The sequence below is a fragment of the Rhinolophus sinicus genome, linkage group LG07 (genome assembly GCF_036562045.2).
Source record: "Rhinolophus sinicus isolate RSC01 linkage group LG07, ASM3656204v1, whole genome shotgun sequence".
Lineage (NCBI taxonomy): Eukaryota > Metazoa > Chordata > Mammalia > Chiroptera > Rhinolophidae > Rhinolophus > Rhinolophus sinicus.
This window is the reverse complement of record NC_133757.1, coordinates 68,385,237-68,655,493: the sequence shown is the minus strand read 5'-3', so window position 1 is coordinate 68,655,493 and position 270,257 is coordinate 68,385,237. Positions and strand designations below refer to the sequence as shown.

At 57.4% G+C, this 270,257-nt stretch overlaps 17 protein-coding genes and 3 long non-coding RNA genes across 111 annotated transcripts; 13 read left to right on the top strand and 7 right to left on the bottom strand.

The window, feature by feature from the left end:
• Nucleotides 1-19,733: 19,733 nt before the first annotated feature.
• On the top strand, nt 19,734-23,512 carry LOC109453860 (uncharacterized). The gene is made up of 3 exons (XR_012497982.1): nt 19,734-21,449; nt 21,581-21,766; nt 22,880-23,512. It is a non-coding gene; the product is annotated as an uncharacterized LOC109453860 (long non-coding RNA).
• Nucleotides 23,513-29,288: 5,776 nt separating this feature from the next.
• On the top strand, nt 29,289-69,062 carry TCF3 (transcription factor 3). Of its 13 annotated transcripts, none has more exons than XM_074337458.1 (20): nt 29,290-29,864; nt 31,867-31,983; nt 35,817-35,889; nt 48,543-48,616; nt 48,860-48,938; nt 51,507-51,574; nt 52,727-52,856; nt 53,785-53,834; nt 55,093-55,195; nt 55,271-55,437; nt 55,544-55,673; nt 56,064-56,122; nt 56,230-56,308; nt 57,132-57,205; nt 57,596-57,757; nt 57,832-57,955; nt 61,478-61,613; nt 61,760-61,995; nt 64,434-64,579; nt 68,722-69,062. In XM_074337458.1, the coding sequence occupies exons 2-19, from the start codon at nt 31,912-31,914 to the stop codon at nt 64,574-64,576; spliced, it is 1,959 nt and encodes a 652-aa protein (XP_074193559.1). In that variant the 5' UTR covers nt 29,290-29,864; nt 31,867-31,911; the 3' UTR covers nt 64,577-64,579; nt 68,722-69,062. The 13 variants fall into 13 exon arrangements, with proteins under 13 accessions (XP_074193571.1, XP_074193566.1, XP_074193565.1 ...); XM_074337463.1 differs by lacking the exon at nt 68,722-69,062 and adding an exon at nt 64,826-65,274 and having other exon boundaries at nt 29,291-29,864; XM_074337462.1 differs by lacking the exons at nt 61,760-61,995; nt 68,722-69,062 and adding exons at nt 63,943-64,169; nt 64,826-65,274 and having other exon boundaries at nt 29,292-29,864; nt 57,599-57,757.
• Nucleotides 69,063-71,167: 2,105 nt separating this feature from the next.
• Nucleotides 71,168-73,183, top strand: UQCR11 (ubiquinol-cytochrome c reductase, complex III subunit XI). The gene is made up of 3 exons (XM_019744096.2): nt 71,168-71,353; nt 72,555-72,696; nt 73,035-73,183. Exons 1-2 carry the CDS (start codon nt 71,301-71,303, stop codon nt 72,670-72,672), a joined length of 171 nt encoding a protein of 56 aa, XP_019599655.2. The 5' UTR covers nt 71,168-71,300; the 3' UTR covers nt 72,673-72,696; nt 73,035-73,183.
• A 765-nt stretch (nt 73,184-73,948) lies between these two features.
• On the bottom strand, nt 73,949-74,983 carry LOC141572659 (uncharacterized). Its single transcript, XR_012497983.1, has 2 exons — nt 74,456-74,983; nt 73,949-74,332 (listed from the first exon to the last, which is right to left on the bottom strand). It is a non-coding gene; the product is annotated as an uncharacterized LOC141572659 (long non-coding RNA).
• A 168-nt stretch (nt 74,984-75,151) lies between these two features.
• Nucleotides 75,152-84,608, top strand: MBD3 (methyl-CpG binding domain protein 3). Of its 4 annotated transcripts, none has more exons than XM_074337473.1 (6): nt 75,152-75,302; nt 80,194-80,353; nt 80,828-80,965; nt 81,666-81,756; nt 82,119-82,296; nt 83,711-84,608. In XM_074337473.1, the coding sequence occupies exons 1-6, from the start codon at nt 75,289-75,291 to the stop codon at nt 83,907-83,909; spliced, it is 780 nt and encodes a 259-aa protein (XP_074193574.1). In that variant the 5' UTR covers nt 75,152-75,288; the 3' UTR covers nt 83,910-84,608. The 4 variants fall into 4 exon arrangements, with proteins under 4 accessions (XP_074193574.1, XP_074193573.1, XP_074193576.1 ...); XM_074337472.1 differs by having other exon boundaries at nt 75,264-75,398; XM_074337475.1 differs by having other exon boundaries at nt 75,264-75,398; nt 83,715-83,903.
• LOC141572658 (uncharacterized) lies at nt 84,469-88,288 on the bottom strand. Its single transcript, XR_012497981.1, has 2 exons — nt 88,213-88,288; nt 84,469-84,795 (listed from the first exon to the last, which is right to left on the bottom strand). It is a non-coding gene; the product is annotated as an uncharacterized LOC141572658 (long non-coding RNA).
• Nucleotides 88,289-88,665: 377 nt separating this feature from the next.
• MEX3D (mex-3 RNA binding family member D) lies at nt 88,666-97,199 on the top strand. Its single transcript, XM_019743938.2, is given in 3 exon segments — nt 88,666-88,741; nt 88,744-89,202; nt 94,963-97,199. Coding segments are annotated over 3 exon segments (1,899 nt in total). The 5' UTR covers nt 88,666-88,680; the 3' UTR covers nt 96,342-97,199.
• Nucleotides 97,200-110,700: 13,501 nt separating this feature from the next.
• PLK5 (polo like kinase 5 (inactive)) lies at nt 110,701-119,381 on the bottom strand. Its single transcript, XM_074337457.1, is given in 16 exon segments — nt 110,701-111,080; nt 111,809-111,842; nt 111,844-111,917; nt 111,998-112,127; nt 113,532-113,688; nt 114,776-114,853; nt 115,139-115,223; nt 115,406-115,479; nt 115,672-115,798; nt 115,957-116,155; nt 116,823-116,918; nt 117,020-117,107; nt 117,279-117,408; nt 117,772-117,888; nt 118,031-118,144; nt 118,727-119,381. Coding segments are annotated over 16 exon segments (1,797 nt in total). The 5' UTR covers nt 118,835-119,381; the 3' UTR covers nt 110,701-110,894.
• Nucleotides 119,382-126,071: 6,690 nt separating this feature from the next.
• On the top strand, nt 126,072-138,072 carry ADAMTSL5 (ADAMTS like 5). Of its 17 annotated transcripts, none has more exons than XM_074337450.1 (16): nt 126,072-126,667; nt 127,571-127,811; nt 128,227-128,299; nt 128,387-128,478; nt 128,764-128,824; nt 128,975-129,083; nt 130,265-130,392; nt 130,676-130,787; nt 131,127-131,213; nt 131,357-131,520; nt 131,745-131,943; nt 132,020-132,091; nt 135,175-135,316; nt 135,500-135,651; nt 136,758-136,856; nt 137,339-138,072. In XM_074337450.1, exons 2-16 carry the CDS (start codon nt 127,792-127,794, stop codon nt 137,776-137,778), a joined length of 1,950 nt encoding a protein of 649 aa, XP_074193551.1. In that variant the 5' UTR covers nt 126,072-126,667; nt 127,571-127,791; the 3' UTR covers nt 137,779-138,072. The 17 variants fall into 17 exon arrangements, 14 of the variants coding, with proteins under 14 accessions (XP_074193551.1, XP_074193552.1, XP_019599730.2 ...); XM_074337451.1 differs by having other exon boundaries at nt 127,469-127,811; XM_074337453.1 differs by having other exon boundaries at nt 126,380-126,667; nt 135,558-135,651; nt 137,339-137,518.
• Nucleotides 138,073-138,221: 149 nt separating this feature from the next.
• On the bottom strand, nt 138,222-143,368 carry REEP6 (receptor accessory protein 6). 3 transcript variants are annotated; one of them, XM_019744179.2, is made up of 6 exons: nt 143,122-143,364; nt 140,231-140,324; nt 140,008-140,146; nt 139,540-139,708; nt 139,242-139,328; nt 138,222-138,991 (listed from the first exon to the last, which is right to left on the bottom strand). In XM_019744179.2, the coding sequence occupies exons 1-6, from the start codon at nt 143,234-143,236 to the stop codon at nt 138,954-138,956; spliced, it is 642 nt and encodes a 213-aa protein (XP_019599738.1). In that variant the 5' UTR covers nt 143,237-143,364; the 3' UTR covers nt 138,222-138,953. The 3 variants fall into 3 exon arrangements, with proteins under 3 accessions (XP_019599738.1, XP_019599739.1, XP_019599740.1); XM_019744181.2 differs by having other exon boundaries at nt 138,924-138,991; nt 139,540-139,618; XM_019744180.2 differs by lacking the exon at nt 139,242-139,328 and having other exon boundaries at nt 143,122-143,368.
• Nucleotides 143,369-144,146: 778 nt separating this feature from the next.
• PCSK4 (proprotein convertase subtilisin/kexin type 4) lies at nt 144,147-150,915 on the top strand. Of its 6 annotated transcripts, none has more exons than XM_019743925.2 (15): nt 144,147-144,393; nt 144,679-144,783; nt 146,286-146,378; nt 146,452-146,580; nt 146,671-146,747; nt 146,842-146,930; nt 147,230-147,402; nt 147,491-147,703; nt 148,117-148,217; nt 148,295-148,398; nt 148,470-148,587; nt 148,952-149,173; nt 149,388-149,512; nt 149,784-149,857; nt 150,022-150,915. In XM_019743925.2, the coding sequence occupies exons 1-15, from the start codon at nt 144,199-144,201 to the stop codon at nt 150,106-150,108; spliced, it is 1,905 nt and encodes a 634-aa protein (XP_019599484.2). In that variant the 5' UTR covers nt 144,147-144,198; the 3' UTR covers nt 150,109-150,915. The 6 variants fall into 6 exon arrangements, with proteins under 6 accessions (XP_019599484.2, XP_074193548.1, XP_074193549.1 ...); XM_074337447.1 differs by having other exon boundaries at nt 150,102-150,914; XM_019743924.2 differs by having other exon boundaries at nt 144,151-144,393; nt 146,488-146,580; nt 149,784-149,906; nt 150,022-150,909.
• A 3,462-nt stretch (nt 150,916-154,377) lies between these two features.
• On the top strand, nt 154,378-158,400 carry LG07H19orf25 (linkage group 07 C19orf25 homolog). Of its 3 annotated transcripts, none has more exons than XM_019744190.2 (3): nt 154,378-154,847; nt 155,036-155,167; nt 156,933-158,400. In XM_019744190.2, exons 2-3 carry the CDS (start codon nt 155,038-155,040, stop codon nt 157,157-157,159), a joined length of 357 nt encoding a protein of 118 aa, XP_019599749.1. In that variant the 5' UTR covers nt 154,378-154,847; nt 155,036-155,037; the 3' UTR covers nt 157,160-158,400. The 3 variants fall into 3 exon arrangements, with proteins under 3 accessions (XP_019599749.1, XP_019599748.1, XP_019599750.1); XM_019744189.2 differs by having other exon boundaries at nt 154,385-154,407; XM_019744191.2 differs by having other exon boundaries at nt 154,414-154,717.
• Nucleotides 158,362-181,120, bottom strand: APC2 (APC regulator of WNT signaling pathway 2). 6 transcript variants are annotated; one of them, XM_074337444.1, is made up of 17 exons: nt 180,407-180,524; nt 179,004-179,105; nt 177,622-177,738; nt 174,259-174,417; nt 173,995-174,085; nt 173,689-173,869; nt 172,647-172,755; nt 172,423-172,539; nt 171,518-171,595; nt 171,221-171,319; nt 170,374-170,764; nt 169,686-169,781; nt 168,226-168,365; nt 167,707-167,784; nt 167,396-167,512; nt 166,812-167,026; nt 158,362-165,898 (listed from the first exon to the last, which is right to left on the bottom strand). In XM_074337444.1, exons 4-17 carry the CDS (start codon nt 174,397-174,399, stop codon nt 160,957-160,959), a joined length of 6,795 nt encoding a protein of 2,264 aa, XP_074193545.1. In that variant the 5' UTR covers nt 174,400-174,417; nt 177,622-177,738; nt 179,004-179,105; nt 180,407-180,524; the 3' UTR covers nt 158,362-160,956. The 6 variants fall into 6 exon arrangements, with proteins under 6 accessions (XP_074193545.1, XP_019599747.2, XP_019599742.2 ...); XM_019744188.2 differs by lacking the exon at nt 179,004-179,105 and having other exon boundaries at nt 180,407-180,527; XM_019744183.2 differs by lacking the exons at nt 177,622-177,738; nt 179,004-179,105 and having other exon boundaries at nt 180,407-181,120.
• A 3,271-nt stretch (nt 181,121-184,391) lies between these two features.
• Nucleotides 184,392-207,134, top strand: DAZAP1 (DAZ associated protein 1). 12 transcript variants are annotated; one of them, XM_074337435.1, is made up of 13 exons: nt 184,411-184,609; nt 191,734-191,774; nt 192,382-192,548; nt 192,825-192,890; nt 194,737-194,847; nt 195,960-196,008; nt 199,019-199,101; nt 201,515-201,668; nt 202,781-202,810; nt 202,905-203,045; nt 204,121-204,297; nt 205,203-205,292; nt 206,175-207,134. In XM_074337435.1, exons 1-12 carry the CDS (start codon nt 184,581-184,583, stop codon nt 205,280-205,282), a joined length of 1,128 nt encoding a protein of 375 aa, XP_074193536.1. In that variant the 5' UTR covers nt 184,411-184,580; the 3' UTR covers nt 205,283-205,292; nt 206,175-207,134. The 12 variants fall into 12 exon arrangements, with proteins under 12 accessions (XP_074193533.1, XP_074193536.1, XP_074193544.1 ...); XM_074337443.1 differs by lacking the exon at nt 205,203-205,292 and having other exon boundaries at nt 206,175-206,231; nt 206,273-206,569; XM_074337432.1 differs by lacking the exon at nt 205,203-205,292 and having other exon boundaries at nt 184,392-184,609.
• A 2,982-nt stretch (nt 207,135-210,116) lies between these two features.
• Nucleotides 210,117-211,902, top strand: RPS15 (ribosomal protein S15). The gene is made up of 4 exons (XM_019744291.2): nt 210,117-210,212; nt 210,598-210,683; nt 211,438-211,672; nt 211,757-211,902. The coding sequence occupies exons 1-4, from the start codon at nt 210,210-210,212 to the stop codon at nt 211,868-211,870; spliced, it is 438 nt and encodes a 145-aa protein (XP_019599850.1). The 5' UTR covers nt 210,117-210,209; the 3' UTR covers nt 211,871-211,902.
• An 8,396-nt stretch (nt 211,903-220,298) lies between these two features.
• Nucleotides 220,299-236,683, top strand: STK11 (serine/threonine kinase 11). 11 transcript variants are annotated; one of them, XR_012497973.1, is made up of 10 exons: nt 220,299-221,666; nt 228,399-228,482; nt 229,181-229,270; nt 229,959-230,091; nt 230,172-230,308; nt 231,095-231,222; nt 232,785-232,842; nt 232,914-233,972; nt 235,224-235,442; nt 235,981-236,683. XR_012497973.1 is itself a non-coding variant. In XM_019744098.2 (10 exons), the coding sequence occupies exons 1-10, from the start codon at nt 221,377-221,379 to the stop codon at nt 236,296-236,298; spliced, it is 1,488 nt and encodes a 495-aa protein (XP_019599657.1). In that variant the 5' UTR covers nt 220,301-221,376; the 3' UTR covers nt 236,299-236,683. The 11 variants fall into 11 exon arrangements, 7 of the variants coding, with proteins under 7 accessions (XP_019599657.1, XP_019599656.2, XP_019599659.1 ...); XR_012497977.1 differs by having other exon boundaries at nt 232,914-235,004; nt 236,142-236,683; XR_012497974.1 differs by having other exon boundaries at nt 232,914-235,004.
• Nucleotides 236,684-237,040: 357 nt separating this feature from the next.
• On the bottom strand, nt 237,041-248,251 carry CBARP (CACN subunit beta associated regulatory protein). 19 transcript variants are annotated; one of them, XM_074337414.1, is made up of 14 exons: nt 247,241-247,707; nt 246,609-246,690; nt 245,508-246,157; nt 243,715-243,828; nt 243,487-243,626; nt 243,206-243,270; nt 243,061-243,110; nt 242,715-242,859; nt 242,340-242,511; nt 241,968-242,105; nt 241,358-241,568; nt 240,796-240,988; nt 239,992-240,171; nt 237,041-238,995 (listed from the first exon to the last, which is right to left on the bottom strand). In XM_074337414.1, exons 4-14 carry the CDS (start codon nt 243,740-243,742, stop codon nt 237,942-237,944), a joined length of 2,376 nt encoding a protein of 791 aa, XP_074193515.1. In that variant the 5' UTR covers nt 243,743-243,828; nt 245,508-246,157; nt 246,609-246,690; nt 247,241-247,707; the 3' UTR covers nt 237,041-237,941. The 19 variants fall into 19 exon arrangements, with proteins under 19 accessions (XP_074193515.1, XP_074193505.1, XP_074193504.1 ...); XM_074337404.1 differs by lacking the exons at nt 245,508-246,157; nt 247,241-247,707 and adding an exon at nt 248,117-248,251; XM_074337403.1 differs by lacking the exon at nt 245,508-246,157 and having other exon boundaries at nt 247,241-247,709.
• On the top strand, nt 248,234-250,543 carry ATP5F1D (ATP synthase F1 subunit delta). 2 transcript variants are annotated; one of them, XM_019744106.2, is made up of 5 exons: nt 248,234-248,497; nt 249,160-249,313; nt 249,814-249,902; nt 250,033-250,158; nt 250,460-250,543. In XM_019744106.2, the coding sequence occupies exons 1-4, from the start codon at nt 248,234-248,236 to the stop codon at nt 250,153-250,155; spliced, it is 630 nt and encodes a 209-aa protein (XP_019599665.2). In that variant the 3' UTR covers nt 250,156-250,158; nt 250,460-250,543. The 2 variants fall into 2 exon arrangements, with proteins under 2 accessions (XP_019599665.2, XP_074193532.1); XM_074337431.1 differs by having other exon boundaries at nt 250,033-250,543.
• Nucleotides 250,544-253,003: 2,460 nt separating this feature from the next.
• On the top strand, nt 253,004-262,758 carry MIDN (midnolin). Of its 7 annotated transcripts, none has more exons than XM_074337423.1 (8): nt 253,004-253,559; nt 254,744-255,389; nt 256,726-256,788; nt 258,772-258,900; nt 258,985-259,299; nt 259,490-259,634; nt 259,762-260,016; nt 260,744-262,758. In XM_074337423.1, exons 1-8 carry the CDS (start codon nt 253,318-253,320, stop codon nt 261,019-261,021), a joined length of 2,073 nt encoding a protein of 690 aa, XP_074193524.1. In that variant the 5' UTR covers nt 253,004-253,317; the 3' UTR covers nt 261,022-262,758. The 7 variants fall into 7 exon arrangements, with proteins under 7 accessions (XP_074193524.1, XP_074193523.1, XP_074193526.1 ...); XM_074337422.1 differs by having other exon boundaries at nt 253,143-253,559; nt 259,487-259,634; XM_074337424.1 differs by lacking the exon at nt 253,004-253,559 and adding an exon at nt 254,248-254,656 and having other exon boundaries at nt 259,487-259,634.
• LOC141572848 (uncharacterized) lies at nt 260,357-269,385 on the bottom strand. The gene is made up of 8 exons (XM_074338701.1): nt 269,365-269,385; nt 269,098-269,181; nt 268,669-268,978; nt 268,397-268,450; nt 265,458-265,594; nt 263,919-264,279; nt 262,631-262,685; nt 260,357-261,573 (listed from the first exon to the last, which is right to left on the bottom strand). Exons 1-6 carry the CDS (start codon nt 269,383-269,385, stop codon nt 264,037-264,039), a joined length of 849 nt encoding a protein of 282 aa, XP_074194802.1. The 3' UTR covers nt 260,357-261,573; nt 262,631-262,685; nt 263,919-264,036.
• Nucleotides 269,386-270,257: the final 872 nt, after the last annotated feature.

Here is a 270,257-nt window from a genome sequence, read left to right as displayed (position 1 = left end):
GCTGGGTATGTGGTCTCCAGGGGGGACATTTTCTGGAGGAGAGCTCAGGTCTTAGTTTGGATTCTGAGAGGGAGAGACAAATAGGGAGGGACAGGGACAGAGGGAGAGACCGAGAAACAGAGACTAACAAGAAAGGAAAGATAAAGAGATACAAAGACAGAAAGACAAAGAGAGAAACACAGAGACATGGAGAGATGGAGACACAGAGTGAACCACACACAGGAGAACTGCAGAGCTAGGCGTAGTCCTGACCGCTGGCCAGCAGATGTGCCTGTGCATTCGCACATCTGGCCTGGGCCCAGCTCCCAGCATGTCTAGCCCGCTTCTCCCTGCAGCAGCGTTCACCTCCCAATCAGAGGAGAGAAATCCCCCATCCGGCTGCCTCGCCTTGCCAGCTATTGATTTGCCTTCGTGGGTACGGCTGGGAGCAGGCGGGGCTCTGGGCAGCGGCCTCAGTGCTGGCCGCAAACCTCCCTTCATGTATTTTATGATTTGCAGGGAGCACCCACAACCCTGGGGGGGGGGGGCAGCCCAGAGACTCCCAACATCAGAGCAGGCAGGCAGGAGGCCACTGGGGACCCACCTCATTTCTGTTTCTTAGGAAGAGAGGTGGGGGCAGTGAGACGCCAAGATCCAGGGTACCCCTTCCCCAGCCTGCTGGGCTGCCTTGGGCAGCCATCTCAGCCTCTCTGATCACCCAAAAGGTATTCATGGATCCCCTTCTTGCCCAGATTCCAGGGACTGGGAGGCCAGGACCCACTGCAGGTGGCCTCTTTGTTCTGGCAATGAAGGGTCTTCTCCTGGGCCTCCACCCTGGACCCTCCCTGCGTTCTCTAAATGGCTCAGCCATTCCAAGCTCAGGCCTTGGAGCTGGGCACCACTGGATATGACACCTAGGTCACTACGGGGACAGGACAAGCCCAGGTGTCCACACCTGTCCAGTGGGGCTGTGTGGGATGCAGTGACCGTAACACCAGAATTCGTGCAGCTCCTGTAGTACAAAGAGCACAGTCCACGCCAGCTCTTATCCCCTGTCTCCATTCAGGAGGAGCAGGGCTGGGTGGACCTGAGGGGGCTCCTAGGGGACTGGGTGAAAGACACTACCACTTCCTCTCCATCTGAGAGGCTCCATGGCTGGAAGTGGGACTCCAGCCACCAGTCTCAACCTGTCAACTGCTTTCAAAATACTGCATGTTTTCATCCTCAGAGAGTCACAGCGGAGGGTGGGGGAAGGGTAAGGAATAGACAGACCCCTTAACTGAAGAGGGAGCTGATGCTGGGCAAGAGCCCTCACTCCATGCCCTGCCTGGCTTGTCCCCAGCCCCCCAGATTGTCCCCTGAACCCCCAGGTTTCAGGCTGCACGGTGTGGAGTGCAATCAACCACCGGGCTCTTTGTCAATTTTCCCCTGCTTATCTAGCTCCTAGCACTTGGAGCTGCCAAATTCTGGGACTCAGTGAGTGGTTGAGCCCAACCTGGGTCTCCCTGACTATCTTCTGTGAATGGGTGACCGTCCCACCCACCCCTCCCACCAGCCGGGTCCAGCCGATCTTGCCACAGGCCCTGGTTTGTACCAAGGCCTCCAGTGCCACTGTGGACATCGCCCCGTCCCTGGTGGGAGGCAGGAGTCGCCTGAATCGAGTGGGAAGTTTAAGCCCTTGACACTGAGGGAGGGAAGGTGTTGACACATGCAGGGGACAGGCCTGATTGGCGGGAGGTGGCCTGGTGACCACAGAGCCTTTGTCCACCAATGCCTGTGTGTGTGTGTGTCTCACACCAAAAGGGTGCCCGGCATACTGGCACCAAAAAGATGGGCAGCATCAGGGCTTCCCTGGCCAGGGATGGGGTTCTCACCACCCAGCCAGCCCTGGGGCCACGGGACTCGGCTCCAAGCCGCCCATAAAGGCTTCTGAAACAGCCTGTCTTGGCCAACTGTCATCTCCATTAATGCGTAAAAATGATTAGGCACTGGTCCCGAGACCCCGGTCGTAAACCGGTAGGTCCCTGGGGCCCCCGCCCTGGCCAGCGAGTAGCCTCCACCGGAAGGCCCCCACAGCCCCCCACCCTGCCCGGCCCCTTCACTCGGAGCCTCTTCTGATCGATTTTATGAAAGCTGCTCTAGGGGTTCGCCAATGTTTCCGCTGGAGCTTTATGCCCGTTTAAAAATTCTTAATTAAGCAGGTTTTTTCTGTTTACACTTGAACTAATTACACTTTTAAACCAACAATAAAACCTTAGGCCCCGGCTATTAAAGGCCCCGTTAGAGGCCTGCGGCGCAGCCCGTCGGAGCAATTCAGGAACTGGGTCCTCCCGTAGCAGATAGGGGTGCCCGGCTTCGCTCAAGAGGGTCCCCGAGTCTTATCCGCCTTCCTGGAGGGTGGGGTGGGGGACAGCAGGCGACCGCCCCGGCAACTAGCGGAGCTATTGATCCCTGGGCCCTCCCCAAGGCCCATCCTTCCGGGCATCCTTGGACACCAGGTCTGTGCCAGGCGGGGCCCAGGAGTGGTGCTGGAGCACCCGGTCAGCAGAGGCCATTGGGATAAGTCCAGCGGCCCCGACCTGGGGCATTTACAGGGCACAGTGGAGGCTGGATGGGCATTTGGTACAGGCTCGAGTCCCTGTCCTGTGTGGATGAAGCCCCCGTGCCTCTGGTAGTCACATGAAGTTCTACCTGAACTGGACTCGAGACTCATGCCAGGCTTGTCCCCACGGTGTGGACACCTCAGCCTGGTAGCTTATGGTGACAGCATGTACTCTGACTACATCACAGGTAGTGGCTCACGCAGTTCGTAGTACAGAACATCCTCTGACAACTCAGGCCCTTCTTGACTCCGGAGCCCCCTGGACCAGCTGGGTTCCCATACCTGGTGTGTGGCTCCTAGGCAGTGTAGGACTCTTGGAATTTCCAGTTCGGGGGCCTTCGAGGTTGTACGTGTAAGTCGCCTGGTGAGCTCTGGCACGATGGGAACCATTCTGAAGATAGCCAGCAGGGCCTCTAGGCCCACAGAAGCCTTAGCCCCGGCCCACCTGGCCTCTGGGAAGGTTCCAGTCCTGCATGTCCACCCCTCTTCAGAGAGCCCCTCCCCACCTTCCCGGGTCCCTGAGTCAGCCAGCTTAACTGGCCTCAGGGTCTTCCTGCATCCCCATCAGTGATGGCCCGGCCATCCACCCATCTCCCTCCCCCAGCCCCACATTCAATCCTTCCAGCATCCTCCTTCTTGCCTTCTGAGTCTCCCTGGAAAAGGCTCCCTCTTCAGTGTGCCCATGGCCTCACCTCCTCTTGGGTCTCCCCTTCTGTTCTCACTCCTCTAGACCAGGCTATAAAGGGCCAGAGCATAAATAGTTTCAGGTGTGTGGGCCAGACAGTCTCTGTCGGGAGTACCATCTCTGCTCTTATAGTGAAAGCACCATAGACGATACATAAATGAATGGATGTGGCTGTGTGCCAATAAAACTTTATTTATAAAACCAGGCCAAGTGCCACATTTGGCTTTCAGCCCTTAGTTTGCTGACTCTTGGTCTAGACTACCCACTACACTGACTGCAGCAGACACTTTCTCCCTTGCAGATGTGGTACATACCTCCCCCGCTTTTCTTTTCCTGGGATCAAAGTTCCCACTCTCCTGATTTGGCCTTGCCTGTCTCCATCACTACCCCCTTTGACAGCCATTTCTCTCTCTCTCTCTCTCTCTCTCTCTCTCTCTCTCTCTCTCTTTCACTGGTCCTGTGTCCTCTGCCCTCCATCTTCATCACCAGGCAAACTCCTACTCATTTCTCAGGCCCCAATTCCAATGTCCCCTCCTCTGTGAATCCTCATCTCGTTCCCAAGGAAAACCTTTGATCTTAACTGCACCCCACCCTTCACCCCAGTCCTAACTGCCTGGGCCTAGAAATATGTGTGTGCAGCCCTGTCTCCTCCCACTCTGGGGAATCCTTCTGAACCATGTGTTAACCATGAGAGTGCGTACCTTAACCAAGCCAGCCAATCGTGTAGTATCTTCTCCTCCTGGCTGTGGTGATTGGTCCAGTAATAGGCACATGACCCACACTGGCCAAAGTCCTTCCCTGAGATTTTTCAGTCCCCCCTTACACTAAAACAATTTGAAAACGAGTTACCATCACCACCAGTACAAAGCCGGCATTTGATACATGTAACAAATAAATAACCACAACTCCCTCAACTTCCCAATCTCCCTGCCTCTTAATTTTTCTTTACAGCTCATGTCACCTTGCATGTGGGATATTCACTTATTCCTTGTCTATCCACCCACTGGAATGTCTGGGCTGTAAAAGTAGAGATTTTTGTCTGTTCACATTGTCTCCAGCACTCAGTATACATACAGGACCAGCTATGAAATTTGCAGGATTCACTGCAAAATAAGAATGCAGGGCCGCTAGTTCCAAAGCAAGAAAAAAGTTGTCATTCAAGGTTCTAACATATAAAGCTTTTTCCTTCCATGCACAGTGCCTCCGTCTCCACCTGCCTTTTTTTTTTTTTTTTTGCATTTCCGTGTCATTCTACATAACACAAATTAAAAATTTGAATGAGCTGCAGGAATGTGACTGTTCTGTTGCAATACCAATTTTAAAGCAAATAAATATTAAAGCACAGAACACCTATGGGCAGAATCACCGAAATTATACTGCTTATGTTTTGTAGTTGTACAAGTATGTGTCTTTGTTTTTTTTTTTTTTCACTTAAGGAAGGTACAGCTCACAGTGGCCCATGTGGGGATCGAACCGGCAACCTTGGTGTTATTAGCACCACGCTCTAGCCAACTGAGCTAACCGGCCACCCCCTACATGTATGTGTCTTGTTCTCACCAGAACCACCGAAGTACGGCCCCACACAAGCTAACTGTTTTCATTTCATTTCTGGACTTGCGAACATTCCACTAACACCAAGGAAGCTGGCAGGTACGAGCACAACCACCAGGACTAGAGACACATGTCTTGTGCATGTGTCCCGTTCTGCTCCATTGTCCATCGGACTCCACTTATGAAACAACTTAAGAGATCAAATGAGCAAGAATTTCAAAACGGTGACAGCAGAGCACTGAACCACACGTACAGCGTGGACACCTGCACAGGTGGCACATCCACAAAGCCAGTCCTGATATATAGCCACCTGGTACAGAGACCTGGTACACAGACGGTGCTTGATAAATGCAATTGAGTAAGTGAGCAACTGGAGATCATCTAATCCCAGGGCCTCACCTGTTCCCTCACCTTGCGTCCCGGCTCTAAGTTGGGTCAAGGGTGAGGGACGTTGAGTGAAGGGATGTCCTCTGTGGTGGGCTGAATAGTGGCCCTCATAAGACATTCCCCCTAATCCACAGGATCTGCGGACATGTCACCTCACGTGGCAGAGGGACTTTGCAGGTGGAGTAAGTCAAGGCCCCCGAGATGGGGATGACCCTGGATTACAGGGGGCCCAGTGTCATCACAGGGTCCTCATAAGAGGGAGGCAGGGGGCTCAGAGTCAGAGATGGAAGAGGCTGTGCTGCTGGCTGTGACGATGGAGGAGGGGCCATGAGCCAGGGACGTGGTGCCTCTAGAAGCTGGAACAGGCCGGGAACGGTTCTCCTGGGGCCTCCTGAAGGACCAGCCCTGCCCTCACCTGGATTTAGCCTGGAGAGACCCCTGTCAGACTCCTGACCTCAGAACTGTCAGTGAATACACATGTGTGGTTTAAGCCCTGATTTGTGGTGACTTGTTACAGCCACAATAGGAAAGTCAAATGTCCCTCCAACCTGCACCTCACCTAGAAGAGAGAACCCCTGTTTCATCCATCTACACCACTGACCTTGTGCAAATTGATCCTTTGAATAAAGGGTTCTGTCAGTACACACAAAGATTTGAAATCCTGGTCTGACCCCATCTGCCCATTTGTCAGATGGGGAAACTGAGGCAAAAGAGGGCGTGGGGCTTGGTGAAGCTCTGAGTGATGGTCTGACTGAGCTGAGACAAGAAACCAAGTCACTTGGTTTCACACCCATTTTCTCAGACCAGTATTTGTCCCCAGAAAATGAAGGTGAATTCAGGGCTATAATGAGGCAGCCACTGTAAAAAACAGTCTGGCAATTCCTCAAAAAGATAAACATGGAATAACCATATGAACAGACTCCCAGGTCTATGCCCAAAAAAACTGAAAATGGGTTTAAACAGGTATTTATTTGTACACCAATGTCCACAGCAGCATTATTCACAATGGCCACAAGGTGGACACAGCCTAAGTGTCCATCAGCAGGAGATGGACACACAGCGTGGCCCATCCACACAATGGGGTGTCACCCGGCCGTGAAAGGAAAGGAGGCGCTGACACCACAACGTGGATGGACCTCGAACACACAGGGCTCATGAGAGAAGCCGGACACACAAGGCCACACAGTGTGTGATTCCACTGATGTGAAATGTCCAGAACAGGCACATCCATAGATAGGAGGGAGGTTAGTGCTTGCCAGGCGCTGGAGGAATCAGGTGAGGGTGACTGCTGATGGGGACAGGGTTTATTTTGGGGTGATGGAATGTTCTGGCACTAGATAGAGCTGTTGGTTGCACAACTCTGTGAATGTACTAAAAACCACTGAATTGTTCACTTTAAAATGGTTAGCTTTATGTTACATCAATTTTACCTCAATTTTAAAAAAATTCAGTTACAGCTGCCCACACTGCTGGGTCACGTGGCGACTCCGTGTAACTTTCCAAGGTGACGCCAGGCATTCCCACGGCGGCTGCTCCAGCAATGCACCAGGTTCCAGTTTCTTCACTTCCTCGCCAACACTTGTTATTTCCCGTTGTTATGACTGTCCATGTTTAAAAGTCATTCTAATGGGTGTGAAACCTGATAATTATGGCAGAAATTGGAGGCTAAGAAGTTTGCAAAGTCCGACGGGTGACCTAGTAGCGATGTCCGAGGAGGGCTGGTGTGCCTGGGAGTTAGGGAGGTGCCTATGGAGGGGCCTGGAGGGCAAAAGGCAATGGGGTCGGAGCTTTCATGGAGTGGTGTCCCCCATGGGAGACCCCACGAGTGAGGCACAGGGGCACCTAGGGGCCAGGCTGTGAACCTAAGTCTAATTCTCCCGTCCACTCCCACTGCACCCCCAGGCATGGGCCCTTCTAGAAGGACAGCCCCGGATTTTTGGACAGGGGAGGAGTCTGCTCTGGGAGCAGCGGAGTGGTGTTCCTTCTTTTTTCATCAGCACCTCCATCCCCATACTGAGGCAGGGACACCCCTGCATCTCAGGCCCCCATTATTGCCCACTAGGTGTCCACAGAGCCACCTTGCTTCTGTGGCTACCAAGGTGACCTGTGGTAGGTAAGGACTCAGGTGAGTCAACATCAGGACAAAGATAATTATCTCCCCTCCTGGGGGGCCCTGGGTGAGACCCCAGCTGGAGCATGATGTGGTCATTCCCAGCCCAAGGTGGCCCTAGGGGCTGAGTCTTGGGCTGAGTCTGTTTCATGGGGGAGGAGACCAGAGATGTCCCACTTGGGAGGGGCTGCTGTGTCCAGCATTACCCTTGGGCCTAAGCAGCTGGGAGCAGTTAGGGAGAAGGTTCGGGTCCTACTATTGTCCCCTGCCCAGTGTGAGAGGGGACCACGCCCAGACAATAGGTGCGGCACAGGCAAAGCAGACCCTAACTTCGTGGTGAGTGGGTGTGAATCCTGGATTCACGGGTTGTTAGCCCAAAGCGGGGTCGGGAGGTTACCCAGTGAGGGATGAGATGATGAGGGACAGGGGGAGCTTGGGAGAGCCCTTAGCTCAGAACAAAGAGGGACATAGCAAAGGGGGTGGGATGCGCCCAGGCATTGGAGGGAAGGATGGGGGCCCTTGGGGACTGGCAAGAGGTGGGAGACATGGCCTGGGGTGGGGAGGCCATGCTAGAGAGGGGAAGACTCAGGGCAGCCTGGGGCGGGGCATCTGTGGCCCGTCTGAGCCCCCTGCCCAGAGCTGCCCACATTTCTTGCTCTGGCGTCTTCCTGAGTTGGTGGGGGGAGCATTTCTGAGAAAGGAAAGACGTCCCTCAGGGTCTCGGGGTTTCTGAGAACTGTCTCCACCTCTTCTTAGAACTGCCTCCCCCAGACCCATCTCCAGGCCCCAGCCTGACACACATCAAACCTCTACCTGCAGGCCCTGGGGAGGGGGTGAGCTCCCCAACCCGCAGGGGTTGCAAGGCAGCACAGAGAGTGGGCCGGGCAAGGAATAAAGACCCCTTGAAGTGGGTGAGGGTCTGTCCTCAGCTCCAGGAGGGACATGCCAGTCAGTTGTAGCCATTTCAAAGTTGCGGAACTGAGGTTCAGAGACAGGGAGATACACTGCAGGCCATTCACATGGATTTAGAGAGGCCTCCTGTCCCTGGAGATATAGCCAGGACACGGGGGTTGGGGGGAGTCTCCCCTTTGGGACATGAGGTTCTAAGGGGACAGCAGGCAGTAACTCACTTCACCCAAAAAAGTCTCCTTCCTGGCACCCAGTCCAGGGCTTGACACTTCAGAACTGTGCCTCGTGTCACAAACCACCCCCATTTCATAGATGGGGAAACTGAGGCCCAGAGAAACCCATGGCTTGGCAAAGGGTCTGTGGAGATGGGATGTGGATGCAGGAACCTGCAGAGGACCCTGCTTAGCCATGCCCTGAGCATCACTTTCCAAACAGAGACAACATTTTTCTCAAAACACCAGCCTCCTGCCTACCAGGCTCAGAGAGAAAGGTCAATTGGCCCAAGTAACAGGGGCATCTGGGAGGCCCCTCTCGATCGCCCTGGACAGGTATTATTATTATTGTTATTGTGTGCCTGACAGTCAGCCAGACCCACGTGGGGAAACGAGCCCCGAAAGGGAGACTCCTGTGCTCCCCCCTCAGCAGGGCTTACCTGGTTCCTTGCCCTTAGCCCTCAGGCTGAGAGTCTGTGTGCAGTCATGCCGCCCCAGCCTGGGTGTCCCCAAGTGTGGGTTCACCCAGCTGCCTGACGAGCCCCCACCAGAAACCCTTTTCTTGGCATGGTCTTTGTGGAGCCCACTGCACAGATAGATAAACTGAGGCCAGCTATTGGGGAAGGCACCCAGTCTGGGCTGTTTAATGCTGAGCTGGGACCAGTTTGCTTCTAAGCCTGGCTGAGCTCCCATGGCCACCAGACATGGCGGGCAGAGTGCAGGGCTGGGATCCAGGCTCAGTGACTGGGCCTGAAATATATTTTATGAATGAGAATTCCAGACACATCAAAGAGGCCTGGCAGGCTCAGGTTGTCAAGGGGGTGGGAAGTTTAGGGCGGGGACAGACCACCCACACCCAGCAGGGGCTCCCCCTGATTCTTCCAACCCCCTTTAAAATTCTCCCACCCTTTGCACCCTCCACAGTCCAGGATTGCCCCTTGTTCCTACCTGGACCTTGGTCTCCCACCTCCTCCTTCCTTCCCTCCTGTCTCCCATGTGGAGCCAGAAGGAACTTTTCCAAATGAAAATTGCATTATGGTCCCCCACCCGCATGCTGGAAATCCCCATGGACCCCTTGGTTCTCAGTAAAATCAAAACTTTCCACCTGTTTTTTTTTCCATTTGTTTTGTTTTGTTTTTAAATTAACTGCCTTCTTAATTCACTTATTTTTTTGAAACATGCCATTTATTTATTTGTTTGTTTGTTTGTTTGTTTATTTTTAAGGAGGGCACAGCTCACAGTGACCCATGCGGGGATTGAACTGGCAACCTTGGTGTTATTAGCACCACGCTCTAACCAACTGAGCTAATTGACCACTCCCAGGTGGTTTTCTCCTACTCCCCAGCCCCCACCAAACAAACCTCATTGCTATTCCTGCCTCAGGGCCTTTACACAAGCAAGTCCCTCTGTGTTCTCTCTCCTAGCCAGCTCTCCCTCCTTCTCCAAGGGCCCCTCCTTGGGGATCCCTCCCTAACCCCCAGGCAGACCCTCCATCATGCCTTCAGGCTCCTCCTCCAGCCCTGGGTCTTTCCCTTGGGACCCACTCTGCTCCCCAGGCCTTGAGGCAGTCATAGCCAGTTCTATCTGCCACTAGCCTCAGGGGAACCTTGAGACAGCGGTCTCATGGGTCTCAATTTTGTCTAAATACTCGTTGGGTGGTGGGGTATTTGCTACCTGCACTCTGGTCCTCAAAGAGGGGAGACACTACCTGCTACCCATCTTGGCCCAAGCCACACCCCTCAGGGAAAGCCAGGCCCCATATAGACTATGTCCCACTGTACATTGTGAATTCCAAGTGTTGACGATTCTCCTACAAGCCACGCCCACCCACGGCCACACCCTTACTAGGCTTTGTCTTCACCAGAGGTCTCAGCCCAGTACCTTTCCCCCTGAGTCCAGAATGGTTCCAGGTCTGGAGGGCTTTCTGGAGCCCTTCCTCCCTACTCCACTCGCCACCCTTTTGTGGTTGCATCAGTGTGCCCATGGCCACCACTCCCCCTCAGCCCTTCCCCCTCCAGGTCTCAGCCCAATGTCCCCACCTCCAGGGCACCCTCCCTGCACAGTTTTCTAATTAGCCATTCATTTGTCTTTACCATGGAAAGAGTCTACTCCCCATGTGGTCACCACTAAGTCCCCAGCTCCCAGTCCAAGGGTAGGTGCTCAGGAGATATTCACAGGACCATTGTGTAGACATGCAGGAATGTGGGGCTCCTGGAGACCCCTGCCTAGTCCCCTGGCCAGGCAAGGGTGTGCCAAGCTGGACAAGACCAGGGAGGTGGCCTGGAGCTACATTCACCCTTCTCCTCCTGGGATCCCCCCACCCTGTTCAAGTCCACACTTCTGAAGACTTGGGGTGCCCTCTTCCCTCAGCAGAGTTTAGGGTACAGGGCCTTCTGGGGGATTCTTGGCCCTTCCTGACCCCTTCCCCAATACAACAGGTATGCAATCCAATGCCAGGTGACCACACACAAAGTCCCAGCTCTTAAAGCCAGAGGTGCCTCAGGATGTGGTTAAACTAAGTTCTGGGGCTCGATACCTGGGTTCTCTTGACCTCTTCCATCCTCAGCTGACATATCCAGAGAAGGACGAAGGACCTCATAGATGCTTTGCAGACCCCTCACCAGGATTAAATGAAGTGATACTTAGCACCGGGCTGGTCCTTCTTCCTCTCCAGCCTCATGGCCAACCTCACCTCATCTGAGCATCCCCCCATTTCACAGATGTGGAAACTGAGGCTCAGAGTGGGGCTGCTGCCCGCCCACAGTCCTCCAGCTATCTGGGCCTGGTTGGAGAAGATAAAGCTGTGAGCTGTTATCAGTTGGAGCGACGTGACGGATGAGCCGGACAATTCCTTGCTATCGTCCAGCTGCCCATCGATCGGGCATCCCAGCCTCCATGGCCAGCCACGATTAATTTATGTGGGACTAGAGAACACTAATTAAGTCTGTTTAAGAGGAAGTTAACTTTAATGCCCTGGCTGCCTGCCTCCTACAGTCAGAGTGGCCAGAAGGTTCCATGGACTTAGGGGAGACCCCAGACGTGTGGGTGCTTCCCTTGGAGACCAGCCAGTGTTGGGTCAGGCCAGCCACGCACCACCCAGCCCCCAAGTCCCAGCTGCTGCGAGCTTCAATAGCATACAATTGTGCAGAAAGGCACAGGAGGCCCCTCTTTGCCACAGGAGAAGCTGGTCTAGCCTGGGAGGCCACATGCTGTGTGCAGACCGCATGTAGAGGGAGGACAGCTAGCAGACTGAGTGCCAGTTCCAGCCTCAGCGTGATGTCACCTCTGAGAGAGAGGACAAAGACTGGTACACGGTAGGTTCTCAGTTCGTGCTTGCCACGTCACAGATTCCCAGTGCAGATCTTGCTCCCACACACACCCAGAGTGGAGTTATAAATCTAGAGGGCAAATCAGGGCATGCCCCTGCCCTGCCTGAGACTCTGCATGGCTCCGCAGCACCCTCTCACAAGAGCACAGAGTCCTTAGAAGGCCCTGAGCCTCTCTTGCTCTCACCACAGCCAGACTGGATGTCTGAGATCGCCCTTCCACACCTGTGAGCTTCTACAGATACTGCTCCCTCTGCCAGGAATCCCCAGAGATGGAGAGGGACACACCCCAGAGTGGTCCCTGCCTCAGATGGGCAAAGGATGGGCATTTGTCCATCAGGTCATGGAGGGACATTAGCCCCTCACCTCCAGGGACCCCAGAAGCAGACACTCAGAGGAGGTACCTGGGCTCGCCTGGATGGGCAGTGCAGCTGTGCCAAAATGACAGGGGCCAAAGACCTTAGACCTGGCCCCAGAGTGTCTGCTGCGGGAAGGGGAAGGGGTTTGCTGAGTGTCACCTGCGCTCTAGGACAGGCAGGCTCCCTTTCCTCACCCAGGTGAGGCTGGTGGGGAAACAACAAGGTCACGGGTGATAGAGAGGTGATGGGAACCCTTGGATTGGGGGATCAGGGAGGTCAGTAGAGACACGAGCTTAGATTTTCTCTGCAGGGCACTGGGAGCCATGAGTAGCTTTTGAGCAGAGGCGGAATGGGATCTGATTTTTGTTCTTAAATGTCACCCTGGGCAAATCCACCAGGCAGGCAGGACACTGGGACAGGTGTACCAGGCAGAGGGCACAGCACAGGGAAAGAGAAAGCCAACCTTTTAGCCTCTCAGCTGCAGCCCTCCTGGTTGGTGTTTGCTCTCCAGGAGCAGGGCAGTAGGAAGGGGTCCAACAAGCAGTGCTGGGGTGTCCAGATGGACCAGTCTGAGTTCTCCCTCCCCTCCCCAATGGCTATGGGGCCTCCAGGAAAGTCACCTCGTGCTCTAGTCTCAGTCTCCCTGTCGGCCCAGCAGGGTGTTGGCTTAACCCTGCAGGGGACATTTCACCCCAACCCTGGAGACCCCCAGACCCAGGTCTCAGCCCACTTCCTGAGTCCTGGCCCCGCCCCCCACCTGCCTCCCAGCTCAGCCAACATCTTCATTACAGAGCGGAGTTGTTTAAATAAATGAATTAATATTGACGAACTATCAGTGCCCTAATAAATGATTAGTTAAGGCGCACATACATCATGCCGCGGGGACGCCGGAACCCTTAATTACTGCTTCCGAGGGGCCAGTAGGGCCATGGCCACTGCCCCACACCCCTTCTCAGCCCTGACCCCTTCCTGGCTGCCCGGCACCCCCCAGGTCTCAGGGGCTGGGCAGAATAACACCTGGCCTGTCTCTCCCCATCTCTCCAACTGTGCCCTAGCTTGGGCCCTGTGGTCTCAGCTCAGCCTCCCTGCCTGCCCCCCACCCACATCCTTCCTCTCCTAGCAACCCAAGGGCCTTGGGAAAACCTGACTCCTTCCTCGTCCTTCCCTTACTCTAAAGCCTCTTGTGGCTCCCCAGTGCACTCCTGAAAAAGGCCTGCTTCTCACATGGCTCACAAGGCTCTACGAGGCCCACCCACCAGGGGCAGAGCCGCCTCCCTCTGCGGCACATTCTACTTCCTGTCTCAGAGCCTTTGCAGCTGCTACTCCCTCTGCCAGGAAACTGCCTGCCTTCTCCCCTCTGGGCCCAGGTGTTCCTTCCTGCTCACCTCAGCCTGCAGCAGCTCTGAGGGGAAACCTGTGGGGGCAACTTGTGGGGAGAACCTGGGGTGAAACTGGGAGGGAAACTATGGGGAACCTTGGAGGGTATATGGGGGGGTGGTACCTGGGGGAACCTACTGGGTGGGGCTGGTCCAAGCCCAATCCCCTGGCCTTGGTCTCTACCATTCCCAGAAGCAGCAAGGGGAACACCCAGGCCCTTGGAGTCTTTGGCCCTCCTCTGGCATCCCTGCCCTGTCTGTGCCTCAGTTTCCCTAGCAAGATGGCAGGGCTCTCAGCACTAACTATGGGGATGTGGCAGAAGGAAGGGATAGGTGGTTTGTTCATTATTCTCTCCTCTCCCCACACTTGGTGCCCACCCACCACAGGCATCTGGCCCGAAGGGAGCCCCAGGCTTGGAGGACAAAGCCTGGGTGCAGGTCAGGGCTGGGTCAGAAGGAGGGGTCCTGCGTGTCCCCTCTCAGCTGCCTGATGAACCAGCCCTTTGTGGGTCTCCAGCCCCCACCCCAGGCTGATTTTCTACAGTGGGGTAACATTATCTAGAGAGGGCAGGGGCCCAGCCAAGGCCACACAGCCCGGTGGCTGCGGATCCTGCTCTGGGAGGGGCGGAGGGGGGTGTCCATGGAGCTTCTGCAGTCTTTGTGGCCCTGAGCAGGAGCCAGCCACTGTTGGAGCCTCCCCTCCACGAGGCTCTTCATGGCTGGGGGACAGGGGGCACCTGGAGAGACCACAGTTAATGGCTGCCGAGCGGGACTGGGGAGGGGTGAGAGGAACTGAAAAATGGAGAGAGACGTGCTTAAGGACACAGGGAGAGAGATGAGGGGGAGGGGAGAGACAGAGAGAGATGGAGAGACAAAGAGAGACAGACATGGAGACAGACACACAGAGAGACAGAGATGGAGAGAGACAGAGAGAAAGAGAGGGAGAGATAGAGATGAAGAAAAGGACAGAGAGATAGAGATGGAGAGAGAGGGGCAGAGAGAGACAGAGAGACAGGGGGAGGGACGAGAGCTATGAGGGGGCAGGCAGATGAGGTCCTGCGGGGACCCCCAAGCCTGGGGAGGTGCAGGGGAGACTCCCCTGTTCCCCAGCTCTCCTCTGGCCCTGTTCAAAGGCCCAGAGCCCTGGGCTGGACCCCAGGGAGTCCCTGCCATTATCATTGTTGAGCTCTTAATGTGCATCTATTAAGCTCCTGCTGTGTGGAGGGCCCTTTTGGCTGGCTGCTCTGGGATCCCCTGTGGGACACCAGGGCTTGTGCTAGGACCACCTGCCAGTACCACCTCCTGGCTCCTCCTGGAAGCTCTGGGAGATCTCCAGGCCTCTCCCTGGCTCTGTGCTTCAGTTTCCCTACATTTAGGGCCTCAGAAATACATGATCAAGCCCCTTTCCTCAGTGGCAACCCTAGGGTGAGATACAGACAGATCTGGGTTTAGAATCTCATCTTCCTGACTGAGTCCCCCACCTCCCTGAGCCTCAGTTTCCCCTTTTGTAGACATGTCCGTCATATTTCCTGCCTCACAGGGCTGTTGAGGGAATGAAGCGGGTAGCTGGGGCATACAGTTGGCACTCCATAAATGTTAGAACTGAATGATTGATGGAGATTTGCTGGACAATGAGGCTGGGAGGATTATCAAGAGCAGAAGTCCAATCTGAGTGGTTACAATTTAATTTACTACTACCGCCATTATTGCTAAGTACTATTGTTTAGTCAATCCACAAACATTTGCTATGAGACCACTTGGAACCAGGCCTCTGGGATGCATTTGGGGAGAATGTGAGTGGCCATCTGAATCAGCTCCTACTGTGTGTTCCCATGTGTGCGGGGTGTGGGGCTATGCACTCAGGTGCTCAGATGAATGTCTGCGCCTGTGTGGTGGCCATGTGTGTGCAGAATGGAAGGGGAGCTTATCCTGCACCGCACCCCCATCCGTGTGCAGGGAGCAGGCTTCGGTAAGTGGAGCTTTCTCCACGCTTCAGAAATTGGGGGCAGAGGGGGCGCCCTCAGACCCCACCCATCCCAGGGCACATCCTACCTCCTCCCTCTGCCCACCCCACTCACCATGTCCTCAGCCCACTCGAGGCTAGATCTGCCTTCTGCCCTGGGTCCCAAAGCCAAATACCTCCCAGAGGCCTTTGCTGATGTAGAAAGGGGTAGGGTCAGTGGAAGGGCTGGGGCCCCGATATCAGTTCCTTCCATTCCCTCTCCAAGTGGCCCCACCAGGGAGGATCCCCAGGAATGAGCCAGTGGTACCTGCATGTTCTGGCTCAGCTCCTCTGGCTTGCATAAGCTGGAGCCTCAGTTTCCCCACCTGTATAATGGGATCATAGACTCCCCCACCCCATATATTGCAGTCGCCTAAAGTCTTCGCAGGACAGCAGGGCCAATCATGAGCCACAGTTGTTATTTATAATAATGACAATAATAATATGATTATATTTTTCTATACAGTGACTATTGGATTAATGAGCCCCACACACGCCGGCACACATGAGTCGCTCTATAAATGCAGCTGGATAAATGGATCTTCCTGGTTATGTCACCTCTCTCTGCGGCTCCTCCGTTTCCAAACCCACACAATGGGAGCCCCGATGATGCACCCCCTCTTCCAAGGAACACTGGGCAGGCGGCACCAGGGGAGCCCCAGGAACCAGTTCCCCGTGCCCCAGGTCCCCGCACCCTTGGGGAGCCATTTACAAGAAGCCTTGCTTCCCCCCACCCCAGCGGCCCCCCGCGGCCCCCGCCAGGCGGCCGTTCCCAGCCAGAGTAATCTAATCGCGTTTCCAAGGCTGCAATCGATAACCCCCAGGCGGCGCCAAAACTAGGCTCTTAAAGGGCCAGCAGCCCAGCCCCAGCTGGCGGGGAGGGGTAGCCCCATAGTCAAGCGCGGACCCCAGCCCAATGCTCCCCCCATCAGCACAGCCATGGTATCTCCCGCCCTCAGGCTGTGTGGCCCTGGGCCAGCAGCCTGACCTCTCTGAGCTGCTGGTGCCATGGCTAAAAAAGGGGCCCCAGGAGGCCCACTGCAAACTCCTCCATATCTCCATCTGCCCTCATTGCCAGGATGGGGAAACTGAGGCTCAGAAAGGGGAGAGGGCAACCGAGGTATCTTCTGTACTCTGCTGTACCCACCCTTTCACCCTAGAGTCCCCACTCAGCCCCCAAGGTCCCTTTGAGTCCCCTCACGGTGGGCCCAGGCTACCTGTCCCAGGATCTATATAAATGCACTTAGCGATCAATGTCCTTGCAGGGCCCAGCTCATCGACCTGCGGGGAGGCGGGACTGGGGCTGTGGCCCTCACCCCTCATGGGGCCCTGAGGAGCTGTCCCCACTAGGCTGCCAACAAGAGAGAAAGCCTCCTCCTCCCAGGGTGTTTGGGGACCTTCCCCTGCCTCGTCCTACAAGGGAAAAACCTAAAGGCCCCTGACTGCTTCCCTGGGGAACTGGAATGGTGCACTGCTCAGAGCTGGACCAGTGGACTCTTCCAGAAGCAGGGATGGAGGAATAGTCAAGAGGCAGTAATGGTGACATCTTCTAGAAGCAGTAATGGTGGACTCTTCCAGAAGCAGTGATGCAGCCAGCTCAGGAGCTAGAATGTGGACTTGGTGTCCGGTGTACTGAGGACAGAGCCCTGGTTTCCAGTGACAATTACCCAGACCAGTGCTTGGGTGACCTTTGGTGGTCCAAGCCAAGTCTGCAGCCACATGGCCTTGTCATCAGCTGTACATTGGGATGAGGACTGAGCCTTCCTCCCTAAGGGCTGGGAACTGTGCTCACAACTGGTGAGTGCTCCAAAGAACTGGCTTGGACTGGACTTGAAATCTGAATGTGTCTTGGAGGAAACTGAGACCCAGGAGGGCCATACTGTCCATGTATGCCAAGGGTCGCTTGACCTCTGACCCTGCTCACCCTATGCCCCAGGGACCCACCCTCCCTCTCTGAGTCTTGCTGTCCTTGCTCTGGCTGAGGGACCTCTGTCCTAACCCCACAGCATTCCCCCAACCCTGGACACCCAAGCTTGACCCCACTTCCTTGTCACCTTCCGGGTCCAGGGGTCAGGGCTGCAGGGGTGAGAGGAGACTGATTGAGTAGCTGACCTCATGGCCACCGTTGCCAAGGAGATGGCCCATGAGGGGTGTGTGTGTGTGGGAAGTGGCCAGGGCCAGGGGGATGAACTGAGAGAAGGAGGAGAGAGAGAGAGGGGAGAGAGGGACAGAGGAAAGGACAGAGGGATGGAAGGAGGAGCCACAGCACATGAGCACAGTGATCACATCAGAGCCTCCTGGAGAACTTGTCAGCTATGTTAACAACCATGTGTGGGGCCCAGGAACCAGTTTTCACCCATCCCTGAGGAACCACCGATGACAGACTCCTGTCTGCAGACATGGCTTGGACCACAAGTCCTCCAGCTGGGAGCCCAGGAACCCTGCCTGCTCTCCATGGTGGCCACTCTATTCATGCCCAGAAGACCAGGGAAGGTGCCCTAGAAGAGGGACTGATAGTGCAGGGCCCTGTAGGATGAATAGGAGGTTGTGGGGGTGGGGGGGAGCGGGAAGGAACAGTAAGAAGGAGGGAGGGAGCCCTTCATACCCTCCTGGGAGTGGAGAGGAAGGGGTGGGTGGGTGGGATAAGGAAAGGTCCCTACTTTGCTGGCCAGCCGTAATGCTGGAACCTCTGAGGCTGACTCGCTGTGGCTGCATTGTCATAGCTAGGTATGGATACCTGTAATCACAGGGGCCACTGGGCTTGTCCTTCAGCTAGTTGAGATACTGAGCTGTGTACTGGGTGCCCACTGAGTGCCAGACATGGGGGGGTGCCTTCACAGAGCACAGGTCCTCATGGTAGGGGACAGCAGCCCAGACCCAGGTCAGGGTAACAAAGACATGGGTTGGGGGAGGGGATCAAACGCGGGCCGACACTAACCAGAGGGGACACTGAGTCTGCCCGTGTACATGTGTGAACATGCATGAACATGCCAGAGCATGTGGACACGTTTGCCAGGACATATGCATGTGCAAATATGCGGGGCCACACAAGAGAACGTGACCATGTGACTGCCTGAAGGAGGGCAGGTGACCAGATCAAAGCCCAAGGAAACGTGGACATGAGGGTGTGTCCAGCATGTGTGCACATGTGTGAACAAACATAACATGCCTCACACGTTCAAACACGCAAATGTGTTCGGACAAGCCAGGGCACATGTGCACGTGTGAACACACCTAAGCACGCCGCACCCAAGGAAACTGTCACAGCATGTGTGTGCATCCCCAGAAACATGCCAGAACACACGTGTAAATGTAAACACACATGAATATGCCAGAGTATACACGAGCGTATAGAGCGTTCACTAGTCTGCCACCACGCACGTAAGTTCAAGTGTGCGTGTCCACAAGACTGAGCACGTTGAGCACGTGTGAGCACAGGCGAACACAGCTGAGCTGCGTACATGCACGAACACATCACGGCTCGCATGAACTTGCGTTTGCACGTGTCCGAGCCCAGGTGCGCCACGCACACGCCTGAGCCGGCCAGAGCACGCGCGCGATCAGGAACTCACGCGGAGATCCGGCACACGCGTGCGCAGATTGCAGCCACGCGCAGGGGCGCCCCCGCATTTCTGGGCGCCGAGCGCCCTCTGGTGGACACCGGTCATGGTACGGGCTCCGCTGCACAATCGTCCCTGCCAATGCAATGGAGGGTCCCGGTCGCGGCGGCCCGGTCTCCAACCAGGTCAGGCCGAGGGTCAATGTGGGCGTCAAATGATCACATTAGTGTGAGAATGGGACAGAAAGGTCCCCAGGGGTCAGAATGGGGCAGCCGGGTGGGGGCCCCATGTCCTTCCTCACCATTCAAGCCCCTACATCCCGCCCGTTGGCGCCCAAGCGCCCAGGTCCACAGGAGTCTGGCCGGTTCGCTATCTCCGCACCTGGGGGCTTCTTGGGTGTCCCCCAGAGCAGGGTGGGCTCCATGGGGCGGGGACTCCTCGGGGCGCCACCAGGTGGCAGCATGCGCCCAGGTGCGTACCTCAGGCCATTGGGAGAGAAGGGCTCTGGAAGGAGCCTGTGTGACCCCCACCCACCCACCCAGCACCCGGCGGCGCCGTTCTGTGCCTGTCTCCCAGCTTCGTGATCGGTTCGTGGAGGTGACCGTACACGTGCATGGTGCAGAGTAGCACCGAGGGCCTCTGGTAAGAGATGACCTTGTAGGAAAAGGACGAACACACAGGCGGGGGAACAGCATGTGCAAAGGCCCAGAGGTGGGCCATTGGAGCAAGTCGGAGCTGAAAGGCATCCTGAGGCTGGGCTGAGCGACCCCGGGGCCAGATGTGGGGGCGAGAGGTTTGGAGGGGGAGCGCACTGCTGAGGCTGCAGAAGGGCCCTCGGGTTCTGCCCTGAACACAGGAGATTGATTTGTTAGCACCATTCAGGGTCTATGACAAATCCAAAGGTTTTAAGACAAATTCTGATCCCAAATTCTCAACTTCACCAGTGTGGGATACTCAGAATGGAGCCACCTGCAAAAAATTCCAGAATCCCAGACCTACTGGCTTATGCCAAAGTTCATGCCTCAATTTCAAAAGTAAAGACACCCTATTCCCTGGTAGGGGTCCCTGTGACCTAAGGGGCAGGGGTGACACAGAGGGGCAGGGATCCTGTACCCACAGACCTGGTGAGGAAGGCCCCATTCTCACCCCCAGAGTTTCTGTGCCTTTAAAATAATGCAGCAAAATTAGCAGTTCTGCCTACATTAATATGCAAAAATGCAAATCAGGGGTGATAAAGCTGCAGCCCGGGGAGGGTATTTCTGCAGTGATGGATTCTACAGTCAGCAGAGCTTTGGCAGATTGATGTGCTGATGGGGGCGGGGGTGTATCTGGGGAATGAGGATCCTGGGGGGAGCCCAGCTCCTCACCCCCCCCTCCCCGCCCTCCTTGCTGCTCACAAACTCCTTCTGTCCACATTCCCCAGGGCCTCGCTTCAGTGGCCTGAATGGGGGAGCAGAGGGCAGGGTCAGCCAAGCCAGCTTGCTGTGTGACCTGGGGGTGAGGACCAGGGACTTGGCTGAGGATCCTAGTGTGGCAGAGGAAGCCCAGTGTGGGGCGGTGGAGACAGACAGAGACAGAGGAGAGAGTCCTCAGGGCCTTTGCACTAGCCCTGTCCCAACCAGCGTGACTCCTGGCCTCCATACCCCCTCCTGGGGACCCTCTGGCTGCCCAGCTCTGGCCCCATGACAGCTTCAGACGCTTCCAGTGGCTCCTTCAGGATTGTTTCCTTCCCGGCTGGTTGCAATGACCCCCACCCCCACCCCTGCGAGGGTCCCACCAGGTGCCTATGCCAGAGAGGGGGCCCACAATACTCTATAGAAGGGAAACAGTCTCATAAGGTGGTGGGGACTTGCTTGGGACCCCCCAGCACATTAGAGGCATCTCCCAGGCTCCCCATATGGGGAGGGATAAAGACCATGGAACAGAGGCAGGGCTGGTCCTGATGGGCAGGTGGAGGTGAGTGGGATTCTAATGTCACAGAGTGGGCCCAGTCCCCAGCCCCAGAGGAGGCAAAGCTCTGGGATGGGGAGATAGACAGGAAGGGAGGGGGAGAGAGAGAGAGAAGAGACAGGAACAGACAGAGACAGAGACAGAGATAGAGACCGAGAGCCAGCCCCAGCGTTGCCCCTCCCAGCAGAGACTTCAAGCTGGCCCAGGGCCAGCCACCAGCTGCTGCCTCCCTCCCTCCCCACTGTACTCAGGGTGGGGGCTGGGCCCTGAGGAGCCTCAGCTGCTGCTGCCACACACACAGACACACAGACTTGTTTGGTGGCCCTGCCAGCTGCCAGGGACCCACACAACCCCCTTGGCTGGAAGAAATGCCTTTGCCTAGGTCGGGGCTTCCAGGCACCACTAAGCTGTAGGACAGGCCTCCGCCTCTGAGCTTCACCTGTATGCCAGGCCCAGGCTGGGTGCTGGGGATGCAGGGGTGGCCAGGCTGGGCGCAGGGGCTGTCCTCGTGGAACTGGAGGTGGGGGTGGGGGACTTGAACAACCAAATCAGATGGTTGTGCATGTTGACAGGTACAAGGAGGAAAGGTAATAAACCAGCCTGACAGGTTGGAGAATGAGGGAGAGAGGACCAGCTGTCAGAAGGACCAGCCGTGCAAAGGCCCTGAGGTTGGAATGAGACTTGATGTCAGAGGAGGAGCCACTATGGCTGGAGGGAGTGAGTGAGGCGGCTGGAGGGAGGCCAAGCTGGAGACCACGGTAGGTGCTTTGTGCCCCCTAGTTTTCTCCTGTCCTCACATTATTCCTTTCCCTCTTGGCCTGCCCAGACCCCATCCCTGGATGGGGGTGTCTAGCTAGCTCTGGGTGTCCCTGAGCCCCATCATTACCAACACAGCCAAGCCACAAGAGGGGAGGGAATTAGGAGCTGGTGGGTGAATTTCTTATTCTTCTCTGTGTCTGTTCTGCATCCTTGTAAGTGAAGCACAGAGAGGTCACAGGCTGGCCTGGGACATATTTTTCTACCCTGCTCTGGGGCCAACTAGGGGTGGGAGGAAACCAAGAATCAGTAAGGGGGCCAGACCCCTCACCCAGGCAGTGGGGTGATGGGAAGGCCAAGCCCAGGAAACCACAGCTGGGGGACCTATAGGGGTTGGAGGCAGGGCCTCAACACAAATGGAGAAACTGAGGCCAGCAATCTTCAGAGGAGAGGCTCTGTAACCCAGTTCCTCTCGGCAGCGCTTGGGGCTTTCCCTGCCCTCCAGGAGGGGCCGCCCCTCCTTGCTCCCCCAGCACCTGCCTGGAGATCAGGAGGCCTAGCCTTGACCCTGATGGATGTCGTCACTAATCCCCTTTAACTGACCAGTGGGGGTGTGACCCCACTGGACTCTGCAGTGCTCCTTATACCCTGCTCATTCTCAGGATTGCCCTGGGGGGCCTCCCCAGGCACCAGGGGTTTCCCCCAGAAGACCCTGCCTAGGGTAGCTGGAAACCTGCCTTGTCCAGGGAACGCCCAATGAGCATTGTCATGAAAACAGTTGCCCCCTGCCCAGTGGAAACCCACCCCTCCATCTCATGGCTCTGCAGGGTCACACAGCTTCAGCATAGAGTTGAAAAGCTAAACTTTTTTTTATTAAAAAAACCCCACCAACCCTCCTCCCCCACACACACATACAGGGCATACAGCCCACCCTCTGCTAATCCCACCTCTTAACTATAAATATAAAGTAAGAACTGAAAGTACCCCCCACCCAGAGTAACCACTGAAACCTTGGGCATTTCCTCCTGCACATTTTCAATACACGCTTTCTTCCTTTACAAAAACTCTACCCCAAATGGCGCCATGGGTCTCCAGCTTGTATTTTCCTTGCACAGCCTGCCTCAGATGTTGTCCTTACTCAGAACACGAGTGCAGACCCCTCTGCTGTAAGGTGAGGACAGTGTTCCGTGCATGGCCATGTCTGCTTCCACATCCCGTTTTGCTGGACACCGGTGGTTCTCAAGTGTTTGCTGTAAGCAGCACCCCGTTTGTGCCATCACTTTGATCAGATTTGTGATTGTTAGCACTGGAATTGGAGGCAGAGTTCAAAGCCATGCAGGGTTTCTGAATTGTAAGAAGCACGCCCCAGTGGTACCCACACCCACCTTCACCATTGCAGGATGTGACCAATCTTTTACTGTTTTGCCAACTATAAGGACAAAAGGTGGTTTCTTGTTTGTGTATTTGTTTGCATTTATTTCCTTGTGAGTGACTTTAAGCTTCATATTCTCTGTCTCTCCAGTGGCCATTTGTATTTCTTCTTGTGTGAAGTAATTGTTCATTTCTGTTTGGTTGTTTTTCTTACTGATTTGTAGGAACTCTTTGTATAGGAAGGATACAAATCCTTCTTCTGTTACGATGTTGCAAATATTTTCTCCCCACTAGTCACACCTCATCTGACCTTATCTGTGGGTCTATTATAATTCAGAAATGTTTTGTTTTTATGTAGTTAAATTTGAAGATTTTCCTCCTTTTTACAGCTCTGGGCTTTGTGTCTTTTTCAGCCCTGAGGAGGGCAAGCAGGTGGGGGTGGGGGGAGAGGGTGGGCAAGGCCAGCCTTTTCTGAGTCTCCTCCAATCCCAGGAGTTCAGGGAGCTCAGCCACTTCCAGGCATCTCCCTCCCTCAGAACCTTCACACGCACTCCCCACTGGCCATTTGAAAACTGTCAACTGTCTTCCACACAGGAACAAGTAAAGGCCAGGCCTGACTCCAGACTCCTAAGGACCCAGGTACATCACCCTCCCTCCCCAGGCCTCTTGACCTATTTGTGCAACTGATTTATTTTCTCTGCAAACACGCAGCTAGGTCACATTGAACCCCAGTCAGGAGGGGGAGCACATGGAGTTGGTTGAGCCTCTTTGGGCCTCAGTTTCCTCCTCTGCGAAATAGGGCCAACCACAGCCCCCCCCCCCCACACACACACACACACTTGCTGGGCTGGTGGGAAGATCACAGAGATTCATAAAAACTGTGTCATAAAAATGTGTCACAATGCCAGGCACAAAGCCAGCGCCCAGGTGACCCCATCAACCTGTCCCTTCTGTAAAACAGGTGTACACACACACCCAGGGACCCTGCCCTCAGGTAGTCCTGGGCACAGAACCCTGCCTGGGTTCACTGCTCAGTCGTGTGGCTTTGGTTAAGTGGCTACATCCCTTTGTGTCTCAGTTTTCCCATCTATAAAACGGGTGCTATAACGGTCACTACCTATTAGGGCTGGGGTGAGATTCAATGAGATGATACACTCAGGGAAAGCACAATACAGGCAGCTCTTGGGGTCTAGCCTCTGATTTTCAGAAGGGGAAACTGAGGCCCCAGAAGGAAAGCCCCTGCCTGGGCTCATATAGCAAAGACAGGGTAGAACTGGGATTTGAACCTGCATCTATTGGTGAGCCAGGCCAAGAGGCTGGGAACAGGACTCATACTCTGTTTCCTACGCTGGGTACCCACTTCTCAAGTCACTAGGAACCAAGAGGCTTCCTGGAGGAGGCAGTACTTAAGCTGAGGGCCGAAGGATGAGGAGGGGAGAGTGAGGTACAACTAGGGGAAGGGTGGCCCAGGAGGAGGCACAGGTAGGGCAGAGGCCTGGAAACTCACAGGTGTTTGAGGAGCGGCAAGGAGGCGACCTGGAGGGTTGGTGAGGCTGCAAGGTGGGGAGTAGGCAGAACTGGGGTAAGGGAGGAGGCCAGGGTGGGCTCAGTGCCACTAACTGCCAAGGGCTTCCCATGGCCCCTCAGCACACCCAGGGGATGGCTTTCAATGCCACCTCTCGGCCTTGCCCCAGCTGTACCCTCTTCCGGATCACCCTTGCTAGCCTGGGAACACCTCAGCATTTCAGGCTCAGCTCCCGTGCCCCTAGTGAGATCAACCACATTGTCCTGGCTTTTCCCCAGGGCTCTTGAGTAAGACCCACACTCCTTAGCCTGACAAGGTGCTGGTGACCTGGAATGCTCTTCCCCCATTTCTGGAAGGCACCAAGGAGCAGGTGAAGGAGCTTGGGAGGCCAGCTGAACCCATTGTGGTAGTCTGGCCAGCGTCAGGCAGGGACCTGACCCTCGGTTTCCCCATCTGAACAATGGGGTGATTCCTACTTCCTCCTGCTTGAAGCTTGGGGGATCTGGAGAAGCCTCAGGAGAAGGGGGTCACCTTCAGTGTGCTCTGAGTAGAGAGGGGCATGCCTCATGCTGCCATAAGCAGGGGTCAGAGAGGCTGCCCTGTGGGTGGGTACGTGGGCAGTGGGAATCCAGCCTGGCTCCCTGTTGCCTACCCCTCCCACCCTCCCAGGGAACTGAGCCAGACAGTGCCCATGGGGGGCAGGTGGGGAAGTGCCCCATGTTTGTACAGGCTGCCCCGGAATGTGGTGGGACAGGCCCTTGGGGCCCCTGAGTCAGGAGCTGTGGGCACCAGGCCAGGAGGAGGAAAGGCCGCCCTCAGCAGGTGGCACTTGCCCTGGTGGTGGATGGTGAGCATGCCGGTGGGGGCCAGGTGCAAAGAGCTCGGTGTGGTGGTGGGGTTCAGTCCAGGTGAAGGGGTCCAGCCTAGGTTTGGGGCTCAGTCCAGGGTTGGGGCCCATGCTGGGTTTGGGTTCAGTCCAGGTCAGGGCTCATTCATTCACTCACCTCCAACTGGCACACAGCCTCTCCTGGCCCGCCCTGTTCATTCCTTCACTGGCCCTCAGACGCCCCTGCTCAGTGAAGGGCACCACTATTAATGCACACAGATTCCCAGCCCCACACTCAATACTGACGGGTGGCTGTCTCCTCGTCCCCAACCCATGGGAGAGCCTTCGGTCCCCCCACAGACCTATCCCAAAGCTACAGCCCCACGGCCCACCCTTCTCTCCCTCAGTGACCATCCCACCTTCTCCCCCCTGAACCCTCCTCCACACACAGCCAGGGACATCAAGTCCCTCTCTCCACCGTGGCTCTCTCATACCCTCACCATTAACACCTGACCCCTCCCTGTGGAGTCTGAGGCTCCGCCCTCTGACCTGGGCTCCTCTTTCCTCCATTTCTTGGGGCTCCAGCATTGCGGCTTCCTTAAATACACCCTGCTCAGTCCCACCTCCCAGCCTTTCCCCTGCAATTCCTATCTAGGATGCTCCCTGCTCTGCCCATCAACTTCACTCCTCCTTCTGGTCACACTCAAGTGTCTTTGGCCAGGAGACCCACCCCAGGGAGGTCGAGGTCCTGTGGGACATGTTTAGGAAACCTCCTGGATCTTTATCTGACACTCCAACAATGGGAGGTGCGAGGCTAAGCCTCCGGTCACCTTCAGAGCCCCCTGCCCAGCTCTCATAGCCCAACTGCTCCCCAGGTCCAGTGCCAGGTGGAGGGGCAGGGGTCCCCTCCCCTCCTTGTTTTCATGGTCCGAGAGCCAGAGAAGTCAGTCCTGGGAGCCACCGGTGGACCTGCTGCTTCACTGGCCACCGAACACCCACCATGGCTGGCATTTCCTTCCTCATCTTGGGAGAGTAATACCTCCCCCATTCCATCTCCAGGGAGACCCTCCAACCCCAGGCACAACCAGCAGGCCTTGGAGGAACCTCACTCCCAGGGATAATCAATTAATTAATTAATGAGACCCGACCCAGGTCACTGGTGAGCATAGCCATGTTGGGGTCAGGCCCCTCCATGAGGGTCAAATGGACCAAGAAGCCCCCAGCTCCATACCCCTGCAGGAGCGCTTGCTGGGATGATGAAATGCTGTGTGTGTGTGTGTGTGTGTGTGTGTGTGTGAGTGGTGTGAGTGTGAGTGTGTCTGGCTTGAGTGATAAGCTCTCCTCCCTCCTGCTGCAGCTTCTGAAATGCAGGGAGGAGCTGGGTGGGGTGGGAGAGTGGTGGGGGGAGTCTGTTCACACCCCAGGAGAAGGTACCTTTTTTGGAGACAAATGAAAAGGGATGTTGGGAGGGTGGCCCTGAAGTCCCAGTTCCAATTACATTCTCTCTGTGGACAACTGAGGCCCACACACCTACTGTGTCTGTCTTCTGGAAGCTTCCACCACCATGCCAAGTTCTGTCCCCTGCCACCCCCCACCCCCATCCCAACCCCGACTCATTGGTGGGAATCTGTCCTTGGCATTAGTTTTTCCAACCAGAAATGGGGTTACGTCCCTCATTGTGGGGTCCCCAGCCTGGGGTTTGCACAGTAGGTGTGGCTCAGGTGGAAGGAAGAGGCAGCAGGTGAGGGAGGCAGGTCTCTGGCTCCTGCCTCCCCAACCTGGGGCATCAGAGAACAAAGGCCACAGTCAGGCAGGTGGAGGTGGGCAGGCTGTGGGCTGCCCTCAAGGGCCCCTGGCACCAGCCGCTGGCTGCCTGTCCCTGTGCCAGGGCCCTGTAGGGCACACCTGGGCCTCTGGGCTGGGCAGAGGTAGCAACTTAATGGGGGCCCTATGGGCTGCTCCACCTGGTGACTCAGCCCCACACCAGGCCTCCCCAGGAAGACAATGGTGGCTTGTGGATCCAGGAGGGCCTCCAGGCAGGTGTGAGCCCCAGGGTGAACTCAGGCCCAAGGAGGAGCTCTTTAAGCCTCAGATTCCTCATCTGGACAATGGGTTTAATCACTCAGGTGTGAGAACCTGACAGCCAAAAGTGTGGATGGAAAGTGCCACCTTTGGGACTAAAGGGGGAGCTCTTTAGATGGCCCAGCTTGCCTTGGAGGACAGGGAATGGACAGGTCCCAAGTACCACTGTACCCCAATGCCCAGCATAAAATCTGGCACACAGTCGGTGTTCAATAATTGCATGGTCCATGAATGGACCATTCTCCTCTTCACTGGGTGTGTCCAGGGCCACCCCAGGAACACTGGCCCAACCCAATGGTTTATACTCAGCATTGGGGGAGGAAGGCTGGCCCACCCTGACTAGGGCTGGGGACCCCAAGAAACCTGGCCCCAGCCTATTCCTCCAGAAACCTCCCAAGCTGGAGGGAAGCCAGAGTAGGCCACAGACCTGTGGGGTCAGGGCTGGGTCACTGGTAAGCACTGGGGTTTGAGAGGGCCCTCATGCTAGAGTCCCAGATCCATTAGTGGGGAAAGGCTGAGGGATGCAGGCAGGAGCTGTGGGTACCTCCTCTGTGTCCTTCAATTTTCCTGATAGGGAAACTGAGGCCTAGAGTGCAGCCAGAATTTGCCCAAGGTCACAGTGAGATGGGGAGAGAAGAGGGACTCAAACTCACAGCCCACGATCCATACCCCTTTCCCAGGCCTGGAGCATATGGAGATTCTGTGGACCAGAAGGGATCAGGGTGAGGATCACCCCAGTTCCAGTGTAGCAGGAGGGGCTTGTGACTTTATTGAGTCCCTGCATCTCCCTGGGGTCTTCTCCACTCCTTCCCTCAGAACCCCCCCTTTCTACCTTCCTTTCAGAAAGCCCAGCTCTCTGGAGCAGCCCTAAACTGTGGTGATTCAAGAGCTCTAGGTGGGGGTAGAAGAGCAATGCAGGCAGGGGACACAGCAAGGACAAAGACCCACATGTGGGAATGAGCCTGGCAGGTTCCAGAACTGGGAGGTGGCCCTTTTGGCCTGAGCTCCTGAGCCCCGCGGGCTAGGGGGATGGTGACACCCCTTCCCAAGCCTGGAAGTAGTGTAGCTTTCTCTCTGGGGACACAGGGAGCCACGAAAAGTGTGTTATTTAATTTATAATAATTATTCCCATTCTGTAGGGTCTGTGGTCTTTAAAAAGCTGAGGAGCCCTTTGATGTGGGGGGAACTCTGGACCTAAGTGGAGACAGATCACTGAGAATCAGAAGGCCTAATTTGGCTTTAGTCCTGCCCAAACTCAGGTCCAAATGCCATGTTACAGATGGAGAAAGTGAGACCCAGCGAGTCAGAGGCACAGTGCGGGTTACACGCGGGACTCTCTAACCCTGAAACAGAGCTGGCCTCGGTTTCCCCGACAGTGAAATGGGTCTGATTCGTTCGCTCTGGGCCTGGATGTTCGCTCGCAACACTGAACACCGGAGCCAGCCCTAGGAACGCAGACACGACCAAGCCCAAGATGCCGCGCGGGCGGCCACGCAAACCTGAGAATAAAACCCCAAAACCCAACCCCGCCGCTTCTCGCGGCCTCCTACTCGGAGAGTCCCGCCTCTTTCTTCGCTGGGCCGCACAGAGGGGCGTGAAGGGGGCGTGGCCTATCCACGAATGGCTTGAGGCCCCGCCAATCAGGCTTTCGCGCCCTCCGATTGGATATCGTCGCTCTGCCTTATCTTTCCATCTCACTGTCCTTTCCGTCTTGCGTCATACAAGGTTTGCACTCCCAATCCACGTGCGCCTCCGCGCAGGAAGATAGTCCTTGCTGGTTGCCGGCGCCGTTTGCTGACGGACTCGCAGGACTTCCTCTCTTTCAGGCTCCGGGCTCTTCCACGACGCCGCAGCCACCTCCTGCGGACGCACGGGAGAGCGAGCCGCGAGCCTGGAGCGGGCCGCGCGGACGGCTGCGGCGGAAGGATCCACGGTGGCATCGGAGGGGCGTGGGGCGGGACGGGGGCGTGCCCTGGAGTGGGCGTGGCCGACGCGCGGGCGGGGGGCGGAACATGTCTCCCGCCGCAGGAAGATGAGGCAGCGGCGGCGGCCGCGGGCGTAGCGGGCCGGACCGAGCCCACCGGACTCGGCGGCGGGCACTGCGGTCTCCGCGCACGCCGCCTCAGCCAGCGTCCCGGCAGCGCACGGGCCCCGCGGGGCGGGCACTCAGGGAGGGGCCCGGGCCACGCGCCGCGCCGCCCACGCGCGACCCTCGGGGCCGAGGACGCCCCTTTGTCGGGGGGGGGCCGTTCATGCGCCGCCCCCCGCGCGCTGCGGGCCGGGCCGCGCCGAGCAGGTAACCGCGTCGAGACCCGGCGGGCCGCGAGGCGTCGGGGGCCCAGTGTCTGTGTGCAAAGTTGCCCCGGGCCTCCCCACGCCGCGGAGGCCGGGAAGTTGGGACGGGGATGGCTCTCGGGAGTGCGCCCCTCGCCCCATGCGGGCCAGGCGCGGGGCGGCGGTGGCCGGAGTCATTGTTCTCCAACTTTGCGCGCCGGGGGGGGGGGGGCGGGCGACGTGGAGGGGTCGGCGCATGCGAGGCCCGCGCGCGCCCGGTCCTTGGTCGGGCCGGCCACTTAACGAAACTTTGCGGAGCCCTGGGCAGGGGTGCGGGGGGCGCCCGAGGGGCACCCAGCTTTGTGGGGGGGCGTCGCGGCCCCGGAGCGGGGTTATCGGGGCGTCCCCTCCCCCGGGAGGGGCCCAGCCGGGCGCTAGAGTTTGGAGGGGGAGCGCGGGAGGGAGGGAGAGTCCTTTTGTCTGCGCGGGGAAGGTGCGGCCGCGCGAACTGCGGCTCAGGTTGAGGGCTGGGGGAGCTGGGGGGGGGAACATCTGCTCCGCGTTAATGCGAGGAGAGGCGGCAGCGGCGGCTTGGGGTCGCGAACAGAGCGGCGGTGGCACCCCAGCTTCAAAGGGCTCCCGGGCCGCGGGAATTGGAAGTGGGGGGGGTTGGTTTCCCGGGCCTCGTCCCACCCCTCCCAAAGGAACACTCCCTGTGCCCCCATATTCTCAAAGTGGTTCCGAACACCTTTCGAGTTCCCCGTAGTACTTGTGACACGCCATAAGACTTTCAACTCCCCTATGAAAGCCTGTTTCAGCTCCCTGTTCTAGTCTGTTTTAAAATCGGTTTCAACTACCCCACAAAAAGTGCGGTTTCGTACTCAAAAAAGTCAGTTTCACACGGCCTCCAAAAAAGAAAAAAGTTAGCGGGGGAGGGGTGCCCAGGGGCAGCCGTTTCACACCCCGTCTCTAGTTGGCAAACAAAGCGGGGGTTTCTCCTCTGAAGTTGGGTCTCCCTCGGCACCTCCTCTCCCCGCAGTCTCCGTGGGGTCCCCGCAGCCGCCCCCGCCTGGGGACACGGGGAGGAAGCCAGAGGGGCTTTCCTGTCCGTATATGGGACGATGGAGACCTGACGTGCGCCCCTTTCGGGGGGTGGGAAGGGGTCTGGCAGGTGGATACCCCACCCGGTTCTAGAATGGAGCCCCCTGGGACTATGCGGGGGACCTTGGTCTGGGTTCCCCTCCCCCAGGGGCGGGAGGCAGGGGATGTTTTCAGAGTTGCTTAAAAATAATTACCGGATACATCGTGACAATAAACGTAGGCTTGTTTTTTTGTTTTCTGACTTGGGTTGTTTTTTTGTGGGGGGAGGAGATGAAGAATGGAGAGGAGCTTTGAGGGTAGGTTTCTGCGTGGGGCGGTCCCCCAATCAGTCGTGAAGCGGGCAAGGGACTTGGTCTTCTTGAGGATTTCTTTCGCTTTGAATTTGGGGGTGACTGAGACTTACGCGTGCTGTGACAGCTGCTGGGGGGGTCACCAAATTTCCTCGGGGCGGGGTCTGGGTCGCCCCGCCCCCTTCCCGGAGGCGGGGCTAGGGGAAGCCTGGGTGCTTGGAAATGGGAGATGTAGCGGGGAGAGGGGCGGGTTCTGGCCCAGCGAGCCGGGAAGGGACTGCTCCCGCTCTGCTTCCAGTTTAAAATTTGCAACTTGAGTCCCTGGTGGTCGCAGAGGGAATTAGGAAATCTGTATTTGCGCACATCCCCCCTTCGTTGTTCAGACTCCTCCAGGGCTCTGGGGAGGGGTCTCTCCAGGAGCCCGAATCCTGGAATCCTGGCTGCCCTGCCCCCACCCCCTGGGTCAGGAAGGAACTCAGTCTAGGGGGACCTAGATCCTCAGGGCAGTTAGAAGGGCTTTTTACACAGTTCCCCCATGCCCCATCTGTCTACCTTGGCCACGGTCAAACCTCTTCTCTCCCATCCCCTTTTCTCCCTGTGTCTCCCTGCCCCTCCCTGCATCCACCACTGCAGCCCACCACGCGAGGCCATCTGTAGGCCCACTGTTGCAGCTGGAGAATGAACCAGCCACAGAGGATGGCGCCTGTGGGCACAGACAAGGAGCTCAACGACCTCCTGGACTTCAGCATGGTAAGCCAGGCCCTGCCCACCTCGGCAACACTTCCTGTGGCTCCAGGCTCCTGGGGAGAAGCGTCTGCCAAAATACCCCCAACAGTTAGACCTCACACTTGTTTGGATGGAAGGGCCCCCAGGTGGGGCTGGGGGATTAAGTTACCCTTTGATGAGCAGGCTGACCACCCCATGGCATTGTACAGCATTGGGGCCCTTGTTGGCTTCCAAAGACACTTGTCACCCAGGTGTTTGCTCAGGTGAAGAATGGGACCAGTCCACCACTTTATAGATGGGGAAACCGAGGCCCAGAGACCAGGAGGGGCTGCCCAGAGCCTCCGATGCCTCCAAGGGGACTCTTGGTCCCGTGGCCCTTGCTTGGCTGTTGGCACACAGTGGCCCTGGCCTTCTAAGATCTGTAAAATAGGTGTGATCAGGGTTATTTTCTACATCATGGATGAAAAAATACACGAGGAGGGCCCAGCACCTGGCTGACTGATGTGGGGACCCTCAGTGAGTGGGGCAGAGGGCTCAGATGGTGACAGTGTGATTTCTCCGTTATTTAGCTACACAGTGGTTAACGCAGTCTGGTGATAGGAAGAGACCCCATAAGGAGTGTGGGCATCTGTGGTCAGTATTCAGCCACCACCACTGTTACTGCCATTGTTATTGTTGGGGAGAAGTGGGGGATCCTTACATTTCCCAGGCTGTTTGATCCACCCCGGAATGGCCTGTTTCCCGGTCAGGCAGATGGAGGTTCAGAGGGGGTGCTAGCGTGTAGAGGTCACACAGCCCAGACAGGCCCAGTGAGGTCAGAAATCAGACCAGAACTCTCTTGGGTGCTGGGAGCTAGAGTGCACCTTGGACCAGGGGCCTCATCCTGTCCACAGTGGGCCACTTGTCACGGGTGTCAGAGCAGGTAGTCAGGGTTTCCTTGCAAACGTAGGAACCCAGTGTGGACAATTTCCTAAGTCCCTTGCTCCCCCGTAGGTACCATTTTGGTTTGAAATAAGTTGGGGGAGGAAGCTTTCGGTCTGAATATGTAACTCTCTGGTCTGAATATAACTCTACCAGTACAAGGCCCAGGTCACTGAGGTCTGTTGCAAACAAGTCCCCAGACTGAAACAACGTCAGCTACTGTGTGGAAAAACACAGCCTGTGGAAAAACGCAGTGGGCCACAGCTCCGGAAAGACCATGCCTGTATTTTTAAGCCCCGTTTTATTTTCGCCTCTCTGGCTGAGTAACCAGGAGTGCAGCTCAGATTTTTTTTTTTGTTAAACTGACAAGTCACAGTCTACTGGGCTGGAACAGACCAGCTTGAGGGTGGGAGGGCACAGGTTTAGACTTGGCCCCTTCACCTCCACCATCCTAGAGCCCCTGAACCACTTATCAGCCTCCCCCTTCTGTCAAGGGTCTGAATGTCTCTACCCCAGTTCAGTCAGAAACCCTTTTCAGACGAAGAAACTAAGCCTGAAGGGTCGGATGCCTGGTGTCTCCCCTTGAAACCCAGAGCTGGATTTTTATCCTCTCTCCCTGTTATAGGAGGGAGGCCTCACTAAGTCACGGAGCAGAGGTAGCCCCCTGTTTAAGCTCACATCCCTCCTTTCCTTCCTCCATAGCAGCCCCTCACCTGCTCCAGAGAAAATTTGTTTCTTTGAAACACCTTGTTTTTAGACTGAAACAGAAGAACTTAAAAGGAAACTGCTTCCTTGGGCCAGGTTTCCAAAGTAGGAGAGGCAACAATATTAATACAAAGAAACAAATGGAACTCTTAAATGCCTGGCACTGAACTTCCTTGGTTAGAAAAGTACAGCAGGTGTTGAGGGCACTTGACTATTCCCTGAGTGGGCCTGACATGGCCCCTCAGCCTGATGAAGAACTGGGAGGACCAAGGGGTCAGCAGCGCTTGCCCGGTGACCCAGCTGGGCGCCCCTCTGAGCTAGGTGTGTGCACAGAGGCCCTCACGTGTGCAAGACACCCACGTGGTCAGAGCCCTGCGTCCCTTTCACAGAAGAGAATACTGAGGCTTTGGGGATACAGCAGCCTATCTGGGCTGGTGATGAGACGGCCTACGGGTGCCCACAGGCCACGGCCCAGTGCCCCTGTGGCAAGTGCCATGTCAGAGACCCTGGCACTTTAGGGTGTGAAATAAAGATAAGCCCCACGTGCTTGGCTGCTGACCTCCAGGCTTGGGGTCCAGTTGGTTCTGGTCCTGGCTCAGGCCAGCCCCTCCCCAATACAGTCCTCAGTTCCTCCAGGGGGAGAGGGGCCCATCTTAGAAAAATAGGGCTCTGGGGAGGTTGGCCCAGTTGTGAGCACAGTCATGCCCCCTCAGGCCATAGACCTGTGAGAACCCACTGCCACCCCTCCCATGAGCCTCTGCTCTAACTCCTGGAGCCAAGTGAACATGTGGCCTCAGTTTCCCCTCCTGTAGGATACTGTGTGGGCGATAGGACGCCACTTCCTGGGCCCCTCGCAAAGCTCATGGTGCCCACATGGGAATCACGCCCCTAGGTAAGAGCTGTGCTGTCACCTCTTGGCTTGCTGGGGAAGGTTTGGGGGACCGTCAACTATTTTCTAACAAGCTCTGCCTTTGATTCTGGCTACTTTTAATCACTCAGACCCCAAATGGAATCTGTAAAACCCAGACCCTTGAGGCAGGGCAGGGATGTGTTTTATTTTTTCTGTGGCATAGGGTTTATTGATGTTGGGTTTTCCTATTTGTACTACTAAGCTGTTTAATCTTTGGGACTTAATTCGTTGGTTTGGGTGGGGAGGGTGGCACCTGGGAGAGCCGCCCAATCAACCATGAGGGTGTATAGCCTTTCTCTGGTCTCCAACTTACTGCCTCTGTGAGCCTCAGTTTCCCCTAATGATGGGCAGGCATCAGTGGCGAGAGTACAGTGAAGGCCACCCAGGCAGCCACTGAGCACAGAGCCTGGCACATGGGGGACACTCGACCTGGTCACTCTCCCTGTCTCTGGTGGAGGCTAGCTGTCCTCCCCACATCTGTGCCACTTGGGCTCAGAGGCACACAGGAGGTGACTTGGGGCTTGTTGGAAAAGGTCTGCAGCTGGGTGGTGGGCAAGACTGGGGCGGCTGGGGGATGGATCATGGCTGGTCTACCTATTGGGTATAAACGATCTCACTTTTTGAAGCTGAAATGCAAAGAAAACTTTGTATCACCTCTGAGAGCAGAAAAATTGTATCAAGGTCTAAATATTAGGTTGGTACAAAAGTAATTGTGGTTTAAAAGGTTAAAAATGGGGGGAAAAACGCAATTATTTTTGCACCAACCTAATAACCGTGTTTTCCCGAAAATAAAACCTAGCCGGACAATCAGCTCTAATGTGTCTTTTGGAGCAAAAATTTATATAAGACCTGGTTTTATTTTACTATAAGACTGGGTTTTAGTGATATGATGTAATGTAATGTGATGCGATATAATAAATATAATATGTAATGTAATAATATATAATATAAATACAAAATACCGGGTTTTATATGAATTTTTGCTCTAAAAGGTGCATTAGAGCTGATTGTCCGGCTAGGTCTTATTTTCGGGGAAACACGCTACTTGCCTGTTTCCTAAAAATACAACCCTCTTGTAAATAGCTGCCTTTTAACATACTGGATACTGTTGCCAGTGTGGATGGCGCGCTGTCAGTGGGTTTGTCCCGTAGAAACTTTCTCCAGGCAGGGGCGGGCAGTGGGGGACCCCTGGCTGCCTTTTTCTGCCTGGGCCATCAGGGCCCATGGGGTGCCTGGGCTGCCTGATAGGACAGGACCCCTCGGCACAGCTGCGTTCCCAGGTGTGCCCTCCCACCCCACTCACCTCTTCTTCTCTTCGCAGATGTTCCCTCTGCCAGTAGCCAACGGGAAGGGCCGGCCCACCTCACTGGCCGGCACCCAGTTTGGAGGCTCAGGTAGGATCCCACTGCTTTGGGGCTGCACGTTTGCACGGAAAGATGAGCATGTATAGAGCGTGGCCTGGGGCAGAGCCCGGCGGGAAGCGGCACTGGGTGGGGCTGCACGCAGGCTCTGGGCGCTGGGGGTCAGCACCAAGGCCCAGCCGCTGGAGTGGAGAATGGGGGCCTGCGGTGCACACGAGAGCATGGGGTGGGGGCGGGCAGCCTGAGAGAAGCCCAAGAACCAGGTACTGTCATGGTCACGTGACCTGTGTTAGCATTGAGTGTAACAGGGAGCCTGTAGGTCAGCATAGTGTCCCCTGGCTGTCCTGCGCCTGGAGCCTGGGCCCCTGGCTTGGGGTTGGGGGCCCTTGTGAGGCCAGGACTTGAGCCTCCAAGGTCCTCTTGGCTCCATGGGGTCCTGAATCTCCAGTCTATCCCCAAGAAGAAAACTGAGGCCCAGAAGGGCGTGACATGGCAACGCAGCCCTTGACAAATCGTGCCCTTCCTGTAAGCCCTGTGAGAGACCCAGCTCCCCACTGTTTACATGCAAACGTGTGAGGCACTTATTGTACACAGGACCCAGCACTGGGCTAACTGACCATCCCGGTTTGCTCAGGACCCAGGGGCTTCCTGGTATCTGAGACATGAAGCGTTCAAACGGGGTATGTTCAGGCCAACCTGGACGAGCCAGTCACCCTACCGGGTACTGGTGCTGATGACGTGGCCGCAGGATGACAGATAGTATGGCCTAAAGGAACTGGGGAGAGCACTGCCACAAAGCCAGGCCGGTCAAGGATGGACTCCAAGGAGATGTTTGAGAAGAGACCTGGTGGAAGGAGCGTTCTAGGCAGGGGCACAGCATGTGCTAAGGCGCTGGGGCAGGTCGGTGCCTTGTGTGGCTGGAACAGAGTGAGCGAGTGAGTAAGGGGGAGAGGGAAGAGGTGAGGGCAGGGCCTTGTGGGCTGTGGAGAGGACTTGGGCTTTCACCCCCAGGGAGATGTCATGTTAGGGAGTCCACTCTGGCTGTGGGCAGAGGGGTTTGGGGGATCCCCTGGGGAAGCTGGCTCAGATTCCAGCACATCTGCATTCTGCATGGACTTTGGTCTTTCCGGGGTCTCAGAATTGGGACCGTATCCTTCCATGTCTCTGGGATCCAGGACAGAAGGTTCTTAGAGTCATCTGCAAATTCCATTGAGGAATCCATTGAGCTCTGGCTGGAGGCAGATAGGATTTTGAGGGGGTGGTTTGTGCTCATGCACCCCAGAAAGGGAGAAGCATTGTGTTGCCGCCCCCATTGTCCTGCACTGGCCTTCCTCTCTGCCTGAGGAAGTAGCCACAGGGCTGGCCGGAATCCTAACTGAGGTGTGGAAATCCCCACCCCCACCCCCCACCCCCGGAAACAGCCCCCAGGAGCTGGGGTACTGCCACTTCCCTGCCTTGGGCAGAGAGTCAGTCTCTGGGGTCTTCCCGGAGGAGATAGCACAGATGTGCCCTCATCTCCCCCTGCCCTTCCCCCGGCCTCTGCCCTGGGCTATCTTTCCTAGTCCAGTGTCCATTCAAAAGGTCAGCACCCTTAAGTAGCCAAAGCCATGGCCCAGGGGAAGGGTCCCTTCCAGGACACTCCATGCATGGCCTGACCTCCCATGCACTGAACACCTGGCACAGCCTGAGTCTGCCCCTGTGAATATTTGCAGATTGATTATCTGTGGTTTCGGCAGCCCCGCCCTCCCTTTGGCCTGCCCTGACCACTTTGGATGGGGAGGGTCTTGGCTGCTCCTCCCCACTTTCATCATAAGTGGGTCACCCCCCTTTCCCGATGGGCCATGTCAGCTTAAGGGGGACACCACCATTTGTCAAGAGTTTCTGGGTGCTAGTCAGTCCCCTAGCCATGTTCTCCCCCTCACCCGTCTTTGTATGTCCTGGTTTTCCTAGTGTTACTGTAAGTCAACTACTTCTCTTAAATTCATTCCAAAAGGGCACTTTCTATCAGAAAATCAGCAGCCTGGCCCGAAATGGGAGATGTCTCTGAAAATAATTGAAAGTAGCTGAGTGGAGTGTTGGGGTCTGTGGGCATGCTTGCCGAAGGGCTGCCTGGGCCATCTACTGTGTTTCCCCGAAAATAAGACCTAGCTGGACAATCAGTTCTTATGTGTCTTTTGGAGCAAAAATTAATGTAAGACCCGGTCTTACTTTACTATAATGTAAGATTCAGTCTTATGTAATGTAATATAGAAGACCGGGTCTTATATTAATTTTTGCTCCAAAAGACACATTAGACCTGATTGTCTGGCTAGGTCTCACTTTTGGTGAAACGGTATGTTTTTAAAAACTGGTGTCAGCGAGGCATTGAAGACCCATGAGTGCCAGGCAGAGGCTTTCTGGTTGTTCTCTGGATGGAAAGACATTTAAAACAAGAATTTTTCTAGTCCCTCCCCTTTGGGAAACCCCGAGGCAAAGATCTCTGCCAAACACTGCAGGGTTGAGGCCGCACAAGACAGCGGGGTGTGCTTGTGCCACCAAAGGAAGCATCTCTCCTATTTTTAATTCCCCGGCAGCTTTCTTGGTTTGTATGTATTAAATGTAACGCATGCTGGGGTAAAAATCGAACACTTAGGCGTCCACATGTCATCTTTGTAAGGACTCTGGCCTAGCACAGGTGTGTGCACTGTCCTCTAGAGAAGTCACTAGATGGAAAACTGCTGGCTTGGGAGGTGTGTACACCATGAAAATGCCCCCCAGGTGTCCCCACCTCTTAGCCAGCCCCAGGTCTTTTTTAATCTCTTTCTGTTTAACAGGTGAAAAAAAACGTGTTATTTCAATGGATTTATTTCATTAATAATGGGTGATTATATTTTTAAAAGCTGATAGGCCCATGAGTTTTTTGATGACTCCCCCCACCCCCCCTTTTTTTGGAGTTGATCAATTTTTTAGCATTGGCTAACTTACTTAGAAGTCATCATAGATACACAGTAAGTTGCAAAGAAATGTATAGGGAGGTCCTGTGCCCCATCTCTCAACCTCCCCCTGCGGGGATGTCCTGTGTGCCTATAACATAATATATAACTGGGAAGATGACCTTGGTACAGTGCACAGAGTTTATTTGGGTCTCCCAGTGTATGTGCAGGTGCACGCACGTGCTTGCGTGTAGTTCTGTGAAATTTTGTCCCACGTATAGCGCTATTAAGCCACAACCACAATCGAGATACAGAGCTGTTCCATCACCCCACGATATCCCCCCTGCTGCCCCTTCATAATCACCCCTACCAACCACCCTGCTCCCAGTGGCCACTGATTTACTGTTCTCCATGTCCACATTTTGTCATGTCGAGAATGTTATATACACGGGACCACATAGCATCTCACCTTCTAAGATTGGCTTTTTCCACTTAGCATAGTCTCCTAGAGATCCACCCAAGTTGTTGGCTGTTTCAATGGTTGCTTTCTTTTTTTGCTGCCTGAACTTTTTAACAACAGGAATCATAACACTTACCACAATGACTTATGTCACCACTTCTTAAGCACTTTACGACAGGCATCCAGCCTGGATCATTTATTGTAAGTCTTTTTCACAGGTCAGTGAGGTGGGTGCTGTTACCATCCCCATTTTACTTATGGAGAAGCTGAAACTCAGAGAGTTTAGTAACCATCCCAGCTAACTACCCAATACTGCTTCCCTGTAGTGTCCCATACCTATGACCCAGGTTGTGCTCATTGATTTGCAAGAGCTCTTTATATAGAAAGCATGCTCGTCTTTTGTGATCTCTGTTGGCAGCTTTTCTCCTAACTTTTCAACTGTTGTTAGTGATGGAGGTTTTTTCCATTTGTGTTGGTGGTTTACGGGTTTCGTTTTTATGTTGTCAAGACTTTTTCATTTATGGTGCCATTTCTGAAAAATCCTTAGGAATTGGATGACAGAGTCTGTTCTGCAGTGCAGATGTGACAATCATGAATGTGCCTGCTCCTCGTTACATCAGGTTGAGGAATATATGGGAAAGATGCCAGAGGGCAGAAAAGTATGCTTTCGCTGTCCTTGGCCAAGCAAAGACATGAAAAATAAGTGGGAGGGAGGAACCTTAATGGTGATCGAGGCTGAGCTAGCATAGCCATCTCCATCCAAGTACAAACATCCTGCTCACCTGTGGAGCTGCTCAGAACACACACCCCTGCACCCTGGCCCCAGAGCCACTGATGAAAAGGCTGGGATAGGGCCTGTAAGAGCTGGTTCCAGGTGGTTTTGAGGGAACTTCCAGTTAGAAGTACTTATTCTTGAAAGGCCTATAATTAAATAGGAACCACACTCCTTTTATAATAATAATTGACCACATACTCGGCACAATGAAAGCCTCTAAAATTTAAAAAAAAAGCAAAAAACAAAGTATAAACCCATGTTTAAGAACAATGTAGTAAATCTAGGAATAAAAGACCAAAAAAATATAAAGAAATAAAAAGTCAGACCGCTTGGAAATAACAAAATTCCTTTTTACCCACCTCTTGAGTTAAAGAAGAAATTAAAACAGCCAAGACATAGAATAACATCAGTGAAAATGTAAAACACATTGAAACTATGAGGTACAGCCAGAGCTGTACTTGGAGAAGAATCATAGCCTTTAATTTTCTTCTCATTAGAACAGATAGAATGAAAAGAAATGGATTAAGCATTTCAGTTAGGAAGTTCTAGAACAATAAATTCAAGGAAACCTCCCTTAATGGTTTGAAATGTCTTACTGCATTTTCTAAATTGCAATTATGCACAAAATTTTTTTTCTCATCTTTTTACCTTGCTATCTGTTAACTACCCAGTGTTAATTACTGGGGCATTACAGTGTTTTTGTAGTCCTGTCTCAGTTATTCTTTTTCAGGTTTTTTTCCCTGTATTTTTCAGAGATGCTAATTCTTTTCCATGATCTTTAGAATAATTAGGTCATGTCTCTTCTCCTCATTCCCCACCCCCACATCACCCCCACAAAAAAAACCTGTTGGGATTTTGATAGTATATTAAATTCATAGGTAAGTTTGGGAAGAACCTTTTTTTTTTTTTTTTTTTTAAGTAGTGAAAGAACAGTTTATTAGAAGAAAAAGTACACTCCAAATAGTTTGGAGCTGGCCCCAAGCAAAGGTAAGGCTCAAGAGGGGCCCCATTTGTCTTTAAAATACTGCATTTTCCCACTATAAGAACCTGGTATCCTTTCCATTTGTTTTCTTTTTGACTCTTAGTTTTTAAGATAAACTTTGAAAATTGAAGTATAAGGCACTTAGGTCATTTTGTAGTTTTTTAAAAAATTTGATCATGTACTTTTCTGTTGAGGGTTATTTCTAAGTATTTTTGTGCTGTGGTTCTAGATCATTTTCGTCATGTTTTTCACCTGGTTGCCTCCTGCCAACCCTTAATTGTTTGCATTTTCCTCTGGGTTCACTTTTCCAGGTCAACTATCCTCAGACACCTAGCCGCCCCCTTTCCACCACAGCTGCCATGTCCGTTTCCTCATCGACTTATGTTTGTAGAACCACACAGTCCCTGCTGTTTTTCTTGTCAGCAGGACCAAGCCTGACACTGGCTGTCAATTCAAGATAGATCTGTCTGTTTATGTTAAGGGTGTTTCCTTCCAGTCCTATATGACCATCCACAACAAATGTCTCAGAATGGCCCCTGGTTTTCCTCCTTCACCGTGTTGGGATTTTGTCCATTAATGGTTTTTGTCACCCCAAATGCTTCTTGAATTTCAGATATGGTCTGTGTCCTTTATTATTGTGTTTCCCCGAAAATAAGCCCCAGTTAAGATCGTCAGCCAGACAGACGCATTTAATACGTTATGACAATGTTCCAGAAGAAGGTGACATGACTGTATTTGAATAAATGTAGATTGTTGTACATGAAAAAATAAGACATCCCCTGAAAATACGCCCTAATGCATCGTTTGGAGCAAAAATTCATGTAAGACCCGGTCTTATTTTCAGGGAAGTACAGTATAAGACCCTATCTTATTTTGGGTGGAACACGATATATTAGCTAGACCTACTTTGCATTTTGCCTGTGTTCCTATGTAGTGTCGGGCTGTGGCTTCCTTAGGCACTGCTGTGTTTCTGAATCAGTTTCTCTGTAACAGTCACCAACAAGTGGGACCCTGTACCTTGGTGTGTGGAGACCCAGCCCCTCCCCGTGTGCACCTGATACTTCCTGGAGTTTCCTCATTTTCTCATACGATTGGCCTGTCAAGATTTCATCCACTCCTCTTGTCGGTTTTAGCATTTCTTTAGGAAAAAAATCCATCCACTTCAGGCACACTTAACAATGGCTAACATTGCATTCTTTCATAACGGATACAGTCACTTGTCCTTGTGTCAGGAAATGGCATCTGTGTCTCTGTCCTAAATCTACGTGGCTTTTCTTTTTGCTCTTTTGTTCTTGATTCAGCTGCTTCATGCCTTATCTGTTTTTGATCTTTGTTCATTGCTGAGTTGATATTTATCAGTCAACTGCTCTTCTTTTCTCTCTTCCATCTTAATTCTCTTTTTAAAGTTTTCATTTTTATTTTTTTTACCTTCTTTCTTGTATAGTGACCTGTGTCCAGGGTTACCCATTCCCCAATGAAGACCACTTCAGCCACACGCCATTGGTTTCAACAATGTGTATTTGCCTTACGGTTTTAGGGATACTTGATCATTAAAAACATTTTTTTTTCCTCATTGAATCATTATTTTGGAGATTCCTGATTTCCTGGTTGGAACTGGACAATTTATCTCTGGCCTGGCACATTTCTAGGTCGCCATTGCAGAATCGATGCAGCGTGGGCAGCTGCTCCTGTCCAGGCAATACAGAGCATTCTGCTCTCACTTGGTTGTTCTTCATGAACACTTGAGGGACATTTGGACATGGAGCTGTGAGGTCTGCATTCCCGCCTGGCCATGTTTGGATCTTCAGTCTGTTGAATATCAAGGACCAAGCACCCTGTTTGCCCCCTCATGTTTGTGGGTCTCTGAGTGTCCCTGGCTTCTGCTTATTGCATGCGGGGTTATTGGTACGTGAAACTGGTCGCTGGGGCTTTCTTTGTGGGTCGAGCACTTGCCTCTTGAATTCAGACTTTTATATAAATGTTACAACCCCTCCTTTGCATTTCATTCCTTGGTTTGTTTTTGTGATTTCGATTCTTTCTCGTCTTCCTGAGTTCCAGAATATCTCCTGTTGGTGCCGTTGTTTTCTAGTAATTAACTGTGAGGCTTACATTTCAGCCTCGCTCCATACACTGGTGTCCGGTTTTTCTGTCTTCACACTCCCTCCTGTACTTGTGTGTGTCTGGCCTGTGTTTCTGGAGTTGTCTTTGGAAGGTCTGTGCTGGTTGGCAGCTCACTGGAGGTTATTTTCATGGCTTTAAAGAACGTGTTTAAACCATTTCTGGCTCTTCCTACCCCACAAGCGAAGTCACGTCTCCCTCCTGCAGGCAAGCAGAGAAATGAGCCTCTGCATTTCTTCTCCTGCCCTGATATTTGGTATAAATTAAAGGGCCACTTTTAACAACATTGTCTTTGTTGGCAGTTGTATATATTTGTATTCTGCCGGAAACAGTTGGGGAAATGGAACAGAAACGGAAATAGTCGGGAAATGTGTGTCAATGTTGTATCCTGCCCCTTATTAGGAGGCCTTGAGCAAATGACTAAGCTTCATTGAGCCTCGGGGCCTCATCTGTCAAATGGGGATGTTCGCAGCCATTGCAAGGATTCAGTGGAGAAACCATGAAAAGTGCTGAGAGCATGGCACCTGCAGGTTCCAGTCCCATTCTTGGTGCAATGGTGTCTTCACTTCAGGGCTAAATGAGGCCACCCTCCCGACTCACATGTCCATGTTTGCTCCCTCCCAGTCTGGAGTGTTTCTTCAGAGGATGATTTCCAGCAAGGGGACAGGGTGCTCTTTTCACATGTGACGCTTGGGTGTAGAATCCCTGGGCCATCCCCTTTCCTACCTCCACCCGTGCCCAGTCTTATGCCGCTGTCCACATGTGATACTCAGTAAACGGGCATACGTTTATTTAAACTTTCTGTGCTTTTTCATTCGTTTTGGGGGTTGCTGGTGAGCTCTTGTGGTCTGCAGCTCAGAAATACTTGGTGAGCTATGTCTTCCACTCCAGTCTGGGATTTTTTTTCCTGTTCTCTGCAGAGGTGCTGGCTTTCTAATGTTGGGTCTCACTTATGTCGATCGTCTCAGAATCCCTTCCTTCTCTGCGTTTGGGGGCATTTCCAGAACTTGCCCTCCTCATTGATAATCTTTGATACACTTTTCAGCGTTCGCTGCCTCTGGTGCTGCTTTTAAAATTGGTGATAAAAATCTGAATTTGTTGCATGAACTTCTTTTCTTAGTTTTTCCCGCTTCTTCCCTTTTTCTCTCTGAAATCTCATCTTTTTTCCAAAGAATCTATATGTTCTGTAATTTCCTTCCGGGTGTATGGTGGTTGTTGTCTTAGACATACTTGTGTTTCCTGGGATAAATCCTGAATCCATTAGCTTGATCCATTTCTTCTGTTCTGTGCTTGTTTCCCTCTCGTGTCTGCTTCTTGCATGGAGGTCATAGGTTGGCCTTTGCGCTCATATTGGAGTGGGGGTACAGATTCTCCTGTCCCCACACTTGGATACCACATGGTTCCCTCTGGAGACTGGAGCAGAAGGGGGTCTTTCTGTTATCACTTTGGTCATCGATCTGAAATTTACAGGAAGAAGGGTGGGGCAACTTCTGCAGCTGAGGGACCCCGTTTCTCTGTGAATTACTTTGTATTTGTGGGGACCCTCTCAATCTGAGGGCCAGCTCTGCCTACCAGGAAAGCCCTGGGTTGGGTGTTGCCACCCTAGGGGTTCAGGAGAGGTTAAATTGGAACAGAGCCCCAGTTGGGACCCCCTGCTCTTAGAAAGGGTGGGGTATGGCCTCCTCTCACTTCCTCTGCAGCCTCAGATCTGCTTGTCAGGCAGCTTGCGGCCCTGTCTTCCCATCCCTCACTTTCAGGGGCACGTACGATGTTATAAACAGGGCTGATGATGAAATGGTTGAAATACAAATGATGAGTGCATCTGGGTTTCAGACACATCCTGGCACTTCCAGCAGCTTTCTCTCAAGTCTGAAATGATACGAAAATTAAAAACTTGCCCAAAGAGATCACAAGAAGAGACCCCAGCACTGGTGGGAGCCCTCAGCCCCACCTGAGGAAGGGCTGACCCCCAAATTCCAACCAGCGTTTATCTCATTCACCCCCGCCACCCTTGTGAGACTCCAGTCGCCATAGTGCCAGACCCAGGCAGGGCGGCTGAATGGTCACCATTCGGTTTCTTGGAGATTTTCATTTTAAGGGAAAAGCTGGAGGGAGAGCTGACAGGCTGGGAGTCGCATCAGCCACCTGATAAAACAAGGAGAAAACGTTTGCAGGAGCGCTGGCCGAATAGTTGCTTAAGGCTTTGTTGTTAATTTCTCAGATGTGATCATCGTCTGTGGTGGTTACTTTTGTTATTGTTGTCACTATTTTAGTCTTTATCTTTTGGGGCTGTGCTAGCCAGTATAAGCAGCTCCTACCCACACAGGGCAATCTAAATGTGCATCGATTAAAATCACGTAGAACGGGAAGTTCTTTTGCAGCCATATGGCTACCTTCTGGGACACACTGTGATGGTTGGAGGCAGGTTAAGTTACTTGTGGGTGCGATGAAGACATAGAAAACAATGGAGGCCATTTGGGGAGGCCATGTCTGTTCAGGTGACACGGGTTGCAGAGAAGGTCCCGGGCTAGGAGGGGATACGTGACTTCCCTGAAGGGGGATGACGAACCAGCAGGTGTGGGGACCACCAGGACAGCTGGGCAGAAGGAGGGGCAGAAAAGAGGTAAGGGAGAAGCCTAGTCTCTGCTCTGAGGGCAACTGTGAGCCATGGAAGGAGTTGGAGGGAGGAGAGTCAGGTTTTGCTTCTGAAAGCTCTGTAGGGCTGCTTGGGGTGGAGTATGGGCGAGGACCCTGCTGTAGGGATGCAGCCAGCCGGTCTGGGAGCAGAGGCCAGGTGGGGTGGGCTGTGAGGGAAGGAGAGGGGGTCGACGCTTGAGTGAGGGGGCGCTTAATTACAGAGATGGGCTGCAGGATGAAGACCCCAGGCTGGGCTAACGACCACCTGGTTGTACTGGCAGAGTTTTGGGGTGGGGAAGGTGGACAGGGCTGTGCCTGGGGCCCCGTGAAAGCCTGGGCTTTGCCTGTCCCACATGATAACCCTGCTCCTGGTACTAGATTCTGATAGTTGGGCTTCTTTACACAGAGGAACCGGCTTCTGGAATCTTCACCACACCAAGGTCAGCTGACCTTCTCCATGAAGGGCCAGGTGGCCTGTACTCTGCTGCTACAGCAAAAGCTGCCGTAGGCAGTACAGGACGAATGGGCGTGGCTGTGTGCCAATAGAACTTTATTTATAAAGGCAGGTGGGGCCAGACTTGGTCCGAGGGCCCTGGTTTGCTGACCCTGCTCCAGAGAAATCCAGCACAGGACATGGGCCACCCGGTCTCAGCATGTGTCCACTGAGCACTTTTCAGAGCCCACTCCCCCAGTTTATCAGGCAAGGGCCAGCCCTCAGTTATGGTGAGGTGACTCAGCTTGGGGTGCCAACTGTGCCGCCTGCTCTGCAGTGGTTCTTGTCATCCTCACAGCAACCTGGGGGAGTGGGCAGCACCCCTGGCGTTGCCCCCATTTCCTATGCCCTCTGCTCCTCCAAGTGTCCCTCTTTGCAAGGCAGGCAGGCTGGATCTGAGCAGTTTTTCCCAGGCGCCCCCACCAGCGTGTCACTTCTAGCATTTTAAAAAAAGAAATCATAAAAAAAATGACACTCTGACAGCAATGTCTTATTCTATTCATACATTTTAATTAGAACATGAACAAGGGATGTTATGTTATAAATATTCATGGCCAGGTTATTAAAATGCATAATTAATTGGTGGGGGCGTTAATTGTATTAATGGGAGTGGGACTGTTGCTATTTTTGTCATTCTAGAAGGGAGGATGGGGGCTGGCTGAGGGATTTTTTTCCCCGAAACGACAGAGCAGCACCCTGTTGCCTCTGCCAGGCACTCATGGAACCCATATGTGGGGAGTCCCTGAGCCCCACGAGCCCCCTTCACTACTGCCAGGCCTTCATGGGGTGCGGGCTGCTCCGTGGGGGAGAAGACAACAGACAAGTGCACATAGAGGGAAACTGACGCTCTGGGGGTGCTGGCGCTTTGCCCAAGGTCACCCCAACCTCACTGGCTGCTGTCCTCTTAGGAGCCCAAGTGGGAGTCCAGGACCTTGGGGTATAGAAATCCCAAATCTGGCAGCAAATGCCAGATGGATTCCTGGAAACCATGGGAGCCCCTTGCCAGGTCCCCCACCCGCCGAGGCAGCCCTCCAGCTTCCTGCTGTAATCACATTGGAAATTTTTGATTAGAAAACAAAATCTAAATGAGATGTATGAATATTCATCAGGCTTGGCGATTAATATGCATAATTATGCAAATTAGACACCAATTAAACACCAGTTTTCTGGGGTAATGATTAACACAAAGGCACCAAAATAGAAGGATGCAATTTGAAGGAAGTTTCTGGTGCACACGAGCAGGGGAGGGCGGGAGGCAGGGTTTAGGATTTGGGCTGGGGTGCGTGGGATGGCCAGAGTGTAGTGTTCAAGGGTGGGTGGGAGCAGGGTTGTGCTCGTACATGTGGCCCCCTCTGCTCCATATCCCCCTCCAGCCTGGCTTAGGGAGCCTTTGGACTCACAGTGGGATGTGGACACCTCCAGTTCTGCCAAGTAGGTCCTGTTAATAACCCCATTTACAGAGGAGGGAAATGGAGACACCAAGAAGGAAGGGCCTGAGACTGCTCCCCTTCTGCTTGTCTAGGTTGTGTGCTCTCTGACTCCTGATGGATGGGGTTGGAGCCCCTGCCTAGGAAGGATGTAGGCACTGGCTGCCTCCCCTGGGGGGGAAGATTGAGTCCTGGGTGGGTGCCTGGTGCCTGGGAGAGTGTCTGGGGAGATAAGGGCCCCACCCTGACTGACTCTTGAGACGAAGGTCCTCTCCCCAAGCTGGACTCCCAGCCCAGCAGGCAGGTGGCAGGAGCCCCAGTTTGCTCCTCACTGGGATTGGGTTCCACCCTGGAGGAGCCGCCAGCCTGTGCCTGGTGGGTAGTCAGTGGCAGCTGCCACTGTTATTTCAACAAAGGGACAGTCTCGCCTCTCATGTTGGCAGGGCTAGATAGGCAGGGGGAGACTCCAATTTTCCTGAGATCAGAGCGGCTTACGCATCCTATTTGCTGATGTCCTCATGAGTCTTTCTCACGGGGTCAGGAGTGATGGGGCACAGAGATCCCATCGCCATATGGTCAGGGCAGGGCCCGAGGATGGGGCCTGGGGCTGGGGGAAGGAGACTTGGTGTTCATGAGGGCTCTGCCTATGGCGGCCATGGTGGGTAGGGCTTTGATGGATAGGCAGGAGTTTGCCAGCAGTGATAGCTCGTGGAATTTTTTGAGCCACCGACCTGGAATTGTGCTAAGTGCCAGGGTGTCTGGGGCACTTGCTGAGGAAGGGCCCAGAAAGCCTGCTAAATGGAGGAAGGACCATCTGAAGTCGTAAGGCGCGGTGATATAGAGCTGGGTGGGGTGAGGTTACTCTCTCTCTTCTGCCCGCAGGTCTGGAGGAGCGGCCCAGCTCAGGCTCCTGGGGCAGTGGCGACCAGAATAGCTCCTCCTTCGACCCCAGCCGGGTGAGGAGCCCTGTGGGGCCTGAGACCCTGAGTTTCCCTTTTCCGGGGGAGGGGGACATACGAGGAAACTGAGGCTCGGGGGGGAAGTCGGACGCCAGCCTGGTCTGCAGGGACTTTGGACTCAGAGATGTGGGTTTGAGTCCTGCCTCGGGTACTTACGAGCATGCCTGCCTCCTAAGCCTGTTTCCCCAGCTTTAAAACTGGGTGCCCTGTCACCCCTCACCCCCACCCATCTCTCTGCAGACCTACGGTGAAGGCAGCCACTTCACTGAGTCCCACAGCAGCCTCTCTTCATCCACATTCCTGGGACCTGGACTTGGAGGTGAGTGTCCACAAGGCATGGCCCTTCTCCCCAAACCCGCATGGGGGTGCCCAGGGCGTGGTCAGCGCACTCAGAGTACCAGCGCTTCCAGGATGTTTGCCCAGAACAGAGGGTACAGGCAGACACAGCCTGGACCCCCCTCCACAGGTCATTAGTGGCTGGCCATGTCCTCACCAGGAAGTGGACGTGGCTGTCCTGGTGACTTGGAGGCAGTTTGAGCCCGCTGGCCCTTCCAGGGCTGGCCTGCCCTCCATGACCACGAGGATCAGGACTCAGCCAGCCTGAGCTCCAGTCTATCCCACTGGGCCACTGGCGAGGCTGGCCCCCCTTGAGCCTCGGTTTCCCCACCCGTGAGACAGGGATGCTCACAGAAACTTTCATGTAGTAGGTGGTGAGGCCTTCCCCAATGTTCCAGGCCCTGCACCCCCACCTTGTAGAGGGTCAGACAGGCTCAGCAGAAAGGGACATGTCAGGGATGTGGGACTGGTCAGGGTCCGCCCAGCGCTCTGTCCTCAGGGGCTGGACTGATGTCCTGTGTGCTGTCCTCTCACCAGGAGATGGAGGGACAAAGGCAACGAGCCCTGTCCCGCCCACACACAGTTTTGAGGGAGCCTCGAGGCGATTGGAAAGCTGGCGTCTCGGGGTCGGGAGGAGGACCCCCGACCCCTGAGACAGGACGCCCTTCCACGTGAAAGCTGGGCAGAATCGGATTATAGAAGTGCCATCGTTCATAGTTTATAGGCTAAGGTGGCTGCTGGGGGAGTAGATGTGTGAACTGTGGGACCCTTGGTATGACTAACCGGTGGGGAAACTGAGTCTGGAGACCTTTGTGCTGAACCCTGAGGGGACACGCCTGCAAGACCCTACAGGCTGGGCCCAGGACTGGGCACACAGTAGGGCTGGACAGGTGAGTATGGCCCGAGAGGAATAGCATGAGGGGGTGGAGGGGCAGTGTCCACGCACCCGCTGCATAGCAGGAGTCTGCCTCCATTTCCCAGGGCAGGAGGTGAGGCCTGGCCTCCATAGCCCAGGGTGGCCTCTGCACCTGCAGCTGTTCCGCTCTGCTGTTCCTTCCTCCCGCCTCTTCCTGGCATAGGCAGTTCCCACGCTGGGCCTGGTCAGCAGGGCCCAGAGCCAGCTGTGTCCCACACAGCCACATCTCCTGTGGCCAGGGAGTTCAGGCCAAGCCGGGTAGGGAGGTAGGTGCACCCTCAGCCTCACTGTGCCTGTTTCTCATCCATGGACCAGGCTGGACAGGGTTGGTGGTGGGTGGTGAGGGCACTGCTCCCTGGCAGGTGAAGCCAGTCTGTTCCCATGCGGTTTCCAGCCCGTTCTGGCTCCTTATACGCCCCTGGTGGTTTTATTCTCTGCTGTTTGTCCCCATGCCCTGATGTGAGGGTCCAGCACATGGATTAGGCACCTGATGTACCCACGGGGCTCCCCTCCCAGCACCTCAGCATCCTCTCCTTGCCCTCCTCACCCTGCCCCTTGGCAAACCCGTATTTGCTGCCAGCTGGGCCTAAACCATGGCAGCCCCATCTTGCACGGAAGGCCAAGAGTCTGGGAGGTGAAGCTGCTTCCCCAGGTGGAGCCCAGAGCCCTGGCTGGGCCAGCCAGCTTTCCTCCCACACCCTCCACCCCCCTGGGAGAAAGCATTCGCGTCACCATCTGTTAACTCAGTGGACAGAAGACAAGGCCCCTCTAGTCTTCAGGCCTTGCTTTGCTCATCCCTAAAAGGGCCCAGCATCACCTGCCCTGTGGGGTACCTCTCCCTGTCCCTGTCAACTAGCTCCAGGAGTCTAGTTGAAATTGTTGTGCTTTTAATATAAAGAAAATGAGATTTTTTTTCTCTTCTGAGTTGGTGAGTAATTCAAGTTACTGGATCAAGTGTTATGATTCCTTGCTCATGTTGAGGTTGGTGCCAGTCTAAGCCAGAAACAGACATAAATGGCTCAGTTACTGACTGATCCAGGGCACCTGCTTCAGTCAAGGCTGGGTCCAGGCGTCTGCAGTGGCAGGAGTCATCCACACTGGTGGCTGTTAGACAGGCTGTGTCCCCACAGCTCAGGCGTCACCTGCCCACAGAGGGGACGGGCCCCTTCTCACCAAGTCCACAGGGACACCACATTGTAGTTCATGAGCTAAACCCTGGTTGGGGCCTGGGCACCGAACCTCACAGACCCCAGGGACCACCACCCACTTCAGGCTATCCCCTGGGAGCCCAGCACCCTGGGGAGTCAGTAGTACCTCACTACCTTGAATGGAGGAAGGGAGACTCAGGAAGGGCAGGGGGTACTGAACTTGGTGCTGGCCCACCTCAGGGACGGGACATGGTGGGGGGGGCCCTGGTGGATTTGCAGAAGCCCCTGTGGGTCACTGGGAAGGTGTCTGGCCAGACCCCCGCTTGTCCGCCAGGCCAATGGGGAGATCAGTATCCCACTGCGGTCCTCTCCGTGTGGTACTCTTAGGGAACACCTGCTGTATGTAGGTATGTGCCAGCGCGGGGTCGCCTCCTTGGGACATGTCCTTCCTGGGGTCAGCTGAGTGACCCTCTTTTCTCCTGTGCAGGCAAGGGCAGTGAGCGGAGTGCTTACACCACCTTTGGCAGAGATGCAGGTGTTGGTGGCTTGACTCAGGTAAGGCCATGTCTTTGGGGTGCGGGCGGCCAGGACCCATTGGCACCCAGCAGTCTGCAGAACCCAGAGAGTGGGCTGGGTGGGACCCCCATTTCCAGACTCGAGGGGTATCGTAGTGGGGACTGGCCCGGGGTTGGAGGACTCAGTGGCGGCTGCAGTCATCTCTACCATTGCCCCTTTCCCACCCACCTTTTAAAATTTTAAACAAATTGGTCACAATTTCCTCCTGACCTGTGGAAGGGTTCCTGGCTGATCTGAGTGCTGGTCACTTTCAGCAGCAGCTAAACTAGGACCAGGCCAGGCTGGGGTGGCCAGGAGTGGACGGGGCGGGGCAGAGGCAGGGGAAGCCATGGCCCCCCAACATTGGGGCCAATTTGCACAGGTGGAGGGGCTCAGAGAGACATCTGCACACCCCTGAGTGCAGAGAAAGAAACTGAGGCCAGCCCCGCCCCACACGCCCCTCGCCCATGTGAAACTCACCCATGCCTGCTCCAGCTGTGAGGCCCACAGGGCAACTGACCAGCCACAGTGGTCCCATGTGGCCTCCTGTCCTGCTCACCCCTTGGGCATCCTCCCCCACCCCCGCCCGAGGGTTTTATTCCTGTCCCCACCACCATCTGTAGATTCTCAGGTGCAGCTAGACCTTGTGTCAGGTGGTGTCGCCTCTGCATATGAAGCCTGTTGAGCGCCAACTGGGTACCAGGCCCTGTGCCAAGGCAGAGCTCACCTGGCCTCCATCAGTCTCCACCATACCCCCTGAGCCGACATACCTGTTTTACTGATGGAAAGGGCCAGGTGTAGAGCTGCCACTCCCATGAGGCCTTGAACCCCCATCGCTTATGCTCCTTAAGGAAGAAAGCCCCTTTCAAACTAATTATGCAAAATTAAACCATCTGCTTTAACAAAACAAAGACACCCACAAACTGAAACAGTGAGATTTCACTGCCTCCCAGATGCACATGTTTGCACGTTCTGCATCCCTTTAGGCTTGCTGGCAACGGTTTTTCTCATGAGAGTAGCACTGCTGTGTATGGTTCATGGGTGACGTGTCAGGAGAGAAACGTCCTGAGCAGGGGTCACTGTCACCCCTTAGCTGGGCTGTGACTGGGCACCAGGCCAGCCCCTGGTGATGACCTCCCTTCCCATCCCCAGGCTGGGTTCCTGCCCGGTGATTTGGCCCTCAGCAGCCCTGGGCCACTGTCCCCCTCTGGCGTCAAGGGCGGGTCCCAGTATTACTCCTACCCTGGCCATGCTCGGCGGAGAGCCGCAGACAGCAGCCTGGGTGAGTAGGGCAGCCTGTGGGTCTCAAGGGTGGGGAGAGGGAGGGCCCCACTGTGTGCCTACCAGGTCCTGGCTGGACTGGGAGCTCAGGCATTGGGGAGATGGGTGGTGAGCCAGGAAAGAAGCAGTCAACTCTGGTCATTCATAGAGGTTCTGTCCTCTCAAATCCGCACTCAGTCCCTGCTTCTGGGGAAGCACACGGGTAGGTTCGTAGGTTCTTGCCTGCCTCTGGTCATCACCGATCAACACATAACCTCGTGTCAGGTGTGTTCCTGTCTGTATACCTTATTTCACATATATCGTTCATTCATTGACACGGAACTCACCAGTGGTGCTATAACTGGGGCCTGAATGTAGCTGGTCTGGCACATCAAATCACAATATTCGTACTCAGGACCACGAGCCAGCACTACGGCACCATGTGTGGGGGCTGTTTTAAACAGCAAAGCCACCCACAAAAAGCATGAAAATCAGGGCTCTTGATAGACTGACAAAAGGACCCTGGTCTGTAGCGGAGTTGGTACTTGTTCCTCTTCAGTGTACACGTGTGCAGACTCAGGGTTCCACTCTGTACTGCAAGTATGATTTGAGGGGACCAGTTCTCAGCAGATTTGCAAGTCAGGGACCTGTGCATAAGGGGATGGACTGTGGGAGTTGGGGTTGGGGCGGCAGGGGGTGCTTTGGAGCAGGGACCCAGCTCAAGTATCCGCTGATTGCCCACTTCCAGACTCCGCTGCAGATCCCCCCATGATTCTGGCACTTGGTCAGACCCTTGCACACGGACCTGAGCCCTTGTTTAAGTAGTTTTATTAAAAGGGAAGCTCAAGGGCCTCATCTCCAAGGTGTAGGGCAGGCATGTCCCTGGGCCCTGAAGGGCCCCCGGGTGTCCCTTGCTGTGTAGGGTGGCTCACTCCTCTTGCTCCTAACAGACACGCAGCCCAAGAAGGTCCGGAAGGTGCCGCCGGGTCTCCCGTCCTCGGTGAGTCATGAGATCAAGTGGGGACCCCACAGACCACATGTCCCTCGTGCTCTGCAAGCTCAGGGTTCATTCCCCTCCCCGCTGGAGGCCACACAGCACATCAGTGGGGGCACTGGGCTACATGTGCTGCTGCCGCTGGGAACACATGTGGGTCCACGTGGCTTCCTAAGCATGGGCAGGCCCCTTCTGGGTTCTGGGTCGCAGCCCCGCTAGACTGGCCAGTTAGCCGGAGTCTTGCTCGAGGCCTCACTCTGCCCGCTTCTGAGGGAGCTGAGGAGGTTCTGGGGTCTAGCCTTGATCGTCCCTCCTGCGTTAAGAGAAGGTTGTGTCCTGTGGCACCTTAGAAAGGGGTATGAGTAGGGGTCCTGGGAGTGGGAGCAGACAGGGGCACCCTGGGGCTAGTTTAGAGGGTCCCTACCCTCACCCGGTCCACCCAGGTTCGAGCCACCTTCTGTCCCTACCCCAGCAGATGGTGCTGGGCCATCTGCAATTTAATCATGGGGAAAACGCAATTTGCCTGTTGCCTCCACTTGGTTCCTGTGCAGCCTCCAGGAGTCCCTGGGCCCACGGCTCAGGCAGATTCCCCTGCAAGCTGACCCAGACCACTCCAGGACCCGACCAAAACTCCGGGTTAGCAACAGAGATTGACATTCCGTAGCCAGGAGGTGCAGTCAGGCTCAGGCTGTCTTAAAGACTTGACTCTTGATGTCATTGTCTTCCCATTTTCCTCACCTGACTGCCCCCCCCCCACCCCACTTCCGTGGAGCTGAGAGCTCCCTAGGCCCACCTCATCCCACCAGTCCCACCAGCACACTGTTCCAGTGCTGGGGCAGACATTACTAGTTGATCCCAGCACTTTTCTCCTGTGTTCTGCCTCAGTTCCAGGCAGTGCCAGCCGATCAGAGTTGGCACTGATCCTGGAAGCCCTTTGCTGTCTCTCTGCTCTGAGGCAGTCTGGGTGGAATGTCAGTCCAGGGCCCTGCCTCTGAAGCCCCTGGGTTTTATGTGATCAGGGCTGGGGCCAAGGGAGGTTCCAGCGCTAGGGGAACAAGGAAGAAGGAAGGGCTGGGGGCATTGCAACTGGGCTTTACTTTGATGGATCAACAGGAGTTTGCAGGGTTAAGGAGGGAAAAGGAATTCTGGGCAGGAGGGAAGTGGGTGGTGGGGTTAGCTGCTTATCCAGGTGGAGGACAGTACTGGGGATGGGGGATATGTTAGTCCTGTTCCTCCTCGACCACGCCTACCTACCCGCCCACAGGTGTACCCACCCAGCTCAAGTGATGATTACAGCAGGGACACCACTCCCTATCCATCTGCCAAGACCCCCATCAGCGCCTACCCGTCCACCTTCTACATGGCGGGTAGGTATATGGGGGCTTGCCTGGGATGGCTGGCAATCCCTCTGTCCTCTCACCTCACTGTGCCCCTCTCTGCAGATGGCAGCCTGCACCCCTCAGCAGAACTCTGGAGTCCCCCGGGGCAGGCGGGCTTTGGGCCCATGCTGGGTGGGGGCTCATCCCCCCTGCCCCTCCCGCCAGGCAGCGGTAGCACTGTGGGCAGCGGCAGTGGTGGCTTTGGTGGCCTTCACCAGCACGAGCGCATGGTAGGCCCCTCAGGGTGGTGTGGGGATGTGCATGTGGGTAGCCCTGGTGTGATCCCCTCTGACTCCATCTGACCCCCGTTTGCTCTCTGACCCTGTCCCACCACAGGGCTACCCACTGCACAGCTCAGAAGTGAATGGTGGGCTCCCAGCCGTGTCCACCTTCTCAGCCCCCACAGGCGCCTATGGCAGTGTTGCCAGCCACACGCCCCCTGTCAGCGGGGCTGACAACCTCATGGGTATGGCCCCCGACCCCACCCCAGATGCAGCCCTTGTTATTAGCACCCTCCCTCTCTGGGGCGCACCATCCACATCAGCTCAGACCCCTCAGCTTCATCACAGATGTGAAAATGGCTCTTTGAGGAGTGGGCTTCCCCACTTTACATCTGGGGAAAGTGAGGCTAAGAGGGAATGGCTTGCTCCTGGTCCCGTGGCCTCTGTGGAGGCAGGTGGTGAGATGTCAGGCAGAAACCAGACCAAAATCGGGCTGCCCAGTGCTGGGCTGGGACATCCGTGCCAGGCAGCTGGGCATAGAAGGGACCTCCCCATCAGTCCGGGCATCCAAGTCAAGCCCAGGTGCTGGGAGCACTGCATTCCCGAGGTTGGGTCTCACCTCTCTCCATCCACAGGCTCCCGAGGGACCACGGCTGGCAGCTCTGGGGACGCCCTCGGGAAGGCATTGGCCTCGGTGAGGCTCAGGGCCCGGGGGGTGGCAGGGACAGCTGGGCCAGTGACCAAGAGAGGCCAGCACCTGAGTGGCTGCCTGGTGGCCCTATATCCTCATTCCCATTGCAGATCTACTCACCGGATCATTCAAGCAATAACTTCTCATCCAGCCCCTCGACCCCCGTGGGTTCCCCCCAGGGCCTGGCAGGTCTGTGTGGGGTGCTGGGGGAGAGGGGGCTGTGTCTGGTGCCTCCAGCCTGGGGTGGGCCGGGAGGGGTCAGGCTGCATCATGGGTTAGGGAGCTGGACAGATCACCCGCCTTGGAGTTTGTTTTTCTGTGGGCATGCATGAAGGCTTCCTGGAGGAGGTGGTCTCTAAGCCAGGATTTTAGGTCACAGCATGGGCAAAAGCCAGAGGCAGAACCTAGCAGTTCGTACTGTGTGAGCATGAGGGGCAGGTGGGACCCAACAGAGCTAGAGCAGGGGCCTGAGACTCTTGCCCAGACTCCAGAACATGCGGGTGTTTGTGTTTGAACACCCCACAGATAAAAGGCACCAACTGTATGCCCTGTGCCAGCTCTCCCAAGGGGTCCAGGTCCTCTTGTCCCCTGCAAGAAGGCACCTGGGGATCAGCCAAGGGCGAGCAGGAATGAGAGCAGAGGTTTCTGGAAGGCCTCTGTGGTGCCCACAAGGCTAATAACCACTTCCCCTCTATGCTCCAGCCATCAGTGTGGCAGGACTGGGAGGGGCCAGCCTCTAGGGCACCTACTGTGTGCCTCTAAGCCAGCCACCTTCCCTGTGGTGGAGGGGCTGTGGATTCTGCAGATGGGGAAACAGGCTGGGAGATGTGAACCTACCCAGACCTGGCCAGGCTCACGGGTAGAACAGTTCTGCGGATGTGGGCGCCCTCGTGTGGCCAGCCCGGATATTACAGGCCGCTCTGCAGCTTCCCACCCTGGCCTTCCAAATTCCTCCCTCTCCAGGTCAGGCTGCACCAAGTCCCCCCATTCATGTGTCTCCTACCCTTTCCAGGGACGTCGCAGTGGCCCCGAGCAGGAGCCCCCGGTGCCTTATCGCCCAGCTATGATGGGGGTCTCCACAGCCTGGTGAGCTTCCTGTGTGGCTGGGGAGGATGCGCCCTGGTGCAAGCACCCTGGGGTGGGGGTGGGGGTGGGGGGGCAGGCACAGGGATGCCCGTTCCTGGGGCAGGGGAGGCAGCCATGGGACGACTTGGCATGACTGCTGTGGCCATGTTTCACGTGACTTTGAAACTGAGCTGCATAAGAGTCATTAGGTCTCGTGTGACCAGCAGAACTTGCAACAGGACAGATGCCCCATTGACAAGAATGAACTTTGTAGTTAATTTGCCAGGAGTAAGATCCAGCACTATTCCGTGGCTCTGTGGCCAGTGCAGGCACATGTTTTGAGCCAGGCCACATGGGACTGGGCAGGGTCCAGTGGTACAGGCCCCTCACCCTGTCCCCCCACGCCCGCAGCAGAACAAGATGGAAGACCACCTGGACGAGGCCATCCACGTGCTCCGCAGCCACGCTGTGGGCACTGCGGGTGATGTGCACGGGCTGCTGCCTGGCCACGGGACATTGGCCTCGGGCTTCACTGGCCCCATCATGCCACTGGGAGGGCGGCATGCCGGCCTGGTGAGTGCTGGGTGAGGGGCTGGGAGGGTGGTAGGAATCAGGACGGCCCTGACGAGCCCACTCCCCGTCCATAGGTTGGAGGCAGCCACTCGGAAGATGGCCTCTCAGGCAGTGGCAGCCTCCTGCACAACCACGTGGCCCTCCCTGGCCAGCCCAGTGCCCTCCCCGACCTCTCTCGGCCGCCCGACTCCTACAGTGGTAAGTCCCAGTGTCGTGCCTGGGCAAGGCGGCTGGCACCTCAGCGTCACCTGTGCCCTGCTTCCCTCTGTGGGGCCCGGTTACTGGGTGTCACTCCCCCTCTGGAAAACGGGGATGACAGAGGGCTTGTGACAGGGACTGAGAACAGCCAAGCTGCGCCAAGCATTTGCTCTCTGCTGGACTGGGGCTTGTGACTGTCCCACTTCCATTTCCAGGTGAGGAAATAGGCACAGGCACAGCAGGAACTGGGGAAGCGCTACCAGGCAGGTGCACAGGATCTCCCAGCAGGGGTGAGCTGGGCAGCTGCGGTCACTGGCAGAGGCACCTGGAGTCCCAGAGAGGCTGGCGAGGTCACTGGTCAGCTCCTTCTGGAAGGGAGACAGGATCCAGCTGTCTCTGGCTGCTCATTGGGGCAAGTGATGCTGTGGCCTTCAGGGCCCTGCCTTTATATTCACTCGTCCAACACTCGAGTGAATTGGGCTCATGCCCAGTGTGTACCTGGGGCTTCTCTAGGCTCTGGGGAATAAAATGGAATCCAACAGAGAATGGCCACCCTGGGGGTAAGGGATGGACAGGTGCGAAGGAGAAGGTGGGGAGGGGAAGGGCTGTAGGGGTGTTGTAGTTTCAAAGATAGTGGCGGTGGCAAGCTTGTGACATGTAAGCAGAGCCAGGTGTGAGGAAGGGGGAGCCCCTGCAAAGGCCCTGGGGCAGGTCTGTGCCTGGTGTAGCTGGTGCAGAGGGAGCAAATGGCAGAGAGGGTGGAGGTGAGGGCAGGGAGGGGAAGGCGCAGGTTGGGCAGGGCCTTGTGGGCCACGGGGTGGACTTGGACTTTTACCCAGAGAGAGATGGGAGTCCCGTAGGGCTGTGGGCAGAGGAGGGACAGAACCTGACTGGGCTGTTCACAGGCGCCCCCTGCTGGTTTTGGGGAGGACAAGCTGTGCAGGGTAAGGACCAAACTGACTCCTGCTCACAGGCGCCTTCTGGTGGCTGCTGCGGGGAGGACAGACCAGGGAAGGGAGATGCAGGACTTGAACTTGTTTGGAGGTTCTAGCAGGGGAGCTCTGCTACTCATACACCCTTGACTAAAAAACGCCCCTCTCCTCTATCAGGTAAGGTCCTCCTCTCCGACTAAGCGCGCAGCTTCAGGAGGGACGCATACAAAGCAGTGAGGGAGGAAGGGGACACCAGCCAGGTCAACCATCAACCTGGCTGTCGTTGGGGTGACAGAGGTTGCAGCCAGATCGGCCTCACATTCAGGGAGATGCAGTAACTTGACTCGGGTGCTCAAAGAAGCCCTCTGGTGGCTGCTGTGGGAAGGACAGACGGGGAGAACAAGGGCGGCAGCCAAGGACCTTGCACAGGATACTGCTCTGGCCGTGGCATGGTAGGTGGGTGCCAGCTATCCTGAAGGCAGAGCCCACAGAAGTTGCAGTCGTGGAGGAGGTGATGGGATTCGGATCCGGAGTTCAGGCTGACAGGCCCAAGTGTCACTGCATGTGGTAGAGTTCAGAGCTGGGCACCTGAACGGGTGATAGGTGGTGTGGGCAGAGCAGAGCTGAGGCCTAAGCGTCAGGCCAGAAACGAGTGTGTGGCGAGGGAAGTGGAGGAGGGTGGACTGTGTCCGATGCAGATGTAAGAACCCAGGCTAGACTGAGGTGGGGTCAGAGTGACCGGGGCAGGAGTGGCGTCGGTACAGTACTGGGGCATTATCGTCCAGGGAGCAGGAGCAAAGTGGGTGAAGTCTAGAGGATTTATTTCAAGACTGAGGAGGTGACAGCACATTTGAAGGTGCTGGGGCCAGCAAGGGGAGGCCCTTAGTGAGCAGGACATCTGTCCGCCTGGCGGGAGATCTTCACAGAGCGGGAGGCAGGAATGTGGCAGGGCTCATGGCAGGGCTCACAAGCACCTACCCAGGATTGGGGTCCTAGGTCTCATCATGGCCAGTCCCAGAGTCAGTTAACGCCAACCTTGCTACAGCAGGAGGGATCAAGGCCCAGAGCGGGCTCCCCACCAGGCTGTGTCCGAGTCTGGCCTCCACCCTGAACCTTCCACCTTGTGAAAAATACACCGCACACATCGCAGTAATGTCGTGTTGATATGAGGAGACTGCGTAACTGCCAAGTCCCCTGGGAACCTACCATGCAACCCAAATTAGAGCAGGCGCTCTCATACCTGCCTGGGGACCCTCCCTGTCCTGCCCCACACATACCCCAAAAGCCATCCAGACTTAGGAAAAAGTCAGTACTTTCATTTTTCTTCCTTTTATTACTCCACACCCAGAATCTCACCTGAGGGATACCAGGTGATATCTGTGGTTGTCACACTGAGGGTGCTCCTGGCATTGAAGGGGTGGGGGCCGGGGATGATGCTGAACACCCCGCAGTGCTCAGGGCGGCCCCCCACAGAGTGACCGAGCCCCGATGTCAGCGGTGCTGTTGCGGGACCCTGAGCTCTTACCCACAGGTTCTTCCCTTCCCCTCCTTTCCCTGCAATTCACCTGTTGATGAACGTGAGCTGTTTCCCGGTCAGCACTTTGTCGACTGCATCTCCTATGTAGTTGAGTTCAGTGGAGCTGCGACCCCTGAAGCCATGTGTTTTTTCCCCATGGGTTGGGAGTCCAACCCATGTTCCTCTTCACCTGTTTGCTTGCTCACGTTGGGTGTGACGTCTGCTGTGCTGCCAGTGGCTGGGGATGGTCCCAGGCCCAACCTAGGGCTTTAGGCCACTTCCCTCTCTGCTTTTGTTGGATGCTTTCCAGAACATTCTGAAACATGTCTCCTGGGATACATATGCGAAAGTTTCTCAGGAGTGGTTCCAAGTTGTGGAATTTCTGGATGTGCACGTGTCTTTTCCAGATAACGCCTAGTTGTTTCCCTAAGCAGTTGTACAGACCTGCCGTCCTACACACAACACTGAAGACGGTCAGATTTCTCGATTCAGCCAACTCAGTGGCTGTGACGTGTAGCTTGTTGGTCCTTATTCGCACTTCTTGATGTGATGATGCAGATTTCCATATGGCCACATCCATGTCCACGTCTGAAATGCCCACTCCGTGCTGCCTCTGTTCCCGTTGAACCATCTGTCCTTTTCTAGTGGATTTGTCGGCGTTTTTGACAAATTGTGGCGATCTAGCCTCTGCTGGTTTATATGTGATGGATAACTTCTGTCTTGTGGCCTATCTTCTTCCTATTTTCTTGGTAGTATTCTGAGGATCAGAAATTCACAATTAGGATATAGTCAAGTTTATCAATTTCCGTTTTTCCTTTTGGGAACAGCCGTTTTAGTGTTTTACGAAATAGTTCTCTGCCCCTAGGCCTCACTGAAGACCCACCCACTTGCTCTTGAAGGTTTCGCCTTTCTGGAATTGATGATGCCTGTGTGCTGTGTGGTGGACGCTTTGTCCCCCTTTGCAAACGGAGACCTGGCTGTCCCAGGAGAGCTCACTGCCCCTCACAAGAGGGTGGCGGGATGTGTCCAGTGGTCCTGGGGGTGGCCGAACCCTAACCCCCTTGCCTGTTGCAGGGCTTGGGCGCTCCGGCGCTGCCTCAGGCGCCAGCGAGATCAAGCGGGAGGAGAAGGAGGACGAGGAGAACGCATCCGTGGCCGATAACTCGGAGGAGGAGAAGAAGGAGCTGAAACCCCCCCGGACCCGGACCAGGTGCCAGCCCCTCCTTGGTCCCTCCCCTCCCGTCAGGACGCACGCACACGCACGCACATGCACAGGGCGCCCACCACGCGAGGCACCCGTCGGGCCCCGCGCCCGTCCCCCGCCTCACTGTCTCCCTCTGGCCCCCGGCCCCGTAGCCCGGACGAGGACGAGGACGACCTTCTCCCCCCAGAGCAGAAGGCTGAGCGGGAGAAGGAGCGCCGGGTGGCCAATAACGCACGGGAGCGGCTGCGGGTCCGAGACATCAATGAGGCTTTTAAGGAGCTGGGGCGCATGTGCCAGCTGCACCTCAACAGTGAGAAGCCCCAGACCAAACTGCTCATCCTGCACCAGGCCGTGTCGGTCATCCTGAACCTGGAGCAGCAGGTGCGAGGTCAGTGGGGGCCGCCGCTGCCCGCGCTCTCTCCTTCCCCTCCTGGAGCCCGCCTTCCCTGCAGTGACTGTCCCCCTGCAGTGACCATCCCCCTGTACTGCCCTGTTCTCCCCGTCACCGCCTCCCCATAATGACAGCCCTCACTCACAATGACCGCCTGTCCCTGCAGTGACCTTCCCCTCACAGTGATTCCCAGTGACCGTCCCCCTTGAGCCGGCAGCCCTCTCTGCCTGGCCTGCCCCAGTGTGCCCTCTGGAATGGGAGGATGGAACTCTGGGTCCCTAGTCCTGCAGACCTGGGCACTTTGGCTCAGAACTGCGTCCCAGAACCCAAGGACCCCTGCTCACCCTGGCCCTTCCTTCTCAGGAAGTCCAGAGCCCAGCCAGCAGGGGCCAGTGTTCCCCGGGTCCCAGAGACTGTCACTGTCACTCTGAGCGAACACCTTGTGGGACCCTGTCAGCCCCCATCTGCCGGTGGGGTTCACCCCCATTTCCCAGGGTTTGTGAGGATCCAGAAAGTCCCCATGTGACCCCCCTAGCTGCTTCCTTACCGCCTCCCCTACTGTGCACCCAGTAACCCTCTCTCTCCTGCAGCGCTGTTGCTTGTATTGGAGCTGGGGCTCTGGCCCACCCTGCGCTGTCCCCTCAGCTTTGAGGTTTCTGCATCTGCACTCGGTGTGGGCGTCACGCCATGCCCCTGTGTCCGCCTCTCTGCTCTCTGCCTTTCGCGCTCTCACCTCACCCGGCCTATCTGTCCCCGCTTCCACCGGCAGCCCCTCCTCACCTCGCACTTGCTGCCCAAGCACCGGATGGCAGGCAGCAACCTCAGGCCTTTCCTCTCCCAAAGCTCCTGGTGGGGACTTGAGGGAAGAAAGGGTACCGAGGAGCACCAGCCTCTGGGCCTGGCTGTCAGTTTGGTCTGCGCGCTTGTCCTGGGCTCCGGGGCCGGCAGGCAGGGCAAGGGCAGCAGCCGCCGCAGCACAGGAGCAGGACAGGGCGCTGGGCGTCTGGGTTCCTGCATCTTGGGCACACGCCATGTGCCAGGCCTTCACCCATGTTTATCACCACAGCCAAATGTGGCAGGCATCCTGACTGCCATTAACCCCCTTCCTACCAATAAAGAAACAGGCACTGAGTGAGGTCATTTCTAGAGCCACATGGCCATGCAGCTGTTAGGGCCTGGGCTGGGTATGGAGCAGGCGGGCAGGTGTCTGGGCGAAGGGCTCACCACTCTACCCAGTACACATGGGTACTCCATAAATTGGAGCCACCGCTGGAGCCCCAAGTCCGTAGATCGGAAGCCCCAAGCCCAGAGTTGAGGCCTGTGGGCAGAGCTCATGATGGCCAGTCCAGGCCCACATGTCAGGGCAGCCCAGCTCTGGGGCTCTTGGAGGGTGTGAGCTCGCTGGCTGGCTTCCTGGGGGACTGGACGTCCTGGGCCACTGCTCAGTACAAGGGCTCTCGCCAGGCCTCTGCAGGCCTGCTGAACTAGTCTCCTCAGCCCTTCCAGCCTAGCTGGTCAAGCCAGGCAACCTAGGCCTCCGCCACCCAGCAGGCGGCTGCTCTAAACGGGAAAGGTCATCATCCCCAGAGGAGCGCCAGGCCTCCCCTCCCTTCCTGGCCAGCCCTGGGGCGCGTGGGATGGGCAAGACACAAAGGACAGATAAAAGCAATCATCTTGGGGATAGTCCAGCCTTGGTCATGTCCCTCAGATATGACTACACACAGCCTCACCTGGAACCAGTCACATACAGGCACGTGGCGTCCGGTTTCTGCTCCAGGAGCATGTTTCAGGGCGTGAGCACACACTAGGCACACGCACCCTCACTGTGGTGCCTGCCCACACAGCCAGCAGGCTCCCTCTACACCCCGGCCCTGCCCGCCCGCCCTCCTGCCCACCACGCCGTCCCCGCACGTAACTAATGGGGGCCCCGGTGCTGTGACCCAGCAGTACGGAGGAGGTGCTGTCCCTGGAGGAGAAAGACCTGAGGGACCGGGAGAGGCGGATGGCCAATAACGCGCGGGAGCGGGTGCGCGTGCGGGACATTAACGAGGCCTTCCGGGAGCTGGGGCGCATGTGCCAGCTGCACCTCAAGTCGGACAAGGCGCAGACCAAGCTGCTCATCCTGCAGCAGGCCGTGCAGGTCATCCTGGGCCTGGAGCAGCAGGTGCGAGGTAGGCGCCCGGCCGCCCCGCCCCCACCCCGTGTGCGCGCGCCGCTTCACAGGAGATGTGCCCCGGAACGCTCCGCCTGTTCTTTATGACCCCCAGCGCTGCACAGTCTAGTCAGGGAAGGGGTCAAGTCGAGAAGTGGAGGTGGCCACACGTTTAGGGGCCCTTTTCTCTCCTGGCGCTCTTTGCCATGCTCCCAGCCCTGCCACCTCATATTCTCATTCTCCAGGGGACCCTCTCCCACAGTGCTCTCCCCCCTCCTCACAGAGCGTAACCTGAACCCCAAAGCAGCCTGCTTGAAACGACGTGAAGAGGAGAAGGTGTCAGGCGTGGTCGGAGACCCCCAGATGGTACTTTCAGCTGCCCATCAGGGCCTGAGCGATGCCCACAACCCTGCTGGCCACATGTGAAAGGTACGCTGCTGTGGGACAAGTGACCTGACCTTAGTCCCCTCCGGGACGGTCATACCAGGTGCTGGGTCCAGCTTCAATGTGGGCCCGACGGTGTCCACCTCACAGACGGCTGTGGCCAGTGTTGAGCCAACACTGACCTAAGGCGGCTCTGTGTGATGGGGGCCCTGGAGGTGACACTGGGTACGGGAGCATCCTAGGGACCCTGCTGTCCCCTCACCAGCCTCACGCCCTCACCCCCACCCCCAGGTCTCAGCTGTCCCCATGCTCTGTGACACCTGATGGATCCTGAAACTGCATCTTAGCCTTGCCACTCAAGACCTGGCCCGAAGTTTTTTTGGGTTTTTTTGTTTGTTTGTTTGTTTTTTGTAAAAATCAGAAAGCAAGAAACGTTACACTGTCAGAAAAAATAAATGCCTTAAGTATAAAACATGGAGGAATCGAAACATATCACCTGCTGGAGAGAGACGCTGTGCAAAACTGGCTTGTTCAGAAGCCACCAGCAACTTGTGCCTATGCCTAATATTTTTTTTAAGGAAAATAAAAAGAATGCTAGTTATGAGATTTTTTTTAACGTAGAAGAAAATTAGCAAGGAAAAAATGCCTTTGGTGGTTCTTTTTGTTTTTGTTTTTAGCTTTTTTGCATATGTTTTGTAAGCAACAAATGTTTTTGTATAAAAGTTTCATGTCTCTTGCTATTTCTGCTGCTGTTTCTAGAAGTGACCGTTGCATTTCCTGAGCAACCAGATTATTAAAAGTTGTATTAATGAGGCCCAATGTAAAACCGAGGTGCCTCTGGGTAGCCCAGCTGCTGAACAGGGATGGTGCATCTGGTTTGGCGTAAAGTGGTGGGTGGGCCTTTCCCCACCCCCATCCTCCCTGCCTCCAGATGGAGGACACCCCGGCTTCTCAGGGCAGGGCGCCTGCAGGGAGGTGCCACCCTTCCAAGTGAAATGCCAAGGGTCCTCCTCCAGAAGCAGCCTGGTCCCCGAGGCACCTTCCCATGGCCTGCTGGTCCCCACAGCCCTCCCAGGGACCCCACAAGCTGCTCACCCTGGAGCCCACAGATCTCTCCAAGATGGGGGGTTTTGTTGGGACTTAACGTTCCCAGGCACGAGGACCGCACTATTAGAGTCCGGTCCAAAGGTGTCTCCTCTGACCTGGGAACCCAAGCCCCTTCTCTGCACCCTGGCAGAGGGGTTGCGGCTTGAGGCCTGCACAGAAAACTGCCCCCCCCCCCCCCGACTCCACCAAGTGGCCGTCCTGCTGTGGACGGGTCAGAGGTGGGTGTGGACATTACAGGGAGAAGGTACAGGGTCCCTGTGCCCAGAAAAGGCCCCAAGCTGTGCACCTTCCCAGATGACCGACTAGCTGCAAAACCAGGAGGGCCCCATGTCCCAGGCCTCCCCAAGTCCCCTCTCTGGTCACACGTGTCAGCAGGGGAACCAGTTGGTCCCTGGCTACACGTGAATGTTCCAGGTTTATACTGAATATCCATGTCTCTGGTCACCCTACATGTCACCCAGGTGCAGTGTCATGCATGCTGGGGTCTTGGTTTCTTCCCTTATCACCCCCCGTGTCCCCCACAGAAGCCTTAAGGACCCCCAGGCTGGCTGTGTTCACCAGCAGCCCCCCCCCACCAGCTCAGGCATCCCCTCTAAAGACCCCCCTCAACCCTGTTCCCAGAGCACCCGGGGGCCTCCTGATCCCACATGACTGGAATTCCCCAAGGCTGGGGAGCGGGGTGCCCCAGAGCTGGCACTAGGTGGGACATCCGGGCTCTGAGACTCATCAGGATGGCAAGAAGCCATCGGCTTACAGGGGGCTACCTGGTGACTCCCTTGGTCTGTTGGGTCTCGTCTCTTTTGGGGAACTTGCCTCAGTTTCCCTTACTCTGCTTCTGGTTTTACCTATAGGTCCAGATGGGCAGGGTCCAAGGATCTGAGCCCCCCCACCCACCCAAGGCCCACAGACTTTGGAACTGTGTGTTATATACTGAATTTAAATTACAGATATATAAAAGAAAGATTAACCCAGCATATAAAAAGTAGCACTGGGGAGGAGGGGAAGAACCAGAGTTATTGGGGGGGGGGGTTGTGCTGAGTGCCTCAAGATAATTGGTTTTCAAAACTTTTTTTATACAAGTGTCCACACGGTTGGCTGGAGTCTGGAATTTTTAAACAATGCCCTTTCAAAAGTAGGTTGGAGACCTGTTCTGTACTTAACAGCACTGTAGCAATAAATGTGACATTTTACGCCAATGTTCAGTTGTGCCCCGGATCTCTCGGTGGCTGTGTGCTTTTGAAGGGGAGGGGGCCTGAACTCGTGTACATGGGAGCAGCTTGTTGAGTGGCCTGAGCGCATCCTGTAAAGGTGGCACTGGGAATGCCGGGCTTCTTGGGGGTGTGAGTACCCTGGGGTGGCCACACTCTTGAAGGAGACATAAACCCACAGGGATAGATTCTCACATTCTGCAGCTCAGAAGTCCAAGCTCATGGTATCACAGAGCCCTGATCCCTCCCAAGGAGCAGACAGTCCTTCCTGCCTCTTCCAGCTTCTGGGGACTCCTGTGTCCCTGGGCTAGTGGCTGCATCAGCCTATCTCTGCCTCTGTCGTCACGTGGCTTTTCACTCACCATGTGTCTGCCCTAATAGCCCCCTCTATATAGACACCTGTCACTGCATCAGGGCCACCCTACTCTAGTATGACCTCATCTTACATCTGCAAAGACCCTCTTTCGAAATAAGATCCCGTTCACAGGCACCAGTGGTCAGGATTTCAACATGTCTTTTTGGAGGCACGCAAATCAGCCACAACAGGAGTCTGACCGGGAAAGGAGCCCACAGTGAATCCTTCTAGAACCAAAGATGTGCATGAGATGGGATCCTGCACTTGTATTGGGTTCCTGGTGATTTGGGACCGGGAGTGGCGCACACAGAAAAGCCGTTTCCCAAGATGCTGCCTGTTGATTTGTAAAAAGAACTGATACACAAAAACCCACTAAGTTGTGCACATTAAATGGGTGAATGGCATGGTAGGTGAGTTATATAGCTCAAAGGTGTGTAAAGGTGCCAAAATCCTCACCAAGTGAGGCGTCACACCTCTCCCAGCAACAGTTGGCTCCTTGGAAATTTCTAGGAGAGAGTGCTTGGCTCAGCTCAGAAATGTGGTGGGTAGGGGACGGGGCATGGTGAGAACGTGTGTGGTTCACTGGGTGCCTGGCGCAGGCCTTCAACTGGGCCCCAGGGCAGCCCTCCGGGCTCTCTGGAGGCCACACAGCCAGAGACTGATGAGAACCCTCAGAGCCTGGCCTCCCAGAGCAGACCTGTCACCCATGAGCCAAGAATGGAAGGGACATGCCAGACTAAGGTGAGCACACCCCCTCCCCTCCGCGGTGGGCATTCTCAGCCCATGCTATGCTGCAGTGGGTGGTGATGGCCCCAAGAGAGATGCCACATCCGCCCCTGGAACCTGTGGATGGGACCTTACAGGCCAACTGCAGAGACACTGCAGGCTGAGTCCCAGACCACCGCAGTAAAGCAAACCATAACCTTTTTGCTGGTGAGGGTCTGGCCTGCAACTTGTAAAAACTGCATCATCTGTGAAACCCAGTAAAGTGAGGTCTGCATCTGGAACTAGGTCTTTGCAGATGTAATCAAGGGAAAGCTCTGAGATGAGGTCATCCTACATTATCTAGGTGGGCCCCAAATCAATGACAAGTGTCCTTTGGAGAGACACAGACCCAGGGAGGAGGGCATGTGAAGGTGGAGGCAGACACGGGTGCTGCAGCCAGAAGCCCAGGAACACTGGAGCCCCCAGCAGCTGGGAGAGGCAGGATGGATTCTACCCTGGGGCCTCGGAAGGGAGCGCCACCCTGCCACATGGGGATCTCAGACATCTGTCCCCAGAACTGGGAGAGCATTGATTTCTGTTGTTTTAAGCTGGCCAGCATATAGCACCTCTGCGAAATGAATAGCATGTGCCCTTTTAAAACATCCAAATGCAACAGGACTCACACACGTGGCTGGTGGGAATGTGAACTGATGCAACGCTTTACAAAAGAGTGGCGGTACCCATGAAGTTAGTGTAATGTCCTACATCAGTTATACCGCAATTAAGAGAAAGTTTGGCGGTTTCTCCAACAGTTAAACAGATGCCTCCCTATGAGCTGGCCCTCCAAATCCCGACACCCACCCAAGAAAAACGAAGACACGTCCACACAACGACCTGGTCACGATGGTTCATCGCGGCTCCATTTGTAATAGAAAAAACCTGGAAGCAACCGGAATGTCCTCCGACACATGACTAAACACACAGGTCCACACACTACATGGAATGCGACTCTGCACCAGAAGGAACAAACCACTGACACACGCAATGGCTGGGTGACTCCCAGGATAGTTACGTTCTGGGAAGAAGCCAGACACCAAAGGTTCCCTTTACAGAAAAGTCTAGAAAACACAGACTAACTGACAATAGCAGAGAGCAGATGAGTGGTGGTTAGGGCTGGGAGGGGTGGGGGAAGTGTGCCATCATTTCAGTGGTGGTAGTGGTTTCACGGGCATGCACATGCCAAGTTGTACGTTTTAAATATGTGTATTTTTGTATGTCAAATATACATCACTGAAGTTGTAGAAATTTAAAAAGCATTCATGGACAGATGACTGACAACACAGAGTGTGGCCTATCCACACATGGAGTGTTACTCGGCCATGAAAAGGAGGGAGGCGCTGACACTCGCCACAACGTTGATGGACCTTGAACACATGGTGCTCATGAGAGAAGCCAGACACACAGTGTGTGATTCCACTTACGGGAAATGTCCAGAACAGGCACATCCACAGACAGGAAGTGGGTTCGTGGTTGTCAGGGGCTGGGGCGGGGGTGGGAGTGACTGCTGATGGGGACAGGGCTTCTTTGAGGAGAAATGAGAATGCTCTGGAACTACACTGAGCTCCTTGCAAATGCACTCAATGCCACTGCATTGTACATTTTAAAATGGCTTGCTGTCCACTTTCTCCTCTGGTCATAGAATCCTGGTTATTCCCTTTTGGGAGTCCCCTCCTCCCCCAGTTTCAGCCCATGTCCTCATATGAGAGGGGCTCACTCTGCCGTTTCCACAGCAGGCTAACAAGGACCAGCCTTGGGACATGTTCTGTTATTACTGGGAAAGAGGTACCATCTTCCTATAAGGACTGGTGGAATGTCAACGCAGTTTCCAGGTGATGCTGACCAGAGAGGGAGGGTGACAGAAGAAAGCAGAGCTAATTGATGGAGAGAGATTTGTAATGATACTGCTAGAGTCCTGGATCCAGCCATGCCTGAAGCTATCCAACATGCCATAAAACGTCCTTTTTTTTGCTTATGCCGTTTCTGTTTTGTTTGTGTTTTTTTTAATCACTTGAAACGAAGAGCACTCTGCCCAGTTGGATAAAGTACATTATGCGGAAAGGAGTAGTGGAGGCATGGCTTCAGGAACTGCTGGATCCAGGACCTGCAGCCCCAGGCCTCCATGCCCACCTCTGCTCTTCTTTTCAGGAAGCTTTATTCTTTCTCCTCCTCTCTCATAATCTTCGTAACAGCCAGTACACTGCCCCTCTTTTTAAGTTTCCATCAAGGTCAGGCTTTTTCAGGACCTCTCTGATACTAAGCTCAAAAACTCCTGGGTAACTGGAAAGATCAAGAAACCAGATCACGGTCACTACCGTGTTTCCCCGTAAACAAGACCTAGCCAGACAATTAGCTCTAATCCATCTTTTGGAGCAAAAATCAATTTGCTTATTTTACTATAAGACCCGGTCTTACGTTAATTTTTGCTCCAAAAGACGCATTAGAGCTGATTGTCCGGCTAGATCTTATTTTCGGGGAAACAAGGGACACATTATTGCTGGCTCCCACCCCCAGTTTGGGGCCAGGGGCAGATCAGAACCCGCAGCCCCTGCGAGCTGAGGGTTGAAGGCGAGCTGAGGGTTGCAGCGGGCCAGGCAGGGCCCGGCAGCCAGCCCACGGCGTCGGGAGCTTACCTCCTGGCCTGCTGCATCCGACGCTGGGCCGGAGCGAACCTGGGCCTGCAGAAAGCCAGAAGCGGGTGGGCCTGTGCGGACGGCGCACCAGCTAACGGGAGACCTGGGTGTTCTCGGCACCGAGCCGGCCTCCTTCCGCAGCCGGGAGGAGGAATCACCGCGCTCTCAAATGAAAACGTGCCGAAAATTTCAGACAACAGACAATTCACGAAGAGCAAACAGGTTCGGGGAGGAACTGTCTTTTGGCCACAGCCTCGAGGACAGCGGGTCAATGACAACTCCAGTGCTCCAGAAGTGGGTTCAGATCGCAGTCTGCCCCTCTGTGCGACGCTGGGCACGTCCCTTCTCCGTTTGGCTTCAGTTTCGTTAATTGTAAATGAAGTCCTGGCACGTAGTAAGTACACGAAATCACCAGCCAAATTTCATAGGTCGTACTTTATTGCCAGAGGCGGCGCGTAACTGGGGGCCACGCTAACCAGGGGGGCGGAGACACGTAGAACTGGAGCACATGGATCGCTCCAGCCTACGTCTAACCTCATCTGAACCTCCCCGGAAGTGACTGTAGTGTCTTCCGCGTCCGCGCACGCAGCGGCAGCGGGTCCAAACGCGGGGTTGGCTGACCCGGGGTGGGGCCTCTGTGCGCCTGCGCAGTGCGTCCGGGCTGGGCGGAACCAGGGTCACCCTGAGCCACAGACGGTGCCATGATGCTGAGCAGGTTCCTGGGCCCGCGCTACCGCGAACTGGCCAAGAACTGGTGAGGACGCAACCCCCGCCCTTCCCGGTCCGCGCCGCCGCCGCACGGCCCCCATCAGTGCGCGCACCATGGCTCCTGGACCGCGGCCTGAATCGTGCCGGGCAACAAACGAAAGAACAGGCGCAGAGAAGCGGAGCGGTCTGTCCCGGCACACGTACGTGGCGGGCTCTTGACCCCGTGGCCGAGCCGCTCAGAACCTGTTTCTCTGCCTCGTACAAGACGCCCACCCTGTCCCCGCCCAGCACCTTCGGCTCAGCTCTTTGGGCCTGAAAAATGGTTCTGTGTTCCTGGCTTTGCTTTTGACTTTGTGACTTTTTTGGGGTGACCCCCCCGTGGCAACACGGATGGGGTGACCTCTGCAGGGGGTTGCCTGGTGTCCACAACGTGAGGCGCTAAAAGGGGCCTACACTTGACAGTCGTGTCCTCGAGCTCTGGCAGGGAAAGGGGTGGGAGATGCTTCTGGATAGTGGCTCTGCCCTTCAGGTAGACACTGTTGGTGGTGAACGACAACTGGGGCGACCTGGCCGGGAAGGTGAAGGCCATCCCTAGTGTTAGGTGAGAACCACCAGGGCCCATGCAGTCTCTCAGGCTGTTGGCTGGGACTTCCCCTAGCTCAGCTGGTCCAATCTCATCTGGGCTTGGTCAGAGCAGCGACACACTCATCCAGGCTTTCATTCAGTCAGGAAGCACTTACTGAGCACCCACTATGTGCTAGCATCTAGCACTATTGGGTGCCAGAGACATTAGCGATAAACCTTTGTGGCTGACGACGTTCTAGTCAGTGGACCAGAGAAAGTAAACAAATGAGATCTGTCGTATGAGACTGTGTCCTCAGGGGACTGACTCACCCACTCTGTGCCTTGGTCTCATCAGTGAAACAGACCCTGATACACCTGCCTCCTCCGGTCATAGGCTGTTGCAGGGATCAGCAAACCACTATACATTGTGCACACGGCGCCTGTTGTTACGGTGGTTATAAGCATGGGGTGTTGTTTTTTTTAGCAGCCGATTCCTCAAATAAAACCTTAGGCAGATCCCAACATGAAGGCAGATGGGAGTGGTCACTTCGGGGTCTTCTGCATGTACCCACCCTACAGAATGTGTCCACGTGCTGGGCAGGGGCTCAGAATGGGGAGGGGTTCACTTGTGCTGCCAGGAGGATGAGTTCCCAGCAGAGCCTGACCTCCGCTGTCCTTTGCAGGATTCCCACAGTGGGCATGTGGGGCACCGTGGGTACCATAGGGCTGGTGTGGGCCACCGACTGGCGGCTGATTCTGGACTGGGTGCCCTACATCAACGGCAAGTTTAAGGACAACTAAACCTACCCTCCTTGGACCTCTCTGGTAAGTCTCAGCAGCTGTTGGCGGTGAACCCTGTGATTCCCGCATGGCAGAGGGGTGAGCTTCCACAAGGCGGGTTCCCTGTGCTTTCAGGGTAGGGCGGCTCACCTGGACTATTCGCCCTGGAGAATCCTGCCCACCGGTGGGGCTCTTGGGTGGGCTCTCCAGGCACCTCCAGCCTATCAGCACAGAGGCTGGCCACGCATCTCCTAGGTGGCATGGCTAGCTCTGGTTTTGGAGCCTGACTGCAGCGTCCGTGTCCCCCTCACTGCTCAATGCCTCTTCTCCTGTAAGAACAGGAGCCGAGAGCCCTCTATTCACTCTCCCTTGTCCCCGTGCAGGTGGCTGGTGGCGATGTCTGCTGCATATAGAACGTGAGCCTTCAGCACAGACCTCAAGGAGGTCCACAGCATGACTTAGGGCTTTCTATAGTTTCGGAAAATAACTTTGATGTGAGTGCACACAGCATTAAACTTCACTTTGAAACCTGCGCCGCCTGGACATGGTGATGCTGGCAACTTGGTTACCCTGTCTATAGTCCTGGTGGCTTGGGTGGCCCGGCAGTCCTTTCACCTCCAAAATTTTACAAATAGAGTTGTTTCCCAATCGCTGGCAGAAACATTATTTAAGATGTTTAATGGATAACACCTGCAAAGTGTATTTATCACTACCTTAAGAAACTATCCTGTGAAAAACATTTTCAGTATCTGTAGGTAAGAATTAGGGAGGATTATCTGGGTGGTCCTGCCTTAGGGTCCCTCATGAGACTGCATTTAAGCTGCCAGTGTGGACCACCTCATCTTGAAGGCTGTACCAAGGCTGGAGGGGTCCCTTCCACGATGGCTCTCCCACATGGCTGCTAGCAGGAGGCCTCAGCTCCCCCATGGGGCCCCTCCACTGATTGCCACCCTACCCCCCCCACCCCCACCCCCAGCGAGTGATCCCAGAGAGAGAGCAGACAGGAGCCACATGTCTTTTATGACCTCCCCTGGGCAGTCTCATTCCATCACTGGATTCTGTTGTCACTGCACATTCCATTTGCTAGGACCACATCCCTGAATCCAGCCCACACTCAAGGGGAGGGAGAATCAGGCTGTTTTGAAAGGAAGAACTTCCGAACTTATAAACGTGTGCAACCATCACATGAAGGGTACAGTGTGGCCTGTCCCCTCCCCGGTGCCACTGCGCAGTTCTCTCCAACTCTTGCCAAGTTCTTGAAAATTCTAGAAACTTTCTATACAGAAATAAGCATATCTGAACGTGTTTATCTTTGTAATTACAATTTTTAAAATAAAGTCATACATGCTGGAAAACACACCTAGCAGTTAAGAACAGTGCCCTCCACGGAAGGCCAGGATCCCGAGTCCTGGGTTCGGTACTGAGCTCTGCAGATAGGAATCTAAGGCATCAAACCAGCTTTGTAACCTGCTGACAAGGTGCCTGCCTGGCCACTTAGCCCTTCAGTCTGTGAGGGAGCAGCCTTCTCAGCAGAGGCAGCAACTGTTAGCCAGCTGCCCCTAGGGGAACCCAGGAGGATAAGGGGCATAAGGAATCCTGAGAAGTAGCACTCTCCTGAAGACTTTAAAGTGACACTTGCCTGTTGTAGGGTTGGGTTTCCCGCCCAGGACCTGCCTCCGACCTGTGAGCAAGAATTACCGGCTGGGCTGGGAAGACACCTGTGAGGGAGAACCAGGTGTGCAGACCACCCTTCTGCCTCCTAGGTGGAGCCCGGGGCCTTCCCACCCGCATCCTCGCCACTCACCCAGAGGACCGTCAGGAGATCCAGCCTGCTCCTGGCGCCGGCCACAGCTGTCCACTCATTGAGCAATCTTAAGCGCCTGCCCTGGGCCGGCCAGTCTCTGCCATGTTGGAGCACTGCAGCCAAGGGAGAGACTGAGGGGGGAGCGCCACCTGTATCCCCTGGCTAAGGAGGGGAAGAGGTTTTGGGAAGCGGGAACAAGGGGTGAACAAGTTTCCATAGGAGGGTCCTGGACCCCCAGACAACAGATGGTAGATGAACCAAGGTGGAGGTGAGGAGAGGGGGTGTGTATTCCCGGATTCTGAGGCGTCAGAAAAGCGTTGGCTGGGACTTGGGGTGGTCACCGACAATGGCCACCAGTGAAAGAGACTGGACGTTGGGAGACCAGGGGAGGGGCGAGACAAAGGTCCGGCATTAGATGAGCATCCTGGAAGCCAGGCGAGGACGAGGGGACAGGTAGCGGTGTGCAGGGGACACAGGCCGCCGGCGGTGCCCGAGGTCGAAAGCCGCGTGCCGACGCAGGCCCCGCCCCTGTCCGCATGCTGATAGGCGCCGCTATCGCGGGGCGGAGCCTGCGCGGCGCCTGCGCAACACGCGGCCCCGCGCGCGGGCGGGTGGGCGGAGCGGGCCCCCCGAGCGGGGGCTGGCGAGAGCGGGGAGGGGGCTGAGAGGGCGGCAAAGCCGGCGTGCGCCCAGCTGGGGGTGGAGGGGGCCTGTGGGCCGGAACAGCCACGGCAAGTGGCGGTGGCGGCGGCGGAGGCAGCTGAGGCGGCGGCGGAGACCGGGGGTCCGGGCGGCGGCGGCGGCGGCGGCGGCGGGCCGAGGAACCGGGCGCGATGGAGCGGAAGAGGTGGGAGTGCCCGGCGCTCCCGCAGGGCTGGGAGAGGGAAGAAGTGCCCAGAAGGTCAGGGCTGTCGGCCGGCCACAGGGATATCTTTTACTATAGGTGAATGAGCGTGCCGGCCGGGCAGGGCCCCCCTCCCAGCGGCCTCTGCGGCGGCCTGGGCGCCCCGACCAGGGCCGCGGCCTGGGCCCCTCGTGTGCGTCGTGCGTGCGTGCGTACGTACAGTCGCGCGGCGGGCGCCCGGGCCAGTGCGTGTGCGTGCCCGCGCCCGCGCGGGGCGGCCCTCCTCCCGGCCCAGTGCGCGTGCGTGAGCGGCGGCCCCCCGCTCTCCCGGCCCAGTGCGCGTGCGCCCCATAGCGCGGCCGCATGGCATGCGGACTGGCCCCGGGCGATCCCGTAGGGGCCTTTGTTGTGCGGCAGCGACCAACGGGCCGAGGGGCGCTCGGCACGGGTCGGACGCCGCTGGGAGGCGGGGGTGGGGGTTGGGTTGTCCCTCTGATTCGCGTCGCGCGCGCGCTCTTGGAGCTGTGCGCAGCCCGATGTGGTTGGCGATCAGGGGTTTTGGGGAACAGGGTTTCCTCTGGTGGCTCGGGAGGACGTGCTAGGAATGTAGATTCCTGGTCCTTTCCCATGGTTACCGGGCCCCGCCGCCCCTCCCCATGTTTAAACGTGTTCCGTGGGCGCCTCCCCTCCCCTCCGCTGTTGGTGTTCCCTCCGCAGAGATGCGGGAACGTGAGACTGAGTCCTGCACGCACGTTATTGGTCTGGGGCTTTCAGAGTTCTACCCCAAATTGGAGGGAGGGGCTGCCCTCGTCTTAGGAGAAGTGGCCGGAGCCCCCTCCGTGGAACAAAGAATTAGTGGGAGGCTCGCAGCCCAACCCCAGACGGTGGGCCACCTGCTGTTTGCCTTCTCCCTCCCTTTTTTTTTTTTCGTGGCAGTAGATGTTTTTGTTTCTGAGCCAGGTTGACCGGCTCCCTCCACTTTGCTTTAGGTCCCTGGTGAAAGCGAGCTGGATACCTGCCACGTGTTAAATACCAGCGGGTGCTGGGGGTTTTACCGCCGGTTGTGGGCCCAGTAATTTATTGGGTGAGGCTGAGGAGAGAGGCAGAACCCCCAGTCCATCCTCTAGCACTGGCGGCCACCGTGGGCCTTTGCTAGTCCGTTTTGGGAGAATGAGTGAGGAAGTGAGCAGGGAAAGGATGGTAACTCACCCAGGACAAGCTGAGAATCTGGTTCCGGAAAAGTGCAGGGCAACAATTGGGAGCAAAACTAGGCCCCCAGATGTGTACTGTAATCAGCTGGACTCTAACTTAGGCATTGACAGTGGCACTGTAAGCAGCTGTTTCTTAGGGACAAGTGTGCATTCTCCTCCGCTGCCACCTACTGTGACATCACTCCTTTGCTGGCTCTTGAGAAAATCTAAATCTCTGTAGTTATGTCTTCCTGGGTCAGTAGATAGGCCTCAGGCTAGCTAGAAACCATCTGCCTCATTTGATTCCAAGCTTGCTTGTGTGCTGGCTTCTTTGTTTTAGATCCAAAGGCTGAGGCATCTTTGCCTCTAGTTCTTTGTTAATTTAACAAATCCCTCTGTGGCACCTTCTGGGTGTCTGGCACAGCTGGGTCCTGGCCATTCATCAGGGAGTGAGACCCCGCCCTCCCCTCCCTCCTGGGTGACAGCTGAGGCACCAGTCTTCATCTTATTACTCCTGTAGTTACCTGTGGTGACAGACGCTGAGAAGTGCAGGGATCTAAGTGAAGCTAGGGCAGATCAGGGAGGGCCTCTCTGAGGAGAAGATGACACAGCTGACCCCTAACAGTGGAGTTAGCCAGGCAGCAGGAACGGCCTGTGCAGAGGTCTGGGGAAGTGGAGAGCTGACTGCAGCTCCAGCTAAACCCAGGCCAGCGTGGCTGGAGTGCCCTGAGACCATCATCACCCCACCTTGTCCCCACTCTGAGGCCCCAGCCCTGAGCATCAGGTTCTGGAGGTGGGGAGAAGCTCCACCCCGGGACTGGACAGACATGAGTTCAGGTTTCACACAGCTCCACTGAGAGTCAGACTGAAATGGGAGAGGAGGGGGCTTGGGAGCCAGCACCACTCCCAGGTCTCTGGCCAAGTGACCCGCCAGATGTCCCCGTTCCAGTGATGGGAGATCTGGGGGGGATGTGACACGGAACTGGAGTGTTTTCTGGAATGTGGGTTCCTGGCCTGGAGCCCCCTGCTGAACTAGGCGACTGGGCAGGAGCACAGATTTTCCTGGTTCTCTTAATGCAGAGAGGAGGCTGCTGAGTCAGACAGACCTGGCCCCTGCTCCTAGCCCTGCTTCTGGGAACGTGCAGGCCTTCGTTTCCTGGTCCAGAGAATAGAAGGGAGCGAGCGTGTTCTTTGCAGGATTGCCATGGAGAGGTGGAGTGACCCCACAGACCGTCTCACTGAGGGACTCACCCACCTACCCTTCCACCTTGATGACCTGGGCCTAGCTTTAATCCCAGGGTGTGCCACAAGGGTAGGGTGGCACGGTGGGGCATCTGGTAGCAGCTGGGTGTTTTCCTTGTGAAAAGTCTCACCACTTGACATTTTCTATCCAGGCAGGAAACTGAGGACTTGGGAGAAGTGAGTACCCTAACCTAAGGAATAATTAATTCTTGAGACGTGCAGAATAGAGAGGACTTTTCCAGAAGATCTCATTTTAAAAGTAGAAATATACTTACGAAGAACAGAAAGGGCTTAGCATATCCGCCACTTCCCTGGGCAGCACGCTGAGGTTGTCCATAACTAGCTGTGCCTTGATATTTGGGCCTCACTGGACGGTGCAGGTCACAAGCCTCCTTCTGGGTGTGCTGTGGATGCCCACTCACTGGTCCTGGTGAGCCTTGCAGCAGCCCTTTCAATAGATGAGAAGCAGAATGAAGGGAAGGAAGGGGGGCTGAGGCCAAGTTTCTATCCTGCATCTCCTCAGGCCCTGGGTTCCACGCTGGGTGCTGGCCCCCATCCCCACAGTCAGCCACACTCCACGCCACAGTGTGAATATCAGGGACGTCTTCATGTGTCAGTACAGATTTGCAAAACCTTTTTTGAAAATTGAGGTGTAGTTCACGTGCCATACAACTTACCCTTTAAAAGTGTACAGCTCAGCCATTTGTAGCACATTTCACAATATGTGCACCCATCACCACTCTAGTTCCAGAACATTCCCATCACCCCAAAACGAACCCTTGTGCCCATTAGCATCACGCCCCGTCTCCTCCTGGAGCCCCTGGCACTCATTCTTTTTAAACAGCTTTATTGAGCGAGGGTGCACGCCCCACACAGGTCACCCACTTAAGGGGTACAATTGAGTGTGTTTGGCGTATTCACAGACACAGCCATCACCACAGTCAATTTTAGGACATTTTCATCACCCCAGAAAGAACCGCAGGCCCTTTAACTGTCTCTGCGCCCACCCCCAGCCCTAAGCAACCACCTGTCTGCGCTACGTTTTACTCCGTTGTCTTCATTTCTAAAGGCCGACCAGCAGTGGTGAGGTCACTGCAGGCAAAGAAATGGTGGCGAGTGTTTCACAGGGTCCCTTCTCTCTTTGTCGCTGTGTCTGAAACCCATGTCAGGGACTTGGGTTCCTTTCTGCTGTCCTGGGCACGTGGGCTGGGGGTTCACATCAGCCCGCACAGAGCAGAACAGAAAAGTGGATCTTGCAGAAGAGTCCTCGATGGCCTCAGACCCCGAGGCCGTGAGGGCTCTGTTCCGGGGCGCCCTGTCCTAGTGGATATGGCCAGGCCCAGGGAACTAGCACTGCTTCCTGGTTCCCTTGTCCCGGGGGAGGGGGGGCACACATCCTGGTCTCCTGGGTATAACAGGTCCCCCACTGCCCTGTGTTGTCCCTCATCTGCCCTGTGCTGGGCCGTCTGGAGCAGGCCTGGAGGGGGCAGGCAGGCAGTTGCTTGAATTAGGGGCTTGTCCTGGAGGTTTTCAGAAAGACACACCATGCCCCTTAGCTGTCACCTCCCACTGCCTTCCCAGCCCCTGACAACCATGAGCCCACTTCCTGTCTGTGGACATGCCTGTTCTGGACATTTCACATAAATGGAATCACATACTGTGTGGCCTTGTGTGTCCGGCTTCTCTCATGAGCACCGTGTGTTCAGGGTCCATCCACACTGTGGCGAGTGTCAGTGCCTCCCTCCTTTTCACGGCCGGGTAATATTCCAGAGTGTGGCTGGGCCATGCTGTGTTTGCCATCAGCTGTGGGACCTTTGGGCTTGTCCATCTTGTGGCCGTTGTGAATCTGATGCCATGAACGTTGGGGTGTGTTTTGCATGGGCGTGTTTTCATTTCTCAGGGAAATGCCTCGGTGTAGAAGTGCTGTTTGATCATATGAAGCACTGCCGGGCTGATTGCATAGTGGCTGCCCGAGTTGAGATGGCTGTAGTGTTGCTGCGAGCTGGGCGATGACTCCGCTGTGCAGCGGCCCTGTGGGCGGACATCGTCGTGTGCTAGAGAGCTGAGCAAGGTGCAGAGCCAAGCAGCCAGGTCCTGACAGCGCCTGCTTTCCAGCTTTCCCAACAGGTCACGCCTAGGTGGCTGTCTGGGGTCCTGGCCCCAAATCTTAACATAAGACTTTACCGCCTAGCCCCCCAGGAGGCCCTGTAACTACGAGGAGACTGCTGTTAGGGCTTGTTCCTCAAATACCTGCTATCTTTGGGTCTTTTCTCAAGAACCAGGCGTACTTCTGTTTTTGGAATGTTCTGGAAATGTCAGCCAGGCTTCCAGAGGTGGGCCCCATCCTTCTGTAGGTCTGGGCACATTCATCCCAGCTCTCGGCCTCAGCATCTGCAGGTGGCCTAATGTCGAGGGGCGTTGCCCTGTACCTCCTATAGCTGCTGACCCCTCTCTGTCCGCAGCCCGAGCGGGAAGAAGTTCCGGAGCAAGCCCCAGCTGGCACGGTACCTGGGCGGTTCCATGGACCTGAGCACCTTCGACTTCCGGACGGGCAAGATGCTGATGAGCAAGATGAACAAGAGCCGGCAGCGGGTGCGCTACGACTCGTCTAACCAGGTCAAGGTGAGCCACCCGGTGCCACGCTGGGGTGGGGGTCACCAATTTGGACCCACTGTGGGTGGGAGAGAGCTGATTCATAATCGAGTTCACTTGCCCTAGTGTTGAAGTCATAAGGACTCCCTGAGGGAGGTTTGGAGGCCACAGAAAAGCAGAAAGAAGATGAGACACTGTCTGCCATTCTGTCCCTGGAGGGGCCCCGGCACAGTCCCAACTGCTCTGTTGCACCCAGTGATGCTGTGTCCCCCAGTCTCTGATGGACGTATGTTCCTTGTCCCTGCCCAGGCAGCAGGACAGAGCTGGCACAGAAGGCGAGAACAGGGCAGGTGTGCGACCAGAGCCTCACTGAGGGCAGCAAGTAGGCAGGGCCTGGACTTGGCATTGCCTCCGGGTCCATGGGTGCCATGGGGTGTGCTAGTAACTGGGGGACACAGGAGCCAGGCTCTGGGGGCCTGGATGCCAGCGTGCATGTCTCTGCAGGGCAAGCCTGACCTGAACACGGCCCTCCCCGTCAGGCAGACGGCTTCCATCTTCAAGCAGCCAGTGACCAAGATCACCAACCATCCCAGCAACAAGGTGAAGAGTGACCCCCAGAAGGCTGTGGAGCAGCCCCGGCAGGTGAGCACACACCCCGCATACACGCACACACACCTGTGCCAGGCCACGGTTGACCTGCTCTCTGAACCCTTGCTTTCCTCCCGAGCTCAGTCCACTCTTCAGAGCCGGCGTCTGTGGGTCCCTCGGCCCAAGTGCTGCAGTCAGGAGTGATCACCCCAGAACCAAGTTCCATGGGGAACAGAGCCCTTCCCTGACCCCGTCCACCACACAGACAGCTGCGGGGGCACTTCGGGCTTCTGCAGGCTGCTGTTCTTGAATAGGTGGCTGAGTTTTGTGAGGGTTGTTTTAAGTAAGGTCATGCATATACAGCTTTATAACTTGCTTTTCAAAAACCAAGAACTATCCGTGTTTTCGTGCGTATTTACAAATGCCCACTGGGTAGCAGAGTATGCAACAGTCATCTTTTGGGAACCATAAATCGTCAGTGTGGACGGTGCGTCTGACATCCTAGGTCTTTGTCCTGCCCGAGGTCGGGGTGGGTGGTTCTCTGCCCTGGGAAGACAGGCCTGGGCGCTGAGCCCCCTGGGTCTCCTGGAGGATGGTGCCCCTCAGGCTGTGATGCTCTCATTTCCCACGTGGGGGCGCCAGCAGCCCCAGCCAGTGCTGGGAGTCAGAGGCCATCTTCCCAACTGCCCTGGGTCACCTGCATGTGGGTGTGGGTGGCCATCCAGTGGGTTCATGTCTGTCTATCTGGTGGCAGCTCTTCTGGGAGAAGAAGCTGAGTGGCCTGAATGCCTTTGACATTGCGGAGGAGCTTGTGAAGACCATGGACCTCCCAAAGGGTCTGCAAGGTAACCCTGGCCCCCAGGGTGGATGGGGGTATCCTCCCCCTTAAGCCTTGGACCAGCGGGGCAGCCGCCTGGTTCCTCGTCAGCATCAGCTTCCCAGCCTGCGCTCCTGGGCCTGTAGATGGCCTCTAAGCCCCAGCACAGCACAGCTGGGGGCGAGGTGAGGGCTGGACCAACAGGATGTGTCTGTCCTAGGGGCCCCAAAAAGATTCGGGGTGCAGTTTTGCTCCCCCTGAGCACACAGCGTCTTCCTTTTATGTCGTGAGAGCAGCTGCCTGTCTGTAAGGGGGGTTGGGGAACAAAATCCGGGGCTAAGGGGCAAAGGTCGGTGCTTGGTGGTAACTGCCCCTCCTACACCTTTGCAGGTGTGGGTCCCGGCTGCACAGATGAGACCCTGCTCTCGGCCATTGCCAGCGCCCTGCACACCAGCACCATGCCCATTACTGGGCAGCTCTCAGCCGCCGTGGAGAAGAACCCCGGGGTGTGGCTCAACACGGCCCAGCCCCTCTGCAAGGCCTTCATGGTGACCGACGAGGACATCAGGTAGCCGCCCTCCCTCCCAGCCCTCTGGCTTGGGGCTGGTGTACCTCCAAGTGCTCAGCGGGTGTGAGGCCTTCATGGTGCCTACTGAGGGGGTGGGGTACTGGCTGTGGGTGGGCACAGAGGAGGGGGCTCCAGAGAATGGCAGGGAGTGTGGCACACGACAGGAACAGGAAGTACTGGGGGTAAGAGGTGAAGCTAGATATGGCCCAGGGCCTGAGTTGCTGATGCCCAGTGTAGGTAGACTCCCCGTGGGAGGCATCCTGGCAAAGCACTGGTATGAACTGGCACCAGACAGGAAACAGGCAAACACACTGAGACTTCACAATGCTAGTGCACAGCTGAGGGCAAAAGAAGTCAGCTCTCTGGGGACCCCACACAAAGAGGGGACTGGAAACCAGAGCAGCCACAGCCTGAGTGGTGCATGGGGTGGAGGCATAGGGGGGCTTCCGGTCTCAGAAGTCAGGGCTTAAAAGCTTCGTGGGGACGAGAAAGCCCTGTGCCCCCTGCGAGGCAAACATGTGGAACGGACACCATGCCCACCTCAAGCTCCTCCCAAGGGAAAGGGCAGGAGAGAGCCCTGAAAGGATAAGAACACGATTATCGAAAAAGACTAGATGAATTTTTAAAGCTCACTAAAATGACAAAACTCGGGTCACGGGTTAGGCAGCGGATTTGGTCCTATCTGGAGAGGAGAGGAGTGGCTGGCGGTGCAGAGCGGGCTGAGGATGGAGGGAAGGGACTCCCACAGGACAAGGACCTGGCCAGCACTTGCCAGAGCTGGTGATAGACACAAATGTTGGGTTCACGTTGCAGTGAAACTGCAGAACTGGGGACAAGGGGCGGCAGACGGGCGAGCAGAACAGGCAACAGCCATTTTCTTGACTGTAGTAACGGAAGCCTAGAGACAGAAAGCCATTCCCCACCTAGAATTCTACCTGCAAAGCTGGTCATACACAAGACGAGTGACACTCTGGATGGAGACAGTGGACTGGACACTCATGGTCTTTTCGCCCTTTGCAAACCCACTCAAGTGATAGCAAAAGAGCTCTTGTGTACGAAAGACCACAAGAGACAGGCAGACAGGCGACTGCCTGTGCTGGGAGGGGGCAAGTGGCCAGGCAGACCGGAGCTGGCTGGGGCAGTGCCTGAGGAGAGGGGATGGCCAGTGGAGCGGGGGTCAAGCATGGCTAAGCACTCGGGGCCCCCAGGCCTGGCACAGTTCGGCATCATCCAGAAGGCCGAGTCAGGGCCACTTGCTTGAGAAAGCAGCGTGGGCTGTAGGCCAGGCTGGAGGAGCCTCGGGCCCCCAAAGTGACCAGTCCACATATGTCTGCACGTCCCGCCCTCCTGGACTCGTGCGCTGGTCTTCCTGGAGACAGGGACATGCCCTGCCAGCACGTCCGTGTGTCCCCAGGAAGCAGGAGGAGCTGGTGCAGCAGGTCCGCAAGCGGCTGGAGGAAGCGCTGATGGCCGATATGCTGGCTCATGTGGAGGAGCTGGCCCGGGATGGCGAGGTGCCATTGGACAAGCCAGGTGCTGATGAAGATGAGGACGAGGAGGAGGAGGAGGAGGAGGAGGAGCCGGACCAGGACCAGGACATGGAGCACCTCTAGAGCGTGTGCAGCCAGCGGGCAGACCCCGGCTGCAGGGTGCACTCTGGCAGTGACACGGGGGAGGGCTGGTCCCGGAGGCCTTGGGACCTGGCCCGCTCCAGGTGGAGGCTGTGCTGTGGGAGCTCCCATCTCCCTGGGGAAGGAGCTCGGGGTGGCCTGGCCCTCATTGGGGCACTCATGGCCCCTCCCTGTCTTTCCAGAGGCCCTGTGTAGGGTGCCTGCAGACTGCCCTAGCAGTGTTGGGACCAGGCTGGGGAGGAAGGTGGCCCCCCTCCCTTCCTAGGCCTGTCCCCTCCTCCAGGCACAGGGGCACCTCGGGGGCATGGCTGGAGGACGGCCCCCTCCCCAACCAACCCCGTAGCATCTAGAAGGGTCCAGTGTCTGGAGGTGCCGGGCACTCCTGGGCTGGGCCAGCCGTGCCCCTGTGCTTGTCACTGCCCTGAGCTGCTCCCACAGGCAGCCTCCGCAGTCCCCCACAGGGCCCCACAGGGCCGGGGGGACGTTCTGCAGCAGTCCTGCCTCCCTGTCTGTGTGTGCGGGGCAGTGCTCTGTGCCAGCCGTCACTCTTGCCGGAAGGAGGTGCAGGGCAGTGCCCCTTGTGCCCATCCAGCCAGGCGAAGCCGTGATGCTCGGAGCGTGTCCAAAAGCAAGCGGCACAAACCAGACATTTTCCTTCAATAAATCAGTGGTACAAACAAGGCTGGACGTCCCGTACCTGCTTAACCTTTTGCGTTTGCTGCACGTGGACTTGAACTCTGGCCTTCACATCTGAAAACCTGTCAGCAGCCCGGCAGGCTCTGCTTGAGCGTCAGCCACCTGTGACGGAGGACAGGACTGCTCACAGCCGGGAGCACAGCAGGGCCAACCTCTGTGCCTCAGTCTCCCCCTGTATAACAGACAGTGATGTCCAGGCTCACGCGGCCGGGCCAGAGCTGGCCCTGGGGCCCAGGCTCCTCTGCGTCCCTCATCCCGAGGTGCCTTTATGGTCCACACTCAGAGCAGCCGCCCCCCCGGGAGCACTGGGGACAAAGGTTATCAGAATCCTATTACTTCCTGTCCCTGCAGCCCCGGTGCCTTGGGCAAGGGGCACCACCCTTCTCTGCTCTGTCCTAACTAGCAGCCTATGACTCCAGATACTTTCAGCAATCAGGCTGCAGGTGGATGTCCAGCCAAGTGGGCGGTGACATGGAAGCCCCTTGGAGCTCTGGGGGGCCGCTGCCAGCTCGCTACCCAAAGGACGCTGGCCATTGAACTGACCACATCCTTCAAAGTTAAGTTGAAGCACAACTCCTGATAACCAGGAAGGCTTCCTGAGTGTACCTGGCAATCCCTGCGCTGCCCTATGGGCCCTAGTGCCTGGGCCAGGCCACCACAGGCCACCAGGAAGCTCCCTCCCTAGAGCATGGAACCTCACACTGGGAGGGGAAGCCCCAGGTGGGGGACTGGCCCCTGCCAGCTTAAGGGCTGCGGGGAGACTGCTGTAGGCAGTGACTGAATAAAGCCAGCTCAGGCGAGCATGGTTGGAGCCTGGCTTCAATCTGAAGACAGTGTTTGTGTCTGGGATGGGGGCCTCGCCCTGGGGCCTGTGTCCCATGTTTACCATCCATCCTAGGCTGGGTGATGACAGAATCAGGGCCTGTCCATTAGGGCAGATTTCCCTGTGGCCCCAAGAAGGACCCCGAGGCACAAACCTTCTGACAGTTCCCAGCATTGTTAGTGAGTGTGAAGCTGGAGTGCAGGTTTCCAACAGACGGACACTTGGAGCCCCCAGTGCAGGCGTGGGGGGTCTTCAGGGACCTGAACTGCCCTGCAGCCTCTGGACCAGCACTAACAGGTCAAGTGGCCAATGCTGCCTCTCTCCCAACCTAAAGGCTGGTGCCTTTGGGAGGACCCTTGCCCTTTGCCTGCCCAGCCCCCCCAGGTCTTCTGTCCCCATCCCTCCTGACCCCCACTGCATGGAGTCTGTCCATTTCTGACTCCCTCACCCACCCACCCACCCACACTGAGTGGCCCTTCCACTACATTATCTACAGTCAGCCCTGCCCACACGCCCAGCCATGGCCACATCTTACAGAGGGGAAACGGAAACTGAGGCTCAGGTTAGCAACTTGCCCAGGGGGACCAGCTACCATATTTCCCCAAAACTAAGACCTAGCTGGACCATCAGCTCTAACACATCTTCTGGAGCAAAAATATTAATATAAGACCAAGTCCGTCATTAATTCTTGCTCCAGAAGATGCGCTAGAGCTGATGGTCTGGCTAGGTCTTAGTTTTGGGGCAACACGGTAGAATGGGGTTGGGCCTGAGAGCTTGGGTCTCCCCAACTCCAGCGCCCATGCAGCTGACTGTACCCAGCCTCTGGCCTCAGGGACCTCAGGTCCCAGCGCACGGGCCTGGGTCCCAGCGCACTCTGGTTCTGCATGAGGATGGAATACTCCAGCCCTGCCACACGGCCTACCACACCATAGCCCATCCTGACACTGAGCCAGCTACCTTTCCAAGCTCGAGGGTTCCTCCTGAGTTCTTTTCCTCTCCACGGTGAAACCCTCAGGGGGCAACAGCAGCAGGGTTTCTGGGCCACCAGCTTAGGGACATCCTCACCATGGACCCTGAGCCACCCTCATGAGACCTGGTGCCCAGCTACCCCCAGCCCAAGGTGGGGAGAGCTTTCTGAAGCACCTGCACCCTTGTCACTCATCTGGGACACCGCCTCACCTGTGTGAGCCTCATGTGGCTGCTGGCACAAATCACCATAAGCTTTGTGGTTTAAACCACACACGTTTATTCTCTTGACAGTTCTGGGTTCAGGAATCTGGGGTCTCGGGGCTAAACCCAGGTGAGGGGAGGACTGGTCCTTCCAGAGGCTCCAGGGAGAATCATTTCTGGCCTTTTCCAGCTTCTAGAGGCACCGCGTCCCTGGCTCGTGGCCCCTCCTCCATCGTCACAGCCAGCAGCGCAGCCTCTTCCATCTCTGACTCTGAGCCTCTTGCCTCCCTCTTATGAGGACCCTGTGATGACACTGGGCCCCCTGTAATCCAGGGTCGTCCCCATCTCAGAGGCCTTGACTTAATCCCACCTGCTGAGTCCCTCGGCCACGTGAGGCAACATGTCTACAGGTCCCATGGATTAGGGGTGAATGTCTTTTGGGGGCCACTATTCAGCCCACCACAGAAAACACCCCCACCATTCAACCTCCCTCATCCCTGCCCCACCTTGGAGACGGGACACCATTTGTAGCTAGGGGAGACAGTTTGAGCCCCTGAGATTAGATGATCTCAAACTTCCTCCATTTACTCAATAAGCATTTATTGAGCACCCGCTGTGTACCCGACCTCCAGCAGAGCTGGTTCAGATCTGGTGCCTGCCCTTCTGGAGTTCAGTCTCAAGGGAAGGAACTCGCGATAAGTTATTGTGCAGTAATAATTCTGAGTGTTACAGTGCACAGAGAAATCTGGAACCCTTAAGGAACTTGGGCTGAATGTGGCCTGGTGGTCAGGAAAGACATTTTAGGGTGGGGCAGAAGGGTCAGACTCACCTACCAAGGCAGGGAAGTGAGGGCTTTAACTAGGGGAGGGCACCTGCCAAGGAAGACCGTGTAGGTGGAGAGAAATGACTGGAGGCAAAGGGCAGACCAGCCATGAACAGCTATGGCTAAGGGACCACATGGGGAGTGGAAAGAAACCTAGGGCAGGTGAGACTAGCGGTGGACACCGGGAGGGGCTAGTGCAGGACAATAGGAGCAGGTGGCCCAGGCATTTGTCCTGAGGTTCCACTGCCAGCCAGGGACCTGGGCGGGGTCCCCTTGCAGACTCAGGCGGGCGACCGCACTGGGGTCCGTCCTGCTCACAGCCCACTTATCAGGAGAAATTCCATGGGGACACCGGATGGATCCTTCGCCCCAGAAAAAGTACGCTGCTGAAAGGGGCCACGGGGCCAGGGTAGCTTTGGAGCTGAGCACGTTGGGCTATTCCGGGAGCCTGCAGGACAAGGCGCCAGGCACCCCAGAAGGTCTTCACCACAGACGACTCTGACCAGTGGAAACCAGCCCAAGCCCGAAAGCGCAGCCCACGTGAAGAATCCTCGGGCTCCGGCACACGCTGTGCTGGGGGATGTGGCGCCAGTGACCTCCCACGGGGACCAGCTGCGTGCGAGGACCGGCAGGGGAAGGAGCCTCGAGTGCGAAGGTCTGCCGGGTCGCGAGGGGTCTTGTGGGGCAGGACCCCGCGCCGGGGCGGGCAGAGAGGGGTCCCTAGCACCGGGAGGGCAGTCGTTCTACCGCTTCGAGGCGCCCCGCGGACTTACCTGCTGCCGCGCCCGCACGTGCGAGCCTTCCAGACCCGCCCGAGTGCCCGAGGCTGGGGTGGCCGGCGCGCACGTGACCGCGCCCCGCCCCGCCCCGCGCGTGCGCCCAGCCGGGCGCCCCATTGTTGGCCGCGCGCGCGCGTCACGGGGGCGGGGCCGGGGCGGGGCGGGCGGCCCGAGGGAGGGCGGCGGGAGGAAAGGAGCGTCCGCGCCGCCGCCGCCGCCGCCGCCGCCGCCGCCGAGAGCCCCGCCGCCGAGAGCCCCGCCGCCGCCGCCTAAGAGCAAGAAGAGTCGCGCCGCCGCCGCGCCGCCCGCGGCCCGGAGCAGCCCGCGCCGCCGCGCTCCGCCGCTGGATGCCGGCGGCCGGCGGCCGAGCTCTCAGAGGCGGAGGGCGGCGGCGCGGGCGGCGGCGGCGGCGCGGGCGGCCGGCGGCCGAGAGGCGAGGGTGCGGGCCCGAGCGCTAGCGCCATGCCCGGCTCCGTCGGCCAGCCCGACGGCGGCGGGGGCGCGGCCTGCGGCGACCCCAGCCCGTGCCCCCGCCGCCGTCCGCGCCCGAAGGCGCCGAGGAGGCCGCGCCCGCGCCCGCGCCCCGGCCGCCGCCCGAGCCCGACGACGCGGCCGCTGCGCTGCGCCTGGCGCTGGACCAGCTCTCGGTGCTGGGGCTGGGCGGCGCTGGCGGCCGCGACGAGGAGGGGGCGGCCGCGGACGGCGGGGACCGCGGGGCCGCGGCCGAGCCTGCGCCCCCGGACAGGTCCGAAGTGTCCGTGGCCCCGGGCCCGCTGCCGGAACCCGACGTGAGCCCCCCGCCGCCCCGGCCGTCGCCGCCCGACGTGTTCGCGGGCTTTGCGCCCCACCCCGCAGCCCTGGGCCCCGCGACACTGCTGGCAGAGCAGATGAGCGTGATTGGCAGCCGCAAGAAGAGCGTGAACATGACCGAGTGCGTGCCGGTGCCTAGCTCCGAGCATGTCGCCGAGATCGTGGGGCGCCAGGGTGAGTGGCCGCCGTGGGGGACGCCGCCCCGGGGGGTCCCCGCGCCGCTGCTCCGGGGACAGGGCCGCCCCAGCCCAGCCCGCGGCCACGCCCCGCGTGGCCTCGGGCCTCAGTGGCCGCCTGTGTGCCTTTGTTTTGCCGCCGGCCGCGGGAGAAAGTTGAGCGCAGCCTGCGCTCTTCCCCTGGGCGATTCGGCCCGGTCGCTGCCTTTGTCCCGGCGCCTCCACCCCCCGAAGGGCCCCCGTGTGCGGCGCCGCTGCCTAGGCCCTGGGCTATGCCCACCGGGGACCAGGGCCGGTGGGGTGGGGGTCGTTTCACACCCCAAGCAGGCATGGGGAGTACCCACTCGGGGTTGGGGGGGCGCTCAGGCACGGTCAGAAGATAAGTTTGGCTGCACAAAGAAGGTACACCCTGACTTGCCAGCCTGGAGATCCTGCTGGGGGTGGGGCACAGGACAGGATGAGAGAGGGTCCCACCCTCCTCTCAGGGCGAGTCAGGAATTTAGGGTGTGTGGAAGGACCAGCTATAAAAGCGGTTCCTGGGGTACAACCCCATAGCCCTGGCCTGGCAGGCCTGCGGGCAGCGGGCCCTGGGTGTGAGGGTCTGGGTAGCAGTATTGCCCGAGTGTCCCTGTGGCCGCCCCATTGTTCTCTTTGTTAGAGAGCCAGGCTGAGATTTGCAGGGTGACATCAGGCCGGCCGCCGCTCATTGGCCCTGGAGCTGCGGGGCGGGCGGAGGGTGGTGGGCAGTGCCGGGCCCAGCACACACCCACCCACCCTGTTAGCCGGCCTGCCCACCAGCCTCAACTTTCTCCTGCCTTTCTGCCGGCACCTCCTGTTCCCTACTGGCTGCCTGTGGTCAGCCAGGTTCTAGAACTTGGGGTGGGGCCTGGGCGGGGCTTAAGGTGGGGCTTGCAGGACTCTCCTGGGTTGGGGGTCCTGGCCTCTGCACCCTTGGGAACAGGAGCCAGAGAAGGATGGGGGTGGCTTGAATTACAAAGTGACCTGTCCCCCTCACCGCCTCCACAGGGAGGGGACCACAGGGATGCTCTGGACACTGCCCTCTCATGCTTCCAGGTGGGTGGGGTGGCTCTTTGGTCATTCATTTGTCCTTTCCATGTGTGGACAAAGGTGGGCAAAGCATAGTGCTGTCAGGAGTGAGAGTGAGGAAAGGGGACACGTCACTCTGGACAGGTACAGCTAGACCTAGACCAGATAGTTCCACTCTGATACTCTTACTGCCTTCCTATGTAGGCCCTTCATGTCCCTGACCCTATTCCCCATAAATGCCCTGGAATGTGTAATAAGACAGTTGCCATGTACTGAGTGCCCAGAAATCTGCAGACGGGCAGGCATGGAAAGTGAGGCCTGGGGGTCATTTGCCCAATGTCACTAGGCTGAGCTGCGAGGCACTGGAGCGGGAGGGAATGTTCCGTGTGAATATGCGTGTCTTGGCACCCAAGGCTCCTTTCAGAGAGGCCTCGCCATGTGGGTGGCAGTGGGAGTCAGGCAGAGGACATTGGACCCCTGGCCTTGGGCTGAGCAGAGTGGTGTCCTGGAGGTGGAGGAGCAAACCTGGGGTCTCAGGCTCCACCCTCACCTCCTGGGTGTGCATTTGGGACCCAGTTGTTGGGTGCCAGCCTTGCAGTGGCACACAGCAAGGCAGGCTCTGGGGGTATGGTGGGCCATGACAGCTCACCCTGTAGAATGGGGTGACCTTGAGCAAATGAGAGCCCCTCTCTGTGGTGGGGGGACAGCACCTCCCTCAGGATTTTTGTGTGGATTCTTAAGCAGGAGGCTGGTTCTAATCCTGGGCTGGCACCCAGTAGCCACCCTGCAAGAGGGGTGCTGGGTACCGGGGAGGGGGCGTGGATGCCGGATGGGTTGTATCACTCCAGCTCCAGTACCATCTGTGGCTCCCATCCTCCCTACCTGGTGCTCAAGCACACCCTGGAAGACTGTCCCAGCACCACCCGCTCCCCTCCTCCAGTCACGCACCCCTCTCTCCCCCCCTGTGGGTCCCTGGACACCAAAACTGTCCTTTCTTACTGCTCAGGCTCTCCCCAGTGCAGGGAGCACAGCCTGCCCTGACTCTCATTTCTGTCAAACTCCAAGTCCAGGGCTACCCCCCTCCCCCAGAGGGCACTGAAGGAGGAGGCAGCCGGAGGCGCGGCAGGGCTGGGATTTGAACCCTGGTCTCCTTTACTGTTCTCTCCCTGCAGGGAGCAGGGTGGCCCAGGACAGAACTGCCACCTTCCAAAACTCCAGGGTTGGTTGTGGCAGGAGGCAGCACCATTCTACAGACAGGAAAAGTGGGGACTCCAAGAGGATGTGGGGTGGGCCTCTCCGTCCAGCCGGTCAGCAAGGCCATCTGGGAGGCTGTCGCACACTGGCCATGGGTGATCTTGGGCCCGTCCCTCCCCGCTTGCCATCCATTTCCTGAACCCTGGGCTTGGTCACTGGGTCTTCAGCACTGCACAGCAGTGCCTGCTGCACCTTCTGGAAGGAGTGAATGAGTAATGCTGAAGGCAGAGCTGGGACCCGCAGCCCCGGGTCCCCTCCATCATTGTCAGGCTGAGGACCACGGCGTGGGACTATTCCTCCTTGGCTGGTCTCCCCTCCCCTCCCCCAGGAGCCCCCACACACACACCTGGCCCCATCCCCAGGGGCATCAGGTGTTCTTTCTGGTGGCCAGGGACACTGCAGGGGGTTGGGGTCCAGGCCTTGGTGTTCCTGTCTATCTGCTGTGGGGCATACACAGCGGTGCCCGGGCCTGGGTTGGGGGCTCCTTGTATTGGCAAGTATAGACCTGCCCTGCCTGTGTAGGAACGTTCTATGTCCCTGTGTCACAGACAAGCTAGCTTCCCCGCAGACCACCGTTCTGTGACGCGGCCCAGCCAGGACTGCAGCCCACTTTGGCCCTGCTTAATTGTGGGAACTTGTCCCAGCCCTGTCCTGCTTCCTGAACTCTCCCCACTGTCACACAGCTGGAGCGCTCCCCCAGCCCGTCCTCCTTCCCAGGGCGGCCCCCTCTGCTCCCCTCGCTCCCACCGCCTTGATGTTTCCTTGATTAGTGTAGCTTGTGGTCACCCGTGCGGCCAAGTTCTCTGGGTGCCCAGCACACGAGTGTGACCAGGACCCCAGAACAGGGTCGTATGAGTGATGGGAGGCGAAAGATTGCCCCCATCTAGGCTCTCCCGGGGGTTCTCAGCCTCCCCACTTTGAGGGGAGGGTCTAGCTGCAGTGGAGTGGGGTTTGCTGGGACCTGGGGCAGGACAGAGCCAGCCATGGGGGTGGTCGCCACATTCCCAGGTATACCCTGCACTGAGTTGGAATCCAGGGGGCAGTGCTCAGGAATCTACATTTCAGCCTGTGCCCACTGATGGGTGGCAGGGCTCAGCCCCCTGTCACAACCCACTCTTGCCACACTGTCATCCCCGTTGGGGAGAGGTGTGGCCGCGGCCGCTCATGGATCCCGATTACCTGGACTGGGCAGTCCCAACCCCTCAAGCTCTGCCCCCTCGCAGGGCCTTGGTGTGGGTGGGGTTTGGGGGCAAACGGGTGTCACAGCTGAAGTGCAGTCAGTGAATTGTGGTCCTCTCGGGCCCTGAGGGCTCCACCCAAGGGGAAGCTGCATGGTCCCTCTCCTGCCCTTACCCAGCCAAGAGACCAAACACATCAACAAGTTTCACAGCCTGGCCGGCTCCTGCCTCTTCCAGCTCTATGAGCTTGGGAACGAGGCCCGCTTCCCCATCTGTGCAGAGGGCCAGCGGAGGGCCCGGATCCCCTGCCCCTTCTCTGGGCCTTGCTCCCCTCCCCTCAATGTGGCTCTGCTACAAGCGAATATCTCAGGTGAAGGTGTAATATGCGCCCTTGAGACCCACAAGGGCTGGGTGTCTGCCTGGGGCCACGCCCCAAATCTGTGAAGCTGGGTATTTCAGCCCTCCTTGAGGAAGCTGAGGCTCCGGAAGTTTCCCTCAAGGGCCCAGGGTAATCCCAAGTACCCAGCCCTTAGAACACAGGCCCCCAGCCTCGGGGCATTCAGAAAGTCAGACGTAGTATAAGCAGAAACTCTGGAATCCTGCTGATGTCTGGCCCAGTCAGAATGGGCTTCTTGGAGGAGGAAGGGGCGCCAGGTTTCAGTTTGATGCAGAGAACGTAGAGGAATGGTGGGGGGGGGGAGATCGTGTGGGGGTAGCATGGCCAGAGCAGGGAGCAGCTACAGGAGAGAGGCAGGACTCGTGTGATTTGAAAGCCCCCCCCACCCCAGCTGCCAAGTAGGGGGGACCATCTGTGCAGGAGTGGAGACAGCAGGTCAGAGTGGGTTTAGTTGGGTGTCGTTGAGGCAACGCAGCTATGGGGGACGAGTGGCTCAGGATCCAGGAGGTGGGGAGGGCCTGGAAATGAAGGAAGGCAGCCACTCTGGGAGATTTCTGATCCCTATTCAACCATCTTGCTTTTGCTCAGTCGTGGATGGGGGGCTGCTGTCTTCCTTGGCTCGGGTGAGGCCACCCAGGGACACTCCGTGCTGAGCAGCCCCCCAGCCCAGGCCCCACCTCCTTGATTCCTTCCTGGGCAAACCCCTGGTCCAACTAACTTTGTATCTTCTATGAGGAAGTTAGCAACAGTTATTCCTGTCAGTGCCGTCCTCTCGTATGGACACACTATCCCTGTGTCCCTCTAGCCTCCACAGAGCCTGAGGTGGCTGGGCGGGGGCGGTCTCCCAGACTATTAGAAGGCCTTGTGGCTGGGGGTGGGGTTATCAGGGAACCCGGGCAGGTGCCACCATCAGAGACCCTACATGACCCCTGTCTCCCCCAGACACTCCTGCACCCCTCCACAGGTTGGTACCCCGCATCCTAGCCCAGACAGTGAGGATGAACCACAATGCCATGCCATTGTGTGTTCCCAAGCATCGCTTAGAGGCCAGGGCCACCCCGACCTTTGGAAACAGCCTGAGTTCAGGCCCAGGAGTCTGGCTGAGACCTTGGCTCCCCTTGGGATGGGAGGGTCACTTGGTCAGAAGGTGGCTACCACAATCTGAACCTCAGTTTCCCTGCCCATCAGATGGGGAGTTGGTGTCAGAGGGTCTGTGTTCATGTCCTAGGACTGACATAAACTGGATGACTTGAAACAATAGAAATTTATTCTCTCACAGTTCTGGAGGGTGGAAATATGAAATCTAGGTGTTGGCAGGGCCACGTTCCCTCCAGAGGGTCTAGGGGACGGTCTATCCCATGCTCTCCCAGCTGCTGGTAAAACTGCCAGGCATGCTACGGCCCTTGGCTTGTAGCCACATCACTCCAACCCCTGCCTCCCTTGTCACATGGCTGTCTTCTCTGTGTGTCTGTGTCCCTCTTTTTATAAGGACCCAGTCAGTCATGGGATTCAGCCCCCCACCCCCACCCCCACCCCACTGTGGCTTTATCTAATTACATCTGTGGAGACCTTCTTTCCAAATAAGATTCCATTCTGAGCGTCTGGGTGGACATCGGTTTTGGGAGACACTGTTAAGCTCACAACGGAGTCTTCCTTGCCTTCTTGCTTTTTTGCCAACCCCGGGGTACCCAGGACCAGAGGTGAAACTGAGGAGCGGGATGGGGGGTGGACAGGATGTGTGGCTGAGATTAAAGCCTGCAGAGGCTACAGCCCACATGTGGGGGCTCCCAGCTGGCTGGCTGGCTGGCCCCTGCAGCCGCTGCCCTGGAAGGGCTTTCCAGGTCAGAGGTCCCTGTCCTCACTGTGTCCCTCTCCCCTCTAGGGTGCAAGATCAAGGCTCTGCGCGCCAAGACAAACACATACATCAAGACGCCAGTGCGCGGGGAGGAGCCTGTCTTCATTGTGACTGGCCGGAAGGAGGATGTGGAGATGGCCAAGCGTGAGATCCTGTCGGCCGCCGAGCACTTCTCTGTCATCCGCGCCACGCGCAGCAAGGCCTGTGGGCTGCCCGGCGCAGCACAGGGCCCACCGAACCTCCCAGGACAGACCACCATCCAGGTGCGCGTGCCCTACCGCGTGGTGGGGCTGGTGGTGGGGCCCAAGGGCGCCACCATCAAGCGCATCCAGCAGCGGACGCACACATACATCGTGACGCCAGGGCGTGACAAGGAGCCAGTGTTCGCCGTGACGGGTATGCCTGAGAACGTGGACCGGGCACGCGAGGAGATCGAGGCACACATCACACTGCGCACCGGCGCCTTCACCGACGCAGGCCCCGACAGCGACTTCCACGCTAACGGCACCGACGTCTGCTTGGACTTGCTCGGGGCGGCTGCGGGCCTCTGGTCCAAGACCCCTAACCCAGGGCGGCGACCCCCCGTACCCACAGCCAGCCTCCGTGGGGACAGTGCCCTGGGTGCCCCCGGGGGAGCCGAGGCCTTCTACCCAGGCAGCCGTGGGGGACCACCGGTGCCAGATACGGGCCCCACCAGTCCCTACGGTGGTTCAGGTAACGGGGGTTTCACCTTTGGCGGTGACGGCCCGGGAGCCCCCACGGGGCCCCCCGCTCCTGAGGACTGTGACTTTGGCTTCGACTTCCTGGCACTGGACCTGAACGTGCCTGCCGCGGCCACCATCTGGGCCCCTTTTGAGCGCACTGCGCCCCTGCCAGCCTTCAGCAGCTGCTCAGCCGTCAACGGGGCCCCCCCGCCACCCACCCTAGGTGTCCGGCGCAGCAGTGGGGCTGGCACCCCGCGACACTCGCCCACGCTGCCCGAGCCCAGTGGCCTGGGCCTGGAGCTTCCGCTGGCCCGCCACACCGCACCTGACCTGGTGGGCGCCCTGCCCTGGAGGCCCCCGCAGGGCTCCCTCTCATCTTTCTCAAGTAGTGGCAGCATTTCCACAGCCACCTCTCTGCCCAGCAGCTCCTCGGCCTCCTCATGCCCCTCCCTGGACTCCAGCACCTCCGAAAGCCGCAAGCCCTCAGCCACAGCGTGCTCTGGGTCTGCAGCCCCGGCCTCCGTCCCAGCCCTGGCGCGGGAGTGTGTGGTATGCGCCGAGGGTGAGGTGATGGCAGCGCTGGTACCTTGCGGCCACAACCTCTTCTGCATGGACTGCGCCGTGCGCATCTGTGGCAAGAGCGAGCCTGAGTGCCCCGCCTGCCGCACGCCCGCCACCCAGGCCATTCATATCTTTTCCTAGCGGGTCACCTCACCGCGCCTGTGGCTACCAGGGTTGTCGGTGGGTGCAGGGTGTGGACTCACACACACTCTCTGGGCCTGGGTGGGGAAGTAGATGGGGGCAGGGCGGAGGAGAGGGCAGCGTGGCCAGTGTTTACAGACAAGCTTTAACTCCGGTCCCAGGCGTGGAGACAACGACCCGGTGGCCCAGTGGCACCTCAGTTCTTAAATAACAGTATTGAGTCGACAGGTTAAAATAAACCAGAGAGAAAAGGTCTGTTGCACTTTTTATTTGAGACACCCCCCCCCGCCCCCCAGGGTGATCTTTTTAAGAAAAAAACACCATGATTTTTACAATCGGTTGTCCTTTTCTATGGTGTGGATTTCTGATCTGACAATGTTTTCAGGCAGTCTCAGCCTCTGCAGAAAATTCCACCAGGAGGATGGCGACATTTTTACTCCCTTTTTGGGGCTAACCTGTCACCCTTTTGTATGTCAGTCCCCGCCCCGGTCAGAGGGGGCGGGGGCAGGGTGAGGGGCATCCCAACCGGAGGTTTCTAACTTTTTTTTTTAATTATTAATCCCCTTCTGCTGTGGTTTATGTTGTCAGTTTTTACATTTTTTTAAATTGGTTTTTTTTAAACTTTTACTTTTTACCTCTTGTGTATATGTAGCGAATTTATAGGGAAATATGTACTTTATGGAATAAATTTTAAAAACTAAAATATATTTTATTTTAAAGTAACGGACCTTTAATCTTACACAGCTAAATTACTGATTATATATTTGCTGAGCTGACTTAAGGGTTCAGAAAATTGTATCAAGAGTTTTATTTTTTGACTCCGAAGCCTTCTTAATAAAGTCTTTTTACTACATGTGAGCCCTTGGTGTGGTGTGTGACCGTGGGCATGGGGGAGGGGCTCTCAGACCCAGCTCCTTGGCACCCCCACCTTCCAGATAAATTAGGGAGGGCCCAGGATACACCCATTCCAGGCTCTTATGTAGGCCAGGCGCTGTGCCCTGTTCCAGATGAGGGCATCCAGTATGTAGGGGGCGGTGGTCCAGCCAGGTCCCTCTTTCCTGAGGCTCAGGTCCTACACATCCCTGGAGATGGCCAAGTGTGAGGCCAGCTATGGCCACTGTGGAGTTGGCAGTGCCAGGTGGTCTCCCGGGGCACTTGCCCAACTCTGTGCTGGGGGGGCTCCCACCCCCCAAAGGACAGGGTCCACTTGCCGTACACATGGGGAAACAGGTCTGGGAATCTGCCTCCTGCAATGGGTCGTAATGACTTCCAGTCCCCAAAGGACACCTGACTGATGAGCCACAGGTATCGGCCCCCACTCACCTTTGGTCTAGTTGGGAGCAGATGACCTGGCCCCTTGGGCCACAAGACGGTTCTTCAGGGCTCAGGTTGGCTCTGAGGTGAGGACTGCGGTACCAGAGGTTTGACTGTCAGTGGTCGGTGGGCACCAAAGTTCTGAAGGGTATAAGAGAGCCCTGGAATGTAGGGAGGGTGCGGTGTGGGGTATAATGACAAAGAAGTGCCCAGAGGCCAGGGTCCCCATGGGCTGCTGGCCTGAGGAAAGAGTAATGAGGAAGGATCTGGGGGACAGAGCCCACTAAGCAAGCTAGGAGGCATAGCAGAGGAGTCTGGAGGGCTTCCAGGAGGAGGCAAAGGGTTTGGGACAATATGTCAGGTGGTGCAACAGGAAGGGACAAGAGAGAGCAGCCACAGATGGACAAGGAACCTCAGGACAGTGAAACCAGTGAGTGGCAGTCACCTCAGGCCCTATGGCTGAGTGGAAGGACATGGAAGGCCAAACCCGGTCCCAAGCTACAGAGCACAACGTAGGTCTTGCAGAACCACACACACACTGGGTGTTCTACCCTAGCCCTGCCTGGAATTTTCCCATCTGTAAATCGGGGTGCTCCCATATCCACACTCCTTAACTCTGGTGAAGCTCAGGGATGGTACAGTGTGTTTAATCATTGCCCCAAAAGATAGGTCCCCTGGAACCTGTAATTGGGACCTTATTTGGAAAAGGGATTCTTTGCAGATATAATTAAGGATCTTGAGATGAGGTCATCCTGGATTGGAGTGGCCGTAAGTCCAATGATGAGTGTCCTTGTGAGAGGAGAGACAGACTTGCAGAGGGAGATTTCCGACTCAAACACACAGAAGGCTGTGTAACGATGGTGATGACGAGGCAGATGAGGCCACAGGCCAAGGGAAGCCTGGAGCACTCCGCGCTGGGAGAGGCAGGAAGGACCCTCTCCTGGAGCCTCCGGAGGAAGCCCGGCCCTGCCACACCTTGAGTTTGGATTTCTGCTCTCTAGCACAGTAAGAGAACAAACTCCTATTATTTTAAGCTACCCACTTAGTGGTAATTAGCTCCAGCAGTCATGGGAGACCAACATGGGTGGGTGGGCAATGCTTAACCCCCGGCCTGGTCCACAGTGAAGAGGTGGAGTTCCACACCGCTGCAGTGGCCCCAGGTGAGATCTGGCTACAGCCAGACTGCGGAAGGCAGTGGAGGCTGCCGGGAGGCGAGGCTGTGGAGACCACAAAAAGAAAGAGAAAGAGCAGTTCCTAGCGGCCTAGGGGTCAAGAGGGGTGGGAGTAAGTTCTTAGGAAGGAGGTGGGGGCTGGAGCCTGAGCAAGGGTCCCGAAGAGAGTGGGCACTGTGGCGGGGGTGGGGGGTGAGGGGTGGTCTCTGGGGTCTGCAAGGAATTAAAGGGTATTTTTGGGTGGCTTTGCCTCTGGACAGCCACGTATGAGAAAGCTTGTCATTTTGCTGCCGTAATCTGAAGAGAGAAGAAGCATCTCAAAAGTGCCCTGGGTGCTGGAGAGTTCGGCAGAGGGGATGGGAATGAGGTGCCTGGATGACCGGCCAGGGGAGGGTCACGCCCCGTGCTTGGGCCCAAATCCAATCTGGCCAGAGCTCTCTCAAGGGGTTTCTGAGAGATGCAATACTAAACGGGGGTGGGGCCCCAAACCAGGGGCAGGTCTGTCCCCCATGCTGTTCAGAGAACTTGCTGTGGAGGACTTTCCAGAACCATTTGTGGGTTGTGCTCTCACCCCTCCCCCACCTCCCGCTGAGGGCTTGTGAAACTGATTAGAGGGAGGCCAGAGCTGCTGTGGTCAGGGCGAGGTGGCCAGAGGTGGATTCTGGAGGTTGCCATTTGAGGCCCTGGATCCAGCCAAACCCCTCAGGGATGAGCGCCAAAAGCCTCCTCCTTTGTTTAAGCCACAGAGAGTTGGAGCAACTCAAGCTCATAGCCACCTGCAGCGTCTGCATCCCCAGCCCGGGAGCTTCGAAGTAGGTTTTTTCGCAGCAAAAACACCTGCCCTGTGCAGATAGCTTTTCCACGTCTCTGCACACTCAGGGAAGCCAAAGGCTAAAGCGTGACCAGTGTCCTGGATGCAAGCTCTCACTTTGTCACTTCTCTCTGTTGGTTCGCAGACTCAGCACAGCCTACTTCACCCCTGGACCCTCCCCTTTACTAGGAGAAGGCCACACTGGTTCATGCTGGGCTTCCCAACAGAATTTAAATGTCAATGGTCACATGTGGCTGGTGGCTCCTGTATTGGACAGCAACTCTCTAGAATGTTCCAGTCCAGCACGGTCCAATAGAACTTTGTGCAGTGATGAGAAAGTTCTAGATTTGCACTGTCATGCAGGGACTCTGGTCCCGCTCCCCGCATAAGAACGCAGGATATGGTGAGGCCAAAAAGGAACACCCACAGAGCCATTGATAGGAGAGTCATACCACTATGGTCTCCCTGGTGGCTGGGTTGGAGATACAAAAGCAAACATCGGCCAGTACCCCAACAAGGGGGGTACAGTCTTGCTGGCAGCCAGGCGAGACACACGAAGTAGGAGCCACACGATCCGCAATCTGCCATCCAGTTCTCTGCCTGTCAGCCAACCAACCAACACAGCCACAGCAGTTGTATCAGTGGCTGATTGGCTAACTGGTTACAGCTGATGGCCAACCAGTCACAGCCATGGCCATCTACCACCCAAGCCAGCACCCTTCCATGTGAGGCCAAGAGCCTGGAAACGGCTCTCTGGGACTCTGTCCCCACATGCGCCTTCCAATACAGGAGCCGCCAACTCCATGGGTGACTGAGCATGAGATGGGGCTTGTGCAACTGAGAGAACAAAGTTTTATCTTTTATAGGGCTTTAATTTAAATAGCCACAAACAAAAAAGGCAAAAGTAGCTAGGAAAGCTATTTGCTGTGCAGACTTGGAAATATGTCTAAAGCCAGGGAAGCGGGAAGGCTACTGTGCCCTGAGATTGTAAGAGAGTGTGAGTGGGTGGAGGCCCTGATCAGAGTGGCCCCAAAGCAACAAAGACCACAGAGCGACCACTCATAGGCTGCTATGGTCTACAGACAAGTCCCCATCCTAGTCCCCGCGACTTTGGAATGTGTCACCTCACATGGCCGAGGGACTCTGCAGGTGGGATTAAGTCAGGGCCCGCCCCCCCCACACACATGGGGATGACCCTGGATTCCAGGGGGCCCAGTGTCATCACAGGGTCCTCATGAGAGGGAGGCAGGAGGCTCAGAGTCAGAGACACGGAAGAGGCTGCACTGCTGGCTGTGACGATGGAGGAGGGGCCACGAACCAGGGACGCGGTGCCTCTAGAAGCTGGAACAGGCCGGGAATGGTTCTCCCGGGGCCTCCGGAAGGACCAGCCCTGCCCTCACCTGGGTTTTAAGACTTCTGACCTCCAGAACTGTCAGAAAATCCATATGTGGTTTTAAGCCACCCCATTGGGGGAAATTTGTGACAGTAATCAGGAAACACACAGCTGTGTTAAAAGTTGCCCCAACTCCTTGGAGGAATGGCTGATTCTATGGCCTGCTTGGGGCAAATACAAAATAAGCCTGGACATCTTGTGGTGTCAGAACATAAGGACATGCTCAAAAAAACCCCACAAAAATGGGGGCATGTCCAAGGGACCCAGGAGCCACCAACTGAGAGAGCTCCCAACAGCAGAGCTAGAGCAATTCATCCTAGAAGACACAAGACACCCAGTTAACTTGAATTTCAACTAAACAACAAGTCATTTTTTTAGTGCAAGTTTGTCTCAAATATTGCATGGGACTTCCTCCTACCTAATGGCGATTCATTATTTATCTGAAATTCAGATTGTACAGGTGTCCTGTATTTTTGCTAAATCTGGTAACTCTGAAGAGTGGAGTGGGGAGAGAGAGTAATCCACTAATTTTCAGGGAGAATTATAAGCCTTAGGGCTCCACCTGTGGTTCCTAAATTCTGCCCTGGAGGGTAAAGTTAGGCAAAGCTAACAAGACATCAAGGGGAGGAGCTGGTGAACAAGGACCAGAATTAATTCCATAAATATTTGATATGGATTGAACGCCCGGGTCGTTGCCACGAACAGTAGTGGGTTTGCTCTGGCAGGAGCCAGGATGAAGCCAAAATCCCCAAGCACGTTTACCCCTATATACCCCCTACACCATTCCCAAACCGACTGTACCCACAGCCAAGATGGACCGCCAGAATAGCCTGTACTCTGTTGCCACCGTGTGGCCAGGGCTGCACATGACAACCTGCCCGCAACGTCCCGGAACCATGAACAGCTGGGGCTTCCGCCGTGATTAGTGTCAAGTGGAGACAAACTAACAATTCTCAGCTGTTCACCTCCGTCTCCCCCCCCCTCCCCAAATCATTGCACTGTAGCAACTCCATTTCTCTACAAGATAAGGGCGCTTAGTAAAACAGAGCCACAGCGTCATGATCAGACTTAAAACACACTAATTTTCTTTTTCAGTTTTATTGAGATATAATCAACGAACAGCCCTGCATAAGTTTAAGGTGTGCAGCATAATGACTTGACTTACAACATTAATTGCCTAATAGCAATGATCCAGTTGGCATTTGCCTGGCCTCAGTTGTATCGTATTATTACTTACAGCTGGCTTGTTTGAATCTCCATCTAAAATACATGCCCGCTTGGCATTTGGTTCCTGGGTCCTGTCTGTGTGATCAGACCCAGTGGTTCCCAATCTTGACTGCTCTTCAAACTGGATGAGGGGCTTTAAGAAGCACCTGAAGCCGGAGCCCCTGATTCTGCTATAATTGGCCTGGGGTGCCACGTGGGTAGCAAGATTTATTTTTAATTGTGGTAAAATACACATAACATAAAATTTACCATTTTAATCATTTTAAAATGTGATTCAATGGCATTAAGTATATTCACAATGTTGTGCAACTGTCACCTCTATCTAATCCAGAACATTCATCACCCCTGTGGGAACAGAGCCCCAGAGAGTAGTTTACAGGCTCTCGGCCTCACGTGGAAAGGTGCTGACTCGGCTGTGGCTGATTGGCTGTCGGCTGTGGCCGGTTAGCCGATTGGCCGCTGGTATAACTGCCGCGGCTACAGAGGAGAGCCGAGGACTGCCGAGAACTGCCGAGGATTGCCAAGGAGCCGAGCAGAGCCAAGGAGAGCGGAAGAGGAGAGCCGAGGAGAGCGGAAGAGAGGAGAGGAACAGAGTCGAGAGAGTGGAGGAGAGTCGTCAGTCGGTCGGAAGGTTGGCGGAAAGGCGGACGGCAGGTCGCGCGTCCAGTGGGCCCAGCCTCCAGTGAGACCATAGTGGTATGACTCCCCTACCTATGGCTCCATGGGTGTTCCTTTTTGGCCTCACCATATCCTGCGTTCTTGTGTGGGGAGCGGGAGCAGAGACCCCGCAGGCCGCCCTGCCTGAAAAATGGTGCAGTGAGCAGGGTCTCCCGCATGGCAAATGGCGCAGCGAGCAGGGTCTCCCGCACGACAACCCCAAAAAGAAACCCCGTCCCCGTTAGCAGTCACCCCCCATTTACCTTCCCCAGCCCATGACAATCACTTACCCACTTCCTGTCTGTGGATATGCCTGTCTGGACATTTCACATAAGTGGAATCACACACGCCTTGTGTGTCTGGCTCCTCTCATGAGCACCGTGTGTTCAAGGTCCACCCCCGTTGTGGTGAGTGTCAGCGCCTGCCTCCTTTTCATGACTGAATAATCCATTGCATAGATGGACCACATTTTGTTTATCCATTCATCCATTGTTGGACATTTGGGTTGTTTCCACGTTGGTCTATTTGAACAGGGTTACTCTGAACATTCATGCAAACAATTGTTTTTAAACTCCTATTTTAAATTCTCCTGGTGTCATGTGGGGCGGCCTGCAGGGTCTCTGGTCCCGCTCCCCACATAAGAACGCAGGACGTGGTGAAGCCAAAAAGGAACACCCACGGAGCCATAAATGAGGGAGTCATATCACTATAGTCTCACTGACGGCTGAGTTGGAGACACAGGAAACAGGAGCCACACGATCCACAACCCTCACTGCGCCGCATGCAGGCTCAGCCACCATCTTCTTGCTAGCCCCCATTTTTCTGCTAGTGTAGCCACGGCTCACTGGTTACAGCTGATGGCCAACTAGCCACAGCTGATGGCCATCCAATCACAGTTGACGGCCATTTACTACCCGAGTGAGCACCTTTCCACGTGAGGGCAAGAGCCTGGAAACTGCACTCCTGGCTCTGTCCCTACACTCCACCCCTACAGGGTCTCGCCTCACAATCTACGCGACAAGTGTCTTCTATGAGGGGCCCTGTGCGAGGAGCCTGGAGGTGAATGTAATACCCTGGACACAGCCAGGCTCTCTAGGCACAGCCAGGGTTTCTCAGGGCACAACCAGTCTTCCTGGGCTTCTTAGGGTACCACCAGTCTCCCTGGGGCACAGCCAGGCTTCCTGGACTCAGCCAGGTCTCTCACATATTCTCGATGGCGGCCTGTCAAGGCACAAAAACAAATATCCACCGGTTCCACCACATGGTGGTATGTTCCAAAGCAAACAGTCAAGCGGTCCATTAAATTAGGGATAGAAGGCAATTCCCCATAGTCCATAGTCATTCGCCAGGGCTGTTCTGGGGCTGAGGGATGACCTTGACCTCACCCGCATCTCCCACGGAGGAGTCAGCAAGTGTTTCCTCCTGGGACTACAAGTCCTGCATCCGGGCTGCCTCAGCAAGCACTTCCAGCCCACCAGGCCACAATGACCTTCGCTTTCTCCTGCCTATGCTGGTCAGAGAACCGTCCACGTCTTCCCACCCCTCCACAGGGGTCCAGCTCTCCGGCAGCTGCTCCTCCTGGTCTTCCTGAGACTGAGTGTTCATGCGCACAAACTGCTCCACTGCCCTTCGGGGAGAGCTTTGGCTGGCACCATACCCTGCTCGCTGCGCCATGTGTTATGCGGGGCAGCTTGTGGGGTCTCTGCTCCCACTCCCCACATAAGAACCAGGATATAGTGAGGCCAAAAAGGAACACCCATGGAGCCATAGAAAAGGGAGTCGATTTGGCACAGTGGGATCGCCCATCCTCTGTGGCCTTGTTTCATTATGTCGATGATATTTTATTAACATCAGATTCTCTTTCTGATTTAGAGCAAGCAGCTCCCTCTCTTCTCCGCCACCTGAAGTCATATAGCTGGGCGGTGAATGAGGAAAAGGTCCAAGGCCCTGGCTTATCCGTCAAGTTTTTGGGTGCTGTGTGGTCAGGTAAGACAAAGGTCATACCTGAGGCCATTATTGATAAGATATAAGCCTTTCCCCGGCCAACCAAGGTCTCCCAACTGCAGACATATTTGGGACTGCTAGGATATTGGCGGGGTTTGTACCCCATTTAGCACAAATGGCAAGGCCCTTGTACAATATGATGAAAAAGGGGGCCTCATGGGATTGGACAGAGGCTATAGAGCAAGACTTCATTGCCACAAAACGGGCAGTGCAGCAGGCACAGGCTCTGCGAGAAGTGGACCCCGGCCGCCCATTTGAACTTGATGTTCACGTAACCCGAGGGGTACGGATGGGGCCTCTGGCAACGGCAGGAGCGTCTCCGGTTGCCAGTGGGATTTTGGTCCCAATTATGGGAAGGAGCGGAGGTCCGCTACTCTCTAATAGAGAAACAGCTGGCTGCTGTGTATGCAGCCCTAGTGGCCACAGAAGCCATCACAGGAACAGCACGTGTGTTGGTTCGAACAACCTATCCCATCCAGGGGTGGGTCTGTACGTGGACCCAGGGACCCAAAACGGGGGTGGCACAGACCACCACCCTCGCCAAGTGGGGTGCCTACTTGGAGCAACGTAGCACCCTTAGTTCAAGCCCTTTGAGCACAGAGCTACAAAAGGTCCTGGGGCCTGTGGAGCTTGTAGCCCAGGCTGAGCCAAGCCCTCTGCCTAGAGGGGAGGACTTGGAGCCCTCGCCCTACAAAGAAGGACAGTCCCCAGTACCTGAGGATGCCTGGTTTGCCGATGGTTCTAGCCGAGGGGCTGAAGCTTTTTGGACGGCTATTGGTGTGCAGCCCAAAACAGACACCATTTGGTTTGATACTGGGACGGGCCAGAGTAGCCAGTGGGCTGAGCTACAGGCTGTGTGGATGGTAATCAGCCACGAGCCTGGGCCCCTAGCTATTTGCACTGACAGCTGGGCGGTGTTCCGGGACCTAATGTTGTGGCTCCCCACGTGGAAACACCAAAACTGGTTGGTGGGACACCGTCCACTGTGGGGTCAAGCCATGTGGCAGGACCTCTGGGACCTAGGGCAGAGAAAGGAGGTGACCCTAATGCATGTCACAGGTCACTCCCCCTTAGTGTCCCCAGGCAATGATGAAGCAGATGCCCTAGCACGGGTACGATGGTTAGAACGGGCTCCTGCCACTGATGTGGCCCACTGGCTGCATAGGAAATTGCAGCACGCTAGAGGCCAAACCATGTGGCAGGTGAGCAGACGCTGGGGTCTGCCTTTGAAATGGCAGGAGATAGCAGATGCCTGCTATGACTGTGCCGTCTGTGTCCAGGACAGCCCCCAAAGGCGGAGGCTCCCCTGGGAGACATAGCAGATTACGCCAGGGAGGGTGCCCCTCCCTCGCTGGCAAGTGGACCCCTGCCTAAGGCCCACAATGCGATGTATGCATTCACAGCAGTGGACACTGCTACGGGGTTGATGTTTGCTTGGCCGTGTCCGGCTGCGGATCAGCGGCATACAGTGGTAGCTCTTACACGGCTGTGCGCCCTCTATGGGCACCCCCAAGTCATTGAAAGTGACAGGGGTACCCATTTTACGGGGCAAGAAGTGCAGCTCTGGGCTGCCAGGATGGACATGCAATGGTTGTTTCATACCCCGTATAACCCACAAGCAGCTGGCATGATTGAACGCTATAATGGCCTTTTGAAGCAAGGTCTCCGGGTGTCAAAACACCCTCCCACGATGCGTGACTGGGCCTCGCGTCTATGGGACGTCTTGAGAGTCCTGAATGAGAGACCACGGAAGGGAGGGCCCGCACCAGTAGACGCTCTGCTACATCGAACGGCCGCTCCCATTCAATTGCAAGTTACCACAAGTGAGACTCTGTTAAAGCCAGGCTACAGCAGAAATGGGAACATTTTGCTGTCAGCACCCACATGCTTGAAAGCAGGGGAACGACAGCAATGGACTTGGCCCTGGCAGGTCAAAAGCCCCCATTGTCAATGGTTGGGTCTGATAGCCCCATGGGGGGCCGGTTTGACTCATGATTTGCAAGTGACGCCAGGGGTGGTGGCTGAGTGGCCACCGTAAGTGACTGTAGTATACGGAGGTCGCGATACCGGGATGATTTTGCGGGGAATCTATGTGCTCTCACTGTGGCCTATTATGGGGTCCCGTGTTCTGTTACATGTTGAAACTATGCAAGGCACCCCAAGCACTGCCATAAAGGTCTGGTACCACAAACCAGGTGTCGTGCAGGAGACCCTGCTCGCTGCGCCATTTGTCGTGCGCGGAGGCCTTCTCACCGCGCCATCTTTCAGGCGGGGCGGCCTGCGGGGTCTCTGCTCCCGCTCCCCACACAAGAACGCAGGATACGGTGAGGCCAAAAAGGAACACCCACGGAGCCATAGGTAGGGGAGCCATACCACTATGGTCTCACTGGAGGCTGGGCCCACCGGACGCGTGACCTGCCGTCCGCCTTTCCGCCAACCGACCGACCGACGACTCTCCTCCACTCTCTCGACTCTGTTCCTCTCTCTCAGCTCTCCTCTTCCGCTCTCCTCGGCTCTGCTCGGCTCTGCTCGGCTCCTCAGCAATCCTCGGCAGTCCTCCGTAGTCGCAGCAGTTATACCAGCGGCCAATCGGCTAACCGGCCACAGCCGACGGCCAATCAGCCACAGCCAACGGCCATTCACCACCCAAGCCAGTACCCCTTCACGTGTGGCCGAGAGCCTGTAAACTACTCTCTGGGGCTCTGTCCCCACACTCCACCCCTACAGGGTCTCGCCTCACAATCTACGCGACAAGCGTCTTCCACGAGGGTCCCTGTGCCGTATTAGCCTACTGACACCTACGGACGAAAAGAAACGGTAGTCTTAGGAACCAACAATGGCAAATCCCTTCCATCTGGGAGGATACATGCTAGCTTTTTGTCCTGGGAAAGGAGGGTCCCGGTTTGTGGTACCAGACCTTTATGGCAGTACTTGGGGTCCCTTGCATAGTTTCAACATGTAACAGAACAGGGGACCCCATAATACGCCATAGTGAGAGCACATAGTTTCCTCGCAAAATCATCCCGGTATCGGGACCTCTGTATACTACAATCACTTGCAGTGGCCACTCAGCCACCACCCCTGGCGTCACTTGCAAATCATGAGTCAAACCGGCCCCCCATGGGGCTATCAGACCCAACCACTGACAGTGGGAGCTTTTGACCTGCCAGGGCCAAGTCCATTGCTGCCGTTCCCCTGCTTTCAAGCATGTGGGTGCTGACAGCAAAATGTTCCCATTTCTGCTGTAGCCTGGCTCTAACAGAGTCTCCCTGGTGGTAACTTGTAATTGAATGGGAGCAGCCATTCGATGTAGCAGAGCTTCTACTGGTGCGGGCCCTCCCTTCCGTGGTCTCTCATTCAGGACTCTCAGGACGTCCCATAGACGCGAGGCCCAGTCACGCATCGTGGGAGGGTGTTTTGACACCCAGAGACCTTGCTTCAAAAGGCCATTATAACGTTCAATCATGCCAGCTGCTTGTGGGTTATACGGGGTGTGAAACAACCATTGCACGTCCATCCTGGCAGCCCAGCGCTGCACTTCTTGCCCCATAAAATGGGTACCCCTGTCACTTTCAATGACTTGGGGGCGCCCATAGAGGGCGCACAGCCGTGTAAGAGCTACCACTGTATGCCGCTGATCTGCAGCTGGACAGGGCCAAGCAAACATCAACCCCGTAACAGTGTCCACTGCTGTAAATGCATATATCGCATTGCGGGCCTTAGGCAGGGGTCCAATGTAATCCACTTGCCAGCGAGTGAGGGGCACCCTCCCTCGCGTAATCTGCTGTGTCTCCCAAGGGAGACTCCACCTTTGGGGGATGTCCTGGGCACAGACAGCACAGACATAGCAGGCATCTGCTATCTCCTGCCATTTCAAAGGCAGACCCCAGCGTCTGCTCACCTGCCACATGGTTCGGCTTCCAGCGTGCTGCAATTTCCTATGTAGCCAATGGGCCACATCAGTGGCAGGAGCCCGCTCTAACCATCGTACCCGTGCTAGGGCGTCTGCTTCATCATTACCTGGGGACACTAAGGGGGAGTGACCTGTGACATGCATTAAGGTCACCTCCTTTTTCTGCCCTAGGTCCCAGAGGTCCTGCCACATGGCTTGACCCCACAGTGGACGGTGTCCCACCAACCAGTTTTGGTGTTTCCATGTAGGCAGCCACAATGTTAGGCCCCGGAACACCGCCCAGCTGTCAGTGCAAATAACTAGGGGCCCAGGCTCGTGGCTGATTATCATCCACACAGCCCGTAATTCAGCCCACTGGCTACTCTGGCCCGTCCCAGTATCGAACCAAATGGTGTCTGTTTTGGGCTGCACACCAATAGCCGTCCAAAAAGCTTCAGCCCCTCGGCTAGAACCATCGGTAAACCAGGCATCCTCAGGTACTGGGGACTGTCCTTCTTTGTAGGGCGAGGGCTCCAAGTCCTCCCCTCTAGGCAGAGCACTTGGCTCAGCCTGGGCTACAAGCTCCACAGGCCCCAGGACCTGTTGTAGCTCTGTGCTCAAAGGGCTTGAACTAAGGGTGCCTGGTTGCTAGAGAGCATGTCAGCCCGTGCCAGGCTTCATCTTTGTCACTATGCCACAAGCGCCCAAACAAAGGATGGTAGAGCAAGAAATAGAGAAAGAGTAAAAGAAAGGAAGAGAGAGGCAGGTTGGGGGGAAGGCATTAGTCTTCATCTGAGCCTCTGATCCAGCCTGGCCTGCAACCACCTCTTCTGAACATTTCAGCATCAGCCAATCCTTTATGTAGCTCATAACATTTAGGAAGGAGGTTTCTGTCATTTGTAACATGATGCCATCAACAGATGAACAGACAAATAAAACATGGTCCATCCACATAGTGGTATACAGCTGTGAAAAAGAGGGAGGCGCTGACACTCGCCATAACGTGAATGGACCTTGAACACACGGTGCTCATGAGAGAAGCCGGACACACAGTGTGTGATTCCACTTATGGAAATGTCCAGAACAGGCGCGTCCACAGACAGGAAGTGGGTTAGTGGTCTTCAGGGGCTGGGGGAGGGGAATGGATGTTATGGGGTGATAACACAGAAGTTTTGGAATTAGATAGAGGTGGTGGTTGTACAATATTGTGAATACACCCATTCTCCCCAAGTTGTACACTTTAAAAGTTAATTGCATATTCTGTGAATTTCACATTAATAATAATATAAACAAAGAGAAAAAGACCATGATGCCCCACCTGGCCTCACCTCTCCCGTCTGGTTCCTCTCCCACACACACCCTATTCAATCCAGATTCTCCAGGGAATTTTCCAGTTCTTCCCCCTCTTTTAGGCAGAACAATTTGTCTCCCCACGTCTGGCCACATCACGGTATGTGAGCTCTCCAGATCCATCTCACCAGCTCTCTCCATTCCCTCCTTCCATGAAAAGCAACAAGGTGGATCTTCACAAACAAATGCAGAAATACATACATCCAGGTAGTTGGTTGTGGGAAAAAGCCAGGACACCCTGATGGTTTAATTCTTTTCTACAGGAACATGGTACATGTAAACAGATAAAAAAAAAAAAAACATGTCCAGCCTCCAACATCCGTTTTCCCTCTGCCCATCCATTAGGCAAATAGCCTATGTTTTGGATTTTCGGTCACGACAGAACTCCACTCTGGTCCTAACTTCTGTGTTGGTGAAAATCTGGCCCATCTGTCTCTGCCACAAAGAGCAGTGGGCTGAGATTACGCTGGGTTTGCACACTGCCTTGTGGAAGCTCCCCCAAGAAGTTAGACAGCCGGTCAGAGTCAAGTTTTCTTTAATGAAAAGAGAACAAAGCTGAACAAAAGTCTGGGTTGAACAGTCATGCCACAGGCAAGGACCCCCACTTCCCATGTCCCCAGCACGCTTCCTACCTGCCCCCAGGGACAACTCCTCTGAGGGAACAATAGCAACAGAAATGGAGCCTGGGTCCCTGGCAACAACATGCAGAGGTCCACTCTGCCTCTTGGGGGCGCTACATGCTCTGCAGCATGCAGAGAGCATGGAGCAGGTGCCGGTGGGCAGCTGGGGAACACCCATGGCTCCGCAGGACACCCAGCGGGTAGGAGATGCCAGGCTGTCCTTGTTCCCAGACTGTGAGGAGCAATTCCTCACCACCCCCACTCAGCACCAGCTGAGCTTCATGTCCACTGCAGCTGACCTGCCAAGGCAAGGAGCCACGGTCAGGGGGAGAAGGGTCCTCTGGGCCTGCCCCCAGACTTAGCCCTCCAGGGAAAAGGACAAGTGGACAGGAGATTTAAAGGCCCCTGACCTGGGTCTCAGCAGCTGCCTGGGGTTCTCCCAGAGTCGGGAGTCCTGGGTTCTATTACAGAAGGGGAAACTGAGGCTCACGCGGGACTCCCCTGCCCACGGTCATCCCACTCTTAATCCTGTGACCTGGGGAATTCCAGCCCCACACCAAGTACCAGTTTCCTTAGTGCAACGTCACCCATGCTCTAAACAGGGAGGGGTGTTATTCCTAGTATAAAAATTTTTATGTAATAATTTTTTTAAATCATAAAATATCATATGGTACTGCTTTGGAAATGTTTTAGGACGGGCTCCGATTGCTCAGAAATTGCCGGGGCTGCTCAGGAACACCTCAACTTCAAAATGATTCAAGGAAATGACATTTTGAAAGCTGCTAAATGCACACACGAAGATAACCCCGAATTGGATTTTGCTGTCATTTCAACACATTTTATTTTCAATTTTGCAGTGTTTATGCTTGGGAGTCAATACTTTGTCCCCCACCCCACAGGAGCCAACTGTTTTCTGGGGACCCCCTTGCAACAGTGTGCCCTGGAACAGCTAGTGTCGTCTAGGGGGCAGGGCTGTTCCTCGCCTGCTGAGCCCCGGGAGGCCCCGAGCCTGAGGGCGCATGCTCACCTGCTCTGTCCCGTCACTGAGGAGCAGCAGCAGGCTCGCTGGGACACAGGTAGTGCAACGGGCATAGGCTGGGGCTGGCAAGCGGGGTGGGCATGGGCAGGGCCCCCTCCTGTGGAGAGACATAGCCACAAGGGCCTCAGGGCTGTGACGTCCCCACCTGCTGGCCCCACCAGCCCCAGCAGCCCTCACCTCTTGCAGCCGCTGCTGCATGTAGCCCGCGAAGAGTTGCAGGACGGCCAGCTTGGCACCCAGGGGGCTGGGCATGTCCCTCAGGGTGAATGTTTGTACCTTCCCCTGGTCGGGCATGTAGCAGACTTGGCTGTGGGCAGGGGCACAGGGCGGTGCCAACTGTCATGGCCTCTGTCCTGGGCACCTCACACCAGGACACCTTCCCAACTAGCCACACCCTCTTAGATGGTGGCTTTGAAGACCAGCTCTACACTGACTACCCCTCTCTGTGCATCCAGCCCTGGCCCTTCTCCTGAATTCAGACCCCTGGAACAGTGGACTCAGCCTGTACACTGAGACCTAGATCAGCCCCCAAACCCGCCTTTCTGCCATCTTCCCATTCTGCCCTATGGCTGCTCCATCCTTCTCGCCTGCAAACTCAGTCCAGATTCCAGGCCCCTTGCATCTCTCCTTGGCCACCATCCCAGTTCATGTCACCACCATTGCCCAGCTGACTAGTCCAGCCACCTCCCTGCTGGTCCCCTGCATCACTCCTGCCAGAGAGATTGTGTTAAAAGTGAGTCAGACGGGCCTGCCCAGTGGCTCAGGCGGTTAGAGCTCCATGCTCCTAACTCCGAAGGCTGCGGGTTCGATTCCCACATGGGCCAGTGGGCTCTCAACCACAAGGTTGCCAGTTCAACTCCTCGAGTCCCGCAAGGGATGGTGGGCAGTGCCCCCTGCAACTAAGGTTGAACATGGCACCTTGAGCTGAGCTGCCGTTGAGCTCCCAGATGGCTCAGTTGGTTGGAGCGCATCCTCTCAACCACAAGGTTGCCGGTTCGACTCCCGCAAGGGATGGTGGGCTGTGCCCCCTGCAACTAGCAACGGCAACTGGACCTGGAGCTGAGCTGCGCCCTCCACAACTAAGACTGAAAGAACAACTTGAAGCTGAACAGCACCCTCCACAACTGAGATTGAAAGGACAACAACTTGACTTGGAAAAAAAAAAAAAAAGGCCTGGAAGTACACAGTGTTCCCCAATAAAGTCCTGTTCCCTACCCCCCCCAAAAAGTGAGTCAGACCCCTCCTTTGTGCCCCAACCCCAACAGTGGCCTTCGAGGCCACTGACTTCACATCCTTCCTGTCTCCCCTTCACTCACTCCGCGGAGTCCCCACTATTCCTCAAACCAACCATCCTTGGTCCCATCTTGGGAGCTTTGCACATGCTATGCTATTCCCTCTGTGTAAAACGCTGTTCCCAACAGGCTCTGTCTTGTCATTCGTGTCTTGCCTGAACATCACTTCTTCAGAAAGCCCCTCCACAACCACACTGTTGAAAGCCACCTCCACCCCCCAATCTGTCACCTTACCCAGATCATTTCCTATAGAAAAATGCCACCTGAAATTAACTTAGTCATTTGTTTACCATTGTTCTCCCCCACCGGGCAGTGAGTGCCTATAGGTGTGCCCAGTAAGTACTTAATAAATACTTGAGGAATGAAGAAAGGCAAGGGGAGAGGCTGGCACCTGAGGGGACAGGAGCCCCATCACCTACCCCCCTGGGGGGCGCAGGGCCATGTGGGTGCCATCCTGAAGCAGGACACCACTGCCCCCATCCAACAGCTGGTAGCCGAAGCTGTACTTGCTGGAATAATCCACCCACTTGGGGGCTGAGAGGATGGGCTGCTGCTCTCCCCGGGGCTCCTGTGTAGCTGGGCACAAAGATTAGGTGAACTGAGTGGGTGGTTCCTGTGAGGCCTGGGTGAAGGGACCGCGTGGGCACAGATTTCGAGAAAAGTCCAAGGAAGAGAAAAGCAACTCTCGCCTGAAGGAGAGGACATGAGGATCACGGGCTCCCTCTGGGGATGAGCAATTCTGAAATGCTTGCAACGCCCCAAACACCGTAAGGCTCTGCTTTATTTCATTAATTTTTTTTGTCTTAAAAATAAAAAATCTCTCAGTGCCATGTGGGATCCTGTATTGGATCCTGGGAGAGAAAAAAGGCATTAGTGGAAAAATGGGAACTCCACTGGTCAGGGACAGACAAACTGTGCTGTCTTCGCAGCTTCTCAGAAAGTTGATCTCAAATTATTTTTTACTGTTTATTTCAAATGTTGAAATAAAAGTTGGCTCCAGTTGATTCAAGACAAGCTTAAAGTCTGGGGTCCTTCTTGTGCTACCCAATAGGGGAGGCTGAACAAAAGAGAAGCGAAATGGATCCCCCAGGAAAGAAAAGGCTTGGGGCTCCCTCTCCAGGTAGGGCAGGACATGAGGGATGATGGAGGTGGAGGGGCGGGAGAGAAAGAGAAGTTGGGGCTCCAGGACTCTGGGACGTGGGACAGGGTCCCATCTTGGGTGTGACCAAGGTCACGGGCTCAGGGTTGAAGTTCTGATGTCTCATTTCCTGCCTTCACTTTTCTCAGTCTCCTCTCCGGTTCTCAAACAGAACTGGATTACAAATTGCAAAGGCCCAGACCCTGAAAAGAGGATGCCCCCCAGAACCCTCCCCAACACTTCACTCAAAATAAAGTCATCGTAAAGAGGTCTCAGAAAGTTCTAGAATTCTCACACAAGGACAGCCTGTATCATGCTATAATCAGCCTCCTTTCACAGGGAAGGCAACCGAGGCACAGAGGGTTAAGTGACTTGCCTGAAGTCACTGCGTCCTGAAGCCTCCTTCAGCCCTGTGTCCTACTGGGAGTCCCAGAAATACCCAGGGGGAGTCTGGATGGGGACAGGGCACTTTTCCTCGGAGATTAAGAGACTGGGTGGTTCCTGTGGGCAGGGCTGGGCTCCTACCTGGGGGTCCAGGGTTCAGGCAGAGCTGTAGCTTTCTGATGGCCACCTCTACCTCCTGCCTCGGGCTCCCCTCAGGCCCTGGGGAGACAAATCTGTGTGGGGTCAGGGAGAAAAGGGGAGAGGGGACAGACAGGTCTGGGCCCCCACCACGAGGGATCCCTCTAACTAGTGCCACTCCAAACTCTCACATTCAGGAAAATCTTATTTTAAATCCAGAGGGGTTCCAGACATCACTCCCATTTTACAGGTGGGGAAGTTGAGGCTGTGAGAGGGCCCTGATCCTAGCAAAGTAGGGTTTTTGCCCTCCACCTCTAGACCGTCACTCCCCACCCGAAGCCCCCACCTAGGACAGAGGCTGCTCACCAGCTGGGTCACTCCGGAGGGTCCCTTGGGTGAGCAGGTTGATGGGGACCTTGGGACCGGGAGGCTCTCTCTCCGACAGGGAGGTCTGGGGAGGGAGTAGCAGGGATGAGAGGCAGCCCCAGCCCCTGGGGGGAGACCCGAAATGAGTGAAGGACTCTGGCCTCCCCACTCTGAAAACCTCTGACTTTTCCCTCTGCCCAGCCTTGCTGTGAGGGAACCCGTGTTGTTTCCCCACCATGTCCCCAGCCCTGAGCCCTGAGCCCTCACCTCACTGAATCCCATGGAGTTAGGGTCTGAACCATCTTCTCCTGGACCTGATGCCTCATCAGGAGTGAAGCGACCTGAGGAAGACACAAATAATTTTGGGGGTGCAGAGTCTGGCCCCATGCAGAGGGTGGCATCTGCCATCCTCCTCCAGCTCTGCCACAGATGTGAAGTCACAGAGCAGGTGAGAAGCATGACAGTTCTGTGAAGTACAAGACAGGTGTCAGACAGGTAGGAGCAGGTGAGGAGTGGGCAGGGCAGGTACTCACAGGGTGGCCGGCACTGGTTCAGCAGCAGCTGGCCCACCTTCCGGAAAAGCCTGCCCAGAGGCTGGGGGATGGCGAAGATGGGCGGGCTGTGGCAGGAGTGGGGTGGCAGCCGGTCTGGAGTGAAACCCTTCGGAGTGGGGCATTGGGGGTTAGCTCTCTACTCAGGCTGCTGGGCTCCTGAGTGCCTGGGGGCCCGGACCCTCCCTGGGCCTTGGCTGACATGCCCTGGAGAAGGCCCAGGCATTCAGCCCCCGGGGGGGGGACCACCTCCTAGACACTACACACCTGCGTGAAGAAGTCGTCCTGCAGCAGGTGGTCCAGACTGGGCCGCTCAGCCGGGTTGGGTGCCAGCAGGCGGGCGATGAGGTGGCGGGCGTTGGGTGACAAGTGGGCAGGCTCAGGGTAACGGCCATCACGGATGTTCTGATACATCTCTGACAGGGGAGCCGCCACGAAGGGAGGGGTGCCAGTCAGAACCATGTACCTGGGCCGGGGGTCAGGCAGGAACCTGGGTGCCTGCTTGTATCTGTCCTGGGCTGGTCCAGGGTTGGCTCACACCTACCTCTGCACACCCGGCCATACCTACCCACACTCCCCTACTCTGTACATGCTTCCTATCCAGCCACATTCCCATGCCTGCCCCACATCTCCTCACACCTGGCCATTCCTGTCTGTTCCATAGACACCAGCAGCTGTTGGTACAACTACATGCACCTGACTTACACCTGTACACACCTACATGCACCTGTTCAATTTTATTTTATGCATGCTCACACTTGCTCCAGCCCTGCATGTACCTCATACCTGTACATATGCCCTGATCTGCCTGTGCACCTAGCACCTGCACATGTGTCTACACCTCTGTGCATGTTCAAACGTGTCCTCCCTTGCACATACATCCCTCCATATGCCCTACTCATGCCTGCGTGCTCAAATGATGGCAGGTGCATGCTCCCACCTGCCCCATACCTGCACATATCTGTCCACATCTGTGGTGTATGTGCTCATACCTGCCTGTCCTCCCATTCAACTTCCCCTGTACATGTTTATGCCTGTCCTTACCTCCTTGCATGCTCCCACCTCCCCATACCTGGCACCACCTGTCCACTCCTGCCCGCTCCCCGGGCCTGAGCTCCCAGGGCCCCACTCACATGATGCAGCCCAGTGCCCAGATGTCCGACTGGCAGGAGTGCCCATTTCTGGAGACGACCTCAGGGGCCAGGAAGTTTGGGGTCCCACAGAGCACTCTGGGAGAGGCAATGGGGGGGCTCAGGAAGGCTGGGGCCCCTATGCCAAACCGGGTTCACCTGTGTTCACCCAGAGAGACTGCTCAGAGCCTCCCTCTCACCTGTGGCAGCGGCCCCCAGGCCCTACCCTGGTAGCCAGTCCCAGGTCCCCAATCTTCACCTCCATGTTCTTGTTTAAGAAGAAGTTACCTGCCAGGTGGGGGGAGAGGCACAGGTAGGGCGTGAGGGACAGAGACACAGGTGTGAGGGAGAGAGACATGGGCATGAGGGAGAGAGGCATGGCTGTGGGGGACAGGCACGGGTGTGGGGGTAGCCTCACCTCAGCTGCGCCGTCCCCAGGGTTCCCCAGGCGACACTCACTGAGCTTCAGGTCCCGGTGCACGATCCGCAACTGGTGCAGGTAGCGAAGGCCACTGACCAGGCCCCGCAGGTAGTAGCGCACCTCAGGCTCTGTCAGTGTCTGCCGTGCTTCCAGCACGTGGGCCAAGGACTGTAGGTGACCCGCAGGCCACAGCGCCAACACCAAGGAGACACAGGTGAGCTCAGGTGTACTTAAGTGGGCAAAGTGAATTCATGGAGTCTATGAAGTCACAACTAAATTCAACTGGGGGCATGGGGCATGGAGGAGGACAGGAGCGACACAGGTGAGCACAGCTGTGCTCAGGTGGACCCAGGTAACCACAGATGAGTATGAGACGAGTCTGGTGACCACGGAATAAATTAGGCACAGGTGCACACAGGTGAGCCTAGGATGAGCACAGATGGGCCTGGTGTGGGCACAGGTAGAAACAGATAAGTACAGATGGACATGGGTGGGTGAAGATGAGCATAGCAGACACGGAGGGTGAGGCACCTGGCGGCTGCAGTATTCCAACAGCATGTACACGTGGTCACGGTCAGCAAAGTGTCCATGGAAGGCCACGATGTTGCGGTGTCGCAGGCGGCTGTGCAGGGCGACCTCTCGCTCCACCTGTGGGCACAGCCCCACCTGCACACAGTCCGCATGCAGTATTCCCCTCCATGGGTATGCAGCCTACCGTCAAGGGCAGGGACCTCTCAGGGGACCTGCTGTGGGCGTGGGGACCCTGGGCACTGATGGGCGGGGGTCGTACCTTCCCACTGGGGTGCAGACGCCCAGCTCCTGCCCCGCCACGTGGCACCACCTTGAGTGCAAACACGGCACTGGTGGACATGTCGGTCAGCTTGTAGCAGCGGCTGAAGGCGCCCTTCAGGGAGCGGATTCGTGACCTCAGTGTTCAGGCGCACACATGTAGGTGGACAGGTGGCCAGCCCTAGTCTCTCTTACACACACACACACACACACACACACACACACTCATACTTGGACCACAGTGTAACTCCCGGGCTCACACAAAAGCACAGGGACACATCTACTCAGAAGGCACAGAAAGCAGAGAAATGTGTAACACATTTAGACACACACACACCTGGAGACAACACAACAGGGTCTAAACAAAGGCACCGAGTCTGATTACACGCTCAGGCACACACTCACATCCCTGGACCCACAACCCTACATTGCACAGCGAGTCAAATACTAGTTCCCGCCACACAATGCACGCCATACAGAGGAGCAACTACAGACCAGGCTCCCAGCCCAACGGCAGACCCCAAACTCGCGCACACGGCACACGCAGAGACAAAGCCCGGGGTGCAGCCGGTAAACAAGCCGGATGCACGCCGGCTCTTCTGCTCTCACGATCGCGTACGCACAGCCCACCTGCCCATCTGGGACCCCCGCCTGGCCCGGTCCCCTGGCTGCGGACTCGGGATGCCGGGGTCCCCACCTTGCCGATCAGCTTCCCGCGCTTGTAGACGCGCCCCGAGCCCGGGTCACGCAGGAAAGCCGAGACAGGCGGGTGGCAACTGCGCCGCCACCGCAGCCCGGGCTCCATCCCGCGCCGGAGCCTGGCGGGTGCACGGCGCGGGCACTGGCCTCCGGTTGGGACCACCGCGCCGCGCCGCTGTACTGGGGACCGCGCCGCCGGGGGCTCGTCTTATTGGCTCGGGGGAGGAGAGAGGGCGGAGTCCAGACGCTCAGGGACTGGCGGGCTACGGGAGGGGGCAGGTGTGTGGGGGGGCGCGTGGGCGTGAGGGGACGTCTGGCTGGCGGGAGTTCCAGTGACTAGAGCGGCACTCCCTCAGGGCGCGCCAGCAAAGCGCCAATCTGGTGCGCTCATCCCTCTGGCTCTTTCAATCCTGCGCCTCCTGCCAACTGCGAACTGTCAACGCGCCCATTTTACCGAGTGGCAAACTGAGGCCCAGAGGGATTGTCTCATTCTCTCCTAGGCCTCCCAGGGAAAGGCGTGTGGGGTTGGGGGCTTGGCGGCCTTACCCCAAAGTGCACTTGAGATGTGAATCTAGTTCTGAATGTGTGGGTCCTCCCTGCAGATGGGTTTCTGGGGCCCACATGATACTTTGGGACTTAATCACCTGAGCACAGGGGTGGGAGGGTTCAGGGGGGTGGGGGCAGGGGTTGCGGGGGCACAGCAGAATCCAGAGAAGAAAGAAACTCAGTATCTCTGGGCCTGGGGCTGGCGGGGAGGGGAGTGAGACCTGAGGCAGAGGTTGGGGGGTGTCATATGAGGGATGCTCAGCAGTGAGAAGGAACAGAATTAGGGGACTAATGGGTGGGCACGGGGGTGTGACTCCCAGCGGGGCAGCCAAACAGACAGTTGAATGGGAGGACAAATGGGTGGACTTGGGTCCCTCTTGACATTATGGGGGCATCTCTGAGCTGTAGCCCAACCTCAGGTCTAGGCCCTTTCCTTGCATTCTCTCCTTTTGACGACATGGAAACTGGCCTGTCCCCATTTTACAGGTAGGCAGGCTGAGGCCCAGGGAGGTTAAGTCACTTACCTAGCAAGGAAGGGACAGCGCTGGGTTTGAATCCCGGCAGCTGCCTCTGGCTGCCTCCGCATTAATCCCAAAATGTTACATAACACAACGAGTGGGGAGGGGTTAGCAGGGCTCCGTGTGGCTGGAATCAGGCCTCGGAATTTTCCAGAGACCAGATTTCAGAATCCGACCCAGCCATGCCACCGGGGACAGGAAACACCTTCTGAGTTGTCACATGGTCACCTGGCAGGTCAAATGGGGGCCCCAGTACGTTTGATGGAGCAAAACTCAAGAACCTTTGGTGGGTCAGCCTCAGCACCAGAGCCAAGTGTTCCAGGCCAATGCAAGGGGCCAGCTGGCTGTGACCTGGGAGCCCAAGTCACCTGCTAATTAGAACCAGGTGCAGTGCAACAGAAGATGGGCCCCTGACGGGCCTGTGGGTCTGAGCTGTCACTTCACTGTCACCTGGGAATCCACGAGGGCAGACAGCTAGTCCCTTCTCGCTAGCACACCTCCATCTGTGTGCTAATCCAGGTATTTGATAAGCACTGACCAATGTGGGGAACCTGTGCTGGGATCTGCGTGCTCAAGACAGGCCTGCCCAGCCCGCAGACAAAGATTGCCAGGAGATCGTCTGGACTTAGTGGAGTCAGGAGGCTGGGGAAGGTTCCAGAGGTATGCATGAGTAAGCCAGGCCCCTTCCGGGCAGTGGCTTGTCCCAGAGGTAGGTGTTGTTCTTAGCCCCATGTTACAGATGAGGAAACTGAGGCTCAGGAAGTGACATGCAAGCCCAGAGCACTGGGCTGTGACCGAGCCCCATCAGAAGTGTAAGTAAGTGGGTCCAGAGCCCTTGCTGCCCCAAACTGTCCCTCCAGCCCCACAGGAGGGCAGGCAGAGCCCTCACGCTGGGGCGGGTGGCTGAGCCCAGTGAACACCCAGAAGCCTCCTGGTGGGAATAAATCAGAAGTTCCTGGCCGGCGCCACACAGCCTGCCTGTCAGCTGACACCCTCTGCACAGACACCAGTCTGCCTCCTTCCTGGCCACCCACTGGGTTTTCCTGGCTGAGCTTCCACAACAGGGCCGAAGAGACCTCCTGTTCCCAGCCTGCACCCCCTTGAGCAGGGACCCTCTCCCCCAGCACCCTAGAATGAAAAAACTAGACTAAACGGAAAACAGCTGTTCGTAACAGCATGATTCCCAACAAGAGGAAAGAACCTGAATGTCCATTGACAGATAAATGGATAAAGTATGGTCCATCCACACATTGGACTGTTACTCAGCCTTAAAAAGGTTGGACATTCGACACCTGCTACAACGTGGATGGACCCTGAGGACATTATGCTGAATGAAATAAGCCAGATACAGACGGACAAACACTGTGAGGTCCCCAGAGAAGTCAGATTCACAGAGAGGAAGTAGATGGTGGGGGCCAGGGGCTGAGGGGAGTGAGTGTTTAATGGGGACAGAGTTTCAGTTGGGGAAGATGAGAAAGTTCTGGAGATGGATGGTGGGGCCGGCTGCACAGCAGTGTGATTGTACTTAATGCTACTGAGCCATGAGCTTAAAATGGTTAAGATGGTAAAGTTTGGTATGTGTATTTTGCCAAAATAAAAAAAGGAAAAACATATTAGATTCCCCAGCCCACCCCAACCCCCCCCAAAAAAATCCACAGCCTGAGGAGGCTTACTAAAACCTCCACTTTACAAATGAGCAAACTGAGGCATAGTTTGGGTGCCAATCCTAGGATCAGTTTTGCAAAGGGGCAGGGCTCACGAGGCTGCCAGGCCTCCCATGCTGACCCCTGCCCAGGGTTTTGGAAGCCTGGGTAGTCTTGGGCTGGAACCCCGCCTGGCCACCTACCACCTGATCCCCCATACCCAGGCCATAGAATTTCTTTCCCTCCACTCTGTGCTCTGACTGACCTGAGATAACTCCCCAGACTCAGCAGATTTCCCGGGAGAAGTGCGGGAAGCTTCGCTCAAAATACCTGCTGCAGGTGAGGGGGCAGCTGCTGAGACAGCAGACTCCTGGAGGCCATCCGTGGGAGGCTTGCAGGCTGGGTATGGGGTCAGCTTTGGCACAGTCACCTTCTCCCAGAAGGTGACAGGGTAGGAGCACGTGGATAAATGTGACTCGCCCCAACTCCAGGCACCTCTCTGGTCTCCTGGCCTTTGAACTGTGTGGACACCCTCATGCCTGTACTCATGAGCTCAGCCCCTCGGGAAAGGGCCTCGTGAGCAGAGCAGTGGGAGGGGACCCTGCCACTGTGCTCCAGAAACCCCATGACTGCGGCAGGGTGCTGCCTTGAGACTGGTCCAGCATTGGGGGCAGGGGACTTGGCTTCCACTCGTCCAGGGCCAAACCTTGTCTTTGCCTCTCCCAGTCTCCCAGCGTCCGTTGTCATTGGATCCTTCTAGAATCACTGTCCTCTCTGATCCTCCAGGGTCATCTCCATCTCAGGGTCTTTGACTTAATCCATCTGCAAAGTCTCCTATGCCACGTGAGGTGACATGTCCACAGGTCCCTTTGGGGAGAGAACAGTATACTTCTGACGACAGAGGGTAGAGAGAAACTCTGTAGTATCTTTGCAACTTTCTGTAAATCTAAAACGATTTCAAAATTAAAATTTCATTTTAAAAATAAACACGAGAATTAGGAGTTCATTACAAGAAATGCAAGCCAGATCTGGAAGGCAGTAACATAAAGTCACCTGCACCCTCACCCAAGATCAGTGTGGGCAACACCAGGGCTTTATCTTGATTTCCTGGCTGAGTCTATAGGAACGTGTACTTTTATATGAATGGCCATCATATCGGGCTTGATTTTTCTGATTTTATCACGTAACAGCAGACCTTAGATGACTTGTCATTTCTGAGTCACCGTCCCATGCTCCCCAGCCCCCGAGCCCTGTGTGGCCCCCGCCCCTCTCTGGCCAGGAAGCCGGCCCGCTTGCTCCCTGTACTCTGGCCTGGGCTTCACCCTGATCCTCTGGCCACTTGGTCGTTGCACGTGCTGTTCCCTCTGCTGGAAACACCCTCTCCCTCATAACGTTTTCCGTCCAGTTCCCTCATCCTCCAGGTCCTGCCTGATAAGCACCGCCACACCCCTGCCCCAAAAGGAGCTCAGGGCACCCATTCAGATGTGGGTGGGGAGTCGTCCCAGACCCTCCGAGTCTCACTGCGTGTGATCTCACCCATCTGCATCTCAGTGTCCCAACCCCTTAAAGTGGGGGAGAGGGTTACTCTTACGGGAAGCAGTTGGGAGTGTCACATCAGATATGGGAGCCCCCAAGGCAGGGGCAACTTTGCAGTAGGTGAAGTGCTCAGTCACTGGGTCAGTGGCATGAGAACTATGACCTGTCTGGAGCAAGGATGATGCAAAGGACGCTGCTCCCCACTAGTGAAGACCTCTTGATTATAAGTCTCAGAAACCCAAAGTTACTAAAGTGGAAACTACTGGATGGATGGCTTCAGGTATGGCTCGATCCAGAGACGCAAACAACAGTCTCAGAAATCTGGCCCTTTCTGTTTCCTGCCTCTTATGTCCCTGGGGCAGCTCTTTCTGGGTGGTAATCCCAGTTCTCACGGGGGATCTTGGCTGTAGTGAGTCCCAGTTCCTGCTGTACCCATGCACATGCCCAGGGACATCTGGGCAGATCTAGGACCCCTCCCACTCAGTCAACTCAGGAGGCTGAAGTGTCCTGGGACCATGGGGCCAGGCGCCAGGGATCATGAGGGGCACAGGGAGTTGTGGGAGGGGACATGGGGAGGCCACAGGATCTGCTTGCGGACATTTTCTAAGCCCCAAGGCCCTGAGACCCCAGGAGGAGGAGCCCGGCTGACCCACCTCCACTGGACCCACTGTACTCGCCCGATCCCGTCCTGCCCTGCCTCAGGGAGGGGGTCCAGGGTGGAGCTCAGAGTAGAGGGATCCATCTGCCCCTGGACCTGGGTCTAGGCCAGTGCATGGGGTGAGGGGCTGAGACGCCACTGGACCTGCGGCCTCTGAACCTCACAACCACCCCCCACCTGTACCAGGTGTTCTGAGCTGAACTCCAGTCTTCACCCTCCAGGAATCTGCTGGGTCCAGTTGTTATGTCCGAAGGACAGAGGTGGTGTCCGGAGACCCAGGGGAGACAAGGACTGGGGGGGGATTCCACTCCTTCATCCCCCTCCCCACTTGGTGACCCCACAAGCCCTAGGGCCCCAGTGCAGTGTGCAGTGCCTGCTATATGCACTTTCTACAGGACTGTGTTTGCTGTATATACTGGCTGCAGAGTCCAGTGCCTGTACTGCTGTATGCACTTCTTGGAAGGTTCAGTGCTACTATCTTCTCTCCCTACAGGATGCATTACCTACTGTATACACTCCATGCAGGGCAAAGTGTCTGCTGTATGCATTTCTATAGGATGTAGTACCTGCTGCATATATTCCCTACAGAGCCTAACACCTTCTATGTATGCTTCATGCAGGACACAATGCCTACTGTATGCACACCCTGCATAGTACCGTGGGCTATGGCTCCGGGAACAACGCAATTGCAGGGGTGGCAATTGTGTAGTCCCTGGGCCAGGCCTGATTTATTTCTGATGGCCTCCCAGGCCCCAGTTCATAGCTTGGTACACAGTCAGTGCTCAGCAGAGGTTGCCTGCTCCTCTCCTGCCCAGTCCAACCAGGCTTAACCTCATCAAGGTCACGATTGCCTCCATCAGTACCAATCCACTGGTCCACTGGTCCATGTCCTCATCTTGCCCACACAGGCCTTGTGGCCTCTGAGACCCCACAGCCACCCGTTCTCTTCCACCACCCACTCTGTCCACACGCACGCCCTGTATGTCATCCACGAAGCGGAACACCACCTCCATGTGCAGGGGATGCGCACGTGTCCGTCTCCAGCCAGACATGACCCCTGGACTCCCAGCCTCTTATTGTTGATCCACAGACATCTCACCCTAGACCCATCCGGAAATGACTAATGGACTCACCCTCCTACTCCCACCAACCCCCAGCCTGTCCCCCTCAGTAAATGGGGCACCTCCCTTCACCAGTCACTCAGGCCAAGCTTCTCGCCTCTTCCCATCACCTCCCCCATGGGCTCTGATAGCAACTCCTGCAGACTCTGCTCCCAAACAGCTGGGAGCCACCCACTGCTCTCACCTCCACCCATACCCCGGCTCAGTCCTGCCCAGAACACCTGCTGCTGCCTCTCATGACTTTACTGGCCCCCACAGCAGCCAGGGGCAGCTTTTCCAAAGCTAGAGCACACTCTCCCACCTCCCATGGCTCCATTCCCCACTCTGACCTCATCCCCGCCCCCTCTCAGGCCACTTTCTCCACCCACCCCACTTCCTGACTCCCTTATTCTCTTATTCCAGCTTCAGGGCCTTTGCACATGCTGTTCCCTCTTTCTGGGCTACCCTTCCCCCCACCTCCTGTGGCACTCACCTATTCAGTGAGGGCTTTCCTGACCACACCCCCTTCCCCATCTTCAGTGGGCCTGGGCTGTTTCCTTTCAGTGCCCGGATCACAGGGTGAGATTATACCTTCCCAGGGGCAGTCTCCCTCACTGCCTGATTGGCTGGGTGGTCCACCACTATATTGGCACATATTACCGTGCTCAGTAAATGCTGACTGAATGAACGGCATTGAGTGGGTCTCCTCTGAGCTGCTTTAGGCTGTAAGGCAGAGGGATCTGGACCACCCCTATCCCGTGGTCAGGGCTGGGAGACCCCCCACAATGGGCTTTCAGGAAGAGGGGGCACTTAAGCTGAACCTGGCCATGCCTGTGGGCAGAGGGGCAATCCACCAATCGCCCCTTTGGTGACCCGTCTCCTCAAGGGGCCCACCAGGCACCATGGGTGACAGTGAGGTGCCGGTGGAAGTGGCAAGAAGAGGAAGCCTGCTGCATCCCTGAGTGGACAGGGCCGGGAAGCAGCCGGCGGGAAAGGGTGGTGTGGGGGAAGCCCTGAACTTGCCAGTCCGTGCAGAGCTGAAGTCCAGCTGGAAGTGTCCAGTGGAGACGCTGCCAGCTCCATTGCCCAAATGGGGAAACTGAGGTTGGAGAGGGTGGGACCATCGGCCGCGCAGAATTGGGGTCTTCTGGACCTGGATCTGGCTCCAAAGCCGCTGCTAGCAGCCCGGGGGCTTGGCAGGGAGGGCGGGAGGTGGGGTGGGGCCCGTCTTCTGGTGACAACAGCGCCCGGGAATGTGCCGGCTGGGAGGGGGCTCTCCGCCCCCCACGCCTGGCCCCTGGGGCTGAGCTTCTCCGCAGTGCGCTGGGGGCCCTGAGCTGGGGATGGCCGGGACCTGGGTCGGTAATCCCAGGATCAGAACCCAGGCGCGCGGGTTCCAAAGTAGGGTGACCTTGAGGGAAAGGAAGAGGGAAGGACTGGAGCAGGAGATAGTGACCGAGAATGGGAATCCTCGCGGGGACATGGTCTAAACGTCGGTGGAAAGGGGGCAGCGCCCCGGACTCCCGGAACCCGGGCAGGGCGACCTCGGTTCGCGCACATTCCCAGGCCCTGAGCACGGCGCCCGGAATAGCAGCCCTGGGGTGGGTGTAAGGGCAGCCAGTCCCCGCGCTGCTCCCCCGCCCTGGGATTCCCAAAGTCGCCGGGACATGGACTGTCGGACACCAGACCGCGGTTCTGGGGATACGGGATCCACGCGAGGCAGTCCCCTGCCATAGATCCGCGCCGAAGCGCGCCACAGCCGCGCGAGGGCGCACGGGGCCGCCGCCCCTCTGGACCCCGGCCTGGGTGCGCCCTGGGAGGCCGGGTGGGAGGGGCCGACCCGGGCTCCCCTCGCCCCTCCCAGCGGGTTCCGCCGCTTCCGCTCGCCCTGGGGCCGCCGGAGGAGCCAGGACGCGCTGCCTAGGTTCTACATCACCGGTAAGTCCCTCTTCCTATCCCCCCACTGTCCGGGTCGGCGTCTTTTCCCCTCCCTGGGCCCAGGGTGGTGTGTGGCGAGGGAGCAATCCCCAGGGTGGGAGAAAGCCCATCCCCACTTCCTGGGGAAATTGAGGCCCAGAGGCGGGGCTTGTCCTGAGGTCACACCCACAGTTAGGAATGCAGCCTAAACAGAGTATGAATGTCCTGCTCCTTAAGGAGAGGTCTCTGGAGAATGGGAGGATGTTCTTCTAGCCCCTCATTTTCCATCACCTAGACCCCCACCTCACAGTCGGGAGCGGGTGTCAGAAGGCCAACGCCCCTTCACTGTCTCCTCTCCTCTATCAAACTTCTTCCTGCTTCCTGGGCCAGCCTGCGCCAGCCTGCCCGTTGGGTTCAGAGAGGGGCAGAAATGCAACTGGCTGCACAGCTCTGGTCAGAGATGGGGACCACCCGTCAATCTCCCAGGTTTTCAGCACCTGGAGCCACTTTGGCACCATACCTCTGCTGCCCCAGGTCTAAATGTCAGAGCTAAAAGGGCCTGAGATACAGGGAAACTGAGGCTCAAGAGGGGCCATGGGTCCAGCAGAGCCCAGCCTTCTCCGGTCTGGTGCCCAGAAGCTCGGAGGCTGGAGGACTTTAGCTTGTCCTGTGCGTCCTTCGGGCACTGTTGACTGCTGGGCTCCCTGGCTCTGGCCCGAGAAAGGATTCACAAGGCAGCCACTCCCCTCCCCCCTTACTCTGCCAATGGCACGGTCATGTGGAGGGTGTAGATGTCAAGTGGCTTTATTTTTCCCCTGACAGCTGGGGAAACTGAGGCCTGGGGTGGCGAAGTCGCCAGCCCAGCAAACCCCCAGCCTCCCTCTTTCTGCGTCATCTTCATCAGTGGCCCCTTTCCGTCTGCAGACCACCCTGGCACTCCATCCCACACCTTCTGCTCATGAGGCCATGAGGCTACAGCTGGTCCAGGGCCAAGTCACCCCTCCTCGCCCCTCCTCAATCCAGGGGCTCCCTGCTGCTGAGGGTCTGGGAGCTGAGGGGGCCCTGGAGGGACCTGACCCCTGACCCACCCCATCTCTGCAAGGTCTCAGAGTCCTGACTGATCCCAGCTGGTCCCCACTGCACAAATGGGGAAACTGAGGCCTGGGTAAGTGGAGTGGCTGCTTCTGGCCTCACAGAAAGATAGAAGCAATGATGCTGGGGAGAATAATGAGGGGTCTGTATCCTGGAGACACCTGTGCACTACCCTGGAATGATTTGTTTTGTCAGACACTGATTAAACAACTACTGTATGCATCATAAGACAATAAGAAACTAATAAATAATTCTCTGAACTCTCTATCCCCATACCAGGCTCTGTGCCTCTCATTTTTCTTACCTGATCCGACGGATCCCTCAAAACTTTCCTGTAAGGGGGGCTGTATTATCACTCCATTTTTCAGAGATGAGAAGGAAGGCTCAGAGAGGCTAAGTTATTGCCCCAAATCACAATCAGGGCACAGCTGGCTTCAACCCCTGGCCTTCTGATGCCCCCACTGCAGCGACCCTCTCTGCTTCCGCAGACCCCACCCCCTCCGGAACCTCCTGCTCCTGCTGTGGACCCTCCTGAACTGTAGTTTTGGGGGCAGTGCTCAGGTAAGGGGGGACATGAACCCAGTGGGCATTGAGCATGGGGATCCAGCCTCCCTTCCAGGCTGACTGTGACTCTCTCTCCCCAAGTAGGGTTCAGGCGAGTGGACGCTGTGGGGTTCCTGGAGCCCCTGTTCCAGCTCCTGTGGGCGGGGTCTCTCTGTACGGAGCCGCCGCTGCATCCGGTGAGCAGGGAGCTGGAGCTCAGCTGGGCGGGGCAAGAGCGGGTGGGTCCTTGCCCCTCCTCTCCTGCCAGGCCAGCCAAGCCCCTGGCCGCACCCTCTGCCTGCCCACACATGCTGTGCCTTTCCTCCCCTTCTTCCGCCTCCCCCACCATGCTGTGCCTTTTAATCTTACTGATCCAGCTGGAATGTGGGTAGGGTTGGGGGGGATGGAGGATGTGCACACTGCCTCTGGGGAGGGGCTTCCTGAGGGGCCTGACCACACTCTGGCCATCTTGCTCCTCACAGATTTCCCAGGGAAGAGCTGTGCTGGGGGAACACCCATGAGTACCGCCTCTGCCAGTTGCCGGTAAGTTCTGTCCACCGCCCAGACCCTCTAGTCTGACCTGAAGCCCCCTGCTTCCCCATTCATACTCCCAAATATGTTTGCCACCCTGCCAGCTTCTCTGGGTTCCTCCAAGGCTGTCCCAGCCTCTGACACACCCATCTCTATCCCCAGGACTGTCCCCCAGGGGCCGTGCTCTTCAGAGACCTGCAGTGTTCCCTCTATAATGGCCACCCTGTCCTAGGCCCCCAGAAGACCTACCAATGGGTACCCTTTTATGGCGGTGAGTAACCTGCCCTCCTGTTGGGCCAGAGGGAACAACTCAGAGTTGTCAGGGAGAAGTGGCTGCTACGAAGAAAGGGAAACTTGGGGGGGTTGTAAGGAGGAGGGGGCATTAGCACTTGGGCTTTGAAGGATACGTAGGAGTTGGTGAAGTGAAGGGGAAAAAGCATGTATGAGGTGTAAAGCAGGGGCAGAGGAAGGCAGGGTCTATTCTGCACAGAGTTGAACACCAGGCTGAGGATTTACTTGGAGTTGTATCCAAAGGCCAACAGTTCTCAAACTTACCCCAGTAGCAGGAAATGTCGCATTGAACTGAAAATAGCGAGTTATGTAACTATATGCCTGGGGCAGTGCGCCTCCTGATTTAAGGGAGACAGACAGCCTCAGATGCAGCGGTGGGGGCAGGCACAAATAAGCAAAACCTAGAATGGGTAAAGTTCCATCCGTCAACCTCATGTTTTGTTTTGTTTTTTATTTCTTTGCCCTAAGAGTTGGAGGAAATCTGCCATGATCTCACCCCCACAGAGGCCCACCAGGGCCAGCTCAGGCTCTGTTCCATGAAGGGTCTGCCAGCCAGGCTCAGGGAGGTGGGAGCTTAATGGGCAGGCGCAGGGATCAAGGCTATAAGCCTGTGTGAGAAGACTGCCCACTGTGCCCCTCTGCCCCAGGGAACTGAGTCCTGGGGAGGGCCAGAGACAAACCTAGGCGATGTGGGACCCAGTCGGTACCGGACGCTTTTTGTTGGACACCTGCTGGGTACAGGTCCCAAGCACTGATTGAGTTCTGTCCAATGCTGGGCCTAGAACCCCATCTGGAAAATAAGTGTTCAATGAGTGTTTGTGGAATGAGTGAATAAATGAATAAAAGATGAATGAAGAATGGGAAATGATGTTGATAATGGATAACACGTGAGGGCTTCTGATATTAGTACTTAATATGAATGAATGAATGAATGCACGTATGCATGCATGCAGGGCCAGAATACTTGCTTGGAGAGTCCCAGGTAGCTGGAGGCAGAATTCGTAAGTCCAGTTCTGGCTCCGCTTCACCCTCGATGTGTGGTTTTGGCTGAGTCTCTGGACCTCATCTGCCCAAAGGGATGGCTTTCTGGGGGATCCTGGTGGGAAGGGGGCTGGAACTAGGATAGACAACGCCCGGCCCACTTACTCCTCCCGCCCCCAGCGCCCAACCAGTGTGACCTCAACTGTCTGGCTGTGGGTCACGCCTTCTACCACAGCTTCGGACGTGTCCTGGATGGCACCCCCTGCAGCCCGGGTAGTCAGGGCCTCTGCGTGGCTGGCCGCTGCCTCGTAAGGACTCCCCAGACCCCGCCCACCTCCCTTCCTGGCCCCAGCACCCAGACCCCACTCCTTTTGGTTCCCTAGTCCCACCCTCTTCCATACGCCCCGCCCTCCCTAGGCTCCACCCCAGGCTCCTCCCTCTGGGCCCGCCCCTTTACTCCCAGGCCCTATTTCTTTCATTTCAGGTTCCACCCTCGTCCCTAGGCCCCAACCCTCTAGTGATCAGAGCCCCGCCTCCTATCCCAGGAGGGGGAGGGGCTCTCTATGACTTGTGTCCTCCCAACCCCTTCAGAGCGCCGGCTGTGACGGTTTGATGGGTTCAGACGCCCGCGAGGACCACTGCGGCCGCTGCGGCGGCGCCAATGACTCGTGCCTCTTGGTGCAGCGCGTGTTTCGTGATGCCGGTGACCGCTAGCCCCGTCCTCTCCGCTCTTCCAGAGTGGGCCCTTTAAGGAGCCGCGGCCCGGAAGCAAAGTCCCGTGTTGATTGGGCAGACTGCGGCCCAGCGCCCTCTCGCTCGTCATTCTGATTGGTCGTTGCCAGATTGTCCCACCCTCCCCAGAACAGATGGGTTTTAACTCTTTCATTACCTCAAACGATAATAAACTTCAAACGTTTACGGAGCATTTTGGGTTACCAGGACCCTGGCTAACCTCTTTACCCGCAGTGTCTCATTTAATTCTCAAAGCATCCCTCAAATACACCCCACCCACACCCCAACATCCTCCTTCCCTCCCACCTAGGAGCCTTCGCCGGCTACTGGAACGTGACTCTGATCCCCGAGGGCGCCAGACACATCCGCGCAGCCCACCGGAGCCGCAACCACCTGGGTATCGCAGGGTCGGAGGGTCGATGCTCCCTGCTGTCCGTCCGGGTGCAGCCGGGGGACTGAGACCTGGGGAGGGGAAAGCCTGGGTCGGGGAGGTGCGTGGGGGCTGGTTCTGGTGTACCTCGGCTGACCCTTCTCTTGCAGCGCTGATGGTGAGCGACGGGAGCTACGTGCTCAATGGGAACTGGGCGGTCAGCCCTCCCGGGACCTACGAGGCAGCAGGCACCCGCGTGGTCTACACCCGCGCAACAGGGTCAGAGGAAACGCTGCATGCGGCCGGACCCACCTCCCAAGACCTGCTCCTACAGGTGTGGGCTGGGCCTTCAGGGGAAGACAGGGCACGTGGAGCGGGGGAAATGATGTGAGGAGGCTGGGGACAGAGGGTCAGAGGGGAGAGGCTGGATTAGAGATGGTCAGAGGGGGGAGGCTAGGGTAGAGAATTAAAGAGGGGAGGCAAGAGTAGAAAGTCAGAGGTGGGAGGCTGGGCCATCAATTCGGAGTTCAGCTTCCTAGTGTGTGACATTCCCCTCAGGTCCTCCTGCAGGAGCCCAACCCTGGCATTGAGTTTGAGTTCTGGCTCCCTCGGGAACGCTATGGCCCCTTCCAGGAGCAGGCACAGGCCCTGAGCTGGTCTTTGCGACAGCCACAACCTCGGGAGGTGGAACCTCAGCCCCCTGAGACCCCTGTATCGCCTGCTGCCATCCCCCCACGGACCCTAACCCCCTCCCCAGGTGAGGTGGGGATGGCCAGGGTAGGGGCAAGCAGGCAGGTGAGGCATGTGCCCTGACTGCACCCCCCCAAACACAGACCCCTGCCCACCATGCCCTGACACCCGTGGTCGTGCCCACCGGCTGCTCCACTATTGCGGCAGCGACTTTGGTAAGAGAACTATTTCCCCAACCCTCACTTGGTCCCTAGTTGACTTGAGCCTGGCTCCTGTGTTGCTTACCTCTGACCCTCATCTGACTTTACCCTTGACTCCTTGACCTGACTCCACCTTGACCCCTTCTTCTGACCCTAATTTGACTCCTTGATCTGACCCTTTGCTCTAATTAAGTCCTCACTGATCCCAGATCTAATGCTGACCCCAGGCCTCAGCTAACCCCATCCCCTCTTCACAGTCCCCAGGCCCCCCCACCCACACCCCACCTAACCCTCAGTTCCCTCATCTGGCAATGGGGTATGTGGAGGCTGGAGAGTTCAGCCACCCTCAGCACCACCCTGCCCACAGTGTTCCGGGCTCGAGTGCTGGGCCGCCTCTACCGGGCTCAGGAGACCCGCTATGAGGTGCGTGTGCAGCTCATCTATAAGAACCTCTCCCCACTGCGGGCCCTCGAGTACGTGTGGGCGCCAGGCCGCTGCCCCTGCCCACTGCTGGCCCTCCATCGAGAGTACCTGCTGGCTGCCCGGCGCCTCGTCAGCTCTGATGGCACTCAGGACCGGCTGCTGCTGCCCGACGCCGGCTACGCCCGGCCCTGGAGCCCTGCAGAGGACAGTCGTGTACGCCTGGCCGCCCGACACTGCCCTGTCTGAGCCCCCGGATGAGACCCCACCACACAGAGCAACAAAGATGTGCCTGATCAGGCTCAAACTCAACTTATTTCCTCTCTTGCCCTGGCTTCCAGGGAGCTCAGAAATATCTCTCAACCACAGCTATGTGACCCTCCCTCACACACACGTAGACACCTCTGCATGTAGTCAGATCCACTGTCACAAGTAAGCAGGCACTAGTAAGGACACACTGAATTGCCTCTTTAACTCTTATTATTACCTCTCTCACCCTGGCTGCCAGCAAACTCATAGCTATCTTATATTCAGAACTTTGGGTCTGTTTTTTTTCCCTTGCCTCACACTCACTTGCTTAGACACTCTCACAAACAAGCAGGGCCCTGAGGAAGACGTGCCCAATGAGACATTGTAATGTATCAGTTTCCCCTCTTGCCCTGGCTACCAGAAAGCTCATCACTTTAACTCCCTGACATTCTATGCTCGCTCTTCTTGCTGCCACTTACCCACACATCCTCATGTATTTAGAGACACTACCAACCACAAACAAGCATTCCCCATAGAAGACATGCCTAACCGACACTGTAACATACTCATTTCCCCTTTTGCCCTGGCTACCAGGAAGTTCAGAGATAATCTTCACAGCCTTAGCAATTCTGGCTGGGTGCCACGTAGACACAGGGATGTTAATCAGATCCACAACCGCACTCTCACAGCACATACACACACGTGACTGTATGCGCCCCATCCCCTCTTACTCCTGGTCCAGCCCCCACCTCCCCTCAGTATGTCTGACCCTTTGAGGGGGGTGAGGACAAGGCATATAAGGATGGGGAGCAGGGGGCTTTTCTAGGTCCCAAGTTTCCTCCACATGGCCGGTTCAGAGCCACACGAAGGGGAGCCCTCCCATTGGAGGAGGCAGTCACAGCCCCTGCCCTCAGCCTGTCCCCATCCTCATATGTTCTGAATAGATTCTCTTCATATATTCTGGAGCAGGAGGGCCGACCTCGGTCCTATGAGAATTGGGAATGTCTTTGGGGTGGCCCAGCAAGCCCTTCCCTATGGGGGAGGGGTCACCTTCTGTCTCCCTACCTCGGATGGGTGAGGGGTACACGATGTGTGTGTCTTAGATCTGGATGGGCTCAGTCCCTGACCTTGCAGATAACCTTAGGCCAGACCAGGCCCCTCTCTAGGCATCAGTTTCCCCATCTGCAACTACCCTTTCAGCCCTTCTTGGCTCTGACCATGGGAATCACACTCTTTCTGGAGTCCTTCTCTAACCCCTCCATTCATTCATGAGTTCCTCGATGGGTAGTTATTGAGCACTTACAGTATGCCAGTGGGACAGCAATGCCTGGGCGGTCCCAAGCCTGGCCCTGTCATCTTCAGCTGATGTTAGAGGATCCCCGAGTCCCCACTAGCACGGGCAAAGTAAGGCACAGTTCTAGAGGGAAGCGTATGGGCGGGGCGCCCCCTAGTGGCAGGATGAGGGAAAAAGTGAATCAAGGCACCTGCGTTGCCTGCAGACCCCAACTGGCCTTCATGGACATCCACTTCTTTCATCAGCATTTGCCTTCCTCAGGAACGCCGCTCCCCACGCACCCACCTCCTTACAGCAGCACCCACCCACAGCTCCATTCCTCCCACCATTGGCCCGAGGTTGTCCTCTCTGCCTTGTGTCAGGGAGTGGGGGTCTCAGGCCTTCTCAGCCACAGGGTTCTGTGGGGCACCCCTGCCGTCTACCCCTGAACCATCAGGACTGGCTGGGTTAAGACAGGTGCTCCAGGGAGGGGCCAGTGCAAAGTCCTCTCCAGCAGTCAGGGTGGCCTGTGACCACCTGAACAGTGACTCCTCTTTACAGCCCCTCTTCTGTGCGGCAACATTATTTCCAGTAATGATCTCCTAGGTCACAGTAAATATTACTTTTTTTTTCCCTCTTTAGCTTTAAAACAATCTAACCATTGAAAGAGAATAAAATGTTACAATTCTAAAGATGCTCAAATTCTCAACACAGTTCAGAGAGGAGCTAACATTTGCATTTGCCAAGCAAAAATATTACACTGTTTCGTTGTTTTATATTGAAACACAAATAAAAACTCCAGGGGGTTACATAGGATGACGGAAACAAAGTGACTGGACATCTGTTTTTTTGGAGGGTGTTACAATTCCTGGCCCCCTTTTTTAAATAGCATTTTTTAATGTTATTGAAGAATATTGGGGGAACAGCATGTTTCTCCAGGGCCCATCAGCTCCAAGTCGTCCTTCAATCTAGTTGTGGAGGGCACAGCTCAGCTCCAAGTCCAGGTGCTGTTTTCAATCTTTAGTTACAGGGGGCACAGCCCACCATGCCATGCGGGAATTGAACTGGCAACCTTGTTGAGAGCTCCCTCTCTAACAAACAGCCATCAGGCCACCCCTCCTGGCCCTTTTTTTAATTAGTTATTGTATCCCTGCAGGGAATACCCAGGGCCCATCTGGGTTAGAGACCCAAACACTGCCTGAAGTGACTGCAAATGGGTACAGACAGGAACTTCCGAGAAAACAGGTGGCTGCGTCCTCACGGAACTGGGAATTCTGCAAATTGACTTCCCACAGGAGGTGATGTTTATTAAAGGATAAAGAATTAAAACAGGCATGTTTGAAAACTTGTGTCCATGTTAGTAAAACAATGGTAACTGCGATTGTTTCATTAGCCCCACAAAAGATTGTTTTCAACAATATTTCCAAATGCCAGCTCTGGGGGTCAGTCATGTTTTTCTTATTGTTTCTAATTCTCTGCAGACGGCACACCCCTGTCAAATGCCTGCGACTTACCCTTCTCTCATTGACCCTGTACCAGATGGCTGACCCATGGGAGGACACGTGTCCACTCAAAGGGCTGTGGAAAGCCCTGGACTGCCTTACAGCCCACAGGAATAGATGTGGGCGTTCAGGTGAGGTTGGTGTAACTACTTTGGAAAACATTTTGGCTGTGTCTGCTATAGATGAATGCAAGTCACGATAGTACATTAAAGTGACATGTCCATGTCCCAACTCCCAAAACCTCTGAATGGAACCTTGTTTGGAAAAAAGGTCTTTGCAGATGTGATTAAGTTCAGGGTCTCAAGATGAGATCATTCTGGATTATCCAGGTAGGCCCTAAACCCAATAACAACTGTCCTCATGAGAGACACACAGAGGAGAGACAGAGAAGATGGCCATGTGATGACGGAGGCAGAGATGGGGCGATGTGGTCACGAGCCCAGGGGTGCTGGAGCCCCCAGAAGCTGGACGAGGCAGGAAAGACCCTCCCCTAGAGTCTCTGAAAGGAGCATGGCCCTGCCACACCTTGACCTCAAATTTCTGGCCCCAGAATGTGAGAGACTCAGTCTTTGTTGTTTTAAGCCTCCCAGTTTGTGGTGCTTTGTTCTGGCCGCCTCAGGAAACCCACCCGCTCACCCTGCACTCTGCAATCTCTGACAGCTGTGTGCATCGAAGGCCAGTCCTAGAATGTCCTGAGCAGCTTTAGTCACAATAACCCCAAACTGGACACTATTCAAATGCCCACCAACAGTGGAATGGGGTGAATAACCCCTTGCTTACCCAGCGATAGAATGAAATGCTATCCACCAACAAAAAAAAAGCAAAGTGCTGCTAATTCCTGCAGCGGTGGTGAGTTGGACACAGCTCTGAGTCAGACAAGAGAGGACAGAAGATACATGGACCTGATGTCTGCGTGGGGCTATGTTTAGGGGTGGGAAGTGACTGGCAGGGGCTGGCCATATTGTCTGACTAGCTATGACTTGCGGGTTATACTCTCCTGTATGTTTAGATTAAAAACAGAACAAGATTGAGGGGATAAAGGTTACTGTTTCCACCTGGTGAGACAGGTGTGTGTCCTCCCCACCTGTGCTCCCTGGTTAGCTGACTGGGGTGGGACCCCAGGGAAAGCCTTCAAGGGGCGCAGCCAGAAGCTGTTTCATTGCCGCCAGGCACGGCAGGGTGGGGTGGGGCGATGCCAGGTGCAGAGCGAGGCCAGCACCGCCATCTCCTCCTCCAGATCTCCACCACACCACATTCTCAAACAGCTGGACCAGCAATAAGCAGATTCAGAGATCTCTGTCCCCAGTGCCCATGTGGACTTCTCAGGAGGTTGCAGGTTCATTAATGATTACCCTTGACCCTCCCTTCCTCCCTCCTGACAAATCTTACATCCCCGAGTAAAAGCCAAAGTCCTCATCACATCCAGGTACCTGCATAGCCAACCCACCCCCAGACTCACCTCTTTTTTCTTCCCCTCGCTCACTCCCCAATCTTCCTCCACCCCGCCAGGCACAGGCCTGCCTCAGGGCCTTTGCACAGGCTCTTTTCTCTGCCTGGACCACCCGTCTCCCAAGTCTCACAAGACTTGTGCCCTCACCTTCTTCATGTCTCTACTCAAATGTCATTTCCCTATGGAAGTCTTTCTCTGACCCTGACATTGCAGCCCCACCCCCCCAACTTCCGGCTGCATTTTCCCCCATGATATTCACCTCCCTCTGATGTGTTATATATTTATCATGCTGTCAACTTTCCAAATCTCCGGGAGCAGGGATTTTTATCTCTCTGGGTTATTTACTGTGCCCTTTGTTCCTGGAACAGGGCCTGACACAACAGGCACTCAATATCTGTTGAGTGATGGAAGGAATGATTCGGAGTGCTCCACAGAAGCACTCAGCGCTTCCCCTCCCTTCGTTGGAGTTCTCAACGATGACACATGGGGCTGTGGTGTTGATGGCTGCACAGCACTGCCTCCTCTTTCGGAAAACTATCTTAGATGGACAGGGTCACCACCAGCTGGGGACGAGCCGGGCCTGCTAAGGACTGAGAGGCATAATGTACCAAAGGATTGCAGGACTTGGCTGATGTGTTTGGCCAGAAACTGCAAGTGTCTCCAGACACCTCTCAGTGTCTCTGGGACAAAATCGCCCTGGGGTGAGAACCACCAAGTCACAGCCTTGGGAGCACCTGCGGTGTTGGAGCCTGTGGTTCTTTCTGCTAACTCTCCTCTTGTGTTTGCACCAGAAGTTGTCACCAACTAGAAACGTGGAGAAGTAGAGCTGGGTGGGTTGGGGGGCAGGAGCTGAGTGGTGAGAGGAATGGATTGTGATGGACACCCGGGCCACAGGCCCTCCCCAACTGTGAGTGCAGATGCCTCCGGGGTCCAGCCCCTCTCAGGGTACAAAACATGGCCCCAGAGTTCTAGGTGCCTACTGCTGTTCCGGTCTTGGCCACGCCCACTTGTGTGGCTCCTTACCCTCCCATCTGAGGTTCTGCTCCTTACTGGAGCTCCTTGAGACCCCCTCCCAAACAAAGGACTTGGACTGAAATTCTCATCTCCGATTCATCTCAGCCGCTTGGCGAGACCTTGATTCTGGGTTTCCTTATCTGTAAAGTGGGGCCACACAGCATCCATTCCAGATTAGATGGGATGGTCCCTACAGAGCCCTCCTCCCCAGTGCCCCCCAGGACAGACAGAGACAAGGCCGGCCAGACGAGTTTTATTGTGCCCTCTCCTAGCAGGCCATGTGTTTGAACCGCCAACAGTGCTTCAGGTATTGGAGCCAGGGGCGGTGGCGGGGCCAGCTGCAGGTTACTTCAGTGGTAGACTCTGAGCAGTACCCCAGAGGAGACACCGATTGGCAGGACACAGGCTGCTCACGCACCAAAGTGCTGGTGGGGGGCTCTGCTGGGGACCCCTTCTGATGCTGGTTGCTGGACTTGGAGGCCTTGGGGGCTAAGTCCCCTGGCTCACTAGGGCTCTTGTTAGGGGGCTGCATGGGGATGGTAGTGCCACTGGGGGACTGCACGATGGGGGGCCCCTGGTGGAAGGAGGTGCTTGGACTCTGCATGGAGCCTGAGGCCTGGTGGGCTGACTGGGAGGGGCCCAAGGAAATGATGGAGGGCCGGTTGCGCTGCTGGTTGGGGGCCTGGGGCTGGCTAGAGGAGTTGGCTCTTGTCTGAGGCGCTCTTGACTGAGGCCCAGCCTGGGGCTTGTGGGGCAGCTTGGAGCCACTGGCAGGGCCACTGGCCGGGGACTGAGGCTGGGAGGTGGTATGTGAGGAGCTCCCAGGGGCTGGCTTGCTTGAGGACAAAGGAACAGTGGTGGGCTGTGCTGGTGAGTCAGCTGAGGAATCCGTGGAGCTCTTGGGCTTGGGGTGTGATGTGTCCTTCGGCTGGTTGGCCAGTAGGTCTGTGCTGGGGCTGGGTGGGGACTTCATTTGTCCTTCTGGAAGTGGGTCACGCTTACTTTCGCTGCAGAGAGAGGGCCATGGGGGTGAGGCAGGTCTGGTGGTGCCCTCAGCCCCTGGGGCTTCACTCTGCTGCTGGACAGTGGGATGGAGGCTGCTGGGGGCCAGGGTGGGGTCCGCGCCAGGGGACAGCAGCCATCCTACATGCACTCAACACACATGCACATGTGGACCCACGTTCATACATAAATGCATGTGTACACGCACACATGAACGCACACATATAGGCCCTACTTCCTAGGGGTGGGGGTTACCTATGGTTGGCTCTGAGGGCAGTGGGGGACCCACTGCCCCAGCTGCTGAGGTGACGAGCGCCCGGCTGCGGGCCAGGGTCTGCAGGACTGGTTCCAGAGAGCATAGGAGAGAGAGGCGCACAGTGAAGAGGGGAACGCAGAGTGTCAGATGCCAGCAGCCAAGATGCCAAGCAGAAGCCAGTCAGAGTCAGGAGTGGGAAGGCAGAAGTGAAGGTGAGTGAGGATGGGTGGGCTGAGAGATGGACAGACTGACAGAGACTGGGACAGACGGATACCCCCATGTCCTACGAGCACACACCATCCCAGGTTATTCCGGCTGCCACGTCCAGGGCCCGTCCGCTGAGGTCTGTCATGACACTGTCCACGGCCTCGTGATGCTTTAGAAAGAGTGGACGTATGACGCGATGATACAGCATGTGAGCCCCGTTCCACGGCCCGGGAACCATGCAGAATAACAGGAAGGCGCACTGCGGGTATAGGCAGCAGTCACACTTGGCCTTCTGCTCTGTGCCTCCTGGGTAAGGGTTGGGCTTCCTCCATCAGACACTGGGCTAGGTGGACCTGGGCCACCCCCGTCAGACACCCGTCAGGATGGGCCTGGGCTATCTCCGTCAGACAACCCCTGGCTGGGCCTGTTTCTGCAGGGAAGGGGCTAAGTCTCCCCCATGACATCCCAGGAACAGCAGGGCGGGCCCCAAGGGCCCTGTCTCTGGTCGCCTGCCTGCTCCCTGGAGACCCTGTCCTGTGTGTGTCCTGCAGCACCCACCTTGCCCGCGTAGTAGAAAGGGAACCAGGACAGGAGTAGATCGCTGAAGAACTCGGCCAGCCCGAACAGGCTGTACACCACCCAGTAGGTGAGCCACACAGTGTCGTCCTCTTTGCTTGGGCTCTCTATAGCTTTGATTCTGGGGAAGGCGCAAGCAGGCTCAGGGACTGCCTGCCAGAGGCCCCCCAGATGCCTCCCACCTGGACAGCCCAGGGGCACTCACGAAGCATATGCGGGGTACACAAAGCCAATGAGATTGCACAGTAGAGACGCCCCGTAACCGAACAGAAGATACAGGCTTAGCAGAGTGGCGGCTCCTGCAGAAAAGAGGGGCGTGGGTAGGTGTCTGGCTCACTCTGTGCCTGGCCCACAGGCCCCCGGGCCTCCTCTTGGCCTGGCAGATACAGTCCACCATTGTTACTCCCCCTACAAGCCTCAGTGACCCCTCCAGGACACATCCCCCTGCAACTCCTGGGTGATACCCCTGTGGCCCTGAGCCCTGAGTCTTATGTCTGTAATCAGTTAAGAGATCCATCTCCCGCATGGGACTGTGAGGTCCCCAAATGTAGGTGGGGAGCTCTGCCCTGGTGGGTACAGAGTAGCTGCCCACTAAATGTTGGTTGAATGAATAAGTGATCGTCTGCAATTATAACCACCTCACTCCAGGTCCTATAGGAGGGGATGGGCACAATATGCCAGCGATTGAATGTAAGTAATTGGAGGAAAACTTAAAAGTGAGGCTATTTTGCCATTAAGACGTAATTGCCAGAGAGCAGACAAAGGTAATGGCATTTTAAACTTTTACTGTGAGGTTTCTCAATATCAGCACTGCTGACCAGCCTCCCTGGCCCCCACCCACTTGATGCCAGGATAACCCTCTAATTGTGACAACCGGAAATGTCACCAGACACTGCCAAGTGTCCTGAGGTAGCGCATAGTCCCATTCTAGACCCCTTGTCTTAGTGGGAGGCAGCAAAGGGCAGTCTAGAGCCCCCAGACCTTGGAGAGCCCTCTGCTCCTCCACTCACTTACCACATGACACTGAGCAAGTCTCTCTCTGCTTGGAGACTCAGTTTCCCCATCTGTCAATGGGGTGGTAGTGGCCCTGCCTCTTAGTGTTGTGGGTTGAGATAAATACATTCAACACAGAAGACTCGTCCTTTCCACACATTACTGAGGGCCTCTGGTCACAGAAACAGCAATGAGGCTCAGAGAATAGTGTGGGGGGTGGGGGCAGCCAGGAGCGTTAGTCAGTCTGAAAACAATAATGGTAACTGTCACATCTATTAAGCACTTCTTATGTATGGGGCTCTGTGCTTCCCTGTTCTGTCTCAGGCAATGAGAGAAGGAAGCAGAGGGAGAGGAACTTGCCCAGGGTCATTTGGAAGCATTTACAGCCTCCCGCCTCTTCCCCTGAGGCTGTTATCTGCACACACACACACAGAGACAGGTCACTCGTGGACCAAAGGGCAGAGTCACCCCCACCCTTCCCTCTACCTGCATTAGTTTCTATCTGAGCCTGGGGTCAGGAGTGGGAGGGGGTCCTCCCCACCTGGCGCCTCTGGGTTTCCTGTTACTTGGGAAGGGGGATTTGGCCATTTGGGGCAGGTGGGGTCCAAGGGTTCCCACATCTGGGTGAGGGGGTGGGGAAATGTCACCCCTTCTCTGGAAATCGGTAGAGGGGGAGCAGCGGCTCTCCCAGGGCACCCCTCCCCTCAATCCCTATTCCTGCAGCCTCAGCAATGGGAGGATGACCTTGGACTTGGCGGGGGCACAACCTGAGATCAGCAACAGATGGGGCCCAGGGTAGGTGGGGTGGGGGAGGGGTGGATACTCCAGTCAGGTCAGGTGGCAGGGGCAACCTCCCAACAGCCCCTGCCTCTCTGGGCTTCAGTTTCCTCCCTGTAACCACTAGCCTCCCTGGTGGGCCCCTCCCCAGTGCTTGTGACCTAAATCCCCCACCCACTGGTAGCAGGGATGTGGAAAGCCAGGCAGGAGGTCAATGGCTTGCTCCCAGGGGAAAGTCCCCGGCTGAGCTGACATGGGTTGGGCACTAGGAACCTGGGGGGGACAGATATTGAATCTTCCTTGAGCTGCTTGGCATGGGGACGCCCCGATTGATGGGGAAATGGGATGAAAGTGGATTCCCAGGATCTGCAAATGGAAGGTGCTCAAAACATCTGTCATTGTCCTCACTTAGAGCTCTCCCAGTCACTCCCACCCCAGCATCTTTGTGATTCATTCCAGGGGGGTTTCCTGGGAGAGGTGACAAAGTGGGTGGGACTGGTGCACTGCAAAACAGGGAAGGAAGGCATTTAATGGGTGTTTACTGGACAGTTTTAGAAAGTGGCAGGAGCCACACCAGGCCATTGAGGAGGAAAAAAAGAGGAGGGACTGGAATGGAAGTTACAGTCAGGTGTGGCTGGACCCCCTTCTTCCTGGGTCCCCATCCAAGCTTTCTTCAAAATGAACACAGCTGTCAAACAACCCAACTCCAACTCAACTATTCATGCAGAGTGGGTCGAAGCCCTTGGGCAGCCAGGGAGAGGGCAGGCCAAGGAGGGTACTAGCAGGAAAACAATGGGAGGGGAGGTGGACGTGACCTTTCCCTCCTGGCATGGGGCATCCCTTCGGAAAAACGAGATCGCTACACTGGCTTTCAGACTGGGGTCCATCAGGGACAGGGGTGGCGAGACTCAGGGCACTGGCTGCCTACCTGCCCCCTTCTCCCCGGGGGACAGCAGGGCAACTGGAAGAACCGGACTTCGGCCTGGCGGGCACCCAAAGCCCTGAGGGAGGGGGCAGAGGACCGGCCTCCAGACCCGAGGGCCAGAGTGGGCGTGCTGCGGGGGCTGAGAAAGGGGTAGCTCTCGCCTGAGGTAGCACGCGGGGGCAGGAGAGGACCTGTAGCACACCGTGGTCCAGATCTACGACCCCTCCCCCGCCATATCTAGGTCTACCCGCGGTACAGCGGGGCACGCCCCGCCGTCAGGTCCGGACCCCGCAGCTTGGGCCAGCCGGAGTGGGGCAGGTCTGAGGTCCGGTTGCCCCAGGGCCTCAGTGTGCCCATTGGTGAAATGGGGCAGCGGTCCCGAGCGCCCCCGGACGGCTCACCCGCGGCCAAGTACCGCTTGTCGACACCGGTCTTGGCTTCGAGCACCTCTAGCGCTTCGGTGGCCAAGTTCTTCTGTTCCAGAAGGCGCTCGAAGCGCTGGCGAAGGCCGTCCATGGCACCGGCCGTCCCGGGGCTGGCAACCCGAGCTCGACCGCAGCCCGGCGAACCGACCCTGCGGAGCGCGCGCCGCTTTTCCCCGAACCGAGCCGCACCGCACAGCCCCGGGGCTGGTCTCCGCCCCGGGGCTGGTCTCCACCCCCTGTCCCTCGCACCGGCCAATGGGAGGGCAGGGCGGACAAAGGAGGTGGGGCCTGCCCCTTCTCCCCTGTCGCATTGCCCTCTGGCCGGCCGCGGCCGCCGCAGCCGCGACTCCAGAGGTAGGAGGCAGGGTGCGACGGCCGAGGACGCCAATTGGCCGAGCGGGAGAGGGACGTAGCTGATTGGAGGGGCGGGGTCATAGCCTTGGATTATTGGCTGAGCCTTTATGTGGGTGGAGCAGGGGAGGAACGAAGCGTGCTGGGGTGGGCGGAACTGGTGGGAGGGGCCTGAGAAAAGCCCGAGCTGATTGGAGAAATGGGAAGGGATTCATTGGCAAGAACAGAGGAGGGGCGGGGCTGGTCATAAAGGAGGCGGGACGGAATCTGAAGGGCGGAGCTAAATTGAGGAGGCGGAACTTACTCGAAAGAACGATTCTGTTTGGGCTGGAGAGGAGGCAGGGCTGATATTTTTTTAGTGGGAGGAGTATGTAGAAAAGCGGGCGAGGCTAAATAAAGGGGCGGGTCAATCATAGTAACAGTGAACCCGCTCCTCTGGGTTGGAAGAATTGGGTTATTGTACAAATGGGAAGACTGAGGCTCCAGAGGGTTTGGGTCTGCAAAAAACCAGGGCAAGCGTGTGTTCCCCCTCTTATTTCTGTCGGATCTTTGCGCCCCTCAATAGGGAGCCGCAAGGCCCGCTGGGAGTTGAAGCCTTTCAGGGGTTGCTATGGCGCCGGGGGCGGGGCGGGCTGTTGGACCAATTCGGCAGTTTGGCCAGGGGGAGGGATAGTTGTAGACCCCGGCCCCGCCCCCGGCGCCATGCGGCCCGCCTGGACTGTTCTCTGGTTGCGCCTGGCTTTGACCCTGAACCTGGTCCTCGTTTGTTTCCTGGCAGTGGGGTGGGCTTCGGCCCGGGTCCCCATCTATGTCAGCAGCTGGGCCGTGCGAGTGTCCCAGGGTTACCGGGAGGCCGAGCGCTTAGCCCGCAAATTTGGCTTCGTCAACCTGGGACAGGTGGGTGGGACCCGGATGGACGGGAAGGGGACGGGGGCGAGACAACCCAAGACCCCAGGCCCCGACTGACGGGAGGGGGGCCCCCCAGGTCCCCTCAATATCAAGAACCCCCAATCCATCCCTGCTTCGACCAACTTCAGATTCTAGGACCCTCAGAGGGCATCATAGCCTCCAAGTGGCCACCTGGTTGGGGGAGGAAGCAAGCAAAGGGGCTGGTCCCTGTCTTGCGGGGGCTCTATCAGGGAAGCCGGTCCTAGCGAAGCTACTGCTTCCCCACATTCCCAGATCTTCCCTGATGGGCACTACTTCCACCTGCGGCACCGGGGCGTGGTCCAGCAGTCCCTGACCCCGCACTGGGGCCACCGCCTGCGCCTGAAGAAAGACCCCAAGGTGAGCCTGGCCTCGAGGCTGCCCACTTGTGGTCTCAGCCACCTCCTGTTATTCTTGTGATTGTTATGAATGGCTGTGACCTTTCACAAGTTACCTGCTCTGAGTCATGGTCTCCACCTGGCCCCCCAGTCTACACAGTGGGGATTCAGATGGGGAACATCTGTGGAAAGCAAATGATCAAGCATGGGCTCAGTGCTCACCCCAGGGCCTGGCACAAAAATATAATTCTTGTCGCAAATCCCTGCCCCCCAAGCTCCCCCTATCCCTCCTTTGTTTCATCCTGACAGATCAAGGTGCCCCGTAAAGAGGGGCAGATAACATGCTAGCTCATGGGGTAGACGAGGGGGAATTGGCCAGTTTTGTGATGGAAGAAACAGTTCCAAAGAGGAGGAATCCTGTCTGAAGTCACTCAATAAGGCCGTGACTGAATTGGCACCAGAACCGAGTCTCCAGATGCTCAGAAAGATGACAGATAGGGAAAAGGCCTTAGAAGCCAAGCTGAGGATTTGAAACTGAGTCTAGCAAGTCCTTGGGAGCCACAAAGAGGTATGGGGCTGGGTTGGGGGGCTGATCGGCAAAGAGGCAAGAAGCTTGATGGTTCGAAACCCACCTGGAGAACTGGCTACAGAGAGAAGTGGCCACTTGGAGATGTTTGCAAGAGATAGGCCGGGCTTGCTGATGGATTAGGTGCATGTGACTGAGGGAGAGAAATCAGGGCCAGCTCCCAAGATTGGAGCAGAGCAAATGGGAAGATGATGACCCTGATTGCTTAGATGGGGGTGGGGGAGACAGGAATTGGTTTGGGGGGCAGGTGGGAGATCAACAAGAAAGGAACAGCAGCCCCAGGGAGGCAGAACAATATGTGCAAAGGCCCAGGTGGGGCAGCCACTGTGGCAGCAGTGTAGAGAGGCTGGTGGGGGACAGATAGGAAGGGCATTGTGGGCCCTGGAGAGAGCGGTAGGGAGCCACGGGAGGATTTTGACAGAGAGCACTGCTGCTGTGTGCTAAGAGTGGTTTATTGAGGCAGGGGTACAGCTGGAGGACCAGGGAGGAAGTGGGTATGCAAGGGTGTCCTGCACGGTAAAGGGGGTGGTAGAGAGAACTGGCCACTGCAGGGGAGAGGACAGGTCCCTGGGAAGTGGCCATGTGTCCGTGGGCCCTGGGAATGGGGGCTCCAAGGGCCTTGGCCCCCTCTGAAGGCAGAGCCCCAGGCACATGGGGACCCTGAAGAGCAGCCCCAGCAAACACAAGGTCCCAGGACAAGCAGTCACAACCCAGACACACATCCCACACCAACCACAGCCCCACTGACAATCGCTCCTTAGTAGACCCCGGGAAGCAGCCCAGGCAGACCCTAGACACAGGCCTTTTGACTAGGAATTGGCAGGAAGGTCTCAGAGGGGCATGTCCTCTTGGTCCGTGGGACAGGACCTTCTAAAGTGCATGGGTGTGAGGCAAGATAGATGGGTCCAGCCCCTGCCTTGGCGTGTGTACCCCTTCAGGTGCAGTGGTTTGAGCAGCAGACGCTGCGGTGGCGGGTGAAGCGCTCCTTGATGGTGCCCACGGACCCCTGGTTCTCCAAGCAGTGGTATATGGTGAGCAGGCTGGGCCAGGCGATGGGTTGGGGTTGTGCTGGATCCCCACTGACTCCAGCCCCACCCGGCACAGAACAACCAGGTCCAGCCGGATCTGAACATCCTGCAGGTCTGGAGCCAGGGGTTGTCAGGCCAGGGCATCGTGGTCTCCATCCTGGACGACGGCATCGAGAAGGACCACCCGGATCTCTGGGCCAACTACGTGAGCCCCTGGAGGGACAGGTTGGGAAGGGGGGTCTGCCTCTGTCCCACAGACTATCCCACCCCCTTCACATCCCCACCCCACCCCCAGGACCCCTTGGCCAGCTATGACTTTAACGACTATGACCCGGACCCCCAGCCACGATACACACCCAGTGAGGAGAACCGGTGAGCCCAGCATCCCATAGGGCCTGGGGGTGGCCCTTGTGCCCTTTGGGGGCCAGGAGGCCTTGACGGGAACCCCTTTCTGCCTTGGGGCCAGGCATGGAACCCGCTGTGCTGGGGAAGTGGCAGCCATAGCTAACAATGGGTTCTGCGGTATAGGCGTTGCCTACAATGCCCGAATTGGAGGTACTGAGGCCCGCCAGGACAGAGGCTGGACTGGGTGGCACTGGGTGGCTGGCAATGCCAGGGAGAGTTGGCAGATCAACCAGGGGAAGAAGCCTCTCACGGCCACACCCTTGCCACTGGGCAATGCAGAGTCCCCAGACTCAGGGTGGGGAGAGATGAGCGCGCCAACCCCCCAGCACAGACGCCCCCCACACTCCCTGGTGGTGGGGAGAGGGCTCTGCCAGGGTGGCTGGAGCTGGCCTGGATGGGTTGTGGCGCAGGCGGGGCTATCCGCCGAGGCCCAACACCCACCTGTGCAGGCGTGCGAATGCTGGATGGCACCATCACCGATGTCATCGAGGCCCAGTCACTGAGCCTGCAGCCGCAGCACATTCACATCTACAGTGCCAGCTGGGGCCCCGAGGATGATGGCCGCACAGTGGATGGCCCAGGCATCCTCACCCGGGAGGCCTTCAGGCGTGGTGTTACCAAGGTGAGCGCAGCCCGGGGCCACAGAAGGCCTGTGCCTGTTCACGATGCTGACACTCCACCCCCGTCCCCATCTCTGTCCCCAAATGCAGGGCCGTGGGGGTCTGGGCACACTCTTCATCTGGGCGTCAGGCAATGGTGGCCTGCACTATGACAACTGCAACTGTGATGGCTACACCAATAGCATCCACACGCTCTCTGTGGGCAGCACAACCCGGCAGGGCCACGTGCCCTGGTACAGCGAGGCCTGTGCCTCCACCCTCACCACCACTTACAGCAGTGGCGTTGTCACCGACCCCCAAATCGTGAGCAGTGGACCCCGCCACCACATCCACCTTGCCTAACCCATCCTGGTCCCTGCCTTTCCTCCTATCCCCTCTTTCTTCCTGGCCCCCACCTTCCCCCAGTACCCTCACCTTCCCCCAGTCCTCTCACCTTCCCTCCTGGGACCCCACTTTCCCTCCTGTTTGCCCCCATCTTCCCTCCTGTCCCCTCATCTTTCCTCCTCCCAAGGATTGCCCCTGCAGTGCTGGAGCACAGACATGGGTCCCAGTCCCCAGCCCTACTGTCGCCCCCCCCCCCCGCCCCTTGTTTCTGAGGCGCTCAGCCCCCCAGCCTGTTGTAATGCTCTGCAGTGCCTTCTTGAGTCCTTGGTGCTTTGTGTACAAGGGCCGGGTTTTCGTGCGCCCTGGCCCCAAGCCGCTGTCTCCGCCTGCAGGTCACCACCGACCTGCACCACCAGTGCACCGACAAGCACACGGGCACTTCAGCCTCAGCGCCACTGGCTGCGGGCATGATCGCCTTGGCTCTGGAAGCCAAGTAGGTGATGATGGGGGCCCCGCCTAATGCCCTGGCTCCCCAGGTGTGGCCCCAGCTCACACCCCACCTGCCCCCAGCCCGTTCCTGACATGGAGGGATATGCAGCACCTGGTGGTCCGTGCGTCCGGGCAGGCACAGCTTCAGGCCGAGGACTGGAGGACCAACGGCGTGGGGCGACAAGGTGCAGCAGGGCCAGGTGGTGGGTGGGGACATCGTGCCCACAGCACAAGTGACATTCACCCCTCCATGCAGTGAGCCACCACTACGGCTACGGGCTCCTGGATGCCAGAGTGCTGGTGGACTTGGCTCGCACGTGGCTGCCCACACAGCCCCAGAGGAAATGCATCATTCGGGTCCTGCATACCCCCACGTGAGCACTGTCCTCGGCCCCAGCCATTGCACACCTGCCACCTCCCCAGGCTTTCCTTCAGAGCTGTGACCTCCCCAGACCTCTCCTCACACCTGTCACCATTCTAGCCTTTCTCTCACATCTGCCACCTCTCCGGCCCTCCCGCATATCTGTCACCACCCTAGCCCTTTCTTCACATCTGTCACCCCCCAGCCCTCGCCTTATACCTGTTACCTCTCCAGACCTCCCCCACACCTGTAATTAATACCCAGGGGGCAGAAACATGGGAGGCAGGCCCTGAGGCCTCAGTTTACCCATCTGTAAAGCCAGAGAGTGGCCCCCTGATCTAAGCCCAGACCTCGCCTGCTGGCCACCCTTCCCCCAGCAGGCTGGCAGGAAGGGCTCTGACCCTCCACACCACCCCCAGCCCCATCCTGCCACTGACACACGTGAGGAAGAAAATGTCGGCCTGTGCTGGTCACACCAACTACATCCGCTCGCTGGAGCACGTACAGGTGCAGCTGTCACTGTCCTATAGCCGCCGCGGGGACCTGGAGATCTCACTCACCAGCCCCATGGGCACCCGTTCCACATTGGTGGCCATCAGGTGCGGGGTGTCGGGGGGGCAGGGGACCTGGCCCTGTGGGTCTGCACAGGAAGGGACAAGTGTACTGTGGGGTCAGGTGTGGCCAATATCCCATGGAAGCCAGTCCCTCAGCCAGCACTTGGCACCACAGTCAGATGCTTGCTGTGTCTCACTGGCCCCTTCATGACTGGTTGAGAAGCCCCCCTTCTGCCCTACCCCCACTTGTCTGTACCAGACCCTTCGATATCAGCGGCCAAGGCTACAACAACTGGATCTTTATGTCCACCCACTTCTGGGATGAGGACCCGCGGGGCTTGTGGACCCTGGGCCTGGAAAACAAGGGCTACTATTTTAACACAGGTGAGAGGTGGGCATAGGCTGGGGGCTCTGCAGCGAGTCTCGGTTACCCTACTGCAGAGGGGCTCCCAGTGGTCTCCTTGAAGAGACTGTAAGCTGGCATGTCTAGTGCCTTGTAGGTGTCCTACAATGGGTCCTGCGTGGCCATGGCACCATCTGAGTCTGAGGATCCAGGGTGGGGTGGGGGTGGCTGGGGAGTGGAGCCCAGAATGGAAAATCAGGCCACAAACAGCTTCCCTCCTTCCTCCCCATATCTACTGCAACCCCTGCCTAGGGACACTGTACCGCTACACACTGCTGCTCTATGGGACAACTGAGGACATGACAGCACGGCCCATGGGACCCCAGGTGACCAGCAGCGCGTGTGTGCAGCGGGACACAGAGGGGCTGTGCCAGGGTGAGTGCCCGGCGCGGCATGGCCTGCTTGCTGACTGTGTGTGCAGCCCTGGGCGTGTGGGTGGGCCAGGGCCACAGGCCTCAGCCTCACCCCCGTCTCCATGTTCCCTGTGCAGAATGCCACAGCCCCACCTACATCCTGGGCCACCTTTGCCTCTCCCACTGCCCACCACGGTACTTCAATCACACCCACCAGGTCATAACCACTGGGCCGGGGCGCCTGGCAGTGCCCGCCCTGCGTGTATGCTCCAGCTGCCGCTCCTCCTGCTATACCTGCCGTGGCAGCTCCCCACTTGACTGAACCACCTGCTCTCCACGTTACACCTGGATAAGCACTGGGGCTCCTGCTCAGGGCCTACCACCCCCATGGACACCCCCAGCCCACCACGACTGCCCACCCCTGCCGCTGTCACCTTGGCCCAGCCCAGGCCATGATGCTGACCCTGCTGGCTGTGGCCTTTGAGAGCCCCTTCCTCTGCAGCATTCTCTCCTTGGGCTGCCCTCCATCATATGTGGGTCCTGCCAGTGCCAGAAGCCACCCCTGTCACCACCTCAGTACAGCTGCTGGCTGGACCCCGGAGACATCAGGCTAGGAGAGTCAACATTCGCCTTGGCCTAGGCCCCTGATGGGCACTGCTGTCCTGCTCCCTCATTCCAGATGAGCGCCCAGGGCGAGAACCTGCCCCCGGAAAGCCATGGTTGGCCAATGAGGCTGGAAGGCCACAGGTGGCCCTCATGGAATCCTGCAACCCTCGGCAGGTCCAGGAGAGAGAGAGAGAGAGAGAGAGAGAGAGAGAGAGAGAGAGAGAGACATCTAGTTACACAGTGGGGTTGGGGTGGTGGGGATGGGGCCATCCCTTCCCTACCCCTGAATTGGTGGGGCAAGGGGGGAGGGGTAGAAGCAGAGCCAGTGACACTGTCCAGAGTCTCAGACACCATGTCTGACCTCAGAATTTGCAAATAAAGGTTGAACAGGAGGTGCCAAGTCTGTGGTCTTCTTTGGGGCACGGGCGGGCCGCCCATCCTGCTGGAATGGTTGGGGGTTTCCCTGGTGCACTGCTTAGAAATTGTCTTCCCCAGCCATCAGCCCCTGGAGGACCTAGCAGCCCACAAAGAAACGGAGATCAACCTGGGGCCCAGAGAACCCAGCTGTTGGAGGTGAGAGCTGGCAGGGGTCCCTTGTGATGCCCACATGCTCCTAGGGCCCAGCCCCCTGCTGACCTACCTCCCTGTTTCCCCACATTCCCCACCCCCATCCTGTTGACACTGAGAACTAACAGAAGCGTGTCTAGGAGCTTCCAACATTTATACTTCTCCATTCCCTGAGGGCCATTGGGAAGCTGAGGGAATTATTGGTTGGAGGTATATTGCTGTCTCCCTCCCCCTGTTTTTGACTTCCTCATCTGTAAAGTGGATTACCCACCTCTCTGGAACAGAAAGAGGATTCTGAGGTGTGGGTTGGGAAAGGGGGTGCAGATGAACTATTAAATGTCCCTCATCTGTCCTCACACACACTGATGGAGTGGGGACACGTTCATCCTGATTTTCAGAGTTGGGAGAGGATTTCCATGAGTGTAGGCTGGCCTGTTCCCTTGACCATGGGGCTTCACTTGGGCTTGATGGGGCAGGCCTCACCTGTTGCAGGAGCCCACAGACCCCCAAGAATACCCTCTTCTGTGGCCCTGGGAGTCTGGATATTTGCTTGGCTACCGGGCTCAGTTGACCAACCTCAAGCCTTGAAGAGTGAGGCTGTCCAGGTCTTTGCAGCTGGGCAGTGGGAGGCTGATGCCTCAGCACTTGAAACTAGACACAGACATGGAGCCCTTGCCTAGATCTGCCTGGGGAGGAGACACGGGTACCCAGCTGGGCCCTGTAGAAGCAGGTGGCCAGCCAGGGAGGAGACAGCCTCATCTCCCTACCTTGTCTTCCCCAGCTTTCCTCCCTGTCCTGTCCACACACCCAGTCTCATGGCAGCCCAGCCCCTAGCCGACCCTAGCAGGACCAGGCTGTTTAGCCAGGGGCCCCTAGCTTCCCTCTCGGACCCTCCGTGGCCTCACCTGTGCCACAGCACCAAGTCTAGCACCGGTCTCACCAAATGTTTATGAGGATCAAGAGGCAGTTTTCCTGCTTGGCACACAGTAGGCATGCAAAATAAGCTGGCTTGGGGCAGCCCCTTGGGAAACAGTCAGGCAATTTCACAGGCAATTAAACATAGTTACCCTGTGACCTGGCAATTCCACTTGCAGGTATGTACCCAGAAAAACTGAAAGCAGACATCCGCACAAAAACCTGTACACAGATGTCCACAGCAGCAGGATTCACAATGGCCAAAAGATGGAAGCAACCTAAGCGTCCATCCACAGATGAACGAATAAACACAGTGTGCTTCAATCACACACTGGAGTTTACTCAGCCATGAAAAGGAGAGGGCACCGACACTCACTACAACGTGGATGGACCTTGAACACATGATGCTCAGTGAGAGAAGACAGAAATAAAAGGCCACACAGTGTGATTCCATTTATGTGAAATGTTTAGAAAAGACATATCCAAAGATAGGAAGTGGGTTAGCGGTTGTCAGGGACTGGGAAGGCGGGTGGGGGTGACTGCTGATGGGAATGGGGCTTATTTTGGGGTGATGAAAATATTTTGGAATTCAATAGTGGTGATGGTTGCACAACCTTGTAAATATACTAAAACCGCTGAATTGTGCACCTTAAAAGGGTGAATTTTACATTTTGTGAAGTTTACCTCAACTTAAAAAATTGCAAAAGAAAGCATTTATTGAACTGGAGAAGAACCATACAAATATAATATAAAACATTTTGGTATCAAAGAACCCCCATTTATTGAGTGCCTACTGTGTACCAGGCTCTGAATATATCAAAGAACAGGGCAGACACAGATCCTGTCCTCCAGGGGCTCACATCCATCAGGTGGGGATACAGGGGGTCTACGTGTTCCCCTCTCTCCCCCAGAGTCCTTAGCAGCTCCCCCACTCATCTTGTTCTAGAATTAGACTGTTGTGATGGTTGTATAGCTGTAAATATACATAAGGTGTGATCAAACAATATGGTAAATGTTTAAACAAAAAAATTATTACAGTAAAACACACATTGCCATAAATCCCCCTTGCTTTGAACACACTCCATCATTCTTGCCACTTTCTGAAGCAGTTCTGGAAGTCCTTTTTCGTATTGTCTTTAGTTGTGCTGTCGTGGCTGCCTCAATGTCCTGAATCAATTCAAAACGTTTACCTTTCATGGTCATTTTGAGTGGGGAAGAGCCAGAAGTTGTACGGTGCCAGATCCGGTGAATAAGGTGGATGAGGACACACCGTAATGTTTTTATTTGGCAGAAATTGCCATACCAGAAGCGATGTGTGACACGGAGCATTGTCATGATGGAGGATGGTTTACGGCACACTAAAACACACCTTCTCTCAATTGTAGCTCACACCTGACTGCACTGAACAAGTTGAAACTTGTCACACACTATTACTGAGTTTCGACGTACCACTTCTATCTCTGCCTTTCTGTTGGGTGGCATTCAACAGCGGCACTCACTGTATGTTTTTTTAAATAAAATTTATTTATTTATTTATTTATTTATTTATTTATTTATTTATTTATTTATTTATAAGGAGGGCGCAGCTCACAGTGGCCCATGCAGGGGATTGAACTGGCAACCTTGGTGCTACTAGCACCATGATCCAACCAACTGAGCTAACCAGCCACCCCAGCATTCACTGTATTTTTTTTATCACACCTCATATTGAGACAGGTTAGTTTGCATGTTGTTAGGCAGACAGGAAGATCCCTGGCAGAATAAACAAAGGCAGCCATATCCTGAAACTCCAGGACAAAATGTAATGGAGCCTTGAGGTTAAGGTTAATAAGTTATCTCGTAAATCCCTTTTGGCCAAATAGAGCAGATCTGATAGATAGGAATGAGTTATTTCGTTAATCCCTTCAGGATGGGCAAACAGCAAACCTGATAGACAAATTCCATTAGAAGGCGCCAGCTCCCTTCTTCAAGTGGGCAAGAGAAGATATAAGAGGCTTTGCCTTTGATGCTGGGCACCCCAGTCGGGACCCCCTCTCACTGGAGAGCTGCGACTCTTTACTTTTAATAAACTATCCTCTTTTGCAACTCCTTGCCTCTCCCTGGTCCCAGCTTCCATTCTTCTGTTTCTCGAGACCACGATCCCGGCTCTCACAGAAATATCCCACATCAGTATATCCCCAAACCACATAATTGTACACATTAAACAGGTGGACTTTATGGTATGTAAATTACATTCAATAAAGCTGTTAAAAACAAAAATTGCTCTCTGCTTTGAGCCTATCTTCCTGTCCTAGCAAAGAGGGGTTGGACCAAGATGATGGTCCATCACCATCCACCAGGTGGGGCCATGGTTTTAGTTGTCGGAAGGGCGACCATGACCCAGATCCGACAAGCGAGATGCTGGCGTGCGTCCGGCGTCCCTGGCCACCTCGCTGGTAAATGGCGCAGCTAGCGTTCACTGAGCGCTCACTGTGCGCCTGGCCACGCTGCGTGGACAGGGACTTTCTTCCCACCACAGCCACGTGGGTTGGGGGCTGTGTCCCCCTTTTGCAGAAAACTAGGCGTCAGATGCTTTGTTCCACAGCGAGGGAAGCCGGGAGTGGATTCCGCGCCCACCCCTTGAACTTCCAGGCCGGTCGCTCTAGGAGAGTGGGGGGGCCGAGGTGGCGTCCTTCCTGGTTCAGATCCAGTCGCTGCGCATCCCGGATCGGACCCTGTCGCCGGGCGCGGCCTCTTTAAGAGGAGGTGTGGCCTCGCGGTAAAGCCGGGCGGGAGAAAGAGGGGGCCGGAAGTTACGCCAAGGCCTGGGGGCGGGGCCGTGCCAGAAGCGGACGTAGCTGAGCTGAGGGTCCCTTAGCCCGAGACTTGCACCCAGGTGAGGCGGCTGCGGTGCTAGGTGCTTCAGCGGGGAAACTTAGGCGGAGGTGGAGCCGGATGCTGAAGGGCGAGCCCCGAGGGGCGGGGCAGGGCGGATGTGTAGAAGTTCGCTGGGCGAGAGGAAAGGCCCAGGCAAGGGCCGAGAGGTGGACGTCCTTGTTAACTCTTCCCTTCTTCCGCCTATAGGGATGGGCTCCAAGGCCAAGAAGCGTGTGGTGCTGCCCACCCGCCCGGCGCCCCCCACGGTGGAGCAGATCCTGGAGGACGTGCGGGGGACGTCCGCCGAGGACCCCATCTTCACCGCGCTGGCCCCAGAAGGTAGGGCGAGCCCAGGACGGGCAGGGGAGAGGCCGCCCCGAGGCCCCAGCAGCAAGGGGTGGGGGAGCACACACTAGCTCCAGCCTCGAGTAGCAGTTCCGGTGAAACCGTGGGATTCAGAGCATAGACTGGTGCGATCCTCATCCTCTCTGAGCCCCTCCTCACATGTAAAGTGGGGAGCATCTTCAGAGGGGCATCTAGGACCCCCTGTCCCCAAAGACAGCCCGCCCCCAAATCTACCCACTGCCTTCTTGTTAGGCCAGGAAGCTAAGAATGGATTCTATGTTTCTTAATTCCGGTGGGGAGACTATTTTTTCACAAGTGGAAATGGTAATAAATTCAAATTTCAGTGTCCAGAAGGTTGTTTTGGGGTATAGCCACAGCCACTCGTGAATGTGTGGACTTGGCTGCTTTCAGGACATAGTGGCAGGTTTGAGTAGGTGGGACAGTCTGAATGAACCTGCAAAGCCAAAATTGTTTATTGTCTGGCTTTTTGTGGAAAAAGCCGGTCAATCCGTCATGCAGAAGATGGAAGCAGGTCAGTGACTAATGGCTTTGGCCTACATTGTTGGATGACTTTTGTGTCCTGGTGGATGAGATTTGCTTTCATTCAACAGACTTTTATTAAGAATCTCTGATATGCCAGGTTGTATTCTAAGCACTGGGGTGAAGAGGTGAACCAAAGAGATGACAGTGCTGCCCTGGGGCCATTCTAGAGGACCTGAGACAGTAAACATGAGTCTTGTGGGTAATAGATGAGAAACGCTATGGGAAACATTTTTTTTTCCAGTAGTGTCTTACTCTGTTTTGCCATCTTGAATAAATCCTTCAGTTGGGAAACATTTTTTAAATTAAGTAATAGTAGAAAATTCAGTTGTTTGCTCCATGTAACCACATTTCAAGTGCTCAGGAGGCACTCGTGGCTGCTGTAGTGGACAGTTCAGATGGAGGACTTTTCCATCACTGGAATGTTCTGTTGGACAGGCAGCCCTAGGAACAGAAGCTGCAGTTATCCATGGCCTGGGTCATCAGGCTGTTTGAGCCCCAGCTGAAGAATCCTGGGCAGGTCCGCCAGCATTCAGAGGGTGGGGAAACTTAGGCATGGGCCATGCTGGGGCCCACTCAAGGAAGAAGGCCTATTCCTGCTGGCCGGTGTGGTCGACTAGGGCCACACTTGGCCTCCGTGTGTGTCATCTGGTGTTTCCTGCCTCACTACGAAAGCAGGTGGAAAAAGTGACTGTTAGTCAAATAGCAGAGTTTCCAGGGCCTGTGTCAGCCGCCTGGCCTGCTGGGGTGTGGCTGCAGACAGCTGCAGAGTGGGGAAGGCCACATTATCCCTGTTTATGCACAGGACCAGGCAGAGTGGACAGGACCTGGACATGCCTTCAGAGTGACCCTGCAGCTGTGCTTTTTCTGCCTTGCTACCCCTACGCCACCTCCCTTTGTTGGTCACACTGTTGTTAGGGCGTGAGATCAGCAGGAAATACGTGTCTACAGGTGCCTTTGCAGCCTCCTGACTATGAGTGCTGGATTTTGCGAGGTTGTATGGCCACTGGACAGGTTTTTGGTGGACGGGAGGTTACGTCTCAGGCTTTGAAAGCAGGGACCATTCTGGGGTCAGCACCCTTTATAGGAGTGGGTGTCTGCCCTCAGACAAGGTCTCTTCTGTGACCTCTCTGTCCCCTCCAGTCTGATGCTTTGTAGGGGGATAAACTGAGTCTTCTCCAGGCCCCTCCCTGACCAGCGACCTGTGTCTTATCCCCAGACTCTCCAGGCCCCTCCGGGAGGGCTGAGAACCCTGAGGACCAGCAGGAGCAGCTCTACCAGCAGAGCCGGGCCTACATGGCTGCCAACCAGCGGCTACAGCAGGCGGGTGATGAGCTAAGACAGAGGTGTGAGGACCTGCGACGAGCTGGCCAGGAGCTGGAGCAGGACATTGGCCAGGTGAAGCGGGTGGTACTGCCGGGAGCCGCAGCCGCTTCCTTGGGCTGACCTGGTCCTTGGGCTCACCTGAGCACATGGCCGCCCCAGGCAGGGCACCCATGCCCCACTGGAACTTTTGGTCCTACCCATAACACCTGGCCTGGCACACCTCAGATGTGGACCCTGTCCCAGAAGCCTATTCTGGGCTCTCTGTTCTGTGGCCTAGGGACCCCAGGGGACAGAGCCTGCTGTGTGTGGTTTCAGCAGGGGCAGTGCTGCCTCAGCTGTCTGCCTGAGGGTCAGACCTTGTGGATGCTGCTCAGCCCTGGGCTGCTCTCCTAGGGCCCGATCGCCGTCAGCCCAGACTGGACTTGGTATGGGGCCCCAGCACCGTTCCTTCCTTCCCTTCCTCTGGTGACTCTGCTTCACTGACCCATTAGACTGAGCCTGTCTCTGTCTGAACTACAGCACCCCAGAGGTTACAGAAGAGGATAGGGGTTCTTTCCCCTGGTGGCCCTGGCCATGTGAGGAGTGATTGACCAGCAGAGCCCAGATCTGAAATGGGGCCTCCAGTGGCCCCCAAGCACCCCAATCTAAGGTGTGGGCACTTCCTAGGGCAGCACTTGTCTGTCTGGTTCACTGTCAGGGTACAGGACCAACCTGTTGGCTATGGGATCCATCAGATGTGGGTGCTGCCCTGAGCTTCCATGATAAGACAAGCTAGTCAGTCCCCCGTCCTGAGCCCTCATCCGGCCACTTCCATCCTGGCAGACCAGGCCCATCATAGGTGTCCCCATTGAGTTCCTGCTGAAATCTCTGCTGCCACTGGCAACCTAGATGGTGAGCCACTCCTTTGCAGGGGTCCCAGGAGCTCAGGGTAGTGCTGGGTGACCCCAGCATCCCAGGAAGGGTTTCTCTTGCCCCTTAAGGGGTACCTGCTAAAGCCTGACAGACCCCTGAAACCCGTGGGGGCACGGGCATTCAGAAAATGTCGGCAGTTAGGGCAGTGGACAGTGAGGCTCCCTGTCCAGGGACCCTTGGCCCGCCTGCTTATGTCTCGAAGATGTCCTTCTGTGCACCCTCCAGAGTACACCCAGGATCAGGTGGAGACACTTCGGCTACCTTTCCCTGCACTCTCGCCCATCCTGAGTGCTTTCCCTGCACAAATCATACAGTCTGGCTCTGCCTCCCTAGGTGGGGGACCTGGCTGGAAAACCCCCAAAGTCCTCCCGCCCCAAATCCTCACCCATTTGGAAACAACTACATGGAACGTGATTCAACAGCTCCATTTATTAAAGGTGCACATAAGACGCCTGGTTCCGCGCCTTCCTTCCGCCAGACAATGGCTTTAGATTGAGGGGAGACAGGGCTGTATGTATTTACACATGTCCTGTAACACTGCAGGGACCCAGGGCAGAGATGTAGCAGAGATGTAGGGGGATGGAGGGGCACGGACCAAGACAACCAAGCTTGGGCTAGGTGACAGACGGGGGCAGAAGGGGTGAGGTAATGCTGCACTGTGGGTACACTGCCCCGAATTCAGCACCCAGCTGGTGGTGGGGTCCTGAGGTTACGGGTAGGGGATGCTCCCAAGGGAGATGGGGTCTCCTCAGTGTGGCCAGGTGGCCGAGCAGCCCCAAGGGATAAAGCCTTCATGGGAGACATCCTTTGGGTCCTAGGACTTTCCTCCTCTAGCTCTGGTCTGGAACCAGTTGTCTAGAAAACCACTGCACCTCAGGGCTCAGGGCCCCTACCATCCTGTCCGGCCAGGTTGTAAGGTATGGCTATGCCCCCACCACAGAAAGACAGCGAAGGCAAAAGTGGCCACCGGACGTGGACGGGGCATGAGCTCCCTGCACGCAGGCTGAGGTGGGAACTGCCCTCTTCTCAGGCTGGGCCGGACAAGGGGCTGGCAGAGGGAGTGGCCTCATCCCCCAGTCACGGCAGACACTGTGTTTGCTGGAGAGGTAGCTCTGGGAGTTCTCCCCATGGCCTACATGGGGAAACTGAGGCACAGGGCTTTGAGAGTACCACCCAGGGTCTCACAGTGCATGGGTGTGCCCACCCCAGGTCCCACCAGCCCAGATCCCCTATGGCTGGGTGAGCTGGGGGTGGGTCTGTGCCACTTCCTCTTCTGCCAGGTCACCTTGTGGGGAGGCTGGCTGGGGGCGAGCGTGAGAGTGGACGTCTGATAGCCCCTGCATCCAAAAAGTTGAGACCACTCAATCCCGTCCCTTCAGGCTACAGATGGGGGCAGGGACCCATGGTCTCTGAGACAATCTGAGACCCCCCTGTGTGTTCCGAGGGGTCAGCTGTGGGCGTGTGCAATGCCCTGCCCAGCCGTCATCGCCACCGTCTGCTGCGTGCCAGCTCGTCGTGGGAAGTTTGGTCACAGGAGGAGCATTCAGTGCGCCCAGCCATTTCTGTCCTCCCTGTGGCATGTATGCTGCATTCCGAGATTTGTAATACAATGTGACACAGATGTGTTTGCAGCACCACCACGGTGTCTGTGGGTGTTAGGGTCAGCATGGCCCACAGTCCCCGGAGTTGAGGATGGTCCCGCCATAGGAAACACTTCTGCTCCTGAGTCAGCTCCTTCCGTGGGTGGGGATGGGTCTCCTTCTGTACTTCCACCTGACTTTCAACCCCGCTTCCCCTCCTCTCAGAGAAGGGACTTAAAGTCATGGAGTTATCATTGGGTTGTTAGTCTCCCCAAACAGCATCTGCTCCCCGGCCCCTTGGAGCAGCTCTCTGCAGGGCAGCTGTAATAGCAGCTCCTTCCCAGAGCAGGAAAAAGGTCACTGGCTCTTTCTGCAGGAAGGCACGCTCCCTCGAGGTCCCTGAGCAGGGACCCCAGCAGCCTCCCAGGCCCACACTGGCAGGAGTGAGGGGAAGACGCGAGGCCTCCCAGGCTCCCTTTGCCTTCTGTCTCTCCACCTGCTCTGGCACCAACACCAGCAACCTGGCAACCCAAGCCTGCGCTGGCTGGGCCGTGGTCCTAGGGCTCTAGGCCCTGTATCTCCTCCAGAGGCCCGAAGCCACCTCCACCCCAGTCCCTGCAGTTGTGCTGTCTGGTACATCCAGGGCTTTGTTGTCGCCAAACTGAATCGATGCCACTGTGACTCTCATCCTCCTTCCCACAGCATCTGGCCCACCACAGCTGGTCCTGACTCCACCCCCCTCCCTGGTCCTCTCTTCCCCTTCCTCCTCTGCTGGCAACCAGCACCCCCTCAGCCAGGAGAGGGGACATGGGTGGCCCCGTATCACCCAGGCCGGCCTGCCTTCACCCTCCTCTGCTCCTTCTAGGCAGTTCTGACAACACCCCCTCTGTCCACCAGCCCCAGGCTCCCTGAATGTCACTGTCAGGTGAGGAGGGGACGCCGCCTCTGCAGGGCTCAGCCACACGTCGCCGCTGGGGCTGAGAATGTAAACAAACTTGCAGAGTCCTCATTAACAAATGCCCGGCGGCTGCCATCATTACAGTCTTTGTCTCGGGCCGTGGATGCTGCTGTGGGCCCAACTGGCAGGCACTAGATGGCGCCATGCTCCGCAGCCCGTCCACCACCTTGGGAAGGCCCGGTTACCTTCCCTGGCTCCCACTCCTGCTGGGGCCCGGGCCCAACCTGGCTGGGGTCTGGGAGGGTGGTTCCTGTATGTGGGCCAAGCATGGACTTGAAGTCCAGCCCAAGGCCCCTTTCCTCCCTGAGGCCCTGCAGCACGGAAGCAAGCATGAGATGTGTGGCCACTCGGGCTGGGATAGGGCTCCGTGGGTGGGGCCCCAGGTAGGTAGGCAGGTCCCAAACCACCCTGGGGCAACCTGGTGGCCCTCCACCAGAGACAGTGTCCCGGAAGACTGGTTCAGGACACTATTCCAGAAGGTCAGCAGGGGCAGGGGCTTTTTGCACAGCTGAGTCAGTGGTAGATGCCACCATGGGGCTGGGCACGTAGTTGAAGGGTGGGACTCGGGCGGAGCGGCTGGGGGAGCCATGCCGGCTGGCAGGGAAGCCCCCGACAGCTACCCCCAGGCTCTCGTGGATGAAGGGGGTGGGGGCAGGCGTCTTGGCAGAGCCTGGCCCATCCACGTCGCTGCCAAGGAGGGATGCTGGGCCGCTGGCTGGGGCCTGGGGGGGTGGCCTGCTCTCCAGGCTGGGAGACGTGCTGGAGTTGGTCTTGGTGGCAGCAAAGTCCTCTGTCTGGACCACAGCATCACTGGTTTTGCGCTGTGGGGGTCCACCTTGGCCCTCCTCGGGTGAGGTGCCCACTAGCGGCAGGGCTGTGGCAGGCAGTGTGCTCCGCAGGATATGTGGCACATCCTCGTCCCGGATGCGACGCCACGTGGTGCCCGGTGCAGCCACCCTGGGCAGGGGCCGGGCCTCCCCATCGCTGCTGCGGCGGGCAGCATCGGCCACGTGCCCTTGGGCGGCACCTTCAGGCCTGCGGGCCACACTGATGTGAGGCAGAGAGGCGTAACGCTTGACTGTCTCGGGCCTGGCAGCCTGCATGCGAACAGGCAGGCGGGATGGGCTCTCGGAACTAGTGCGCCGGGGTGGCCGCTGGCTGGGGGCTGGCCGGGCTGTTGGGGGCTGCCGGGGGGACAGGGACGGCCGGGACAGGGAGGGCTGGGGAACCGCACGCAGTTCTTCGCAGCGGGAGGAGCAGAGAAAGACAGTGGGCAGGGCAGACCGGCTGCTGCAGGGTGAGCTGCCCTGGGAAGCGGAGGTGGCCTGGGCTGTGGACAGTTCTGACCGGCGTGTGCGCAGCAAGCTAGGCGACTCCTTGATGAAGGTCAGCTGGCGCCGGAAGCCCGAGCGCTCAGAGGACTCACTGCCGCTGGAACGGGCAGAAGCTGTGCGTACCAGGCCCAGGCGGCCCCCCCGGGCGCCCAGGCTCCCTTCAGCCCCTGCCCCGCCCCTGGTGCCCGGCTGTGAGGTTGCCCTGGCCAGGGGTGGTGGCACCCTCCCTGCTGGCTTCTGCATGAAGGGGATCCGCACAGGCGACTTCTGTGTCTTGTGCTGCCTAGCCAGTCGTGCCTGCGTGGTCGTTTTGGGCATCGGTGAGGCCCGAGGGCCCAGCAGGGGCCCCGCAGCCTGGGCTGCCAGGGGTGACCTCCTGGGCAGGGTCTGGGAGGTGGGGGAGGTCTGGGAGGAGCTGGATGAGGGGGTCTTGGTGAGGCGAGCGGGTGGTGTGGCACTCCTCTGGGGGGGACTCAGGGCGGTCAGCTCTGAGATCTTGCTGGGCCGGTGCAGGCTTCGAGACCTTTGCTGCCCGGGGCCAGGGGCTCTGATGGGGGCTGCTAGCTGCTCGGCGCTTGGGGGTCCCATCTTCCTGGGTGCGGTGTGGGGGCTGGGCCCACCTCTGGGCTGGGCCCGCGTGGCTGGGCTTGGCATGTAAATTACCGTCCTTCCTCGGAGCACGGCCGGCACCCCAGACGCAGTCTTCTGAGCACCACGCAGTTTCCCAGGGCTGCAGGGCAAGCGGGGGCCGCTGCTGCGCTGGGCCAGGTTGGCCCGTTTCTCTAGCCTTGTGGCACTGCCTGCCTGGCCCTCCAACTGGGGCTGCTGCCCTTTCCTGTGCAGGGAGGGCTGCAGGGTGGAGCCCACGGACAGCCCCGAAACAAAGGACAGGATGGAGTCAGACTCAGATGAGGCCTCACAGGTGGCTGCCGCCACTGCCGCCTGGTGAAGCCAGGTGACAATGGAGTTGGCACCTTCCTGGATGGCACGCCACTCGACGCTGTCCAGGTCTGAGGCATGGTCTGACCCCACTGCCTCCTCACCAGGCTCCCGGGGTCCCTGTGCTGGCCGCTCACCTGGCCGGGCAGCTCGGGGCTTGCGGCGCCGTGGGCCTGACACCTGGAGCCGGTGCCTGGGTGTAGCTGAACCCAGGCATTGCTGCAACAGGTCTGCCTGGGCCCGCGGGCGGGGTGAGCCATCATGCCCACCTCTGGGGCCTGGGGCCTTGGTGATCACAGGCTCAGGCTCACTGAGGGAACTGGCAGAGGAGCTCAGGGAGTAGCATGGCGGCGTCTCATCAGCGATGAGGCTGGGCTGGGCCTGGGCAGGTGGTGTGGCGTTCGGTGTGACCTGTGACTCCTTCCTGTCAGTCGGGCACTCCTTTCTAACTGCCTGAGGGATAGCAGAGGCCCGCTGGGAGGGTGTCACCACCACTGCCTCAGCTGGCTCCTCATCTGAGTCGTTGCCGTAGAAGCAGTATATGGCCTCTTCAGTGGGCGTCGTGAGGCACAGGGACTGCAGCGCCCCGTCCCCACGCATCTGGTGCATCTGGCCTGTGCGGGGACCGTCCTTGTCCGCTCCAGCACTCGGGGTCCTGTGGAGGGGCAGCTCCAGCCCTGCCCGGCTCCTGCCTGACCCCCAGGCCAGCTCTGTGCTCTGACCCACACCCTCGTGCCTGTGCCTGTGCCCAGTGGCCTGCCTGGCAGGGGCCACACGGCCTGCAGGCTTCTGCCCATCTGCATGCCCACCAGGTGGGTCCCTAGGAGGTCCCTGCAGCGTCTCGTCACTGAGCGAGGCCGCACTGGAGAAGTTGACCGGTGTGCCCTCGGCCGAATCGGTGCACGAGTCATCCTCCTGGGCTGGAGTGGGCACCAGCATGTAGACAGGTACAGGCAGTGCGTGGCGGCTGGGCACTAGTGCTGAGGCCACCTTGCAGAGCCGGGCAGGCACAGCTGTGCCCAGACACTCCCGCAGCAGCTCCAGCTCCTGGTCAGCAGCAGGTGGCCCCTCCCGGCGGCCACTGGCCTCATCCCGCCGGTGGTGCCCAGCGAAGTGCAGGTTGTGGCTGCTGCCACCACTGAGCTCAGGGCAGGCAGGAGGCAGCAGCCGCAGCTCCACGTCCTTCTGCACGTAGTGCTCATGCAGGGCCAGTGCGCTGAGGCTGGAGGCGCAGGAGAAGTTCTCGTCTGGCTTCTCCACAGTGAAGCGCACACTGCCAGCATCCAGCTCGGAGGGTAGCCGGCAGCGCTCCCGGCAGTCGGCGATGTCCAGGAAGCGCTTCACGTAACTCTCCCATTGCAGGCTGAACTGGGTGGGGTCACGCTCGCCAGGTGGCACGGGGACCAGTGGTGGCGTCTTACTGCGGCTTGGCGGCATGGTCTGCCCGGGGCTGTCAGGCAGCTCGCTGGGGCTGACCGTGCCACTGCCCAGCCCACTGCACGGGTCACTGGGGATCGAGCTGGCGATGGACGGGCTCTCAAAGCTGCCCAGCGAGCTCACAGAGCTACAGCGGCTCAGCACCAGGGGCGTCTCCTGCACGCAGTTCTCCGAGGAGCTAGATGGCGTGGCATCCCCCACCCCCAAGCTCCGGCCCTGCGGGGGCGCTGGGATGGCCATGGGTAGGGAGGTAGCCCCTGGCCCGTGCCAGGCCCTGTCCAGTTCCATATCGCTGGTGCCTGCCTCCTCCAGTCCCTCCAGGGACGAGTCACTGTCGTCCAGGTCCCCCGCCTCGCTGGGGCCAGGGTGTCCAGCCGAGGACAGTGAGGACAGGGAGCTGCAGTGGGACAAGCAGAGTGGTGCCGCCTCTGCCACCAGCTTCTCTGGCACTTTGCTCAGGCCCTCTGTGGGCAGCCAAGCTTGCTTCCGAGCCCCAGAGGCCAGGGGCGCCCCACCCAGCCTGGCCGTGCCCTCAAGCAGTGGCACATGCTGGTAGGTGGGCGACAGCTTGATGGTGTGCACTCGGGTGTCAGTGGCCGTGGCCTGCTGGGCTGCTGGCTCAGCCCGGCCACCCGGCAGGTTGAGGTCAAGCTGGCTGGGCCGTGCCTGGCCACATGGGGACCCCTCACCGTGCTCAGCCAGAGCAGCCAGTGGGCAGGGCTGCGTGTGCTCACGAGGACAGTGCCCGTCGCTGGCGCTGCCGCTGTTGAGGCTGTCATTGGAGAGGCTGGCATGGGCCACCTTGAGCCGCAGCAGCGGGTGAGCTTGGCCACCAGCCTCCCTCCGCCCACGCTCAGACCCCCAGCAAGGTGAGCAGGACTGGGCGCGGCCCTCCCTTGGTGCCTCCTGCCCGGGGTCCCCAGAGCTGAGGCTGAAGCTGTCATCGGATGAGGTGTGCAGGGCCGAGATGTCCTCCACCAGCCGGTCGATCCGCGCCACTGCCAGTGCCAGCTTGGCCTTGGCCCTGGCTGCCACGGCTGCCTCCCCGCTGGCCTCCTTTTCTACCTCCAGGCCACCTCGGCGGGTGGGTGGGGCACGGGCCAGTGCCTGCCCCTGCAGGAAAGGGCTGCCCAGGAAGAGGGACAGCACAGCAGGGCTGGCAGGCTCGACGGTGGCAGCCACGGCAGCCAGGGAGGGTGCATCGTCGTCATCGAAGCAGCCTGAGTCTGAGGCATAGTCCTGGGCCAGCCCGTCCAGGTGCCGCAGGGGAGGCAGTGGCTTCTTGAAGGTGGCCTCGGCCTCGGCCTCGGGCAGGCCCTGCTTCTCTAGTTGGTCCAGTGCCTGGGCTAGGTGCCGTGCATCCAGCTCAGCCTCCAGCGCCCGCTGCTTGCGTACATACAGGCTGGGTGCGCAGGCACCAGGGGAGATGGCGGTGGCTGTTGCCTGATACTTGGCAGGCCGGTGGGCCAGCAGGTTGCGCAGGGCAGCAGCACTGCCCATGGCGATCATCTTGTGCTTGGAGTGCACCAGGTTGCGCAGCATGGCCACAGCGCCCAGGTCCCACAGCAGCTCCTGGTCCCGTGGGCTGCGGGCGGACAGGTTCCAGAGTGTGCCACAGGCATTGCTCACGATGGTCAGGCTGTGGGACGTCAGGTGCTGCAGCAGCGTCTGCAGACAGTTGTGGTCCCGCAGCACCTGCCTGCGCATGGAAGGGTGTCAGGCGGGGCCCTCGTTCCCCCCGGGAGAGGGGGGGTGGAGGGGGAGGTTGGGGGGGGGAAGCAGGGTGGCCGATTGGGCAAATACAAATATCATGTGCCCAGGTGAGTTTGCATCTCAGAGAAAGGAAGAAATATGTAGTATAAGTCTATCCCAAATAGCGAATGGGGTATACTTTTGCTAATTTTTTATTTATTAAAAAAACAAGATATTTATAAAGTAATACTAATAATGAATAATATTTTTAAAATAAAATCTAGTATACAGGGTATCTCATTTTAGCACAACAATAGCATGATATTTGGGCTATACTACTAAAGATAAATTTTGGCTTACAAAATACTAAGTATTATTTGTTAATTATTAGTATTATTTAATAAATAAATGTTTTACTTATTTTAATAAATAAAACTGTTAGCACAAATATATCCCATGCGATATTTGGGATAGACTTACACTAAAAGTAAATGTTATGTATTTCACTACATTAGAAACATTATTAGTAATATTACCTAGTAAATAGGAAACATTTATTTTAATAAATGATAAGTATTATTTATTAATATTATTTCGTAAATATATTAATAAAGAACAAGTATTCATTCATATTGTTTAGGAACTAATACGTATTTTTATTTTAATAAATTAATTTAAAATTTGGATATATTTAGTATATCCCATGCAATATTCAGGATAGACTTATACTAAAAAAAAAAAAAAAATCAGTCCTTGGGGACAAACCAGGCATATCCATTCACAGGAGGACAAACGGAGGCTGCCTCAGTGACAGTTCACAGCAGAGTCAGATCTACCACCCCTAGCCCCAAACTAACCTGGGAGGCCTCCTGCCCCCAGCGCCCTGTGCCCACTGTGACTGTGGGGTGGGAGGAGCTGACCTGTAGTCCTCGCGGGTGGCAATGAGGCTGGACACATTGCGCAGAATGCCGCCACCGCTCTCGATGATGGCCAGCGAGTTGCTCTGGCACTTGTAGGTCAGCGTGCTCACCAGGAAGCCCAGGGCGCCATCCACCTGGCAGATGGCCGCCTTGTTCTCTGTGCTGTGTGCTGAGAGGTTCCACAGGGCACTGAGCACACTCTTCAGGGTGGACTCCTGGGCACAGGGGTGGGAAGGTGAGAGACCAGCGGAGGGGGTGCACTAACCACCAGGCCCACCCATCGAGACATGTCAACGTCAAAAGTCTAGAAGGAAAGGCACCCCAAAAGATTTTCAAATAAGTGAAAAGTAGTAGGAGTAAAATCAGCCCTCACAGGATCACCAAATTGCAGGGTGGGAAGCCCCAGGCCCGTGAGGCTGGACAACCTGCTAAGCTAAGCAGTGGGCTGTTTGGCTTGATTTCCCCCAAGACGGAGAACTCACCACCTGTTTCCAGTGTCTCTGCCCTGTTAAACAGCCATGGCAGTACCCTCTTCCTGGGGTGCATTACCACTCCCTCACCCCATGTGCCCACCTGATGCCCACCTTGGAGGCTCGTAGGACGCACTTCATCAGGGCGGTCATGCTGCCAACTTCCCTCAGCACCTTCTTGCTGTTGATGTCAGCCCGCCAGGACAGGTTGCGCAGGATACTGGATACCACCTGGGGCAGGGTGTATCGCGGGCAAGGTGGACCCAGGGTTCCTCCCTGCCCTCAACTCCACATGTGGTGGGGCTACAGAGACTGGAGGGGACACCCATCACACCCATGGGGGAGGGGGCTCTATCGGCAGGGGCCTCAGGCAGTGGGACACTCTGCAAGGCTCTCCCTGAGCCCCGCCCACCCCACCCGGCTACCTGGTGTAGCTCCTCGCTCTCGGAAGCCAGCTGGGCCACAATGGCCTCCATGCAGCCCCGCCGGGCACACAGTGTGGCCTGTAGGGTGACAGGAAAGTTACGCCAAGGTGGGTAGGGCAGGAGGCATGAGGGCGACCACACCCCACCTTCTGGCTCCCCCTCCACAGCACCTACTATGTGCTAGAGCTGGAGCCCCACACCCCCATCCTCACCACCATGGTGCAGGGGGAGCAGTCACCCCGTTGTTTAGATGAGGAAATTGAGGCTGAGATAGGTGCAGACATCCAGCCTCCCCTAGCCCAGAGGCCCCACTCTCTGCAGCAGAGCAGCCAAGAGGATGGTGGCCTGGCTGACTGAGTCCAGCCACAGCCCCTCCTGTCACGGCCCTCTCTGGGCCTCAGTCCACCAGCCCGTAAATTGGGGACAATTGTCCCCAACCCTCAGGACTGTTTCAAGGAGGGGATGAGGTGGAGAGAGGCTCAGACCAGGGGGAGCAGTGACCCTGCCCTCCCCGGGCACCTTGTTAGCGACATCCCCAAAGGTGAGATTGGTGAGGGTCATGCCAGCATATCTGCGCAGGGCAAGGTTGAGTGGGTCCCGGGTCATCTTGTGCATCTCGTAGTCGACCTGCAGTAACTCTGCCACGGCCTGCAGCCCACCTGCGGGGACACAGAAGGGGGCACGGTGAGGCTGGGGGCAGATGAGGCACCCTGAATGAACCCCCTGCCTTCCTCCCAGCCTTTACCCATATTGTTCCCCTGCTTAGGTGCCCTCCTTCCATCCCACCCCCACAACTACTTTCCTCAAGTCCATCTTCAAAGACCAACTCTGGGGACACCTCCTCCAGGCAGACTGATGCCAGGCTGTCACAATCCCCTGAATATTCTGTGATCTTCACACCCCCTTCCTTTCAGCCTTCCACCTCCATTCACATTTTGTCCGAATGCTAGGCCTTTGCATGTGCTGTTCCCTCTGCCTGGAATGCTCTTCCCTGCTATTTGCCCAGGCTCCTGGCTCCCCTTCTGCTTCCAGCTCAAGAAGTCCCCTAACACACAAACAAGAACTCCCACAAGACCATTAAACCTCAAGCCTCTGAGAGCAGAGCCGAGTGGGCTGTGCCTGCTGTGCCCCAGGAGCAGGGTCTGGATGGCGGGTCCTCAGGAGCTACTGATGACTGTCACACACAGTTCTTTACTCACTAGGAAAGCGGCAGGCAACTTTTCCCTTTACAAAGAGTCAGCGAATGTGGGGGAAAATGGTCAGTGTGAATAGACGGGAAAGAACTCAGTTCAAACATAAGACGGCCTTCCCTTCATCACTGAGCAAAGACGGCAGAGGCAATCTGCCCATTTGGGAGGCTGGACGCTTATGTGGTTTCCGGATCTGGGGTTTTATTTGGGTTGGTTGCTGCCTTCCTCATTTTTCTACGTCTTCGTACATAAATCCTCCCAGAGGATAAATTCCCAGCTAGGGAGGAAAGACTCAAGAGGTGTATACACTCGTGTGTGGTTGCCACATGCCACACTCCCCCAAAAAAGGCTGCCCTGTGTGTTGTACCATCAGGGTTGCAGACACCCATTTCTGCTCAGCTGGACCACATGATTCTGACCAAACCTTTCACTGTGTGACCATCTGCTAGGTGAGAAGTAAGATCTCATTTTGTAATAACTGGAGTAAAACTGAGCACATTGATGAGATTTTTGGCCTTGAGCATTTCCTTTTCCCATGTTTTGATGACTTTAAGAGAAGATGTAATGCTCCCAAACTTAAAACTTCAAAAAATCACCACCTCCTCAACCACTCCACAGCTCTGATTCTATGTATGAAGTTGGTCCTCTCACCTTTGCTCTTGGCTTTCCCACCACTTCCCTATCCTCTGAGCCCCAGGACCATTAGAACTGAAAGCCTGTCCTGAATGAGGCCCAGAAGGCTGGCTGAATGGGGGTGGGGAAGCATTGATGAGGTGAGGGGGCACTTACCCAGCTCATTCATAGCACGGCGGTATTCCTCATCAAAAGACAGCTTCATCACTGCACAGGTAGCCTGGCAGATCTGTGGCTCGATGGGGACCGGGGCTGTGGGCCAGGGGACCAGGTCAGAGTCCTCTCCAAAACAGCTTCCTCACCCCTACCACCAGTCTGGGAAACGTTCTATGGTGGGTCCCGCCCCTCCCTGCCTTCTCCACCCCGCAAGCCAGCTTAGACCCCAGAGCTCTGCAAACTGCTGCATGCTTGTCACCTGAGGGGTCACTCCCTGAAATGATTAACAAGGTGCCTGCCTCACCCAATGCTGGAACGGGAGATGAGGTCATGCTGGGCGCTCAGGATCTTTTTCAGTGCCTTTGTTATAGATTAACTTGGCGACCAGCTGTCAAAATTAGGAATCTCAAACTCTGGACCCACGTTTCTGGTTACCCACAATCCATCCACGCATTCAGTGACTGTTTCTTGAGCTACCCTACAACCAGGGCAGCAGTTGCTTGTGGCTGTACCTTTGCCATTCTGTCATGACAAGGTCGCCATAAGGCTCTCAGCTGGCATGTGGCACAGAGAAGGTTCACAGAAGAGGCCAGTGGCAGCTGTTACTGCTAACGATGTTGCCCTGTCTCCCAGGAAGTACAGTCTCTGCACCCATTGCACCCAGGTGGCTGGCAAGGCCTCCACTCACCGCCACCAGCACCACCTCCCTCCGGCCCGCCCTCCCGGGCCTGTAGCCAATCCCAGGAGGTCTCGCAGTAGGCGCGGATCTGCTCCAGCACATGCAGGACACGCATCTCCTTGCGCGCCAGCCCCTGGTCTGGTTGGGAGAAGACGATGTTGTGCAGTGCCGCATTGGCGCGCATGCGCGCGTCCTTGGCTCCTGGTGCCCCGGGGGTCCCGTTGCGACCCCCAGCCCCGGCCTCTGTGCCGTGCAGGATCTGCAGCAGCAGCGGCAGGCAGCCTGAGCGGCGCATGGCCACGCAGCTCTCAGGAGAGCTGGACATAGCGAGAAGTGTGCGGGCCGTGTCCTCCTGGTCACGCGTCGCCAGCATGGACAGCAGCCAGAAGACTACCTCCACCTGTGGGGGAGTGGGGATGGAATCAGGGTGAGGAGCCCCACCTGGTTCACCTGGCCCCAGACAGCCTACCCACCCTCCCCAGCCAGGGGTGGCACCCACACTTTGCATCACTTGCCCTAAACATGGTGGGAATCCTGTGACACCAGCCCAGGAGAATAGCTTTCTCACCCCTACCATCCTCACTCTGTATGCACACACTCTTGGGGAGATGGATAGGGGGCCTCAGTCACCGTGGAGATGTTACCAGCCCATGAAGGCCAAATGCCCACTACACTGGCCTCACCAGGCACTCCTAGGGCTGGCCCTAGATCTAAGTCTACAGTATCCCCAGAACACACCGGACAGGTATCCCCACCCACCTGGCCAGGCCCCAGACCACATGTTGGCCCCCAGCCTCACTGCGCCCCAGTCCAACTGGCTGCCACCTCCCCAACCTGCCTCTGGGGTGGGGTTCACCTTGCTGTTGCCCGGCTGAGGGGCACCATCCTCCGGGTGTGTGGGGACCTCAGTTTCGGGGTCCTCATCCACAGGTACCGACTTCACTGACAGCAGAGCCTGTGGGGAAAACACTAGCCCTGGGGGTTCCAGGAGCACCCCACAAAGCATCCAGGCTGGTGATTCCAGCAGAAACTTCCATGACGATGTGGTGGGGGCTCTAACTATTCCTGTACTCTGCACGGGGCCCTCAAGGCTCCCCTCGCTGCCTGGGGCCATCACCACTGCCTAGGGCCCTGACTCCGCCCTTCTCAGTACCTGGGGCTCTGTCTGCTGCACCCGGTCCTGCGCTGACAGTAGTTCCTTGTCTATCTGCTCCAGGCGTGAAGCGCGGATCTGAGTGAGAGAAAGATGCTTAGCACGCTACAGCTGACACCCCCACCCCACCCCCGCCACCACCCCAGCTTCGACCCTGCCCATTCCCTGATATAGCACCACCCACTGTCTAAACTGCCCTGCCCCACTCGGACTCTGACCACACCCACTCATGGATAAGGCCTTGCCCACTCGTCTAACACCACCCCCAGATCTGACTCGACCTACTTTGTGGTGTGGCCATACCCACTTGTCCAAACCCCACCCTTGGCTCTGACTCCGCCTTTTGCTTGATGTGGCCCACCCACTCTAAACAGCACCCTTATATCTGACTCCAACCACATCCTGGCCCTACTCATGGTCCAACCCACCCCCTCCAGGCTCTAGTTCCACCTACCCCCCTGATTTGGCCCTATCCACTGTCTAGACCCCACCCATCCTTTTAGCGCTGCTCCCTACTTAGGACCTACTCTCTAGACCCGTCCACTCCCTTATTTAGCCCCACCTATCCTTCCAGACCCACTCCGATAAGGCCCCGACCAAGTCAACGCCCTTGGCTTCTTCAGACTCAGTAATGCCCACTGTTCGCCCGCCCCAGCCTCCACTATTCTCGAACTCTGCCCTCTGATCCTCGCTCTGCCCTTAGCTCCCTCTGGCTCCACCCACAAACCGCTCTAGCTTCTGGCTCCGCCTCCTGAACTAGACCCCGCCCACAGTGCCATCTCCGGATTCGCCCATAGGCATATAACTCCGCCCAATAATCAAGACCCCGCCCACAAACGATCTCTGCGCTCCGATTCGCCCACCGGCGCAGGGCCCCGCCCGCCTCGGCCGGGCCACTACCGCACCTGCGCCCGCTGCACCATCTCGTCCGAGGTCCCAAAGCGCTCCTCCATCAGCGTACGAATGTGCTGGGCCTCGAACTCCAGCTGCTGCCGGATCAGGTCCATCTGCATGGAGAACTGCTGGGAAGAGCGGGCGGGCCACGGTGAGAGTGCACCCAGGCCCGGGACCTCCCCGCCGCTCCCCGCTCCCGGGGCAGGGCCGACCCCACTGCACCCTGTACACTCACTGTCTCCACATGTGGGAGCTCGTCCAGGCGCTTGGACAGGCCCTGCAGCTGCGAGTAGTACCAGAGCTTCTCCTTTTCCTCTTTCTCAATCTCATTCAACAGGAAACACCTGGGGAAGGGCAGGTAGGTGGGCCAGGGCTCACAGAGCGGGAGCCATTAATAAATGTGGTTTATTTTTATTTTTGTAATCGCTTGTTGGGTGTTTGGTGTGTACCAAGCTTAACAGGTAACATGGCAAAGTCTTGCCTTTGACGCTTCCTGGAACTAGGGGTGGGTGGATGGCGCACAGAAAGTTAATTAAAAAGAAAAGGTAGTTCCTTTGTAAATTCTGGTCCTCAGAGGACGACGACTCTGAGAGGGCTGTTCTGACTCTTAACACCTCTCTGACACTTGCTCATCTCCCTCTAGCTTACACAGAGGACGCTTCAGGCTCAGATTGCTTCAGGCTCAGATTGCTACACCCTGTGGGGAGACACTGTTATTCCTTCCCATTTTACAGAGCAGCAATCTGAGGCTAGGAGAGGCTAGGGGACTTGCTTGAGGTCACACAGCAGCAGAGCATGGAATTAACTCTGGGCCTCTCTGGAACTGTCCTATCTGATCTCACACAAGCCAGCCAAGCTGAGCTAAGCACCCAGACCTTGCTTCCTTCTTCTGACCCTGTGCCCAGGTTTCTTGGGCTTCAGGCCTCTCTCCACAAAGGCTGCCTTGGGCCCTTCTGGCTCCAGGCCTAACTCTGAGTCCTGGCACTGGACACAGCCGTGCCCTGGTGATGCCTGAGTGTCTAGGACCCCTGGGGACGTCCCCTAGGAGCCCTTCCCTCTGCCAGGAATGCCCCCCTCCTCTTTGTCCTCTAGCTGAGGTCAGCTGTACCAGGAAAGGGAGTGGAGGAGCCACAGAAAATGGGGTGTGGGCAGGGGCAGCTGGTGAGGTTGATGGGGCTGACTCAGTGGGTGGAGCACAGGCCAACCAAAGGGCAGAGACTGCTGGGGTTGGAGTATGGCTGGGGGAGGGGCTACATGACAGCTGCCAGAGGTCTCACCGTTCCCTGTCCAGTTCCTCCAGCAGCCGGATGGTGGCCCGGCTCAACTCCCCAAAGCTGTCCTTGGAGGGCCCAGAGCCATGTACTGGGCTTCCCTCAGGGGTCCGCGCAGAGGGTTCAGGGCCCAGGGCTGGGGGCTGGAACTTCAGGTTATACAGGCTGGTGATGTCCATCTGCAGGGCTGGATGGTCATGGAGGGAAGGAGCAAGGTCAGCACCCTTTCCCGCCCCTCCTCCTTTCAACTCCCTCTGAGGGTGGACAGGGTTTGCCCCAGTGTGTAGAGGGGCCCCCAGGCCGACCCCTCACCTTTCAGCTGCTCCAGCACCTCAGTCTTCCCTGAGGACACCAGCACTCGGGCCTCCTGTTCCAGCTTGCCCTGTAAGTGCTTCAGGACCTCCTGGAGGTGGGGGCAGGACAGAGTACTGGTTGGCCTGGCCGCTGTCCTGGACTGCCTCAGGTCCAACCCCTGTGAAATGCCCCTGGTCCTGCCTGACCATCTCTGGGGTCCAGCGCCCTGGTGTTCGTCCCTGTGACCCAGGCCTGTGTCCTCCACCCAGGCCCCCACCACACCTTCATGCCGGATGTCTCTGTCTCCAGCTTGGACAGGTGACTTGAGTTGTCGCGAAGTTCCTGCCTCAGGTGACTGTTCTCAGCCTTCAAGGCCTCCACCTGCCGCACCAGCTGCTCATAAGGCGCCACAGAGCTCGTCATCTTCAGCTCCTGCAGTGTCTGAGACCACAGGTCAAAGGGTTCACAGAGGCTCTGAGGAGGGGGCAGCCTGGACATGAGCCCCGGCCTTCCCACCCAACCCTGGGACTGGATCCCAGGCAGGAGACGATGGCATGGACTGCTGCAGGCAGGATGGTGCTAGCCCAGGGAATCTGGAGGACAGACAGCTTGGCAGACGGAGTGACAGACACAGGCAGGGACAATGGAAGACAAAGGCAGAGCTGTCAGACAGGTGTTCTAGCCCACTTGCCCAACTGACCAACAGACAGACACAGATGGGCTTCCACTCTCACAGCTCCAGGATACATTGTGCTTACAGATGGCCAGAGAGTCAAAGAGATGGACAGCAAGACCCTGACAGTCTAACCCAGCAGGTGGATTGGCCAGCCCAGTGTCACCAGGCTCACAGACACAGTCACAGCCAAAAAGAGACAGACAGACAGCCAAGGCCCGTCCCTGCAGCAATGCAGCTGCCCAGAGCCTGGGTGGACAGACCACCAGCTGGCCCAGCCGATGCACAATAAGAAAGTCATGAAGATTCTAAGAAACCAATGGATAGGCTGACGGTGGAGCCCTAGACCGACCCAAGCCCACAGCGGTCACTCTGCGAGTCTGGAACCTGGCCGCTCTCCAACCCAACAACACCTTCATCTGCGGCTGGATCCAGGTGGCTACCTGTGTGAACCCACAGCTCTGCAGTCAACCCTCTGCCAGCCCCTGCAGCCCCCGGCGCACCATGCCCCATCCCCTGGGCTCTGCCACCTCCGTCTGCTTCTTTGTGTGTCTGGCTGTCCTTTCTCACTCCGGCCCAGCCTCCTCCCTCTGTCCAGCTGGCCAACGCCTCCTCCCACAGCTTGGCACTCCTGCCAGAGCTGCCCCACCACCACACACACACCCCCGCCCCCCCTACCCTCTTTGTTCCCTTCCCGTCAGCACTCCCCCTCCCTCCACCTTTGTCTGAAGCGCACCAATGGAAGCCCATCCCCTCCACCAGCTCCTCTCTGGGAGCCACCTCCCCCTGCCAGCCTGAGCCCCCTAATTAGCCAGCCCTCCCCTTCTCACAGGGGGCACCTGTTCCTCCCCTCCTTCCGCCACCTGGTCACACTCATTCATTCACTTGCCCATTCATTTTCTTCTCCTCCTACTCCCAGAAGTTCCCCCACCCACCCTGGGGTCACCAAGGGCACAGCTGGGTCTGGAATAGGGGTGAGGGGCTTGGCCCCAGGTGGGGGGATGGGTCAGGCCATCCTAACCAGCTCAGAGTACCTACTACATGCCTGGCTCTGTCATCTGGTTTCCTTGTCACAGTCCTGGGTCTTTGGGGCCAAAATTAGGCTGTTCCCAGAGAGAGGAACTGAGGCTGGGGGTCAGACAAAGCATAACTGGAACCCAGAGACCACTCAGAAGTCCAGGCAGTGCTGGAGGCACACAGGACCCACCCCCTCTGCAAGCCTCAGTTTGCCCATCTGAGGGGTGGGGGGAACTCAGTCTGCCAGGCCCATCTTATGGGCTGATGTGAAGGTCAGGAGGGATGGTGGTCATTGAGCAAACACAATCACAGGGCAGAGGGGACAGTCAGAATGGGAGATAGCATGCCAGCTGCTTGGGAACCACAGCCTCCGCCTGCCACCCCAGTGTTGATCATGCCCAAGGCTCGGGTGGGTGTCCCAGGATTGTGGTAAGTTCCCTGGGGTCTGGCTGCAGGCCTATGTCCTGGCTCAGGCCACCATGCTATGCGCAGCCAGGGGGAAGCACTGGGTGAAAAGCACAAAACCCTGCATATCCCTCCCACTCCCCAAGCCCAGACCCTCTTCTCAAGCCCCCCCAGGGCTGCCCTCGCACAACCAGCTTGGGACACCTTTACTCCCCACCACCCCTGACATCCCGCAGGTCACTCCTGTGTTCTCATGAGATGGAGCAGGGCTACCCCCCAGGCTCCCACTCATTCCACCCTGGATCCCCAACTCCACACTCTAACCAGCCCCTCACTCTCTGCCCAGATGAACCCTCCCTCCCCAAGCTCCCCACACCCCTCCTGTCAGGGCATCCTCGCTGACCCCATGCACAGACAGAAGGAATCTCTGAAAGTCAGATTCCACTCCTCCCCTGCTCCAGTAGCTGGCACAGCTCCCCATTACCCTCAACATAAGACCTAAGTCCTCTACATACCCTACTCTCTTCACCCAGGCCTCTGCACATGCCGTTCTCCTGCCTAGAGCACCTTTCCTGACTTCTGCCATTCTTCACCCTTGCTTGCAGCTTCCTCCAGGAAGCCTTCCTCAGGGGCCTACTGGAGGCTTCTTGTGATATCTTCATCACCAAAGGAAAATCACCAATACCTGAAGGTTTGTCTAATTGAGGAGTGAATGGCCTAATTTCAGGGGAGGGCCCCTTCTCTTTCCTTCAATCCAAACCCCCTCTTTATAGAGAAGGAAACTGACACCCAGAAAGATGCAGCACCACCCCCCAAGGCACACAGCAGGCCTGCCCACAGACTCTGGGAGGTTCAGGTGTTGAAGCCTCTGGCTGGGTGTGTGCGTGGGACAGGTTGCAGCGAGACAGGTGCCCACCTCCCTGGGACTCAGTTTCCCCTCTGGCCCACCCTGGAGAAACGTAGGCTCCAGAGTGTGCAGGCCTGCGCGGCAGAGAGAAGGGGGGCGGGGTGGAGACCCCCTCAGAGTGGAGGCCATGGCCCCTGCCCTCCACCCAGGGAGGCGCGCCGCTTACTTTACAGCACTCAGGCTAAGCTGGGCTGGGCTAGCAGGGGCGCCGCAATCCTGGGTCTTCCTCCCTGTGCGCAGCTTCGGGGCCCCGCCCTAGATCCCGGCCCTCCAGGGCCAGGGAGGCCGCGGGTTCCGGTACTCCGGGGTCTCGGCGGCGCGTGCAAGGGACTCCAAAGCGGACAAAGCCCAGTGCTGGCCTGGCTGACAGCGCCGCTGCTCAGGACGCTGGGCGAGACCACCGCGAGCAGGGAAGCATGCGAGATGCGGGATGCAGGCACCGCAGCCAATGGCTGCTCGGGAAGACGGGCTGGTGCCATGGCAACAGCCAATGGCGGCCTGGGGCGGGGACCAGCGGCGGCCGCGGGGCGTCGGGCCTCCACGCAGGTTTAGGGTCTGCGTGTGTGTGTGTGGTGGTGGTGGGGGGCCCTGAAGCCCTCAGAGAAAGGGGGTTCTCCGAGGATTAGGACCCCGTGTTCCCTACCCCATTTCTGGGTGAAACGCCTCTTAGAACCTCCCGTGGCTAGATCCGCAGAATTTGAGAGCAAAACATCCAGTCTTGGGTGTTACATCAGAATCTTGGAGGTCTGGTGAGAAAGTCCTGTGGCAGGGGCAAGGGCCGGGTCAGTCCCCTCCTATGGGGTCGGGCCAGGCCTTGTGCAGATGGGTCAGGGTGGAACACGGTGTGGGATCCAGGCTGTACACCTCCCCTCCAGGCTCCTGGTTTGAGAGGGCCAGCATGGGGGATGGGCAGGCACTCTAGGGAGCAACTGGGACCCTGCATTTCTCCTCATTTCTCCTGTCTCCCTGACAGAAGTCAGTTCCTACGTGGGCATCTGTGGAACTGTGTCTCCTCCCACATTCCTGGTTTCTCAATCTCTGTCTCCCTATGTCTCTGTCCCTCATCGCATGCCTAATTCACCCTCACAGAAGGGAAGCCAGAGGAGGGAGGGGCCTGGGGTCCCAGGAGTACCCATTCCCAGCTGTCTCACATCCTCAAGGGGTCCCTGGAGGCCACTTGGGGGTTTAACACCCAGGATGGTAACCTTCAGCTGTGGCCCAGTCCTTCCTGCTGCTGATATTTGCACACCCCAAAGGACAGAGAAGGCGGTGCTGGGGCCAGGAGACACAGGTTTGGGGCTTACCTCTGTCTTTTCCCAGCTTGGGGGGCTGGGGCAAATTGTTCACCTTACAACCCTCACTGTCCCCTTCTGTCAAATGGGGAGGCAGCTGCAGCCTTTGCAGGGACTCGTGCCAGGGACAACAGGAGGGGCAGGACCACACTGTTTCCTGTTGGGTTGACTGCAAGAGGCCCCATGTGCCCGTCCTGGGCCAAAAATGCTGGGGGCCCCAGAGGACTCAGGCCTGACTGTTCCATAGTCTCCAGAGCTGGACACAGCTGTCCCCAGCCTGTGGGGTCAGGGAAGCGCTGCAGTGGGCAGAGGAACTCTTATTGGAGGCTGGGAAGTCTGTACTGAGAAAGGGGCACCAGTGCTGGGCCTCTTTAGGATGAATAGGAGTTGGCCACGGAATCAGGGAGAGAAAAGGCATTCCAGGCTGAGCGAACAGCATGTGCAATACCTGGAGCTGTGAAAGATTAGCACCCAGTCAGGGAATATGGGCTTCTGGTGGGGCCATGGAGTACAGCAGGTGGTGCGGCTGGCCTAGGGGAGTTATGAGGGGTTTAGAGTCAAGCAAACTGAGTAAAGTTGGAATGGGGGTGGGGAAAGGCAGAGCCCAGGAGTCTACCTTGACTTCCCTGTGTGACCTTGGACATGTCTCTCTCTGGTTTCAGTTTCCCATTTTGTTCACTGGGAGGTGGGTTGGAGAATCCCTGCCCCTACATCCCATGGAACTAAGTCTTACTTCCCCCACGTAGTCTCATATGTCACAGTCAGAACCGTAGAGCTGGCAGGGGCTTGGGAGAAGTGTCCAATGTCCAGTTCTGTCCTCATACATCTGGGGAAACTGGAATTCAGGCCAGGGAACACGTTGCTTGAGTTCATTCAGAAGTCCGACCAGGCCCTTGGCCGCCCTCCCTCACCCATTTGGGTGTGGCTGGGGCTTGAAAGGCTGAGGGCACATGGGGGCTAAGACCTCAAGGCTTGCAGACCCCTTGTCTGGAAGATGACATCCCAGACACTCCCCCAAATAAATCCTTGACCCTATAAATCTTTGAGCCACAGTCAGGCTCAGGCATCACTGAAAATTCTAGAACCACAAGAGCATCAGGAACCCTACAGGAACCCGCTTGATGCCCTATCCTTCCCCACCAAACCTCTCCACTGTGCCAGGGGCTGGGGACAGAACCAAGGGCGTCCCCCACTCAACTCGGAGCTGGGCAGGGGAGGAGGGAAGCAGGAAGGCACCAGGTTGTCATGCCACCACAGGTGGAGCAAGGACTAGGTGACCAGGCAAGGCCCGGACAGGTGAGGAAAGACTGCCGCTGGAGGTGGGGGTAGGGTGAGGCCGGCTGGTCCAGACCGCGCCCCCGAATCCTGACCCGAGGTGGGTCGCTTGACCCGGGTCCTGGGCCTCAATTTCCCAGGAGGGGAGAGGTTGGGAGCGCGGCCCCGTCAGCACCGCGGACAGCTCCCTCCGGACTGGAAACTGCATCCTCTGAGGTCGCGTCCTCCTAGAGCACGCTGGCTCCGGCCCCTGCTCCGGGCGTGACCTTGGGCTCCCCGCTGTACCCCCAGCCACAGTTTCTTCTTAAACAGGGGATGTTATAGCTCCAGGATTCAGAACAACTATAGGGGCCGACAAAGTGCGCGGACCCGATAAGATGGATATTATTATGAAGAACATCATCGTCAGCGAACGTCGGAGTCGGCCCTACGCTCAGTGCCCAGAAGGGGAAACTAAGGCCCAGAGAGGCGCAGGTTGTGGCCCGGACCACCGCCCCAAGCATGTGCGGGGCGGAACCTTGGCACAGCGCGTTCCCGTTGCAGCCTCCACCGCCCCAGCTAGACTCCGTGTGGGCACAATAGGTCAGGGCCAAGGGCTGGGCACCGCGAGGCCGCGCTTGCGCAGACCGGAGGGAGGGGGTCGCTGTGGCGCCGGTGAGGGACTCCCAGTCCTGCCAACAGCCTGAGGCAATTTCCCTGGCAACGGTCTCCACGGCGACAGCGTGAGACCCCCAAACCCTTCAAGCTTGCGTGAGAGTGTTTGTGCACCCCCACGCCGCCTGGACCATGGTCCCCATGGTCCGAACTCCCCAGCCCAGGGCCGAACCCCTCCCCCCGCGGCAGAGCCCCCCAATGCCCTACCTGGTCCCCGAAAAAGGCTGAGTGCAGCAGGCTCAGCAGCCCTAGGAGCCCCATGGAGCCGCGGCCGCCTCGGACCAGCCTGCGCCCAGCCTTCGGCCGTGGGGGTGGGGAGGCGGAGGTGGGGGCGCCCGGGACACCCTGCGCCTGCGCGGAGGGGGGCGGGGAGGGTCACTCAGCAGGCCAGAGTCGAGACTCCATCCGGAAGGGGTTGAATGAGAGAACTGGGGGACCTCGCAGGGGCTGAAGGAGGGAGTCTCACGGGACTGATGACCCGGGAGGGGTGGTGCGAGGAGATCCAGAGGGGGATGTGGGGGGGTGTAAGCAGAGGAAGAGGGTTAGGAGTCCAACGGGGTTGAAGAACCTAGAGAAGTGGGAGGGGTCCCGTGGGTGCGCAGGAAGAGCAGGGAGGGGCTTCCACGAGAGCTGGTGAAGGGCCCGAGGTGGGCAAGTGGGATCTCCGGGAGGAGGGGTCCCGCGGGGAATGGAGATCTCGGAAGACGGAAGGAGGTGCCGCCCTGCGACAGCAGTCAGCTGCCGGTTTGGACAGTGTCCTGCAGAAGCCCGGGCACCTCTTCCTAACCCGCCCAGGCCTGGGCTGCGCTCTCAGTTCATTAGTCATTCAGCAAACGTTGGCTGCGCCCCTGCTGTTTGCCGGGCGTTGAGCTGGTGCTGGGTATGGAGGGGACTGATAGAGCGACAACACACCTAAACACTTATTCAGTCATCCATTTAATAAACATTTATTAAGCACCCTCTATGTCCTGGGCCCTGTGTAATGAACAAAACAGTCAAAACCGGTGCGCGTGGGAAACTGACATTGAGGGGAAGGATCGACAGTCAACAGAGGACAACTTGTTCACTATCAGTGAGCGCAGAGGAGACAGCAGGGAGGTGGGGACGTGGTGGATGCCTGGAAGGGCACTTGAATAGAGACCGGGTTGGTGACTTGAGTGGGAAGAGCGTCCCAGCAGAAGGAACACCCAGCCCAAAGAGAGAGGGGCAGGTCGTGCAGGGTCCCGTGTGCGCGGAAGGACTTGGGCTTTTACTCCAAAGGACGTGGGAGCCATGAAGGGCGATGGGCAGAGTTGGGACGTGCCAACAATGGCGCCCTATGATGGCTTCAGGGAGGACAGGCTGCGGGGTCCGAGGGCCAAACCTGACTCACATGCTTACCTGCTGCGCCCTCTGGTGGTTGCAGGGAAGAACAGACCGTGGGCGGTGCCGGGAAACCCGGGCGGAGGGGATTGCGCTGGTGGAGGAAGGATAGTGGGGATCGCGGAGTGGCCGTTGCTATGAACTGTGCTAAGTCCTGGGAAGGCAAAGAACAAGCGGCAAGAAGAAAAAAGGGCGTTACTTTGGTGGGGTTGTGAAGGCAGGCCTCAGCGAGCAGGTGCTATGCATCCGTGGAAAGAACACCCGGGCAGGGGACACAGCCCTTGTAAAGGCTGGGAGGTGGGACAAGCCAGGAGAATCTGGAGAGCAGCGGGGAGGCGTGCGAGGTGCGAGGGGGGAGGAGAGGTTGGCAGGCAGGATTTCATGGACCATGTGAGGACCCTGGGTTCTATCCTGGGGTCTGGGGAAGTCAGGGGAGGATGACTGTATTTATTTCAAATTGACCTCCAGGTGGGAGATGGCGGAGGCTTGGCCAGAGTGGTAGCAGTAGGGGCGGTGGGAAGTGGCCACTAAAAGGGGTGACACACAGAGAGAGGGAGCTGCCTGACTGAGATGAGGAGGGGCAGGTTTGGGGAAAGAGGGCTGGAGCCCAGAGCAGCAAGACCAGAGTTGCAGATTGGGGAGGGGCAGGGCACAAAGATTCCCACTGTATAGTCGGTAGGTCTGAAGGCAGAGCCTGGGCCATAGGAGGGGGGAGGGCCAGGTGGTGAGACATCACGGTTACAAAGTCTGCTCCCAGCCCCCTGGACTCCCCTAAAGTGCACCTGGACTAGAGCGCCACCTGAAGGCTGTGGCATGTGCCGCAGTCACTTCGCTTGTAATACTAATGTTTATTTTCTCCCAATCACACGTAGTGGGTTGTTATATAAATTCAAACTGCAGAAGATTAAAGAAAGCGATGGTCACTGGCTACCTCTACCCTGAGCCCACCCAGGTGACTAGTGGTGGCCAGGCTGGAAGCTTGTTATGAAGGCTCAAAAGGTGACATGCTGTATGGGGCCTGATAGGGGCTGCTGTCCCAGGGAGAGTCCTGCTCATTTTTACAGAACACAAGAAACTTTCCGTTAAAGGTCTAGTCAATAATTTCAGCTGTGCAGGCTAGTGTCTGCCCATTATGGTGTGAACGCACCATAAATACAAATGGGCATGGATGTGTGCCGATAAAACTTTATTTACAAAAACAGAGGGCGGTCCCTTTGGCCAGAGGTTGGTAATTTGCCCACCCCACGAATGAGCATTAGCCCCCATTTCCCACATCCACCAAGGCCTCCCCCAACCCCTCAAGATGGAGAGGCTCGAAGTTTCACCTGTACTTACAGGTTGCTTTTGCAGGTGGATCCCATGGCTGGAAAGCCCTCCCCATTTTCTGACTTTTGAAGCTCAGGGTCAAAAACCACAGTCCAGTAAAGGAGTAGTCACCGTGGGCTGCCTTCTTGCCCTTGCCAATCTGATGTGGGAAATTTGTTTCTTTTATTTCATTGATTTCATGTTTTAAATTATGGAAATTCAAAAAATAGACAATTGAGAGACTACAGTGAACCTTCACCTAGGTACTCCTCCCTTCCCTTTCTCTTTGCTGGGTCGGGCTAGGCAGTTCACTGAAGGTGGGGGTCACACAAAGGCTTCTGCTATGCCAGTTGCAGTGAATTTTGGCTAGTGTCGTCCAGAGACCTTCCAGTCAGCAGCAAAGGCCTTTAAACTGCAAGGCACTGACCTGCCTGAGTTAACAATTTGTCACTGAATACCCAAAACATTCAAACGTCACGTGGACTGAAAGTTTCTAATTTATTTGAAGCCCAGTCTGGCTCAGGCAGTCCTCCACAAGAGAATTTTAGTGTTCTATTTAATGGGCTGCCAGCCCTGCAACTGAAGGGGATGCAGAATCACCCCAGATGAGACCCCACCTACCTACACGAACAATTGAGGGCAGGAACAATAATTGGCACAGGGTAGGGGCTCATTATGTTTTTTAAAAATTTTTTATTAGGGCAGCCGGTTGGCTCAGTTGGTTAGAGTGCACTGTTCCTGACACCAACGTCGCAGGTTTGATTCCCACATGGGCCAGTGAGCTGCGCCCTGGATAAACAGATTGAAAATGACAACTTGACTTGGAGCTGATGGGTCCTGGAAAAAAAAGTTTCCCAATATTCCCCAATAAAAAAAATTTAAAAAATTTATTAGAGTTTATTTGAGCCAAACTGACTATGCGGGGGAGCAAGATCTCAAGTGTTCTTAGGGCTCATTATGTTTTCATAATCATTGACTTTTCAGCCAACTGTTGGATTTGATTCCAGTTCTTTCCGAGTGAGTGACCTCGGCAGGTGACTGAGCCTCTCTGACCCTCGGTATCTTCTGTGAGATGGGGACTGCAGGAGCAGCCAAAGCGCAGGAGCAGGACGTGGCGACGACGCCTTGTGTGGCTCCGCGGGGTGCGGGCGTAGTCTCTGCCCATAGGTGACCACACGCGCCTCTACCGCTTCCCACTCGAGATTGAACAAGGAAGCTGCATCCGCGCCTGCGCACCATAGTGCCTAACTGGGAGAGCTGCCGCACACGCATGCACGCACGCGCACGCACGTGGCTCGGTCCGCGCGCTCCCCTCCGAGAGGTGGGGACGACGCCTGCGGGCGGGACTCCACATCCCAGTGTGCCTCGCGAAGACGCCGGGAGCCGCTGAGTTGGAAGCCCTACTCGTGGTGGCCGTACTGCGGCGGCGCGGACCCCAGCACACGCACGCACGACGGCACGCTCGCGGGCGCACCCCTGGTCACGCCCCTGGAGGCCCCGTGCGGGAACGCGCCCAGGCGTGCGCAGGGCGGCTGCGCGGGCGCGAGGGCGCGCGGTGACCGTTGGTGCTGAGGGGAGGAGGCAGCACGGCCGCCGCCGTTGCGCAGATCCGGGCCGCGGCTGTGGGGAGGGCGCCGGGGCTAGTGACCTTCCGGAGGCGGGAGCGAGCCAGGGGCCCCTGCCCGGGACGCCGAGCGCCGCCGCCGCCGCCGCCATGAACAACGCGGGCGCCGACGAGATCGGGTGAGGACGCGCCGGGCCGCGCCGCTGCCTCGGCTGGCCCCCGCCCAGATGCCGCCCGCCCGTCAAGGTCACGCCGTGGGGCCGCAGCCTGGGGTCCCACCGCTTCCTGGTGCGGGGGGGACCCTGAGCGGGAACCTGGGGATCCTGGGGGCCCCGCTGTTTCTTGGCTGGGGGAGCCCAAGGGGTGGGGGGGGCGACCCGCCGCCGCTCCCGAGTTTCCCGTTGGGGGACCCCACACGGGAGCCCAAGGGTTCCGCGGGTGTCCCCGAAGCCGGAGCGCCTAAATTTACCCCCGAGTAATCCCGAACTGGAACCTGGAGGGTCTGGTGCGCCCTGTCCGCCCCACGCCTGGGTTTTCCGCTGGGAGACCCCCGAAGGGGCGCTCCGAGGGTCCTGGGTTCCCTGTCTGTCCCCGTGGTTAGACTTCCCGCTGGGGAACCCCGAACAGCAACCTGGAGTATGTGGGGCTCCGCGGTCGCTCCTGGACCCGTGTTTCTCCTGAAGGACCCGGAACGGGAACCTGTAGGGTTCCGCGGCACCCTCAGCCCGCGCACAGACTTGGCGGGTCCGCGCACGTGGCGCGCCCGGAGCTGGGGTTCCGGTTCTGCCGTCGCCCAACTTCTCTCGTCCGGGACTTTGGGCGGTGTCCCCCTCTTTCTACTCTATACCCCCTAAGTGCTAAGAACAAGAAAGGGTCGCAAACAGAGGGCCCACGGGCCAAGGTCACGGGGGACCGGTCTGCGCACCCCGCGGTGTCCACCATCTCAGCGCGCCCGCGCCACCCAATGGGGAGTCTGCAACTGTTGTTCTTGTGTTGATGGAGCCCGTACCGCTCAGCCGCCACCTAACCATCCAAGGGGGTGTATTTAAAATAAAGAAAAAGGGAATCTCCGGCCGGTGGGCAGAAAGCCTTACTTCCGAGGTCTTTCTCCTTGGCGCAGCTATTACACGAGTTTTGTTATAGCTAAGTTTCCCCTTTAATTATAGCCTTGCCTAATGCTGAACTAACCGGAGATCCCAAAAGCAGTCCCTAAAGAGCTAGAAGAGGCAGTTCTTCCCTGGTGGAGGGCTTTGCTCTAGTTTTCCTTGCAGAGAAGGCTCCCACAGCACCAGCGTGACTTTACAGTTAAATTCTCTGAAGATGGCAAAACCGCCCCGGCTGCATTTATGTGGCCTTGTGTACATTTCTCAGTGCACTTAGCTTTGAACAGATGCGGTGTTTATAAAGTAATTGATTTGGTGAGTCAGTCATTGTTTGCTGGTGGGAGGCTGGCCTCGCTGGGCCCCGTGTGGCTCCAGCCACGGTTTACACCTGTGTTTTTAAAATGCATTTTGTGGGCTCCTCTCTCCTCAAATCCCACTCCTTTTAGAGGACCCAGAAGAAAGCACTTCGTTCCCAGCTAGGTTTGTTTTGTGAACCCGGGCTAGGCATTCTGGGTTAGACAAATGAAAGTTGCAGCACTTATGATGGAAAACAGGGACGCTGAGTCTGAGGGAGAGGTAGCACGCGTCCCACACCCACATGCGTCTTAATAGAGCACAGCCTTCCATGGCCAAGAGGCAGGGGTCTTCTTGCCCTGGGCTGCCCTCCCTTCTCACCCTGAGAACAGAGATGAAGGTTAGGGAAGGAAGGGAACCTTCAGGTATGCTTACAAGGAGCTGGCCAGACGGGGTTACCTGGCATTTCACCCCAACAACTTGTCCCAAATTTGGGATCCCAGCCAGAATCCGAGCCCAGGTCTGGAGGGTCCAGAACCATGTGCAATTGCGGAGGCCAGAGTGAAGAGCAGAACTGGCATGGGGGTCGGGAACCCTGCCTGGCCATCTTCTCCCACCCTGGTGAATCCATGCAGATCACACGAGTTTTAAAGTTGCAAATCGCAGTTGTCACAGGAACCTTTTATGGTTTTGCAAGTGAAAATCTGTTGCTAGAAAGTATTGACAAGTTTCTATTTTATGTAGGAACCTTGTTTGTGTTGGATGTGGAGTCCAGGGTCCACTTTGATCACCTTGCTGCGTGGCTGTCCTAGTTGGGCTGCCTGATGATGGGCCCCCTCTGGCAGTTTCCCGTGAGGGGACTGTGGTTGAGACCTTGGAGTGGTTACCACGTGGGAGGTGTGTTGTGCTCAGATCCGGTGATGGCAGACATTATCAAGAGGTGGCAGGTCTGAACTATCTGTGGTGACAGGCACCCTCATCTTTGCTTTAGTCTGTCAGCCCCGCCCAAGTGGTTCTTCAGGGAGTGCTTGACAGGTGGGAGGGACCTCTCCCCTTTCCTTTTGGACTCGTGTGGATGCAAGTGTGTGCCTTGGGAAGTGTGGATGCTGGGGCGCCATGCCGTCTTTGTTTGTACTTCTGAGTGTGAGTCTTTAAAGGGAGAGCTGACTGTACCTGAATGGGCTCAGAAATCAGCGTGAAGTCTGATGGGAGACCAGAAATTGTGTGAGACCACTGGCTTTAGTCAATTTTTTCAGTGTCCTGATTGTCACAGTCAGCTAGAGCACAGTGAGGGCCAGTTCTTGAGGGCAGAGGGACAGTGGGAGCAGTGGGTGTCGTGTGGTCACGTGTAGCAGACGGGCAGATGGCCACCCTGCTGCGGCAGGTCAGGCAGGGTCAAGCATTCACCTTGCTGGGGGGTCTGCTGAGTGGACAGGGCTGAGTCCTTCCCCTGCTGTGTCCTTGGAAAGTCAACTTAAAGGAAGGTCCCCTGATTCAGAATGTCTGTCGGGGTTGCCTGGCATCTTGCTGGTGCCCCCAGGTGCTGGGGGAGGGCTCCCTCCCATTCCAGATGGACAGAGGCACCCAGGGGCGCTTTGTCCGCCCACCTCTGGGTCAGTGGCCTGTGCCATGGAACTGGAGAGAAGTGAAGATTTTATCTGGCACACGTGGTTCTATGTGCGTCATCGGGGACTGGTAAGACAGGGACACCTGCACGTCATTGACGGGAGAGTCACGGAGAATGGAAGGACTTGGAAGAGGAAAGTGAAGCAGCATTTGGGTTACTCCAAAGAAAAATGTGGGGATGTGGGCTGTGTCCACAGCTGCTCAGCCAAGAGAGGCTGCAAGTGGGTGGCCCCAGGGGCCTGCAGCTCTAGCAGCGGCTGAGTGGTGCCTTGGTGGAGAACGGAGGGTACCTTCAGCACGTGGAGTGGTCCCAAGGCGGAGCGCTTAGGTCCTCCAGGAATGGTTTGTTGGAGAGGCTGTGGAAACAGACCCTCCTGAGTTGAGCTTTGGCTGGGCCTGGGAGTGGGGACTGGAGCCGAGAGGTCTCTCCCTGTTAAGTGCCTGTTTGCGCTGAGCTCAACAAGGTTGGGAGGCCGTGATGGGGGGTGGGGAACACTGGTTCTTTATGGGGGGACGTGGCTCCTCCCACCACTTGACACAGTGGGTCCTGTGGTTTTCTCTACTGTCATGCACCTCCCACAGTTGTCTGGGAGGGGATGGTCTGCTGGTAGGAGGGAAGCCCAAGTGTTGAGGGCAGGGGCTGGCACGGGTGGCCTTTAGGGTGAGGCCCATGGGCCAGGGCTGTGTACCCCCTCCCAGGGCTGCCTCCCTTCCTGTAGGGAGACCAGGACAGCCTGGGGAAACCAGGTCCCAGTGTGTCCCCACTGAAGACCAGGAAGGTGCAACGTAGTAGGCTCTGGGTTGGATGTTCTCTAAGAAGAAAGGGCCATTTGCTCAACAACTGTGACTGCTCTGGGCCCTCTGCCCTGCTGCTGCCTTTCTGTTGCCTCATTGCCAGGCAGGATGGCACTTCCCGAAGCCTGCCAGCATGCTGCTGGGGCAGAGCCCACAGTGGTCAGCCTGAGCCAGGGGAAGCCACTGAAGGCTGACTCTCTGGCGTCAATACCACGTGGCTGCACTAAAGTCCACTGGGTGGGAGCAGAGTAGTCACCCAGAAACAAGCTTTGGTTTCAGCAGAGGCGAATGCTAACCGGAGCCTGGTGCCCGGTCACTTGTGCAGAGCCCCTTACAGGAAGAAGTCACCTGTACCCTCTCGAGGTACAGGCCCTGGAAGCCAGCGTGCTGATCCCAGGTGATCTCTCTCAGGTCCCCCAGCTGTCAGCATTGCCTGTTTTCCATGTAGGAACCTGACTCTGGGTCTCCTGGGAGCGGAGGTCCCTGCACTGGTTTGCCTGGTGCAGGTTCTGTGTGGCCCTGATGTCCAGCTTTAGCTGAGCAATGACAGCCCTTCAGAGGAAGAAAGGGCTGAAACGGGGAGCCAGCGTAGTTGGCTAGTCCTGTAATCTGCAGAGTCCCATGTGTACACGCCCATCAATGCCTAAGATCCACACCGTGCCAAGTGAGTGGGCCGCCCCTGGACGTTTGGCAGGGTGAGCAGGTCTCACACTCGTGCCAGGGCTGAATATCCATGTTGGCCAGTGATGGTCTTGCTGCCTGGGCAGCAAGGAGCTGTGTCTGACTTGTCCTGCAGGGGCCTTAGTCTCTGGGGTGCTGGGGTACCTGTATCTCACTCACCCTGGTTAGGTTGGCACCCAGGGCCCTTATTTTATTGATTACAAAACCTAAGGCTCAGAAGTTAGGGCTTTATGGGGCTTTGGAGAGGTCCCTGCCACCATGAGTCAGTGGGGCCTCCCGGGACCTTCCCGAACCTTCTGTGTGCAGACTGGGAGAGTGTGTCCTTAGAGCAAGAGGAACGGAAGTGGAAACACAAAGCACCCAGCACGTCGCCGCCCCCATGGAGACACAGCAGTTTCTTCCCTCTGCGTAAACTGGTGGTCACATAAGAAGCATGTCTCGCTATGTCCCAGATATCCTACGTGATGAGACTGCTGTTTCAGAAGAAACATAAATCCTGCTGTTTCCTCAGTAGTCAAAATTTCATAACTTGTGATCTTTTATAACTTCAGACTTACAGGACAGTTACGGAATAGTAACAAAGTCCCCAGTACTCATTACCCAGCGAGACTCATCAGTGGCTGACATTTTGCCCCATTTGTGCGCGTCTTTCATGAAGTATGAGAGGAAGGGGCGCCCAATGTCCCATTGTGTGGACGTGTCCATGTGTCCTATTTCCTAAGAAACATTCTCTCAGAGGAACACAGCACAGTAAGAAAATTGGGACACGTAGTATTGATACCATCATCCATCCATGGGCAGATGCCAGTTCTGTCAGTTGTGTGGATGATGGCATTTCTAGTCTTTTCCCCTGGATGCCTGATTTTGAAATTTAAATGAGAGCTGGAACCTGGACTGGTCTGGCAGGTTCCTCCTCTGCTGGTGGGCGGTGGAGGTTAGGCTGCTTGGAGGGGCACTGGTTTATTACCTTACTGTTCTGCTTGGATGCAGTGCTAAATAGAGGCTGGTATTTCTCTAAGTGAATTGGGTTTTGGTTTTTGAGAATGCTTGAGATCGCTTTCCTGCATGAAGCTGCTTTTCTACAGCAAGCCCTTGGTTGTTCCTGTGCCGAAGGACTGGGCAGATGGGCAGCTCCTCGGTGCCAGCCAGCCTCGGGCCCTTGTCATTCGAGGCCTTGAGTCACAGCTTGCTCTGGGCAGCGCCCAGCCCGGACGGCCCTTGGGGAGTGCGGCACAGATGGAGGCTCCACCCCCTGATTGTTGGGAGGCTGGAGGCCTGCATAGGAGACACGGTTTTAAGTTAATGAGGCCTAAATGTGAGCCTCTCTGCTGCTTGGTCAGCATGTTCCCTGAAACCTGTCCTTGCTGAGCTCCCTTCTGAGGTACTAGAAGCACAGCCACAGCCAGATGCCTGTCCTGAGTCCCCTTCCAGAGCTACCCAACCAGGGATGGGGTGGTGGCCTGTTTGTTGGCAATTTGAGGATGGCAGTGGGTACCTGTCTGGGGGTGGGAAAGTTTTCTCACACTAAATTCAAATCGCCCTTTCTTAGAAAAAAGGTAGATTGGAATGAGCCCCCGACAGTCTTGCTGTTGCAGGCATCTTGCCAGTGGCTGGCGCACTGAGGCTCCAGTCACCTGATGAAACAGCAGTGGCGAGTGTGCCTGCTACCTTGAGGGGTCTGTCCTTGGGCGGAGGGCAAGGTGCCCTGTCTGGCAGTTCTCTTCGTTTCTCCGGAAGCAGGAGTGCGATCAGCCTTGCAGGGTCCTTGTGTCTAGGTGTCTCAGGCTGGTACTGAGCCAGGCCACGTGCTGGCGTCTGGAGAACCGCCATTAGCCCCTGGATCCAGCTTTGAGGGTGACAGTGTTAATGTCCTCTTTTCCTGGGCGAATCAGGCAGGACAGAGAGCTGCTGCCACGGTTGCTGAAGCCCTCCTGCTTCCTCTGTCATGCCTGCCTCCAGGGCTTTGGGAGACTGGAATGATGGGGAACGGGGTGTGGGTGACACAGGTAAGCATGGTCCCTAGTGCGGACTGGAACAGCTCCGGCACTTCTGTTCACTCCAGGTCCAGCCAGCCTGAGGGTAGCATGAGAGGTGGGAAAGGTAGGCACTGCCTGGCCCTCCCTTGTTGGGCCCCAGCAGTGTGGAGCCCTCCCCAGGAACAGCAGGAGGGCTCTGGGTTCTGCATCTGCCCGAGGGCTGTACAGACACCAGGCAGGTAGGCTGCAGGGACGGTATGCCACGGAATAGTAACAAAGTCCCCACTGCTCCCGAAAGTTCTAGGACAGCCCAAGCTGCCCTGGGGTGGGGGGTGGGTGGGTGGGGCTGCAGTGCTGGGTCAGGAACCCTGGGGTCCTTCCCGGTGATTTGTGGTTCCTAGCTCATATCTGCGTGGTGGGTGTCTGAGGCTCTGCCCCACAGCCCCTGGCGCTGCTGTCATTCTGGCTTGTGGTCTCAGATCACCATTGTACATGGACAGTACTGCAAGAGTGGCAGGGAATCCTGCCCCGTGGCCTACTCCGCAGCGTCCTGGGGGTCCTGTTGTCTCTCAGAAGCACATTTTCTGGCGGTGGTTATGGTCTGTGCACTCGCGCAATTCTGGACACGTCGTCTTCACTCACTGCCCACTGTGTTGGCAAGTCTCACGTCTGCAACCCACGAGGCCCATTGATAGCTGTGGCTGTCGTGCACAGGGCCATGACAGTGACACGTGTCAGCATGTTTGCATGAACTTGGGAGAGGTCGGGTGGGCATCATCTTTAAGGCAAGAATCATCTTGACCCTAATGTTTTCTTGTTGAATTTTAGGAAGCTCTTCGTGGGCGGCCTTGACTGGAGCACCACCCAAGGTAGGTGCCGCGTGCTGTGCGCGGCAGGCAGCCTCTGACCTTGGTCTTTGGGTCGTGGGAATTCATTTCTTGCTACTACCTCGGCTTTCTTTAATTCTTGATTGGTTTACTGTCTCGATTTCTGGGGTGGAGGGGCATTTGATCAGGCGTTGGCGGGGGGGGGGGCCAGAGGGAACTCAGCATTCGCTTGAAAGGGCTAATTTCATCCTGATGCTTCACAGCAATGAGGGCATCCTTGGTGGGAAGAGGCTGGTCTGCAAGCCGAAGTCGTGGGTCCTCATCCTCTGCACGTCACTTTCCTGGAGGCCTTGGGCACTGCCGTGCTTAGTGCAGCCTTTCTAGTTTATATGCAGATGTGACGCTTCCGTCTTTTGGAGTCCCTGTCCTTCCCCACATGTGTCCTGTCCTTAAAAACCCGCTCCCCCCAAAAAAAACAAAAAAACAAAAACTGTTTGATTAGTCAGTTTAAAAATGGCTAATTCCACACTTTCCAGGTCAGGCTGGAGAAGCAGGAGAGCTGTGTGTGTGCACGTGTGTTTGCACGCCAGCTGCGACACTGCTTAACGCTGGTGTGTGTGTTTGTGTTTCTGCCCCAATCTCTGAGCAGAGACTCTACGCGGCTACTTCTCCCAGTATGGGGAGGTCGTGGACTGCGTGATCATGAAAGACAAGACGACCAACCAGTCTCGAGGCTTCGGCTTTGTCAAATTTAAAGACCCCAACTGTGTGGGCACAGTGCTGGCCAGCAGACCGCACACACTGGATGGCCGAAATGTAAGCGTCCTCCTCCGGTCACGCTCCCTTGCCATCCCCCACTCACCCTTCAGTCTGCTGTCCCTGAGCACCCACGGGTGTTGGTGGTAAAGAGTTTCTCCTGTGCATTGATTTGAAAGGATTAAGGCTCTGTGTTTAGATTGCATGTTGGAGTTACATACGGAGACGGTTGAATTGCCCGGGGCCCATGCTCATGTGCTGAGCTACTGTCGCTGACACCTTTTCTACAGAAAATAGCCTCATAGTCACAACTGGCTCCTTTGAAACTTCCTACAGATCGACCCAAAACCATGCACACCTCGGGGGATGCAACCGGAGAGGACGCGGCCGAAGGAAGGCTGGGTAAGGCGCCGGGCGGGGCAGCCTTGTGTGTTTCACAGCCAGTTTAAAGGGCACACATGCCTTTGATCTGGTGTTTTTGCTCATTAACATTGAGAATGACAGAAAGTGTTTTCCTTCGATGCTTGAGCAGCCAAGAATTGCTCAGATTTATCCAATGCTGTAAGTTTTTTATCGTGTAGCCAAGGAGAAAATTCTTAAAAACAATGACACCTCACACCCATTTGTCATCGGAGCCTTCCGTTTTGTCCACCCCGGCTGCTCCCAGCCTGCCCAAGACAAAGTGCAGAGAGAAGCTTCTCCTTCCACTCCCCACTGCTTGGTGGCCTGGTCGTCCTGACTCTGAGGCCTCCGCCCGTCCAGGCGCCAGGGCACACAGGCACGGCCAAGTCCGAGAGCCTGGTCACTCGAACAACATACTGGGCCAGCATGGTGACTCCTGGGGATTCCTTCTGAGCTGCATGTGACCCCAGGTGCTGGGCAGCTGGAGCAGGCCTGTCCTCACACTCCGCCCACACCTCCCTTTCTCCCACCCAGCAGTTCTCAGAAGACCGTCACCTGGAATGCTCCCGTCCGCGCAGAAAGTCCTACTAGACAGAGCTGGGCTGGAGGCAGTTCAGATGCTGACCGCAGGCCCCACCACACATCTGAACTGCAGGTCTGGGCTAGGGCCTGAGAACCTGCATTCCTAGCAGGATCCCACCTGCTGCTGACAGACAGGCCTCAGACCCTTGAAACTGTTTTTATTTTTCCGAATGTCTATTAGGAGAGTTTTCAAATTATAGAAAAATTGAAAGAGTAGTACAATGGACACTTAAATACACCATCTAGATCCACCATTTGTTACTATTTTGCCAAAGTTACCTTTTTGATATCCATCTCTGTCTGCATATATCACCACTCCTAAATTTTGGAGCTTGCTTCTAAAAGTCCAGCCTCCCATGGAACCCTCGTCCCCACAGCTAAGATGCCTGTGGTGATGCCCAGTGTCACCTGTGTCCACACAGCCATGCTCGCGTTTCACAGGCAACCTTCACAGCCTTTCAGACTGGACTCCAAGCAAGGCTCAGATTCCGTTTGGTTCTTAACGTCCTGTAGTCTCAGCAGCTTTATTAAGACACAATAGGCACACCTGGGAAACCCTTGCCCACCCCCAGAAATTCAGTCTCTGCTAATCCAGGACAGTTGGGGTGACTTAATCCAGGAACTCCTTGGGTAGAAAGAAGGAGGGGTGTTAGGAGTGGAGGGGGCAGCAGGGGCAGGAGCCAAAGTTTGGGTCCACCTGATGACGCCGGGCGGACACGTTCCCTCTGTGTCTGACCCTCAAGTGCCAAACTGCAGGCAAGCGTTTCCACCCGGAAATGTTAGGTTGTCCTGCCGAGAGTGTGATCGGTGTTGGCAAAGGTGAGCTACAAGGCCAATAGTGGGGTGACTCTTCTGTTACTAGAACTTTCCATCATCGTTGGTCATCAGCTTGAAAGCCAGCACCTGTACACCAGCCTCGTCTCTACTAGTTTTAACCTTGGAAGCCCCCTTGTTGTGTCCTCCTCACTCTGCTAAAACCCTTAGTTTCACAAAGGAGAGAGCTTTTTAAGTTCTGGAGCTGTTGGGATTTGGAGTGATTGAGCGCAGGACTGTGGCCTGCTGTGTAAGCGCCTTGGCAACGCTCTTCCCAGTCTCCTCGGTCTCTGGGGACACGGCGGGCTGGTTTGGATTCTCTTTGGAATCACTGGACTTTCGGAGTGTTGGGTGGCTTTAGCTGTCACCGAGCCCATGCCGAGATGCACACCCTGGGGAGCGCGCTGAGGGCTCCCCACATGGACTAACAAGCTTTTCCTTCTTGAAACAGCAGAAAGGACCCAGGAGCGATAACAGTAAATCAAATAAGATATTTGTCGGTGGAATTCCTCACAATTGTGGTGAGACAGAGCTCAGGGAATACTTCAAGAAATTCGGAGTGGTGAGTTCTTCCCACACCAGCAGCTCCGGGCAGCAGCTGATCAGCTCAGCCTAGTCGGGGCGGGAGTGGTGAGCTGTGTGTCCACAGGGAGGCTCAGTTTGGCAGCTCTGTCCTCTTGGCCCGCATCCCCCCACTCCCCAAAAAAAGAACAAACCAGAGCCCCATCCTTCCCCTTCATGGCGAAATATCACCCAGGAGCGTAGTCACAGTTTCTCCAGGCAGAGGAAACACCAGGCCAGCGTCCAGAAGGCCTTCCGCTCGGTCGTGACCACCGTGGTGTAAAGCACTGGACAGTATTGGGGGGAAAGCCAGACTGCTGTCCTTGATCACGGGGGAATGTTCCAGATCAGGTCCACCTGCCCTGGGACCCGAGATGAGGTGCCCACCATGGGTAGGGCGGGCTTGGGCTGGTGGAAGAGTTCCAGAGCAGGGACTGTGCCCAGGTCCTTAGACCAGCAACGCGGACCCCACTGTCTGGGGGGCCTTGCCTCTGCCCTGCGTCCTGCTCAGCATTTCCTTTGTGACACAGCCCTCCCAAGGGTGCTTCTGTTTTCTGGGAGAGCCTACAATCTTTTAGAATTTCATGGGGGTTAGAGTTCATCGGAGGCATACAGGGAACTTGGTTCTAGTGGAGCCAGCAGAGGAAAAGACAGGGCTTGGGAGTCAGAGTACATGAGGCCACCCCAAGCTCCCGCTGCTCACAGCTTCTTAGTAGTGGTGTGGCCCTGCGTGCTCCTGCTACAGCCAGTTTTTCAGGTGGCACCTGAGTGGAGTGTCAGTGTATACAGTGAGGGACGTGCTCAGTGAGCTGGGGACCACAGGCGGGTAGTCCTAGAGCACTAGCACTCCGAGTCATTCTGTCCTGTCACCTGAATGGGGCCGTGGCCTGGGCCCCTGGTGTCCAGCTGCCTGCCCTGGGAGCTCTGGGAGCAGCGGGAGCATTTGGCCGGCTGCTGACCCCATGTGTCTGGGACATCACCCCTGGAGGGCTGGCCTTTTGCCTCAGACTCCCCCGGCTGGCGACATTCCCAGCAGGCGTTGGGCTGGGGCATTTTGTTGTAGCCAGAGATGCTCGTGGCACCCAGGTCCTCGAACGGCCATCTCTCTTGCAGGTCACAGAAGTGGTCATGATCTACGATGCAGAGAAGCAGAGGCCTCGAGGTAAAAGAGATGGAGTTTGTCCTTGACCTTTCCCCCCTCAGATGGCAAACTATCTCACAAATAGGTGGTGGTTGTAGCGAGCATTTCCTCAGAAAAAGGGTGATTTGGAGACAAATGATTAAAACGTAGGCTCTTCCTGTGCAGCCCCCAGCTTGTCTGCTTCCCAAGGTCAGACGTTACTGGCTTTTTTTTTTTTTTTTTTTTGGCTCGTTCTTTTGAAGTTTTTACAACTTGACATGAATTTGAACATGGTTTCTGTTTTTCAATGTGCACTGAAAGACTTGTGGTTCTTTTATACCATGACCTTTCTCGGTTACGACCATGTCCTGTTTTCAGCTCACACCACTCTAGTCAGATGTTTCATTCCATGTCATCAGGCCAGGTCTGCCCCAGCTCAGCTCAAACGTAGAGTTTCCTTTATCCATCCCATGCTTTTTTCCTGTTTTTCTTGTTTTTTCCCCCTCAGTCAATGGGGCCGTTGGGAGGAGGGGCGAGGCCGCCTCCATGGTCCCCACCAAGGTCCGCTGAGCTGCCCCCCCTGCACGCTTGGGGCTTGGACAGCGGGTGCTGATTTCCATGCCCTTTTTTTTTTCTTGTGGCTGCTGCTGTTTGTTCCTGCCCGTCTGTTTTGGTTCATCAGCTGCTTTGGGCCCGGTCTGGGCTCTGCAGCCCCTGCCCCGCGGAGGCCCCTAGAGTGCGGGGCCGGCTGCCCACAGCATGCGCCCGCCGTGCTGGAGAATAGTTTGCCATTTGAACTTCCATCCTTTACTCCATGATGAAGTAATGTCTCCTCACTTCATGTCAATTAAGCTGTTAAGTCTTAGTCTTAATTTTAACGTAGCCGTACATGCTTAGTGACATACTTAAGTGATTCGTAGTAAATACAGTAATGTTAAGTAAGTTGTTTTTCCTTTCTCTCTGTGAATTTTTGTGATTAACGATCTCTCTTTAGATTTCTCTTCTCCAGGTGCTAAATTATATCACACAGGTACAGGCCATCCCGCAGTCAGAGGAGGGAGCGGGCTTTGCTCCAGTGGGGTGTAAACGAAGTTTCAGTGTGTTTCTGTGCCGCTTCCTCAGTGGTGATGTCGCCTCTTGACACAGACGCGTCCCTAGACGCCCCACCCTGGGCTCCTTAACCACGAGTCACCGCCTCTTGCGCCCTAACGGATCGCGCGAGCCCTGTGGTTTCAGACACTCCTGCACACTGAGAAAATGTTACCTTGTAATATGCATTCATCACCCGTGCTGTGTTCCACCATTGCCTCCGATCTTGTGAAGCCTCAGGACACGGGACCCCGAGGGCTGCTTAGATTCCCCAGGTCACTCCCTAGGCCGCCTGTTGTTCTAGCCCTGGCCCGGGGCCAGGGGTGCAGGCAGGATGGGCTGGTGGGGAGAGCACTTTGGGCTTGGCCCTTGGGCCTGCGTTCCCGTCCTCAGCCATCGGACTCTGCGGGTCCCAAATCCCCTGGAGCTTTAGGCAAGCAGAGGGCGGGAGCGACGCCCAGAGCAGCGGTTGGTCAGCGAGCATCCTAGAGCTCGCTGCTACTTTACTTTCCGGAAACTCTCACTAGGGCTCTGAACTCCCTCCCTTTCTTCTTCTCTCCCTCCTTGAGTTTAAGACAGTGTCCCTGCCTCAGGGATTCTACGTGTCTGCCTTGATTCCAGCCAGCGAGCCCCTGACCTCTGGCCCCCTTTGCCCGTTGCTGCCCTTGCTCACCTCACCCCTTCTTCCTGTGTCCCCTCTGCTCCAGCTGTGTCTCCTCTCCTGTTTTGCCATCGTGGTTCCCTTTCTTCTCACACCATGCATAGATTCTGTGTGCATGTGTGTGTAGAGAGAGAACCTGGCTGAAGGCTCCGGAATCCCAGCTGTCCTTCCCTGCCAATCTGTCACCCAACTTTCTGAGCTGCCTTCTCCTCGTTGCCATCCTTTTTCCACTGTTGTTTTGCCTATGATTTTCCCACGTGGTCCCGGGCATGGCTGCCCCTGCCCATCCAGCACAGGCCTGCCCCTGGCGCTGCACCTCTGCCACATGGCACTGTTCCTTTCCCCCCACGCCCATCTTTAGCCCCTTCTTGGCCCTCAGCCCTTCCCCTCGCCCGTCTTTTGTTCTGGGGTCTTCTGGCAGCTGTCTGCCGCGCGCGTCCTTTTGTGCTCACAGCAGATAGGCCTGGGAGCCAGTGCAGTGGGCTGAGGACCAGACATGCCACGTTAGCCGGGCCGTCACGCTCACCCAGACCAACCAAACTTCGTTTATACTGCCACTTGTGTTTGGAAAATGCTAAATTTTTTTCCCTTTAAAATTCTCTTTTTGATGACATGGTGCCTCTTGCTCTTGCTGCTCACAGCAGAGTTGACCTGCTGGAACCCGCTGTGGCCTGTATCTTTGTGTATTTTATTACGTAGATACGTACAGATACCTACCTGTATACATACGTATATGACCTTGACAGGACTCCTTGGGCTTACCCAACAGCGTTGGATAAGCCTAGCGAGGCACTAACTGCAGTAGACGTATGTTAACGCGCTAGGACAGTATATGGCTGCTGTCAGCACTGGCTGTGAAGCAAATTGCAAGCCGAGGGGGAGAATCCTGGGTTTCAGCGGAGCAGCAGCACACCCATAGATAGCACACTTGCGATGGAGGCGGAGCTCTCAACCCGCTCCTTGCCAGCCCTTGTCTTCCACAGAATGTTCTAGCACTGGCGCAGCACGGCGTCCTTCCATATTTGATGGCCCTCGCTGCTGTGCTTTCCGGGCTGTCACTCTCTAAGAGACACCCCGGTTTCCCAAATGTCTCCATGCGGAACCCCAGCCCGAGCTGGGGCCCTGGCGTCCCGCGGAGATCTCCCTGCCTCAGTGGCTCGCCCGGCCGGCCCCGCGGCCTCCTCCCTCACTCGCTTCGCTGAAGCCCTGGGTTGATCCCTCGGCCCGTCCCTAATACTGTTCATCATCCTGTTTTGTGTCACAACACCCTGCTACCTTGATTCACTCTTCGTCGTTGGCTAGGTTTTGGATTTATTACTTTCGAGGACGAACAATCAGTGGACCAGGCTGTCAACATGCATTTTCACGACATCATGGGCAAAAAAGTGTGTAGTGGTAGTTTTATTTTACCTTCAGACCAAACCAAGTCTCAGGCAACTAAGGGATTTCACTGGAAACGAAAATGCCTTCACAGATAAGGGCTGGGCGAGTGGCTGCTGTGGGGTGGGACCTGGGCCTACAGTGGCAGGGTGGCTCTGTAGGGAAGGGGGCGCTGGGGTGGGCCTCCAGTGAAATCGCAGGTTGCCTCAGGCTTGGTTCCAGTGACCACTCCTTCAGATGTCTGTCCCATGTTCCGATTATTTCATCTGACCCATGGTGGGCAGCGAACCTTTGAGAAGAGGTTCTGTGTAAAACTGAAAGAAATGTAAACATCCTGAAGGATTGGTTGTTTTAACTTGGGTCACTTACTGTGAAACTCCGGTACCAACTACATGCTCTCAATAGTACTTAACTCCATGCAGTCAAGTGACCTCTGGTTGTTTCATCTTCATACTGTGTTGCTGCCACGGAGGTAACCATCAGAAAGTGGCTCCTAACTCCTCATTGGCCCAGGCCCTTCGAGCTGTTGGAGAAGTTAACTGTAAAATGAGTAACTGGTAGAAATTCTGCAGTGTGGGATTTCTTACGGTTGGTGAAGGCTTTGGGGTCCACATTTTTGCAGGATTCCCGCCTGGGCCCTTATAAAACCTGCCCAGCGGTAGCCCCCGGTGGTGCGTGCCACCAGCTCCTCATCCAGCTCAGCATGCCCAGCCCTTCTGATTGAGACACTGGAAGGAGTATGGCACCAGGGCTGTCCCGCCACCCAGCCAGCCCGCAGCCTTGCTCCCTGTAGGAGGCTCAGGTTTTGTTGCAAGCTTAATGAATTCCGTTTGAACCTGACTAAGCAGGAGACATTGAAGCTTCTAATTCAAAATCAGCATGCAGATTTAAGGATGCCTGCCAGTTACGAGCACAAGGCGAAAGGAGCCTGCATTCAATAGTTCATCGTCTTGTGACGGTTAAAACTTGGAAGAAGTGTCCTGCTTCAGGGGCAGAAAGTGCACGGATTGGCACCCACTCTGGGCTGCTCAAGAGTGGATACTTCTCATGTCTACAGGAGTCTGGCTCCTGTCGCCTGACCTTCACTGGTCCCTGCCAGTTCTTCAGTGGTGATTTCCATCTCTAATGGGCTTGGGTCCCACTTATAATTAAAATCGGAGTGGAATGACTATCCATGTTCCCATAGGAAGAGAGTAAAGGAATTTTTTTAATACAAGGTCTGCTTTGCTTTGTAAGCAGGAACCAAATTCCCTTAAGGAAAGTGTGTGAAGACTCATTAATCCGAGGACTTTGTTCCCATCCGTGGAGCATCCTTGGGGCACCAGGAAAGGTGGAGGTCTTCGTGCCTCTGCCCCACTTCCTATTTGTTCCCTAAGAGGAAGGGATTTTAAGGAATTCTGATACATAATGTTTAACTCAGCAGCCTGAGACCCCCAAGGGTGACTCCTGCTGGGTTCATTGTCTCATTAAAATTTATCATGAAAACAAGGAAAAGTCAGGATACTCAAATGCTGAGGCAACCCTGGAATTGGGGCATTTTGTCCTCAGGCTGCGTGAAGGAGACCGAATATGGCATAAGTAGGACAAGCCACTCCCTGCTGTCGGGGCCCTTCCCCTCACTGTGGCTCCTGCCAGGTCCAAAGAGGAAGGGTCCTGGGCTGCTGACCTAACACAGTATGAAGATTGCTTACTGATTCAAATGTCCATTTTATTGCATGTTTGTTTACTTTTTTGTTAGATGTAATGTAAGATTCTCTTTATCACATCCATTCCCTCTGACATTTTGAGTTAATTGAGATTCTTTAAGCGTTAGCCTGGGGAAGGTAAGTCTTTATCTTCCTTTAGACATTTTAAATAAACCTAAGTAAACCAACTGTGTTTCTCAGGTATGAGCTGAAGGCACAGGCAGGGTGGGCGGGCTCTGCAGAGGTCCTGGGCAGCTCCCAATGGAAGTACCCCTACACCGGGGTGTGGACGGTTGCTGGCTCCTGCCACTTGGGAGTCCTGGGGAGCCCTGTGACGAGGGCTGCGATGGTTGGAACGGCCTGGTCTCTATCCCCAGGTTTACAAGGCCGTTGAAGGAGGACGCTGCCATTTTAACTTGACTGAGAGACCCTTGGCACACACAAAACGCTCAAGGGTTCTTGGCCTTCAGTCCCTGCTCCGCAGCGCATAGGGCTTAGCATGTCACAGTTGCATCTGTTGTACCTGAGAAACATTTTTTAAATAAAATAATTAAACAACAAAGAAACTTTTTAAAGGAAAAAAGCTACTACCCTAAATAAGGTTTATAGTTAAGTATTTAGTTTTAAGTCGTAATAAGATGCTAAGTGTAGTCGTAAGTTACCTGAGGGTATGTCTGAAGGGAAGGGGCCCCGGACCCTCGCGGCCCCCTGAACCAGAGCTCGGTTTGTCTAGGTGGAAGTTAAACGGGCCGAGCCTCGGGACAGCAAAAGCCAAGCACCCGGACAGCCAGGGGCCAGCCAGTGGGGGAGCCGTGCCGTTCCCAGTGCTGCCAATGGCTGGGCAGGCCAGCCCCCACCCACATGGCAGCAAGGATATGGCCCGCAAGGTAAGACCACCAGCACCCCTTCCTCCAGACTTAGCGCAGAGGTGGGCTGTGTGGGAGTGCTTGCAGGCAGAGATGGGGCTCCCGACTCACCCGGGTGCTGGGTCTCTGGGTTCTGTGTCATCACCTGGTCCTTCTGGAGGGTTGTGTGGCCCTTGGTGTACTTGGGGTCTCAGCCGAGTCCCCATATGGAGTTTAGGCAGCTAGGGGCCAGCAGAGCTGCAGTGGGCGTCCTCCGCCACGTGGGTCTGAGCGAACAATTAGACAACTCACATTGTCATGCAGTCCTTTTGCTGGGGCAGGTTGGGCGTCCATCACTGTCACCTCCATCTTTGATTGCAAGTGTGTGATAGACAGCCCACAGTGAGTAGGAGAAGTGGGATTTACGCCCAGCTGGAAGGAGAGTCCTGCCTCTCCAGGTCTTTGGGTCTGTCCCTGCTTCCAGGGCTGTGGGCCGGTCCCAGCTGGGCTAATTGAGCAGTTAAGGACAGCCTGGCAGGAGGGTTGGGGGCTCCGGGGCAGGATCTGCGAGCCTCCACCAGTGTTGGAAACCCAATGAAGTGGCAGCATCCAGGGAAGGGCAGAAGGAGGAGGGGTGGGGCTCTCGGCACCCCCAAGCCTGCAGAGCCATCTACTGATCTTGAAGCTTTACCCCTGGTCTCTCCAGAGCTGTCTTTAAAAACCTGCATTTCATTGCAAAATAAAACGCAGCTACAGGGAAACACAGACCAGAGGCTCCTCCGGCAGCAGGGGAAGGGCCCATGCTTGGCCTGCAGCCAGCCAGGCCTGAGGTCCCACACACGTACCCAATTCCTTGGTCTGTTGGCATCCCCTCTATCCAGTCTGCTGGTTATGTTGAAGAGCCAGGGCCACGTGACACGAAGGCTTTTCTTGTGAGCCACCTCTGGAAGGATCGGGACAGCAAGCCCTGTGCTGATGTCCAGGGTTCTTGGGACATCACAGGGGCCGTTCTGGTGGGTCCCTAGGGGCGTTCTTCCTGTGTCTGCCAGTGGGGCTCTGGGAGGACTCTGCCATGTGCTCTGAGTGCAGGGCTTGTCCCCCAGTCCTGATGTTGGGCTGACACAGCACCACCTCCTCTTTGTTTTCCGGTTTAGGAATGTGGGTGCCAGCAGGACAGGCAATTGGTAAGGAAAAGGAATCCAGAGTGCGGGGACCTGGGTCTGGGCGGGTGGGGCTGTGTGTGCCATGCTGTCCCGCACCCTGTGCCCTGCTTTCCAGGTGGCTACGGACCACCCCCTGCAGGAAGAGGAGCCCCACCACCGCCCCCGCCATTCACGTCTTACATCGTGTCCACCCCTCCCGGAGGGTTTCCCCCGCCACAGGGCTTCCCACAGGGCTACGGTGCACCCCCGCAGTTCAGTAAGTCCAGGGGCTTTGGCGGGGCCTCCATTGCACACCTTGACCTGCATTTTTGCAGCCTCTGCCTGAGCATTCACTTGGGAGGTGGGTGGGGGAGGGGGCGCCTGTGCTGGGTGCCACCTGTCCCAGTCCCTCTGACTGGAGGAAAGGGGTGGGCCGGCTCTGTGCCCTGCACAGCTGTTGGCTTTGCCCCCTTGTCAAACAAGTGCACCTCGTCTATGGGGTGGCTCCATGAGTTGACACAGCACAAAGACCCCGTTCTTCTCACAGTCATCTCTCAGGGCAGGCATCTGGATCTAATCTCAGATTAGAATTGAGGGGGCTGGAGGTCTCGATTTACTTTTTTCTGTACTTGGCTTGTAGCTGGAGATCTGGGCATCAAGCAGCCAGCTCACCCCCAAGGTTAGGGCGCTCCTTGCAACCAAAGGGCACAGCCATGTACTGGGAGCTGGGTTTCTGACAGTGAAGAGCGACCCTCACCTAACCTGGCATGGCCCCATACTATTCCTACAACCTTTTTCCTACTACATTCTTGGGATTCCAGTGTGTCATTCTCAGGGCCACAGGGCGAACCAGCCACGTTTGCAGGCTCAGTGGCCACTGGCCCATGACTGGCCAGTTCTGTGGCCTGGACCACAGCCACATGATGACCACGTGGCCCTTCACAGAAAAGATGTGTCTGCTGCTGACCTAGATCACACCTCATTTTCTTTCTGGCAAGATGAGAGGTGGCTAGAAGTGGGGGTGTCTGAAGCCAGAGGCTAGAGCACAGGTGGCCGTGATCTTTGTCTTTCCAGAGCACGCAGGTTGTGCTGTGTTGGATGGTCGCCTCCTATCTTTCTAAGGAGCTTTCCAGAGCAGTGACCCCCTTCATCAGTTACTAGCCAGCACCACTGCAGGCAGCTCCCAGGCCTGCGCAGCTTCCTGCTGCTCTGCTGTGCCCAGTTTGCATGTTCGTCATTGCCTTGGGCGGGCCCGCATGCGACTCCAGGTCTTCCTGTGGGGAATCCCAGGGCGGCTCCTGGTGGCTGGGCTGTGGGTGAGAACGGTGTCTGTCTTTCTGTCCTGTTTGCAGGTTTCGGCTATGGGCCGCCGCCTCCACCGCCAGATCAGTTTGCCCCTCCAGGAGTTCCCCCGCCACCGGCCACCCCAGGGGCAGCCCCTCTGGCTTTCCCACCGCCTCCGTCTCAGGCTGCCCCTGACATGAGCAAGCCCCCAGCGGCACAGCCAGACTTCCCCTATAGTCAGTACGGTGAGTGGCTGCGCCTCTCCTTCCCAGCAGCCTTTATGGGCCAGGTGGCCTGCCTGCCCGCTGCTGGTGCGGGGATGTTGGAGAGTTCACGTGACTTGGGGTCAAGCAGACGTCAAGCAGGATCTTGGTTGCTGGGGTTTTTGCCAGCACGTTAGTCGTAGGAAAGTGTGGGTTGCGTAGCAGGTGTCCCCGGACCTGTGGGTTTGGGACCCCGAGGCTGGGACGGTGCCCCCAGGCAGACAGTGACACAAGGGCTGTGACCTCTGTCAGGCCTCAGGCACCCTGGCAGGCCTGTCCATCGGGTGCCTCAGTTTTCCGAGTGCAGAGTGCGGGCAGGCGTGTTGGCTGTGGCTCTGGTCTATGGCAGGTGCTGGCTTTGGCGTTGGCTTCGGGCTTCAGCCGAGGGGCTGGTCGTGGGGTAGGTGCTTCTGAGCTGGGGTCTGCAAGGTGGTGACCGAGTGGGGAAGTTCGTGTGAGGATGGGGTGTGGCCTAGGGTCTCCCCACACTGGGCTCCCTCCCTTGCCGACTGTGCAGGTGGCAGCTGCAAGGGGTCAGGGCCTCCAGGGCTCCTGTGAGAGCTTCAGCCTCCCTTTCCTGCATCAGAGCTTGACTTGTGTTTCGCTCAAGATGGCTGTGTCTGCACGTTGAGCCACTCTTGCCCTCGAATGTGGTCCCCATTGGCTGACCAGGTGCCCCCCACAGAACCCCTACATCGCACATTTCTGTTCCCCTTGGGGACTCGTGGGGCTGCGGTCACCAAGTGTGTGGATTCTTGATCCCACCTGGAGCAGGACGTGTTGGCCACCCTGGGTGGGAGTGTATGTGAGTGTGAGCGTGTCCCCTTTTTGCCCCACGCCCACCAGGGCCGCCCTGGGGTAGTCACCCTGGTCTCGTCTCTCGCCAGGCCTGGGTACCTATTCTCAAGACCCGGCGGGCTTCGGGCCCATACTTTGTTTACAATCTTATGGTCAGGCTGAGCAGTGATGTGGCCTAGGTAGGTGGTGCCTCCTCGTCCACGGTCCCCACCTGCCTGCACCCGGGCCATGGACATCGCGTCCTCTGCCGTCCCGGGCGGGGGTGGGCCCGCGGTGCCCTCTGGGACAGGGCCGGGAGCTCTGTCTCCTCAGGGGGCCCTGGGACGGCCTTCATGCAAGTGTGTGGTCCGGGTGGGCAGGGAGCGAGGATGGTGCCACCCCCCTTTCCAGAAGCACTTCCGCACCCTCTAAGGTCAGCGGTGCAGGGTCATTGTCCTGTTTAGAGGAGGGTCCTGCCCAGCTCAGATGGGCTCTGCAGCTGCAGCACTTGCGCCCTCAAAGCCCAGTGCTCCTAGCGTGCAGTCACTGCCCGGCCCCAAGCCACTTGGTTTTATGGAACCTGCCAGGGTGGGTCACCTTTGTAGGGAGGACTGCTTGGGATCTCGGGGTGGCATCCTGGAGGGAGGCCAGGGCTGGTGAGATGTTTCCTTAAACCCTGAATTGATGTGCCTGAGCCCACCCTGCACTGCCCACTCGAGAACAGACTTTCTAGGAGCCCGAGGTCCACCGAGCCGAGCCATGTGACATGCGTCCCCAAGCTCAAAGGGCTCTCTAGGCCTCGGCTCTGCCACCAGGGCCCCACCCTGAGTCCACAGGGATGTGTGGGGAACGGCCGAGATCTGACAGGACAACCTGGCTTAGCAAGGGTCTGTCTGTGAGGTGTTGGACCCTCTTTCCTTAACGTGCAGAGACAGGGTACCGCCAGGGTTCAGGGCAGGCTCTCCGGGAGACAAACGCTTCCTGGGGCCCAGCGACTCCAGGCGGGAGCGGGACCCCGGGTCCTGTAGGCCGTGGTCCATGCAGCCACTCTCCAATCCGCTCACCGCACTCTCTCCCTGCAGGTTATGGACAGGACTTGTCCAGCTTTGGCCAGGGCTTCTCAGACCCCAGCCAGCAGCCCCCCTCCTACGGGGGCCCCTCGGTGCCGGGCTCGGGGGGGCCCCCTGCCGGCGGAAGTGGCTTTGGAAGAGGGCAGAACCACAACGTGCAAGGATTCCATCCCTACCGACGCTAGCCGGTCAGCACCACACGCTAGCCGGCCAGCGCCAGGCGGACGGCGGGACAGCCAAGACACAGGATTTGAAACTTGTGAACTCGTGACAATCACAAACTTGGCAGAAAAAAATCGCGATTCAACCTTAGGGGGAGGGGCGGGCACAAGGCTTTTGGAGGTGGCTGTGGGTGTCTGAACTGAAGTTTTTAAATATATTTCTTTCTCTAACCCATCAGCACAATAAAAAAAAAAGTCACTGGTTCAACAACAGGGTTTTAAAAAAATGTCTTCAGCTTTAATTCAAAACTTCAGGTTTCTTTTTCTTCCTTTTTTTTGAAATTATTTTCCTGAGCCTTTTGTTTTACCGTATATTGTAAACTTTTATGTTAAAGAAAAAAAAATATACATTTACAAATTGTGAGATTTTTAAGAGAAATTTTCTACGATGTATACTGGCTTATTTTTTAATTTAAAACAGGGTTTCCGTCGGCACTGGTGGAAGTGAGGGGCGTTTTTGGTCCCCGCACTCCTGGCTCTGAGGGTTGGGAATTGTCGGTCCAGAAATTCTGGAGCTTAAAGAAGCAATCTACTGAGTGTGTTTGTTTTTGTTTATTCCTTGCTTTTGTCGACTGACCTGCCTGGCGGTGTCTGCAGGCGCGCCATGGGCTCGCGGGCGACCACCCACGTCTAACCGGCATCAAGGGCCAGGAGGCCTTGTCAGCCGACCTCCTGCGTACATGGCTTCAGGGCGTCCCCACTGACCAGTTTGACCCTGGTTTGAATAAAGAGAAGTGCGTTTGGATTAGAACCCATGTCCTGTCGTTTGTTCCCTCCCTGCCAGGGAAAGGGCCCTTGCCTACCTGTGGCCTGCTGGAGTGGGGGCGCTGGCCCCAATCTTAGCCGGTCTAGGGGTCTTGGGGTTCTGGTGGATGTCGGTTTAGGGTGGGGTGGGGTGGGATCCTCGTGAAAGCTACAGAGCCACTGTGAGGGGCCCTGGTTTCTGGGGTTTTTGACCACTCGCTTGGCACTGAGGAAAAGGTGTCCAGACACATCTGGGTGGGGATTGGTCGGGCCTCCCCAGTCCCTGCAGGAGTGACACCTGACTGTGGCCTTGGGCAGGTTGCTCGCCTTTGCACAAACTGGACTATTGTCATGGTTGGTGTGGGTGTCAGGGCCGTGGGGCCCAAGAGGTAGGGCTGGGCAGGGAGTGGAGAAGCTTGCTCCGGGCCTTTGGGCGCAAGTCCTCCAGGGTGGCTCCTAGAAATGAGTGGGGACTGGGAGGAAGGAGCAGCCTGTAGAGCCCTGGGAGTTCCCACACCCCCACGGGCCACGCCCTCCTGCTGGACACATGGGCCTGGCCCATACTCCTTGAGCTTCACATGTTTTGATCTCACACCACATGGTTTCCGTCCATTTTCTTGACTGTCCCCCAACCCCAGATGCGTGGGGCTTTGACATTCAGTGCAGCCCAAGAAGGGAGGGGAGTCAGCAGGCCTGCACACTGGACTGCCTTTGCTGGGGCTGGGCTGGCCTCTCCACGAAGTGAGGAAGGGCTCCTGGGTCCCGGGATACCAGCCCTGGGAAACAGCTGTGGATAAAATGGGTGACTCTTTGTTCTAGTGTGTGGGGGTCTCCTGTGGCCACTGTGACCACTTACCACAAACTGGCTTAAAAGTACACACTCAGTTCTGGAGGTCAGGAACCTGATATGGCCTCATGGAGCTAAAAGCCACACAACGGTCACTGGGGGCCATTATTTTGTCATTCTAAATACCACAATCAAGATTAAAAACAACCAATTCGTCCAAAATTGACTGGACACCTCCAATGTGCCAGGCTTGAGATAAACTAATGAACAAAACAGCCAGAAACCCTAGCCCAGCTCACATTCCAGGGGCTTAGTTCAGGCACCTTCCTCACAATCGCTCCAAAGTTGCTGAACTTGCTGTGGCCCAGATTCACAGGAGCAGAAGGATCACTGCATTAAATGTTAGTTCCTTTCATTAGTGAAATCTATTCACAAAATTAAGGTCTGGCAAAGGGCATTTTGCAAGCAACGAAGGGATTTCCAACCGGCCACCCATCACACCCTGAAGGACCCATCCATCCCACAGCCCCAAACAGGATGTACTCTTTTGGGGACGGAGGGACATCTTCTTCGGATGGGGTTCTCCCCTCCCCTTCGGGAGGGACATCTTCTTCCTCAGGATTGTGGAGATGGCTGAGGAAGTTCTCAGCTTCCTTGGAGACCTGATCCCTCCAGGCCAGCCCACCTCCCCACAGCCACTGACGTAAGCCAAACCCTACCCAACAAGCTGGACCGGAGGCCAGGAGGGGACTGGAGGCTCAATCAGTTCACTGGCTTTTTCTTTTAGCAGCATCCAGCTCATTCTACCCCAGGACCTTTGCACACCTGCTCCCTCTTCCAGGAAGGCGCCCTCCCAGCCGGGCTGGTTGCCTCCTCAATCTATTCACATTGTTACTGGTATGCTTGGGTTGTCCTCTGCCATTTCACTAGTCATGTGTCTTTTTGTTCTTTATGCCCGTTAATCCTTTCTTTTGCATTAAATGAGTATTTTCTAGAGTAGCATTTTAGTCCCTTTAATAATTTTTTTACCTTATTTTTTTGAGTCATTTTCTTAGAGAGTGCTCTAAGCGCTTACCATATACATCTGTTTGGTTGTTTTTACTGTGGCAAAATACGCGTAAGATTTGCCATTTTTAAGTGTACAGCTCAGTGGTGTTAAGTCCAGTTGTTGTGCAGCCATCACCACCACCATCTCCAGAAAGAACTTTCTCATGTTCCCAAACTGACACTCTGTCCCCATTAAACACTCACTCCCCTCCGATCCCCCAGCCCCTGGCCCCCACCATCTACTCTCTGTCTCTGTGAATCTGACTCCTCTGGGGGTCTCCTGTGCAACCACACAGTCTTTGTCCTGTGTCTGGCGTATTTCACTGAGCATCATGTCCTCCAGGTTCATCCGCATTGTAACAGGTGTCAGGATGTCCTGTGTTTTTAAGGCTGAATAATATTCCACTCTATAGATGGACCATATCATGCTTATACGTTCATTTGTCCATGGACACTTGGTTTGCTTCCATCTCTTGGCCATGTGAATCCTGCTGCTGTGGACATGGACGTGCAAATCTGGTCAAGTCACTGCTTTCAATTCTTTGGGGAACACACCCAGGAGTGGGACTGCCGGGTCACATGGTACCATCTGGTACATCTCAGTGAAGCAGAATCACCTGCAGATGGACACTAATTTAATCCCAGTGAGTATAGAAACAGGACTCCTATAGCTCTAGTCCCTTGTCCCTTTTTGGTTATTACTGTTATTCTTATATCTATTTGCCTATTAAAGTCTGGCTGGTCTTTATCAGGGACGCCTTTTCTGACCACCTGTTAGAAGCCAGTGTCCCACCCCTCCTGGCTTTTCTTCTTGGCGCCGATATCTGTATGACTTGCCTCTTACTGTCTGCCTCCCATTCTGGAATGGCAGCTCCCTCATGGAGCGCTGGGCCCAAACCCCCAGATAGCACCTACTGCAGTTGTTCAGATGGGTTCCATTTAATGGAGATTATAGAGCACGAATATGAGGCTCGAAAGGGGCACCGACGTTGAGGGAGGGGCCCCAAACCCTAGGCGCCCGGCCCCAACTTCGGGGCAGTCCAAGGCCCGAAGAAAAACGGTAGCCTCTTGCCCACCTCTTTTGTCCTCGCAGCCTGCGCTCTGCACTCCGGGCGGCAGACGGCGCGCGTCCTCCGACGGGAAAGCGGAAGTGCTTGCGCATGCACCGTCAAGGGTCGGGACACGTGGGCGAGCTCGCGATAACTGCGCAGGCGCGGAGTGGGTGGTTCTTTCTGAAGAACTCGCAAGATGGTAAGTGCTGCTACCTGGCGCTTGGTGCGAACCTATCCCGCGCCATCCGAGCTCTGGACGCGCGATGCAGGCCTTGGTCAGGCCGCGGGGCTACGGCAGCCTCCTCCAGGCCTCCGGGACCATCGGAAAGGGGGCGCGGGGCGGGCCTGATGGGTGTCGGGACGGGGAAGGCCTGTACTGGTAGCATGTCCCAGCCCAGCCCCCGTAGCCCGGATCCGCGCGTGCCTCCCTTGGATGGGCCGGAGGTGGCATGTCCCCGCGAGCTTTCGTACACTGGGGCGCCGCCCGTTTCTCGATGGGAACCTCGGGCCTGGTGACCCACCGCGGCCGCGGGGGTAAGAGGTGAGTCTCGGGCGCCCGCTCACTTTATCCCGGGCTCGCGCAGGCGGAAGTGGAGCAGAAGAAGAAGCGAACCTTTCGCAAGTTCACCTACCGCGGCGTGGACCTCGACCAGCTGCTGGACATGTCCTAGTAAGGGGCAGCCGGACAGCGGTCAGGGTGGCGTCGGGAGGGAGCCCGGGGGGGGGGGGGCTGGGGGCTGCAGCGTGACCTGCCCACGCGGCCTTAGACCGAGTGCGGAGCTCCCTGCAGATAAAATTTAATTTGCAGACACTGAACATTGACTTTAGTTCCCACGTGTCCTGTTTGACATCTCTGCATCCAGTTGAAAACGTAAATGTCTGTAGCTCACGAGCCTTATAAGGTCGGGTTGGGCTGCAGGCTGGGGTTTGGCACCGAGCGTGAGTTTGCTGGCCCCAGGTCTAAGATTTGGCCGGAGCTGGAAGCTTCTAGGCAGGGCGGTGGTGGTCTGCCTTGTGCTTCTTAAAACTGCCCTTGGGCAGGGTGGGTGCGAGTTGGGTCCCCAGATGGGGAGGGAGACCTGCTGACAACCACGGACGGAGTCTCCTGGAGGTATGCTTGGGTCAAGGCCTTCCTGCGGATATAGGCTCTTCAGGGTCCGCCCCTCCTGGGTTCTAGAGGCCTTAGGAGCACAGCGGTTTGCTCATGCTTCCCAGGGGCGCCATTTTACCTGAGCCACCTGTCCTCCTGCCTCAGTCTCCATATCTCTAGACAGTGGTGTGGATGTTATTGGATTTGTGGGGCTCATCTTGAATATTTAGCCTGTCCGTTGCTTTCGGGGACTACGTGATGCAGAAGTGTTAGCGGGTGACCATTGGGGTTCTGCCAGGCCTCAGGCCACCCTTACCATCCCACCTGTGCCCAGTGAACAGCTGATGCAGCTGTACAGTGCACGGCAGCGGCGGCGGCTGAACAGGGGCCTGCGGAGGAAGCAGCACTCCCTGCTGAAGCGCCTGCGCAAGGCCAAGAAGGAGGCTCCGCCCATGGAGAAGCCGGAGGTGGTGAAGACGCACCTGCGGGACATGATAATCTTGCCCGAGATGGTGGGGAGCATGGTGGGCGTCTACAACGGCAAGACCTTCAACCAGGTGGAGATCAAGGTGTGTAGAGTGCCACTGCCTGGGCGGGTCGGGACCAGTCCGCCCTCCGTGACCTAATACCAGTCACCTCTTTGCCACCCGCAGCCTGAGATGATCGGCCACTACCTGGGCGAGTTCTCCATAACCTACAAGCCTGTGAAGCACGGCCGGCCTGGTATCGGGGCCACCCACTCCTCCCGCTTCATTCCTCTCAAGTAGCCTGCCAGGCAATAAAGGCACAGACTCCTCTCGTTCGAGTCCGACCCATCCTTCTAAGTGTCCCTGGCTCTGGGACAGGTATCATTCCCCCCCCCCCCCCCCCCCCCCGGGAGTTGGGCCTGGTGACTCAGGTCAGGCATGACTGGTGCTGTGTGTCCCTTGGGTTTCACTGTAGGCACTGTGACAGTTGTACACTCACTCCTGCCTGTTTTGCAGGGAGGTTGGGAGCTCTGAATGACTTGAGCTCTGTGAGAGGACTCTGCTGTCTTCCCTGTGCCCTTGCCCCTCCAAACCCAGACCAGCAGATGCAGCCAGCCTTCCCCAGGGCAGACCAGGGTGTCCTGTGAGTGGGGTCACATGCCACCCCCATAGGATGTGATGCCGAGGGGTCCTAATTCCTCACCCTAAAGCATCCTGGTCAGATATGTGCACTTCATAAGGGGGAGACATGCAGACCAGGCAGGAGAGATTGCAGGTGGCTGTCCAGGCAGCAGTGAGGCTCTAAGGTCTGAGTACGTGGGAGAAAATCAAGACCATCCCTGGGTTTTGGCCTCAGCAAGTGGAAGGTTGGAGTCGCCACAGAGGACACTGTTACAAATCATGCTGCTTTGCATGCATGTGTACAAATGTCTCCCAGATCCTGCTTCCAATTCTGAATATACCTAGTGGTGGGATTGCTGGTTGGAATGGTAATTCTATAATTAATTCTTTGGGGAGCTATGCATGAGTTTCCATTTTCTCCATGTCCTCATCAACACTTGTTACTGTCTTTTTTTGTGTGTGGGTTTTTTTGTTTGTTTGTTTTTTCTGTTTTTGTTTGTTCTCTGATAATAGTTATCCTTGTGGGTGTGAGGTGGTGGACTTCCTAACTTTATGACAGAATTTCAAACACGTAGGAGGAAGTGGAATCGGGCACCTGCCTCATCCATGATCAACAACCGGCCAGTCTTGCTTCATCCCCTTCCCTCCCACCTCTGAATTATTTTTTTCCAACATTTAATTACGAATATTTCAAATACAGGGAAGGGTTGAAGGGATTTTGTGGTAAAAAACGGTCTCCAGTTCCTGTGATTAACACTTTGCTGTGTTCGTCATGTATTTGAAAATCTTTCCTTTCCTCTGCAGCCACCAGTGTGTGTGCAGGTGTGCGCTGCTGCATTTAAAAATAACTCCACAGGGGTGGCCGGTTAGCTCAGTTGGTTAGAGCGTAGTACTATGTAATAATACTAAGGTTGCCAGTTTGATCCCCGCATGGGCCATTGTGAGCTGCACCCTCCTTAAAAAATAATAATAACTCCACATTTGAGTGGGGAAAAATGGACAAAAAAGGACTCAACAGGAGCACAAACATTGCTGTGCAGCCACTTGGGAGGACAGTTTTGCAGATTCTCAAAATACTAAATAGAACTGCCATCTGACCCGACCACTCTATTGCCGGGTATTATCCAAATGGAAACCACACAACCTGCATGCATGTGTTCACTGTAGCATGAATCAGTCTCCAGAACAACCGCCCAAGTGTCTCTTGACTGGTGAGTGGATGGAAAAGCTAATGTGTATAATAGAATATTATGGGGACACAACAAGGAACCCACCTCTAGTGTCACAGGAACAAGGACAGATCTCAAGTGACCTGTGCTGACTAGTATCTGGACAATACCAAGCTATAGGGACAAAACTTGACCCCTGCTCTGGAAGGGCTCGGGGAGGGGGGGACTTGGGGTAATGGAAATAATTTGTAATTATACCACTATATATTTTTGTCAATATTCATAGAACTACACTTAAGGGTGCATCTTTATATCCTGAGTAAGTCTCAGTAAGCTCATGTGTTAGTCCCTGGGGCAGCTGGAGCAAATGACTGCATGCTGGGTAGCATAGAACAACAGGAATTTACCCTCGCACATTCTGGAGGCTGGACATCTGAGATAAGGTGTCATAAAGGCCATGGGGAGGGTCGTTCCTGCCAGCTCCTGGGAGATCCAGCGTCCCTGGGCTTCTGGCCGCCTCCCTTATTGTGGCTTGTCACATCTCGTGTCTCATAAGGACAATTCTCTTGGGTTTAGAGCTCACCTGAGTAATCCATGATCTCAAGGTCCTTGACAACTACAAAAGCCCTATTTCCAAGTGAGGTCACATTGACAGGTTCTGGGCATTTGGACAACATCTTTTGGGAACCCCCATTCAACTTGCTGCACCTTAACCTTACTGGCCATGTCAGAACACTTGCTCCCAAACATATTACACACAGGAATATTTGGAAACCTAAATGTCATCCATAAATCCTGTGTCTATCTGACCCAATGGTTCCCAACCATAGGTGGTCCTGCCCCCAGGGATGGCTATCACTGCCTGGGACGTCTGTGGTGGTCAGAACGCGTGCTCCTGGCAGGAAGGGGCCAGGGATGCTGCTCAGCACCGCACAGTGCCCAGTGCTGAGGGGGAGACCTGGTCTAGCGTGAATGGTGGGTACCATCAGAATGGGAGCCTGGGCAACCCTGCCTTACCTATGACAGAGTCCAACTTGGGGTGACAACCCTGACAATCTGGCTGTCACTCCCTGAGGGACTGGGTTTTAAATCCTGGGCCAGCATCGCACACACGCACGTGTGAGCACACCCAGGGAGCTGGGGACACCATCCCTTGCCTGCCTCCTGGTGGCCACAGAACTCCACACAGATCCGGCTGGCCCCTTCCTCGCTGGATCCTAACATGCAGCCAGGGCTGGATTCCAGAGGGGAGCTGACCTAATTTTGGAAGGAGCCCTCTGGGTCCTGGGGCTCCACTCCGTGGAGTGGGGGCTGGGCCCATGGTGAGCTGGGCCTGAGGTCAGGAAGTGGACATTTAAGGGTGGGAGGAGAGCCAGGATGGAGGCATCCAGCCAGGAGAGTGGACAGGAGGTCTTGTTGGCTTCTTATGTTCTCAGTGGGGAAGGGGTGAAGGGGTCTTGGCACCAGAGTATGGGAATTGAGGGTCAGCAATGGGGCAGGTAGATCTAGGGGCTGGCTGGCTCTGTAGCCCTACGCTTACAATCTGAAGCCACCCACCTGAAACCAGGGATTCCCCACCTATAAGCTGGAGCCTCAACTTGTGACCGGGGATCCTTAACAAACCCTGCAGGTTGGTGAGGAGGATAGAATGCAGGAGAGGATTTTTCACAGGGCTCTCACAAATATTCATAACTACTATCTATGGTTATTCCCATTTGTCACAGTTTACCTTCCCAGAGATCAGGCTGCTTCTTTCAACCCAGCGTGTCATTGCTGGCTGCTCAGTCTTTGCCTTTCATGGTGGTTCATGAAGTAATAGTAGATCTCACTACCAGTGGCCTCATGTTTGATGACATACAGTATTGTTAATTCCCCTTTTAGAGAAATGGGAAAGTGAGGCCAAGACCTCCCACCTGAGGACTTCTGCTGAGAAGAGCTGGGGCCAGTGAGAGTCCCTGGAGAGGCAGAGAACAGCCCCCACGGGGGTCTCAGGCCCCGTGATGCTGGGAAGGGCCCTCCAAATCTGGTTCCATACTGGCTTGCCTGGGTTTGATGCTTGCTACAAACCCTGTGTTGGCAGGACAGACAGCCGGGCAGCCCTAAGACCTGCATTGCCCTGAGCAGATGGTGCTGGAGTCCTTATAGGGTTCTTGGGAGCTCCCAGGCTAGGCACTCAGGTATGAATCCCCGTGCCACCGAGGATGTGAGCAGGTGGTTTCCCCTCTGCAAGTCTCAGTCTGCTCACCTATGATGGGGGCACAGGCGGGGGGACTTGAGAACATTCCATCACCCCAAAAAGCAGCCTATCCCCATCAGCAGTCACTCCCCATCCCCCCTCGCAGCTCTTGGCAACCACTAACCCCCTTAGGATCTCTGGATGTGCCTGCTGTGGATGTTTCACATAAATGGAATCACACTGAGCATCGTGTTTGAGGTGCATCCATGTGATGGCGAGGGGCGCGGCCTCACGCTTTGTCATGGCCACGTGACACTCCAGTGTATGGGCCAGACTGTGTGTGTCCATTACCTGTGGATGGACACTCACATTGTTTCCACTTTTTGGCTGCTGTGAATCCTGCTGCTATCTGTGGACAAGTTCTTGTGTGGACATGAAATTGTTGGGCCATACGGAAACACTGTGTTTAACCTTTTGACTGTTTAATAACATAGCCACATCTTTTCTACACAGGTTCTGGTTTCTCCACATCTTTGTCAATAGTTGTTATTGTCCATTTTTTTAAAATCACAGCCATCCTAGTGGGTATGAAGTTAAACAATTTATTTCTTTTAAACTAACATATCCAAAATTATGTCATTTCACCATGAAATCAGTGTAAGTTACTGTGTTTTTTCATAGTCATTAATGATATACTGATAAATACATTTTTTTTCATGATAAGCCTTTGAAACCCAGTATAGTTTATGGTGCATCTCAGTTTGGGCAGCCATATTACAGGAGCTGAATAGATATATATGGCCAGTGGCTGTTGTACTGGATGGCACAACTCTCATTGCCGAGGGTGCAGTAGTGACTAAGACAGTCCCAGACCCAGACCCAGAGAGCTCCCCGTCTAGTGCCAGAAACAGAAGAAAAATGGGTTAAAAAAAAAAAATTAAAAAAAAAAAAAAAAAAAATATATATATATATATATATATATATATATATATATATATATAAATGAGACAATATCTGATGGTGACAAGGCAAGGATTAAGAAGAAAACCAGCCTGGAAAGGGGCTATGTTCCAAGGGGTGACCAGGATTGCTTCTTGGAAGAGGTGGCATCTGAGCAGAGATTTCACCTTCAAGGACTTTCTGCAATGGCCACCTGATGTTTCCCAAGTCCCTTCCATATGTTCTACATATCAGGAGAGGATTGTGGGCTCTGTGAAGGAGAGTGGGGCCCCCAGATGCCAAGAAGTTTGGGCATAAGCCAGCAATCAAAAAAAAAAAAAAAAAAAAAAATCACTACCAAAAGGAATTTGAGTTGGGCAGGGTTCCCTCCTTTGGTGTTTTCTCAGAGAGATTGTTTAGAACTGATGTTACTTCTTCCTGAAATATTTGGAAATTTCCCAATGAAATAAGGCTCAAATCTGAGCCTTATTTGTGTTGAAGGACTCCTTGTGGTTAACTGGGCCCAGATTCATAACCAGAGTCAAGCAGCCATTGTTTACAGGGGCCTCTCACCCAAGCTGCATGTTTGCTGTTAGAGAAAATCCAGACTGGGCTGTCAGCCTCCTGCACTGTGCTCCTGGTGGGGTGAGTCAACCCTTACTTATAAGAGAGCTCCTAGGATGGAAGTTTGACCATTAGGACTCAGACTTACACTGTGCAGCTATAGCCCTTTTTGCATCTTAACTGACCAATCAGAATAGTGCTATTTGGATCAAACTGTGATGATTTGGAGTTTTTATTTGCATAGAAATGAGCCAATCAGTGACTAGGGATGGGAAGTTCTCACTGTATAAGTCAGACTCTTGTACTTCTGAGGAATGCATTCTCAGTTTCTACTAAAGATTGCTTTCTCAGTTGGTTGGGAGACCTTTTATTGAGGATTGTCTTTGTTGAAAGGTTTTTCACTGCAGATTTAATTTCTTTGGTAGATATAAGAGTATCCTATTTCCCCGAAAATAAGACCTCGCTAGACAATCAGCTCTAATGTGTCTTTTGGAGCAAAAATTAATATAAGACCCTGTCTTATTTTACTATAAGACCGGGTCTTATCTAACATAACATAAGACTGGGTCTTATATTAATTTTTGCTCCAAAAGATGCATTAGAGCTGATTGTCCGGCTAGGTCTTATTTTCGGGGAAACATGGTATGCAGACAATTTGTTCTTCTTGAGTCTTCATTTTAATGTCTTTCAAGGTGTTAGTCCATTTCAAGTAGGATGTTGAATTTATAGGTGTAGAGCTGTCCCTAGTATTTAATTGTGGGGACAGAGCCCCAGAGAGTAGTTTACAGGCTCTCGGCCTCACGTGAAGGGGTACTGGCTCGGGTGGTGAATGGCCGTCGGTTGTGGCTGATTGGCCGTCGGCTGTGGCCGGTTAGCCAATTGGCCGCTGGTATAACTGCTGCGACTACGGAGGACTGCGAGGATTGCCGAGGAGCCGAGCAGAGCCGAGCAGAGCCGAGCAGAGCCGAAGAGAGCGGAAGAGGAGAGCCGAGAGAGAGGAACAGAGGAGAGAGTGGAGAAGAGTCGTCGGTCGGTCGGTTGGCGGAAAGGCAGACGGCAGGTCGCACGTCCGGTGAACCCAGCCTCCAGTGAGACCGTGGTGGTGTAGCTCCCCTACCTATGGCTCCGTGGGTGTTCCTTTTCGGCCTCACCATATCCTGCGTTCTTATGTGGGGAGCGGGAGCAGAGACCCCGCAGGCCGCCCCGCCTGAAAGATGGTGCGGCGAGAAGGCCTCCCCGCACGACATTAATCCTTGTAATATCTGCAAGGTCTGTGGTGACGATATCCTTTCTTTCATTCCTGGCATCAGTCATCTTTTTTTCTTGGCCAATCTAGCTAGAGTTTTGTAAAAGTTTTTGGATCTTCTCAGAGAAGAAGTTCTGGTTTCATTGTTTTTCCCTATTCTTTTTCTATTTCCTTGGTTTCTGTTCTGTTCTTTATGATTTCCTTCTCTAAAGGAGTTTTGGGCTGATCCACGTATTTTGATTGGGGCTTGCTGATAAGCTGGTGCAGCTTGTACTCCTACTATCCCCAAAACCACACCAGTCCCCCTTATGTGGGTCATTCCAGAATCTGATGTAACTCAAGGATTGACCCGTCCCCAACAACATGCACAGGAGACACTCATTTTTTCAGTTTTACGGAGTTCACAGCTCATGGACTCAGAACCCCCTTCCTGGAACCCAAATCCGATGTGTCTGCTTCCAGTGTTTTTCACTTTTTGACTGTTGTGAATCAGGAGCTTCACACAAGACAGTTTGTTCTGGCAAAATAATCTATTGCTAAAAAGCAGAAAGGTAGAAAATACGGGCCTGGAACAAGGGAGGTATTTTAAACTCAAGGTGTATTCTGTGAACTTTTTGTTTTTCACCCAAACCACTGTGCGGACAGAGCCAGGAGTGCAGTTTCCAGGCTCTCGGCCTCACGGGGAAAGGTGCTCACTCGGGTAGTAAATGGCCATCAACTGTGATTGGATGGCCATCAGCTGTGGCTAGTTGGCCATCAGCTGTAACCAGTGAGCCACTGGCCACTAATATAACTGCCATGGCTACGCAGAAGATGGTGGCTGAGCTAGCAAGAGCGGCTACCGGTTAGCACGGTGGATTGCAGGTAGCAAGTGAGATTGGTTGGCAGAGAGGTGGACGGCAGGTTGCGGATAGTGTGGCTCCTGCTTCCTGTGTCTCCAACCCAGCCTCCAGCAAGAATATAGTGGTATGACTCCCCTATTTATGGCTCCGTGGGTGTTCCTTTTTGGCCATAAGATGTCCTGCGTTCTTATATGGGGAGTGAGACCAGATACCCTGCATGACACCCTGCATAACAGCACTTTGCTGGGACAGTCCCAGCTCTATTCTGTTTTCATGTGTGGGGACAAAGCCCCGGAGAGCAGTTTTCAGGCTCTCGGCCTCATGTGGAGGGGTGCTGGCTTGGGTAGTAAATGGCCATCAGCTATGGCTAATTGGCTGTCAGCTGTAGCCGGTTAGCCAATTGGCTACTGATATAACTGCCGTGGCTGCGCTGGGGAGTGGGAGTCAGTCAGTTCGCAGAAAAGCGGACAGCAGGTCACACGTCTTGCGAATCAGCCTCCAGTGAGACTATAGTGGTATGACTCCCCTACCTATGGCTCCGTGGGTGTTCCTTTTTGGCCTCAACACATCCTGTATTCTTATGTGGGGAGCAGGAGCAGAGACCCCGCAGGCTGCCCCGCACATCATCCGAGTTCCTTTAGGGTAGACACAGTCAAGCGCACCTCCCTTTCACTCCTGCCCCACAGATGCTTAATCAAGGCTTTTCGCTTTGAATTGGCCACTGGGGGCTACTTTTTGACCCTTGACCTCAACTCAAGGCGGGGTGTCTGCGGAGAGAGGGCCCCCCCCCAGCAGGCATCCTGCTGGGTCCCCCGAGGACTGCACACACCCCACAGCTGTTCTGAGGAGGCCGTTGACGCTCACGACCTCCGACCCCAGCACCAAGCCCCTGCGAGGTCAACACCACAACCTCACCTCCCCACGCCCGCTTTCCGCCCCGCCCCATGACGGGCGTCTCCGTGGGCTAATGGACGAGCCGTATCCACCCCTGGGGCGGGGCCGAGCGCGAACCAATCCCCGCTCGAGCACCCGCCCGGGTCCAAACGGGCCAATCGAAGGCGGCGGTGGGGCGGGAGGTGGGGGCGGGGCATGTCCGTTCCGCCAACGGGCGGGCACGTAAGCACCGCGAGGGGCGGGTCCGCAGCGGTGTGCGGCGGCGCGGCGGCTCAGGGCGGGGGCGGGAGGTAAACAAGATGGCGACGGCATGTCTGGCGCGGAAGGGGGAGGCGGCCCGGGGTGCCCGCGAGTGAGGCGGGGGTGAGGGCTGCAGCGGCGGCGGGGCCGGGCGGCACCGTAGCCGCTTTGCATGGGCTGGGTCCCCACGCCGCCCCGCCTGCTCCACGCGTGCGGCGGCGGCCGCGGCGGGGGAAGCGCAGCCCGGGCCCCGGCGGCCTCGGGAACCTCCGGCCCGGGGCCTACGACCTGCGCCTCCTCGGCCGCCCGGAGCCTCTTGTGGTCCCCGCGCTCCGGGGGCCGCGGCCGACGGCGTTCGGGGCGAAGAGCGAGCGCAGGCTGCCGTTTGGGGCAGGGAGCGCTCGCCGGGCCCGCGCAGCCGCTCGGGGGTCCCAGACCGGCTCCTACGGAAGTTGCTCTCTGTGCCGGGAGGGCCCCGGGCGGCCCCCGGTCCACCCAACGCGCGCCCGGGGCCGTCGGTAGCGGACCGAGCCTCATAGGCTCCTGCCGCTTCTCGGGACGCCCAGGACGGCCGGGCTGCCGCGAGACGTCCCGGTCCCCAGCGAAGCTCGTCTGTCCAGCTTTGGGGGCCCCTGGGCCGGCCGGCCGGCCGCCGCGGGGCTCCGGGCGCGCGCAGTGGCCCGCCGGTAATGGAAGGCTCGGAGAAGACTTGGTTCGGCCGCGTCCGTGTTTGTCCGAGGGTCTAAAGTCCCTGGAGGATGACCTAGCACTTCGCAGCCCCACCGGCCTCTCCAGGGCCCCCGTGGACGCGCCGGCCCTACCCGGAGCTGCCAGGCCGGGTGGCACCCAAACTTGTGACGCTCCTCACCATCGGGTGCCTGGGGCCCGGACCAGGCACGCCTCTTGAACTTACGTTTAGTACAGTCGTTTCTTTTTGAAGAAGGGTTTTCTTTTCTCTTTTTTTTCTTTTGCGTTTTTGTTGACTTTTTTTTTTTTAGCGAAGGGAATTTTTTTGTTGGGGGGGACGGGGGACAAAAAGAAGAACCTCTCACGGGGGAATCCATAAAGGGGATAAGGGACTGCCGGCAGTGGGAGTCGGAGGCCTTGGGTCCAGGATGGATGTGGCAGATCCGCAGCAGCTAGGCATGTTTACAGAGGGCGAGCTGATGTCGGTGGGTATGGACACGTTCATCCACCGTATCGACTCCACCGAGGTCATCTACCAGCCCCGCCGCAAGCGGGCCAAGCTCATTGGCAAGTACCTGATGGGGGATCTGCTGGGGGAAGGGTCCTATGGCAAAGTTAAGGAGGTGCTGGACTCAGAGACGCTGTGCAGGAGAGCTGTCAAAATCCTGAAGAAGAAGAAGTTGCGGAGGATCCCCAATGGGGAGGCCAATGTGAAGAAGTAAGTTTGGGCTTCCTGCGTCGGGGGCACTAGGGTCACCCTCTCTCCCTCCTTCCCTCCCTCCATCTTTCTTTCTCCCTTCCTTCCCTCTCTCCCTCCCTTCTCCATTCCTTAAAAACCTGAGCTGACCAGCCGCCTCTTGCGTCCTCCTTGCCAGGGAAAGTCGTTGGAAACCTGCTTAAGTACTTTCACAAAGTCAGCTAGCTGGTTGCTGCTGGGCGTTGGTGCTTTTGGGCGCCAGTGTCAAAGCCCTCCTCAGCAGGAGTACATCCCTCTCCCCCCTCGCCCTCCCAGCTTTGCCAAAGCACTTAGGTGTCTGGTGGAACCAGCCAGTGCTTGTTTGGCCCTGAGTTTCTGCACGGAAACGGCCTTGGCGGCCAGCAGGTTTTCCGCGCAACGAGCAGCGGGTACTAGCGCCAGGCCAAACGGGATTTGTTTATCCTGTTGGAGGGGAACCCTGCGGTTGCCAAAAATAATTGTTTGCACCGGCTTATCAGTCAGCAGTGGGGGACTTAGCTCGTTCCCGCCGGCCTGGGATATGATAGTAGACGTTCCTGACTGCAGGCCCAGTAACTCCCAGAGGGGAATTGCTTGTGTCTTGATGAACTTTCTACACAAATTTTTTCATGAACCGTCTGCCCCTAGGCATCCTGGATGTGCTGGGATGTGCTCATAGGAGTCCCTCAAGGGTGGCCCTGCCTCCTTCCTCTAGCTGGTCTCAGGACAGGGGGCACCCTTGCTTATCGCTGCGTGATAGGGAGTATCCTGCCGACCCCAGACTCTTCGCAGCCTCCAGAGTCCCAGAAGGGGTTTATCTAACGGGCCAGGTGGCAGGACTGACTGTGACCTTGGCTGGTTCCCACGCCCGTTCTGTAAGTGCCTCTCACCGGCTCTGCTTTCACCCCCTCCTCCTCACCCAGTAAGCCAGCGGAGCTGTTTTCACTGGCTCTGGGACAGCCTGGGGGAGGTGAAATGGGGCATGGAGCAGAGAACTGGGGCCGAACTGACAGGGCTTCTGGTCAGTGTCTGTACTGAGAGCAGCCTGTATGTGGGCTGGGCAGTGGGCAAGGTGGGCCCGTGTTTTGATGAGGCCTTTTTTATAGCCTAGCCTGTGCTCACTGGGAGGTGTGGCCTGTATCCTAGGACCAGTTGGTCAGTTCTCTCTCTGCACAAGCCTCTTATCTGTGAGGTGGACTTTTTGGGTAGTGTCCTGGGGGAGACTGAGGCCTGGAACGACAGAGCCCTCCTGAGGGCCAAGTGAGCCTCACCCTCAAGTTAGAAACCCCCACTGGACTGCTGGCCTCTGAGTCAGGTTTTCTCATTAAGCCAAAAGCGCATGGCGGCAGTGTGGCCCTTGAGCAGCTAGGTTGCCACAGCTGTGGGTTGAGGGCAGTGAGCTCCTACATCCAGAATGTTGTCCCCCTCTGGAAATGAACCCCCTACCTCCCGCTCTCTAGGGCAGCCCTTGTTCTCCTGGCTCCTCTTGGGCTTTATCCCCCATCTGTCCTGGAATGGGCACTGGTCCATCAACGTATTCTGGTGCAGACCATTGATGCCGTGCACCCCAGGCCCCTCAGGAGCAGCACCCCGAGGTAGGAGGGATTCCAGCACCAATTGATCTAACTAGTCACTCAAGCCCACCCTGTTGGCCATTGTAGGGGTGCCTCAGGGTGTAGACCCGACCAGGGCACTGACTGGTGGCAGCAGGGTTGAGCAGGTCCCAGAAGGTCCGCAGACCCCAGCTGCCATGGGGGCAGTGTCAGAGTGGGCGAGGGTCCCCCTTTGCTAAGATGTAATATTCCTGTGATAATGGTAACCCATTCACAGGACACAGTTTATACATGCCAAGGTCAAGTTAGAGGATGTTTCACCCTCAAGAACTTCCCTCCTGCTCTACTGGAGACACAGATGACCAGAACCCGGCTGGAAGGCTATGGAGTGCTGGTGTCCAGCTTCTGTTTTCCTCAAGGGTCAGCCAAGATCCCAAGAACCTCAGGAGACATGGTTGTGTGGTGTCAGGGTTGCATGCAGCTGGGTCCCTCAGTGTCCATGGGAAGAACTGGAGGAGAAACTGAGGCCAGGGAGGCCAGTGGTTTGTGGTCCGCAGCCAACCAGACAGCATAAGGTGTCAGGCGCAGTGCACCGTGCCGGCACGCAGTTTCATCAGTGCAGTGCTGGCTCCGAACTGTCCTGTCCACTGGTGGCAGCTGCGAACTCCTTGCTTAAGCCCCTGCTCCGTTGTACCAAGTCCCTACTTGGAGATGCAGTGGGCCTGCCTCGTGCGGGACTTTGGTGCCCAGGGGAAGGGAAGGGATGTTTAGGCTGCAGGGGAAAAAGGCTCCTTTGTCTGCCAGAGGTTGAATAGACTCCACTTCCAGTCATCTCTCCCAGTGGACTGTCCAGAACCTTCCAGACAAGCTGGCCTCCAAAAAGTTTGGATCAGAGCTTTTTCTTTTTTTTTAGTTGGGGAAGGGGAACAGGACTTCATTGGGGAACAATGTGCGTACTTCTGGGACTTTCTCCAAGTCAAGTTGTTGTTCTTTCAATTTTAGTTGTGGAGGGCGCAGCTCAGCTCCAGGTCCAGTTGCCGTTGTTAGTTGCAGGGGGCAGAGCCCACCATCCCTTGGAGTCAAACCGGCAACCTTGTGGTTGAGAGCCCACTGGCCCATGTGGGAATCGAACTGGCAGCCTTTGGCGTTAGGAGCACGGAGCTCCAACCGCCTGAGCCACCGGGCTGGCCCCAGCTTTTTCTGAAATAACGTTTGCCCAGGTGCTGGGCCAGGTTGGAATGCCCCTCCCTTCACGGGGCTTCCTCCAGGAAGGCACCTGTCCCTTCTCGCTTGTTCTTCCAAAAAGCATCAGGATGTTTAAAAAAAAAAAAAAATCATAATTTTAATATCAACACATCTTCCGTTTTTATTTGTGTTTTCTTACCCTATCCAAGGACTTTTTAATGCAAAGTATAACTCGCCTAAGGATCATTTTTTAAAAATAAGTGTATTTACTTCTTTTTCCAATAGACGGTAGAACTGCACAGATGAAGCTCATAAGAGGCGTCTGCAGGGTTGCCCCCGCTCCCTCTTATCTGGAGGCAGCAGCAGGTAGAGACAGTTCCATACCTGGTGGGCTCACTCTGGGGGACAGGTAGTGAGTGGGTCCAGCCCTGCAGGTTATGGGAAAGCCCCCAGGACAGCTGCATAGACGCTGCACCTCGATTCCACTTTTGGCAAGTTGCCAGAAGTGGCGTTTCTGGGTCATAGGGAGCATGCATGCATTTGATAAGCTGCTGCAGACTGCTGGTCCCCCAGCCTGGCCAGCCCGGCATCCGTGGCATCTCAGTGTCAGGTCACAACCTCTTCACTGTTGAGTATGGTTTCTGGTGAGTGCCCGCCGTCCGTGTCTGGAAAATGATGTAGTGTGATGTGCTTAGCCACCAGGCTGTCCCTTCCCCTTCATTGGTCTGCCCCCTCCCCTTGGTTGGTCTGCCCCCTGTGTGGCCAGGTCCTTGGCAAGGGGTGGTCGCTCTGCGAACGGACACACCGGTGTCCAGGCTGGGTCAGGTAAGGCCTAGACCACCTTCCGCTGATTGGCAGATACTTGGTGCTGAATGGTGAATGGTTGGGATTTTAGCGGTTGGGATTTTAGCACGTCAAGAATCGGAGCCCTGGACTTTGTCAGCTCTCATTCCCATCCTGAGTGGCCTGCCCCCCCCTCAGTATTGGGTAGGATTCCACTGTGAGGCCAGACTGGCTGGCTGCCAGAGGTGACAGCAAGAGGGCACGCTTGTCCACCCTGGCTCACCCCCACTGAGTCTCCTGGCGGCCTCCCTGTCTGCCAGGTCCTTCCCTGACAGAGGGGGGAGTCTGCAACGTGGTGGGAGCATGGGGCACTGGACCAGGGTGCGTGTACAATGTGGCTTCTCGTCCGTGAGTGTCAGGTCACAGCTGAAGCTGCCCTTTACCCCACATCCACCTTGTCGCTGAATTGTAGTTTATCTTCTTTTTTTTCTTTTTTTTTAACATATGACTCCCCCCCCCCCCCCAATTTGTTGTCCTTTCAATCTTAGTTGTGGAGGGTGCCGTTCAGCTTCAAGTTGTTGCCCTTTCAATCTTAGTTGTGGGCCCTGCAGCTCAGCTCCAGGTCCAGTTGCCGTTGCTAGTTGCAGGGGGCACAGCCCACCATCCCTTGCGGGAGTCGAACCGGCAACCTTGTGGTTCAGAGGATACACTCCAACCAACTGAGCCATCCAGGAGGCAGCTCAGCTCAAGGTGCCGTGTTCAATCTTAGTTGCAGGGGGCAGAGCCCACCTTCCCTTGTGGGAGTCGAGGAATTGAACTGGCAACCTTGTGGTTGAGAGCCCACTGGCCCATGTGGGAATCGAACCGGCAGCCTTCGGAGTTAGGAGCACGGAGCTCTAACCGCCTGAGCCATTGGGCCGACCCTGTAGTTTATCTTAAAATAGTTTTACTGAGGTAAAATTTACGAAACATAAAAATCACCCTATTAATGTGTAATTCAGTGGCATTTAGTACTTTCACAAATTGTGAAACCCTCACCACTATCCAACTCTAGAACATTCCATCACCCGAAAGAAGCCCTGTCCCCATAAGCAGTTACTTCCCACCACCTCCCCCAGCCCCTGACAACCATGAACCCACTTCCTGTCTGTGGATGCGCCTGTTCTGGACATTTCCCATAAGTGGAATCACACACTGTGTGGCCTTGTGTGTCCGGCTTCTCTCATGAGCACCGTGTGTTCAAGGTCCATACATTATGGGAAGTGTCACACCTTCCTGCTTTTCATGGTCAAGAAATGCTCCCATGTGTGGGTGGATCATGTGTTTGTCACCCGATGGGTGTTTGGGTTGTTCTCACTTGTTGCCTATTGGGACTCCTGCTGCTGCAAAAGTGTGTGCAAGTGTTTGTATTGAACTTCACTTGTATCGAATTTCCTCCTGTGGTCTCCCTATCCCTCTGAAAGCCCCTTGCCACATGTTTAGAAGCCTCAGCAGAGGGGTTCTTGCGCAGTGTCCCTCTGCCATCGGCCCGGGCCTGCCCATCTGGAGGGAAGCAGGGTAGGGTGTTTCCCTGGCAGTGGCTGTGGCCTGCCCTCTCTCTCCTGGCTGTCCCCACATGTTTCTGGCTGACCACGGAGGCAGCCACTTTCCACTCCTCTGCAGGTGTGAATGGCTTTATGATCTGGCTCTTCAGTTTTTCTAGGAGTGAACATCGAGGCACTGAAGTTGGGCAGTGCCTGCGGGCAGGTCCTGAGAAGCAGAAGTAGCCTCCCCGACCCGGAAGGCCCTGCTTCCTCCTGCGCTTCCTGTGTCCTGGCTGGGTGCTTGGCTTTTCCTTTCTCTTTAAACATTGTTCTCGTTTTCTGGCCAGAGACACACAGTGGTAGAAGCCCTTCTGTGCCCCCTGAGGTCACTGCAGCACCAGTTTTGGTGGCCGCCTCCTGCGTTCTCTCTCAGCTCAGGTAGTGTTGATCGCACATCTGGTCTGCACACACGATCCTGCCGCCACCAGTGACACGTGGTTCCTGCTGCACGTCTCTGAGAGGTGGACAGTATGTCTGCTCTTTCCTGGTATAAGTGCTGGGACTTGTGTTTACACAGAATGCTCTGATCCAGTTGCTGGACAAATGAACGCCCCTCCCCCCCCGCCCCCACGACCCCCAGTGGATCAGCCTCGTTAAGTTAAGCTCGTGGGCCTCTTTGTCTCACTGCTGAGGACAGGCCAGCATCATGTGCTTTGTGACAGAATTCACCCTGATGGTGACCGTGGGCAGAGGGGGGCATGGCCCGGGAGATGGGCCTGGGCCCAGGTTATCTCGAGACATGGAATGTAGAGCCGTGGGGCTCATCCTCTTACCAGTAAGGACCTGGGGTGCCCACTCCTGCTGCAGCCGTGTGGCCTTGTGGGCAGTCTGTGCCACGTTTAGGAAGGTACGCCTGGGCTTGGACAGTCACCTCCTCCAGTCGCTTCCCAGTCCTGCTGCCTCTGTGCCCAAGGAGCCCGTGTCCCCTATGGATGGACAAGTGGGTGGCTTCCACCCTAGGGCTTCTGCGTGGTGCTGCCGTGCATGGCCGAGTAGGTTTCTGTGGTGATGTGGCTTCAATCCTGGGCACATACCTGGAGTGGAATTGCTGGGTCTCCTAGTAACTGTTTAGCTTTCCGAGGAGCTGCCGGCCCTCAGCTGTGCGGGCCTTCTCCTGCTCAGACTCTTGGAGAGGTGACACATGGAAGGCCATCTGCAGAGCAGGTAGCGCTGTGCCCTTGTCACAGGCTGGTATGTGTGGTTGGTGCTAGGTGGGCAGGGCGGCCCTGGTGTCCATTCCGGCAGGGCTGATGGGGCCGCCTTCTCCCCCGCTCCTTCCTGGAGCAGCTGAGGTCTTCAGGCCCCTTCTGGGCAGGGCCCCGTCTCAGGTGCCGTGCTGTGAGCCCCGCTGCGCACCAGTAGGCGCCTACGCCCCCCTCACTCTGCTGTCCCTGTGTGTGGTCTCTTGTGAAACCGTGCACCCTCAGATGAAGTGCATAACACGTCCTGATCATGGGTCCCCGTCCAGGCCATTCAGCGGGCCGTGTGCAGACGGCACGGCAGAAGGGGCAATGGCAGTGCCTCCCGGTTCTCCCTGCGCCTCAGAGCTGGTGTGCCCTCTGCATGGCATCCGAGGGCGAGCTCCATGTGCCACCGCGCAGAGGGCTCGGCTGACACTGTCCTCTCTCCAGGGAAATCCAGCTACTGCGGAGGCTGCGGCACAAAAACGTCATCCAGCTGGTGGATGTGCTGTACAATGAGGAGAAACAGAAGATATATCCTTTGGGGCTGGGGTCGGGGGGGCATGGGCCATGACACCCACGTGTCTTTTCCCAGTTATTCTGAAGCTAGCTGGAGTCACCCCAGAGCCCGAGTGGGAGTCCGGGGTCTGGAGAGAAGATGCTTTCCGGCCTCAATCTGGGTGTTTGGGGGTACCCCATGGCAGGCACTCCCCTGCTTCTGGCATTTGGGCCTCGCCTGCAGGGGTGAGAGGTGTGTCACTGGAGGAACACTGGAGTGTCCTCGGCCTTTGCCCTTTATTGAGGGGGACAGCTCTCTCTCTCCAGTACATGTGGCCGTGGTGGTCTCCAGCTCCCAGAAGCAGGTACTCTGAGAGACCCCTGTCCTTCCACAGAGAGGCTGGTGCAGTGATGGGGTTACCAGCACGCAATTTCTCTCTTTGCACGTCTCAAGGCTGCCCCGGTGGACGCGCAGCTGGTTTGGGGGGCTTCGGCCTGACCGTGGGCTGCCCGTACCAGTCCTGTGACCTTGCCCCTGCAGCCTCTCTCCCACTGGCCTAAGACACACGGCCACTTCAGCTCTCCTGGCCTGGCTGCCCTGGTCTCCCATCGCCACCACCTTCCAAGGCCTTCTTCCCACCTGTCCCCACCAACACCTGTCCATCTGTTCCCCAGGGTCAGTCACTGCCCGGGGTGGGAGTCTCTGCCGAGCTGTGGTTTCCTTAGCCCCGCACGTATATGGTGATGGAGTACTGCGTGTGTGGCATGCAGGAGATGCTGGACAGTGTGCCGGAGAAGCGCTTCCCCGTGTGCCAGGCTCACGGGTGCGTGTCCTTCCATTCTGCTGGGCCACCTGCAGACCCTCCCACCAGCTTCGAGGAGTCAGCCCTGTGTTCCAACAGCTTTTTCTGATTATCAGTTAAATGAAGGCTCAAGTGTACTTTAAGACCTCTTCGGAGCTTGGGGGAATTGGTTTGTGTTACCCCCAACTGGCACCCCGCTCTCTGCGCACCCCCCTGCTCCGGTATGCCTGCTCCTGAGGCTTTGAGATCCCCTGGTCCTTGGAAGCCCCTGACAGTGGCCTATGCTGCCACTGCTGGCTGGCCGGACCCCCTGGGGAGTCCCCCCAGCCGAGTGCCACCCCCCCCCACATTGCTGCAGGACCAGCTGGCCTATGGTGTGAGTGCAGGGGATGCCGGCGGGGTAAGCCTGGGTCCCTGGTTCCAGGGAGGGCTCCAGGGCGGCTACGTGGCCATATCCAGGCCAGAGCTGCGTGTACGTGTGTGTCACATGGCCCTTGAGCAGATGGGAAGCATAATGAAGTGCTGCCTGGTCAGGAGAGACAAGTGGGGGGCCAGGGGCCCAGAAGCAGCTTAGCCTTGCCGGTGGCCCCTGGTTCTCTGACAGGCTGCTGTCCTGTCCCTTCTGTTTGCCCAGCCTCAATGGCTCCCATGCTGTGGCCTCCTGTCTTGGGTCCCTCTGGGTGACCCCAGGCCGCCACTGTCCCCACAGGTACTTCTGCCAGCTGGTGGACGGCCTGGAGTACCTGCACAGCCAGGGCATTGTGCACAAGGACATCAAGCCTGGCAACCTGCTGCTCACCACTGGCGGCACGCTGAAGATATCCGACCTGGGTGTGGCCGAGGTAGGCCACTGCCCGCACTGCTTCGGGCCAGCGCTCCCTGAGTGCCGTTCCTCAGTGCCCCCGTCCCCCCCCTTCCACAGGCCCTGCACCCATTCGCTGAGGATGACACGTGCTGTACGAGCCAGGGCTCCCCTGCGTTCCAGCCACCAGAAATCGCCAATGGCTTGGACACCTTCTCTGGCTTCAAGGTGGACATCTGGTCGGCTGGGGTCACGCTGTAAGTGCCTGTGGGCCCTGGTCCTCTCATGCCACACCAGGGCCCCTCCTTTGCCCACCTTGCTCAGGCTCCAGGCTTCCAGGACCTGCCCCTCCTGGCGGGTCCCCCAGACAACCCACAATTGTGGGGAGGCTGGAGTGCGGGGCGGCTGTGGAGTCAGTTAGCCCCTACAAGTGGAAGTGAGGGCTGCCCCCCCTCAGTTGTCCAGGGTCCCACTCGTCTCCATTCTCACTGGCTGACACCTGGCCACACTCATCTTGTGGTGAGTTCTGTCTGGATGCTTTATACTGAGAATTCTCAGACGTGCATGTTGAAAATGTTGCTCGGCCCACTGCTGTGTGCCCCCCACCCCATCCTGCTGTGTCCCGAGTTGGGCTGTCTGGCCATCAGGGTGCGTCTCTGAGCACTTCTACGTAAGCAGCGCTGAGCGGGCTTCAGAGTTCTCTGGAACCCTGTTCATTCTTGAGGTTGACACTCATGCTGCAGGCTTGCGGGCACAGTCCCCAGGTCCAGAACCTTCCATCCACCCCTGCATCAGGGCAGCCGCCAGCATGGGCATTTGTATTCATATAGCATGTGACCCACCCTTTTAAAGTGTAAAACACCAGTGGTTTGTGGTATTTTCAGTGGTGGAGCCACCACCCTTTATTCCAGAACATTCCTATCCCCCAAAACAAGGCCCTGTAGGTGAGGGTGGTTTGAGGCTTCTGTGCCAGGGTGGTTCTGGGCCAGGGCCATAGGATGGGCCCTGACTGACCAGCCTCTGCCCTTTCCCTCGGGGCAAAGCTACAACATCACGACAGGCCTGTACCCTTTCGAGGGGGACAACATCTATAAGTTGTTCGAGAACATTGGGAAGGGGGACTACACCATCCCAGGAGACTGTGGCCCCCCGCTCTCGGACCTGCTGAAAGGTGAGGACCTCAGGACAGCGACTGGCCGTGGGCCCTGGGGAGGGCCAGGATGTGGGTGTGTGCCAAGGGTGGGCTGCCATCGGGCAGTGGGGGTCCTCTTTGCAGGCCTCCACCCTGCCTTTGTTCCCAATACTTCCCACTGCTGATGGGGGGCGGGGGGCACGATGCCTAGTGGGGTGTGGAAAGTGGCTGGGGCCAGGGAGGACTGACACCTCAAGGCTGAGCCTTGTGCTCCACCACCTGCTCTGGGCCTTAGTTCACCTGCTCTGACCACCCTCCCACCCCCCATGCTTCCCGTCCCAATAGCAGCGGTGACCTCAGCCCACTTGCTGGGTGGTGAGCTTCCTGCTGTATTTCCTGGCGGGTGCAGCAGGTGGCGCTGTCCAGCCACAGTGCTGTGGGCCAGGTGTAGACAGATAGGTGGGAGCCCAGCTGGTGTCTGTCCTGAGGTTGACTAGAGTCTGGATGAGACAGTTTATTAGGATGTCTCACATCCAGTGTCTGCCCAATGTGTGACCGGTGTTTAGTATTTATCAGTGCAATACTGTCTCAGTTTCTTTTCCTGCCCTTAGTCAGGCTCTGGTATGTGATTGACCTTGTACTCGTCTGCATTGGACACTTGATCAGTGCTTAGACTTCCAACGTACATCTGGAAAGGGTCGTGTCATATTCCCAAACCTCCCAAACACGCCTCAGAGTTTCCTAGCAGCTGAGTCAAGCTGGTTCTTGGGTGTGACAACGCTCGGCCTGGAGGCTCTGCCTGTCAGTCAGGGTAGATAGGCCATGTCCCATGAGTCATAGAGCTGCCCTGGCTCTGAGCGCTGTGTCTCAGAACCCCCAGGCACGCTGGGAGGGGATGTTGCTGGCAGCTGTGCCACGGTGTGGATAGCTGAGGATGGGAAGCAGAGGCCGGCAGGCACCCCCAGCCCCCCGAGCAGTGAGGCCACCACCATGATTGCACCCCCACACACACACACGCCCACAGCCATTCAGACCTCAGCTCCCAAAATTGATGCAATTTCCTGAGAATGAAGTCACCCTCTTGTGGGTGGTGTAAAGAGCTCAGAGCTGTACCCCATCCCCTCCTGTGTGTCATGCTCACTTAGGAGGGACGAGTCTGTCCTGCGGCCTAAGTGTGTGCCACGGTCAGGTCTTGCCCCTTCCGAGTGAGTGTCATGTGAATACCACTGTCTCGGGCCGCGGGGTCCTGTCTGGATACCATGGGTCACTGGCTGGGCACTGGCAGTGGGCGGCCCCATACTTCCTCCCCTTGGATCGTGTGGACAGCAGGTCCAGCCCTGTGGGGTGAGGCTGGTCCTGCCCGGCTTGCTTTGGTCTCCTGTGGAAGGCGGTCTCCCCCTGCTTGTCTTCCCAGCCATACTGCCCATGGTTCTGCAGTTTTCCACAGGTGGCCGTGGTGCCTGGATGGCTCTTCGTGTCCCAACAGGACAGTGTCCTGGGGCTGCAAGTACCGTGTCCACATGGCTCCAGGCCCAGCACAGCTGGACAGGGGCAGGCAGGGCTGGGGCCCAATGCTGACCCTCCCATGGTCTCTCCATCAGGGATGCTGGAATACGAGCCGGCCAAGAGGTTTTCCATACAGCAGATCAGGCAGCACAGGTGAGTGTCCCCAAGGGGCCTGCGTGGGGAACTGGGTGCCACGGGCCATCCTGATGTGCTGGCTTCTGCAGCTGGTTCCGGAAGAAGCACCCGCCAGCCGAGGAGCTGGTGCCCATCCCGCCGAGCGCGGACTGCAAGGACCGTTGGCGCAGCATGACTGTGGTACCCTATCTGGAGGACCTGCACGGCTGTGCCGACGACGAAGGGGATGAGGACCTCTTTGACATCGAGGACGACATCATCTACACTCAGGACTTCACAGTGCCCGGTGAGTCTGGCGGCTGCAGTGACTTGCAGCCCGGCCTCAACATCCTCAATGTCTTCGAGTCCTCATGGCAGGTCTATCCATGCTGGCACAGACCAGCCCAGCAGACCAGCAGGAGCAGGTGGGGACCCAGAGGGCAGAGGCTGCCCAGCCCTCTGCGTTCGTTCCTCGGACTGCAAACTGCATCCTGCTGGGTGGTGAGCGAGGGCGGAGGCCCCTCTGATGGCCCGCCACCCACCCTGACATGCGGCCTTGCTTCCCCAGGTGGCGAGGAGGCATCTGAGGCAGGGCTTAGAGAGGAGCGAGGCGCCCGGCACCGCCCGTGCTCACACCTTTCTGCAGAGGAAGCTGAGGTCGGGGGCGTGCAGGGGCTCGAGCAGGCGCCACAGGCCCTAGTGTAGCTGCCCTTCCCGTGGCCTGGCTCCACGTTGTGCCCCTGCGGGCCCTCGCTGAGCCTTCCCCGGAATCTGAGGGAGGCAGGGCAGCTCCCCCGTTGCTGGATGTGTCCCTCCACAGCACCCACAGCTCTGTTCTGTTGGGGGACCAGTTACGCAAGCCCCGTCATAAAGGTTTGCCAGATGTGTGTGCCGGTGGTGGTTGCGTCCCATCCCCAGCTCGTCAGCTGGGTGCTGGGTTTTGCTGTAGAGAGAACCAGCGTGCCACGGTGGCCTGCGGGGTGGGTGGGGCCCCTGGGAGCTGTGTCCCACTATCCTGGGGTCTGTGGTGCCTGTTGCCAGTCACAGGGTCAGCCTGGATCAGCGGGAGGTGATATGTGTGTGTGGTGCCCTGGCCCTGGGGTCCCTGGCTGCACTCCAGTCCTGGATCTGAGGCCTCCTGAAGCCTCCATCCCCTCCACAGAACAGGGGTGAGATGTTCTGCCTCTCAGAGGCACTGGGTCCTGTGACAGATGACAGGTACCTAGCTGTCACCCTTGCCGGCAGGTTGCCTGTTGTCCGAGCAAGGCGGAGTGAAGACCCTGCCAGGCCCCCAGAGCTGTCCCCCAAGCACCCCTTGAGCCATGAGAGATCCAGGGGTGGCCTTTCCTGGGAGGGGATCCCCAGCTTTGGAATGTCCTCTGCTCCAGAAGTGGGGTAGTCCAGTTTCGAGGTTGGGCCGCCACTTTTCTCTGACGTGTTCATGAGTCAGTGGTGGCCTGTGTTGGGGTGGAGACCCCTGCTACTCTGGTCCCAGTCATGGGTCACCCTAGGAGGCTCTTGGCGGCTTGGCCTTGGCCTCTCTGGACTGTCTCCACTGTGGGAGTCCTGCCACCCACCCTGAGAGCTGGGCCTTGGGCTGGGTGTGACTGGTCAGGGGCTGCTGGCACGGTGCCTTGAGGGTGGATGGGGCAGACCCTGGACCTGCTGGCCATCCCCCCACCACTGACAGTGCTGATGGGCTTTGGGTGGTCCATGCAGAGACCCCTGTGTGCTCTGTCCAGCAGGATCCTGTGAGCACGGATGAGCTCTGATCTGGCACATGTGGGTGGGCATGGCAAGGTTTAGAAACCGCCGAGTCAGGCCCTGGATGCCCTTGGTGGGCGGGGGGGGAGGCTATAGCTTAGAGCAGTTTCCTGCCAATGTCGTAGGAAGGTGGGCTGCATGGCTGAGCTGCGTGGGCTCCTGGTGGTGCAGCGGAAGATGGGGCCCTCCCTGCATACCCTCCTCTCCCCCCACTTCAATGAGCACTGGAGCATAGGCACACGTGCACAGCCCCAGGCTTGTGGGTCCCCGGATGCTGGTGAGGGTGGAGGTGGGGGCACAGTAGGCCCCCAGCCCTGATCCCTTCAGCGCATGCCTGGTACGGGGAGCCGGCGGGCTATTTCAGGAGCGATGGCACATCTCACACACCTGGCCTGAGCCCAGTCCCACAGGGCCCAGCAAGGTGTGGATCAGAACAGGTGAGAAGGCCGAGTCTCCAGCCCCGCACCCCGGATCCCCAGCCTTCAAGTGCCTGGGCCCCACCAGCCAGCTCTGAGGCCTGCCTTCCCTCTCCTTGGGTTAGGGCCCCTGGAGGCAGGACCTGGGTGGGACAGGTGGGGTGATGCCTGGGGAGTGGGGCAGCCCGGGAGGGGTTAGTATTGGGCCCCCATCAGCCCGCACCGCCCTCTTGCTCCTAGGACAGGTCCCAGAGGAGGAGGCTGGGCAGAATGGACAGAGCCGAGGCCTGCCCAAAGCCGTGTGCATGAATGGCACCGAATCGGCCCAGCTGAGCACCAAATCGAGAGCGGAGCGCCGGGCCAGTGCCGCCTCCAATCCCCCCCGCAAGGCCTGCTCCGCCAGCAGCAAGAGCCGCAGGCTTTCGGCCTGCAAGCAGCAGTGAGGGCAGCTACCTGCAGGTAGGCCACAGCACGGATGGCAGGAGTGGGTGGGGGTGTACCATGGGCATTGCCCGTGCTTGGCCAAGTCACTGTCATGTCCCATACTGGCCACAGCTAGTTCCGCCCTTCGAAGTCCTGTCAGTCTGCTATCACCGCCATCAGGCTTGGGGTCGAGGGCAGAGGAGGTCACTTCCTGCAGGATACTGGCCATTTGGGAGGCAGGCTGGGGCCTGTGTGCAGGAGGGCCCCAGGGGCTCACTCTGCCTGAGATGCAGGCTGCTGCCTGGAGGGATTGCTGGATTTGGAGGTGGCTGCTTGGCAGGAGGCTGGGAGGGGCCAGGGTCTGGCTGAGGCTGTCATCCTGGCCGCTGCATGGCCCTCTCCCTGCTTGCCCCTCCCACCCCTGCCTGCCCCAGTCCTGGAACCGGTGGGATCAGGCCACAGACAGGTCTCACAGTGCCTGCTCAGGGTGTGGGCAGTGGACTGTGGGCCTGGGTAGCAGCTCCCCTGCCCAGCTGCAGCCCCACTGAAGGTCATGTTTCATCCCGCTGGGCAGTGTGCAACTCTCAGCATAGACTTCCTGGCCTCTCAAGACTTGACAGCCCCATGAGCCTCGGCCTGTTTCCTTGGCAGTACCAGTGGGCCCCAGGGTGGCGCCTACCTCCCAGGATGCAGAGCATTTGCTGGTCCAGGACTGACACACTGTCCCATCTGCAGCCCATCTCCAGGAGCCTTGGGCACGTGCCACGGTCCAGGTTCTACGGCCCAGGTCCTCCTCAGCCTTCCCACCGCCTGCTGGCCCATCTCCGGCCGCCCAGGAAGGCTGCAGCCACACCCTCCGTGCCGACCACCCCTTGGGAAACGGGGATCCTAGAGGGCTGTGGCTGGGGGACAGCAGGGACTGGGGTCTTGGCCTCCCCACTCTCATGGGCAGTGGACACGACCTCCTGTTGACTGCAATCCTGTGCTGAGCCCCTCTCCCTGGCCAAGGGAGGAGGGCAAGGCTGGGCCATGGGCCCCGCGGAGCCCTCGCCATGCACTTTACGTTTAGACTACTGGTTCTTGCCCTGACTTCTCTTTACTTTGCTACATGTTAGCGCCTCCCACACCTAGTGATGTGTTCCAACTGGAGCCGCGCTGGGGTGGACAGGCCTGCCCACAGAGATGCATGCCCAGTGCCCATGGGAGCCAGGTGGCTGCCTTGTTTTTGTTTGTTTGGTTCTTTTTTTTTTTAAGAAAATAAAAACAGGTGGATTTGAGCTGTGATTGTGAGGGGTGTTTTGGAATTGTTGGGTAGCAGGATGTGCTGTCAGGTGAGGCATCTGAGTCTGAGCCGGGACCTCTCCATGGACCCCATAGCACAGGGACTGGCTGCAGTCTGAGGTTTAGTGGTGGTGCGTTGGGAGACCTGGGCGCCTGAGGCGGGTTTGCCTTGGGCCACACTGGCCTTTGCTGTTCTCCCAGTGGTGACCCTGCCTCTCCAAAGCCTCAGCTCAGGTCCAGGGTCTACTGTTCCACAGTGCAGGGACCAGGGCCTGACAGTGGGATGCTGGCCCTTTCCCCCAAGGCCTCTGTGCACTTGAGTCCCCAGACAAAACCCAGAGCAAGCAAGAGTGTGCAGTCAATACTTATAATCAACTGGAAAACAACACAAGAAACTCCATCACTGGATGGATGGTACACAACTCGAAGCTTGGAGGGGTGGGGCAGGGTGGCACAGCTGCCCATCTTTTGGCAATAAATAAAGCTTAGGAAACTTGAAACCTTGGCCATTTGGGTTTTGTGTTTAAGTCTCAAACACTGATGAGTCCTGGCCATTCTTTGGACACGGGGCAGGTGGCTCACTCACATGCGGAGGGTGGGCAGACACGGGGAAGAGCCATCCAGGACGAGGGTGGTGGAGGCGGCGGCAGTGGGTGTGGTTATTGCTTGGAGGGGGCTCGGACTACCGAGAACACGCCACAGTGAGGTAAATGGCTTTGGAAGTGTTGGTGGCTGTGGGAGGTGCACTGGTCACCAGCACTTGGCAGTCCTGTCCCAGCAGGCTCAGCACATGCACCCTAGCATGGACTCCAGCTGGGGCAGACCAGGAGAGCTTGAGGATGGCGCTGGGAGGGGCACCCTGCGCATGCACCCCACACAGTTGGCGCACAGTGCCCCTCCAGGGTGGAGACCTTGGTCTGTGCCTCCCACTAACAAAGGACGTGCCACCAGCCAGAGGCCACACTGTCTGAGGTAAGGGCAAGTGAATGTGGTCCTGGGGGACCTGAAGATGGGAATAGCCTTGCTCCCTCCAGACGACCCAGGGTCTTCGAGCCTCCCGATTCCCTGCCAACCCAGCAAAGTACCCGGAGGGGACTATGCACCTGTGTACCAGGGGCAGCATGGGGTGTCTGGGGCAGTGGGCTTGGGTGTGACGCCCTGCTGTCCCGGGGCAGGTACATCTAGACGTCATGCCCACATATGTCGCTGTGGAGGCCCCACGTGCGCTGAAGGAACTGGAGAGGGGCACGGGGCCTAGGCTGGGCTGTGGTCTGGGGATGTGGGTGCAGCAGCGGCTGCCAGCAGGGGGACCACAGAGACAGGCTGGGCTAGGCGTGGCAGGAAGAGTCTGTCCTCCAGGCCGGCTGCCAGCTTGTCCAGCATCTCTCCAGGGGGCCCAATGCACAGGCCTGAGTTAGGGCAGCCGCTGCCGGGTTCCTCCTCAATGGCAGGGATGGCAGGCCCTGCAGGGGCAGCCAGCTCATCGCCCGTGCGGGTGTCGGACGGGCAGTCAACACTGTCGCCACGGCGCAGGGGCGCACGCATCGGGCGGGGATCAGCCCCAGGAAGGGCGGGGGGTGCAGCATGTGCCCCGGGATCACTGTGCTGCCGACCCCGCTGCTGCCACTGCTTTCGCACGTGTGGGTGTGGGTGTGCGCGGGTGCGATGGCGTGCAGTGATGGGCGGGGTGTCGTCAAAGTGTGGGTCGTGGCGCAGGAACTCATGAAAGAGTGCGTCTGTCTTCTCATCCACGCTGTAGTCTCGGCGAGGGGCACGGCGGGGCCAAGCCCGTGGGCTGCAAGGGCGGGCGGGTCCCTCTGCTGGGGCCCCCTCGAAACTGCCCCCCATGGTGGCCACGTGGCCCGCGCTGGTGAAGGAGGAGCGCTTCTCAGGTAGGCTGGGAGGCCCATCGTCGCCTGCGCCACGCCCTTCGATGCTGGCATAGCCACTGTCCATCTGCAGCAGCTTGCGCGGCCCGCTCGCCTCATTGTCCATGGACCGTGGTGTGGGTGGTGGGGAGGGAGGCGGGAAAGCCGGCGCTGTGCCCCCAGAACCCGAGCTGTCACCACTTCGCACCGAGTCACGGTCGTTGCTGCTCTGGTCTGAGGCAGTGGCCGCGTGCAGCTCAAGGGAAGCACGCAGGCTCCAGATGTCACGGTAGATGGTCTGGGCCTGCTCAGAACCCGCATCCCGCTCACCATCTGATTCCTGCTGCTGCCGAGGCCCCCTGCCACCACTGCCACTGTTCTCTGGCGGGGACTCAGGACTCACTCCTCCTGCTGGGCCTGCCTCCGCCTCCGCCTCTAGCCTGCAAACCAGGCCACAGCGGTCAGAAGGCCACACACAGCCCACATCACTGCCTCCGCCACCCTGCTGGGTGGGGGAGGATGGGCACTGATCAGGACACTCTGGGCTTGGCCAGGCCCTGCAGAAGGGGCATTTTAAAAAACGCTACCTGTCTCCTTTGCAGGGGGTGCTTTTGGGGGAAGCCCTGAGCTCTCCTGTAGCCTGCTTTTCAACCAGGATGTCTCATACAGTAGTGACCTAAGCACCTATGGGTACAGGGGCACTGGCTGGCTCCTCACCCAGAAAGAGTGATGTTTTCCTCTGAGCTACCTTCTTCCTAACATCTTAGTGTGGGAGGGGATGGCGGGGGTGGGAGGCACTAGCGAGGAAGAATCCAACTGGGCCTCTCTACCCCTGGGTGACTGCATGTGCCTTGGATTCACAAGGAACCAGGAGAGTGATACGCAATCAGAAGGAGGTCACCAGCTAGACCGGGATGTGCCCAAAAGTAGGAACCTTGCCCGCTCCCTGGGTTCCCCATCCCACTGATGTGGGCCCAGAGCTTAAAGATAGCTACCATTGGGCTGGGGGAGGGGTCCTGCTCTCAGAAATGGTCACGACAGTTTCTGAGAGGCGGCTGTCCAGCCCTCAGGAGCATGGGCAGATGGGAGAGGCTCCCTCAGGCTGTGTACTCCACCGAGAAATGGCACTACCCGGGCGGGCACGGACGCCCAACAGCCCTGCCCGAGTAGGCGTCCAGTCCTGGGAACCCTGGGGCCATTGTCCAGGGCCCCACCCTCCACTCGCCCCTTACCCAGTTTCCCCCTACTCCCCTCCTCCGGTCCATACGGGAGAGATGGCCCCAATGAGGCAGCCTCCAGGAGTGGTGGCACCTGAGGGACACGACCTCCTGTCCGCAGGGCAGGGAGAGTGCTCCCTGGGCCACCTAGGGGGGACGGCGTGGGGCAGGGACCCACAGGCCCACCCCTAGCACCTCTATCTACTGAAAAATACCTGCCGAGAGCGGGGGGCGGGCTTGTGGGACTGGCCAGAAAGGGGCGGTGGGGCGGAAAGGCCATGGTGGCGCCTGCGCGCGCGATGTACTGGATGAAGTCCACGTGGGAGGTGTCCCCCTCCTCCTGCTCCATGCTCTCGCTGGCTGCCCGCTGCCTCTGGAAGTGGTGCCGCTTGGGAGAGCCTGTGCAGAGAGAGGCACATCAGCCTGCCCAGGCCCCTCCCAGCCCTGGCCCCACCCCACCCCCAGGCCTGCGGGCACCAGCCTGGGCCAGGTGAGTGTGCACTGTTATGCAGGTGTGAATTGTGCCGAGGTGGTCGCAGTGCCCTGAGCATTCCTGGCAGACAGGTGTGGCTGGCAAGGACTTGCATTGCACCCCTGGTAGCAGGCATGACTGCTAAAGTGGAGAGGTGTGGGCAAGTGAGGGGCAGGCTGGGGCGGGGGGGGGGGGGCGCGGGGAAGAGAGGTGAAGTCCTCCTGCCATCCCCACCCCTGCCTGTAGGCCCCTGGACAGGAGCCAGGACTCTCCTATGACTGAGGTCTAGGAGAGTCTTCAGTGAGAAGGCATCAGGGGAGCGAAGGACAGTCACCCAGCAAACAGGTTCTGGGTGCTTCCACACCTACACGACTATAGTCACCCTCAGGAATCACAGCTGCCTCTTGGCTGCAGACAGGGCCCTCTCCTCCTGGGCCAGGAGCACCTAGGTCAGTATTCAACCCTCCATCCTGAGCACTGGCTAGAAACAGGCCCTAAAGAGGGCCACACACCTTCCCCCTCTCTCTAATACTTCTTGTCCCTCTCCCCACCTCTTCTGGCACTGGGCCCTGCCACCTCCTCCACAGGACAGTTGACAGATGTGTGACCTGGCCTTGCGCGCTGAGCTCCCTTGAGCAGGGCTGGTTACAGCTGTCGGTGCCTCCGTCAGAGCAGCCGTTTCCCCATGTCCCCCGCATGGCCCTGCTTTTGGCTGAGAGTAAAGGGCCCCACATGCCCAGAGGTCTGCAGGGTTGAAGGGCTGCTGTCATTCATTCAGGGGTGGCCAAATGGGCCCCCCATCTGTTGTTGTAAATAAAAGTTTTATTGGTACACAGCCACACTTGTGCCCATGCCACATGCGGCTGCTTCCCCATCACCACTGCAGACCGACAGTCTAACTGCAAAGCCAAAAACACTCCTGTCTGGGGCCTCGTAGGAGAAGCTTGGTGAACAGCCCTGGGCCACTGCTCGACCAGCTGAGACCTTGGGGCAGGCACTGGAAACCCCTCAGGAGCAGAGACACCCCCATCCCTGCTAGGTTCCAAGCCTCCCACTCTGGCTGCCTGGAGCGGGGTCCCTGGCACTCACTCCCCGCCAGGGGCCACAGCTCACCTCTCGTGTCTAGACTGGATGCCCGTTGGTTGGGCTCCAGCTTCCATTTCTTGACCTTGAAGTAAGGGCTGGCCCCATCCAGGCTGGCATGGCGCCTCAGGCGGGTGAAGAACTGAAGGACTGGGCCTGCCCCGGAGCCTGGGCCCGCCTCCCCGGGCCCCGCCATGGCCCCCAGCCCACCAGGCTTGGCGCTCCTGGCACCTGCATCCAGCTAGGAGGGAGGAGGGATGCTCGCAGGCAGGAAAGCCCCTTCCCCATTGGTTCCCCCACCCTGTCACCCAGGCCAAGTGCAGAAGGGGGAGTGAGGAGCTCTCTCTCCTCCCCCAAGACCGTGCCCAAGTGGCTCCCAGGAGCTCAGCCAGGTGCTGCCCAGCTCTGCCCTCCCCAGCACTGGACAGGGGAGGTTCCAACGGTGAGTGTCCAGAAACGGTCACCCTACCCAGCTACTCAAGTACCCTGTACATGTGTGAGCACACATGTGTGCAACATGGCTGAGTGGGTCCCATGTGCTGCGGGGACCAAGCTGGGGCAAGGAGGGACTTGCAGGGAAGGGCATGGGCTGAACTGTCCTGGAGAAAAGGAGGGAGCAGGGGACACATGGGGTCCTTACCGAGGTGCCTTCCCCAGAGTCGCTGGATGTGGAGGCACTGATCTCAAAGGCAGCAGGGCCTGCGGCTGGGTGGTAAGGGTCACCTGGCAGGGCGGAGCTGGGGCCCACGGAGCGGCCAGTGAGGGCCTTCCCCGGGGGCTGTGGGACAGAGCGGGGGAGGGAAGGGGAGGAAGCAGTGACAGGTCAAAGAGCATGGGTGGGTGGGGGGGGGTGCTGGGCCCAGCCACCCTCTGTGCACCCCAGATAGCCGCCCTCCCTGTCCTGAAGGGTCAGGCCCCGGGGAGCAGGAAAGATGCCACCTGCTGGGTAAGGGTGAGGGCGGGGGTTCCGCTTACCCAGCCTTGATCTGGCTGCCAGCCCCTCCACACTCACCTGGAATATGGCAAGGCTGGCCTTGGGGGTGGCAATGGGGTGGGGCATGGTGATTGCACTGGCCTCGCCTGAGTCACACTCATGGATTGTGACAATCTTGAGGGGTGGCAGGTGCAGGTGGGTGAGGCGGGCATTCTTCAGGTGGTGGAAGTCCCCCTCTGTCAGGGTGTACCTGCCCATCATGCCCACCCGTCACCACGCAGCCAGGCCCAATGCTGGGCCCCACCCCACACAGGCCAGATCCCCCAGTCCACACAGTTACCCTATGGCCCCATCATCCACCCTGCCAGGTCTTGGGGGAGCAGGGCAAGAGCTGGCACTTGGCACCCTCGCCCAGTGACACCAGTCTTGATTACCTCCCAGGGGTCCCCTTACCGGCGGCCCTTGTCCTGTGCCTTCCGGCTCTGCTCAAACAGGGCGGCCTCATTGAAGGACACTCTGCGGCCAGTGGAGCTGGTGGACAGGAAGCGCTCAGTCTCGGCGTCCTGGCCCTCCGGGTCCTCCCCCCTCAATTCGGGGTCTGTGAGGAGAACCAAGAGAGGGTGGGCCCCAGGTGGGCCGAGCCTGGTGCTGGCAGGTTGTGGGCAGGACTACGGCAGGGGAAGGAGCGGGGGGGGGGGGGGGGGCCTCAACTGACCGCCAGGGATCACGAGGATGTGGGCGGGCACTCGCTCATCCGCTCACACACTCACTCGCTCAGCATGCGCCTGTGAGCACCTACGCGTGGGCTTTAAGGAAACAGAGATGAGTCGGAATCGAGCTGCGCCCAGTCTGGTGGGGGAGACAGACAGACACAGCCGGTCAGGCGGCCCATGGGTGGATGGGGTGGGGCCCAGGTGGAAGGCGGGGCCTGGGCGGCACCTCACCTTGGGCCAGGTGGGTGCCGTTGTCCAGGTAGGTGGTGGTGGTCTTCTCTGCCTCCTCTGTATCTCTGGGGTGGGACAGCAAGAGAGTAAGATGGGCCAGGGGCCCACAGGGCTTGTGCCCATGGGCGGTGTCCCAAGCTCACAGGAGCCCACCTGCTGGGACCTCGTCATACACCTGTGGCCCTGAATGCCACTGCCCCTACACCCCCGTGGTGTACCAGCTCTCTGCAGGAACACTGTGAGGGCCCTTGGGAAGGCAGCGGGGCAATAGGCACACACACCTGTTGAAGCGCCGGTGGACCTCCCAGCAGCGCCTGCACAGGAGCAGCACGCCGGACAGCACCACGAGTGTGCCCCCCACGAAGAGTGACATCACCACCACCACCAACACATAGTTGTCCAAGATGGGGTCGGGCTCCGCCTGGAGGGGGGGCAGCAGGGTTCAGGTCCTGCTGTGGACTCTAGTGGCCCCAACCCACCGGTCCTCCCTCCCCAACCCCAACACTCACTGTTGGGCGGTCTGTGGTGTTGTCCCATGTAGTGGTCAGGGTGATCGTGGCGGTGGTGGTGGCACCAGTGGCCATGGTGGCCGTGGGCTGCATTTTGAGGTGAGGAGGAGGGGCCTGGGGGCAGCAGGGCTTGCTCAGCACCAGCTCCGGAGTCCCTGCCCTCTCCCACATCTCCAGGAGTCACGGAGGGAGCCCCCAGGAGCAGTGACTCACAAAAACAGCCCCCACCCTCTCAGATCAGCGCCCAGAGGGGACCTCCATCTTCCCATCTTTTAGATGGAGCCGTGTGCATATCATCAGCCTCCCCAGCCGGTGGGGCCGGCCCAGCAAGGTAGCGCTGGGCTAGGCGCCCTGCCCAGGAAAGGAGAAGCACCCCTGAGAGTAATGGGGAAACTGAGGCTGTCAGCTCATGTCTGGGAGACCGCAGGGCCTTGTGGGCCCAATCAGTGGAGAGGGAGGTGTTGCCCCAGCCCCAGGAGACTGGCTCCATACTAGCAGGGACGGAGTAGATGGGGCTCTCCACCCCAGGTACAGGGCGGAGGGGCTGAACACTGGGACACCAGGGTCTTGGAGGTAAAGCCCACCCTCCACTAAACGCTAGCAGGATTGAAAAGGCCAAAGAAGGCGCATCTGTTCCCAGCCCTGAAGAATCTTGTTCCCATGGCGACTGAGTGAGCAAGCTGAGCTGGAGGTGGGGGGGAGGGTTGCCACGGAGCACTAGGGAAGGGAGAGGCGGAGAGGGGAGGGAGGCCTCCTGCAGGGGCGGCTCGAACGGGCCCTGGGCGGCAAGATGGCGGCTGCGCTCCTCCCCGCGCGCCGGTGCCCAGCCCGGGGCCGGGCGCCTCCTGCAGCAGCTTCTTCCAGCTCGGGCTGGCCTGCCTTCACGCCTGCCTTACACTGGGGGGAAACTGAGGCCGGGGAGGGGCCCGGCACTCGGGTAAGGGACTGTCTGGGCATTGCACCTGACCATCCTCCCGGCGGGAAGGACGGGGGCGCACTCTGGAACCTCTGGGAGCAGTTTGGGGCCGGGATGACGAGTCGCCCTGAGTCGGCTCGCGCCCGGTTTTGCCCCAGAGGAAAGGGAAAGCCTGTGCACAGGCTCCAGCATCCCCAATTCTTTCGGGCTTTGACCCCACGCGATAGCGGGGGAAACTAAGGTCCAGATAAGGGGAGGGTGCTGGCGAAAGCCAGGTGTCCTCAGCGCTCGGGGTCAGAAGCTGGTCGCGACTCGCCGGTATCCTCGCGGGGAGGGCGCATACATGTAGGTCGGGAAATGAGTTCAGGCTGGGGGTGGGGGGGGGCAGAGTCGCTTGGACATGACAGGAGATCAGGAAAGATGGCAGAAGGCGGAGAGGGAAGAGAGGTGGGCTCTCGCGGGTAGGCGGGGACGGGAGCCGAGGGCGGCAGTTCCCCACGGGCCAGCCCCAGAGGTCCAGACAGGCCTGGACTTCCCGAGCTCGTTCCCCACCGCACCCAATCCCGCGCCCCCCATCCGGTCCTGGGGGCGGGCTGGAGAGCGAGAAGAGGCAGAGAGCCAGGCTCCAGGCATATCTTAATCTCGGGCTGAGGCAGGAGGCGGGGGTCCCTCTTCGGACTACCGAAGGAGGGGTGCAGAGCCCCGCAGGTTGGCTCCCACGCCGCCCCAACTCTTCTGCTCCCTCCCTCGGGCCTTGCCGGGAAGGGATGGTGGTCCCGAGCGAGGGCTGGCCCCGGAGCCAGCCATGATGCTGGGCTGCGCGGTCCCGGCATGCCCCCCGCCCGCCCCGGTTCGGCCCCGGGCCCGCCGCGCCTACCTCAGCGCCGGGACGCGCGGCCCATGGGCGGCGGGAGGGCGGATGCGCGGCGGTCCGGGCTGGCTCCGGCGCCGGGTGGCCGCGGAGCGGGAGAATTTATGAATGGAGAGCCCGGCGCGCGGGGGAGGCAGGCGCGTGAGGAGGGGCAGCACACGTGACCGCGTTGGCGGCGTGCCCGCTCCCACCCGCTGGATGCCGCCGGGTCCCCGGCCGTCCGCCCCCGCCGCGCTCGTCGCCGCGTCTGGCTGGGTCCGCGCTGGCCAAGGCCTCCCCTTCTCTTCCGGCGGGGGCGGGGGGCGGAGCCTGCGCTCCAGGGCGCCCCCTCCCCATGGGGAGCCGCCCTCTCCCGAGGCGGCTAATCTCCGCCCCCATCTACTGCAGCAAGACTTCCCGACCCTTCTCGAGGTCCCAAGGTGCGGGAACTTCCTGGGATGCAGGACTACCCCCAATCCGGGGCCCTGGGGTGCATAGAGTGCCCTTCCTTCGCTTCCTCCAATCTGGTGTTCTCCAGGGTGCACAGCCCAAGGAGTCGGGCACGTGTACCCCCTTTCTTCCCGTACGTCGGCGGCCCTGTCAGGGCTCAGCGTGCTCCCTACCTTGTTCAGACGAGCAAAGAATAGCATACAACCTGTGCTGAATGCCATCAGGGCCTTCCAAGTGCCGGTGACATCAGGACTACCCTGATAAACCCCTATGCTTGGCCAACCCCAAAGCTGCTCCCCTTTCTCTCTCTCTGACTCGTAGCTTGTCTTTCTAGAGGATTAGGCCACCAGCCTACTCCTGGTCCCATCCCAGCTACCCACAGTGGCAGCCCTCCAGGGAAAGCCCACCGTGTTCAGTGATGCCCAAGACCCAGTTCAACCTCTTGGCCTTTGCACTTGCAGGTGCCTGGTCAGGAGTGCTCTTTCCCTGCTCAGCACAAAGAGTCCCTCCTTTGCCCCCTCCAACGCTTCCCAAATGCCAAAGCCTCCTTGCAGCTCCTCTTCACTTCCTCTGCTAACACGGCAACCCCCCACCCCACACTCCTGTCCTGTGCCACATTTTGTTTCTCGCTGTGGCCCCACTCCCTTACTTGCTCCAGTGTGTTGTGTCCTTGCTCACCTCTGACCTCACTACACGGTGGGCTCCAAGGGCAGCAGCTCATTCACAGCTGGGTCTCCAGGCATAGCACAGGGCTTGCACCCTGGAGGGAAAGAGGTTGTGCAGTGGATGAAAGGGTGACACCATTAAAGGAGAGCAAGGGGCAGCCCTGTGGATAAGTACCCAGGAAAAGTTGGCGCTAGGCAAGTAGGAATGGCATGTGCAAATGCCCTGAGGTAGGAAGGTGTGTTGGCAGAAGATCAAGGTATTGGCTAGAGCAGGGGAAACCACTTGTGGTTCCCAGTAGAGGAATGACATGGTCCCTCTGGCTGTGTGTGGAGAAGGCATCCTTGGTGAAGCCTGGGGAGGAGACTGGGGCCATCCAAGACAGTGATGGTGGCCACAGTGGCCAAGCTGGGTGGACAGGCCTGGCCAGTGGATCCGCGAGAGAATTCCAGGATAAGCCCAGGTTTGGGAGCTGAGTAACAGGTGGTGCCCTTTACTCGTGAGCCACCCTAAACTGGGAATTGGAGAGAAGTCCAATGGATGGGTGTGAGGAACTGGATAGATGAGGACGCCATATGGGGTGCGGGGCTCTGGGATAGGTCGGGCTGCGCACAGGACACACTCCTAGACACATAAGTAGGGCTTACCTCTGCACACACAACCTAGGACCAGGATGCCCCGGGCACCGGGACTGATCTCCTGAGTGTCCCTCACAGGGCTAGCCTGGAGGGGGCGCCTTCAGCCTGGATGCTGAGAGGCAGGGGCGCGGGCACAGGAGGATCTAGCTGCCTGGACCCTGAAGGGAGCTAAGGCACGCGTAGCCCCTGGGATTGGGGAGCCCCCACAGCAACCGCGTCGCGGACCACCTGCCCAGTAACCGGGCCCAGATATGTGACACCCTCCCCTGCGCCCTGCACCCGTCCGCTCCTCAACCAAGATCCTTCCCGTCCGGCCCGGACTCCGCATTTTCTCAGAGTCCAAGGTGGCGGCCTGGGGACCCGGCCCGGAGGCCCGACCCGTGTGCAACAATGCGAGGGCGGGGCGGTGACATCAGCGCCGCCAGCGAGGCTGCGCCGGCCGCGGTGACGTCAGCGGAGCCCCGGGCCGCCAACGCACGCGCCCTGGCGTCAGCAGCGCTTGGGGGCGGTGGACGGGAGGGGCTGGAATGAGAGCCTCTCAGGGCGGGTAGCCTTCTCGGGGATTGCAGCTGAGCCAGACCCACACCGCTGGGCGTTTGCCTGCGCTAGACCCTCTGCCTGGGACGCCTGCACCTGCCTCGATTACAGCCTGCCCCATCCCGTCCCCCACACTCTGCCGCTTTGGTATTTTTGTGTGTGTTTTTATCATCTCTCAACATACTATATGACTTGCTTATTTATTACGTTGTCTGTAAAACGCCCCACATCCCACCCAGAAGACGAATCTTGGCATTTCTCTGATGCCTCTCCAGTGCCTGGCATCCAATGAACGCCCCCCCCGCCCCTCCCCCAAGCAGAATCGTCTAACCGACCGACCTCCCATACCTGGCCAGAGGAGTGGAACCTGGGCCGGCAGGAAACTACAACTTTCAGCATGCTGTGCGGCCGGGGGTGCGTCGTCATCAACGTCGCGCGCGGCCCGCCGGGAGTCGTAGTTCGCGCATGCGTCCTCGCTTGGTATTCTTCTCCCAGACGTCCCCGCGCGTCGTCCTTTTCGTCCTCCAGGCCGCCCTCCTTCGGCCGGAGTCCGACTACCTCCTTCGGCCGGAGTCACCTGCCGCCGCCATGCTGCCCGCTTCGCTGCTCCGCCGCCCTGGCCTGAGTCGCCTCGTGCGCCAGGCCCGCGCCTACGCCGAGGCCGCCGCCGCCCCAGCGCCCGCCGCGGGCCCGGGACAAATGTCCTTTACCTTCGCCTCACCCACGCAGGTGCGAACGCTGTTCCGGACCCCGGACCCGCGCCCCTTTCCGGTGTGGTCCTTGTCCGAGTCCTCCAACCCCATTCCGGATCCGGGATCCGAGCCCGCCGACCCCCAGGTTGCCGACACCCATTCTGGACTCCAGACCGGTGCCCTTCCTCCGTGTGGTCCGAGTCTGAGCCCGCCAACCCCTATTCCGGACCTGGGATCCTAGTTCCCCCGCCCCCAGTTCGCCGACCCCCATTCCATACTCCAGACCCGTGTGGTCCGGGCTTGAGGCCCCCAATCTCCGGAACTCCTAGGCCTTTCACCTGGATTCCGACGACCAAGGGCCGGACCTACCTCTCCAGCTGGTAATGCCCCTCGCTGTAGGCAGCTCTCGGAAAAAAGCGCCTCCTACGTGCCTGTCGCGGGCAGGCATGTTCTTGTGCCCTTACAGCATCTGCCTGTCCAAGGGCTTGGGTGGCTGGATTTGTTCTCTTCTCATAGATGATGGTACTGAGGCCCTGTCTGAGAATTAAAACCCAAGCTTCGGCCCCAGTGCGTTTGCTTCTGTGTCCCCCATCAGCACTCAGTCCTGCCTTGGTCAGTTTTACTGCAGGGAAACTGAGTCCCAAATGGCATTGCATGGGAGTGGCCTTCAGTGACCCATTCCCCATGTGTCTTCTCCAGGTCTTCTTCAATGGTGCCAACATCCGGCAGGTGGATGTCCCCACGCAGACGGGAGCCTTTGGTATTCTGGCTGCCCACGTGCCCACCCTGCAGGTCCTGCGGCCAGGGCTGGTTGTTGTCCACGCCGAGGACGGCACCACTTCCAAATACTTTGGTGAGTTGAGCGGGAAGGCAGAGGGACAGGGCTGGGCAGGGCTGCACATCCTAGCAGGTCTGTCCTGAGGACACAGTGAGAAGCCAGCCAGAAGCACTGTGCACCTCCCGTAGCTCAGGACTGGCTGTGGTTAACTGGCATGTAGTGGGTTGGGGGAGGGTGACTTGCTGGGAACGGAAGTAAAACCTGCCAGGGAGGGGGTCCAGCTTTGAGGAGAAGAACATTTGTGTAGGAAGAAACCAGCTCTACACAGGCCTTCCTTCCACCAGCATCCATCTCCAATGCTCCAGCTGGGATTTGAACCTAGCCCTATTCACCCCTCACTCTGGCTCAGCCAGTGGGCTGGTGGGTGAAGGGAAGGGGCTATGTCCCCGTGTCCTCTCCAGGTGTGAATCCCCCATGCTGGACCCCAGGGCCCCTGTGGGGCTGCTGTCCTGGCTTTGGGACTAAGGGTTTTCCTCAAGCCTAGATATGGAGGTCTCATCCCCGTCCTCCCGCAGTGAGCAGCGGCTCAGTCACAGTGAATGCTGATTCATCAGTGCAGTTACTGGCCGAGGAGGCTGTGACACTGGACATGCTGGACCTGGGGGTGAGTGTCTCGGGAAACCAAGGCATCGAGCAGACATGAGCTATCTGAGAGCTCATGGCTTCAGGGTGGAGGGGCAGGTGGCCAGGCTGGGGTCCCTGCTTGGCCCTCACCCACCACCCACCCACTGCAGGCGGCTAAAGCAAATTTGGAGAAGGCACAGTCGGAGCTGTCGGGGGCGGCGGACGAGGTTGCAAGGGCTGAGATCCAAATCCGAATCGAGGCCAACGAGGCCCTGGTGAAGGCCCTGGAGTAGGCGGTGCGTGTCCCTTGCCTGCATCCATAGGAAACCGAGGCCCAGAGCTGGATGGGCTGTGGGTCCAATGTGACGGGGGTGGGGCAACCCCCTGGGGGCAGCTTTCCTTGCCAAGGAGGCTGCTGGGGACAGCACAGTCCCAACTTCTGCCCAGAGCACACCCATTGGGTCCAGGCCTGGCAGCTGAGGCCAGGGCTCAGAGACCCTGCTCTGCCCTTGGGGATTTTGTCATTCCGGGGGCTCACCTTCTGCCTCCCAAGATCCCACCTACCTGACCTGCTGCCCACCACTCCCATTCCTGCAGACCCTGCAGCAGAGACCTGCTCCCAGCCACCTCCTGTGCACAGCCTGCCCCTGGCCCACACCTCATTAAAGACCAGGGACCCCACTTGTGTGCGCTGATTTTTGTCTCCTGCCTAGGGTGGTGGGTTTGGGACGCTGTCCTCCCTATGAGGTAAGGCCTCGGGGGTTTGGAGGTTGTGGCCCGAGAAGTCCTTGGGGGCCTGCAGTAAACTGAGGAATGGGGGTATACAGCCAGCAAGCCTAGGCCGGGTGGTGGGTGGGTATTGGCCTTCACTCCAAGAGGGTGGGGAGAGGCAAAGGTCATTGGCCAGGCATGGAGACAGCAGGTGAGGGGTGGCTGTGGCTTCTGGGCCAGGCCTGGAGAGCTGGACAGAACACCTGTCAGGTTTCAGGCTGTGACAGCTGCTCTGTGGGCTCCCAGGTCCTGGCCCTGCCCCAGCCACACTGGGAAGGGGCGGGTCCTGCCTGCTCCCAAGGAGGCCTCACCCTGTGCTGGCCTGGCCTGTGGGTGGCCCTTGGCTGGCTTACTGCCCCAACTCCAGTGGTGCTGGCACCTCCACGGCATCGAGGCTCTTGGGCCTGCCCCAGATGGGGTGGGGTGCCTGGGTGGGAGCAGCTTCAGTGCTGCCCCACCTCCCTTTTATAACCCTGGGGTGTCCCAGACTCAAGCTCCAGGTGGTAGATAGGGGATTTCAAGGCAGGGGTCTTGGTGACCCCCTCCCCACCCCGAGCCTGAGCATGGCTGACCAGAGATTCCAAGGGGGTGACTGCAGGAAAGCCTGGGCCTCCCTTTGTGTCACTGGCAGCCTGGAGATTACTAGGAGACCACCCCAGGGTATGTCAGCATGGATATGCTGTGCACTTGTGTCACTGTTCTATGCAAGTGACTGTTCCATAGCTATGTTTGAGGTTCAGTGTGGTAGGACATGTTTGTGTGGGGGCCTCCAGGCGAGCTCATGGCTCTGGGGGGAGGTCTATCTAGGTCACCCTACTCTGGCCGGTGAGGCCCAAGCAGCAGGTTGTCACTTCCCAGGAACATCGCAGAGAAGCCTGTCACAGCCATGAGATCACAGGTGCAGCCCCACCCCTCCCAGTCCCCAGGTCATAGCCCAGGTCTTAAGAGTTCCTGGCCAGCCCAGGTGCTATAAATAAGGTGGAGAGGTTGGGGGACGAGGGAGGTCTTCGCCAAGCTGCTGGACCAGTAACCTCCACGCCAGGAACCATGTGCCTGCACCGTGAGAGGCCTGAGCCTGTAGCTGGGGGACAGCCAGATTCAGGACCCCCCCAGCACAGCACAGGCTCTGTGGGATACATGTAAGCGAGCCATAGGGACACCCCTGCCTGACATGGGCCGGAGGGAACAACCCATGCTAGGAGGGCCAAGACTTGAGGTAGGTCACAAGGCCAGGAACCAGGGATCATGAATTCTTCCACAGGGCAGGTTTAGGGCCTGGTGGGGGCAGGCAGGGGGTCCCCTTGTACATCTGTGCTTACACCCTGGGACAGCCTTCATGAACACTGGGATGCTCTAAATGGGAAGGAACAGGAAGTGGGTCACCTAGTATGTTCAGTAACTTACCTGCAGAGCAAGGTTAGGGTCACGGCCCCTCCTGAGAGCAATACCCACCCTTGAGTATGTGTGACCCAAAGGGCCCAGCAAGGTCAGGAACTGGCCTGAGATCACAGTCTTGCCCACCCCAGCAGCAATACTTCTAATCCTGAGGGTCCCACCTACCCTGCCCCTCCAGTGTTCAGATGCTCTGGCCTCAGAGCTCAGCTCCCTCTGCCACCTCCATGCTCCCTCTGGAAGCAGAGCCACAACCTGAAGCCACTTAACCTGCAGAGCCTTGCATTGGCTATTTTCAATTCTTGGGAGCACCGTTCTCTGTGGCCAACTCCGATGTACCCCTCAACCCCAGCCACAGTGATCGCCTCCTGCTGGCCCAGCCGTGACCCTGCGGGGCTGAGTGCCTGGGTGTGCCTGCAGGGGCATAAGGGGACAGGAGCATTGGGTGGTAGGAAGGAGACCTGCAAAGGAACACAGCCCTGGGAGGGGTGCCCAGGGAAGGGGTGGGGGTGGGGGTGGTCAGGCCAGATAAAGGGATAAGACAGATAAGTGAACAGCGGGTGAGTAGAACTTGGGGTCTTCTGGGCAGGACGACTGAGAGGACCTCACTCCCAACCAGGGTCATCCTTAGAAAGCTTCCCTACCCAGGGCGACCCGAAGGGAAAAACAGGACATGTCACATTCTACCTGTTCAGCTTCAGTTTTCTCTGTAAAATGGGTGTGGGGGTAATGCCCACCCCAAAGCCTGGGCGCCAGCCTGTGAACTTACATTAATGAATGACAACATCACTGGGTGTAGGTGAGGGCCCCACTCCGCAGGCTCCAGAATGAGCCTCTGGAGCCTCATTCCACCCCACTGCAACTGGGGAGAAACAGGCTCTAGAGGCCAATACCCTCCCGAGGTCACATCACACAGCGCGTGGTGTGTGGTGACCAGCTGCACAAGGCAGGCCTGGCGCTGGTTAATTGCTCCATAAATGCCGTCTGAGGTCACCGTTAAGGGATGCAGGAGAACGCCTGCCTGGGCAGCTGGCTCGGGCACCCCCACAACAGGCAGGTGACTGCGGCCTGTTTTCCTGGACCGCGGACTCAGGCTCCCCTTTCCGCCCCCACATGCGGGCGCCCCCAGGCGGAGGCACAAGGCCTGGGGTGGCAGGAAAGGGGTGGAGCAAGGAGTCCGGCTGTGCACCCGAAACCGCGCGTCCCAGGGGCCCGACTAGGGGTGCGCCCGAGTAGTCTGCGCGGCCGACGATGACCCGGGGTTCAGCAGCATTCAAGGAGGGTCCTCATTTATGGGGCGAATAGTCAAGCCGGGAGGCGCCCCAGGGCCCTGGCCGGCGGTCAGGGGCGGGGGCCGGCCTGCGTCACCACCCGCCCGGCCCCCCGCCCCCTGCCCGCCCAAACTCCACCCCAGGGAAGGCGGCGCGGATAAAGGCTCGGGGCCGCTCGCTCGGCCCATCTACCCCGCCACCGCGCACTCGTGTAGGACGTGGGTACACTCAGGACTGTTGGGACCTCGGACTGGCCGCGCCCGGTGAGTTGTGGGCGGGACATCGCGGGCCAAGGGGAGGTTCTCTACTCTACGCTCTTAAGGGTGTCCCACTTTTCTTTGTTCTTGAGGCAGGCAACGTTCAGGAGTCTCCAGCTCTGGGGAGCCCCCCTGGGGCGTGGAATGGGAGGGGCGAGGCGCAGCCAGAACCCCCGTGGCAGGACTTCAGCCCCCGCCCCGCCCCCCGGGCACTCCCCCTCCCTGTAGTGACCTTGAGCTAGTTGCCGTTCCTGCCTCAGTTTCCCCAGATGTACGGCCCCAGTCCCCTGATTTAGAAGCTTCACACTCTTAGCGAGGTTCTCCCCACGCCTGCAGTGGGTCGGCTTCGCCCTCGGCTCCTCTCCCCGAGAGTCCGGGCAGCGCTTCTGGGTGTGGCCGGCAGAGGGCGCGCCGGCGCTGCTGACTCACCGCAGCCCCGAGCGGAGTGGCGCGCGCGGGCGCAGCCAGGGACGCCGCGTCACGTCACGACTCGGGAGGGTGCGACTCGGGAAGCGGGCCCGGCCCGCGGGACGGGTGTGGGGCGCGAGGTGGCACCGGCGCGGGAGGGGCCCTCCCAGCACTGGCCACGTCACCGGGATGCTTGCCTCGTCCTCATCCCCACCGCTCGCCGGGTCATCAAGCCCCAGGGTAGGGGCGCCCTCTAGGCCGACCTTCCTGCAAACAGCCAAGCCAGCGCCCGGCCACGAGGCGCGGGGATTGCCTCCCGCTTCCGATCGCTGTGGATTCTCGGACTAGCGTGGTGAAAGGCCCTGCGGCTTCTTGTCCCTCACGGTGCGGGGATAATACCCGCCCCGACGCCACGCCGCCCGGGGCCAGAGTCCCGCACCCGTCCCTGCCACAAGCCTTTTGTTGCGGGCGCCGGGCCTTATGAATGGCCCCGGGAGCGGGTGGGGATGCGGGGGCCGGCCTCAGCGGCGCCAGCCCCGCCCCCGCCGCGCTTCCCTTGGCCACCCGGCCGGGGGCGGGGCGAGGGGCGGGCCCGGCGGCCACGTGGGGCAGCGCCACGACAGTTCCCATTGGCCAATCCTTGCGGCCGATTGGGCGTTCGGCGCGCGACGATTGGCCGGCGCAGGGCCGGCGGAGTAAGTAGTGAATGGGAGGGGGCGGCGGCCCCGCCCCTGGGACGTTGATACATTATAACTTTTTTTTCTTGTTACTTTCACCCCCAGATCCTCCGAGCGGCGGCGGCGGCGGCTGTTGCTAAGGGAAGGGACGCGCCGGGAAGCGCGGCCGGAGAGGCAGACGGCACCGAGCGCACCCCGTCAGGGGCGCCCCTTTCTCCGGGACCCTCCCCCGGAACTGCCGCGTCTTGGTCGCCGCCCCCCGCCCTTGAAAGGAGCCGCGAGTGATATTCCCCACCCCCGGAAGGCGCCCCGACGAGCCGACGCGACCCCGGAGAGCCACTTGGATATTTTATTTCTGACTCTTCATCTATTTCTGGGACCTTCTCGAAGGGGACGCACGCTGTCCCCCGCCCCCAGGGGCTCCGAGGACCCCGGTTCGGGGAACACCCGCCCTGCCCGGAGGCGCGGCGAGGATTGGCGGCGCCCCGCGGACCCCAGCCCCCCAGCGCGGGCCGGGGATGGAGCCGCAGCCCGGCGGTGCCCGGAGCTGCCGGCGCGGGGCCCCCGGTGGTGCCTGCGAGCTGGGCCCCGCGGCCGAGGCGGCGCCCATGAGCCTGGCCATCCACAGCACGACGGGCACCCGCTACGAGCTGTCGGTGCCCCCCGACGAGACGGTGGAGGGGCTGCGCAAGCGGCTGTCCCAGCGCCTCAAAGTGCCCAAGGAGCGCCTGGCTCTGCTCCACAAAGACACGTAGGTACCAAGCGCCATCCAGGCTCTGGAGCCCCACCCCACCCCCGGGCACGCCGCCCCCTCGGGCTCTGGCCTCCGGGCGGGAACAAAGAGCGCGCCGCTCCGGGAAGGAAGGGGGCGGCCAGACGGGGGGCGGGGGCGCGCCGCGCGCTCTCGAGCGCCCTCTGCTCGGCCTTGTTTGCCTCGGCCCCCTCCCCCTTCCCCTCCCCCTCCCGGGGTCGCTGCACAAAGGCAGCTGCGAGGGCGCCCCCGGCGGGGCTTAGGTGACCCCTCTCGCAGAAAGGCAGGAGTCCCGAGACGGCGCGGGGGTGGGGGGCGCGACCGCTGCCTCTGCGTCCTCGCTGGCTTCCTCATCTGCTTAGCGGCCCTTTCTGCGTCTGGCTGTCTCTCCCCGTACTTGCATCTCTCTGCCCCCCTTTGTTCTCACCACCGAGTGCTCCCCGCAGCCTCCCCCTCCCCGTGGTATTTAAATCGCCTCCTGGCCGGGGAGCCCTCCTCCCGCGGGCCTCCGGGGACGCGCTTGTGTCCATCCCCAGCGGAGGGGCCCCATTGGGGGAGGGGCAGGAGGGGGAGGGTCTCCTTTGTCTGAGCAACGGCGGCGTTGGCCTGCGCCAGGGTGGGAGGGAGGAGGGGAAACCCAGCCGGGCAAAGCCACTAAAGACTTAAGTAAGCCTTGTGGTCCCACAAAGAGGAGCCCTGGGCCGGAGTCCGTGAATTATAGGCAGGGTTGGCCTTGGGGTGGTTGAGAGGATGGCATGGGGCACACTGAGGCACGGGTGATGAAAAAGTGCTTTGGTGAGGTGCAAAGGGGGGTTGCCCCAGTCTAGAGTTGGGGGTTCTTTAAGAGAAGGGGTCTGAACTGTCAGCATGGGGTTCCCGCGGCCAGACGGTGATCCCCCCACTCCAGGGCCCTGAATCTGGGGGCCAAAGAGTTGGGGATGGAAGGACTCCTGTCTCCCTAGCCAGCACAGAGCACAACCCTCCCCCGCGGCCTCCACTTCCGCGTCCTTGCCTTGTCTGCGTAGCCTCACCCTCTTCCTTCCTCCCCCCCCTAGCCGACTCAGTTCGGGGAAGCTGCAGGAGTTCGGCGTGGGGGATGGCAGCAAGCTGACTCTCGTGCCCACCGTGGAGGCGGGCCTCATGGTAAATGGTTGGGGCAGTATGCCAACATGGGCAGGCAGCTCCCTTTCATGCCAGCATAGTCCCCATCATACACCTCTGGGTCCCCTTGCCCTGCAGGGCAGCCCACTCCAGCTAGCAGGGCCCTCCCAGCCCATGTGCCCAGGCTCTGCTGGGAACACACACTCAGGGTCTTTTCTTCTCTCTCTCTTTGTAGTCTCAGGCTTCAAGGCCAGAACAATCTGTGATGCAGGCCCTGGAGAGCTTGACGGAGACCCAGGTGAGACCCGCGCTGCCCCTCATAGCCCAGGGGGTAGCTGGCCTAGTGCCAGGCTCCTCTGGGGAGCCTGGGGTTGTTTGTGCTCCCAGGAGGCCTGTGGGGAGGGGGGGAGGGGACAGGACAGGACAGGACGCGCCGCGCCACACAGCCCTGCCTGCGTGCCAGCTTGGCCTGGTCACCCAGCTTCTTCCTCCCCCCCCCTTCACCACCTGACCTTGAGGGCCTTCTCTCCCACGGTGGCCACCCTGGGGGAGGGAGGGGCGAGCCTTCACAAGCCTGCCTGCCTGGTGACCTTGGTCCATGCTCCTACTCCTTCATCCCTGAGCAACCCCCTCCAGGGTCAATGAAGTTTCCCCAGGGCGATCTTTTTTAAATTTCTGCTGGAGGGAGGGGCTGGCCTGGGTGAAACTCCTTTGTGACCCCATTGTGAGGGTGGGGAGTTACCCCTCCCCTACTCTTTCTGGCTTTGTTCTCTGCCCCAAATGGGGGAGGGGGCAGGGGCACCCAGCCCCAGGGCCAGCACTTCTCAGAGACAGGATGTTAGGAAAATATTTAGTAAGTCTCCAGGAGGGAGGTGAGAAAGGAGGCCAGGGCTGGCCCACACCAGGGTTCCCGGTTTTGTTGCAGCCTTTTTTTCTTCCCCTTCTTTTCTCTTTTTTCTGGCGGCGGAACCCTCCTCCCAGGAGAGTGACACAGACCTTAGCTATCCGCCTGCTGCCAGGGTGGGGGAAGCAGGCTGCTGCCCGCCCCAGCAAGGGGGTGGGCAGGTTCCTGGCCTCCCTGGCTGGGCTGGGCTGGCCGCAGGAAACCTGCTTAGCCGCTTCCCTTCCTCCTGCCCGAGGCCCTCACCCCCTCCCCGACGTGTAGCATCCTGCCCTCACCAGCCAGCTAGTGCCTAGTGCGGAGGAGGGGGCGAGGGGGTGTCAGGAGCTGGGTGGTCTCCCATCAGGAGGGATGGTGGGGTGGAGGAGAGTGGGGGTCGGGGATCCAGGTCGCAGCTCCTGATTTCCTAGGGCAGATATGAACTAAGTTCCTTGGTGAGGGGGGGCTGCGGTTGGCAGGGGGGCCGGGGTGTGTTTGGTTCACATCCGCCTCTGGGTGCCTGCGTCAGGAGGGAGATGGGGGCGCTGGGCGGAGCAACTGGGCTCCCAGGGCTGCTCCCTGCCTGGCACCGAGTCATGCCTGCCCGTTGGCCCTCCCCAGGGAGGAAGTTGTGGGAGTGGGGGGGATACCCTGGCTGCTCTGGGGAGCCACCTCGGGCCCTTCATGCAAGGGGCATTTCTGGGGCTGGGGGGTTGTGCATAGTGGGCTGGGGGGTGGGTTCTCACCACTCAAGGTCCCTCTGCCTGCCTTCCTCACCTCCTCCCCGAAGCCCCCAAGCAGAGGTTACTACGCCAGCCGCTGCTAGCAGAGAACTGGGAGGCGGTGGTTCTGAGTCATCCAGGCCTGTGTCACTTCTCAGAAACCTCCGCTTCGCTCCCCCCTCCCCCATCCTGGCTCTGCACTGGCCAGGCCCCAGTGCAGACAGGGGTCAGATGCACCCCACACCCTCTGTGCAGGGGGACCACGATTGGAGAGTTCATGTTTGTGTGGGCTGTGTTGAGGCCCCTGGGGACCCAGGCCCCAGGGAATCTGTCAGGGCCCCTCTCCCACAGCAGTGTGTCTCCCTCAGGCTCCGCCTCACCCAGGACAGATAAATATTTATCTTGAGAAAGCAAAGGTTAGGAAGAAGAATTTGTCCAGGAATTCCACCCACTCACTGCCCGCCTGGTGCCTTAGCCAGGAAGGGGCCTGAGATAGGTGCCTTTGCCATATATACAGGCAGAGAGGATCTAAAGGCCTTAGAGGGTGGGGACAACGGTGAGGGTTATTGGAGGGCAGCTGGCTGGGCCCCGCCCCCTCTGTCCTCAGTTTCCTCTTGAAAGAACCAAGCTGGCCAGGGAGGACCAGGCCCCCCGTCTGACCTGCCTCTGTCCCCCACAGCCCCCAGCAGCACCCGGGCCGGGCCGGCCTGGCGGAGGCGGCTTCCGGAAATACCGATTCATTTTATTTAAGCGTCCGTGGCACCGACAGGGACCCCAGAGCCCAGAGAGGGGCGGCGAGAGGCCCCAGGTCACACAGCGTGGGGGGCTGGGCCGGGTCGGGCTGGGGGCGCCGAGGGCTGGGGTCCCAAGGCTGATAGGCTGCTCTCTGCAGGTCAGTGACTTCTTGTCTGGCCGCTCACCACTGACCCTGGCTCTTCGAGTGGGTGACCACATGATGTTCGTCCAGCTTCAGCTCGCCGCCCAGCACGCCCCGTTACAGCACCGCCATGTGTTGGCTGCTGCAGCCGCTGCAGCTGCTGCTGCCCGCGGAGACCCCAGCATGACCACCCCCATGTCCTCTCCCTGCCGGCCAGTGTCCAGTGCTGCCCGTGTCCCCCCAGTACCCACCAGCCCTGCCCCTGCATCCCCCTCACCTGTCACAGCCGGCTCCTTCCGATCCCACTCGGCCCCTAGCACGTGCACCGAGGTGAGTCTGGGGAGGGCTTGTCCTGGGAACCCAAGGACCAGCTATCCTTAGACAGCTGGGTGTGGCAAGGACTCGCAGCGCCCACTGCATCCTTTGTATCAAGGGCCATTCCTGGACCCTGGGCTGGTGGGTGATCCCTGGACTCTGAACTTGAACCCTGAGCTCACATACCTCCCTCCCCCATCAGCAGATGGACTGTTCCTCCTCTGCCAATGCCGGGGCCAGCCCCACGTCCACCCCTGCGGGCAGCCCCACCTCCCGCTCCCGCAAACCGGGTGCTGTTATCGAGAGCTTCGTGAACCACGCCCCGGGGGTCTTCTCAGGGACCTTCTCTGGTAGGTGTCATAGCTCCCATGTGTGTCCCAGCAGTGGTCACATGCACAAACACCAGGGGTGGGACGGTGTGTCCCACCCTGGGGTCCTACCCATTGGGCACTCACTAACACCCCCTACTTCTTGCAGGTACGCTGCACCCCAACTGCCAGGACAGCAGCGGACGGCCGCGGCGTGACATTGGCACCATCCTGCAGATCCTCAATGACCTCCTGAGTGCCACGCGGCACTACCAGGGCATGCCCCCGTCCCTGACCCAGCTGCGCTGCCATGCCCAGTGCACACCTGCCTCGCCTGCCCCAGACCTCACCCCCAAAACTACCTCCTGTGAGAAGCTGGCAGCCTCGACCTCTGTGAGCCAGGCCCGCATGGGCAAGCCCCCCGGTGAGTATCTGCTCGTCCTCACCACTCAAGGTCCCTCTGTGTGCAGCTCAGAGCAGCTGACCCACTACAGGAAGGGGGAGCCACCAGCTGCTGCTGGCCCTACTCTGAGAGAGCCTGAAGAGAAGGGAGCATGTGTGTTGGGGCACAAAGTGTCCTTGTGCCCTCTCAGGGGGGTCCATCCTCACTTCCTCCTCTCCCCCCTAGGGTACTCTCACCAGATGGCAGGTGGGGCCTTTATGAATGACTGAGCAGGGCTGAGGAGGGGGCCCAGCTTCCACTCCTTCTGGACACCCCCCTATACCCCCCAACCTGGTTATTCCCATAAATCCAGAGTCGTGAGGAATAGTGACCCTGCTTTATCTGGCAGGGCCCCCCAGCCCAGGCCATAAAGGGGAAACTGAGGCCCAAGCCTGCGTGCCTATCCTCGGTTACAGAAGTAGCCAGAAGGGCTTAAGCTGCAGTTAATTCAGTTCATGCAGTGGCACTGTCTTGAGTGCCTGTCTTGGATGTGGCCCTGCCCTTGCATGCGCATAGTTAGCTGGCGTAGTAGACGCAGAAACAAGTTTTAATAAACCCACAGCTCCCAGGGGTCCATTGGACATTCATTCAGTGGACACTTGACAGCTCCCCTCACTGTACCTATCATTTGGGGGCATTTGCTTGGGGTCCTCGCATTTGGGGGATCCGGCCTTTCCCAGGGGGTTCATGGTCACTGCCTTCTATGCAGGGGACCGGCTGCGGCAGACAGAAAACCGGGCCACCCGCTGCAAGGTGGAACGCCTGCAGCTGCTGCTCCAGCAGAAAAGGCTCCGTAGGAAGGCCCGGCGCGACGCCCGAGGCCCCTACCACTGGCCACCCAGCCGCAAGGTGGGTCGCAGCGACGGTGGAGGCGGAGGCGGCGGTGGTGGCCCCAGTGAAGCCGCTGGCTTGGGCCTTGACTTCGAGGACTCCGTCTGGAAGCCAGAAGTCAACCCAGACCTCAAGTCAGAGTTCGTGGTGGCCTAGGAACCATGTCATTCGCCCCGGCCCAGGATGGCTGAGAGTGTTGCCCAGCGCAGGAGGGCAGGAAGGCAGGCGGTGGGTGCCACAGGAGGCCCCTCCCTCCCTGTCCAGCATCCTTCGGGGTTTTTTTAAAATTTCATTTCTCACCATGGTTTTCCAAACTCCGTGGCCTTGCGTTGTGTTCCTGCCTCCTCGGTTCAGCTCACACCTCCCCACCTCTTCCTCTGTCACCCCTCCCTCCACGCTGGATCCTTCCCCGCCCACCTTCCCAAGCTCCAAATATGTAGCAGTCTTTCCAGATGGTTCAGAGCAGAGATGAAGCCGCCCCCACCCCTTTTCCGCTGGCTCCCGCACCCTCTTCAGGTTTAAGTCACAATGGAGATGCCTCACATGCACTTTACAGACAGGAGGGGGCTGCCGAGAGAACCCCCACTACAAACTCAGGTGTCCCTCCAGCCAGCCACCAGGGCCCACGGGCCTCTAAACATCACAGGGGCACCAACTAGGGGCTGTTTCTCTTCCGCTTCTGTACTATTTTCTTGGTTTTCCGTTTTCCTGGAAAAGAAAAGCTGTTTCAGGGGACAGGCTGGCCAGAGCCTGCCTTGGGGTCCGGGTAGGGGTGTGGGACCCTTTCCTATCAGGAAAGGAAAGGGAGGGAGGGGAACAGACCTGTTGTCAGCCTTCACAGGCCACGCACTGTGCGATTTCCTCCAATGCCACCATCCCACCCCACCCCTTTTATTTTGTCTGAGCTTGGGGGTATTTATAGACTTAATTTTCTGACTGAGCCAATAGTGGTTGGGAATCTTGAAAAATCAGGAGAAAAGTGGCTGGGGGCTGGGGGAGGTTCCCCCAGCCCTCCCTTCAGGCCCAACCTGAGGGATCTGGGCCTGTGGGCTGTCTGGGGGGCCCTCCAGTGGCCAGGAGGGGAGGGGGTGCTGAGCTGTGAATCCCCTAGTAGGGGCAACGCTGTGTAGCATTAACCCCTGGGGGGGGGGGTTGCTGGTCTAATTTGGAACCTCCCCACTCATTCCCATACCCCAGGGGTCTTTGGCCCCCACAGCAGACAGACACACACACCCCATTGGGGCCATTTTAATGGGGATAGAGTTTTTCATTCACCTTTTTTTTTTTTTTAACTGATAATTGGAGATGTTTGGGCCTTCCCCACACACCTGTCTCGTCCTGGCCCCACCTGTCTGTCCTGCGCGACACCCCACTCCCTGCCTGTCCCCCTGTCCTACTTGTAGGTGAACCCCAGGTCCTCACCTCTCTCCCCATTATGTGTTTAAAGTTAATGGTTTCAGATGTGAACATCATTGTTAACTGTAGCTCTGTAAATTTTTTTGTGGGGGGTGGGCTGGGAGGGGTCAGGATTAGGGGTTCCAGGATTTGTTTTCATTTTCAAAAAAAGAAAAAAAGAAAAAAGGGGCGGGTTTGTTTTTGAAGAATTGTCTTGGATACCTATTTAAATGTGTGTTCTCTTTTGTTTTTTTAAGGATTTTTAAATAATGTCTGTGCCTCCGTGGGTCTGAGGGTGGAGGCCCCAGGCAGGAACCGGTCCCTCCCACTCCGCTGCCCTCTCCAGGGCCCCCCCCCAAGAAAGCATTACCTGCCCTGGGGGTGGGGTCGGGCCTTGAGGTGTCGTGGCACCTTGCGTGAGTTTCCTGTATGAAAACAAAATTGAAAAAGAAAACAAAACACCGTGATTTCAAGTAATAAACAGAAAATGAAACACGAGTGAATGTCCCTCCTGCTCCCGTGGCGGGGGGTGTCTGGTCCGAGGGGCGGTCTTACAGGCCTGTGAGTGGTATGGTGGGGGGGTGCCTTTTTAAGGAGGGGCCTAGGTTGGGATACTGGGGTCTCCCACCACCTCGTAGTGTAAGGTGGGTCCCAGTGTAAAAGGGTGAGGTACTTCCTGGAACAGATCCCAGGCTCCCTCACTGGCTTGGGGTGAGGGTGGGCAGGAAGCTGCCCCAGCAGGGGAGGGAGGGGCAGGCCACTTCCCGGTACCCAAGGCCGGAAGTCCTGCAGGGTGTGGGCACAAGCTGCCTGCTTTCTGCTTGGGGCTTCTGCCCTCGGCTCCCAGCTCTTGTGGGCCCCTGACCAGACGCCCCTCCCAGGTTGCCATCAGGGCCCATTTCCTGGTGCCAGGCTTCCAGAGGCCCCAGTCCTTTACAGTAGCGACTCTGTGATTCCCATGTGGGGGTGGGGGACATGGGACTGGTGTTCAAGGCGTCCGGGCTTGATCTGGCCCTGGGTCAACTCGTCCCTCTAGCCTCACCCTGAGGCCCAGAGCCTGTAAACTACTTTCTGGGGCTCTGTCCCCACACCCTGGCCTTGCATTCCAGCGCTCCCCAGCCTTGACCAGCATGCACTGAGCCTCCAGGCCTTTGCCCAGGCAGTGCCCTACCCAGGAACACCTCTCTCCCAGCTAACCCTGCTCCACTTGGGAACTTCCTCAGTCTGCATTTCCCACCCTACCCCCGCTGGGGTCCCGGAGGGCCAGTTTAGGGGACCAATCCTCTGGGTTCCCACCTTCATCCACTTTGTAAATTTAAAGTCATTTTACATGGATTTCCTCACTTAACAAATACTGACATCTAAGAAAACTAATTACACTCCCATTTGATACATGAGAAAACCGAGGCCCAGAGAGAAGCATCATATACCCCAGAAGATTGAGAATGATTGTGAAATTAGTGACTACCACCCCAGGCCAATTTCTGATGGCCAAAGCCCCTGCCCTCCCAAGCCCCAGCTCCAGGGACCCCAGGGGGAAGGAAAAGAGGCTCCCTCCCAGGAGTGTCCTGGGAGCATCTTGTGGAGGCCCTTCGGCCCTCCCACCACCCAGTCACCCCCAAATTATCCCTCTCGCCCACAGCAGGAAGGTAGGGTACCCAGGTCACGCTGATCCCTCCAGTGTCAACGGTGCAAATGTCCCCGCGGGTGGTGGAAGCGTGGGTGGGATAGCTCAGGTGGAACCCCCGCCCACGCAGCCGGGCCAGGGGTGAGGGCCTAGGGCTGTGACCCAGGTGACCGCCACAGAGCTGGGTGGGGGATGCGGAAGCAGGGTGCCGACTGAGGAACCCGCTGAATCACAGGGCTGTGTCTGCACACCACAGGGCGGGGGGCACTTGTTCTGCTGCCCGGAATCCACCCCTCAGGGCGCTGCCTGGCGTACAGCCCAGGGTTGGGAGGGTCACGGCCCTGCCTGGGGATACGAGAGCAGAGTCCTGCGTAGGGGGGATGCGCACACACCTGCAGAGGGTGAGGGTAGGAGTGCATGTCTGAGACAGGGTGCAGCAGACGGAGGGGCGGCAGCCCAGACCAACCGGGAGTGGGAGGCACGGAAAGCTAAACTGAGGCCCAGGGGGGGGGGGGTTTGCCGGGATCGCAAGGGGCGGGGCCGGCCCTGCACCGCCCCCTCCCCCCAAGAGGAAAAAGCTGAATGGGAGGAGGCAGCCCCCGGAAACCCACAAGGATGGAAATACGGTTTCCAGGGCAACGTGCCGCGAAACGGGCCTGACGTCACCGCGGGGAGGGCTCCCTTCCCGCCCCCGTCCGCGCGTCAAGAGGCCCAGACCCCGCCCACCCCCGGGGACGCCTCATTAGTAGCCGCCCCGTTAGCACCTCTGCACGCCTCAATAGCAGCGCAGGGTTGACGCCCGGGGGCGGGACTGCGGCATCGCCTAGCTGAGTACGCAAGCGCGGCGCGGAGGCGTTTGGCCCCCTCTCCCTGTGGCCGTAAATTTGCGGTGGCTACGCCTGGATGGAAGAGGGGGTGCACCCGGAGGCGCAGCATGTGGGCACCCCCCGTGCCCCGGCTTGCAGTACGCGTGCTCCCCTCCTTCCACGCCCACGCATTGCCTGTTGCCCCTCCCCGATGACCCCGTGTGCGCAACCCCAGGGTTGGGGGAGCACTGAACCTCCACACTGGGAAAACGGCGGAAACCAAGTGGGAGAAGGGCACTTTGAGGCTTTACCAAAGGATTAGGAGTTTGTTAAATAGAGGAAGAGGGAATGGGTGCGCCAGGTAGGGACCACGGGACCAGGGAGCAGGTGCAGGTGAGGGAGCAGAGACCGGAACATCAGGAGGTGGCTGGATGCTGGGCCTGGGCTTAGAGGTGAAGCCTGAGGAGTGACAGATGGGGCCTTGTGTAAAGGGGACCTCTGGTTCACAGCGAGGTTGGCACGGGGGCTACCGGGAGCTGGGAGATTGGAAGAAGGTGCCCCTATGAGCACCTGACACCTGGTCAACCTCTGGGCCAGGAGCAGGGATTGCTGAAAACCCAAGAGGGAGAGATTAGGGGGGCAGAAAGTGCATGTCTCTGCCTGGCTGTGGCTCAGATTGGGCTGTGACCAGAAGTCACTCAGAGAAGGCACCAGTCAGCGTGAACAGGATGGGCTTTGTCAGCCGGAGAAGATATGAGCCAAACCATTGATCCAACGCTGAGAGCTTGAGGCAAATCAGGGTCAGAGCTGGCGGTGTGGACAAGCGTGGTATCCAGGATGTGAGGCCTTGACTCCGGGTGGTGGCTCACAAGTGAGCTGTGCTCCTGGGGTGATGAAGCCGCTGTGGGCGGGCAGAAGGTCACTGGGGTCATGGCTTTGTGCTTGAGGCCAGAGTCCTCTGGGGGTGGCCAAATAGGTTACTGGGGCTGGCTGCAAGGTTTTGAAATGCCAAAGGCCGCAAGGGGTCACTTGAGGAGGACAGCAGGGAGGAGCCAGGCCCAGAGTCGTCTGCGGAGATGGAAGTGAGATGCGTCACTGGGCCGAGCAGCACCCCCAGCACTCCACGAGTGCCCCAGGCACAGCCACCTCCACTGGGCTTGGTGGGACCCCGCCCTCTTCTCCAGGCGCCTTGGGAATGGGAGTTATCAAGCCGAGGGCGCTGGGGCCCAACCCTTTAGTCTTGACTCCAGCCCCACCCACGGCCACCCAGCCCTGGAAGGGCAGAGGACCGGCTGCTTCAGGTGTCACTCGGGACAGATGAGCAGCCCGGCTCATGGGTGGGTACGGGGCCACTGTCACCTGGGGCCCTGCTCCCCTGAGCCTGTATCCATGGCCAGCTACCTTGGTGTCTGCCGTGCTCTCTCTCCCCTTCTCTGCCTTGTCCTCTGTCCACTTTCTCTGTCTTCGTCGCCACCTTCCGTTCCCCTTTCTTTTTGCCTTCCTCAGTCTCTGTTCCAGTCTGAGTCTCCCTCTATTTTCTTCCGGTCTCTGTCCCACCGGCCCCTCCCCCACTTCCGCCCCCTCTGTGGGGGCCCCCTCCCTCACCCCCGGCACACATTCCAGCTTCCACCTCTGCCTCCCCGCCCCTCCCTACAGTCAGCTGCTGCTGCCTTGGATGCTCAGGACTGAGGGAGTGGGCTCCGACCGGGGTCAAAGGTCGGAGAGGGCACCCCCTAACCCCTCTGGAATGTGGGTGGGGCCGGCCCCTCGGGGGTCGTGGAAGGCTGTCCCCCCACCCGCAGGCAAGGCGGAGCTAGGTTCCCTGCACACCCTGCACCCCCCAAGACGTTCCCACAGGACTCCTAGAGGAGCAACACAACCCCAGACTCCCGCACAGGGCCCCTTACCCCACAGACCAACCCGCTTTCCCGGGTTGGGACACTCACGCGCCACACCGCCCTCCACAGTCCACCGGGCTCCAGGCTCTGCAACACAGCGACCCCAAACCGGCCCCAACCCATACTTTGGTTCCGCCACAACCTCAGTCAACTGTGTGACCCTCAAATTGAACCACAGCCCCACACTCAGCCTGGGCCAAGACCTCCCTTTAAAAAGCCACAGAACTGAAAGTCACACCCGGCCGTCCGCACTCAGATCCTCAGACTTGCTCACCCAAGGCAGCACCCTCCCCCAGACACACCTAACACTCAGCCACAGATGCGCCCACGCAGGCCCACCTGAACCGGGGATCCCAATGGGGACTGGTGCAGGGGGAGTGCGCCCTCACTCATTCCATCGCTGTTGGGGACATGAAGAAATGGGGGAGTGACCATAAAACCGTTCTCTGTCCTGTGGCACCAGGAAAGAAGAGAAAAGCAGAAAACCAGGAGCTCCCTGGGCATGTGTTTCTGCCTGCTTGCCTTGGGGGAGAGCGTGGTGCGGATGTGTGTGGGCTGCTAGCCCCACACAGCTCTTCCATGAGTCCCTGCAGCTGCGGGGGGGGGGGGGGGCACACTCCATTTGTGCCACTCCAGTATTGCCATGGAGATGCCTGCCATAAGCCCCAGGCAGGGGTCCTTCTGCCCCACCTTGTGCCTGCAGTGAGCCTATGTGTGGGTGATGTCCTGTGTGGGGCCAAGGTCAGGTGAGTGGACAAGACATGGGTGGGGGCCAGCTCCTCCTGATACATGTGGTATGTGTGAATGCATGATCTTGGTGTGTGTTTGTCCGGCACTACATTTGCCAATCCATCTGTGCCTCAGTTTCCCTCAATAGAAGGGGACACCATTCAGGTCTATGATAATATGGAAAGAGCAAACCTGAGAGGATCCCATAGGCTACCTGCCCAGGCACAGGTAGGGGCAAGTAACCAACATCTGTCTCTCCCTGTATCTGGCAGATCCCACTCTGCAGCCCATTGCATGTGCACACAGTTGGTGGGGACTGGGATCACCAGCTCACCAGCATGGCCCGTGCACCGCCTGCCCTTTGCCCTCCTGGGATAGGGGCCCTGGCCGTGAAAGAGTCAGCCTCCACATTCTTGGACCTTGAGCCAGGCAGCTCTGCCAAGTGCCCCACTGCCCGGAGCATCCTCCTCCATGTGGAGACCCCGCTCCTGGGAACAGGAGGGAAACAGGCCAGGGCAGCTGAATCACCTGTGTTCACAGTTGGCAGCCCCCTGGGGCCTGCTAGGACCTTGGAAGCCCCCACCTCCTGGCAGGTGGGAACTGGAAAGAGGGGTGGCCGTTTAACTCTTCCTTCTCCTGGCTCTGGCCTCCTGTAGCTCTCCTCTGCCCAGAAGGAATACTGCTGACATACAGCTTGTGTGCCCATCCCAGGGGCATGAGTCATGCCACCAGCCATGGACACACATGCTTTGAGTCCTGGCCCCACCCCACTCACGCGCATCCAGCCCTGTTCCCGGCTGCTCCCACATCCATGACCCATATGCACACGCTTTGGGGTCTGCGCACAAAACCCCCGTGTTCTTCCACATGCGGTGCCATGTTTCCACGTGTGCTGATGCACGCACACACCTCCACTCCAGGTTGCACACACGTGAGTTCCATGCACACTTCCATACTAATGTGCACACGCACACAGCCCCACTTTAGTGTCCACACAAGCATGCGCCCCCCGAAATCCTTGTTTCTGTCTCTGTACCCACGATTCCCTTGCCCACGGGCACACATCTGCACTACACCTGGCAACGCGTGCACACGTCCAGTTTCTGCTTCCGCCACCCTGGCTATGGGCCCTGCGGATTTGGACCAGGCGGGTAGGTTGTAGTCTCTGCCAGAACCGTCCCGCTTCCGCGCCCCAGCTCGGCAGCCGCCATGTGCATAGTCCCCGGCCCCCGCCGGCCAGGCCAGGCCAGAAGGGGGGCGGTAATTACCCGCCCCCGGGTGTCCCCCCCCACACACACACGCGACTTTCATCCTCTCCACGCCCATCTCGGGCCCAGACCCTTATTACCGCCTCCAGCCCGGTCATTAGCCCGGATCCGGGCAGGACTCGGCGTCCGGCGGGCCCGGCCCTGCGCGGAGGGCTGTGCGGGAAGCGAGGCGGCCACACCCCCCGTCTCCACGGCGACGCTGTCGTAGAGAGGGCTAGGGTAAGGTTGTGTGGATCCAGGAGGTGGGCGCCCCTCCCTCGGCGGCCCCCCTGGCGACCAGCGGTTTGTGAATACGCCGGCGGGGTCCTCTCGGCCTAATCCGGTCCCGCCCGGCAGGCGGCGAGCACCGCACGTCCTGGCGGCGAATAGCAGCCTCGCCTCCGTCCGCGGCTATTTTAGCCCCCTCCTTTCCCGCCTAACCCCCCCCTCCGGCGCTCAGGTGGAGGAGCGGGACGAGACTAGGACCCTCTCCCACGTTGGGACACGCGGCGGGTCGCTAGATCGATCACCTGGCGGTCCCCGGAGCCCCGGGCCAGAATGACAGCGAGGCCGCAGCGCCCCCTCGTGTCCGCGCGTAGAACGTGGCGCAGCGGCTGCGGCAAAGATAAACATGGTCCCAGTCCCTTGAGAGCACCCCACGGGGACACACAGTTCTGGATACACACCAAGTCACAGGGACACGCAGACTCAGGTAATCACAGAAACAGGTCCAGAGACAGGTTATACACCTGTGACGCAAGTACACAGTTCCCACGCAATGCCCAGTGCAGGCGCACCTGGTGAGATATCCACACCATGATGGGAACCTAGAACAGTCGTCGGTATACATGGAGCCCATATCCAGCAATGGGATCGTAGTAAACCCTTAATAACCGTGTGCTGGCGGAATGAATGAATGAACAGGCACTTAACAAAATCAGGAGAAGGCGGACTTGGAACCACAGAATAGTGGGGGCGGGGCGGGGCGGGGTGGGCAGAGGGTGATCTAGGGTGCGGTGACTGCAGGGACCCTCTGGTCTGGGCTGGAGCAAGGAACTGCCGACCTGACAGCTGGGAGAGCAGATCAGACAGGGTGGGCAGGAATTGCTCCTGGGTTGTGGGGCCGGGCCCTAGGTCCCGCCATGGGCTACCAACGAAAGGGGGAGCTGAGTGCTGATGTCTTTGCTCGTTTTAATAACCAACCTGCGTTAGTGGCTGATGCAGCAGCCGGCTGCTGCTGACTGGGAGTTGTATGGAGGGGCTTTGGCGTGGCAGGTAGAGGTGCAGAGCGGGCAGCGGTAAGTCATGAGCTGTTGACTGGGAGAGGAGGTCTCAGCGACCTTGTCACCGGGGACAGCGTCCAGACCCAGGACCCTGCTGCGTCAGCTAGACCCACCCGAGAGGTCTAGAATGGGGCTGGAACTTCTCCGGCGTGTGCGGCAAAGTGGGGGGAGGAGGCGCTGTTCCCAATCCCGACTTTTCTGCAGAGTGCCTGCCCTATGAAGACTTTCTAGAGCAGGGCTGGAGCTTGGTTCTTTGGTAGGCAGGGTCTGCACTAGCTTCTTCCGTCCCATGGAAAGATCCAGGGCCACACTCAGCATGAGCAGAGGCCTGGGCAGGGGGACAAGTGCTGGCCACAAGAGGGCCTCCCATAAAATGGCTTTGGGGCTCCCCAGGCATAGCCTTGGGG

Bases quoted from the DNA above. Each gene is read 5' to 3' on its own strand.
- TCF3 (XM_074337458.1), top strand. From the start codon at position 31,912: ATGAACCAGCCACAGAGGATGGCGCCTGTGGGCACAGACAAGGAGCTC. The intron at 56,309-57,131 runs GTCTGTGTGGGG...TACCCTTTCCAG, and splicing joins TTCCCCCCAGGGCCTGGCAG to GGACGTCGCAGTGGCCCCGA. The intron at 57,758-57,831 runs GTGAGTGCTGGG...CCCCGTCCATAG, and splicing joins GAGGGCGGCATGCCGGCCTG to GTTGGAGGCAGCCACTCGGA.
- UQCR11 (XM_019744096.2), top strand. From the start codon at position 71,301: ATGATGCTGAGCAGGTTCCTGGGCCCGCGCTACCGCGAACTGGCCAAG. The intron at 71,354-72,554 runs GTGAGGACGCAA...TGTCCTTTGCAG, and splicing joins CGCGAACTGGCCAAGAACTG to GATTCCCACAGTGGGCATGT.
- MBD3 (XM_074337472.1), top strand. From the start codon at position 75,289: ATGGAGCGGAAGAGGTGGGAGTGCCCGGCGCTCCCGCAGGGCTGGGAG. The intron at 80,966-81,665 runs GTGAGCACACAC...ATCTGGTGGCAG, and splicing joins CTGTGGAGCAGCCCCGGCAG to CTCTTCTGGGAGAAGAAGCT. The intron at 81,757-82,118 runs GTAACCCTGGCC...ACACCTTTGCAG, and splicing joins CCTCCCAAAGGGTCTGCAAG to GTGTGGGTCCCGGCTGCACA.
- ADAMTSL5 (XM_074337450.1), top strand. From the start codon at position 127,792: ATGGGGAAACTGAGGCCTGG. The intron at 127,812-128,226 runs GTAAGTGGAGTG...CTGCTTCCGCAG, and splicing joins ATGGGGAAACTGAGGCCTGG to ACCCCACCCCCTCCGGAACC. The intron at 130,788-131,126 runs GTGACCGCTAGC...CCTCCCACCTAG, and splicing joins GCGCGTGTTTCGTGATGCCG to GAGCCTTCGCCGGCTACTGG.
- REEP6 (XM_019744179.2), bottom strand. From the start codon at position 143,236: ATGGACGGCCTTCGCCAGCGCTTCGAGCGCCTTCTGGAACAGAAGAAC. The intron at 140,325-143,121 runs GTGAGCCGTCCG...TCTTTTCTGCAG, and splicing joins CAAGCGGTACTTGGCCGCGG to GAGCCGCCACTCTGCTAAGC. The intron at 139,709-140,007 runs GTGGGTGCTGCA...CTATACCCGCAG, and splicing joins CTTTCTACTACGCGGGCAAG to TGCGCCTTCCTGTTATTCTG.
- PCSK4 (XM_019743922.2), top strand. From the start codon at position 144,199: ATGCGGCCCGCCTGGACTGTTCTCTGGTTGCGCCTGGCTTTGACCCTG. The intron at 146,748-146,841 runs GTGAGCCCAGCA...CCTTGGGGCCAG, and splicing joins ACACCCAGTGAGGAGAACCG to GCATGGAACCCGCTGTGCTG. The intron at 148,588-148,951 runs GTGAGCACTGTC...CCCTTCCCCCAG, and splicing joins CGGGTCCTGCATACCCCCAC to CAGGCTGGCAGGAAGGGCTC.
- LG07H19orf25 (XM_019744190.2), top strand. From the start codon at position 155,038: ATGGGCTCCAAGGCCAAGAAGCGTGTGGTGCTGCCCACCCGCCCGGCG. The intron at 155,168-156,932 runs GTAGGGCGAGCC...TCTTATCCCCAG, and splicing joins CACCGCGCTGGCCCCAGAAG to ACTCTCCAGGCCCCTCCGGG.
- APC2 (XM_019744183.2), bottom strand. From the start codon at position 180,460: ATGGGGCTCCTAGGGCTGCTGAGCCTGCTGCACTCAGCCTTTTTCGGG. The intron at 174,086-174,258 runs GTGTGGTGGGGG...CCCCACCTCCAG, and splicing joins CAGAGACATCCGGCATGAAG to GAGGTCCTGAAGCACTTACA. The intron at 169,782-170,373 runs GTGAGTGGAGGC...CCTGGCCCACAG, and splicing joins GGGAGGTGGTGCTGGTGGCG to CCCCGGTCCCCATCGAGCCA.
- DAZAP1 (XM_074337443.1), top strand. From the start codon at position 184,581: ATGAACAACGCGGGCGCCGACGAGATCGG. The intron at 184,610-191,733 runs GTGAGGACGCGC...GTTGAATTTTAG, and splicing joins GCGGGCGCCGACGAGATCGG to GAAGCTCTTCGTGGGCGGCC. The intron at 192,891-194,736 runs GTAAGGCGCCGG...TTCTTGAAACAG, and splicing joins CGCGGCCGAAGGAAGGCTGG to CAGAAAGGACCCAGGAGCGA.
- RPS15 (XM_019744291.2), top strand. The intron at 210,684-211,437 runs GTAAGGGGCAGC...ACCTGTGCCCAG, and splicing joins CAGCTGCTGGACATGTCCTA to TGAACAGCTGATGCAGCTGT. The intron at 211,673-211,756 runs GTGTGTAGAGTG...TGCCACCCGCAG, and splicing joins TCAACCAGGTGGAGATCAAG to CCTGAGATGATCGGCCACTA.
- STK11 (XM_019744097.2), top strand. From the start codon at position 221,377: ATGGATGTGGCAGATCCGCAGCAGCTAGGCATGTTTACAGAGGGCGAG. The intron at 232,843-232,913 runs GTGAGTGTCCCC...TGGCTTCTGCAG, and splicing joins CAGCAGATCAGGCAGCACAG to CTGGTTCCGGAAGAAGCACC. The intron at 233,111-235,228 runs GTGAGTCTGGCG...CTCCTAGGACAG, and splicing joins TCAGGACTTCACAGTGCCCG to GTCCCAGAGGAGGAGGCTGG.
- CBARP (XM_074337404.1), bottom strand. From the start codon at position 246,651: ATGAGCTGCTGCCCTTGGAGCCCACCGTGTAGTGAGGTCAGAG. The intron at 241,569-241,967 runs GTAAGGACCCCA...CCTCCCTCCTAG, and splicing joins ACTCTGGGGAAGGCACCTCG to CTGGATGCAGGTGCCAGGAG. The intron at 240,172-240,795 runs GTGGGGAGAGGG...CTCTCTGCACAG, and splicing joins AGGGCCCAGTGCCAGAAGAG to GCTCTCCCAAGCGGCACCAC.
- ATP5F1D (XM_019744106.2), top strand. From the start codon at position 248,234: ATGCGTCCTCGCTTGGTATTCTTCTCCCAGACGTCCCCGCGCGTCGTC. The intron at 248,498-249,159 runs GTGCGAACGCTG...TGTCTTCTCCAG, and splicing joins CCTTCGCCTCACCCACGCAG to GTCTTCTTCAATGGTGCCAA. The intron at 249,314-249,813 runs GTGAGTTGAGCG...GTCCTCCCGCAG, and splicing joins CACCACTTCCAAATACTTTG to TGAGCAGCGGCTCAGTCACA.
- MIDN (XM_074337422.1), top strand. From the start codon at position 253,318: ATGGGGCGAATAGTCAAGCCGGGAGGCGCCCCAGGGCCCTGGCCGGCG. The intron at 253,560-254,743 runs GTGAGTTGTGGG...TTTCACCCCCAG, and splicing joins CCTCGGACTGGCCGCGCCCG to ATCCTCCGAGCGGCGGCGGC. The intron at 256,789-258,771 runs GTGAGACCCGCG...TGTCCCCCACAG, and splicing joins AGAGCTTGACGGAGACCCAG to CCCCCAGCAGCACCCGGGCC.
- LOC141572848 (XM_074338701.1), bottom strand. From the start codon at position 269,385: ATGGTGTGGATATCTCACCAG. The intron at 269,182-269,364 runs GTGCGCCTGCAC...TCTTTGCCGCAG, and splicing joins TGGTGTGGATATCTCACCAG to CCGCTGCGCCACGTTCTACG. The intron at 265,595-268,396 runs GTGTAGTGCAGA...GCCCGCCCACAG, and splicing joins ACGTGTGCACGCGTTGCCAG to CGGCTTCATCACCCCAGGAG.